We start from the raw sequence: 272,262 nt of genomic DNA, 5'->3' as shown, positions 1-272,262 counted from the left end.
TAAAGTTGCCCGGCTTTCTCCTCCTGCAGGGCTGCCACTGGACAAGGTATATCATAGAATCAGAGAATGGTTTGAGTTGGAAGGAACCATGAAGATCATCTAGCCCACCCTCTCCTGCAGTGAGCAAGGACATCAACTACGTCAGGTTCTTCAGACTCCCGTCCAACGTGACCTTGATTGTTTCCAGGGATCTCTGGGCAATCTGTGCCTCTCTGGACAATCTGTGCCAGTGTTTCACTAACCTCAGCATAAAAAAAAAAAAAAAAAACCAAAACCAAAACAACTCTTCCTAATAGCTAGTCTAAACTAATTTCTAGTCTATACTAATAGTCCATATACCCTGCTTCTATCTGCATGTCCTTGCTAAAACACCCTGCGCAATGGTGATGCCGAGATCACAACTCCTCTTGCCATTTTCAGTGCTCTGAGGGTGCTGGAAACCATGCAGCCCAAGCCACCCTTCTGCAAGCACAGCCAGCGCTCTCAGCTCCTTGTTCCTGCTCATCCAAGGCAGACAATGAACCTCCTGTCTTTTTGAAGGTGTTTGGCACAGGCTTTGGATAATGCAGAAGCTGGAGGGGAGGCTGAGGAAGAAGAAGGAGGCCTAAGAACCATGTCATCTGTATCAGGAGTCATACTGCTTAATGACATTGCTACCCTAAGCTGTATATCCATTCACATTTCCAACCCACATGTGCGCACACAGCCAGTGCTCTGTTCTCTTAAAATTTGCCAGAGTCAGGCACAAAGATATGGCTAGAGACACATACTTCTAATATTTCAGTAATGATTCATACGAGTAGAAAGTGTTTCATAACTTTACGAGGGCTTTTCTACATGCCACATGGCACTGGCAAGTGCAATCCCTAGGATACTGTTTCAGGAAGCAGCAGCCGCAAGCCGTTGGTTTTGTTTGCAAGAATATATCACCACCCATGGGTTTGTGTCACTGGCTTCAGGACACCATAGAGAAATATCTGCGAGAGACAATTTTTGTAGTAAAAGTTGGCTTTCAGAACTGTAGGACCGTGCCAATTCAGATATATCAGATTTGGCTTTTCTGTCCATAAATGCTTTCAATTTCTGGAGCAAATTAAAAATATTCTCCTTTTCCAACTGTGACATTGTGGAAAGGAAATTATCTTTATTGCACATGTCCATCATGCTACTTCCCACAATGATTTGTACTTCATAAAAACTGTGAGGGGTTTGAACATAAACAAGCAACGTCATCTTCAAATGCTCTGTTAAGCAAAATGTCATGCTATCACATAGGATATCCATTGGTCTTTTCAACCCATTTCTTGAAAACCTGTTAAATCCTAAGTATATCGTGGACCATATCTGGTTTTTACAGATGGAAATCTGGAAATATCTGACATAAGTGACCTTTAAGTCCAGAGCAAGCAAGCTCTTAAAAAGACCTGCTGTCCATTAACTTGCTGAGGGTCCTTGTCCTCTTTATCGTTAGAGGAATTAAGTCAAATTGAATAAAAGCTGAGCAGAACATGTTCCTGGTAAAAAACAAATGTTTGGGTACTTTAAGGGAAATCCATTATAAAGTACAGCAGTAAGAGGAAACGATGAAGATTACAATGATGATGATTACCAAACTATCACAATCTCTTTCAGACTAGTCAGATTATCTCCAGACTGGACATTCAGTTAGCAGTCTCTGAAAGATGTTGCTTCTGTACAAATTCAATAAATCGTGAAAGATTTTCTCCACTTCAACCAGAAAGAAACTTATTGTCTTGCACGACATTTGGGAAAATTAATTTACTCCAATAGCCACGTACATTCCTACAGACTGTCCCAGTAGTGGGATTGATGATTTCAATGACAAGGTGTCTTTTGCTATGTATGTTTCAGATTGACAAAACCGTAAAAGAAAATACTTTTTAGTGAGTTTGGACACACTTCTTGCGTAGAGGCCCGCCTGTACACGTGTGAAGACTGGAAGCAGCACTTCTGTGCTTTCAGTTTCAAACTCTTCTTCTGCACCTTTGTCCTTGGTCTCCAACATAAGCCCTTGGGGAGGGTTTTCTGGGAACACAGACCTAGAATACAAACAAGCAGAACATAAACCAAGTAGTTCAAATGCATTCAATAAAGGACAGAATGTAGTGTGAAAGTGTAGAAAATGAGTGCCTATACTAAAAATTTGAGATGGAAAGCTAAATCCTGTGTCTCCTAGTACGTGCTCTAACTTTTCTTTGGGTGCATTTGTGTAGATTAATACCTGACAAATTTTTCTGGCATAGTTTTGCAAGTAGTTCAGGTAAGAATTTCATCTGCAGGAGATCCTTTGCAACCTCACTTTAAAGAGAAGATTCTTTGTAAGCTGTCTGATAGGTTCCATAGGAGAAAAAGCAGCCCTTGCTCCCAAGAGATGTGCTTTCTCAAACAGGGAGTGTCTGAATATAATGCTAAGTATGACATGAGAAAACACAGATTACATGAGCAAGAACCTAATAGTTTAGCAAAATAACAACATATTCTTGGATCTGGTTTCCTAAAAGTTAAAAACAGGGATGAAACTTTGCAAATGTTCAGAAAATTGGCCTATCGGATAGAAAAAAGAAAGGAAGAAGTCCTCCTGTTCCCTCCCTCATAACGTTATGTGGATTTTGCTTAATGTATAGCTAGATCTGAAAAGAATTTATTGGCCTTCTACGTGATTTTTCTGTCCTTTTGTTAAACATTTATGCCGAACAAGATTTTTTTAATTAGCAGATAAACCAAGTTGTGATACTTGATGCGAAAGCAGATTTGCTCACTGGACTGCCTCGAAGTACTGCTGCAGTTCTCTAATGCATGAGGTGAGCGTGGCTTTGGCAGACTGCACAACTAGTAAAAAGCTACATTAGAGCCTTTTCCAAGTCCATGACACGTTAAGTGCAATTTTTTATATCTTTTGGTCTCTCTTGAAATGTTCTAGCTACATCCATCTTACTAGTGAGCGCTCATGACTTGATAGGATTGTGAATAAAAAGCTTAAAAATGTCTATATAGTTGATACAAGATTTAGTTTTGGTAATTGACACCCTTTTATTGCAAAGAAGTACTAAGACAAAAGAAGAGGGAAGGTGAATGTTTGGTACTTCCAGTTGCCAGTCTGTAGAAATCATACCAGTCCCTCCAGTATTGATTTTTGTGTGTTTACTCAATGAGTGTCTTACAGGCTAGGTCAGCCCTGAAAGCAAGACACAACCTCTTTGCTATTCAGTTCCAAAGAACAAGCCCAAGTCAAGAGGAACACTCTGGGGCATGCAGCTAAAGGTATAGTAACCTTGGCCATATAATGCCTGATTCTTTGTGAAGAAGCATGTGGTCCTTTGGGTCAGTACCCATTGATTTTTTAGTCAAATATCTGGCGAAAAATAAAATATCTACTCTCGTCATCATGGTTTTTCATTTGCTGACATCGGTGCTATTATTTGCTGCTCTTGCCATTGAAATTGGGGAAAACAGTTCTGCACAAAGCCCCTGCCACAGCATGTTGAGCTGCCTCTCATGGAAACCACTTCTTGGTAAACTGTTTTTCTAAACAGACTTTCAAACCATTGGTTAGATTAGATTGGTATCTGAACTTGCTAGTTTCCTCTGCAAGAATTTTCTGTGATCTTATCTCTTTTAATAAGGCAGGGCTTTTTGTCGGATCTGTTTCCAGCAAGATTTTTGTATTTTTTGGTAGTGTTTCTGCCTCAGATTTACTTGAACCTTTGCTCTAGCCTGACCATACTCTCATCAAGTCCTCAAGTTTTAAAAAGACCCTTATGTTCAAAAGTTACAGGAAGTCAGACCTTCAGCAGTATAAACTGAGGGGACTCTGGTATTATATTGGTTTATTCCAGCTGAGGATCAGGCAAAAAATGTAACTAAGAATTCAGACAAATGCAGTTCAAGAACATTAAGACTTACTTATTTTTATGTTCAATACTTTGAAAAGATAGTAAATTTAGAACAAATCCCTCGTGATAGTGCAGAAAATATAATGGGGAATACCTTTGCTATGTTTTTTTAAGCACAATTCTAAATTTCCATAACACCAATATAATGGACTATCAAAATTCTCTATAGAAGAGATTTGTAAGAGTCATACCTCTTATAAATCTCTATTTTTTGTCAATAAAAACTTGTTTCAGCCATGTTAATTTTCACCCACTTCATCAGGAGATGTGATACTTCTAGATTCTGAGCACTGCTGTAAAAATTATTCGTAGTTTGGGCATTTTATCGTGCAGTTGTATCCCTGTGTTCTCTAGCCAAGTTCTGTCTTTTCAATTAGTGAACTAATCTTTTGACCAGCAGAGCATAAGACAGAGAAATTAAACAGACTGTGCTATAGCCAGTCACTCAGATAAATTATGTACACAGCAATGTAAGTACTTGGCATCCTGCATGTAGAGAGGTGACTCGTATCAAACTTGCTTATGTCCCATCATCCTTACCCTCAGCTGGAGGTCCCTGGTCCCTTCATTTGAGGATTTCCACTCTCTCCAAGTGAGGATGAAACCAACCTACGAGGTCAGTTTACTGAGTGGGCTAAGCTCCTAGGGAACCATCTCAGACTGCTGGACCCTGACTGTTAGGCTCTGCAATGGCTTCTGTTGTCCTCAGACAAGTTTTGGGAACAGAAAAGAAATAACCTAACCCATATGTCTCTGCTGTTCATAATCTCTTGTGTGAACAAGATGGCAAAAAATCATATTTCTGTGCTAAATACAGAACAGTTTTGTGATTCTTGTGCAGCATTAATGAGGTCTTCCCCCCCTTTAATTAATCTGTTTACTTAGGCTTAGGAGGATAACTAGAATTTGGCCCAGTTTCTTAGATTGCGGTTTTTTCTATATTTGTTAGTGAACGTATGCAAAATTTCCATTTACAAGAATAGGAGCCAATTATATTCTGTAGAAAAAATATAGCAAACCCTAGACAATCTATTGTTTTTCCCACCCATAGTAGTGTTGTTCTCACACTCGTGTGATATGTATGCTCTCAGACCCACGTGACCTCCCACGTTAGAGTTATGTACAATAGTGTACAAGCAATGTCTGGGGAAAATGGTCATGATGAGATTTCATTTGAAAATTTCATACACTTTTCTAGGTCAAGAGCTTCGTAGCCCATCAAGTGTATGTTCTCCATGGACTCAGACAGCAGTTTTCTTTATCTGCACCAGTATCAATTATAATTAAGGGCTTTGTTTGGAATTAGAATGCCTCCAAACCCAAAGCACCAGAACACAGGCTAACTAGCTCTCTTCAGTTGAGCAGATGGAAAATAGGTAAACAGTTAACTTCCGACTGAGTCATAAAATCAACATATACAGAGGATAAGCAGAGAAAGGAAAGGGAAATGATAAATGAAGAAAACATACAGTCACAATCTGTACATGCTGCCTTAAAGCATTAAAATTTCAGAAGTGAAAAATTCCAAGACTGCAAGGGGAAGGATAAAAAACGTATGATGCACCTGTACAGATGCTGACATAGAGTTGTTTAAGTTCAGCTGTTTGAAGGCTGAAAAGCATTTGCTCTAAAGCAAAGAAAGTATGCCAGTACCTGTACTGGACTATAAAGTTGTCTTTGACGGTAGTTGCAGTCCTTTCATTGATTTCCTTGGCATGTCACCTAATCTCCATGGCTAAAAGCATTAATTCGCTGGGAACAAGTCGAAAAGAGGAAACAAAAGAGCAAATTCATTGAAACACTCAAATGACAATTTGTGGATATTATTTTGTATTACTTATTCAATGCTAACTTCTCTCCGATTCCTAGGTTAATAGCTGAGGCATCAGTATGAAGGTTCACATGAAGGAAGTTAATAACACTTGCGTGATCTGTAGCAGCTAGATATCCTTACACCAGCTTATATTTCATATTTGATATGAAATTTGGTATCATAGGAAGCCTTAGCAAAAGGGCCATGGAATGAAAAAAAATATTTGAGGTAACTGCTCCCTAGAAGGATGAATGGATACTGTTATAAATATGTTGGGTAAACTATTTCTGTTATTAGACAAACTTTTCCTTTCCAGGTCCAGTTTGGTAAATTCTCTGTTCTATTTTTAAGAGGTTTATGGGACACATAAATATTTGGTACAGTTTCCATGAGAAGTCTGCAGGATTTGTTTCTGAAGTATTTTTTACTGTTTCTCTTATTATCATTGTTAGTCTCTAAGAGTAACTCAAAGTACATTCTTTATAGACTATTTTAGCAAAATAGGTCTGTAGTTTTGTAAATATTATAGAAACAAGAAACAGCCCATGTAGCTGGTTATGCTACAGTTTAGTGAGGGAAAGATTAATGTAAATGATAGACCAGATGGAAAATATTTTGTTTTATAGGCTGCTTTATCAAAGTTATTGCTGATTTTTTACATACATTTTCTTGAACATGAAAAAGCTAAATTAACGAACAGTGCATCATAATAATAATAATAATAATAATAATTTACAGGACATTTATGATGTCTGTCTTTTTGGGGGAAGAAGAGAAGTAGATTAATTATGATCTTATACTGTAAAAAGCTAAGCTTTAGCAAAATTATTTTAAGATCTTAGTATTTCACAAATTTCACAAGTACAGTCACAGTGTAAATTTCGAGACTTCTCAGTCTAGTAAAAATAGCAACTATAGGTAATGCAAGATACAATATATTTTAGAAAACTAATAATATGCTGGAAAGAACCCACCATTTCAGCATTAACTAGAAGAGTATTTGCTATGGTCTTCCTATTGTTTTAATGATTTAAACTTGAGCATATCTTAAACGACTGCTCTGATTCTTTTATAATGGTGATCAGAATGGGTTGCTGTGTCCTGCAGAGGTCTGTGTTACACAGCCTGGAGCAGACCTCTGCTGCAACTCTCAGAGCAAGGTAGAAATAGCACTTTTTTATTTCCAAGGGCAGTACTGTTTAATGAATAGGAACTTCTAGCTGTTACACTTTTCTGTGAAGTACTGGAAATGACATGCATGTCTTATGCTAGACACACAAGAGAACTTAGAGACCTCGGACTGCCTACTTATGGAGACAGAGTTAACGATGTGTGTTAGCAGAATTGTGATGTGAATTTGGGGTTTCTTTATGGTACACAACTTTCTTAAAGATACACAGCATATTGTTTGTTTATCTGGCACAAAAAAAATCTCTAGTTAAGAAGCCTGAGGTGTACTCCGTGGAGATAGAGAGCACTGAGCCACTAAAGTTTGGGACTGAATGAGTTGTAAAATTCCAATATGTTACATGAAATCTATACAGACTATATTTTTCAGTGTTTTATATTTCAGCCAAATGCAGAACCTAGTCCTGATCCTTCTATGAGCTTGCTATGTGAACTTGGAAAAAAATGCTCAATTTCCCTTTCCCTTTGAGGTACCAGTGCTGAGTACAGGGGAAGGATGACTTCCCTGCTCCTGCTGGCCACGCTGTTTCTGATACAGTCCAGGATGACATTAGCCTTCTTAGCTTAATTTTCTCTAATTTTCCAATATTCCATTTTCAAATTAAATTAGGTTTAAAAAGAAATCAACAAAATCAGGTAAAATTCCTTAAAGCATTACACATAAGTACTTCCCAAACCTGAAATCAGTCTCATAAAAGAAGATGCAAGTGTACTTCTCCAGAAAGATATTATAGCATGAATTAACCTGATCCAATTCTATTAGTTGATCCTAGGAGTTGTCATCATTTGGTAAGACTTTCTGATTTCAGTGTCTTAAGTATCAGATCTCCCTGAAGTTGTGTTATTGAAATCTTTGCCCTTAAAGTACTAGCAAGAATAACATTTTGGCTTGAAACGAAGAGCATCTTTTTCTTTCATAAATGGATGAAGTCAGGGAATTGAACACCACCTCAGTAACAAGGCAGTAAGGCACATTGTTTGTGTACCTTTATATTTTCACACTGACACATTGATGGATGCGTACTGGAGTTTTTATGAATTAAAATTCTTTGCACGCAGAAGTGAAGGCTGGAAATAAAATATCAGTTCACTTAACTAATTTAAAAACCCATCTTGGATCTGTTGCTGTTCCTCTTTTGAAGAGTAGCTGTCTAAAAATATGTTGAAAGACAGTTGGAATAACAATAATATATTGCACTCAAATTAATATTCACCTCATAATGTTCTAGCATTTTGCAAACAAAAGTTAGCTAATTACATAAACAATAATCCATTTGAGACAAGCAGCCTGTTTTATCTGTGGTTGTTCAAGTGTTTCACATGAGATGGGCAGTGCTATTCTCATTTAGAGAAGGAACTCCAAGTGCCTGCAAAAGAGCCAAAGGGCATTAAAAACTCCAAGCAAGAAGCAATTGAGGATTCCCTTTAGGTAGAAGAATACTCCCCCGTGGTATAGCATGCTGATTTAGGAATGCTTAATACTTTCAGGCAGAGGATGGGCATGCCTAGGCACTCCAGGGTGTATCACCCGTGTTGCACAGGTACAAGCTGATGACACAAGCTGTGCTCAGTAGATACACATGCTTAGAAAGTAAGAAAGACTATTCACTGCAGCTCAGTGTGCAATTAGGCAGTGATTTTGCTGAGGGAGGGAAAGCAGTGAATGTGGAAGACTTGGTAAGAACAAAGACAGAGGCTGAGGAGGAATTTCTTCACTATGAGAGTGGTGAGGCACTGGAACAGGTTGCCCAGGGAAGCTGTGGCTGCCCCATCCCTGGAGGTGTTCAAGGCCAGGTTGGATGGGGCCTTGGGCAGCCTGATCTAGTGGGAGGTGTCCCTGCCCACAGCAGAGAGGTTGGAACTGGTTGATCTTTAAGGTCCCTTCCAACCCAAACTCTTCTATGATTCTATGATTCTATGATGTTATCGCATTCATTATGCATGCTCTGTACCATGAGTTTGCTTATGCATAGCGCACCCTGAAAAGGTTTGAGTTCACTGTGTCCATGTAGAGGGTTGACAGAGCAAACGTATATGAAGTCTACAGTAAATCACAGTGGGTACACTTGGGATTTGCAGGTGTTTTGTGACCCATCTGTAGGTGCTGCAGAACAGCTGTAAGTCCTGGGCAAATATTAAGGTAAGAGAGCATCCACAGGACAAGGGGAAGGAGCAGGGACACAAGGCTTTAGCTACTTTTCAGGCGGGAGGGGGAGGACAACATAGCTACACTAGCTAGCTTATTCTAAGGTATTTTTTCTGCACCAAAGACCGCATTGTAGTGTAGAGATAGCTCAGCTGCTTATGGGAGCAGTAGCAATCTACTTTGGACAACACAGACTGTATACATTTGCAAGCAGTGAAGACTAATGGGAGTGGATCTGTAGAGCAAACAGCGGGTGCTGGGGACAGAAGTCCACACTGTACCCATTCCATGTTGGTTTTGTTTGTGGGGTGGTTTTTGTTGTTGTTTGTTTGTTTAAATTCAGATTAGTTGTCATTAAATCCCGCAACATGAATATCTATTTGTAGCTGCAGCCCACTAAGCCTGCTCCCGGAGACTTCAAGTTTTGTTCAAAAAATTGATCTAGTTTTCATACCGTAAGATCCCTCCACAACAAGAAAACCAGCACAGTAAAGGGACATAATCAGAAGATTCACTTCAGAAGTGTACTCCTCATCCGGACTAAAATGCTACTGTAGACATTCCCAGAGAGATCAGCAGGAACTGATTTAGCTTGTCAAGCAGTTGGACCTGGTCTACACAGACCTCTATGCTGGCACAGCAGAGCTGCTTGTGGCATCCAAGCTGGCCAGCTCAGTTCACTTTACAGTGCATTGTAGTCGTTAGCAAAGACAGAGACTGATTTTAGCAAATCAGTGAAAGGCCAGGGAAAGAAGGAAGTTTTAGAGCTGCTTTCTTAACATGTCTTGTTTCTTGCAAAAGTAGCCTTTGTCCCAGGGGTCTGCGTTTTGAGTTAAAAGGCAAGAAAATGTGAAGATGCCAAAGTGAAAGGCCATTTTTTAAGATCTTGGCACAAAAGGCTTGCCCAAGGCGACCACATAGGAGGTCACAAGCAGAATCAGACAACAGTCCTCTAAAAGGCAATGACCCAGGATTTTTAAATTATGCAGAAAGGACTAGAGTACTAAAGAGGATTTATACCTTTAGTACAATAGAAATACAGTTTGCTCTTCACAGTAGCTGAGGACATTACTATTGTTGTCTGGGTAAATTTAAGCTTCAAAATCTGTAACTGAGCCCGCTGGTGACTGCTCTACTTTTCATTTTAAATTACCTTTTCTATATATCTAAATATTTTTGGATAAAGTAATTTATTTCTGGGAAAGCATACAAATCTATTTACTTTTTTTTAATATTTAAATAACTAAATGTTTGTGGAAGCGTGTCCCATAAAAGAAGACAATGCAAATACAGCTGAAATCAACAACATTATAGTAAGATTTCCACCTTCTGTAAAACTTGAGAAAAAAACAAGTTAGAATCAGAGAATCTTTATGCAGCTGATACTGGAAGAAAATGCAACACTATGGGCATACAGCCATAAGGGAAATCAGAAAAGTTAGCGGAGAAACATGTTTGTCAATGTAGTATCTCCTGTGTTACAGAAGTGTAGAGTGTGATACACCCCAGAGTAAAGAGCTCTGAAGTCTGGAAGATGGCAGTCACGTTTAGCAGTAGGTTCTTGAGATGGGGGCAGAATCCCATGTCAGAGCTCACTGAAGCTACACAACATATATTGAGGACCGTACTCTGCTGAAATATGTTTATCCATACATAGCATACATATCCATACATAGCAAGCAAACGTATATTGCTCTTCACTAACATTTCTAAATGCATATTTGCTTGTTGATTGCTGGGTTTTTTAAAGCAAATAGAAATTACATAAAAACCTGCAGATGTTTGGATCAAGATCTCCAAATGAATGTTTTGGCTAACTCAGAATTTGTGCCAGTTCTTTTAATTCTCCAAGTATAGCTGTGCCTGAACTGTTCTGTCTTAGGTGAGCTTTGCCTGTGACTTACACAGAATGATTGAGTCACCTTTTAGAGGCAATAGTTTCATCTGTGCCAGCAATTCATTTTAGATATCCTTCAGATATGTACAAAGCAACATGACTAAGGGTACTTGAAACAGTCACTGTGATGAAATATTAGCTGGCAGGAATGCAGCCTGCTGCCTTGCAGTTGATTGCTGCCAAAGAGGTAACAAATCCCAACCAGTTCAAATATCTCAAAATCTTAACTATCCTGCCAAGAATCAAGAACAGGGAAGATGTGGGTAGTGTAACCAACATAGCCCTAAAATACAGTATTTCCACTGCTGGTAACAGGCACTGAGTTTTCAAGACCTCAGGACTGAGGCTTGTCAGGCTTGTTCTATTCATACTTTTCATAATCTCCCCTCAACTTTGTTTTGCAAAGTTTAACAGTAGTTTTTCTAGTTGACCAAGTGCCTACAAGTAATTTGGTTTACTTTTGCTTACCTTTGTATAGTACCACTATAGCTTTAAAACTCTAACATAACAATGCAGTATAGAGAAATGCAGATCTGGTGTGAGAAGTGGTGACATGGTATGCAGGGCACCTGAGAGTGGGTATGCGATGACAGGAGGTGGGGCAGAAGTGTGGCACTGGTGACCCCACAGCTATAAACAAGTCACCAGTAGTCAAATACAGAAACACAGACAAGGAACTGGATGAAACTGGATTTGGGGGTAACAAAATCATAGAATCATAGAATCATCAGGTTGGAAAAGACCCATTGGATCATCGAGTCCAACCATTCCTATCAAACACTAAACCATGCCCCTCAGCACCTCATCCACCCATGCCTTAAACACCTCCAGGGAAGGTGTCTCAACCACCTCCCTGGGCAGCCTGTTCCAGTGACCAATGACCCTTTCTGTGAAAATTCTTTCCTAATGTTCAGCCTACACCTCCCCTGGCAGAGCTTGAGGCCATTCCCTCTCATTGTGTCCCCTGTACTTGGGAGAAGAGGCCAGCACCCTCCTCTCCACAACTTCCTTTCAGGTAGTTATAGAGAGCAATGAGGTCTCCCCTCAGCCTCCTCTTCTCCTGGCTAAACAACCCCAGCTCTCTCAGCCGCTCCTCATAAGGCCTGTTCTCCAGCCCCCTCACCAGCTTCGTTGCTCTTCTCTGGACTCACTCCAGAGCCTCAACATCCTTCTTGTGGTGAGGGGCCCAGAACTGAACACAGGATTCGAGGAGCGGTCTCACCAGTGCCGAGTACAGAGGGAGAAGAACCTCCCTGGACCTGCTGGTCACGCCGTTTCTGATACAAGCCAAGATGCCATTGGCCTTCTTGGCCACCTGGGCACACTGCTGGCTCATGTTCAGTCGCTGTCAACCAACACCCCCAGGTCCCTCTCCTCCAGGCAGCTCTCCAGCCAGACTTCTCCTAGTCTGTAGCACTGCACAGGGTTGTTGTGCCCCAAGTGCAGGACCCAGCATTTGGCCTTGTTAAACCTCATGCCATTGGACTCTGTCCAGCGGTCCAGCCTGTTCAGATCCCTTTGCAGAGCCTCCCGACCCTCCAGCAGATCCACACTTCCACCCAGCTTAGTGTCATCCGCAAACTTGCTAAGGGTGCGCTCGATGCCTTCATCCAGGTCATTGATAAAGACATTGAACAGGGCTGGACCCAGCACTAAATGAACTAAAAAATAGTATCTAATAAATATAAAAGCCACCGTGTGTGGTAAGCTCAGTTGTAATGTGGTGCTGCAGACCACTGAAGAAAGACTAAGATGTGAAGCCTGTTAGCAAACCTGTAATGCAACCCTATGCAGATCCTAGAAGGAGGAAGAAGAAAGCATCAATGTGGACATTATATTCCCTGCAGCCACCAACTCTGGATGCTGACAGGTCACCATAATATCCCAAACTATCACCACTAGAATGAAACCACCAACTTTAGGACCCAGTAGAGCAGGAGAAAGGTGAGGGCAACATCAGGAAAAACAGTAAAAACTGGGAAGTGTGTATAAGTTTTAACCATGGCATTATTGATATTTAATTTTTTTCTGCATAGAATTATTTTTTCCTTTTTCTGCAATATTTATATCTGCTGTAGTAATAATTCTTGGATTAGACTGCTATGATTCAGTTATACTAATTATAAATTCTTGTCTCTCTCTATATGTGTACATATATATATATAAGATGTGTTTTCTATTTGCCCTTAAACAAGATTTAAAGTGTAACAATAGACCAAGATATACACCAAAAAATAGTTTCTAAATTCTTTCTAGGATAAAATTCCAAATGGTCATCAAAAACCGCATACCTCATATATGTGTTTCTGTATTCAACAGTTCTAACAAATTATTGCACCTGAATATGAAATCAGCACAATCACAGGAGACCATGTGCAATTGAAAATAGGTGCAGTTTCAGATTTTTTGTGCAAATTAAGAAAGGCACATCAAAAATTTTCCCTCGATGTGTAAAATAAACACAGACACCAAAAAATCTTACTGTGTAACTCTCCTTTTTTGTTGCTCATCCAGAGCATTCTTTGGTATTAATTTGTCAGAAAATTTAACATTTTGCCTCATGAATGTGAAAAGATTGGCACGTTATTCACCACAGATTGAATAAATACAGGGATTTTCCAGGGGTGAGGCATGGAATGTGTAGAGATCAGTAATAGTTTCCTCTGTCAAATGGACAAGCATCACTGTGCAACTGATTTGGGGCTAGTATGACTGTTAACCATGCAATCTACTGAGTTCATTCAGTATTTCTAAGTTTAAGAAAAGATCAGAACAGTCATCTATGTTTGTATGATCTTCTCAGTAATTAAGGTGAGGTTCACACCAGGCTGTACATTCAGAGATGAGCTTATGCTACTAGTGGCTTTCATCTTTTTACTGTACATGCAGATGAATATTGCCGCAGGAAAAAAATCTGCAGAAAATCCTCCACTTGCAGATTTGTAGAATAAACTATTTGGATCTTAGTGCATTTTCTTTCAATGCACACACATAATTTTTTCCTGAATGGGATTTATATGTGCACATCAAAAGAAGAGAATCCCTAAGGGTTCAGTTTAAACCAACAATAGTAAAGAAATTCAGGAATCCCCACCAGAGCATGCCCTGTTTTGCCTACTTTATATCATGCAGACTTTGAATGAAATCTGCAACAGCCAGGCAAAACAGGACATGCTTTGGCTTTATGGTTGTTCATTTTTAAATGCTTAAAATTAAGCCCTTAAGAATTTACTGTCTTCCTAATGAGAGCACATCACCCACAGGAGATAGTGTTGGTGACAGCTGGATACGTGCAAGGTGTGGGAATGCTCAAGCTCACATGTTTGTGCAGCTGCAGGATGGGTATATCCATGATGACACCTTTTGGCAATTTTTTCCTAGATCTAAAGGGAAAAGGCTGTGAAACGCAAAAGAGGTGCCATGGAGGCAGCATTAGCTCTGTGAGGAGACTTAGGCTGGGGTGGGGGTACCTGAGTTTCAGACCATTTCAGAGGTGTTTCTGAGCGGCGGTGAGCTGATCTGTAGGTCTGAACCAGTGGCTGAGCAGTGTGAGTCCTCACTGTGAGCTCTTGCTGTTCAGGATGCTGCTGCTGGAGTGGGAAGGTCAAGGTGGCTGCTGGGAAGCCTCGCCCACTGATTAATAATAATAAGGAAGGATATGGAACTGTTGGAACGGGTCCAGAGAGGGGCTATGAAGATGATCAGAGGAGACAGGCGGAGAGAGTTGGGATTGTTCAGCCTGGAGAAGTGAAAGCTCCGGGGAGACCTTATAGCGACCTTCCAGCACCCGAAGGGGCTACAGGAAAGCTGGGGAGGGACTTTTTACAAGGGCCTGGAGTGATGGGATGAGGGGGAATGGCTTTAAATTGGAGAGGGGAAGATTTCGATTAGACATTAGGAAGAAATCCTTCACGATGAGCGCGGTGAGGCACTGGAACAGGTTGCCCAGGGAAGATGCTCCATCCCTGGAGGTGTCCAAGGGCAGGTTGGGTGGGGCTTTGAGCAGCCTGGTCTGGTGGGACCAGACACAACAGCAACAACCGCGACAATAACAACCACCACAGTAACAACAACATCCCTAACGCCTCCCCCTCCCCGCAACATCCTTCCCAAGGGACTCGGAGCCGCAGAGGCCGGCGGGGCAGGCGCCGCCCCGGGGCAGGCGGAGCGCTGCGATGTGCAGGATGTCCTTCAAGGTGAGCCGCGACCGGGGGGTGGATGCTCCTTTGGCTTTGTGCTTACCCTGCCGGCAACCCGTGAAATGATCATATTCCTGGATTTACGTGGGTTTGGTTTTGTTTTGGTTTGGTTTTTTTTAGCGAAAACAATGGTACGGAATTAAACAGAAGCGTCCTTCCAGGGCTGTGGGATGCAGCGGGGATGCTGCGGGCACAGCTGATGATGGGCTGGGTGCTTCCCGCAGCTGACATCCCCGGAACGATGCATGGTTCGCTTGCATAAACCGGGAGCCTCCGTGAAGCTTCATGCGGGTTTTAGGGTGGCCGGGCTCAGGGCTGTGGGGTTTGGTGCAGTCGAGAGCCTCCTCTTCACTTTTCCGACCGTCTCTGCTAGTATTGGTTGTGTAATAGTTAGGAAGCAGCTTTTATCCGGGCTCGTCTTCAGGCTGTGGTGGACACTGAAGCCAGGCTGGTTTGTTCCCTTTTCTCTCTGTGATTCCTGACACTTTTTTTTGTGCTTCTGCCATCCAAAACCATGCCAGAGCAGTCATTTTCAAAAGCTTGCCTAAAATAAGTTTTTTTAATCTCAGTACAGGGTTGATTGATAGTATCAAATAGCAAAGATGGAAGCAACCAGCAATTTACTGATGCTAATGGATAATATTAATGCTAGATATACATCTCCTCCTCTGTTATGCACTTTCTGGATGCCGCGCTTGCCCTTCTCTTATTGATCACCAGCTCTGTGCCAGTCCTTTGCAGTGTTGCTTGTGTTGCATTGCTTTATTTAATGGATTATTCCTTGTATTCACCTCTCGCTCCTGTCAACGTCTCTCCCCACTCCAGGAGTGCTGATGCAGCTGTGACACCATCTGAGTTCGATGGTGGTTCAGCAGGTGGTTTCCACCTGCAGTTAAAGCCCTGGTGTGGCAGGGAGCAGGGTACCTTTGCTCCCTTTGCTCACAGTGCAGCTCAGCCTTACACAAATGTCTGTGGTCACGCCGTTTTTGGTCTTTTATTGGCCTCATGCCTTTTTTTTTTTTTCTTAGCCTTACTCTCTTCTATCCCTCCATTCTCTCTCCATCAGTTTTTCCCACCTTCATTTCATTAGCCTGGAGAACCTTTCATTTTTCCACCTTCATTTCATTAGCCTGGAGAAGAGGAGGCTGAGGGGTGACCTCATTGCTCTCTACAACTACCTGAAAGGAGGTTGTAGAGAGGAGGCTGCTGGCCTCTTCTCCCAAGTGACAGGGGACAGGACAAGAGGGAATGGCCTCAAGCTCCGCCAGGGGAGGTTTAGGCTAGACGTTAGGAAAAAATTCTTTACAGAAAGGGTCATTGGGCACTGGAACAGGCTGCCCAGGGAGGTGGTTGAGTCACCTTCCCTGGAGGTGTTTAAGGCACGGGTGGACGAGGTGCTGAGGGATATGGTTTAGTGTTTGGTAGGAACGGTTGGACTCGATGATCCGGTGGGTCTCTTCCAACCTGGTTATTCTGTGATTCTGTGATTTCTCACAAACATCAGATGGATGGATGTTCTGGGTAATGCCAGCCCCTTCTTTTTGCTTTCTTCTCATTTTTTTTGCCTCCTTGTTTTTTCAGTTGTACTTAAGGTTTTCTTTTCTGTTCTGTCACTATCAACTCTTTTTCTGTGGCCTATTTCTCACTTTTTATTCCCTCAAGTACCACTATTGGAGGCAGCTCATTGCCTGGCCCCTCTCTCTGAGGATTGCAGCCCCTACTTCCCTCTGCTTTATCTCTCTTTCCTGTGTCTTTTTGCCTGGCATTTTCTGTTTTTCTCAGAAGACTGTTTACTTATCTTGGACTCCCACTGTCTCTGCTTACCTCTATCTATTCATGTTTTCCATCTTATTATCCTGCTTGCCCATGAGGTAGCATTTATCTTTCTCACTGTCTATACACATGAATATCCTCGCTTCTACTGGCTTTTGCCTGTCTAAACTTATATTTATATCTTGAATGACCTTTATCAGGATGCTTCATGTTGGATGTATTGCTATCTAATAGTCTTCTCTCCTTCCTCCTAAGTCCCACTAACTTTTTCCATTGTGTCGTGTTTGATCCTGACTTCCAGTTATTCAATTCCTCCTTTCCATTAGGACTAGTATAGAAGCTGAGAAAGAAAAGGGAATTCCTTGTATTACGGCAGTACAAGGAACTGACTGCTGGAGTAGTGTTGTCTTTCTCTTCTCTTGTCTTCCTCTCTGCCTGTTGCCTCTTTTCTTCACTCTTTCTTCTCAACTGTTACCCCATTATGACCTGCCTCTTCTCTCCAGACAGTGACCAAAGGGTAGGGCAGGGAGTGGTAGCTGCTGATCACTGCATTGAAATGATACTTATTCCCTCAGTATTCCTAAGATGACATGTACAGTTACATTATTGCATTTTATTTTTTCTATATTCCTGCATAGGAAAAGCCTTGTCAGATTTATAAGGTATGTTTTCTTCTAGGACATTTTTTAATACATCTTTTTGCTTGATGTCAATACAACACGAATATAATGCCAGCTTTTCCTCTTTCAGCTCTTGTAAAAGCATATAAATAATTGAAATTAATAACACAACCAGAATTTGAAATAATGCTTTAGAGGTCTCGATGAAGTGGAGGAAATAGTGTGCTGAAAGTTGCTGATGCTGGAGCAAATGACGTAACACAACATGTCATCTTCACCGAATCTGTTAGCTAATCACTTTTTCAAGTGTTTATTACATTCTGTTCCCAGAGTGTCAATATGTTTACTCTAAGGAATTTTTATGGCCAGACTAACTTTGTACTAAGAATTACATGAAAATTGCATCCAGTCAATCTCTTGGAATTTAGTATTACCTCTTCCTGAGAAGTAGCTGATGACACAGGGTTGAATTCATAACTGAACAATAGCAGTCAAGGCTTATGTCACATCCTGCAGTTTAAAACCCATTTATTGCTCAAAAATTATTCAATTAGTCATGTCATTAATCCCAAAGTAGTCTTACATTTTGCTTGCTAGTCATGTCAATATTGCTGATATCACCTGAAAAAGAAGAGCACAAAGGTTTGAAGGCAGAAGCAAAATTGCCAGGTGGTACTCCTTGAAGCTGCCTTTGTAAAGTGCCTAGATGGTTTGAATGATTTTGCACATACCATCCATCTTAGAAGGTAAAATAGCTCAGATTTCTGTTTGCCTTTTCTTATCTAATTACTGCATCATTGAAAGTCTGAGTGTGGTATATACTCTATTTTTATACAAGGAATCCCCAGTAATGTGGGGCCACGAGGAAAGTACCAGTACTGATAGCAGTCATCCCTAATTGGGTCAGAAGCACCACTGGGAAATACCTCAATTCAGGTCCTTGATGCGCTGAAGAATTTTTCCTTACCTTGGATCTTATCCAAAGTATGAGGACAACTTTGCTGGAGAACTACTCTAAGAATTACCAGGGAAAAAAGAGGTGTCTCAAAAGGGGAAAGACTTTGGACTTTTACTTCCAACCTAGGGTAACACTGGCAACTTCATTATCCTCTCTGCTTATGTAAACTGATGAAAGCAGGCGAAGAGTTTCTGAATATTGATTCTGGTTCCTGCTTCCCTGATCAATAATGGTATTGTTGTGTGGTAGACATAAAAAAATGCAATCACATTGCCACTGTGCCTTCATAGTGAAAACCGAGCTGGATTAAATAAATCCTTCCCTGTGTGGCTATATTGCCATGCCCCAAAGCTTTCTAAAACTTGAAAGGCTAGAGTAAGACAATAAAAGGTAAGGAATTTGATTTCACATTCTGTAAGATCTACGTGTTGCAATTGCTTTCCACTGAATATTCTAACATTAAAAACAATAAGACTATATTCTTAACTATTAGCTGTATAAATAAATAGCTGCCTATCAGAGCAAAAAGGTCAACACAGACCACTGTGTGTTTAGACCAATTGTTTGCTTTGACATAAAATGTTGGTAGTTGTAGGGACAAGGACAGAATAAAAGTACTGTACTGTCAGCAAGGCAGGTATAAACCACTAGGTCTACTTTAATCAGCATTATCTACAGATTCACAAGGGAAAAATTATTATCTATAAAAGGAAGATCATAATTTAGCCTATGTCTTATAATTTACTCAGTGGTCAAAACTTCTCTCATCTCAAACAGCTGCCAGTTTTTCAAGCTATGACTATTAAAAGTCCAATCCATGGGAAGTATTCAGTGTGACGAATCTGAGATAGCTTCCTACAGGACTGGTCTTGTGTCTGCTGTCTTTTGCAAGGTTTATTACCTACACATCAGCAAAGGGAGCAATTTAAACTTTGCTCTATGTGTCCACTTTAAGTATAAAATAAGCATAAAAGCATTCAGCCCTGATGCTCTACCACATTACGCATGTGCGTTGACATTTAAACATGGAGAAGTGTGCATTACATTTTCTGAAGCAGAGTTATTGACTTTATATCTGCTCTGCACCCTCTTTTGAGTTATCCTAAAGGCAGGATTCACTGGAAAGCAAGGCCTCTGGGTATTTTTAACACTCATCTGGTCTAATATGACTATCAGTTAAATGATGCTTTACTGAAATGTTGGTGGGTTTGGGCCTTATTAAAAAATTAGCAGCATGAGTGTGCTCTAGAATACATACCATTGCTATCAGAGCATTGCCTCCTCCCTGCACTTCACCCATCACAGTGCTTATCTGTCAGGGCAGCATTTTGGCAGCTGCCTGCATGGATCAGATAAAGAGGTCAGGAGCGAAGTCCCTTTCTTGTTCTGTTGTCTTCCTCCTGCGCTGGGCAGTGATAATTTGTTCCTACAAGGGAGAAGTCACATCGTGGCATTGTTTCCAGGACTAAGAAAGCCTCAGAAGAGTATTAATACCAATTTGTTTAACAGCGGCCTGTTATCTAGATTACAGAGCTTCCTAATTTTGCCTTAATATGTTGCCTTCTGTACCTAGTAAATGAGTCTGTAAATCTTACAAGGAGTGGTTAAAAGGACTGCGGTTGTTTAGCCTGGAGAAGAGGAGGCTGAGGGGAGACCTCATTGCTCTCTACAACTACCTGAAAGGAAATTGTGGAGAGGAGGGAGCTGGCCTCTTCTCCCAAGTGACAGGGGACAGGACAAGGGGGAATGGCCTCAAGATTTGCCAGGAGAGGTTCAGGCTTGACATCAGGAAAAAATATTTCACAGAAAGGATCATTGAGCACTGGAACAGGCTGCCCGGGGAGGTGGTTGAGTCACCTTCCCTGGAGGTGTTTAAAAGACGGGTGGATGAGGTGCTAAGGGGCATGGTTTAGTGTTTGATAGGAATGGTTGGACTCGATGATCCTGTGGGTCCTCTCCAACCTAGTGATTCTATGATTCTAAGTCTACAGACAGTGAGATTTTAGCCTTTTTTATCTAACATCACCCAGGAGGTATCTCATGTGCCCATGGTTACAGGATGTTAATTCCAGGGAGGAGGCATGGGAGATGTAATATTTGTCCTGTACTGAGACCTAATGTGCAGAAAAGGAGATGGTAGAGAGCTGACCTGAAATCCTGGAGGAACTCCTGCAGCATCTCCTGCAGCAGGATGATTCAGCCTCTCTTGCTGTGCCCAGTCCCACCACAGATGCAGACAGTACACGTACCAGTTAGCACATTGTTTTCTGTGATGTTTCCCTGTGGATCTGAACTAGCATCATTGTCTCTCATTACAGAGCAAGCTAAGAGGCATAGGCTGCCATGGACACAGGGAAGGCCTGAAACAACATGAGGCAGCATAGGAAGGCTGAAGCCTCTAATTGCACAAAGAAATTAAATTAGCTTCCCTTCCGTGCTCTGCTTTTGAAAGGACAGCACGCTAAGCCAAAACTTTCCTGCCCTGAATACAGAATTTGCATGTCTGTGTTTGTCCAAGGCATCTTACGAAGAGTTTTATTTCTGCTTATTTATTTTGGACTTTTTTTTTTACCAGAAAGAAACACCACTCGCCAATGCTGCGTTCTGGGCTGCAAGAAAAGGAAACCTGGCTCTCCTCCAGCTGCTGCTGAACAGTGGGCGAGTAGATGTGGACTGCAAAGACAGTGTATGCACGCAATGCACCTACACCCACGGCATTAATTTTACATCACTTTCCATAGCACACTGTGCCAAGGGTGTGGCAGGGATCTAACGTGAGACATTTGAAAGTCTTGTGGCACTTTGTGATGATTTAAATCCTTCTCTCATCAGGAAGGCACTTTGAAACTCAGGATAAAATAGTGTGATGATTTACATCAGTGGCAAGGGGTCAGGAATTTGCCAGCCCTCAAAAATGTGTCTTACACAGTTATTTGAGGGGCTGACATTAAAAACACAGATCCTAGTACCTCAGGCTTCTCTTTGCAAGGAAATGTCATTGAATAATAGTAATAGATCACAGTGAAGAGTCAACTCAACCAAGCCCAAGCAGTAATGGTTCTGTCAGCTTGCAGAGCTTCTCATAATTATTAAAAAAAACCCCAAAACCAAAAAAACTGGACCATAGTTTCCACTTAGACAATGTAAAAGTTTTCATTTGATGTGCAGCCGTTCCCACCCAATGTGGCATGTGATTGGTGTCCTATACCCAATGCTGGCCCCCTAAATTCTTCCTCCCTCAGTGCCAACCCAGTATCTCCTGGACTTGGCACCAGCAGGAAGGCATATTACAGTTTCCTAGCAAAAGGGAGCTCAGGCACATGACAGAAAGATTTCACGGGGATTTTCTTACTGTAACTGGCATGGGTTGAAACTACTTTTGAGATTAGAAACAGGTTGAAAATACAGATAGTGAATATATCTTGCTATTCTGCTGCCAACATATGGTGAAATACTTGATTGTACTTAACTATGGCAAAGAGCAGGGGAAAACCAATGCTGAGAAATTCCCAGGTTTCTTTGATGCTGAGATTGATTACTGAGAGTCATGCCAGTGTTGTACAGGATTAGTACCACTTCCAGCCCAAAACATGAACCAGCTGAGGCTTCTCTCGCTTTGAATACCTTCAAAGTGCATGAGATTTTCTAAGACCATTGACGTTAACCTATCTTTTAATTTTCATTCCATTTTTGCCCTATGGGCAAGTATTTGCCCTGCAGTATTTCTGGTGCTGATGCTGAGCGTCATTCTGACAGCGAGGGAAGGATGTTCAGATGAGGGCATGAAGTAAGCAGGACAGAGATCAGTGTGAAGAAATAATGTCCACTGCTGCTCATCTCTCCTCAAAATAAGGTTAACCTTGATCAAGAATTTTTACAATGCATTGTAAAATATCCTGACCTAGCAGTTATATCAGGCATGAACATTTTCCAGACTAAAATATTTTGGTACAATTAAGGCTTCATGCTTCTTTTTTGTAATGTCACACATTCCTTCTTTAGACTGAACTCGTGTGTGTGAATGTTTTAGATGGATGAATTTGATCCTTGTGCATCTGGTTTCCGTATATTGTCCATACACCACATAAATATAACCTAAATCTTATTTGGTTTACTGGAGTAGTGACCTTATTGGGGTACTGAGGAAACCTGAACACATGATTTAAGGTATGGAAAGTTATCTCATATAATATCAAGAGTCACAGAGTGATTTTGGTCTCATTGTTAGGACAGAGAGTTAGTATTAAATCACCATGACCTTACTCCTGCCTATGACTCACAATTAAATGACTCAGCTAAGTCACTCAGCTGCTGTGTCTAAGGTCATTATACTGGAAATGATGCAAAGATCTTTGAGAGTCTCTTTTAAAATGCAGAGTATAAATAAAAAATATCGTTATTTTTGTTGCACTTATTTGGGGACAATAAAGATAACTCATTGCACACGTATCTGTTGAAAGATCAGACCATAGCACTGCAGGCAAGTCTGTCATGTTTTTGCTTTAACACCTGCTGATTATTCATTTCCATAGTATTCTTGATAGCAAATTTGAAATTATAGCAGGTTTCTCAATGATCATAAGCTTCCTTCAGCTTCTCAGAAGATGCGCTGTCTCTTCCAGACAGCCCCTTTCGAAGCAGGAGGTGTCTGTTGAAGGTACTGACTTGTTTTTCCTTACTCCCAGCTTGGCACAACAGCTCTGATGGTAGCATCTTACTATGGCCACATAGATTGCGTACGGGAATTGGTGTTGCAAGGAGCAGATATCAATCTGCAGAGAGAGGTAGGAGAAGTTCTGCATTCAAACAGGGATTGATTAAGTGATTGTAATGAAGAGTGTTGTCTGTTGCTTTTTGCCAACTGCTTGTCACTTGCTGTGCAGTGCATACATGAACAGGGTCTGTTCTTCTGAGGACAGCAAGGAATCAGATGTCTGGAGTTTATAATAGAAAATTAGATGTCAGGGGTACATGTATAAATAATCCATCGAATATTTCCAGCACATCTGGTTGCTGAGGGTCATTTACATCTGAGATGTAATTTAGGATTATACTGTTTATACATCTGCAATTTTACTTATTGGCATAGTAATTTACAGCTTTCTGGATGGGATAAATGGCAAGGAGAAGTCCTTTAGCTTTTGATTTGTGGACTCTGATCATTACAATGGAGTAGATGCCATTGCTAGCCTGGGGATTATTTTGATTCTATGCTTTGGAGTTTCTGCCTCTTAGTCTGAGCCAACTCATCTCTAACAGTCGCACAGCTTAATTACCTATGTCTCTGGTTTGGATTCAAGGCATCTCTCACACCACAATAATTTTGCTTGTGGAAGGGATGTCAGCACTGACTTTGCTCTAGAATTGCTCTAGGACAACGGTTATATGGGTCCTAAGAGAAGAGCAGTTTAAGGAGGGCATGCAGTAACATGGGATGGCAGCAGGCAGAGTACGACAGCAGTATGCTCATCATTTTAACAATACAAGCCAGTGTTTCTCACTTTCCTTGGTTACCTGGAACTGGATCACTAATCTCGTGCTGACATCTGCATGTTACTGAGTCAGTGAATGCCATGTTCAATGATACAAATTTCTTTGCACTTACTGGCCTAAACTTGCTCTAACTGTGATTGTCAGTGTCTTTCAATAGGGTCCTTTTCCAACAAAACATGTATTTAAACATGCCCCTTCCCTTAGGTAAATGTTCTTTGAAAAGGAGCAACAAAACGAAAAGCTGAGAACAGTTTTAAGGGGCTAGTCTTGAGTATCACTCAGGACATACTGATTCAGCCAGCCAACAAAAAAAGAAACACTGAAATCCTCCAAAATCACTCTATTGCAGAGAGGAAGCAAATAAGATGAAGTTTAAGCTTTGAAGACCAGCAGTACTGTTCTGTAACTAAATCCACATACTTAAACAAGTGCACTTGTACGCTGAAGTTTTTGTGAAGCTTCGGGAAGTGGCAGCCCCATAAATGTGTCTGGAAGAGGGGGTTCTGAAATGGTCTCAAGGGGCCATGTGGTATTGTAAAGGCTTTGGGCACCGGGGTGAATTTCATGTGTAGCTCCCCATTCCTGCACCTTCTACAGGGGATGAGAGAGCCTAAAGTCAGGAAAGCCTTGACTTTTCCTTCCTTCCTTCCTTCCTTCCTTCCTTCCTTCCTTCCTTCCTTCCTTCCTGCCTTCCTGCCTTCCTGCCTTCCTTCCTCTGTGTGTGTGTGTCTCTCTCCCTCCCTTCCCTTCCTTTTTCCTTCTGTCCAGCCATTAAAATCTCACATATCCATTTTTGGGGTCCTGATTTACTCACATACTAAGGACAGTATTTTACATGACTAGGATAAAATATGGGGTTTCAGTTCTTCCGTGAGGTTAAGGAAAAGCAAGAGTTGCAGGGCTGGTTGTGCTTGAAGGCTGCTTGGCTGGATGGGAAGCTACTGCTGCAAGAGACAAGGATGACTTATGCAGTCACATTTTGTCATTAGTTAAGCAAAGTAGAGCTCTGCTGTAGTAAATAACTGGTCTTTCCACACCGTGATCCAAACCCATCCCGTGTTCCTATTTGTCTCAAGTTGTAGCAGCAGGTGGAATGGACTTTAGTTTGAAATTGGCTGTTCCTCTGTTGTGAGAGACTTCATTTCTCACTCTGGGCTTGCTTTCCCTATCTGGTGACTGAGTGAGTGAACCCTAAGAGGTCTGTATTAGAAACTCTGTGCAGAAGCCCGTTTTGTGAAACTTTGATTTTACTCAAATGTACAATGCAGAACAGAAATTTCAATGCAATGGGAAGAAAACTGGCCTAAGATACCTAGTGTCCTCTGAGTCCTCAAAATCATCAGATCTTTTCAGCTAATATTCAACTGAAAGTGCACAATGCTTTTTAATTTGAAATGTATGTATTTCAGTCAAATATGCTATGTGTTTAGGATTTTTTTAATCTATTTTTTTCCTTACAGTCAGGTGCAACTTCTCTGTTCTTTGCTGCACAGCAAGGCCACAATGATATAGTGAAGTTCCTCTTTGAATTTGGAGCCTCCACTGAATTTAAGAATAAAGTAAGGTGATGGGTCTATTTTTACATGCTACTACGTTCTGACAATAAAGACTGGTTTTTATCTATTCACATAAAATATGACTTTGCAACAGGAAGATTATTAACAGATTTCCTCACTTGAACATTTTCTGAGTAATATGAGTAGTGTAACATACTGTGAAAATATTGACTTGTGACTGGCTTTTACTACCCACACTTAATGGCATAAGTTGATCAAAGATCAGTCCCTTGGTAGTGATACCAGTCTTTCCTCTTAAGGCATCCTCCAAAAATGTAGGATTCTTTTTGTACATGTTGGGTAGGATCCTATTTCTTCTTCAAGGTTTAACAAGGCCAAATGCCAGGTCCTGCACTTGGGGCACAACAACCCTATGCAGTGCTACAGACTAGGAGAAGTCTGGCTAGAAAGCTGCCTGGAGGAGAGGGACCTGGGGGTGTTGGTTGACAGCGACTGAACATGAGCCAGCAGTGTGCCCAGGTGGCCAAGAAGGCCAAAGGCATCTTGGCTTGTATCAGAAACGGCGTGACCAGCAGGTCCAGGGAGGTTATTCTTCCTCTGTGCTCAGCACTGGTGAGACCACTCCTCGAATCCTGTGTTCAGTTCTGGGCCCCTCACCACAAGAAGGATGTTGAGGCTCTGGAACGAGTCTAGAGAAGAGCAACAAAGCTGGTGAAGGGGCTGGAGAACAAGACTTATGAGGAGCGGCTGAGAGAGCTGGGGTTGTTTAGCCTGGAGAAGAGGAGGCTGAGGGGAGACCTCATTGCTCTCTACAACTACCTGAAAGGAGGTTGTAGAGAGGAGGCTGCTGGCCTCTTCTCCCAAGGGACAGGGGACAGGACAAGAGGGAATGGCCTCAAGCTCTGCCAGGGGAGGTTCAGGCTGGACATTAGGAAAAAATTCTTCACAGAAAGGGTCATTGGTCACTGGAACAGGCTACCCAGGGAGGTGGTTGAGTCGCCTTCCCTGGAGGTGTTTAAGGCACGGATGGACAAGGTGCTAAGGAGCATGGTTTAGTGTTTGATAGGAATGGTTGGACTCGATGATCCGGTGGGTCTCTTCCAACCTGGTTATTCTATGATTCTATGATTCTATATGTACTTCACTTGCACACACTGAAACTTTATCAACTTTGGGATACTCTATATACCACCATAGGATACTTAAAATGGCTTCAGTCCTCTCTAGATTCCCATTTGCTCATCTATGACAAGAAGATGAAATGCATCTCAGAGCTTCTATTGCTTTGTTCAGACAGGTCCTCTGAGACATAAGCATGGGGCGTTATTAAAAGGTTTTGCATGGTGGCGTGTCTTCTGAGCAGTACTGCAGGTCAAACGGTATGTCAGAGGCTATTTTTCAGCAGATAGTGATTGCAGAAAATCAGCTCCCTTCCCTTGTCTTATATTTCAGAGATGATAAAACACCATATGATTCTAAGCCACTTTCAGGTGACGATGACAGAGGTAAAGGAAGAGGTGGACAAATAGACTGGGAAGTATATACCAGGTAGCATGATCTTATCAGGTGCTGCTGTTCTGTGTGCTTACATGAGAGATGACCAGCTACTGTATGTGCTGCTACCAGGGAGGACAGACTGGCGGGGGATAAGAAAAATGGTTTTAGAGAAAGAATTGCAGAGGTAGCTGAGAGAACTGATTCCTATCTGAGTTGGAAGGGTTTGCACTGAAGGTTTAACAGAAGCTATGTCATGTCAGGAAAACAGGATACGAGCAAGAAATAAACCCAAGACAAAATGCCTTCTCTCATCTGCACCACGAGCCTCCTGCTCACTGTGGTTCTCGAAGCGCCTCTGTGGTTGCTCATGTGTCCCTGCTCTCACTTGCTGCCCTGCTCAGAGTTTCCAGGAAGGCTGCCAGCACCAAAGGTGCTGCTTCAGCTTTTTACTTGACTCAGCTGAAGCCAAAAAGGAAAGGAGGAATCACATGGCTGAAAGTGACTTTAAAACTCTGTCATTTACTTCCTCTTTTTCCTCTGTGAGGCATCTGCCTTCCCAATGACCTATAAAACCTTGGGGTCTCCAGCTAGGGGATGCTGGAGGAAAGGCTCATGTGCTGACAAAAAGGGAAGAAAGTATAAGAAAAAGCAAGATGAAAGCTCAATAGGGGTGGGACGGGTCTAAGTTTTTCTCCTCCTAAGAAACCATGGACCTTCACACTATTTGACAATTCCTCAATTTAGCCGAGTCCTGTCTTACCTATCTTTTTATCTGAACATTCAAATGAATCCCTGTCTCTTCTTTTGAATGTATTCAACTTTATAAGAGGCACAGCAGAGCAGGTCTCAGATAACAGTTGTAGTCCTGATCAGGGTCCAAATCTTTGAGTCAAGGAGTTGTAACCCACTTCTTTCTGGCCCAGTGAATATTTGATTCAGAGTGGGCAGCTGGAACTGGGGACCACCAACTATGGGGTATTTTTCTAATCCCTAGACTCTGATCAGGGCAATCAAAGAAACTTGGTCACTCTAGTCTGAAAGATTTAAAACATACATTTTGGAAATGTGTTATCCACTTAAAAAAATGTATCTGTCTACAACTGTTCCTTGGATTCAGCCAAACAGCTGGTCAAGATCCCCATTTTGAGACACTTAGACAAACCCTGCAGGAGTGTCTGCCTTCTTAAATCTCAAGCTGTAACATCTCCCAAGGTGCAATCACACAGTTGTCCACCTAATGCTGAGTGTCAGCTCCACTGTGTGGTTAGCTTTGCAGGCCTGCCTTTTATTTGGGACCTGTCATTTGGTTCCCTCCAGAAATTTTATTAATAACCAGACAATTTTATTAAGATAATAGGGGCCTGTTAGGAATACAAGAATTTCAGAAAACAAAACCCAGACTATAAAGCAGTAAACAAACTATTCCCATATCCAGCTAACTGAGTGTGTCTATTAACCCACCATACAGGGAACCTCAATATTTTTAAGCTTCCTAAAACTTGTCCTTCCCTACCCCTCCACAGAGGATGTCCCATCTGGATAGCACAGTTTCTTTCTTATTTCACTAAGAGTCTTTAAAAACGTCTCTCTTTTTTGTTTGTAGCCCTTTTGTTCTGGTAGCTCACTGCTCAAGCAAAATGTCTTTCAGCTGCTTGGAGAAAGGAAATAGTTTTCACGAAGCTATTAGTTTTGCCATTGTCTTTTAGGTGTGTATAAGGTGTTTTTTAATCCAGGAACCATTGTGGTTGCTTTTATGTTTCGTTCCGGCAGTTCCTATTAATTTAGGGTAGTTTAGTTTGACAGGGAAGTCTAATGACTCATTGTAGCTATAGAATAACTTAATTCCACTGATGTGATTACATGACGTATTTACTCAAATAATCGAGAATTACCATGTAATTCTTAGATTGTCACATAACAGCTTCATGTCTGTGATTTTTCTGACACTCAAATCTTGTTTGCTTTTTGGTGTCATAGGAAGGAAGGGTGAATATAAGGTTTTGAGAGTAGCTACAGACAGTCCCTTGGGGTTAGTTCAGTCATGTCAGAGCTTGAGTTTTCATGAGATTATTATAGGCATGAAATAGCAACACAGATTAATAAATTTGATTGGCACTTCCCGTTATAAAAGATTCATTTGGCCATTCAAGCTGTAACTTCTCTTGTAGATATCTGTCTGTGTGGAAAATTTCAGACAAAACTTTAGAGCTGTTTCAGAGGACAAGGCTGAGGGAAAACAATCCTTGCTCACATTAATAACAGCTCTAGAAACCATTTGTCTGAAATACTTAAAATAGTTTTTATCTTGTGGAAGAGGGGCTTTAGCTGGGAGAAAGCAGGGAAGGAGAGAGATGATCTCTGGTGTGGGTGACTTGGGGTGTGCACCATCCTTCAATGATGGCTGAGTGCCATCCCAGGCAGAAGATAAGAACTTCCTTTCTGTATCAGTGTCAGAAATAAGGGTAATTTTGGTTGGGCACAGTACATTTAGCAAGATGTCAAGACCCATATTTGTTATCTTGGTTGTTTCAGCTGGCTTGGAGTCAATTGCCAGTGTTCCCCCTCTCGGATGGCTCCCAAGGGAGCTTCTCAACAAACGGGATTTGATCCATGTGCATAAGTCTCCTTTTTGTGGTGATCTGCAGTAACTGTAACCACCTTGTATTGCACCTACCCCCAGGGACCACTTCTTCAGCAAAAGGAATGGGGCGTTCACCAATGGTCATGGGTTTGGTCTGATGCACACTTCCACAGCTAGCTAGCATGTTTGAAAATGCATCCTTCAGGCCAGCAATCATCAGATGAGAGGTAGGACACAACAGGACGTGAGGTTCTGGCCAAAGAATGATTAGTAGGCGTTGGAGCAGGGGAAAGATGTGCTGTCCTTCACCTGGTGGAAGAGCTTGGCAGGGGTGGATGATTTGGCAGTAAAGGGAAAAGAGATGGGGGAGCTTGGAGTTGTGAAGGGAATGAAGATTCTAGTGGGAAGACAGAAGACGAGGAACAAAGGCAGAGTTTTCTTAGTTCCTGTCTCTCACTAAAAATCCTCAGGAGAAAAATGTTTATAGTGACAGAGCCAGGTTTAAAGGTTTATGAAGCAAGACTTGGCACTAAAATTATGAAAGATTCAGTAGCTGGTCAGTACAGAACCGCTGTGAGCCAAATTCTGAAGACATTATTATTTGCTTTGTTTTTATGGCCATGTTCAGTCCAGCACATGCCCCTTCATCTGACCGTACCCATTTTTTTGCTTTTCCACAGGATGGAGGTACTGCTCTTCTAGCTGCTTCTCAGTATGGGCATGCAAAAGTAGTGGATACTCTGCTGAAGCATGGTGCCAACGTTCATGATCAACTTTACGTGAGTTATTTGACACAGATAATATTGACAAAACTGGTGGTGGAACAAATGTGCTGTTGGTTGGACAACAGCGAATACTCTGACTCCAGCACAGAGAAGCGTTTGCCAAATGTTGTGGTTTTATAGTACTCTACTCTTCTAGGATGTGAATTTTGTTAACTGTCTGCTTTTTGTGATCCTGGGAGAAACACAAAATCAGACAAGATGATTTGGCTGCTTTTTGTTTCACTATCTGTATGGGATATGTACCAAATTTTGATCAGATACGTGCTATCCGTTACCCTTGAAGAAATGAACGTGTCATGTTCTACCATGATTTGCATTGCAGACAGATGAGTGAACAGTTGTAAAGCCACTGACACACTAGAGAATCAGTTTATCAATTTTCTGCCGGGAAGAATAGTAAAGCTGTGTTGTCTTTAATTTTTTTTCATTAAATATCAGTCAAAATTATGTAATTTGGTATTTGTGCATCTCTACTTTGTCAGTGCTTTGGGCAAAGAATGGTTAAAATGGCTGAACTGACATTGTTTAGTTGACTTGTCAAAAGGCTGGATCGAGCCAGTGAAGCGCTGGATTTAATTTACTCCAACAGAGACACAAATAAGTTGAGCTTTCCAGCATTCAACAGTAATGAGTGGCAGATATTCCCTCCACTTCCCATCACTCTTTCCTACCCCTGGGCACTCAAGGCTAACACAAAGGAAGATGTTCGCCAGGGATGCTTTTCAGACATTTCTATGGGGTTTGGATCTGCAGGATGCTGTCACGCTCAGCTCCCATGAATGCGTGTGGGAGCCGAGGGCTGGTGATTGTAGAACCACCCTCATGCTAGGGGCTGTACTCTGGTCGCACAGAGCATCCTCACCTTTCTGCTGCCCTCACCCTGCATTTATAAAGAAGGATGTCCCACCCTTGCTGCTGTGTGAATAGCAATTGCCTTTCTAATCTGAGGGCAGTGATTCATATCTCTGCATGGTAATCCCAGGGGTTACTACTCTGTTTAAAAATAGCCATGCTGCCACACCTGAAAACACTTACTAGAAGTGAAGGAAAATAACTTCCTTCTTGTTTCTCCTGGAAATGAGCAATATTTGCTATTGGGTTTAGAGGTGTGTTTTTATTGCTCACAGCCATTTGGCAAAACCAGTCAGAAATGGCTGCTTAATAAAATAAGACCAAAATCTCTTGAAACCAAGCGTTAGCCTGGCTCGTTTTGTTGGACATTGCCAAGCTGCATTTGCAAAATGGTATCTAGCTGGCAGTTCCACTGGTAGATGGCCAGATTAGAGGGATTTCAAGCATACATTTGGGTAGTCATCCCAAAAACATCAAGATAAATGTTTTAATCTTAAATTGACTCATGTGAGGGGAAGAGGAGAAGATGGGATAATACCCTAACTAAACATCATTTTTTCCAGAAATATGTTAGAGTCTCAAAGTGGCTTTCTCATTACAGCATCAATTCGAATCAAGTACAAAAAACTATTAATTTTAAAATAGTTTTAAATAATTTTAAAATGGTTGGAGGATAAGAAATTCAATTCCATCTTGATTGATGGTGCAATACAGAGCTATTTTAATATTAGACAACCTTATTTACTTTCTAAATGGATGTATTCTCACTGTATCTGTCTCTGGAGGAAATCTGCAAAGGACCTGATACCATCACCCTATTTCATATACTCGCATAGCAACCAGAGAAAACAGTCCCTCAGAGGGCCTGGGGATGTGCATTCATAGTGCCAGCAGACACTTCTGTTGTTTACCAGGACATTTGTCTTGAAATCAAGGTCAAACATTTTAAATTCGGTCCCTGGGGCACTATATTCAGTTCATGCTTCATTAAGTCTGTGCTGGGTTTTGCAGGAAGAGCAGCAGCTAAGCAATATCTCTTGGCAGACAACAGCATTTGGTCCCAACATAGGGATATACCAACAAGGTGAACAACAGGCTTCTGCTGAAATACCCTGTATTTTGTGATAAGGATATGCATGAGTTGGCATGAGATGTGTACTTGCACGTCTGAGATGCAGTGGAGGAGTTCATTCTTGTTTCTAAACTAAAAGAGTATAACTTCCCAGGAAAATTTGCCTTAGCATGCTCTGCGCTGAGTGCTGTGGATAGAGGATGGGTAAACACCTGTCCCACCCTCAGTGCAGACTTCCACTTCTAGCTGGTTGGATTGATTATAATGCTGTTTGAAAATTTTTCATCAAAAAACTTAATGGAATATGACTTTTTTTTTCCCTAAGAAAGAAGTCAAATTCTGAGAACATATGCATATGGAAGACATACTGAGGAAAAATAAAATCCTGTATTTGTTCACTATTTGTTCTTTCACAAGCTTTTTGCAGGAAAATGCTGGTTTCTGATAGGTCAATGAGATACTCTGTCTTGCATGTGCTACTTTTACATTATTATATGGGTGAAGCCTCCTCTACCAGATGTGCCAAAGCAGTGGCTTCGTAGTTGCTAGTGTGGCACATTAGTATGGCACAGTACTTCCTCCTTCAGCCTCAAGGGCACACTTCAGTGGCAGAGTCTTCAGTCTTGCAAAGTACCTGGAAATGTTTTCACCCTTTGCCTATGCAGGAGAAAACTTCTGCATGAACATATAAAAGCTAAATGAACCTATACTGCTATACAGGAATGAATATCTAGTTACGAAGGTTGGTGCTTCAATGAACTAAGCTCCTAGTATTCTAGACCCAAGATTTAATGCTTGGTTTGATATATGATGGGAGCCAGTACTTATGCACGTTAAATTAAAATGTTACCATAGTTCGTTATGAACTAGACTTTAGCTTTTAGTAATTATTTCCTGAGCATGGCTGTGTCTCTGCTGTTGGTGTTGTGCTTTAAGAATGAGATCTTGATTCAGTTTGGTTTGGTTTTGTGTACAGAAATAGCATTGTTTCAGCACACTATAAGCTGGATGTATTTGTTCTTAGGATGGAGCTTCTGCAATTTTCCTTGCGGCACAAGGAGGCTATCTAGATGTCATTCGACTGCTGCTTTCTTCAGGAGCAAAGGTTAACCAGCCACGGCAGGTAAGCACAACACTTCAGGGCAGAGCTGGGCTCTAAATATTTATAGTGATGAAGAAATAGCACTGGAGTTTTCCCTGGGCATAAGGTTCTCATGGAGGTGTTTCACCGGAAGGTAGATTGTGGCTGTGCCTGCATTTGTGTTTTAGTTCAAATTGGTAACGTGGTTCGGAGTGAGTACCCCAGTCATTTCTGCTGGCATTAAAACTAAATTGTTTCTGGAAGGAGTGAAACTAGAAGTTCTGTTCTAGGTCTGTACCGGTTGTGATTGGACACTAAAGCAGATAAAACCGTTGACTGATCGTTTGAACCACGTGCACATTTGGGCCTGGGACCACCCAACTAAGCTAAAGCAAATCCCTCCAGCTATATACAGTGTTGATGTAAGGGACTTGCATAATCTCTTGCAACTACTGATAGGTTGTACCAAGTTGCTTCTGAAGGTCTACACAGCCTCCTACATCCATACGTTCTTTTTGAAATCCTTGGAATAGCTTTGTAAACCTGGTTACTCTAATGGTAGACACTATTAAATTCCATATATTGAAATCACTAAGACTTTGGTACTGTGGCTTCAGTGGAAGCTGATCTTTGACAAAAGCTTTTACTGTTACTTTTATTTTATTTTTTATTTTACTTTGTGTCATCCCTGTGCACTTTAAAACTCAAGCTTGAGTGGTATCTTCATCTCTAGAAGTTCTTGATATGTGTGGAAAGCTTTGCTGACCCCATTTCCAGCTAGTTGCTCTAGTGGGCCTGATCCTGCAAACACATACGACCAGTCGCAACCATAAGCATGAAATTGTCTCCTCTGTAGGCGGTAGGGCTGCTGTTTGATCATTAAATTGTATGCACGAGCTAGATTTGCAGCTGGTTCAGAGGTCCCTGCTAGGGGGGCTAAGTGCTAGATCCACCTTGCATCAGTGTATGATGGTGTTAGGTAAGGGTGGAAGAGACTTCCTAGGTGTTAAACTAACTATGGGATATGTAAGCATACATGGTTTACAAAGACATACATAAAAGCTGTCTTGGTTTCCACAAAAAAGGGTTCCTTAAATGTTAGGCTGTTCCTTGACTCTAAAATCAGTGCTTAAATGGCATGTTTAGATGCTGCATTGAGTAGCAAGATGTGGGAGTTGCACAGCTTAGATTTACTCCCGGCACCTAGAAATGTCTGGTTAGACAGGGCTTCCTAGGAGTCTTTGCGTGCTAAGAGAGAGACTCCCCTGTGGTAGCTGTCCTGGGTCTTCAACTGCACATTTTAAATCGATGAGACAAGGTCCTCTCCTTGCATTTAGTCATGTATGTCTGCCAGGTGGCTGTGATTACTGACTGCAGCAAGTTAAAGATCATCAAGTGAGAGCAGATGAATGTGAAAATTGTAATAACAGTGGACAACGTGGCATGTGACAAGGTTTGCCAGGTATTTTCAGTTTTTCCTTTCATCAACATCAAAAAGAGCCTGACAAATCATAGCCTGGCAGCTGAGATTGATCTATATGGCTTCTGCTGTTTCTGTAGATCTGCAGAGCCTTCCTACTACTCCTGCAGTGTAAGGAAACTGGATTAGCATTTTATGTGCCCCAACTAAAGTAATTCTCCTGCTGCCTCTTCCCCCACCTCTCCAGTACCTGAGCTGTGCTGGCAGCTACTCCCTGGACTGATACTTTAGTTGCTCTTGGGCTGCCAAAGAGCAGTCTCCACTGCCTCCCAAGATCAAGATCTAAGAAATGTTGTTAAAGTCTTTAATTAATGCAGTCTAAAAGGTCACTGTAGAAGGACAGGCAAAGGCATTAATGCCTTTAGTGTGACAAAATAAAGTTTGAGAGCCTTAGATTTAGCTCCACCATGTTGCCATAAAAACTGAATTCTGCTAACCATAATTATAATGCCCCAGCTAATTCTTTCTGACAATATATTTTTAATTCTCTAATCCAATTTCTACAACACAATATTTCATGAGGCATTTTTAAATCTCAGTGGAAGCAAAGATTTCACTGTATGAATGCCCCTCCTGGCTCTTTTTCATCTCCAGCAGGACGGGCTTACTTTGCTTCAGCGTACCTCCGATCCCGGTTAAGATTATGCCTGGATGAGTCCATGGCATTTGTGTTTGGGCCCACTGTAATCTGAAACATTTCCTTAACACATGGAGCATTTTTACTGTTTAATTAGTAAAGTAATGCTTGGATGGACTTCAGTCTCTTTCTTACTAACAAACAAATTTGTACTTTGTTCAAAGGTGGCGTGCTGGTCATGAGGAATGTGGCTTTAAATGGGGCAGTGATGTGTACTGTCAGTTACAAACTGCATTGCTGCTACTGCAATAGGAAACTTTTCTAAGCAACATAACATTAAACAGAGGGCTGCAGAGTGCCAGGTGTGAGTTCATGCTTCTCTTTCCTCCTGGTGTCCAGGCTTTCCTCTCTACCCTGAGAATTTAGGGGCTTAATTCATGTACCTGAGCATGTGCATCTGCCTGCTCCTGTTGCTGCAGTGGGTACCAGTTCCCTTTCGTTCTTGTGTCCCATCTCCCAGTCCCATAGAAGTGCTGCTGACACTGTAAAGCATCTGAGATGGTGCTAGCTGTTGCGTGCAGGCCCTTCAGCTCAGCTCTCACAGGACCAAAAACTTGCTTCCTGGCAAGTTTCTTCCCCGGCAATGTGATTTCTCTCGGATTTTAGCCACCTTCTGTTCTTTCTGACATTGTGAAGCTGGGCAGGGATTTTATTGTCATCTTTTTGTCTAGACAGAGCTGGGGCAGAGCCTGAAGCCTGATATGGGAGATATTTCTTTGCATCTCCAGCTCAAAAACAAAGCAGGATTATTTGCCAATGAATTTTACACTGTTTTGGCAGCCAATGGCCCAGCAGGCTTTAGTCTGACTGCATAAGCAGATGCAAAATACTCTGAAAATTAATGGTTTTTCTTAACACGTATGTGTAAGACAGCAAATCTATATAGAGTGTAGGCTTCAGACAAGCAAGTAATTTATTATTAGCAGGAATTCAGCTGGCATAGTGGAGTAAGTGGACTGATGGGCAGAACAGTTGAGGAGATGATGCTGAGTAGCTTCAGAGTAGGGGTTCTCTGACTGTGGAAGTCCCTGCTGAGAAGTCAAGGGATATTTCACCTCCCACCCTAATCTGGCCCTTTCTAAAGCTCTAAGCCACAAGCAAACATCGAGACTCAAAGCTGCAAAGAGAAGTCATTAGTTAATGCATAAGAGAAAGAGCATCAGAAATTTTGTTCAGGGTATATTTGGAACTTCTGGCTGCTGGATATGAAATGTAGTCCATATATACTAGTTTGTTACCAAAGTGGAAATAAGCACAGCTTAAAAATATATGGGATATTTAACATTGTAGTGATCTGCAGTCTGCAGTGTGGGCAGAGGGACAAGAAAGGAAAGTAGTTTTTGAACAGCATCTCTTCCTGTTCTCACTTTCTTCCTGACTCACCTCCAAGTCCCAATATCTGTTTACAGTGGTATTCCCCTGTCGCCTCTTAGTACAGTCTCTTTTGCAGCATACACCAATGTGAAAATGGTCAGAAGTCTCATCTACTCCAAAAAAACATTATATACATTTGCATAAACCTGCATGTTAGCTGTTTGCTTAAGAGAGAAGCTGACAATAGTCAATGAGAGCCCACCAACAACTTCATCATTCTTCTCTTTAGGCTAACTCCTCCAAGATAATCAGTTTCTCACAATGTAATTTTGCTCCTAGCCTATAACCAACATACTCGAGATGATGTCTAACAGCAATACTATTAAGGACAGCTAATGATAACAGTGATGTTGCCCAACACTTCTACTTCCTTCTGTTCCTTTTCATTTATACCTGAAAACAAGAGTTGTCCTTACAGACTTTACTGTGAGTAAAAGAAAGCTGCTGTGTTCCCAATGTTTTAATTCTTGTGTAAATGTAAGGGTGGATTTGCACAGCAGTGGTTCTTCATGCAGATTAAATTGTGGAGGCTGCTCTCAGATATTTTCCAAGTTTTATAGTCTTTTTCAATAATCCTATTGCTATTTTCTAGAGCCCTCTGGTGGGGGGAGATTAGAAAAGATATGAAGTGCCAGGTTAGTGTTAGGGAAAGCACTACAAATTGGAAAGGAACAGTTTATGCCACCATGCTAACATCGCATACACTGTATAGAAGAGAGCCTGTGTTAATTTTTAATCACAAAGCACACTCATTGTATTAACGGGATATTTACTAGAATGAGGTCAGTCACTAATTTCAATGAATCAGTTTACAGAGAAATTATACGAGTGGGCAAATATCCTGTTCCTCACCATCTGAGAAGTCTGAAGATCTCGGGATGTGCATTTGCTCTTTCTCAGAATCTGAAAATGGGAAGCCCAGAATATTATAACTAAGGCAGAAATAACTTTTCTGTTTCTTCCAAAGGATTAAGTCACTAGCCCATAGAAAGCCGAGAATTGTTTCAACATTGGTTTTTTTGATAACATGAGCAAGTCATATGAATCTTCAGTTGGCACTGAGGAGAGAAAATGCTTCTCTGATCAAGGAGGAAACATCTTATTTAAAGTAAATAGGTGTTTTCTTCTGAAACTTCTCATTAAGGCTCTTTTGGAAACCCCAGTATATTTTGTCTTTTCCTGCCAAGTCTTCAGGGGAGCTGAGGGTGGCGAGGGAACCTGGCAAGCACAGAAGACAGAGGCAGTCACCCTGCTATGTGAGGCCTCGCTTTTATGTTAAAAATCCATCCAGGCAGAGCGTTTTGTTCAAGGCCCACGAGAATCAGTTTGGCACCGCATAACTGCTGGAATCCTAATGTAGTCTGGAGAGTCAGGCCATTTAGAAGCAAAAGGAGGAAGTGACACAAAACTGAATTCTGATTGCAGTGAGAAATAGTTCTTGTGCTTCAACTCACCTTTATCTTTGGGATGGAAATCCATCAAAAAGTTTAGCTTGTTCTGAGTGTGCATTTTATTTTCTAAGATTTTCTGCTCAAATAATGATTGCGGAGGACAATTGTTCCAAGACGGATTGTTTTCTGCTGAATTCCTTGATAACTGCCTTGTTTTCTAGTGGAGTTCTTGAAGATAAAATTTGTTTAATACTCACCATTACTATAATGCAGGATATTTTTACCAGATTCTCTGAAGGTGGGTAATGTAACTTAGTATTAAAAGTTGGTGATTATTTGCGTTGCTCCTTAGCTTCCACAAACAACTTCCACTCCGTATGTACAGAGACCCAGCTGCAGAATCTGCCTGCGCATGCTGAGATTTACCTCTATCTTCTGTCACATCTAGCCACCTAGAGTTCAAAGTACACAGGATACCTTTGGTCTTTACATGTCAGACTTCTCCAAGTATTTTAGGTGCTGCTGGCAAGTGATAAAAGGCTTTAACTGTTCACACAGCAATGCATATTTCAGGCCAACTATGCAAGAGAAAGCAGCTCTACTCCACAGCTGGGCTGATTCTGACTTGATACACTGAGTTCCCATGTGCTTTTGGAAGCAACTCTGCATATGTCTATCTGTGATGCAGGATGTAATTGAGGAATTGAAGTACGTCCATTCCAGTAGGTAGACTTGGGCAATAAAATACCAGAAAGCACAGGATCTCAAAGTGAAGCTGTTAGCAGCCTTGGTTTGTTTGCAGGATGGGACCGCTCCCTTGTGGATAGCTTCACAGATGGGTCACAGTGAAGTGGTGCGAGTAATGCTGCTTCGGGGAGCTGAGCGAGATGCTGCGCGGGACGTGAGTAGCACTTCTTCTTGCGCTCTATCTGCAGCTTAATGTCTTCTAGTTCTTTTTGAGGCTGCAGGCCTGCCTGAATAGTGACCTGGTATCCCCAGAGTCTGTCCTGGCAGCCAGGTGGTAAAGTCCCACCATGGGCTCCTTGTTTCCTCTTGTGCTTGGGACAGCTTCCCAGACGTACCTTATGGAATAAGGGAATGGAAATGTCCATATAATTGAGAGAGAAAAGTGATACGGATTTGACTGGTTCATTTTACCCTGAAGTTTTCACCTGCCAGAGGAACAATCCTTCAGGTGCCCTAAAACCAGCAGCATGTGCTGTGAAGGTGCCTCCTCAGAAACAATGAGGTGTGGGGAAGAGCTGGCGTTTCCCTTCAGCTGAGGGGAATGCGGGTAAAGTATTGGAAACAACTGAAATTACCTTCCTCTCTCTTTTGAAGGATGGAACAACTGCTTTACTGAAGGCTGCTATTAAAGGCTACAACAATGTGATAGAAGAGTTGCTGAAATTCTCTCCCACGCTTGGCCTGCTGAAGGTTAGTAAACACACAGATTTTTAGGCAGCAACTCAAGAAGGCAAAGGGTCTGATTAAAGACCTGACATTTGTGACTACGCCAGTGGAAGACGTTAAGGAGCTGGAGCCCAAAAAAAAGACAAGAGAAAAAAGTAATTATTTTATTTAGCCTTTAATGCCACACACAAACAAATCTTTTCAAATGAAACTGTGAATTTGATTTTTGGAATGGGGAAGCACATTGTGTCATAGAAGGAATTCTCCTGCTTTTCATCATCTGATTTTATTTCTACAGTAAATGGATTGCTCTCACCGGTGCCATTTTTAGCATTACACACTGTTCTCTGTTGCATTTAGTCGGCAAAATTGTATCCCAAGAGATCTGTTGTAAACAGATTCTCTACTTTATTTTGTTTCCCTCTGAATTAAAAAGGTGACTTGAAATATAACAGATATTTGGAAGCTGCATTTTAATAGCTGACTTATCATGTACTTTGTTAGCTTCTGCTCTTGCAACTAATTTGCAGCTTTGATGTACTTGAAAATCCAGGTGGCATTAACTTAGTTGTTAATTACAAGTATGAAATAGCTTCCGTACTTATTTGAACTGTCAGTTTGCGGCCATAAACAAAAGGCCAGCCAGAAAAAAAAAATCACCATTCAGCTGTCTGACATGGAGATCATTAATCATCAGAGAAAGAAGATAAAATGCACAGATGGTTTCCATTACTGTTTGTGCTTCTATTTCACTTACTAATGGCTGATTTTGCCAAGCAGAAGCAAGTGCTGTGTTCATTTCACATCTATTGACAAAGGTAATTTTTAAGAGGAGATACTGCTGTGCTAAAATGAACTTGACTCTATTCTATATAAAAGCATTTAAAATTACCTCCTCCATAGCCTACTGGCCTGTCAGCTCCCTGTCTAAATCAGACCCTACACCTTTGATGACCTCATCTCTTCTGTGTTACTTCTTTCTTGTTGGTAGGCTTGTTCTTTGCAAACATTTGTGTTTCACTGCCTCTTGATTGGTTCCCATGCACAGTACAAACATCTCCACTCGTATTTTCTAGAATGGGACGTCTGCTCTCCATGCGGCTGTCCTGAGTGGCAATGTGAAGACAGTGGCATTGCTCCTTGAAGCGGGAGCAGACCCGTGCCTAAGGAACAAGGTACATCCTGGTGTGCCATCCCAGGTGGAGCCATGTGTGTGACAGAGGTGGTGGCATCCCACATTCCTGTGTTGGTCCATGGTTGCCTCTTGATCCTCTCCTGAGGCACCACCGTTTGGTCCATTTGTTTCTGTGTGCAAGCATCTATAAAGGTGGTAGGCGGTGCTGCTGGTGATGCTGGTACTTGTGAAGTTACATCAATCTGAGAATAACCAAACCATGCACTCACTGACTTGAGGAGCACAGATTAAATAGTTAACTATAACAAGTCATGGGCTAGCAAGGTTGCGTTTTAGGGAAACAGTAATCTGTTACTGGTTTTAGAAGTCGTAAGTTATATTCATATCTCTATGCAGATGTGTGAGGAGGATATTTCTGCCGCAAGAGAAATGTGTATCTGGGTGCCTTTGATAAGAAAACTTGGTTAGAATTCAGCATATTGGTAATATGAAAAAAAAATCCCAAATTACATACCTCTTTCCCATATCTTACTGTGAATCTGTTAATTCATTGAAACATTTTCATATTCTTTTTGTAACATCAACTTTTCTGCAGAAAATTTGTCTTGGTTTTGCTCTGTAATGTGTTTTAACACTACTTTTTTGGTGATTTCCATGAAAATGTCTTCCTCTGAGTTGTGTTTATGAATTATTTGCTGCTAGTGTTTGATATCAAGCTGGGTTTGTTAAGCTGTGAATGGGTGGTCTGGTATTTACTTCTGGTTTATGACTGGGTGAGCGAAAGTTTGTAATACAAGTAATCCAGCACATACCTTCTAAATGTTTCAGACGTTTAACATAAAATCTGTGCCTGCTATTTCCGAGTTATTCCACTTGATGGCAGCAGTTATCGCCTCTCATGCAGCAGTCGGTATGAAAAGGCATTTTGTTTTGATACAAACAATGAGCAAGATTTTTCTGCTGTTGGTGGTGATTTGCAGCAGGAGGGTGTGCAGTACAAGAAAGTCTGTGACTCTAACCTCTCTTTTAAAATAATAGGCAATTTGGCACAACAGAGTACATTTGCAGGATAGAATTACTGATTTTCAGAAGCAGCTTCATTATAAATTCTTTATGCTATCAACGTTGTATGTATAAAATACAGAAGACCGAACACTGATGTTCTACTACCAGTCCTGAAAAAATAGCACTGACTATTTTATAGCAATTAAAGTCTTTCCTAAAGACCAGCTCATATACCCCCAAGAATCAGAAGGTATGCTCTCTATTACTTCTGTGGCAGAAGCACAGGGAACACAAGGGGTACCATTTAGCCTGGACAGTCGGCACTAAATAAGCTGACCACTTCAAATCCCATGCTGGGATTATTTTGAAGACTTAAGTGAGACTTGCACACTGAAAGGTGATTTCTTAAGGTATCTCCAAAGGTGGTGGAGACAACACTGGAATAAACGTATAATTATAATGGTCAGCACCATCTCCTTTAAAGCTTAATGTTTTTTAACTGCGGTTTGGAAATATTCATTTTTGCTAACCTGAAGGGTTTTTGTTCCAGGCAAATGAACTACCAGAAGAACTAACAAAAAATGAACGCATCCTCCGACTCCTCCGCATGAAGGAAAAGCAAAGGAAAAGCTAATGCAGTCCAGTAGTGGATGCATTTTGACAGAAATGTGCCCTGACTGCAACAGCATGACAGTAAATCTAGGTTGCTCAAGAAGGGCTTTTTGGAACAGTTTACAGAACTGATTAGCCTCTCTAGTACACGCTCCCTGAAAGCATGACGCCCTTGCCACAGCGTCACCACGGGCTAGAGCCTCCACCTGGCATCGCCGAATGCAGAAGGACTGGAATGAGAGTAGGGTCTGACCTGGGAGATGCGTTTGCACTGCAGCCCTGCCTGTACTCCAGGATCCCACTGGTCCCAGCACTGACATTTGATCCTGCACGCCCAAGTGCTCCTGCCGTTTCAGACTTAAATCCATATACTGGCATGGCCACACACCTGTAACAGGTGCCTTGGGACGCACGTGTGGGTTTGGAGCACCCAGTCCTTGTGCCAAGAGGATGCCCAGATTTCACAAATGTTTGGGCACAGTTGGTCTTGGAGCAGCCTCACCATTCTGCTGCCTCCACTGGCGGAGCTAGTGCTGACCATTCCTCTCTACCTCTAAGTGTCCCATGGGGCTACCTGCACCATCACAACAGGAGAAGTCCTCCTGCCAGGCCAGAGCTTTGGTAACATTTTGGCTACTATATGAAGCTCCATAAAAATTATCCAAAGCATTACAAACTAAGCCAAAAGCTACCAATCAAACAATAAGCAGGGGGGTGTCCTTCTCAGTTAGAGCATCTTGATCTGTTAATCTGTTCAGCAACAGAAACACAGTGGAGCATTTGGTAGCATTTTGCAATGTGTACACAGTGCTATAGGGATCTGTCCCCAGCTCTACAGACTACGTACACGCTTTTTTGTAGGCAGGGGAGGACGTGTTTCTGAGCCAACCAGCCAAGGTGTATTATTCACTAACGCAAGTACATCAGAAATTTAGCTGTTGGGCGCAACAGCATAGACACTACAAGTGGTGTATGTATGTCCTGCACACGCATGTATGTGGTGCTATGGTTTAGTACCCACAGCTACTATGCAATGCACTTGTTCCCCAGGTCTTGAATGGGAGTTAAGGGAGAAGTGCACCATGTACAGGTGTCTCAGCAGCTGGTAAGAGGGTTACACGTAGCCCACACTTGAACAGACCCACTAATTAACATAGCCATGGAAAATCAACTCTCAGCAGCAATTTTGGCCTTTGTTGTGGTTGAGACACTTAGACACATACTAGTGCCTGGGTGGGGAAGGCAATGAAAATTGTAGATGGTTTGTGAAGAGCTATGATTTAACCTTAATGCTGTAAGACAACCCATGATAACCCAGTCATTTTTGTAGCATAAACAGTATATACTGCTAGCCACAAACGTTTTTGAGATTATTTTACAGTGAGTTGAGGTATGAAGTTACTTCAGTCCATAAATCCAGGCACTACACCTGCCTTCAAACCTTGGCAAATTGCTGAAAAGATGCTTTAAAAGTTGAAGACGGAGAAGATTGTAGGGAAACAAAGTATTTCCTACTTAAACAATGTCTGCCTAGGATTCAGCTGAACTGTTGCACTTTTCCTTCAGTGAGCTAAGAAAAAAACAACTTTTAGTGAGCTAGCACAGATGAATGTAGTTTACTTAGTGCAAATTAGCCATATATATTACCAAATCATAAAATTATTATTTTTGTAAGTTAGGTAAGAAGTCAGGGTTCTGGTGAAGAGAACAGAAATAAGGTACTACCTTTGCTTGCAAATTGATATTCAGTTTCTATTCAGCATTAGAAATGAAAGCTTTAAGTTTTCCAACAATATAAGACACCAGAAGAATCTATTTGTTTAGGTAATTCATGCTGCTGTATTTTTAAATTTTAAATAATGTTGTGCCTAGCAGAAACTTGCAGATAAACTGGTGCAGAACCAAAGAATTATGCAAGATGCTTAGAGGATGATTGTATCCAGGGTTAAGTTCTGCAAAAGACTGAAAAATACTGAATACATGCAGAAATCTCAAGAGCCTTATTGGGAACTGCACAACATTATACGGAACTGGACTCTAACTTGTTTAACAAGCAACGCTGGAGAGAATAGGTTTATTTGGAGCCCTCGGTGGATTGAAGGTGAACATCTTGTTTTGGAGAACACTAGAGGGACTCTAGGAAGCCTAGCCTCGATATTTCTCCCTAAAGTTTTTTCAGATCTACAGCTGGGAACAACCACACTCTTTAAGATGAAAAGCCCTTTCACAGTTGTAAAGGAGTAGAATAATCATTAGAAGATTTTCAGTAGCCATACTAGGTGAGCAAGAAATACTTTTAATATCAGACAGGCTGTAGTCTTCCTAAAAATTGTGAAAGTATCCACTGTCAGTGATGGTCTCTTATTTTTTCCTGATGGCAGAGCATGGGAGAGAGGACAGGGTGAGTAGGTGACAGGTGAAGTAGGCAAGCTGAGACAGTAACATGCAGATGTCCAGTATCTGCAGGTGGCCTCTCCTTTCTTCCAGACACATTTTCTTGTGAGCGTGGACTCGCAATGAGGACACCTACTCAGCACAGAGCTTCTTCTTGACCTATGCCTGTCCATGGGGAAATGTATGTTTGTTCCCCACCATTTAGAACAGGATTTTCCAAGTCTTGTGTCCAGCTGCCTCCGTGATGGGCCACTGCAGCCGAGGCTATCATGCAACAGGTGAAGATCACCTGGAATACCACATCCCTTAGAGCATCCGCTGACCTTCCTCTTAGAGGATGCAGTTACCACATCCTCTTTTTTTTGGTCAGTGCTGGGCTACAACTGGCTTTAGTTATTTCTAAACAAAATTTGAAATGTAAGGCTCATGCGGGTTGAAGGGAGAACCTTGTAGCCCCCTCCTTGCTCTCATTTAGTGCTGGCTGATACAGCACACAGGCTCTGTGGAGCTCTGTGGTAAAGAACTAGCAGCAAAGCCTTTGTGTCCCATTCAGGCTGAAGTTGAATCTACCTTCAGCAAAGACACTATTCAGCCGACACGGGTTTTATAGGCATGGAAATCTTCCCGTTCAGAGCATCTGTTTCATCTCAGAGCCTTTGGAGAGAGTGCTGTGTTTAGTTTTGTGTTCCCTCTAACCAAACGGTGCTTATTCTGCCTGTAGATGGGCTTGAAAGTTGCAATACTGTTTCTCACCATGCAATTAACCTTTTCACAAAGCAACCTTAATAATTCTTAGTTATTTATGTAGCTGCTGTTTTATCTTTTAAGTGCTCAGTAAATACTGCTGTGGTTTGTTTGTTGTTCTGAAACGGAAACCTGTTTTCCCTTTGTGGCTGAAGTGATTCACTAATATTGACAGTAGTCCTTTGCATAGTTGTCATGCCTTGTGTGCACAATTTTCAAAGTGCTCTGTGGACACTATTACCTTTGCAAGTTCCAAAATGCATTGCTGGGGGAGGCAGGAAAATAGATTATTTCATTCACACACCAGTGAAATACAGCAGCTGTTCATCAGTTTGTGTCAATAAGACACAAAAAGAGTAAATTTAGACTAGAAATTAAGGGGCACAAAATCTGCTTCTTAGATGGCAAGATGAAGGTAGATATCATATAACAATGTGAAATAGAACTGGGACAGGATAACAGGCCAATTTGGGTTTGAGGGTGGGTTTTAGTGTTGCTTTTCCCACAGAATTGCCATATATATGTATATCTCCATCTTACACCTCAAAAAAAATCAGCCTCACTAGCACAGTGCCTTTAGGCTTGTCTCTCTGCACATTTGGATCCAGGGACCTAGTCTACTGTCCTCTGCACCTGAGATTTATGCAGGTGCTATAGCCTAATGACTTCCCATCAGCTGCAAGTGAGTATAAAGGATGTGCAACCAAGAGCAGGCTACACAAATGAGTCAAAGAAAAGTATAAGACATCTTTCTTTTACTTTACTAATATCGAGCCGTTGTTGGATGGGGATGAGCACAAGGAAAAGCCCACTGGGTGTAGAGAAATGTGGCATGCTAGTAATGTGGTAGCGGTGTAGCCTCAGAGATCCTAAATGCAAGGAGCTCTTCATTTATGTTGATCAGTGCAGTATGCAGGGACATGTATTTAGTAATGATATAAAAGGTAATGTACCTCCTGACTTGCACGTGCTGTTCTTCCCTTGGAGCGAAACCATTTCACTATTGATCCACCCACCTTTGTTTAGTTTAGAAGAGCTAGGAGGATTAGAGCACCAGATCAAACAGCTGCAGGTCATATTTAATGCACTTTAACAACAATGATTATTTGTCTCAGAGTCAGAGCCTAATTGCAAGAATAACTCATGCTTCTTTGTTCAGCCAGTTACGGTGAATATCGGGAAATCTGTAAGCAAACCAAATCTTGTGTTATCTCAGAAATTTCAGAACTGTTGTTCGGAAAATGGGGTAGCACAAACCCCAGCCCATTTGTACTTCACTTAATATGAACATTGAACAGACGTAAAATACTGCCTTTGTCTGGAACGCTTGAGTCAGCAGTGTTAAAATGTTAACGTTTGTTATGTGTCCAACCAAAGATTATACACAAGGCGCTTTTTCCTAGCAATGGAATATTGTTCTGCACACACGGGACTAAATGGAGTTGTGCCTTCTCACAACAGCTCTGAAACTGGGTCTTTGGGAAGCCATGAAAGGTTCATACTTTTCTGAATTCCACAATCTGTTTTGACCTGCCCCTTTGTGCATATGATAAAACCTATGTAAATTTATGTAACTCCCTGTGATACTAATATTCTGCAACAGGAATGTTACTTTGCTAAAAACATTTTTCCATACCATCATTTCAATAAAATTAATATACTACTCAGATTATCTTGCCTGTGTACTTCAATATTCCCTTCCCTTCTTCTGTATTCTACTCTTTCTCTTTGTAGAATACCAGACTTAATTTCCTATTTCTGTAAAGACCACTTGGTTTATCCCGCTTGATTGATTAAACTTTTATTATTTTCCAGGTCTTTACAGACAAGATGCCATTCACAAATTAAATTAAGCCAATGCCTTGGCTTGAGAAACAGGAGAACTTAATTTAGCATGACATAACAAGGTTTGTTTCAAAGATCCAGACATCACTGAGAGACTCCCTTTGACATTAACATCCATTAGGTCAGCTCTGAAGGGAAGATTATAAATACCTACATAGGAACTGAAGGAACAACAGTCCACTTTTATTCAGTTAGTCAAACGTGTCTTGGTGATTTTATTATTATTCCTAAATATGAAACTAGCTCTTAATCTGATCTGACCTACTTCTGTTAAAAGGATGTCTATACTCTGTTAACATGCTTATAATATTATGCAGTGGATCATGTGCATTATAAAATGGGAGAAGAGTCTACACTGAAAAACACATTGTGTTTGACATCACAGGCTTTTTGCCTTATTCCTACAAATTTCTGTTATGATGAGCTGCATTTTGTATAATCATCAAAGCTTTCTACAGCTCAGTATAGCATCTCTGTCTATTCAGAAAATATTAAGAGAAAGCGCTGTGACTTGCTCATGGCCTAATTCACTACAAAGGATGACTTCTGCTAGTGGAAATCTTAATTTTTCGCATGAAAGCATAACAAAGGTGTCAAGAGGCTGAAGGTAGACAAATTTAAACTTCACATGGATTTTCAAGAGTGAGGAGAATTGAAACAATTTGCTGAGGTGATTCCTTCATCATTTGAGTTTAAAAAATAAAATAAAATTACTTTTCAGTCTGAAAGATGCATTTCACCTGAAACATGCTGTGTTTGATGGAGGAATTACTGCATGAAATTATCTGATACGCAGGAACTAACCTGATCATAATAGTCACCTTGGTCTTAAAATAGATTAATCAATACATTTTTTGCTTTACCTCCTCAGTGATCTCAAGAGGTGCTAACTCTCATGAGATCGCTAACAAGACCATATGCCTAGCAACTGCGACTGCAGCTGCACAGCAAAATGAAAACTGAGACACATACCTGAGTTGTCTCTAAATAATCCATTTTGCTCTCACAATGTTGACAAGGCATTTTAACTGGACTAATGCTTTATCGTCATGCTTTTAATGTTGAGTCAGTTAATTCAGAGCTGGCACAAGGGCTGCATAGTGCTGCACCTGGCCAGGGAGCAAGGACCAGCAGAGCAATCTGGGATGTGCAGGTGGGGAGCACAGCTCAGTCAGGAAGGAACAAGGGACACAACTTTTTGCTATGGCAAAAGTTTCACTGGCTTAGATACACAGATGGAGCATGGCACTAACTTACAAAACAGACCTGAAACAGATTGCAATTTTAGATGTAATGCACAGATGTGGTTTTGTGTGGTATATATGTATACATGTATGCATACATACTTCATTTCCAGCATATGGGTGAACCTGGCTTCTATACTCTCCTTGGAAAAGTGATACCAGAACCCCAGAACCTCATTGTCTGTTTGTCCAGACTATGTTACATGAAATATTCCAGTTTCTGAAGATTCTAAGGACAGCCTGTGCAGGTCCTCCCTTGACTGTGCTACTGCATTGGACTCCACTCACTGGGACAAACTTACGGAACTGACAAAACGTCTTCCAATCCAGCCATAGGCCGGTTGTTCTGCAGGTGAATTATGGCTCATAAACCTGAATCCTGTTCCTCCTGCCAAGTCAGATTTTGGTAGGGACTCCCCTGTGACAATTCTGCCTATATTCTCCATTTTGACAGCAAATCCTGAGTTACCAAGTGGCAGCATGGGGCTTACAGGGGCTCAGTAAACCAACATTAATGCAAGCCAGGAGCCATACACAGCTATTAACAGGCCAGGCCTTGAATTTGTTAGCATATCAGTGCCTAACACAAAGTATCTGGCATGAAGACACACTGCACCTCTTTGCTTACAGTAACTAGTGCAGGGTGTCTCCAGACTGCTGCAATAATAAGCTGCATTTCTACCCTGTTTTCCTTCAGCAGCTCACTGGTTCACACCTGGTTTTGGAGCTCTTGGGCTCAAGTTGCCATGAGATTGGCACCACTTTACAGAAGAAATTGCACTGGAGAGGTTTCGACCTGACCAGATCATCCAGCAAGTTTGTAGCAAAACTGGAACAAACTTTGAGTGGTTTGAATTCAAGTCCCAAGCTTTTGCCACTAAGCAATAACTTCACTTAATTGTAATAAAAATGAACGAGTTTCAATTACTTCAGTGATAAATGTAGAAAGGATGTGATCTTAAAGAGTGACTATAGGGCTGTGTAAGGTTAGAAAGGGACACAGTGGCACAGGTTGGTAAAGCAGCCATCAAAATACAGTAGGGCAGATACAAAGATGAAAAGGTGAAGAAGACTTGATTCAGCATTGCCTGACATACTATGTGTATACTTCAATATGGGCAGCATCAGACAGATTGCCCCATCAGCCTGATTTGATTCCACATAGGAATTCTGAAGCCAAGAGCATCTGATCGAAGTAATAGGCACATTGAGGTGAGTACAATTAAAAGGCAGGCAGGCCTCCACAGGTGAGGAAGGCTGACAAATGAGAGGTGATGAAAAGTATACAATTTGCTTACAACACCAGATAGGAAGCACCAGCTTTGTTTAGTACAAGTCTTATTCTGGTTTAGCTGGAAAAACAGTCTTGGAAGAAGCTACAGTGTTTTGGACTGGCTCTACAAAAAAAAATGGAGGTGTGAGAAACTGGATGAAACTTCTCACCTACTTGTCACAGCTTGTCTTCACACAGATTGCAAGACATCCAAGGAGAATATCCTGCTTTCCTATGTATTTGCGCAGGGTGTTGCTTAAGATAGCTCCTACTTTTTGTAGATGCCTCTGGGCATTATCACAATTGAAATAATAAAGGCTTGTAATAAATTACAGAGAATAAACAGCGATGGACTTTTTAATTGATTTTGCTGCAAAATGATGATGTACTGCGTTGCGAGTATGCACAAGTAATTCTTCAGACAGATTGCCATCTAGAAATTGCAAGATCATTACCACTAGGCACATGAGTTTCGAGTGGAAGCAGCAACACAAGTTTCATTTCTACATTCAGCAAAGCGAGGGAAACAGAGTGAGGCTTACAGCTCTGACAGCAACACTTAGGGCTTTCTGCCAAAGACATAGAACAGAAAAAAGAAGGCAGCTATTTTACACAAGCTACCTGGCAGGCACCTTTGCACCATTCAGGGCTTTCAGTGAGGGAAAGAACTTACTTGATGCTAACGGAAAATTAAAGGACTTGTTTGGTCTCATGGAGGCACCATGTGACACCTTACACTGTGAATTAATACTGGCTTCTTCTTCCAGGGAGCAGAATTTAATTTTGTATATGCTGCTGAGAACCATAATAAATACTCCCCATTGGCCTTCCAAGCGGACAGTGCCCAACCAGCTATGCATAATCCTAGGTTCAAAGGGGAACTTTATAAGACATAATTTGATAAATGTCCTTCAACAAAAGCAGCTGGGATGGAGATGATCTCTTTTGGGCCATGTGTCCACAGGAAAGGCAATAAGCTGTGGGCAGTATTGGTCTGGGTTAACTATTCAGGACTACTTTTTCCCTACCGGTAAGGAAAAAATTACTTTAAAATTACACAGCCAACGGTGCCAACTTTATCCTTGATTACCATTCATGCAACTACACTTAAATGCCCAGCGGTTTCTAGAGATAGCTCTGCATCCTCACCCCCTGAATATTGCACACAGCCATGATAAAGACCAAAGGCTGCAGTGAGACTGAAGGAACAGACATGCTCCAGTATGCTGGCTCACAGTGTACAGAGGTGACCTTAAAACAGACACACGTTTGAGTTTCCGAATCTGCTGTTATGCAAAATTTCAGAAGTCTCTACGACTGAAGATCAGCTTAGCCTGAGTAGCATTGGTTAATTAGTCTTCACACCTACATCACTTCACTTTAGTTTGTAGCTATGCGAGGTATGCCTAATGCATCCTCTGCTTATGTGGAATGCCTAGAAAATGTGGCAACTCAGGCTCCTGCTTTTAGGATCATACTGTATAGTGCTGACTACATTATTTTACTACTTTACTATTTTACTACTTTAAAATTAAAATACAATAGAACTTTAGCTACTCTAGCTTTGCTTAACCTTTGCCAAATGCCAAGTCCTGCACCTGGGGTGGAATAATCCCATGGAAAAGCATGAGCTTGGCAGCCACTAAATGGAATGAAGTTCGGCAGAAAAGAACTAGGTGGTTGGGTTGAGCAAGATGCTGAACGTGAGTCAGCAGACTGTATCAGCAAGTGGGTAGCCAGCAGGTTAAAGGCTGGGGTTACTCCTCTCCCTCTGGGACTTGGAAGCCCGCATCTGGAGTCCTGTGTCCAGGGTTGGGCTCCCCAGAACTAAAAAAAAAAAAAAGCACACTGTCATACTGGAGTAACTCCTGTTTACAGCCACCATGATGTCTGGGGCTTCTGGAGCACAAGTTGTGTTCACTCAGCCTTAAGCAGAAAGCTGGCTCTGGGGACATTTTACTGCTCTCCACAGCTATCAATGGGAGGATGTAGAGAACAGGAAGCCATGCTCTTCTCAGGTAGACACAACGGCAGTGCAAGTGACAACAGACTCAAGCTTGAACATGCGAAAATCTTTTTCAATACCGGATAACACCCTATTTTTCTGTAAGTGTAGTCAAAGAGTAGAACAGTTTGTCCAAAGAGGCTGTGAAATCTCCATCTCTGAAGCTATCCAAAACATAACCAGGCAATAACTTATGCCCCCAATCTAATTGGATTCTGCTTTCAGCAGAAAGTTGGACAACATGACCCTCCAGGGCTCCCTAGCTAATGTGCTAGCCCACGAAGCTGTGATAGCAAGACTAGTCTGTGTCTTTGTCAGCAGATGGCAATAGCAGCTAAACTACATATTTTAATCCTGCAGTGCAATGTGCACAACCTGACTAAGAAGGCAATAAAGTCACAGGGAAATCACAGAGAGGCCTTTATGAGAATGTGTCACACCCCGCTTTTAGTGTGTCTCTTCCCAGCCAGATCCCAAACTGATCTCAAACAAACAAACACTCCCGAAACTGCTGATTGCAACATTGGTCAGGCCACCCGATGTCAGCCAGTCAGGAGCAGCAAACAGCTCTGCCAATCAAACTCACCAGGAGCAGAAGCCCCTGGAAAGCCTTTATCCACTAGGCAGCCCGATCTGCCTTGCTCGGGAGATGTACTTATTGCAGCCACATGGCTATAGCACATGGACAGCATTGTGAGATTAATGCTTGGAAATCACGAATTAGTAACTTTGAAGCAAATGTAAGATGATTTTTTCAGGGGTTTTAAAGTGACTTTGATATTTATAAACTACACAATTAACTCTTAGAATCGTAGAATCATTGAGGTTCTTCATTGTCTTTCTTGTACTGAGGGGCTCATAACCGAACACTGTATTTGAGGTGCAGCCTCACCAGTGCCAAGCACAGGGGCATGATCACTTACCTACTTCTGCTGGCCACACCATTTCCGATACAGTCAGATTTCAGATACTTCTCTGAAGTAACAAGTGATAGGTTGAGAACAAGTGGCCTCAAGTTGCACCAGGGGAGGTTTAGAGTGGATATTAGGAAAAATTTCTTTATTGAAAAAGTGGTGAAGCGCTAGAACAGGCTGCCTTAGGAAGTGGTGGAGTTTCCACCCCGGAGGTGTTAAAAAAGTGTGTAGACGTAGCATTCCAGGACATGATTTAGCAGGGGTGTTGGTGTTGTGTTGCTGGTTGTACTTGATGATCTTAGAGGTCTCTTCCAACCCTAATGACTCTATGATTCCATGATGATATTGGCCTTCATGGCCACCTGGGCACAGAGCTGACTTATGTTCAGCTGGCTGTGAGCAAGCACTCCCAGCTCTGCTGTCCAGCTGCCAACGCAGCCTAGGCGGGTTTTTCAATCGCAGAGAGGTACAGCTCTGCTCTGACATTAGGAAAAATTTCTTTGCCCAAAGAGTTATTGGACACCAGCAGAGGCTGCATAAGGAGGTGGTTGAGTCACCATCCCTGGAGATGTTTAAAAGATGGGTAGATAGAAGGATAGAATAGTTTGGGTTGGAAGGGACCTTAAAGATCATCTAGTTCCAACCCCCTTGCCATGGGCAGGGATATGTCCTACTAGGTCAGGCTGCCCAAGGCCCCATCCAACCTGGCCTTGGACACCTCCAGGGATGGGGCAGCCACAGCTTCTCTGGGCAGCCTGTGCCAGTGCCTCACCACCCTCATGGTGAAGAAATTCTTCCTTGTGCCTAGTCTGAATCTGCCCCTCTCCAGTTTATAACCATTGCCCCTCATCCTATCACTCTGTGCCTTTGTAAACAGTCCCTCTCCAGCTTTCCTGTAGCCCCTTCAGGTACTGGAAGGTCGCTATAAGGCCTCCTTGGAGCCTTCTCTTCTCCAGGCTGAACAAGCCCAACTCTCTCAGCCTGTCCTCGTAAGGGAGGTGCTCCAGCCCTCTGATCATGCTTGTAGCCCTCCTCTGGACCCATCCCAACGGTTCCATGTCCTTCTTACGCTGAGGATTCCAGCACTGGACCTGTACTCCAGGTGGGGTCTCACAGGAGAGGCACAGAGGGGCACACCCCCTCCCTCCCCTGCTGGCCGCGCTTCTGCCGATGCAGCCGGGGCTGCTGTCGGCCTTTGGGCGGACGCTGCGGGCTCACGCCGAGCTCCTCAGGGACCAGCGCCCCAGGCCCTTCTCCGCAGGGCAGCTCTCGGTCACATCATCGCCATCCCGCACCCACACCCCAGCGCCCGGCCCCGCTGACCCTCCCCGTCTCCTCACACGGAGCGCTGAGGGCGGCCACTCAGCAGCGACCGCTCAGTGCTACCTTCCACCCCCTCACAGCTCCCTCCCCGCCGCAGCCCTCGGGCACCGCCCCGGAGGCGGGGCTGGGCGGTGGCAGCGGGCCCTGCGCCGGCGCGGCGGGGCTGCCCCCTCCTCCTCCCGCTCCTCCTCCTCCTCCTTCACCGCCGCCCGGTGCCTCTGACTGCGCCGCCATGGGGAGCCCGCCCGGCTGGGGCGGCCTCGGGCTGCTCGTCCTCCTCCTCCACCTCGGGCCGGTGAGTCCCGTCCTGAGGGCTCGGGGGCCGCTGTCCCGCCTGGAGGCTCCGCGGGGTCGGGGGGAGCGGCCGGTCCCGCCTGCACCCGGGGGTCTCGCTGGCGGGGGGAGGGGGCGGCTGGTCCCGCTTGAATCATAGAATAGTTTGGGTTGGAAGGGACCTTAAAGATCACCCGGTTCCAGCCCCGCTGCCGTGGGCAGGGACACCTCCCGCCAGACCAGGGTGCCGAGAGCCCCATCCAGCCTGGCCTTGGACACCTCCAGGATTGGGGCACCTTCCCTGGGCAGCCTGTGCCAGCCCCTCACCGCTCTCACGGTGAAGAAATTCTTCCTTGTGTCTAGCCTAAACCCCGGGGGCTGGCCCCTCCCGCAGCCCGGGTTCTCCCCGGTGGGGAGGTGGGTGCTGTTGTCCCCCCTGCAGCCCGGGGTGTCCCCGTCCTCGCTCCCTCCCCTGTCCCGGCTCGGCCCCGGGCAGGACACCGCGGGGACGAAGTGGCGGTGCCGGCACTGGCGGAGCTCAGCTTCTGCCCGGTCCTGGTCCCCTGCGCTCGCAAGCGGCAGCAGCAGCCGCCCGGGATGTCGCGTTCCTGTGGTGTGACCGGGTTATGCAATGCCCGGTGCATGTGAGTAGCCGTCCAGTCACATGGCCGTGCAGAGGCTTGCAGATGTCCCCGGTGTCTGGGTCAGTTTGCTTGGAGCACGTCTTATGCCAAGCGGCAGTGTGCCGGGAGTGATAGACCGTGTGTGGTAAGAGCTGGTGTTTATTGATGTGCCAATATTAAGACTATGTGTTTCCTTAACATAAAGGACTAGAATAAGTTTGACTTTTTGATGCTTTAGGAAAAAATACTGTAAAATACTTCGCTCTTCTGAGTCACGTCTTATTTATGGTGTATTCCAAGATAAGAGTGAGATACTCCACATCCCTCTGGAGAAACAAGGTGTATCTTGTAAAGCTTTTCAGTTTGTTTGTTTTTTTTCTGCTCTGACCAGCTTGGTAACATACCTTCTAGGTCAAATGTTATGCTTAACCCTTGAACTGACAAGTTTGTCAGCCTGTTTGTGTGCTATGGTTCTGTTCTCATATACACTTCAAACATTCTTCAAAGAGCCTGGACCCTAGAGGTATTAAACTGTGTACATGCGGCATTTCTGGACATGTTTTAGTAGATATGCTAGTGTTGGGAGTATGGTTGGACTTGATCTTAGAGGTCTTTTCCAACCTTAATGGTTCTATGATTCTATTAGTACTGGAGAAGCTGATTGTTTAGTAGTGATTCATGATCTCCAAGTAGGTAGATAAGCGGCATAGTACCTTACCTACACTCCTTCATGTTTTTTTTTTGAGGGAGATAGCATCTTACAGCAATGAGTTGCGTCCTGGGCTCATAAGGAAACAGCAAGATGCTCTCCTTTAGGTGATAGCAGGATACTGATCTAGAGGAGCTTGAAACAAGTTCACCTAAGACGTAGGGGATCCATGTAGAGGTTGTAGCTTTGTGGTCTGTAAGAAATAAACATTGCAGAATGGCTTTAACTGTGCAGGTTTTAGCTTTGTAATGTAGCAAGACAAAATTATTTTTTGCCACTAACCCTTATGTACTGCCAAACACTCCACAAAACGGTCCTTGGTATCTTTGAAAAAGAAGCTGGTTCTTCAGTTACACTCAGCCTAAATGGTGTTACATGCTTGCAAAAGAGAAGCATTGGGAAGGCAAACTTGTTCATCAGGTATACTGCTAGTGTAATATTTGCATGCTTTCACTTGTGGTGTGTATAAACCAAAGTGCTGTGTATCATGTTTCTTCTTCTCCTCAAAGAAGTCGGTGGACTAGAGTGGCATTTCAGTTTGCAATCCTTCCATTCCATACACTTTCACAATTAACTTGAAATTTTCAGGCTCTATAGGATGCGTCTTTCGCTTTGAACAGTGTGTGGTACAAAACTTGTGCAAGCTAGCCTGTTACTAGTTGATAGCTAACTACCTGTTAATTTTATCGTTAATACTATCTAAGAACTTATATTAAAAGTCTTGGCTTCTTTAGTCCTGTTTCTAAACATGGGCTTGCAGAAAGGTGAAGTCTTGAAACAGTTCTTGTTCTCTTAAGAACATCCCATGCACTGGATGGCATCTTGTTTGCTTAATGACAGCTGTTTCAGTTGATCCTTTTATAATTATACTAAAACACAGGTTGTCAAATTAATTACAAAGCAAAGTTGCAGCCAGGTTTCCTATCAGCAGGTGGGATCCCAAGCTGTAGGATATATTTGAGTTTCTGAAGTCCTGTGGGAAGATGTTTATAGCAGGTACTGCTCTGTCTCAGACTTGCTTAGTGGCCCCCAGTGTGGTGTCACCTGACCTTGTGCACGAAGTTCTGAAATGCCTGTGTGGAACAACTTGCTTGGCAGGGGTGGCAGAGCAGCCTCAGGAGATGATGGTAACCACTTAAGTTACTTCCTGGAAAATCAGGAGTGACTTGTTCCTAGTCTTTTAGATGGAAAGTGAGGAGGCCTTCTTAGAAGGAGAGAGGTGACTGAAGGGAATGACTGGTAGAACTGAATAGTGCTTTGCTGAGCACTAGACTAAACAACCTAAGCATTGTGCTGTATTATTACTGTTCTCCTGCAGGGCATCAGAGGTGTTTTGGTGCAAGTGGCCTTAGTTGCAGACAGTGGCCAGTTTTAGGGGTCCTTTGCTTTCTGATCGCGCATACAGTAAGTGTGCATTTTCCCAATAAATCGTTGTTGGCTGACACCAGCTTGCTGCTGCAGATACCAAACTACTACCATTATTTCAACTTGCTCTTCCTACTCAAACTTGACTTTCCTGTGATATGTGAAGTGTGCTTGGATAACTCCAGAACTGCGGCTTTCTCTGCCTTACCAGGAGTAGCTAATACTTTTTATCTGAAAGGGAACAGTCCCTTACCTATGAGCAAAGGAACAAGAGGAGCCTGGCAGGCAAAACTTCTCTTTCAGTAATTCATTCAGAGGCAGCCAATTTAGAGACAGTGCACAAATTAAACCTGTAAGTCTCCTTTAGTTCATGGACCTTCCCCTGTCATAGGGAGGGCTGTGAGGTAACCTGCAGCTTCTGGGAAGATCTGCAAACTTGAGCTGGCCACATTTTTGCATAGACCAGTCTTGCCATTTCTTAAGGGTAATGCGGTATTGTGTTTCCCTAGAGCTTGATTTCTCAATCTGTAGGGCAGTATTGGCTACCTAGTGTAATGTGGACTAGATGTTGGTGGGATGGGTTGAGAGGAAGAGAGGAGTATGCTGTTTTCTGGAATCTTTCTTCTTGCCCTGCAAGATCCCAGATGTACCATCCCAGATGAAGGAAGGGGAAACAGCTGTATCTGATGCTGTTGCCTTTTCCATACATTAGTAACCTTAATTTGAAGAGCCAAATAATGTTTGCTTGTCATCTGGTATTTGCAAGACTACAAATAGTTGCTGTGTCTGTGTATATCATCATCATTGTTCTTTGCACAGCAGCTAAATATTCATTGTTAACGATGGCTAATGTTGCTGGAAGCATCGAAGATTATTGATTTGCTTCTACGTGCAGCTGAAGAAACTTGGACTGAAGTGAATGTGTTTGTCATCTGTTGGAATGCTAGTTTTATTGCAAACAAATGATGATGCCTGGGAACCAGGAGGCTGTTACAGAACCTTTGTAGAATGTTAATAGTCATGAAATGCCCATACTTGCTCATGTGAAAGTTCTTTATTAGGGCTCTGGGAGCTCTGACCTGAGGTTAAATTTCTTTTCGAACAGAATGCTTAGCAGAAGTAGGAATACACTTATTGAAACTCTGGGGATGTACTGAAGATGGTCACTAAGCTATGCTGGGGGCAGGAGGGAACAGCCTTGATTTAAGGTTATGTTGCTATTGCTTTGTAAAGTATTTAGGAAAGTCCTATTTTAAAATATAGAGCACTTTTGTTTTAAACACATTACAAATGCCCCCCAAACCAAGAACAACAACAACAGGAAACCAAAGCCACACCATAAGAACCCCAACCCTGTGTTAGTCTTGGGGAGTATCTTGCCTTGTTTAGAAGGCAGTTAGATTCAACACAGAATTTCTCTGTTAATTCTGGGGATACAAGAGCTTTCACTCATTTAAGATGATTATTCACCTGAATCTTAAGTGACTTGAAAGTCTGATTTTACAAGCTGTAGCTCTGTTGACTGTGGCTTATTTACAACCATGCTTACTTACCTCTATCGCTTCCTACCAGCGTAGGAATGTTCTTCTGAAAGAATAGAAAGAGCAAAGTACTTGCCTTATTCTGTAATTTAATCTAGGTCTTACTAGGGCATTTTGGGGGGAAGAACTCCCAGCTGTATCATCTTATCAGTAGTAACAGAGCAGTCACTTAGTTACTTTTAGTATCCCTGAATAGAGTCTGAGCCCTAGCAGACCCGCCCTCTCCCATACTTTGTGGGTGACTCAGTAATGAGCATATTATTGACCTATTAAGATGAGAGCTATGTTGGTGACTTTAGGCTGTTCTCTTTGAATGATTTGGTGTTTTTTAGGCTTATTGACTTGGTTCCACTACTGTAAATCAAGGATCATCAAAGCTTGCTGGTTCAGGGAACAAATTCAGACTTTTATTGACGAGGTCCTACTAGGTCATAAATATCTAATCTTGGATTGTCTCTGAAACTGAATTCTTGGTGTTAATACTGAAATAGAGTAGTCAAACTTGCACTTCTAGGTCTAAGTGCTCTTATAACTAGTTAAAAGGAACTGATCTGTTTAACTTTTCAAAACAGGTTGAACGTTTGAGTGATAAAGATGTTGGTCCTTCCATTGTAGCTTTTAATGATGTAGAACCTCAGTAATATTGTTCTAAATGCTTTATACAAATTAAAAGTATAAACTTGCACTAGGCTGAAACATCTCATCTTGCCTTATTTTCTTGTATTTAGCCACATACTTTTGGTGCATGACCAAATGTCACATGCAAGCAAGTTGTTTTCTGTTCTGTCTGAAGATGAAGTAAAAAGGCCTTGTAGATAAATTTGTAAACATAATACAGCTTGGGGGGTTTTATACCTATGTAGTTATAATGAAGAAAATACTACCTTGAAGTAAACATATCATTCTTAAAATAATAGAACTGTCAGTCAGCCTAATGTAGCTGAAATTTAATTGAAGTTTTTCTATGTAAGAAGTGCCCTGATAAGTGTGGTTGGTTTTTTGTTTTTTTTTTAACTGGTATATGGCATTACCAGTTTTACCATGCTTTCCACTCTGGAAGAACCACCTTTCTGAAAGGAACAAGTTGATCATTTTATGGGTTTTAAAAATGAAGTATTAGATAATGAGACTGACTGAAGCATAGAAAGTGTTTTTTTCAGAAAGAGTTTGTGAAGTATGATCACAAACCGTTCTAGACTAAACATGGGAGCCAGCCTGATATTGAAGAAATACCAGATTCTGTTCTCACAGGCAGTAGTAAGCAGCTCAAAATTCTCGGCCCTTTTGCAAGGGTTAGGGTAAGAAGCAGCAGTATATCTATGCTGCTTCTTGAAGAGATGATTGACTAGGTTCTGATGCTGGTGTACACAAACACCTAAGCTGACTTCTTTCCCTATGAATAGATTGTTTGCTGGTTTATACAGGTGTGGGGAGGCAGAAGTGAAGATAATGGCTTCTAAACTTACATCTAGACTTCTTAGACAAGTTTGTGGCATAAACAAATTTACAATGTAGTTTCTGTACATAGCCTCCAAGTTACACGTATTTGGTTTTTTGGCTTATATTGGTGTTAAACATTCAGGATTTACAAATGCAGTCTTAATGAGTGCTTTCCAAATCATATGTAGAGAATAGGGTGATGCTTAGCATCTAGTTACAGGTTTAGCTAGCAGACGTGCTAGGGTAAGCAAATGAAATGGTGATCTGGATGAGAGGTAAAGTGAGTGACTTTGAACAGGGCTGTGTTGCCTAGGTTAAGTTAAAGGGAAAACAGTTCTAATGAAGTCAGGTGAATTGATGATGGTGGTTGGTGGTTGTCCCTGATGTAAAAAAAACAATTACTGACATACTTTTTGAGGAACTGTCAGTATTGTTCAGCAAAAAAATGGGTGTTGTGAAGGCATTGTAATTCTGGATGACTCTAGGGTATTATGAATACAGCCTTTCAGGGGCCTCTCTGGTCAGTAAATAATATTATTCATGGTCAAGCACAAAGCACAGCAGTCCGTCCTTGCAGAGTATGCATATGGTGTTTCTACAAATGCTAGGTCAAGGTTGCTCAAGTGAGAAAAATAGGTCAGTTATCTCTCAGACTTTACTGTGTAAACTTCTGATCAGAGCTGGCAAAAGTGTAGGAAATGTTTGTGCAATCTGCTTTCTGCTTGCTGCCCAGGTGCACGGGAAAACCATGGGGCTGAGGTAAAGCTTCTGGTGCAAATAACTTGTTATTGCATTAAATATTTTCATTTTCAGAATAAATATTTTGGTTTAGCATTTGAGATGTCTCTGTGTCAATGCTGCTCAAGAAAAACAGAAGGCTTGCAAGGAGCCATTGTCCTTTTTCAATTTCCCTTATTTTATGCATATAATTAAGAAATTGGTTCTTTATTTTTCTGTAGTCTTTTAGATTGGAGCATTTTTAAAATGAGACATAATTTTTTTTTCTTTTTACTTGCACTGTGAGCCCATTTAAGTGTTGCATGCTTAGGCCTGAAAGTGGTGACTGAGAGCAGCCTTTGAGATTGATGATTCATGGCATTCTATGGAGCATGCAGAGCTGTGAAATTCTGTTTTAGAATCCTCTTCATGCTACCGCTTCTCCCAAATCTGTCACTGTAAGTGAATACGTTTGTGAGGAGGGCTAAAAGGGAGCAGGAGGAACTGAAACATTGCATATAAGCAATATGCCTCTCCCCATGTGCTTAACTCTAGACACTGCGTGTCCTATTCCTAGGCTGGGCAAGGAAGGGTGAGGAGCTGAGCTGGACATCAGTGTTGATGTGCACTGTGTCAAAAACGCATACTTTGTTAATAGGTGTTTTATGTAGTACATGCTGATGCTTAAATTAGCAGGAAATTGTCTAATCTGGATTGTAAATGCCTTTTGGAGAGGTAGCACACAAACTCTGTAAGAGCTCATGAACTTGGCTGCTATTCCTTGCAGTTAATCACTCATCTCATGTTGATTAGGTACTTCCACAGTCGTGTATCTGGTATGGGGAGTGTGGAGTTGCATCTGGAGATAAGAGATACAACTGTGCTTATGATGGACCACCAATTGCATTACCAGAGGACGGCTATGACTTAATGCAGGTGAGCTTCTCTTGTAGGTCTGTTGTTTAAAAGTAGTTCTTCTACACTTTAGAGTTCTCTATAGTGTTCTGTTGGATCTGCTTTATGGCTTTAGCTTTTTTATCTTGACTCAATAAGAAAGTCAACAGATTATCTTTGATTCCTCAGGTAAAGCTTGTAGCCCCACCTGTGTGAAGGTGATATATCTTGGTTTCTTTTCAGATAAGTCTCCAAAACACGTAATCTACAGGCTTTCATGAACATAACTGTAAAAATAGGATTGCTGCACTTCCTTGCATGTTTTCTTCACTGCTTGGAGCACTTCTCAGTCAAACTGTTTTCTTGGGACTCTTAAACTGCGGTACGTTCTGCAGTGATGCCCGTCTGATCTCTAAAGGACAAGACCAAACTATGTTTTCCATCAGATGGTTGTTCCTGATCTCTTCCTTAAACAGGAAGGCAGTAACTGGCACCCATTCAAATGGAGTGAACTTGAACAAAGTTCAGTCTCCTTAGCTGTGCCTAGTGTGAGAACATATTTCCTTATCTGGTTTTTAGATGTCAAAGAAGTGACCAAAACCAAAGTCAAAATAGAGTTTGTATTTCATGCACGATATAGGATGATATTGCCAGACTTGCCTTCTGGCAGACGATAGTTCAAAGCTTCAAAGTGTGAAATAGCTATGGAGTTAAATAATGGTTTGGCTGTTGGCAGGAGTGCCTTAAACATGTGTATGAGCTAGCTACTGTTTTGTACTGTTTCTGACGACCCAATGCAGTTCTTTGTATGTTGTTACCAGTTGTACTTGTATTAAATGCGTTTGTCTCTTCTATGAAACGGGCATGAAATAATTCTTCCAGGTAATCAATGATTTTGTGGTTAGTGGCATTTTGATACTATCTGGAAGATATACTAGAGGATAAGCTGCAGGAATACTTTCAACTTGGATGAACATGTATTGTGCTCTTACTAACAGACCATGAAATACCATTATTCTATATATGGACCCTGGTGACTAAAGATCATCTGAAGGAGCTTTTAGAAGGAAGTGGTGCCTTGAATAAGAAAAATTATTCTTCTCCTTATTTTGTAAAGAATCTCATTGGTTGGGCTGATTTTTTTTTTTCTATGCATCTCCCAGAGCAACAGCTACTGTTTTCTGAAATATGCTGAAGCAGAACTCATGACTATAATGAGTTCTGAAGTCTTAAACATACATTTCCTTCCCCTCTGATCTCAATACTGTTTTTATTTAAGGAACTCTGTCCAGGTTTATTCTTTGGCAATGTCAGCGCTTGCTGTGATGTTCACCAGCTTCAGACTTTGAAAAACAACTTGCAGCTGCCTCTGCAGTTTCTCTCCAGGTATGATGATGAATGGCAAAGCAACCAGAGCTTTGTAACATAAAAAAGCACATTAAAGTGTCTTCTGTTCAAGTAAACTATAGACAAAGTGGTGATTTCATTTAAAGGCTTATTGAAGCACATTCTTGGAGAGACTTTATCAGGAAGCCTTAGAAGTGTGAAATAACTACTTGCAGTCTGCTTTGACTTGTTTGGTAGGATAAATATTACTTTATTTTGTCTCAAGCTATTGTATTTGTAATGAAGCCTTCAGAAGAGGGTGACATAAAGTACTGTTCAGTCTTCTTGTTCCAAAAGAAGTTGTCCTGCTAGCAGCAGTTAAGTTTTTCTCTAAATTCTAGTCAAATTCTACATGTATCTGCTATATGAGGTAGGCAATTTTGCTAGTGAATGGTGTTGAGCTACTGATGAGTATTAAGCAATTTTAAGCACCAACAAATGTTGCATTGCTAATTAAACATTTGCAGAGCTTAAATATTTAGTTCTATCACTCTGAGCAGAATGTTTCTGCTTGCTGTGTAGGTCAAATCAGATGTGTCTTGCATCTTTACCTCTTAATCTGATTACTGTTCATTGACTTTCCTACCCAGATGTCCATCATGTTTTTACAACTTGGTAAATCTCTTCTGTGAACTGACTTGCAGTCCAAAACAGTCTGAATTTTTAAATGTTACAAGCACCATACCTTATTATGATCCAATTTTAAAAGAGAACAAAAGTAGCATTACAGAGTTGCAGTACTTTATTGGAGAACGATTTGCAAATGGTGAGTAAACAGTGTGTTAATTTACTCAGGTTTTTGTCAAAGTAGCAAGACCTATGCTTTCCCAGGAGGAACTGGGACGGGGGCGGGGGGAACATCTTTGACTGTCTTTTGAAGTTTGAGGCATTAAATAGGTACCAGTAGGTCCCTTTGAAGCTACTGGAACTTCTGCCTAGGTGGGAGATGTTATACTGACAGTGTTAATAACAACGGTTTTGAAGACTCAGCTAAGACTGGGCGTCTGTACAAGTGGTTAATAGCTGCTAACCTTGACGACTTTAAATTGAGAAAAACAATGTTGTTGCCAGATACTGAATGTCTAAAGCCTACCTGGTATTGAAACTGTCTAGTAAGTATGATAGCGAGGTTTGTACATGGTACACTACAATGGTTCTTCACGAGGCACTTATTCCTCTTGAAATGGACTGATCTAGTCCTTTGTCAAATTCAAAGCTTGTTTTTTCTAAGAACAAACAAATTTAGACTATTTTGGTTATAGAGCAAGCTTGAAGTACTAATTCTGTCTTCGTACACTTTGTGCAATAACCTTTAATCAAGTAATGAGACACTTAAGTAATTTGTGGCCTACAGGTCAAAGGTACCTTAAATATTCATCATAACTTTCCCTGAAAGGAACTTTAAGTACTGTTCCCTCCCAAACAACACTGAAACCTACCTTACTCAAACAGTAAGGTAAGTTCCAGTGTAATGCAGATTCAAATGGCCTACTTGGAGTAGTTTCTAACAAAGCATGCAACCTTGAATATCGTAAATCAAACTGAAAACATTTATTTCACTATCTTAAGATGAAAGCTATAAGCATGTTAGTTGAACTTGGGTCTTTAATTATTAGAAATACTTGGAATACTCACTCAGATAATGTTAGTTTAATGACTCTTCGGTCTTCATGCACTCTTCCTAGCAATGTATAATGCCTGCAAAGACGTGGAGGCTCCATCAAGTAACGTTAAAGCACTGGGGCTCCTGTGTGGGAAGGATGCCAAGGACTGCAATGCAACCAACTGGATTGAGTACATGTTTAGTAAAGATAATGGACAAACTCCTTTCAGCATTATTCCTATCTTTTCAGGTAAGAAACTGGATAGTCCTTGCCTTGCAAAGCTTCTGTCAAAGGCTATGTGCTGTAGCTGGTATACGGATTTGTTAAAAGGCTGCTCAGCAATGAGTCAGAGGCTTTCAAAGCAATGTAAGATAATCAGTATCACTTTTGATATTTGTTAGGAAGTCACACTTGATGCTTGTTTTGTATGCAGCTTTTTGCTGTATGGACCTCAAACTCATTAAGGAATGGACTGAGCTTAGGCAGCTGGGTAGCTGGTATTCCTTGAGAAACTAGAGCAGTATCCTGATCCTTTAAGATCTGTTCGTAAGGTAATTATTACACATTTGACAATCTGAACAGATAAGGGTGATGATGACAAGTCCTCACTGGGGTGATAGAAGTATGAGCTTATTAGTTTTACAGACTGGAGTGTTCTAAAACATGACTAGTCATTTAGTTAGTAGAGAATGGTAAATAGTCGGTGTCTGCTGTGAAAAAGGCAGTGGCTGCTTTGGCTGTAAGACCGAGAAAAGCTACTATTTATAGATGCTAGATGCTTTCATAGAAAGGGTTAATTTATTTAACTGGGAAGCTTGTGTTGTGAAGGTCTGAATTTTTACTTGGCTGTAAACTGGTTCTGCAACTTGTGATTTGTCATAGATGTTCCTGTCCATGGAATGGATCCTATGAACAATGCTACGAAAGGCTGTAATGAGTCCATGGATGATTCAACAGGACCATGCAGCTGTCAGGACTGTTCAGTCGTTTGTGGTCCAAAACCTCAACCCCCTCCATTGCCCGCACCTTGGCTTTTGTTTGGTTTGGATGCTCTATATGTCATCATGTGGATCTCCTACATGGGATTTCTACTCATATTTTTTGCACTGGTTTTTGGAATCTGGTGTTACAGGTAAAACATTCAAAATACTCAGCTCTGAAAGTCACTTGCCTTCAAAACTTCATTTGCCCAGGACAGAATTCTCATGTCTTTACTTCTTCACCCAGCCAAAGGTCATGTTCTGTGGTAGATGCTTATGTGTAGAAGGACTGTTCTGATACCTAAAAACCATGTGGCAGGAAGTGAGTGCAGAAGTCAGTTTTTAACTGTAGCTGCAAGATGCAAACTGAAAACTGTCATAACCAGGAACTTGAAAAGTGTGAGGAAATGCATGTATCCACTTAATCTGATTATTCTTTACCACAAGTTTTAATATCAAAGTCTCAGTTCAGCTGTATCTGTTCTTAGATGGTATGTGTTACGATACCAGAACACTGCTTTTCAGGAACAGTGAACTGCCTTCATACTCAGATGTCAAGCTTCTCTGGAAGCTGTGGGGTTCTGAAATGCTTAAGACCAGATCAGTGCATTAAAATTAGTATCTTGGAGAACCCATATGACCAAAAACGCAGTCCTGTTCTCTTCCTCAAATCACTTGTTCCTTAAGTTGTAATTGGAGTGAGCTGGAAAATTGTGAATGAGGGGCCTGTTTACCACATGCAGTGTCTCATGAAAGCCTCCATTACTTCTGGCTGCTACACATGCAAGCGTGAAATCATATTTTGTCAGGACATGTGGCTGATGGGAGAAGAATCATTGTAAGTTTGACTTGGTTGGATTGTAGGAATTTGATTCAGGATCAGTGGGAGAGTTCAAGATCACATGTGGTCATAACTTAGTTTTCCTGCAGACCAATACTCAACAAAACAATTACCACCCTATTGCAAATTAAGTCGTGAAGACTTTTCCATAGTTTCCTGTGCTGAAGAAAAAACCAAACAAGTGAAAGCTGAGCCTTCAGTGATCATAGCATTTTGTAAAGTAAGGGTCAATACACAAGCTTCTCTGTGCTTTCTGATACTTGCTGGTAAAGCACATAAGTAGTTGTAGGTGTAAATGCTTTGATGTGGGTGCGCTAGCACTGAAGACCTACTAATATTTCTTTTTCACCAGGTTCCACTATCTGATAACCTTAAGTATAGTTGTACTTTTCAGTGCAACTTTAAATATTTAGTTATGACCAGGAATCTGAAATTCTTATGTAATAAGAATTAAATCTGTGTGGAAAAGGGTAGTGGATACAGCAAGCTTACACCTTATGCTTATTTATGCTTAGCCTTATGTTACTAGGCAACATGCATGATAGACTACAGGAAATAACAAGGGTATTGGAGATGTCTAGTTCATAGCCCAAAACACCCTTCCGTAATTGGAGGTCTGATTAGATTAGCATGAGGAGGCTATTGAACTTATCTCCTGCTCTGGGTATCGGGAATGAATAAAGCAATAAAAGTGTATCATAATTGTTCTGTGCTTTAGCTTGCCTGTCTTCAGGACAGGAAGAAAGTACCTTACTTATTCCTCGCTTCCCCATTTCTTCAGGCTAAGTAGGTATAACTTAAGCAGTTTGACTAATGAAGTCAAATACTTCTTAGGTAGAAATATCTTGCAAATGTTATTACTTTTACAATTGTTGTTATGTTAAGTTGTGATCAATTTAAAGAGATTCTGTGCTGTTAATGATACTGGTAGTCTAAATAGGCATAAAGACTGTGCTTGATCCAAGCTGGAAAGCTTAAGGCAGCCAACATGGCTTTAAGCTGTTCCAAAGGATTATGAAGCTGGCGATCGCTGTTCTTGAGTGAGTGGGTGTAGGGAGAACACGGTCCCTATAGATTTTGGAGGATTCAAATATCAAAGTCATTACTAGCATTGTGCTCTATCCTTACTGTCCAAACCCCGAAAGATACCTTTTGTGGGGAGCAGGGTAACATAGCTTTTTGTCTTGCAGGAGGCGGCACTTTGTCTCAGAATACACACCAATCGACAGCAATGCAACTTTTCCTGTGAATTCCCATCATGACAATGGTATGTCTTGGATAAGAGTAATAGATTCATTAGAATCTGTCAATGGGCTCTGGAATTTTAGCTTTCTTAAGCCGTATAATCCATTCTCAGAGGGCTCTATTTCAGCCTCTGAAATGGCCAGTTATGGCCAGTAACTCTTTTTGAGTAGGACTTAATCCTGTTTTGCTGGATTGAAAGCTCTGGTTGGAATTGTTTGGTCTAGCTACACTAATGGGAAATTCTGGAATGCTTTGTAACTTGGGGGTGAATGGGGCAGCATCATGGTAAAATTAATTTGATCATGTTCTGACCCATCAATGTATTCATTCAAAACACACCATGAAAGAGCTGTAGTTTAATTTACGTAGCAACTGAGTTGGCTCATTCTAATGCTTATGTATCTTCTAGTTGTTTTCTGCCTTTATTTGCTGTACCTACTGCTGTCAAAGTCAAGTTTGCATTAGAAGGGGCAGTGTTAGGCACAAGGTGGTTTCTGCCCCCTTGACCTCAGTCAAAGATTGGTTCCTGGATCTGACTGTCAGTGTTAGCTGTAGCTTCCGGTGCTTACTATAAACAGAGCTAGAATAAAATTTCATCTTCACTAGCAGACTTAAAGAAAATGCTGCTTAACTGACTTCTCAAGCATTTACTTCTATGTCTTGTTCTTACAGGGAAAATTACCTGTGGTGAAAGGCTTGGTGCAAGATTTGAGGATGGTCTAAAGATGACATTCACATCGTGGGGGGCTTTCTGTGTCAGAAATCCACGTCCTGTTATCCTCTTCTCTGTGGTCTTCATTGCAATGTGCTGCTCAGGCTTCGTGTATGTTAAAGCAACTACAAACCCTGTAGAGCTCTGGTCAGCCCCAAGCAGCCAAGCTCGCAAGGAGAAGGAGTACTTTGATGCACACTTTGGGCCTTTCTTTCGTACTGAACAACTTATAATTCAAGCACCAAACAGCCATCCAGACATCTATTCACCTTACCCATCTGGAGCAGATGTACCTTTTGGGCCTCCACTTACCAAAGAGATTCTCCATCAGGTAATTGGGAATTCAAGATCAAAGATGTAAACGTACTTAACGGGTATAATCATGTGGAGTTAGCTTTCATCTGTAATGCCATGTCTATCAAAACAATCTCTAGATAGTCATATTAAAAATCCTAGTCTTTATCTTAAAGTTTTTATGCTGAAAACCTTGTTTTCTGACCTCTTCAGTTATGTGTAGACTTGCAAGCTATGTCCCAGTAAGCATTTTTAGTGTGAACACAGAAATAATTAGATTTAGTTGTGTGCTTCTGTTGTTGTGTGCCACTGCCTGTGGGAATTTACAGGAACATAGTGTGCACTTGAGTCTTGTCTTGCAAGGGAAATGCTTTATTGTGCTCTTAAACTATAGTTTGCTTTGTTTTTCTTCAAGGTGCTGGATTTGCAAGATGCTATTGTCAATATAACTGCTTCTTTTGAGAATGAGACTGTAATGCTGAAAGACATTTGCCTGGCTCCTCTTGCTCCCTACAACAACAACTGCACTATACTGAGCGTACTCAACTACTTTCAGAACAGTCATTCTGTTCTAGATCACACTGTTGGGGATGAGTTCTTTGTCTATGCTGACTACCACACTCACTTCTTGTACTGTGTTCGGTAAGCAGTACGATTATATGTTTTTTCCAAAATATAGGTATTTGTGCTGGCAAACAAAACTAGCTAGTTCACGGCTCCCTTGAAGTTTTTCTTACCTATTTTAAAGCTTGCAGTGCCATGTGGAACTATAGATTACTATAGGTTGCTTGTGTTTGTGTCTTAGTACTTCATCAGGAATTACATTTTAATCAGGTTTCCAGTTAAGCTTGGTTTGGTGCAGATCTGGTTCTTGTTTACCTTAGATGTGCTTCAGACACTTCTGAGAAGTAGAGCTCTGTAAGAGAAGACAGTTTCGAAGCTTCCGTTTAGTTTATAGTGCAGTTGTCTTAGAAGCTATAGGGAAGATACTTTAAAATGTATTTAAATTCAAAGCAAATATAGCAGAAGGGCAAAATATCACTAGCAATCCTACCTGATTTCTCTCTTCGTAATCCATTATAGCATGAGAGCTTTTTACTTTTGTCCTGCTATGCCTCAGTTGTCAACCAGAAGCTAACAGTTATTGCTGATGGTCTCTTTAGGGCTCCAGCATCACTGAATGACACGAGCATGCTTCATGATCCCTGCTTAGGAACATTTGGTGGACCTGTATTTCCATGGCTGGTGTTGGGAGGATATGATGGTAGGTGGCAAAACAGTATTACTTTTTGAAGTCTAGAGAGTACATACTTGTGTGCTGTCTTTAGCACTAAAGGTGCTTTCTCATTTAACACAGATGTTTAAATACACTCTAGAGAAACTGAAGTTTGTTACACTTTAAGGATTTTAGAAATAACTTTATTTTTAAAATGACTTTTCACTAGATCAGTGCTTAGATTGAGGGCACACTTTTCTGGAAGTGCAAAATGCAAGCATGTTGCATGTCACATTGACAAGTACGCAAATGTTCAGTCTGCTTTGGGTCTGCTAGAGGATCTCTAGTTTCTGGAGACTAGATAAAGTCAATTTGAGATACTTTGTGTCATCTGGGATGGGCACATGTCTTGCTTTTGAGTTAGGATAAAGTTTTGTCACTGATCTGACAAAGCAGTTAAGAATAAATTAAGGTGTTCATAAAGGATATAATTCTATAATTATTCTGAAGCTAGAGTTCAGGCAATTTATCCCATTAAACATAACTTGATAGTACATTTGTGTTTGATATATCTAAACTAGCCTTTGAAGGCAAGCACTTGTAGATTGAACTAGGGGGTTTGTACTTGCTTTAGGTAAAATCTGACTATGCAAGAGGTGCATGGTGTTTAGGAAACCGCATCCTATTTCTCATTAGATGGGAAGTCATAACCAGTGGTTATATAGTTGCCCCTCGTCTAACCATGCAACAATTTAATGTTGGGTGCAGTGAACATGGTAAATAACGAATACTTACTTTTGAAGACAATCTGGAGTGCTTATCAGTTTCTGTTGTTATTTCAGTAGTGTGTTTGAGAACTCAGTGTTGTTAAGCAGATTGCATTTAATAGAATTATAGGGATGGGATTGCTTTGGACAGTACTCATTTTAAGCTTAATTGTACAAGCCTGTACTGGAATGTAAGCTTCATAGTGTGCCTCACTTTTTTTTTTTCTTACTCTATAGATGATAATTATAATAATGCTACAGCTCTTGTCATTACTTTTCCTGTCAACAACTACTACAATGACTCGAGAAAGCTAATGAAAGCCTTGGCATGGGAAAAAGAGTAAGTAGGTTTCCTATATTCTGAAATGCATATATTACTTAGAGCAGCTTTAAATGTATATGAAAAACGCTTGTAAGGTACTGACAGTTTCTCAAGTATAACTACAGGGATGTTTTGAGAGGCACCAAAACCAGTTAGGGGCGGACTGTACTGGTCATAAGACTTCCGTTTTATCTGGTATAGTTCACTTGCTTTGAGGGCATAGGTTCTAGTCATTGTAGTAACCATCTAGTCCAGTAGTACTTGTTGATAAGTAACTTTAGAGAGGATTTGATAGATTTTATTTTGGCTAGAATAACACAGGTAAACTCTTGAATCCACTGGATCATTAACCACCAGTGGAAAGGTCCAGCATTATCCTGTAATTCTTAAATGTTAGTTTTTAGCCTCCTCTTCCAGATGAGGCTTTAAATCTTTCATCCCCGTCACCGTTTTGAAGAGCTGATGTTGGCTTACGCAGGCCAACTGCTCTGGCCAACAGTTCAGATAAAAAATACCGCTATAGAAACTGAGACTAAGTACAACTAACGTCTACATGTGTCACAAGCACCTGTCCAGTCAGGGGAACTGGAATAAGGGCTAATAAATGGTTCAAGTACTGTAAGCAAACTGCAGTATCTTTTTATGTGTGTACTTCTAAGTCTAGCCTTGAGGAAAACTGCATTTACACTTTGAAGTAGCTTAGACTTAAGCAAGATATCTGGTTGTCCTCATATTTCAGCATAGTGCATTTCTAGTGCTTGGAGTAGAGTTTTAGGAATGTGTAGCCAGTACACCTCTTCTGAAAATGAGGAAGGTTCCTCAAAGTACTACCTGGCCACAGTGCGGTCTTTGTACCACATGAATGATTGAAATTTGCATTCAACAGACTTCCAAGTATATCTAATATGAAATGTCTTATCCTTTAAAGTGTGACTGACACTCTCTTTTTTTTCCTTTTAGGTTTATTAACTTTTTGAAGAACTACAGTAATCCAAACTTAACTATATCATTTTCTGCTGAACGGAGTATTGAAGATGAAATCAATCGTGAAAGTCAGGGGGATGTTGGCACTGTGTTGATAAGCTATATTGTAATGTTTGTGTACATCTCCATAGCTTTGGGACATATCCAGAGCTGTAGAAGACTGCTGGTATGTGTATATTTCTCTTTGCTATAAACACTGAAGCTATAGCTTGCTGAGTAGTTCTTAGCTTTGAGTGGATTAAATATTTTTGCAGAATGCTCACTTTCAATCTTGTCTTAAAGCACTGGGGAGCTGCTAGGGGAAGCATTGTCCTTCCTGTAATACCTGACAATTCATGTGTTTTATAGCCTCAACTAAGTCTATTTTGACTTGAAACATGCAGTTAACTTAAGCTTTAATGCGTAAACTTCAAGGGTTGTTTTAAATATCTGGATCTTCGAAAGAACCAGAGAAGTAAACTTTATTAACTGAACTAAGAATATTACTTTTATCTTTGGTATAATCTGTCCTGTGAGATGATGCTGGTTTGGTTGACAGTCATTACAACTTTTCTAGGTGGATTCAAAGATCTCCCTGGGCATTGCAGGCATCCTGATTGTACTGAGCTCAGTGGCTTGTTCTGTAGGCGTTTTCAGCTACTTCGGAATCCCACTGACACTGATTGTGATAGAAGTAATTCCATTCTTGGTGCTGGCTATTGGAGTGGACAACATTTTCATTCTAGTCCAGACACTTCAGGTATGTATTCTTTCATACAGACTCATGCCTGTTATCTTTGAAGGCTATAACTTGGAGTAGAAGGTCTTCTGCATTCCAATTCTCAGCCCAGTCTGAGCAGCTCTGGACTCTCACAGGACTATCTGATGGTCTTGAAAAGAGCTGATATTTTAGAATCATAGAATCGTAGAATAGTTTGGGTTGGAAGGAACCTTAAAGATTATCTAGTTCCAGGGATGGGGCATCCACAACTTCCCTGGGCAACCTGTGCCAGTTCCTCACCACCCTCGTGGTGAAAAAATTCTTCCTTATGTCTTGTATGTACATTCCACACCGATACCCTCTGCCTCCAAAAAAGTATTAAACATTTGCTTTTTCTTACTGCTGGTAGATACCAAGTTCATTTAAAATAGTAACTGGTCCACATACTAATGATTTACAAACAAATAGTATCTTTTACATCCTTTTCTGGTAGTTGTAGAGCTTGACTACTGTTTTGGTCACTTGTCATTTTAAGTATATTGTGAGCAGTAATCATGGATTACCAGGGACTTCTGACAATAAGTCTTAGTGGGTAATTGGCTTTCTAATTTGACAGACTTGATAACACACTGAGACAGGCACTGCCTCCAGCAAGTGTGTGGTTTTGGCTGAAGTACTGAATTTACTTCAAACTTAACTTAAAATACAATTTTAAGGCAACAGGGGGTGTTCATGCTGCTTTTGTATTTAAAAAAAAACCCAGACATTCTGTATCTAACTGTTAATGCAGTGAAAACAATTAAAAGGTAGTTTTGGATGTATTGAAAGTGTGGGTTTTTTGAGCCAGATGAAAGCACTTCCAGTTGCGTGACTCCTGATTATAATAAATTATTGCTTTAAAACAGAGAGATGAGCGCCTTCAAGGTGAAACTCTGGATAAACAGATTGGCAGAGTCTTGGGAGATGTGGCACCCAGTATGTTTCTCTCATCTTTTTCGGAGACTGTGGCATTCTTTCTTGGTAAGACATCTATAATATTTGAAGCTAAGGGCCTTATCAAAACTGCGTGTGGCAAGAATAAGTAGAAAACTAAAATATGAAAACAAAACAAGAATTTGTAGGGGAGGTTTATCTTAGTTGTTCATTGCTATAATCAAGTTTAATTTTACTTCTGCTTAGGATAAGCATTGCAGTACTTGAACTGGCACCTTTAAAAAAAAAAAAAAGATGCAATTCTGAATCTGTCAAGCTCTTCTGCTTGAAAGGCTGGAACTTTTTACTGATTTGTAGTGACTGACAAGTCTAGATTTGACCTGAGTGGTATATCAAGTTTCGGGTTGTACTAGCTCTTACATCTTACTACTGCTTGGAAAAATGCCCCTGTGGTAGATGTTTGAGGTTCACTCTTACAGTATGTTAAAGGCATAGATCAGTATGTTAAAGGCATAGATTACATTGTTACCCTTCAGGTATTAAGTGTTGGCCTTTCATAATGAGCTTGTTTACTTGGAGTGTAATTTGCCATTGGTTTAACTTGCGTTGAGTGGTTTAAGATTGAAACAGGATCTTGCTTGACAGTACCCCTTGAACTATACTCTGTTATGCAGCCTGCACAAAGCTAGTAACTTCAGAGCCGAGAAACTTCTTAAAACTTCGCACCACTGTGATGCTGTTAAACAGGTCCAAGACAACAGTTGTAGTCTGGCTCATATCAGCTGTTTTCTTTACTCAGGAGAGAAATGCATTTTGTTCTGCTAAGTCTTAGATTAGGTATCTCTTTAGAAAATGTTCATACGTTTCTAAGAAAAGGGAGCTTGCTTGTTTAACAAACTGGGTCACTTCCTTCAGGGACACTGTCTACGATGCCAGCGGTTCGCACATTCTCTCTTTTTGCTGGAATGGCTGTGCTCATAGACTTTATTCTTCAAGTCACTTGCTTTGTAAGTCTCCTAGGCTTGGATATTAAGCGTCAAGAGGTGAGTATAAATGCATCTGTAACTGCAGTGTAATACAGATGGCATTTTCAGCAGAACTGTACTAAACTTCTTGCATTTAATCAATTTTCAGAGGAATAGACTGGATATTCTGTGTTGCATCAAAAGTAGTGAAGAAATGAGTGGAATCCAACGTTCTGAGAGCATCTTATTTTTGTTCTTCAAAAATCTGTTTTCTCCATATCTTCTGAAGGACTGGATGAGACCAATAGTAGTATGTATACATGGTTTTCACAGTAAGCAGTCATCTAAACTTGAGTAAAAACGTAGTGAGCCTGAAAGTCTCGTACTGAAGAATAATCTTCAGCATAATGAAATAAAGCTTCTAGTATTTTTTGCTTTTGGCATTAGTAGTGGAATAAACTTTTGTAACAGCAAGAGTATTTCTAGTAAGTAAGACACATAGCCTTGGGTTGTCCAAAGCGCAGATTTAAGAGTTGCATTACTGATAGTCAAATCACTTTTTTGCATATGCCAAAAATCGGCACTTGTTGGCTTCTACACTGCATTAATCTAGAGTGGTGTTGCTGAACCTGTGATTCAGTTTAAGGTTACTGTGGTTATTTGCAGCAGGTGTTCAGCATATCTTTTACTGCTGCCTTCCAAGTATAAATTTTCCCTTACAACTCCAAAGCAAACTCTGAGTAGCTAGGTTTTACTGCCAGTGTTGTACTAAGCCTGGATAGTAAATCTAAACTAGAGGTTCTTTGCATGGTTCCTATTAACTTGGTGAATTACTTCCAGTACTTGTTATTTCTGTACAGTTCTCGCTTCCATGAATTTTTTTTTTTTGCAGATAGCAGTGTTTGTGGGTGTTCTGTCATTCAGCACAGCAGTTATGCACAATGTAGAGATTGGACTGGATCAGACTCTCTCAGTGCCAGATGTAAGTCTTAAGCTTGTGTTGTTCTTCAGCAATTTGTGGCTGAATTGAAACCTTGCTATCTCGTTGTGCTATCTCAACATTATGTAATAGTAACTCAAAACTTTCCATGTAAGGATTCCTACGTAATGGATTACTTCAGCCAGCTCAGCAAGTACCTGCATGCAGGTCCTCCTGTCTACTTTGTCCTGGAGGAAGGGCACAACTACACCTCTTTGGAAGGGCAGAACATGGTGTGTGGTGGAACGGGATGTAATAATGATTCACTTGTTCAGCAAGTCTTCGATGCTGCAGAAATTGGTAGCTAGTAAGTCTTTGATTTTCTCTGTGTAGTCACATGGAAGAGACGTAGCTGACCAGTGCATCCTTTCAATTTGAGCTCAGCTGTTGATTTTACAACTGACACTCCATCATACTTGATTTATACTGTGGTTTCAGGAGGGGATGGAAGGGAAGAAACTGTGGCGATCTCCTAAAACAAGGATAAAAACTGACCGTGGGATATATTGATGTATATATTGATATATATATCCGATGGGATATATATTTGGAAGAGGGGCTTGATCCTTTGAGGAATCTGGGAATGGTAGGAAGAAAAACTCAGGAAAACCTCTCAGTATGGTTAAGCTCTCCTGGAAAACAACTTGCATGCTCAGCTTCTAAACTTATTGGATAAACCAGCCTAGCAAGATTAAACAGGAATTGTATCTGGGATTCAGTAGCTAACAACTGAAGAAAGCCTTTTCCTGATTCCTTCCACTCTAGTTCAAGTCATTTTACTTCCGCCATACGGAAGGAGGAGCCTTGCTTGAAAACTGAGGCAGCAATATCTGGATGAGGATGGGGCATAGAGTGAACGGGGAATGGAAAGCTGAGCTTGGCAGTGGAACTGGAATGCAGGGAAGTTCCTGCTCTTTTCTCACTGCAGTATTACGAGTAAGGCTGGCTCTTGGATAGGGTACTGGAGCAGGGACTAGGTAGGTTGGGCCAGAGTGAGTTGACATGGTGTAAGTAGACACTGGAGAGATTAAGGGCTGTGTTCTGGAATGAAGCATAAAATTACTGATGATGGATATGTTACGTTATTTTATTAGCACGAGGATAGGCTATGCCCCATCATCCTGGATTGATGACTACTTTGACTGGGTGAAGCCACAGTCATCCTGTTGCAGAGTCTACAATACCACCGGACAGTTTTGCAATGCATCAGGTATTAGCATCTTGTTGCTAAGGGATTGGCTTGGTTTATAAGTTTCACAGCCAAAACATTGTATCATGGTATAAGGCACCTCTTGAGTTGCCCTTTAATTTGTTTGAACTGCTGTTTGAGTGAACTTAAATATTCTGCTGGAATGTTGCAGGTTGAAGACAACCTACATAGACAGCCAATGTAATTATTATTCAAAAAATAACTTGTTATAAAAGCTTTTATGCTTCTGCTGCTTTCTTTAAGGCACACAAACTTGGTGCTCTGTTTTTGTTCAGATCCTTCAGTTTGATATAATTCTCATCAGGTCTCATGTAGATAGTGCACAACTGAGTTCTCTGGTAGCCCTTGCCTTAGTAGTAATAAAAAGGCTACAGATTTTATGGAGATGGCTGATAGTTATTTCATCACTGAAAATGCTTTTTATGGAATTGTATCCTGTAGTAATTCAAGTCAGAAGTTACTAGTGCTATGACAAAGAATATTCAATTCTGTAGCTGACCTTCCTGTATTTCTTCAGTCACTGATCCATCTTGCACTCGTTGTCGGCCGCTGACTCAAGAAGGCAAGCAGAGACCACAGGGCAAAGATTTCATGACATTTTTGCCGATGTTCCTATCAGACAACCCTAATCCTAAATGTGGCAAAGGGTAAGAGCTGTGTTCTATGTATCTTGCTTAGCCCATTATGTCAAATAAACTTGCTCTGAAGTGTGACTTTGCACGGTTCGGTATCTAATGTCCTAAAAGTCATACAGACATTGACTTCTCACCTGCTTTATAGTATTTTCTGAAAAAGAAAACCTAGAAAAACAAATGCATCAACTAAACAGAACAGCAGCTTTCCTCTGTACGAAGAAAAACAACTTCCGTAGTCTCTGTTCTATGATATCCTGTGAAATCTTGACATATATTGTGTTCTGAAGCTTTTATTCATTTTGGAAACTGTTAGAAACAAGATTCTAAGTTATAGAAGCTTATAAATTTGAATGGTACTCACTGACATTGGCATCTAAAATGTTACTATGTTTATGTAGAGGACATGCTGCCTATAACTCCGCTGTCAACTTTATAAACAACAAAACTGATATTGGAGCTACTTATTTTATGACTTACCACACTGTACTGAAAACGTCGTCTGATTTCATTGATGCTATGAAGAAAGCTCGGATTATAGCAGATAATATTACTGAAACCATGGGCATCAAAGAGAAGAACTACCGGGTGTTTCCTTACAGGTATGCTTAAATCTTCCTTGCCTTAGTGACAAATGCTCAACTTGAGGAACTGTGAGAAGGTACTGTTTAATAACCTCTTGGAGACTTGAGTCTCAGATTTTGTCTAACGGGAAGCAATATAAAAACTCTGGGATGTCTAGTAAAACCATGAAAATGCAACTTGCATCCACAGCACTAACTTCTCTTTGCTGTGGTTGATAACTAAAATCGAGAAACCTGTCTGTCCTGCACTACATAGGTAGCTCTGGCTTTGGCTTGGGCATGTTCTAGCTTTCATAGTAGAGCTTCATATTTCTTACTTAAGCAGGTATGTTGGCCTGGGTTGTTGCAAGCTGTAATGTGACTGTATTGACTTCAAATTAAAGTTATTTAAACCTAAAGCAAAGCCAGCAGTGATGTCAAGCTTGTCTAATGCTTGCATGGTTAGTGTACTAAAGACTCTTCTATAGAGGAGTACCACAATGAAATAGGGTTGGAATTAGCATTTCAGCTGTACGGATACTAATTGCTTTGCTTCCAAAAACCCTATCCATCCTGGTGCTCTCGCTGCATAAAGAAACCAGTTCAGACCCTCTGCAGTTCCCTCTAAGGTATAGCCACTTATATTGAAGTATAGGAATTACCCTGACTTTCAGATAAAACCTTCACTTGAAGTTAGTCCAGTGTTCTGTAGGAGTCATTCCACTGATGATAGGACTCCTATAAGGAAGGAACTACTTAGGTTAGCTTCTGTGCCAAGGATAAATATTAGCATATAACAAGGAAGGTGGCTAACTACAACTTCTCTTCTTTCCACAGTGTGTTTTATGTCTTCTATGAACAATACTTGACAATTGTGCACGATGCTGTCTTTAACCTCTGCATCTCCTTGGGATCAATATTTTTGGTGACAACTGTGCTGCTTGGTTTTGAAGTATGGGCTGCTGTTGTAGTTTCAGTAACTATTGCTATGATCATCATCAACATGTTTGGAGTGATGTGGCTCTGGGGCATCAGCTTGAATGCAGTTTCATTAGTAAATCTTGTCATGGTAAGTTAACAAGAAATCCCCCTGCTTCTGTTTCAAAGTCTTGAGCAATTCTGTCTCATATTCACGATACTGAGCAGTATCTTCTACTAAACTCTGACAGGCATTTGAACAGTAGTGGAACTACCTGAATACATCTACGTGGTGTGTTAACAGGTTTATTCTGACAGCTAGTCCCAGTACTGATAACAGCAATTGAACTGTAAGCTCTGCTGCAGCTGGTGGTGCTCTCTTCTGTTCTGCAGCAGTGGTTGTATTGCTGCTCTATAGGCTAGGTGCTGCTGCACATCAGCGGAGGCCGTTCGTGCTAATGTAAGGATCCGTACGTTGGTGTGAAGGCTTCTGCTGTACTTATACTCTACAGTAGATGCGTGATGTGCTAGCACCAGTATTCTCCCTGTGTTGATGGATGAAACCACCTGGGCAGAGAGCGCCTTGCTGAAATGCTCCAGCACTTAGTTACTAAGGGGTGAGTGCTGGAGCTCTGGCTTACCTTAGATCTGCAATGAATCTCTAGAGTGTGAGAAAGTTATGAGAGTAAACCACTTCACCACGTTACAAACTAGGCCTATGCTCATGCAAGTCTATCTGCTAGACAAGTCTAAGATTTGCCAGCTGTTAGTCAGTATTGTAAATTACTATTAAAACATCTTGGGTTTAGGATTAAACCAAAATGTTAAACTCTGCTGATTTCTTACAGTATCAAATCGGTGTGTATACTCAGTGCTCCTCTAAAGCTATGGTTTTGCAGCTAATATCTGTAAATTTACTTTACCATTTGGAGTTCACACATTGTATTGAAGCCAGCTTTCTTCAACATCAAGAAACTTTTGTCCTCCAAAATAGTGGCATTCTGCTTCCTGATTAATCTGATTAATTGTCCAGTACTAAACAACTGGTGGTAAAATGCCATACAGTACCTGTAATGGCCTCTGTTAACCAAGTAATGCTGAGCTTGTAACTTCCAATAAAATTTTAACCCCGCGAACTGAACTCAGCTGCTAAAACATCTAAGCCTGGCTACAGCTATGAGTAGAGACCTTACCATCAAAGTGTCCATCTAACTGATTTTTTTCCATGTATTTTTCTTTTCACTCTCTAGAGCTGCGGTATTGCTGTGGAATTTTGTAGTCACGTGACGAGAGCATTCACTGTTAGTACTAAGGGCAGTAGAGTAGAGCGTGCCGAAGAAGCTTTGTCTCACATGGGCAGTTCAGTAAGTACCTACTGGATGTGGGGAGAAAAGAAGTAGCTAAGATCCAGCTTTACAGACTATGCCAATATCCTCAAGTCATAAGGATGGCCTTGCCTTTTCTTTTCGGAATACTGGATTAAAACTCTGAGATCAGCCTAGGCTTCTACTAGGAATAAGGGTGATACAGACTTAAAATCGTCTGGTGTTACTACTACCTATTAGTAGAGAACAGAGCTAAGAGATTAACCTTGAATTGTCTCATTCAAACTTTAAAGTGCTTCCCTCTCTTCCAAATACTCAAAGGTGACTAAGAAAAGTGTTCTGACTATGGGATACAATTGAAGATGTGGGAATGCAAACAGGGGTCAGTATTTAGGCGGTACTGGTATGTCCCTTAGTCAAAATAAGCAACCTGGACGAGGTTGGAATACTGTTCTGGTGATACATGTACTGGATCCTGGTAAGGATCCACACTGGAATACGAGTTACTTCAAGAATGGTTTTCCTCTGTATCTACCTGAAGTAAAAACTAAACTAAAATGAGGTGGCTGTACAAGATTAGGGTGGATTTTTCATTGTACTGAGCCTGGCCTGTGGTGTCAGGTTCTAGTGAGACTAAACTTCTTCTGAGTAGGTCTTGCATTTGGTTCTGAGGACTAACAAGTAAGGAGGGGAGGGTACACAGCACACAGGAGCCTCAAATTATGGAAGAATTTTAGCAAATGTTAAATACTCAGATAGGGCTTTATGTAATCCATTTATCACTTAAACCCACTTTTTATTGACAGGTTTTCAGTGGTATCACACTAACCAAATTTGGAGGAATTGTAGTACTGGCATTTTCCAAATCTCAGATCTTCAAGGTGTTTTACTTCAGGATGTATCTAGCTATGGTTCTTCTGGGAGCAACACACGGACTAATATTTCTTCCAGTTCTGCTCAGTTACATAGGTAAGATGTGACCTGTCTGCTCTGCAACACACTTCAGACAAAAATAGCTGGCTACCTGGAGGCACTTTCTCACCATAAAATGGACATGTCTCCAAACCTGGGGCCGGGGTGGTGGGTGGAAGCAATGGACCTGCTGTGGGGATGCTGTTCTCCCACGTTTTCAGAAGTGATATTCCTTTACAGTAAGGATGGTCCCAATGCTGTCCCCTTCAATGTGGAAATCCATGCGTGTAGTGTAGTTTTGCCAGGGGAGGGTCAGAATTAGACATTAGGAAAAACTTCCTCACCGAAAGGTTTATCAGGCACTGGCAGAGGCTGCCAAGGGAGGTGGTGGAGTCCCCATCCCGGGAGGTATTTAAAAGACAGGTAGACGAAGTGTTTAGGGGGTATGATTTAGTAGTGGACAGGTACGGTTGGACTCTATGATCTCAGAGGTCTTTTCCAACCTAGCAATTCTATGATTCCAGTTCTTAAGCAGGTTAAAACCTGCTTTTACTTAAGGGGGTTAAGGCTGATGGGGATTCACCTATTGCCCTTGCTGCTGCTGACAGCTATTAACAGCTGTGAGCAGAAGCTTGTTTCTAGAGGGTCATCAATGTTAAGCTGGACCTAGACATCTGGGATCATGTGTGCTTCTTGATGACTGACTGATCAGCTGTAATGCTGAAACTGGAATAACTGTTTTCTCTCTCAGGCCCATCAGTGAATAAAGCTAAAACTCAAGCTGCACAAGAGAGGACCAGAGGTACAGAACGGGAGAGACTCCTCTACTTCTAGTTTTTAACAGTGTTCAGTGGACTCAATGAACTGTGGCTTAGGCCCAACTCTTAAGAACTGAGGCGCAGCGATGTTCTATGACTATCACACTGTAACCACCACTGACTTGATGACTCCCATACAGACACAAGTAGAAGATAGCAGCTGCAGCTTTGGATGTAGCTTTAAACTCAGGAGCCGTTACTGCGTGTGGCTTGTGTAACAGTATTACTAAGACTAAATGTGTTAACAAGATTACAAAAACACTTCTGTTTTCAAGAGGTCTCATCTTTTTCTTCTAGAAACCTAAACCAGCTGCACTGCAAATTGAATAGCTTTTCTGTCAATGAAAGTGAGGTGATATGTACGAGAATGGGCTGCTAAACCACTGACACTAATTTTAAATGCAGGTCAATGCAATTTTTGTGTCTATTTTTAGGGGGAAGCCATCACAAGTTGTAATATTTTTAGTACTATTTGCCAAAATGTCTTGTATATACTTTATTATAAAATAGCAATTTTGTAGTTCAAAAATCTACTTAAATGCAATAAATTAAGTTTATACATTTCAGTGGAAGAGTCTTTCAGAATGTTGTGGGCTTCATGAGAGCTTGTTCTCCAAAAACTTGTTTGAAGAAGGTGACATGTTCTTCACAGTGCTCACCTAAGGAGGAGCAAAATAAAAGTGAACATTTATCTTTAAAACTCAAACCGAGAAGCAAGATCATGTAGTTCGATTTACCTGTTTATAAGGACTAATTCTTATCTTTAATGCCTTTGAGTCAGGAAATTTAACAACTTTAAATCAGTAGGATATTAAGGCATCTCCAGTCCTGTGACAATTATTCATGTGGTGCAGGAGATTTTTGACCTAGTTCCTGTATCAAACCAGCAGGTTCATATGCATTATGGTTTTTACTGCTAAGATATAAGATGTTGTAATGGGATTCTGTGCCTACAGCTGATGTGGGAATTATGAGCATGTGTCTGGTTCAAACAGTCTAGCCTGGTTTTTAAAGAGGAACTGTTGTATACAACAGGCCTTAAAGTTTGTAACCTGTGCAAGCAGACAACTGAACTCAAAGGTTTCTTGACCCAGTTTCTGGCTTCAGGAGAAAGCACTAATTGGAGATTAATGCCTCTGCTAAACTAAGCAGTGAAAGCAACTGCAAGTTAAACAGGTTAGGTTTATCTATCTGCAAGTTCCTCTTTTGGCTCAGTCTCTTTGCTCCTGGGTGCAGCACACAAAGGGGGTAAGAGAAGTTACCTTTAAGCATAGTTCTGAAGTTAAGTCTAAAATACAGGCTGAAGTGCACCAGGAGTTTTAGCTTTATAATACAGAGTAAACTGATTGGAAGCGAAAGAAGTCTTAGTTCTGTTTGCGTAACTGAGTATCTTGGTCTGACTGCTCATTGCTTACCTGGTGTGAAACTTGGGTTTCCTCGTAACCGCTGATTTCTTTGTTCAAAAAATCGGAATATAGTATAGAAAAGCATGTCATCTTCTGCTTGTTTTGCTGCATCAAGGAATTTGCGGGCTGAAATGCTGTCGTGTCCTCCAATACCCCTGATGAATCTCAAGGCAGCCAAAACTTGGTGTTTGGACAACAGAACTTCCACTATTTCATCGTTTGCTGTGGAAAGTCTCTGTGAAGTCAATCACAGTTGTAAGACTATGCTGCTAACAAATGGCTTAGATGCTAGCTTGTCACTTCAAGCTTGGTCAGGTAAGCTGTTTGACAAGTCTAACCCACATGTCACATGGAGTTACTATAGTCTGAAATGCTTACTTTTAACATGTCCAGAGAGAGCTGATGGGCAGGAGGGTAAATGCTTTCCAGGGATAGCAGCAGACAAGCCTAGGGCAAAAGTAGAAATAACCTTAAAATTCAGGAGACTTGCCACCTCCCTCAGTAGTTTATTGAAGCAACTTGTCTTACATACCAAAGGTTTGGAGTCACTGAGCACATGGTACTGCAGAAACTGATGGAGCATGTAGAACAAGTTGTGCTGAACAAGTGTTTTGATGACCAGCTCGTACAAGTAGTGCTGCGAATGCAGAAAGATGACCATCAAAGGTATGTCTCAATGCCAGTTTTTACAATCTAGAAGGTAGTATTGTACAGGACTTAAGAACATAACATGATCAAGACTGGTCTGAACTCCATGCAGCTTCATGGAGTGAGGTGCTATACTTGGCATCTAAGTACTTTACCTGAACTGCAATCTGGAATTGGTTAAGAGAGCGAATGTATTCCATCAAGACCGCTATAGTGAACTTATGAGGTGCTTCCTGGACAAGAGAAAAAAAATGTTAGGTGGAACTTGCATAGCTTTCCCTGGTAATGACAACTCCATAAAAATCAGCATCAAAAATAACCTAACCCCAACAATAAAGCCTTCTGCAGGCTATTTCACTCAAGTTTGCTGCTGTGAGACTGCTGCCAAACTAGCATTTGAACTTACCTTCTTCTCTGTAAATACAGATAAAACGTGCGTGTACATGTCAGACTGGTCAATAACTGCTTGAGTGCGGACTGGACGTTTCAAGAGTGGATTACTTCTACTCAGGCCTGCTTCTACTACCTACAAGGAGAAAGCTTTTTTGAAAGAGAACTAGTGTTGCAGTACAGTTTTAGTCAGTTAAAGAGCAAATTCACATCTGTGGTCGTATTAGACTGGATGCTTTCTGTTCATTGTGGGCTTCAGTACAATATTTAAAACTGCTTTTAAAATGAAGCTACTACTATCTGCCTCAAAGCCAGATGAATCAAACTTAGTATGCTGACACAGGCACTTGGCTTCAGGAAGCTTTTTGGTACATGGCTGTACTATGTCTGTTAGTGCTTGAACTTAGTATTTTAACCAAAGTAATTCTGAGATGCATCTGGTCTACATATGTTGTGCAGTGGTACAGTGTGCCGTCAGATCAGTGGTTTGGAAACTATTTTCATAGTTATGAGTTCCAAGTTGCTTTTTGTGCTTCTACCCTCTTCCTGCTTTCAAGCACCAAAGTATGTTACTTGTCATGCTGGAGATGAGTTATGCAGCATCTGCCACAAGAGTCCTATGTGGGTGTCTTAGTGCACCTTGTGCAGTACTGGGAGCCTGGGGCAGCCCTACATTTCTTAAGCAGGAAGAAGCAGGTATTCTGCCTTCACCACGATGCAATCTGAAATGCAAATAGCATCATCCTGGCTTTGTAAGGTGCTGTAGCCAACATTGTTTACCATAGTGTAGCTTTGCTCAGCTTCCAAGTATTTCTTATATTCATGATTCAGTTTGTCAAAAACAGTTGCAATCACAGACAATGATCCCCTTTCTGGTTCACTGAGCACTGAAAAGATAAAAAGAAAACAGAACTATTAAGAAATAATCAGGGGCTTAATGTTGCCTTTTTCAAAAGGTCATCTCTATTCTAAAATTGATTCTAAGCTTTAAAGAAACACTTTCAGTCATGTCAGATGTATTTTAACTAAAGGAGGGGGGCAGCTGAATTCTTCCATGTGATTAAGTCATTTCTTCTTGAATGATAACAGAGTAGCCTAGGCAAGTGACCTTTTACAGGACCAAGCTAGCTTCAGAGCTGATCTCAAATCCAGGAACAGTCCAGCTAACTTGTGTGAGCATTTCTGAATAAGCACTATTGTACGTTCAAGGCGCATACAAAGCATGTGAACTTACTTTGTGAGCATACAGACAGGATAACCATTTTGCATTCTTTTCTTTGAAGAAGGAAATCCATTAGTTTTCCTTTATCTGGCAAGAGGTTTACTACAGGCTCAAGTTTCACTTGAAGACTCCAGAGGTAACCTTGATTTGGAGAAGTAGAACAAATGTGTGTAGTATAGCCTAGACATCCATCTTTTCCACATGAACTGAGGACACATCTCAATTATGATTTATTTGCCTTTCTCAGTCTGTTTTAGAGCAGCATTTCTTCTAAAAGGTTGTAGTAAAGATGTGTTCATCCACATTTATCACTGTGAAGAGCACTCATCTTACTCTGCTTAATCCATTAGCTGCTTTATGCACTGAAGATCCCAGTTAACCACCTTTTGAGTTTAGTAGTCAAACACCTCATGACTTACCTTCACTCGCACTGATGATAATATCAGGTTGAAAAACAATCCAAGAAGAAGAATCTAAATGTTAAAGTTTTTAACATCCATATTAACATTGTTTCTAAAATGTTCCTACTAAATTCACATTACTGTATGGAAGCAGATCTCATTAACATACTTTCATTTACTCGTCACTGTTTCTTGTAAGGCCTTGAACTATATTCTTGGAATTATATTTTCAATTTCATGGTGTACCTATTGAGTAATTTGCATCTCAAATGACCAAGAAGTGTGGTATTGTGTTATAACAAATTTCCATATTTACAACTTCATAAAAGCATTACTCTTATGAAGCATACTATTTTGTCTTGAAGGAAATATGCATAATCAGCTAAAGCAGGACTTAATAAGTAAAGGTAACAACTGTGTCTTTCTTCCATCCTCGGTACATAGAATGAGGCTTCAGTAAGGCTTGCACACTTGTAAAGTACTTAAAGGATACAGAGTTTACATGGAACAGGAGACTGACTTGTCACAGAGGCTGGACCTGCAGAAAAATTAACATCAGCTAAAGAATAGTAGTGCTCTGGCTCTCCTATGCTAACAAAATACAAACTGCAATCTTACACTGAAAGGCATGTATGGATAGTAGCGTATCTAGCAGTCATAGCCGTTTGTGTAGCCAGATTGTCTACAAAGAAAATCTTGACACTGAAGGCAAAAAAACCCCACGATTGTTTTGGTTTTTAGCCAAGTGAAATCATGCATGCAGAGGTGTTCCATCTCCAGTACTATAATTCTAAATACAGACTGCATCTACCATATGTATATGCAATTACTTTAGTTTCCTAAAAAGCAAGACTCATTTTTACTTTCTGATGTCTCACAGATTTATCAGTCATACTGGCTGTTAGTGCCTTCAAAATTCAGATGTTAAACATCTAAGATGCAATCATTCCTATGGAAGCATCTTCCTCTTCCATAAAGAAAACTACACTGCTTTGCTATACACTAGTGGAACTATGCTTAGACTATTTCTAGCTTGACGGTAATTATCTGCTACACTTCTAGGACAGGAGAACAAAAAGATAATCCAAGAAGAAAATCTAAGTGTTGAAGTTCTAACATTAATCTTATCATTGCTTCTAATCCGGTTCTAAGCTTGTATTGTTTTTCAGCCTTGTTATGTGACTGAAGAAGTTAAATACTCGTGACTTGGCCAGAAAAGCATGAAGCATTTTTGACTACATACACAAGCATTTGTTGCTGTGGCCAAAAAAACCCTCCAACTTAAATGTGAAAGCAATGTACTATGGGAAGTGTGCACCTTAAACAGCAGCTCTGGTTTGGAACACGTTTATGGTCATTTCCATGTTGCCTTTTTTCCTCCCTCACCCTCTCTTACATATGTCTAACAAATGCTTGCAACCAGCATCCTAAAAACTGAACCACTCTTGTATGCCAGCTGTTACTTTCAGATAATCTTGATAACAGAGTTAGGATATTTATGATATAGTTGTTCTACCTGCTACAGGTATTTGATAGGGTTGGATTGATCGAGGTGGAAGTACAAATTGATGGATGGTAGTAGACCCATCAAATTCTCCTTTTAGCTTGATGTCAAATATAACTGAAGTCTGCAACGGAGAAGAGGAAATCAGTATTCACAAATATGAATTACCACGCACTTACAGGTGTTCAGGCTGCTTTTTTGTATTTCCATCTTGTGCTCTCCCTTAGAATCAGAGAATGGTTTGGGTTGGAAGGGAGGTACTGTAGGCAGGGACATTTTTCATGAGATCAGGCTCCTCAAAGCCCTGTCCAACCTGACCTTGTGTACTTCCAGTGATGGGGCATCCACAACTTCCCTGGGCAGCCTGTTCAGAGTCTTGCCACCCTCACTGCAAAACATTTCTTTCTCATCTCTAATCTAAATCTACCTTCTGTTTAAAACAATACTCCCTTGAATTGTCACTACAGCCCCTGGTAAAAATTCTCTCTCAGCCTGTCTTTTGTACAGCCCCTTATAAGAGATTCACATCAAATTAATTGCTTAGTTAGGGACATAAGAAACTGAGGGAAATTCTGCCTCTTCCTACGATATTCCTCATACATCTACCATTCAGTCTTGTTCAGCTCAGGTTACTAATGCTTCCATGCAGTATGGGCTGCATTCTTAGCCTTGCACAGTAGACTTGTACTCTTCATGCTAATGAAACACGACTTCAGTTACTGGCATATGCCCTATTCAGTCTGATTTCTGTGTTTCCATAGCCACTTTTATGGCTTGACCAAAATGCTGGAGAGAAAGGCTCCAAGTTAAATGTTAATTACATAAAATTAACATGCATTAAAACTGAAGCATGAACAAATCATCCTAATAAGATAACGTGTCCCAATTCTTGAAGCAGCCCAAGAGAAGATCATACAAGAAGCCAAAGCCTTTCCACAATTTAAAAGCAAAGTACCACTTCAGCTTTACTATGAAGCCTTGCTACTGAGACAGCAGACAAGCAAGTTTTACCTATGCTACCATATGCATAAGATCACTGTGTTCACAAAAGTCTTTGCAGAGCAGACCTTCAAACTGAAGGAGCATAAGTTTGTGTCATAGAAACGCATCATTCAAATGGGCGGGATATGAGAAGTTCCCAGGATTCATAACTTAGTATCTAATTTAACTCTACCTCTTCGTTTAATGCCTTAAAAGCCTATGCACTGCAGCAGCAGAGTATCATAGGAAACTAACAAGGAAAAAAGTGAATAAGAAACAGCATTAGCAACAGCTCCGATTAAATGTTAGCCCAACAAAGCAAAAGGAAAACTCTGAATCTCTTATACCCTCATGGTTTTGTTCCTGCAAATATTCTGGCTTTTGGAAAAGCTGAGTACAAGCAAAAACATTTTCTAGAGCTAATAGGCATCATGATTAAAATTTGCCCATAACTTTAAAAGTTAAGGCAAAGCATAATATAAATAAATCACACCTCAGTATCCTGATGATGTACTACCACTAAGTTATCCACAACATTCAGTGCAAACTTTCCAGTTCTGTTCAGCTTTAAAATATGTGTCTTCTTACAGGAGCCCTCTCTATGGAAATAGAGATGAGAAGAACTGGTCAGTACGCCTGTTTAAACTAGAAAATCAGATGTCTCTTACACATGTGCGAATTGCCAGTGATGTTCTTCATTCTGCTCTTACCTTGGTAGGTGATAGAGGACTACTTCTGCTCCTGTACTATTGGAAGTCCTTGAGTGGTGCCTCAAAAAGAGAACATAAAGCTGCCCGTATCTAACAGGACAACAAGATTATAGCATTAGTTTCAAATAACAGCTCTGCTGGTCGGTTAAAGGCATACATTTTATCCTAAAAGAACAGACATGAGACTACTTAAGTCAATTAATTAAAGACTAAAACAGCATTTGATAAATCACAATGCACAGTTTATACTCATGCAAGTTAAGCATCTAAGAACAATTCTACCACTACTTTGGTTCAAAAATAAAGCATTCTCAAAATTTCGGTACTAAGAACAATTTCAAGACTTCTCAGTCAGCTTTGCCTCCCCCACCTTGCCCCAAGCTGTTCAGCTGTTTGTTCAGTGCAGTAGCTGAGGCACTGTTAATGTTCCTGTCTCTTCTCAGCATCCCGAAACTGTCATACTTTCCCAAGAAAGACTTGATTAGTTAGATACGTACATTGTAGCCATAGCAATATCTCTTTCAGAAAGGCTGAGTTTGGAGGACTTGGGTGCTGCAGGTAACTCGATTTCAAATTTGGATAGTTTTGACATTGTTCCACTCTATTAAAACAGAAAAAAAAACCACAAAGAAGTCCAGTGTTAAGCCTTGAAACAGAAAGGTCCCAAATAACCTGTAATCAAACGCTGCATCAAGAGCACCCCCAAGAGGTGAAGAACGGTGACAGCCAAAAAGAAACAGGATCTGACACAGCTTTTCCCTACTATGATCCTAAACACATACTTCTGATACAGCAGATAATATTAGCAGCTAATTGTAGCAGCTTTATCATCTTGATTTTATAACATCAGCATCAGCTAGAAAAACGTTTCTATTTTAATTAAGTCAAGACAAATTTGTATGCAGATAACATTTATGATTGGCCTGGAGATCTCAAGCAGCAATTCTCTTAACTTCCTTTTTCTCTTCCAGCAAAATGTATGTTCCAACTCTATGAAGGGGAAAACATCACTATCTCCTACCAGTCACAGGTGCCTTTTGTTCCAACTAAGTCTAGAATCTGGCCTATACTCAGAGCATATTCCTGCTCTTTCCTCTCTCCATCCTCTTCCTCTTTCCCTACAGAATTTATATTTAAGCAGGTTTTCAGAGTTTCCAAAGCCTCTACTGAAATTTATTTCCCATTCTCATTAACTCATTCTTGAGTGTGAACGCTACAGAAATAGATCCTTTGCCACAGCTCTATTTTCAAAGATTATTTCAATACAGTACCTTTCTCGGAAAATCTTTAAAAGAACCCCTTCTGAACACAAAATCAGAATTATTTCGCTTCAAGCTACAACTTGACACAAAATGTTAAACGGGGAGGGGACAGGAGGCACAACCTAAGTCCTTAAAAAGAGCTGTGAGGCCAGTAAGTTCCACCTAGGAGAATGTTATTTCAGGAGCCAGTACAGACCCTACACAAGATTAAACCAGGAAACCTATTTGGATAAGCTTCTTTTTAATCTCTTCCCTTAGACTGACTACTAGAGAAATCTTCCTAATCCCTTGAGAGAAGCAAGATGAACTCTGTAGTTCTTTTTGTCATTTTTAAAATCATATCACATTGACTAAAAACAGATTGTAGTTTTTACTGCACACATTTTCCAAGCCAAAAAGAAAAATATTTTCCCAGTAACCTTAAGTGTTGTCCACATGGAAGAATGCTTAAGAAATACATACTGCAAACAAAGCCCTCTTGTGCTTGGGGCAATCATTGTTTATTAAGCACTAACTTTCTTCTCTCTTTTTTGAATTCATCTACTCACATCTGGAAAGCTGTAGTTACAATCAAAAGTGAAAGGCCCTATTTTTGCTTTATTACTGCACTACAAAGTGCAAATGCCCATAGTAAAAGTAAACAATATGTACTTATTTAAGCGAAGAAAAGATTTCCTGAAAGATACTTTAGTTGTCAAATACTAATTTTGATTTTCCTTTCTCAAGGACAACTGTCCAACAGCAGCGGGACCTCTTTACAAAGAGGACATAAGAAAGAATGAATTACTTAATTTTAAGCCATTGCCTAGGAACTGCCTTATAGGTTTTTGCTTTGTCCTTTGCTTATCGTCAGATAAAGATGTGAACATATGCACCTCTTGGAAGAAATCCAGGAAAAGCAATAGAATATTTGAGTGAAAAAGCAGCCTAAAAACCCCAGAAGCATGCAAAATTAAACGTTCAGAACATATCCCCTTACCTTGAAATAGAACGGCTGTAGGACGTTGCCAAGGACAGTGGTTGACAGAAGAATAACAGAGCTCTCCGGACAATACATGTACCAATTGACATTAATACTCTGATTCTTCAGAAGTTTTAAACTTCGTTTCTCTGGTAATACCTGGAAACACAGGATATCGCCATTTTATTACCATCAGCATTCCAAAAGCATAAATGGTACTACACATTAGCTAGAAATGTTAAATGAGGAACAGTTAAGTGTAAGGGCATTTACAGCAGGAGAACTAAAAATCAGAAACCTGGCAATTACAGCTTAGGCCCCAATTTACTGTAGCAAGGGAAATGTGCATCAAATCCTCCTCAAATTCTAATGAGCTGAAAGGTGCTGTCTCTTTTCCCTCATCTAGATCTGGCTATAAGTTCTGTCTGTAATGGAGAAAACACCTCATTTGACACAACTAATGAAGTTCTATTAAAAAGTTATTACAGTATCTTTGCTGCCTTCACTCCCCAGCTTCCTTATTTGTTTATGTTAAGAACTAAGACAGTATATAAATAGATTCTTTTCATTTTAAGGGCTTATAGAACTTCTCCTCTTCTACTTGATTTGGTCCTTTTACCTGCAGGTTTGACATTCATAATCCATTAGGTGCCAAATATATTTTTCTCCCTCTACCAGCAGGAAAGAATGCTGCTTTTTCAGTTACTTACTTTACTACTAGCTATTAGTAATAGTAATTCTGTGAAACACTGTGCCTTAGCACCAGGACTGGAACTATTGGCAAGTGCACAACTTTGGAGGAAGTTTATGATATCCCTTCAGGAATGCCAGAAAGGGCTACTTATTCATTAGTTTTCTCCAAAACCATATGCTAAGCCAATCGCACATAACACAGACAGTAAGATCAACACAGGAGGAAGCTGTCAATTTGCAGGAGGATATCACACAGTCAGTTATTTGTTCTTTGCTGCATTTTACGCATGCACACATCCTCCACAATGCTGATTTGTTTTGCATGAAGTGGTAGTTCTCATTAGATTTAGATACTGATTTCCAAACAAGCCAAGAGCATCTATTAATCTAGAGTGCTGAAAGTTTAATTCAGCACTCCTTTATACAAGTGCTTTTGTCAGCTGTGCCAAATAACCTGTTTGTTAGTGCTACGTTCCCCCTGCCCCAAAAAGCATTCCTCTCAAAAATAATCATAATCTGCAAACGAAACAGCAGAATTTCTTTTTTTAGTAGTGTCCCCTCAATCAGAAAGCTAGAAGAAAGGAATTAAGATACTAACACAGATTTATACTGTCAAATCTCTAAATACATCTGCCCTACTGGAGTTATTTGTATTACCTGATAGAATTCAATTCCTTGATCTGTGATGAAGACTATTTCTGTAGAACTTGTCCAGCAGAATCCTAGAATATTGGCATTCTTCGTCTTTTAACAAACAAGCAGACAAACACTCTTTTACTTAGAAAAATTAACTGTTCAGATAAGCTAATACTAGTAAATGAAGAGACCAAAGGCAATTTACTTATCCAATCACTGGAGTTAATACTTTTGGCAAACGAGGCATCCAGATTGCATCAGCTACTTTTGTAAAGACTTTCAAAACTATGTGTGAACACAACCACTGTAGGACTTGAACTTTTGTCTGGATCTAAGATTTACAAGTTTATTATACAGTCAAATTTTCTTTTCACCTTAAGTACAACCAAATCCTTCTTGTTCAAGCTATACTGCCAGTTTAACCCATTCCTGACAGGAAAAGCAGGATCCTTTTATGTACAAAAATAAAGAACTAAGTGGAAATATCTGCCATGACTCCATTCAGAACACTACCATAAATGCTTTGCTAGAATGGTTCACTCAAACACATAATCCTAAATAATGAAGCAGAAAGTGCTTCTGCTTTAAAGTCTGCAGGAATAAAGAGATTGGCGCAAAACAGATGTTTAAAAACTTACTTTAGTGTTCTACAACCTCAAAATGTAATTCATCTTAGTTAAAAGTTGGAAAATACCAAATGATGATAATTGTCCTTGTTTCTGGTAAAATATTCATCAAAAAATCATAAGGGTTGTTTAAAAATACCAAACACAGTATGCAAACTAGTAATAGCTTCCTATTGCTGATCAGTGAAATTAGGGTAAAACATCCACATTAACATATCAGGAATTAGTGTAATTAACCATCCACGGTTTCTACATCATGAGCCCTTTGTCTCTTCTCTTTCCCAAACCTTGACGTTTGTTGCCTCCGCAGAATTTCTAGTCCTTTCTAGGAAATAATTTAAGTGACTGGAACAGGAAGTTTTTCATGTTACCATTGACACCTGTTCATTTATTTCGATTCGGAGAAACAGTAGTGTCTACATAGCTCATTAATTCATGTTAGTATTTTGCAAGGTATCTCAATTACTTTTTTTGCAAAATAGAGGCCACCAGCGTAACTAATATTAGAATCTCACCAAAGCATATAATCTTTGGACATCTACTTAACTTACCTTACATTCCTGTGTATATTCTAGCTGAGGGCTATCAGGAATAAAATTCAAAAAATCCTGCAAAAAACACCCATGAAATCTGTTAGCAATACAAAATATATCCATAGATACCACAGAACAGTTACTAGTTTATCAAGTTATTTTGGATAAAATGTACAGAAAAAAAAAAACTTGACTTCATCCCTGCCTGGGATTTTTTTGTAGGAGTCTGGTCCCCCCAACACTTTTACTTAAAGGGTGATACTAGCAAGACAACAACGCCGCCCGTTTAGCCTCTTGGGTTGACAGAAGGACACTATAGCTGTTGTTAGCCAACAGACTTTTGTCTCAGAGGTTTCTACTCTGATACTAAAAATAGGTTTCCAGCTCCAATTCCCTATCTGCAGGGTACAGGTTTCTTACCACACTCTTCAAAGTTCTCTGCACAGCCAGTATCTTGTTCCCCAAGGAAAACTTGATGCACTTCACTTCTCCTTTGTCTTCCATCCTATAGAGAAGGAAAAAGAAGTTATGGAAATATAATCTAAAATAGTTTCTTACAGAACTCTGCAATACACCCTCAAAAAGACAATGAGAGAAGGGAAAAAGTGTGATGCAAATGCTTTTGAATGCAACTTATGAGTGTTACTGGACAAGAACAGGATTTAAAATTCAGACTGGAAGATAACAGCAGTTCAGTCTCCAGAAGTCCTGGACACATCCATTACAGAAATACAGTGAAGATTGCAAAAATTAGCACCTGAAGTTACCACATATGCTCAACTTCATCTGCCTGTGATGTGGAACTGGAAGACTGTGGAACTATTCAAACCTGCATTCTCAGTTCTGTCCCAGTGAGTCTGGAGTTCTGTGACACTCACTAACATCCTGCCATCAGCTCCTTTACTTCCAGAACTACTGCTAAGTGACCCAAGCCTACTCACTTCCACCCATTACGACACACACATTCTCTAGAAGAATTTCTGATGTTAAAGGGAGGGTGAGGCTGTTCACATAAATTGAAAAAAATAAATGTATTCTTACCAAAGAAGCACCAGTACAATTGACATGAATAAGGTAGTTCTACTTCCAGCATGCATTATTAAGTCCAGATAAAGAAAGAGCTAGATAATCAAGGAGGAAAACTGTGGAACCTCACGAAGTTCACCGAGTATTTTCAGCTCTCACAGGATTTGTGACAAGGGTAGACAAATTAAAAAGTCAAATAAAAATAGCCACTATCAGGACAGGCCCTATGTAATACCTGACAGACCACAGTAAACACACCTCAACTACAAATTGTTTCATCTGTATAGGGATTGAAGGAACCTTCAAGCAAAAGAATACTTCTTTACATACGGACAGCAGAGTACAAACAGCCATTGCTCTTAACAGAGGCATATATAGAAATTTTCTAAAGACAAAGTAGTTTAATTGAAAGTACTGTTGTCAGCTTTTGGAAAAGAAACATTTCAACAAAAAACAGAAGATAGAAAAGAAGCCAATTTAGATTAAACAAGAAACAGAATGCAAGAAACCTACATGTCGAAAACACTGCACTTGAATCACAGGCACGAAATCCAGAAATTACAGTTCTCTAAACTTTTAAGTTTACTTCATTTTGTTTAACTTGCTAAACTGCATCCTCGGATAAGCCACTGCTGCTGTAGGGATCACAAGTTTGAATCTCTAGACTCTCTCACATATATAGCGTGTTTTCATTAACACATAGCTGTTTAAAAGAAAAAAAACAAACCACAGTCTACTAACTTTTTTTTGCCCCCATGAGGACAAAGTGTACCGTCCTAATTGCAAGATTACATCTAAGAACAAAATCAAAAGATGATCACAACTACTTGTAAGTTTTATGCCTGAATTTGTAGATCAGGACTAAGTACCACGCAGTTTTAAGACTGCAGAATTCTATCCCAAGACAACAAAGATGAAGGTGCCTTACCTGAAGGAAATGGGATTTCTATCCTCCAAACCTTTAACAACAACTCCTGTAGCTCCACCAGATCGAACAGCAAAAACCTATTAGAAAGTTTTAAACATATTTGAGCTTATTCAAAATCATAACTTTAGTGTGCTTTCTTTTCTGTAAAATATATCTTTAATTTTTTTACTAGACACAGCTTTTGTTCTTACACAGATCACCCTGAGATTCAGTAAATAATGAATTCCTTTCTCTGCAGCTCCAAGTTTGCTTGGAGTTGACAGGTTTTCACCGGCATGGTAACAGTCTTCTAGGCATACTCTGAACTACTAGGCAAAGTGAAATGGTAAAAGCCTATATAAGCTTTTCTTTTTTTTTATTTCTTTTTCTTCCTAAGTCAGGTACTTATGAAAGTACGTTAGACATCAGGGCATTGTTGAAAACAAAAAGGAGATCAGCTTGGGGATTGGGAAGAGTTGCAACTCAACAACCTAGAACTTTGATCTTGTCAGAACACATTATTAGAGAGGAACAGTTTAATAGTAATCTGCAGTTTTGCATGTACCCAAGCAGTTTCAGATGACCTACACTGACAACTTAAAGAATTCCTTTAGCACAACTGCACATATACGAATTTGAAACCTGCTAGAGCTATATTGCTTGTTGAGCTGGAATAAAATTACATTAACAGAAAAAAAAAAGTCACGCTGTTACAAATTTTAACTAGTTTAGAAAAATAAAGGCAGGCAGGCGCCTTATTTGTAATTGTTGTTTTAGCCATGCTAATGCTGCAGTATGCTCATGCAGAAATACAAGTGTCAAGACTATAAATTGCATGCAAGTCCACAGCCCTACTGGAATGATAAATACTTAGTTTAACTACTTTTAACACTGATATAGATAGAAAAGGCAAGACTCTAAATCTTCACGAGATGAGAAGACAGTAAGGACAGATCTCTCGCAAGGCCATACATATGGGCAACTGTCATTGAAATGCTGGCTACAAATTATTTTGAGAAACATCAGAAATTAAACAATTTTAGAGTATCAAGAAAACAGGGAGAATTAAATTTACAGTTGAAAATAAATTTGTTTCAAGCGTGCTCTTAAAAAAAGTTTCTGTGTAATTATACCACATGCACGCTGTGACACTGTGTCTCCTGACAAGCTCGTTTAAGTAATCTTATTTTAGCTCGCCCTCATAATGTAAGTAAAGGATTATGATTTGTAAAGAGAAACGACACCAATAATTCTAAACAGAGTGCAATAGCAAAAAACACATCCCAGAAATATTCCACACCCCCCCCAGATACAGCACTAATCATGTCCACATCACACATGGCAACCCCTGCCATTCATATGGGTAAGAAAGCTTGTGTGTTTCCATTCAGTGAAAGCTGAGGTCAGAGAACAGTGACAGGAATTAGACAGCAGAATGTACCCACATCTATAAACCCCATGTCAGACCATGGGCCTTTTAGCTATACTGAGTTGAATTATCAGGAGCCCACAGAGATACTAAGGGGAAACATACTAAACTAAAGCCAAGAAATGAAAAGCAAAGCGTCCACTCAGGTCAGAGCCTCAAGTAAGGCTACATATATTAATTTTTATGGATGTACTGAACTCTAGGAATTAAAAATAAAAACACAAGCATAAGTTAAGCTAACAGTGAGGTGGCAAAGTTTTCCAATAGGACATTTGGCATAGAAACTCCAGAAAGACATCAGAGCAGTGAGAGTCAAGGTAGGTGAAATTTAACCCAATAAATCCACGTTGAGGCATTTAAGAAAAAAAGAAATCTGTTTCTAGTAAGATGACAGGTTCAGAGCCAGCCACCCAGCAGCAAGAACGCAGGGGCAGGGGGGAGAAGAAGGGAGGCAGGGAGTAGGGGAGGCAGACAGGGAGGGAGGGAAGCAGAGAGAAGGAGAGAGATAGAGGGAGGAAGAGTGGGAAGCAGAAGGGGAGGCAGGCAGAGGGGGAGGCCCCGCCGCGCCCACCTGCTTGTTGGCCTCGTCGAAGAAGACGCAGTTGACGGGGTTGGCCTTCTCGAAGTGCACGGGCCGCGCGCACAGCGCCAGGTAGCGGCCGTCCTGCCCGGCCCCTCCTCCCGCTGTCGGCGCCTCTTCCTGCTGCCCCGGCGGCGGCGGCGGCTCGCGGCTCATGGCGGCGGCGGCGCGCGACCCCCGCCCGGCCGCTTCCTGTTTACGCTCCCCTCGCGCGTCACGCGCCGCCGGCCCCGCCCGGAATCGCGCCGCGGCCGCGCGCGCTGCCGGACCAACCGCCGCCGCCGCCGCCGCCGCGGGGCCAAGCGAGAGGAGCGGCGGCGCCGGGCTGCGAGGGGAGGGGCGACGAGAGGATGCCCCGCCCCTCCCCGGGGAGGGGGCGTGGCCTAGGCATACCACGCACCTTCTCGATGGGGACTCCGGTGTCCCTCCCACAGAGAGGCGTGGCCTGTTGATGCCCCGCCCCTTTTCAAGTGAGGGGACCGGCAATGCCCCGCCCCTTCTCGGCGTGGGATGCTCCGCCCGCCCCACGGGGGAGGGGGCGTGGCCTGGATATGCCCAGCCTACTCAATCAAAGGCGGGGTGGTGCCGGGATGTCCCGTCTCTACCCAGCAGCACGGGGGGCGTGGCCTGAGGATGCCCCGCCCCTTCTGGCTGGGAGGGTCCGGGGGGCCAAGCGTGGGGAGCGGCGGCGCGGGGCTGGGAGGGGAGGGGCAACGAGAGGATGCCCCGCCCCTTCTCGACAGAGAAGGGCGTGGCCTATGTATACCCCGCCCCTTCTCGTCTGGGGCTCGGGATGCCCCGCCCACCTCGACAGATGGGGCGTGGCCTAGGGATACCGCGCCCCTCCTTGGCGAGCGGACTACTGATGCGCCGCCCATGGGGGCGTGGCCTGTGGGTGCCCCGCCCCGTCTCGAACGAGGAGCCTCGGTAGGCCCCGCCCCTTCTCGACGTGGGGCTCGGGATGCTCCGCCTGCCCCACGGGGGGGCGTGGCCTGGTGATGCCCCGCCCCTTCTGGCGGGGGGTCGAGGTGTCCTGGCCCAGCAGGCGGGGGCGTGGCCTGGGGAAAATGGAAAGGGAAAGGCAGGCGGCAGCGGGCACACAGGAGATATTTCTCGTTTGGCGCAACCTTCTACCGTGCTTTCTCAAACAAAAACACAAGCCCGACACCAAACGGCCCTCCCTTCCCCCCTAAAATAAAAAAAGAACCATAACATGCCCTGAGTTGGAAGGGACGCACAAGGAGCATCGAGTCCGTCTGCTGTCCGCGCACAGGACAGCCCCAACATTCACCCTCTGTGTCTGAGGGTGTTGTCCAAACGCATCTTGGATATTGTCAGGCTTGGCGCCATTACTGCTGCCCTGAGGAGCAGTCCCAGTGCTGTGCCACCCTCTGGGTGAAGAACTTTTTCCTAATGTTCAACTTAAACCCAGGCACATCTTCCTGCCGTGTCCACAGGTTCTGTCATCAGTTGCCAGAGAGAAGATACCAGCGCCTGCTCCTCCTCCTCCTCTTGTAAGGAAGCTCTAGACTATAATGAGGCATCCCCTTAACTCGTCTCTTCTCCAGGCTGAACGGATCAAGTGACTTCAGCCACTCTTCACGCAGATTCCCCTCTAAGCCCTTCACCAACTCACGGCCCTCCTCTGGACCACAGGTCCTCAAGGAACCACTGATCCACAGCTCTGCCTTAGTCTCCCCTACGGCTAAAAGGCAGTCATTGGTGGTACTGCTTTTGTGCATGAAGTTTTTAGTGCCTAGAAAAGGAAATTAAACTCATACTAGGAAAATTGGCCGTATGCCAGGAATGATGTTGATAAAGCATTATCAAAGTTAAGGTCTGGGGTGCTTCTCAGCATTTATGCTTATTTACAGCTTCTTCACGGGGAGGGGAGGAGGAGCAAGCGTCGATTTCTTTCTGGCAACCAATGATAGGACCTGAAAGAACGGCATGAAGATGTGCCAGGGGAGATTTAGGCCGGATGTTAGGAGAAGGTTGTTCATCCAGAGGGTGGTGGAGGGCTGGAACAGGCTCTCCAGGGCACCAACCCTGCCAATATTCAAGAAGCATTTGGACAACACCCTCAGACACATGGAATGAACGTTGGGGCTGTCCTATGCAGGGACATATTTGCTTATTGACCATCAGGTTCAGAAAGCAATATAAAGGAAATAAACAGAGGACAGACAAAAAAAAAAGGCAGATCATACCAAATCAAATGTTTTAGATTCAACCAGAGTGCTACAACTTTGTACAGAAGTAATAAAAACGTAATTACCAGATACCAACACAGTATCACACAAACAACTGCTTGCTGACTTGTGTGTGACTCAGCTAGTCCAACTGCGATGGTTTCACATCACACTAGAGAAACTGAAGTCACAGAGAGGAATTACAAGAAGCTACTTGTTCTGCAGAACCCTCCCATGTGATCAAACAATTCCGTGCCAGCTAGAGAGAGCAAGTGTTTCGAGAGCAATTAGAATACCTTAGAGATCATAATTTTTTATAAAATAAAAAGTTCATTGTATGTTAACCAAAAATTTAATTAATCCAAGGTCAAAATGTAAGAAATTCTACTGATGTTCTGTCTTAACTACAGGACAGCAAGGACTTTCTCTAATTGCAATAGGAATACTAAGATAGTAGAAAATTGAGGTACAAGGCAAGGGAGAGGGGAGAAATCAGCAGACAAGTAAATAAACACACTACTTGAAACTACTGTGACAGTTTTAGAATTGGCCATTAGAATAAACATGTCAGAAAAGTTATCAGCTTAATCAACATTAAAATAAAAATCTAGTCTAAGACATTCTCTTTGCTTAATAATAAACCTAGAACCTTTTATTTCATATAAGTCAAAGAAAATGCTTACTTTAGCAAATTTTTCCTTTTTTTCAACTACTTGCTGAAGTGCCAAGATGTCTCAAAAACCTCAAAGCAAATTCCTAAGCCAATTTTACTGCTAGAATAGAAAAGATGTTTAGGCAATGTAAACAGGCCCAGTAGATTTAAATCACAGGCTTGGACCATTCCTTCATTTATTCGGGGGGAGGGAAGGTGTTTGGTCTTTTTTTCCAGTCTGTGCTAGACAATTTAGAAAGAAATTAAAAATTACAGTAACAACTAAGGCTTCCATTCAAGCAAAACCATGCAAACAAGCTCTTGTTTCAAATGACATCTCAAAAACCACCCTCTTGTCACTTCCCCTTATTTTTGTTCTTTCTTCCTCTCACTTGATGTAAATATCTTCAACAGTCAAAATCATTCCTAGACGAGCACATTGTAAAGCATTAGCAACTGCTTTGAGATCATTTTCTCTCTAAGAAATGTTAAGTATTGAAATCTGTAATAAGCCTAGCATAGGGCTATGCTGTTCTTTTTAAAAGCCTTCTCCTCTGAATGCTTTGAAGAAGATTGGTTTATATTTGACAACAGCAACTTTCAGTCTTCCTGAAGCGGTTAGGTAGCTGTAGCACCAGCCTCCTAGCACCTAATCTGTGACCCCGTCCCCCCCATATCGTTGTTTAACTCTTTCACTGAGCAACTAGAAACAGACTTAAGTCTCCAAAAGATGTTAAGTTCCTTTATTTCAAAAGTAAGGGGTAAATGCAAGACAATTGTCTAATTTAGAAAAGAGAAGAGGATCCAAATACTGGGATGAAACTGGCAAAAATATCAAGGTTGTTTATTGTTTATGCAGTAAAACCAAAATAGTAATTTTTCTATTGCTATAATGAATTACCCTAACACTGTTTTAATGCAGCATTGAATATCAATGAAGGCCTGTACAATGCAAAGAACCACACAAAAATGCCACCACAAGATCTTAAGTTTTTACTTCACCACCAGTTTTCCAGCAACAAAAAAAAAAGTCACTTTCACAGCACACTGTGAGGACGTCCCATGTTCCCATGTAGCAACACTGTATTCGGCTTGATAAAAAGCAGCACCAGAAACACCAATCAGTTAAAAAAAAAAAAAAGCTGATCAGAACCATCCCACTACATCAGTTCATTTTTATATGTGCTGTTTTGGAGAGAAACATAGTTAGATTTCTAGAATCTGGTAAAATAAAAAGACTGACGTTAAGAATAAAAGTGTAAGAAACCAAATTTGAGTATTGTTTTTGCATTTGTCAACAAAAGCCTTTGTTTAAAAATACCGATGATAAATAATTAGTTTTCATAGTCTATGATTAGCTTTGGGTTGAATGCAAACGTTTGATGCTCTAGCTAGAATTTCAGTTTAGAGACAGGATTATTATAGAGAAATTGGTTTTGCTTCCACCTAGTTCTTGGAACCATTTATATATTAAGGATGAAGCTAACTGAACTTACTCCTTGTTATGCAACTTGAACGCAGCCCTTGGAATCTCCTGGAACCTCACCAAAGAAGTTATCTGCTGGTTGGATTCAAATCTGTTTCTCATATAATACCCAACTGTATTTACAAAGATAGTTAAGGCCATATTCCCTGTACTCAAATCCAAGTGTCCAGACTTTTGCATACATAAAGACATTGGTTTGTTAAATGATCATTTTCAAATGATTGCAGCGCATGGTTTGACATATCATTTTGCCTTTGGTGGAGAAGGATGAAAGTTTCATTGATATTGTGTCTATACACACAATTTCAAATGATTTTTTAAGCAGCAATAGGAAAAAAAGAGGGACTCTCCTAGTGTACTTTCCCAGTAAATACTTTAGATTATCTAGATTACTTTCAATTTTTTTTTTAATTAAAACATATAAACTCCAAATCATGCAAAATATGACCACCTCAGCTAACGTAACTGGGCAATTGGTGAAGTTTTCAGACCATCCAAAGAGGTAGTGACAGTCCATTCTCACAGTGCCAACCTGATGTGTGGGCTAAGTTAAAAAAACCAAACAACTGAGGCATCACCGTATGCTTATTGTGTTTTCCATTCTGGTATTCACAGTCAACCACTCTCTCTTGACATTGGCAGTTGACATTTACCACTGCACCAATGTGGTTAGAAGCAGTAAATTTGTGTCTCGTTTTGTTAGCAGCTATACAGTCAGTACTATTCATCATATATAGGTGGGTCTCCGTCGCTTGAAAACATAGACAGTTTCTTTCCATGATTCTGCACATGATCTTCATTCATCTTCTCTAAAGCTTCAATCTAGAGAGTCAAAAACAAACCCAGGCTGAAACCACTACTGCACCAGAACATTACTAAACAGGGTTCAAAGGAAGCTTCAGGTGACTGATCAGGTATACACAACATTGCTAGTTCAACCACACAGTCAACCATACACATATGGAGCAACACACTTTGGAAGTACAGCTTTAAACATCTGTTCTCAACAAGCAGTAAAAGGAATAGTGCTCCTGTATAGTCCTGTACTATGTAACTGAAATGCATAAGGTGCAGGGAGGACTGGATGATTCTTAATACTTCAGCTGTATTCCCTGAAATACTGAAGTGTCCCTTTCTCAAACTCTGAACACCTCTACCGTGACTCTGTCAACTGATCAGCAGTGGAGAAATTCCAAGTAATACTGACATTACGAATCCACTGCAACCATTTTCAACGGTGAAAGTTGAAGATAATTTTAGTTCAGTGTTTTGCGCGATCAGACTAACAGCATACAGCAGCTTATTTTGATCTTCAGACTGTTATGTTTGGATTACTTCCTCTGGTACTCCAGGGGAGATAATTTTAGTTACTCACAGCTGAAGTCAAAGTCTGAAGTTTAAGGATGGGCTGCTCATATTCACCTCTTACATAAACAGCAATTGAAGTCTCTCCCACAAAAGATGACATAAAACAACGATAAAACCCAACCCCCACACCAATGCTCAAAACACGGCCAGTGAGGGAATTGGTTTTTGCTTGATTAACTGATACATAAGGATCTTGTAACAGTGACATCGTGCTCCTTTTTACCTCTTCCTCAATTTGAGGATGTAACCCAGGAGTTAACTGCTTTCAAGCTCTGACCCACTACATGTTGGACTAGCATAAACCTACACTGTCATTAGGAATTGAGTATAGTAGAATGGCCATGTAGCCCCTACTTTAATTAGTAAATATGGAATGTTTTAACAACTTATTTTATAAGTTTCTGGTATCAGGATGCATGTCTTGCAGAATTACAGCTAAAATTAAATCATTAAAAGCCAAAGGTGACCAAAGATTCCTAGGCCATATTTACATTTACATGATTTTAGGCTTGAAAATTGAAAATGCTAGCCTAAACTTTAAATTCAGCCAAGTTAAAACCTAAACCATGGAAAATAAGCAGTAGAACAATTATTTGGTTTAACCCAGCTTCCGTTTCTCTGCACGCCTTTAACATATGTAAGTAAAGACAACAAAACTAGCTTTTAAACTAAAACAGAACACTAAATTTCCCTTAACACTGAAAGAAGCAATTACATGCAACATGAAACTTTTTATACTTGGGAACAGGAGTATCAGGAAAGGGGGTGGAGAGGTCTGTCAGTCTGAGTTCCTGAGAACATTTGTACTAGGCTGAAGCAACCGAGTTGAGAAAAAGAGATGCAGAACAATTGCTGAAATTGTACTAACGCACACTAATCATACACACTAAATGGGTAAAGTTAAGGTATTACAATAGGTACTATAGCTAACCAAATTAAAATGCTAGATAGAAAAAACCTGTACCTCTTCTTGGAAGTCTACTTCATTGTCAGCTGTAATATTTAAACCTGAGACAGCATTGAAGAGTTCGCGCTCATTAAGTGCTTCTGCCACACCTCCTTTCTGGAAGAACTGGACAACATAAAGAGCACACACTAAGTACTTTAATACCCAAACCAAGATATTCCTTTTCCTTCCCCAAGTTACAATTAGACTATTAAGTGAAAATGACATTCTTGCTTTTGTTGACCTATAGATAAAAATAAACTGAAAGAAGTTTTAAGTTCCAGTGGTACTGTTTTATTCTTCCACACTTTTTGTCCTGTCAAAGAAGAACACCACCAGTATGAACAACATGCAAGCACAGCACAATCTTACACATAGGTGGTGAGGATCACTGATTACAGAGCTGTATTAACTGACTTCTAGTTAGCTCTGAATTGATTTGACGCTGTTTTATCTTGGGAAGCATTCAGCATAATAGAGGATTGTCAGATGACGAGGTCCTACCTGTGAAACATTCCTGCAGTCTCTGAACAAAAACTCAAGTCCATGAGGATGAGTTGGCTCCACAGACTGACTGACATCAATAAGCCAGACCTGTAGTCACAGAGAGCATGCAATTCACTTTGTATTGACATTTCACATTAGATGAAACCCTCCCTTCCCACATGAAGAATATGCTCACCTTCCCATCATGCCAAAGCATGTTATATTCACTCAGATCTGCATGGACCAGGTTGCACTCCTTATACAACTGTTGCATCATCTGCAAGGATCCAAATTAATGAATGAATATACTCCAAATAAATATCCTTTGCATTACTACAGCAGAATAAAGCCCTTCCCATTCACCCACCCAATTTACATATTTTTTCTCCTGAGTCTTCAATAAAGTTTCATACAGGGAATCACAATCAGTCTGGTAAACTCATATCAGCTCTGCCAACCAGTCCAAGTGCATGAGACAGATAAACACATTCTCCAAATATGCCTGTCATTCCTTCCTGTGTGATAGGTGTAAGCAGTCTCACAGTTTTAGATAACGAATCCTAACTAGTATGTATATTCACTTTAAAACACAGTTGTGTTCCTCTACTGGTCTCAGGATCTGAGGCACAGACCCTTTATATTATCTAGCTGCTGGGTTGGTTGTTTGGGGTTTTTTAAAGTCTATAGGGAGCTAAAAACGAGTGGACAGTTAGCAGGTACATATTTAAACCAATTTCAGCAGATAACAGGAAAGCAAAATATTCACCATGCAATATTCCAACTAATTCTCCGATTTCTAGATTTCATAAAAAGGGGGGTGGGGAGGCAGTTATCCACTGGACAGTGCTTACACATTGTAGATTAAGTATTCAGTAAGCTCAAAAAGACTTCAGAGAACTCGCAAAACCACATATTGCTTCTAGAAAAGGAGGACTACCTGCTCGTAATTTCTCTGCTGCTAAATATATTTGTCCAGCATATGTTCTTCTCAGATTAAGACTCAATTTCTTATTTATTTTAAGTCACACATTAAACAACAGCAAAATCAGCCTTCGGACTCTATATCCTGAAAGTGATGCAAGAATCCAAAAAAGTAAATAAGTGCTGATTTGTCCTTTAAATTACTCCCCTAAAAGAAAACACAACCCAGAATTGGAGGAGAAATCAGCATTGCCTTACATTAAGAACCTGATAGTAGGCCTTTTTCATATCTTCACTACTAAGTGTTACATCCTTTAGTTTAGGAGCTGGAACTTGATCCTGGCCAATGAAAGACATAACCAAGATGTGTTTCTTAAGGATAACCACTTCAGGACAAGGAATTCCTGCATTTTGCATTCTGTGAATCAGAGAATAGATACCCATTAAGCAAAATAAAACACTTGCCCCAAAACCCTACAGTTCTAGTTCCTGCTTGCTCATCTTCAAAGTCAGAGACCCCTGTGCAAGAAACCTGATCCAGAGTCAAAAAGTCTTTGAAGCTAAATATAATAATATATATTATATATATTATCATGCATAATATGTTAATATACAAAATACATAAATATAAAAAGATCTATGTTTCACAGAGGAAAAACAAGAAAAACGAGATCTTGAAATCGTAATGCTCACTGAAAAATAATCACGTTTTACAGCTAGATCCTGTTAATTTCATTGGCTTGTAAATTCTGCTGCTGAATCACTGAAGATGATGACAATTCATTAAACTGTAAGAAACCACGGGCTTGTTCAATCAGGTTGTGTATTGCTTAACCTAAAAATCAAATTTCAACTTCTACTCAGGCATAATGTAACTGCCCTAAACAGAGAATAAGAAAACAACAGGCATTTAGGAACTACAGTGGTTTTCTTTTTAATTTACCTTGTTAAGTTATGCATTTCTTTCTCAGCCCACATACGAATAATCTTTCGTGGATTCAATTTACTGAAGCGGTCTTTAAATCTGTAGTCATCCTTAATGTATTTGTCACGGTTCTTGAATTCATTAAGAGTTGTTTTAAAGACTTTGATGGCACATTCTGGAGGTATAACTTTATCTTCAGTTGTGCTTCTCACGGAAAAAGTCAAACGCGTAACAAAGTTAACTATTCACATCTTTACAAACAAATGCATAGGTTTACTTTTTATTTTTTTTAAACATTGCAAGAGATAACAATTTTTAATATAAAAGAGAAGAAGATCTGACTTTTTATCGAATTTGGAAGCCCATCCAAGTTAAGTTTTTAAAAGTTGTATGATTGAGCTTATATACAAATGTTTGGGTGTTGGCATTTTGATTTCATGTTGGTTACCAAATAGGTTCCATCTCCTAGTTTGTTAATATTTTACTTAAATGTCATAGCTAATAACAGCCCTGCTAAACGATGTATTTACTTCAAGAAAATGCAAGTGAAAAAAGTCTTACATTAGTACAATAATGGTATCATGACAACTTTTCCTTAAGCATCACGGAGATATTTCCCATTGAAAAATGCTAAGCAAAAGAACACTCCCGGATTCCATTAAAGCAAAGTTCCATTAAAACAAACAAAAAAAAAAGGCATTTTCTCCCCACCCCTCTCTCTCAAGGTCTCTAAATTGGTTACTTGTATTTGGGGTTGGCTAGTTCTTTCTTGGCTCACTTTTAAACTAGTGGTGTTTCAATGCATTACCATCCCTGCCAATGTGCTACAATCCTTCCAGCATGTCAGTATTTAAAACTAGACTTTTGCATGACTTGAAAACTGAACAGCATCCCAATGTTACTCTTAAGGTAAATGAATAGCACCTCCACTGAACTGCACAGATGGATCTAATACAGCAGTCTTCAGGTAGTCCAACATCATGACAGCTCTGTAGTCTTGGTCAGGTCAGTGGAAAGAGTTCCTCAAAACTTTTTTTGGTTGTGTTTTTTTTTTTTTATAAAAGGAGTACATATTTTTCCACAGAAATTTATAGAGGATTTGTCCCCATTCATTAAATGACCTCCAAGGAATAAGGTGCTTTTGGTTTTTTTTTTTTACTTTATGGTGGGTATCATCCATTTTTCAGATTTTATTATTATCTGCATGTACATGAATACGAAGTTTAGGTCTTTGGAAAGAAAAAAAAAAGTGCAGATTGTTTAAATATTTTGTGGTTTCTACTTTTTAAACCATCTCTGGTATTTAAAGCTTCTGTCAGTAACAAACAATACACTTACTTTCCTCCATATGCATGAAAAACAACAGACTCTTTTCCTGTACTGATGCAGCCTGTGATGGTCTCCAGCGTCCCAGCATTGACCATCTTGTACAGAAGTAAACGTGTTTTAGGGTCCACTGCTTTCTCCTACAGGTCAGAAATGAATACTCAGTTCATTAAAACAATTATTTGTTTTACAGTAAGTTCAGATGTTTCATATATCTCAAGCGTTCAACTAGGTGGAACGAATACGTTAGGAGCATTCTCTCAATAGATAGAGAGGAAAAGCAAAACTAAACCAAACAAACAAATGAAGCAAAGCTAAACTATTTCAGCACTGTCCTCTTTGGTCCTTAAGACTTAATAGTCCAAGGAACCTTATCAGCTGTGCAGCATATACAGTATTTCACCAATCACACAAAGTACAGACTGTGGCTAGAGATAGTGTTTTCAAGAAGTCTTTACAAATCATGACTCAAAATATCTCAAACATTATATTATTTTCCTTTTATATTAGTAACAATAAAATAAAGCAAAACACCTGAACTTCAAGAAGTCCTCCACAGGAATTATCGGAGGCCCTGCTCAAAACTCACCCATAATGCATAACAGCTAACTTCCCAAATGATTAAGTCCAAGTTTACTTGGTCACCTCATCTTCCCAAAACTTGCCATGAAGACAGATATTTGGAGTCATATGATTCAGCTGCAGAGGATTAGTCCTCTGGAGGGTTTCTAAAATCATTTCTAGGCAGTTTATTCAGTCCAGCTCATGAAGAGGTAAGTTTAGAAAGACAAAGAGAAAAAAATGCAAGCTGCTTGCTCTTACTTTCACATGGCTCTCACAATAATGCAGCTGAAATAAAGACAGCCTTTTTCTAGTAGAGGTTGCTGCTATCATCTCCTTCAACAATGTTAACATAATATTGCTTTACAGTTTTACTAAAAAACTAATGTTTCAAGGAATTACCAAAACAGTGTTCACCTATTACACAGGATAAAAAGTCTAAAGAAAGACTTTGTTAAAAACATACAGCAGTGGAGTGCTCCTTCTTTTCGTGAAGCCTTGCACTTCGACGTTCCTCAGAGTACGCGTGCTGCTTTAAGGCATTGAAGACTTGATTTGACAGCTTTAAATCCATTCCAATTCCATCTCCAACTTGGAATTCAGGTGCAAACTACAAATAGAAATAAAGCACATTTAAACATTGTTACTAGCAGACACCAAAAGTTGCCACTAGCAGAAATTTCTCATTCAGATTTGCAAAAACATAGGGTAAATAAGGGTACAGGTTAAACCCACTTTGTGTAATGTTGTCACTATCTTAAAGAACATACTGCTTTAAACTAGGAAGTTGAAGGTCTGCACAAATTGATTTGAGATTACCTAACACTCTGTAAAAACAGCACTTGGAGCATTTCCTAATTTGCAGAAGTTGTACCAGTTACATTAAAGAAAAGGGCAAGTATGTATTATGGATAAACAGACTGAAAAGCTGTAAATCAGACAAAATGACTGAAAATAAGTTCACTGGCTTATCAGCCAAAATTAATTAAAAAAAAATATTGGTTACCCAATAGCTATGCTTTTCAAAAATAGCCTTAGTGTTTTATTTACCCAAGTATCCAACTCTTTGATGGTTTTGTTTTGCCCAAACAGTCCCGTGTAAATTCTTAAATCATGGTCACAGACTGTTACTGAACAAAAAAACCTGCACAACTCATACTGCTAATTTGAATAATTAATCCAGAAACTGCATCACCTTCATCTGTGCAAAAAAAAAGATATCAGCACTGTGTACAGTAGCACAGATGGACAAGCATTAGTTCTTTGGTTGAATTACAGCATTCCAGTGTTACACACAAACTTAAGTTTTCACTTACATTTTCCATGCGAGCAGTGTTCTTTCTTCCACATACCACTTCATCATGTTTAGTAGTAATGTCTTTTCCTTTTCCTACAAAGCCTCTTCTTGGTGTAGTAGTAGGTTTATCTGCAAGCAGTGAGAAAAAAAAAAAAATCTAACTTGATATCTAAACAATTATAACTGATGCTCATAAAGGTTCCACAACACCCACAGAAGTTAGATAATTTTATTTACTAAATAGAATAAAATACATCAATTGTATGATCTTAAAGCAGTCTTCTACTATTCCAGCCACGACAGTTCCTTTTGCTATGTCATGACTTACTTCTCTGGTGTGTCAGACATACTTTTGGCATATTAAAGACAGGAATATTCAGTACCATAGGCAGATGTCACTAGATGAATCCAGATGACAGATACGCATGTCCCACAATATTTTCCATGTACAATAGTAGTTTTACCAAACCCAGCCATTGAAATCAAGATACTGAGAGAAGTTAACTGCTCAGCTTCCTGCATAGCACCTCCCAATCAGGTGAGCTGATTTACAACTGGTATATCTCCTTATGTTCAAAACCCACCTAGTTTAACTATGCCATATTCTTAGGCGTATTAACCAAAGAAATTGTATGTTTAAAACTACCCCATACCTGCTCTGTAAGGATCATGACGGGTATCTTGCCAATCAACCTCATCCTCTGAGCTGTCACTGTCATAGGGATGTACCTTCCGATAATTTTCAAACGATATGGAGACTTGAGAAACAAAACAAATAAACATGTCTTTGATTATCAGGGATTTGCTACTTCCTTGCAGCTCTGTAACTTAAGCAGGGTGCCAAGAATATTTCCAAAGTAGAAATATTTATTCCAATGAGGGTACCTTTGCTATCTCCATTGATCTTCTTCTCTTCACGACGAAGTTGTGCATCATATTCCCTGTCAAATTCCATCTGCAGCATCTGAGCTAGCATTAGGTCACTAGAAGTGTCAATATTTTCTCCTGTAATAAATGGTCCTTCAGCAACACTATGCAAAATGAAAATAGAAATTTAAAAAACTAAACACACTAATCTAAACAGAAACATCACTTTATATCACTTCATCACTCTACACAAAAGACCTCACGCAGAGCTGCATAGAAACTCATGGATCTCAACTGTCCACACCCCCAGCTCCAAGCCAATGTTAAATATTAATCGAGCATGACTTCATTTATCTTTGCCACTCCTTTACAATGTAAGTAGTACTTAAAACTTTTACTTGTTTACTATTCTGTAAGAAACGCTAGGCTCTATTTTTAAGATGCCCTTCATGAAAGGGAAAGAAGCCATACAGGTATATGGGTATATATTTTAATAAATAAATAGATAAACAAACCCCCAATTTTAAAATAAAACAAAACAAAATAAAAAAAAACTAACACAAAAAAAACCCCAAAACCCCCAGAAAAGAGTGTCATTTTGCTCTGCTTGACAGAAAATAATGCAGATGAAATTTGTATGAGTTTAGAACAACTAAGCTCTTGGCCTATGTTTAGAGCTTCCAAGTATTAGGAAGATACAGGTGATACATCTGATAGTTCTTGAAATAACATTGTACACTGTTAGCAAGAGTCTCTGAAAGGGAAGAAAAAACTCCTTTCTGACAATATTACTCAAAATATAGCTTACAGACTGGCTTAAAGCACCCAAAACAGCACACAAAAAAAACCACCAAGAAAGAAAGAAAGAAAGGTGACAGAGACTATAAGGAATAGTTTTAACTGTGGAAGCCATCTTCACCAGAAAAAAAGATCTGAAGAAGAGTGGAGTTATGAGATAACAGGCAGAGCATTTACTATATCACTACGCACTAAGCATGTTGTAAGAAAATGCACAAGAGACAAAACCTAGCTTAACAATTATGGAGATCACTAATCCAGGATTTAAACTTACGCAACCACTTCAGGAAAAGCAGCATTTTCCTCTTCCAGCTGCAGCTCTTTTGCCAGCTGCTCACTCATGACATCAGCAAGGGAACATGATATTGATGTCGTATTAGGGGCTCCCCATGGACACTGTAAATAAACGTTTTATTCAAGTCAGCAAGACATGCAGTGGCAACACAATAATCAGGATAATTGGCTGTCACTGGCTCTAAAATAAGCTCATGTAATCTTATAAGAGCTTGCTACTGACAGAATTATGATGAACTAAATTAGAGAAAACACCTCAAGGAGTAGATTCAGAAACTGAATAGGGAGAACTGTGACTGAAAGGTTGTTGATAGTCACTTGCCAAGAGTCAGTCTGTCAGTGTCGATACTCTCTGACAAGAGCAAAGGCTTCCCAAAAGCCTGCTTACAAGTGTACACACAGTCTATGTAAAACTTCTTTTGGAATAATACAACATGGATGGCTTAAGCACAGCTTTCTCAGTCATTTCTAGAGGCCTGAAAGGACAGTCATCACAAACACCCCTTCAAATGCAGAGAGACATGCACACAGCCTTGCTTGGGAAGGTGAGGGTTAAGGAATGACGAATTCAACCAAGTTGTGACTCACTGCCTCAATAACCAAACACACTGAGATCCACTTCCCTGCTCACTAGTAGAGAACTGACTCATTTACCAGGGTCTAACAGCAGCTCCCTCCACCAAGGTGGTCACTGCTAGCAGCAGCAAACCATGCCATACCCCAGCCCAAGTAAGCTTTTGACCTGTGTTTAGCGCTTCCAAGTGTTAAAGGATACAGGTGATACACCTGAGAGCTCTTGAAGTAACATTGTATACTGCTAACAAGAGTCTAAGCCAGAAGAAAAGAAACACTTCTGATAATATTTCTCAAAAGGTAAGAAAGCGAGCTTGCTGCTCACTACTCACTCAGGCAGCACCGCCAAGTGCTCCACTTGCCAAACCACCCTGACCCTTGCACCGTTGACACCACCTCACAGCATTGTCTTGATTCCTGTGCTTGGAAGGAGGCGGGTGGAAGGAAGGAGGAAGGGATTTACCTTCATGTCTGCCTGTCTGCTGTGAGCGAGGGTGCCCAAACATGCCATTCATATAATCATAGAATCACAAAATCACTAGGTTGGAAAAGACCTTAGAGATCATCAACTCCAACTGTACTTGTCCAGTACTAAATTATATCCCTAAGCACTTCACCTACTTGTCTCTTAAACATCTCCAGGACCGGTGATTCCACCACCTCCCTGGGCAGCCCCTTACAGTGCCTGATAACCCTTTCAGTGAAGAAGTTTTTTCTAGTGTCCAGTCTGAACCTTCCCTGACAAAACTTGAGGCCATTGTCACACTCTGCCTCCCAGGGGCCAGGTGAGCACTAGCTGCACTTCTGTGGCTCAGGAGGGTCAAGGTGGCCCCGGAAGCAACGCCGGGGGAGACTGGAAATCATAGCTTCATAGAATAATTTGGGTTGGAAGGGACCTTAAAGATCATTTGGTTCCAACCCCCCTGCCATGGGCAGAGACACATCCCACTAGATCAAGTTGTTCAAGGCCCCATCCAACCTGGCTTTGAACGCCTCCAGGGATGGGGCAGCCACAGCTTCCCTGGGCAACCGGTGCCAGTGCTTCACCACTCTCATGGTGAAGAAATTCTTCATTGTGCCTAGTCTAAATCTGCCCCTCTCCAGTTTATAACCATTGCCCCTCATCCTATCACTCTGTGCCTTTGTAAACAGTCCCTCTCCAGCTTTCCTGTAGCCCCTTCAGGTACTGGAAGGTCGTTATAAGGTCTCCTCGGAGCCTTCTCTTCTCCAGGCTGAACAACCCCAACTCTCTCAGCCTGTCCTCGTATGGAAGGTGCTCCAGCCCTCTGATCATCCTTGTAGCCCTCCTCTGGACCCGTTCCAACAGTTCCATATCCTCCTTATGTTGAGGATTCCAGAACCGGACACAGTACTCCAGGTGGGGTCTCACAGGAGAGGCACAGAGGGGCAGAATTCCCTCCCTCGCCTGCTCGCCGCGCTTCTGTCGATGCAGCCGAGAACACGGTCGGCCTTTGGGCCAAGGGGAACGAAACAACGCCGGACATACTGAGAAGGGAAAGGAACCCGCGCCGGGAGCCGCCCCGGGCCCGGCCCCAGCGCTCACCTTGCCCCGCCAGGCGCTGCCCGGGCCGGGATCGGGGGCGGCGGCGACTCCCACCGGGTCCATGGCGGCTCGGGGGCGGCGGTGCTGGCAGCGAGAAACCTTCCGGGTCCTCTCGGCTTCCCCGAGCCCGTCAGCGCCTGCCGGGCTCCCATTGGCCGCGGGCGGAGCCTTTCCGGGGCGTCACCGGGACAGAGCGGGCGGTGCTGGGCGGGGACGGTTGCTGCAGTGTAAGGAAACGCGACGAGGGCGAGAGCCGGGGAGTGGGTGCGGGATGGCGATGATGTGACCGGGAGCTGCCCTGCGGAGAAGGGCCTGGGGCGCTGGTCCCTGAGGAGCTCGGCGCGAGCCCGCAGCGTCCGCCCAAAGGCCGACAGCAGCCCGGGCTGCATCGGCAGAAGCGCGGCCAGCAGGGGAGGGAGGGGGTGTGCCCCTCTGTGCCTCTCCTGTGAGACCCCACCTGGAGTACAGGTCCAGTGCTGGAATCCTCAGCGTAAGAAGGACATGGAACTGTTGGGACGGGTCCAGAGGAGGGCTACAAGGATGATCAGAGGGCTGGAGCACCTCCCATACGAGGACAGGCTGAGAGAGTTGGGCTTGTTCAGCCTGGAGAAGAGAAGGCTCCGAGGAGACCTTATAGTCACCTTCCAGTACCTGAAAGGTCCCTCCAAGAAAGCTGGGGAGGGACTGTTCACAAAGACTTGTAGCAATAGGATGAGGGGGAACAGCTTTAAATTGAAAGGGTGAGATTTAGATTAGACATTAGGAAGAATTTCTTCACCATGGGAGTGGTGAGGCCCTGGCACAGGTTGTCCAGGGAAGCTGTGGATGCCCCGTCCCTGGAGGTGTTCAAAGCCAGGTGGGATGGGGCCTTGAACAACTTGATCTAGTGGGATGTGTCTCTTCCCATGGCAGGAGGTTCAAGCTGGATGATCTTTAAGGTCCCTTCCAACCCAAATCATTTTATACTTTTGGGAAGTAACCAATGGAAGGGAGTGGGAGGGACACACCCCATAAGTAAACAAATTAATTTGATCCTAATCCCATCACTCACTGTGAATCATACAATGGTTTGTGTTGGAAGGGGCCATGAAGGTCATCTAGTCTACCCCTCGCTGCAGTAAGCAGGAACATCTTCAACTGCACCAGGTTGCTCAGAGCCCCCTCCAACCTGACCTTGAATGTTTCCAGGGATGGGGCATCTACCATCTCTCTGGGCAACCTGTACCAGTATTTCACCACCCTCAGTGTGAAAAATTTCTTCCTAATATCTAGTCTAAACCTTTTGCCTTTTAGTTTAAAACCATTACACCTTGTCCTATCACTTCAGGCCCGACTAAAAAGTTTTTGCCATCTTTCTTATAAACCCACTTTAAGTGGTGAGAGGCTGCAATATGGTCCCCCCAAAGCCTTCTCTTCTCCAGGCTGAACAACAATAATCCTCAGCCTGTCTTCATAGGAGAGGTGCTCCAGCCCTCTGATCATCTTTGTGGCCCTCTGGACTTCTCCAACAGGTCCGTGTCTTTACTGTACTGAGGGCTCCAGAGCTGGATGCAGCATTCCAGATGTGGTCTCACCAGAGCAGAATAAAGGGGCAGAATCACCTCCCTTGACCTGCTGGTCACACTTCTTTTGACTACAAAGCGAAATAGTTTGTATGTGATCTGAATCACAGAATCACTAGGTTGGAAAAGACCCACAGGATCATTGAGTCCAACCATTCTTATCAACCACTAAACCATGGCGCTCAGTATGTCATCCACCTATCTTTTAAATACCTTTAGGGATGGTGACTCAGCCACCTCCCTGGGCAGCCTGTTCCAGTGCCCAATGACCCTTTCTGTGAAAATTTTTATTTTCCAGGCAGCTTTCTAGCCAGACTTCTAGTCTGTAGCACTGCAAGGGTTGTTGTGCCCCAAGTGCAGGACCCAGCACCTAAAGTGCAAGACCTCTTACACCTAAATTTAAACATTTATAATGTTTATCTGGAAAAATAGCATTGTGATTAGAATGCCCTGTTTCCAGGATAGGGGCAACTGGATGGGCTTTTGCTAAAACACAGTCTGACATCTGCTCAAGCATGTTCCCCAACAGGAAGAAAATGATGTCTAGAAACCTCCCCACCCTTGGCTCACCACCCACCAGCTGTCAGGTATCTGCAAACATCCACAAACATGCTGCTATCGCAGCCCCTGTTGGTATCTGGAAAACCAGCCTAGCAGAGCTGGCTGGCTCCAAGACCAGGAGGGGTTGCACAGCCCCAAACACCCTGGCTTGTAAGTTCCGTGTTAAACATCTAGCAAAGCCCATGGTGCCAGGGCAGGCACAGCAAAAGCCACTCTCAGCAACTCAGGCATGCAAAAATCAGGTTGGTCGGCCAAAGTTCACCCAATTTGTCCTTAACAACCAGCAATGACGTTAAGACATTATAGTCTCTTATGACAATATATTCCAGTGTTCATTACTGCAGAAAGTCTCCACTTAAAGGGCAGATGGTTTGGAAAAGAGTAGAGACGCAGGTTGTAATGCCTGCCTCTGCTATGCACCACCTGCAGACACAATACAGGCGTTAGTATGGCCGAGCTTGGTACCCCAAGGAAATCATTACTCTAGCACAGCTGTACAACCACTGATTAAGAAACCTGGGTTTGGTCATTTTTGATTCAAAAAGACATTAACAATGACTTAATATTCTTAGTCTTCATAAATAAATTTTACATGAATCTCTTCAATATTACCTGATTAGGCCTTGACCCCATGACCTCTTATATGAATGGATCAAGCTTTGAACTTAGTTATAATAAGAAGACACATTCTATAAAACGACATGTAAACAAAATCACTTGCCACACATTCCCAGCTCCTAATAAAAATAGTTAAAAATCTAGACAGAGCAGAAACTTCCATTCATATTACTCAAAGTAATTTCAGCAGTATATAGAGATTACTTAATATGTAATTCAAGTTAGTAATGATAAACAACATAAGCATAAATTTCAATCTTCATTCTTAATCCCTTACTGCAAGTGATTTACAAGAATTCACATCTGCTTCTGCCTTTTGCTGTAGAGGATATATCACCTTCACTCAAGTACCTCACTTTTAATAAATACTTAAAGAAACACAGAAAGATCTCACTGTAATACTTTGCATGAAAATGATACTCCACTAAAAAAAAGAAGTCAGAAGTATTCTTATCGCATACTTACATTAGTCTTTGTAAATACCTGTAAACTTATATTATTTTTTTTAAAAGCTTTACAGGCTGAATTTTTGCCACAATGCAAAGTATTCCTTTGTTTGCAAAACATGTATTTGACATGCTTATAGAGACATATGCTCTGCAAAGTAGAAATGCTCTATCAACCACCCTGCCACCTCTACTGCATTCGTTACAGCGGCACATCAGTGATCTTGGCAGGCCTGGATGGACCAAACCTTTCAGCTATAAGGTCTCCTCTAAGCCTTCTGTTCTCCAAGCTGAACAACCCCAACTCTGTCAGCCCATCCTTGTATGAGAGGTGGTCCAGCCCTCTGATCATCCTTGTAGCTCTCTGGACCTGCTCCAACAGCTCCATATCGTTCCTATATTGAGGATTCCAGAACTGATGAATCACTGAATCACAGAATTACAGAATGGTTTGTGTTGGAGGGGACCTTTAAAGGTCAACTAGTCCAGCCTCCCTGCAGTAAGCAGGGACATCTTCAACTAGATCAGGTTGCTCAAAGCCCCATCCAACCTGGCCTTGGATTACTCCAGGGAAGTGGCATCCACAACTTGCCTGGCCAATTATTCCTTGTCCTGTCACAACAAGCCCAGTTAAAAAGTTTGTCCCATCTTTCTTATGGGCCCCCTTCAGGTACTGGAAGGTTGGTAAAAGGTCTCCTCAGAGCCTCTCTTCTCCAGGCTGAACAGCCCCAATCCTCCTGGTCTTTCCTTATAGCAGAGGTGCTAAAGCCCCCTTATCACGTTTGTGTCCCTCCTCTCGACCCAATCCAACAGCTCCATGTGCTGAAGTTTCAAAAGAAGCGTGGCCAGCAGGTTGGGGGAGGTGAATCTGCCCCTCTATTCCTCTCTTGTGAGACCTCATCTGGGGTATTGTGTCCAGTTCTGGAATCCTCGGCATAAGAAGGATATGGAATTGCTGGAATGGGTCCAGAGGAGGTCTACAAAGATGATCAGAGGGCTGGAGCACCTTCTACAAGAGAACAGGTTGGGAGAATTGGGGCTGTTCAGCCTGGAGAAGGCTCTGAGGAGATCTTATAGCAGCCCCAAAGAAACCTACAAGAAGGTTGGGGAGGGACTGCATACAAAGTCTGGTAATGATAGGACTGGGGCCAATGGGTATGAACTGGAGACGGGCAGATTTAGAGTAGATATAAGGAGGAATTTCTTCACGGTGAGGGTGGTGAGGCCCTGGCACAGGCTGCCCGGGGAAGCTGTGGCTGCCCCATCCCTGGAGGTGTTCAAGGCCAGGCTGGATGGGGCCCTGGGCAGCCTGGTCTGGTGGGAGGTGTCCCTGCCCATGGCAGGGGGGATGGAACTCGATGATCTTTTTTTTGAGGTCCCTTCCAATCCAAACCCTTCCACCCCGGCCTCGGCCCCGCTCCCCGCGGCTCTGTCCCTTTAAGGAGGCGGCGCCCACGTGGCGGGCGCGTCGCTCCGTGTCGCAGCCGCGGCCGCTGCCCGCTCGCCGCCGACACATGTATTTGAAGCGGCCGGCGGGCGGCCTCGCCTTCTGCCTCTTCTACCTGGCGTCCTGCTTCACCAACAAGGTGAGGGCGGGCGCGGAGCCGCGCCGCTCGCGGCGGAGGGAAAGGCGGCGGTGCCGGGCGGTGCATCCACAGGGGGGTCTGCGCGGGGGAGGGCAGGGATGCAGGAGGAGGAGGGATGTTGCCCTGCCTTCCCCTCTCCCCTGCCCTCCCCTCTCCCCTGCCCTCCCCTCTCCCCTGCCCTCCCCTCTCCCCTGCCCTCCCCTCTCCCCTGCCCTCCCCTCTCCCCTGCCTTCCCCTCTCCCCTGCCTTCCCCTCTCCCCTGCCTTCCCCTCTCCCCTGCCTTCCCCTCTCCCCTGCCTTCCCCTCTCCCCTGCCTTCCCCTCTCCCCTGCCTTCCCTTCTCCCCTGCCTTCCCTTCTCCCCCAAGGAAATCTGGAGCGGGAGATCCGCCCCACGAATGAACAAAACCGTGGCATTTCAGCCGAAAGTCTTGCCCATCCCCGTGTGCACCCGTGATTGAAGAGATAACTGTCTTCTCCCGCGTGTCTTGTTTTTCTCAGTGTGCCATGTCTTTACTTTTCCCTGACATCCATCTTTCAATAACGGCTTGTATAGGGGACTGCAAGGGTGACACTGTATTATTCAAATGAATGGAATGTGAGTTACAGAGCCAGAAATCAAGCTACTTTGAAAGCATCAGTTATGCTGAATATATTTTATTTAGAAACCACTAAATATACAGTCATTACAAAAAGATCTGTTAACTGGAACAATAATACCAACTATCAAAGGGAAAAATCTGAAATACTCAAAGCCTTGTAGTAGCAGTGAAACTAATATTAACTTCCATGGGCCCTTTGACAGTTCAGTTAACCTGAAAATTAAGGACGCGAAGTCTCTTTTCCTCTGTGCAACTTAATTGCCTGTTGGCATCGCTGAAACGTTAAAGCAGAAGTAGGCTGCATTGTAAATAGAATTGTGTAATTTAAATGGAGTTTGTTCACTCTGTAAGGAAGAGATAGAGGCTTACTGTCATATTTATCAGAGGGTGTGCATGTGTTTCTGGTGCAGGAAAGGTGTTTTTGAAGCAACCAGGGTATGGTTTTCCAGAGAGAGAACTAGAGAAAAGCAGCTTTTGGATACTGGGAAAAATTTATTTACTGAAAGAGTGGTGAAGCATTGGAATGAGCTACCAAGGGAAGTGGTGAAGTCACCATCCCTGGAGGTGTTCATAAAAATGTGTAGATGTGGTGCTTCAGAACATACATGGTCTAGTAGGCAAGCTGGTATTGTGTTGACGGTTGGACGTGATGATCTTAGAGGTCTTTCCCAACCTTAACAATTCTATGATTCTGTGATTTCAGATGTGAAAATCAAATTCTTCTCAACATCAGCCACTGCTTTCTATTCCAAGGTACGCTTGCCTTTAAGGATGCCCAGAAGCAGACTGAAGTCCAGACATGAAGCAAAGTTCGTAGAGAGAGATAATTCATTTGATTTGACAGAGTGCTAGGAGCAGTGATTAGTTAAACAGAAAGGGACCAGAAGAGCTGCCAGATTGCATCATGCATTGGAAAAGGTATTTGGCTTAACTATACTTGATAGGACCTCCATTTTCAAACGTGAATGTAGGTTTTAGTGTAATAAAGCTAAAAATAACCAGAATATAGACTTTTCAGTTGTTGCAGGTAGTATGTAAACGGAAGTGAGGTATGGACCTGTGCAGATCTACCATCCTGGCTTAAAACCCATGTGGCAGTTTAAACAAGCATGTGTGTAGCATGATACTTTGTGAATCAACATGTCTTCACTCTGTATATTGATGCCAGCTTCCTAGCAACATCCCACATACCTAAAAACTGGACCTTGCACAGTTTCCTCTCTGTTGAAAGCTTTCATCTTCTCCTTTTGCTACTGACATCTTCTGCTGGCTCCAGGAAGGAATTGGCAGGCCCCTTTCCTTTCTTCTGAGGAAGCTTCAGTCATTCTTTTTCTTTGCAAGAATAGTATTTATGCACTTCATTATGGGAAGTTGTTAGAACCTGATATACACATCAAAAAGCGTATGTATGTCTGCCTCGTATTTGCATATACACATATGCAGTGCAAAAAGACACTAGCATCCATATACACAAACCCTGACAAAGCATACGAAAGCAATGAAACAGACTTTGCTTTTTATCCCCAATGTATCCCATCTCCAAACGGCTTTGTGGTCTGTTTAGTATATTACACAAAATGGTATATGAACGAAGTGTTAGGTCTGTAAGATTGATTAATCATCAGGAGACAATTATGTTAAGATTATTGGTCATGATTCTGCCAAAGTTTGCCTCTGTGGTATGATATGACTAATTGACAAGTGCTCATGTCTTTTTGTTCCTGTTAATCTTTTTCTCATTTAATGTGATGCATGGAGTGTGCTCAGAAGATGAAAGAGCAGCTCAGAAGGCAGTAGCCTTCTTTCACTTGCTCAGTGTGTTCACTCTATAACTCATGTACTTTAGTGTCTTCTCCATTCCAGTGACTGGGCAGAATCCAGAAGGTTTGGCATGAGAAATGACTGACTTTTTTTTTTTTTTTCCCTTTTCTTTGTATTGGTTGGAACATCTTGTGTTTTGTTGCTCTCATAGTTGTTTAATGTCATAAGCTGTAGGTGTTTGGTGTCCATTAATTTGGTATTTGTTTTCCAGTATGTCCTGTCTGTCCTGAAATTTACCTACCCTACCCTTTTTCAAGGGTAAGTACGATTTTAAGAATACAGTTACTTGAAAAATTACTTTAATCAGTAAATGTTGTGCTGTTCAGTTCTGAAACTAACTTTATTAGCTCTTGTCACTGCTGGCTTTGGCTGTCTAGAGAATGTACTTCAAGCCTTAATAAAGCATTCATTAATGTGTCGTGGTTAATTTTTAAACATCACAGTGGTGATGTAATTAAGATATATAGACTGTCATTTCTCGTTTTTCTGAAAGTCTTATGTTTCAGCATAGAAGAGTAGCAGTTACAGCACAGTGTCTTCTTTGTAAGTGTCACTTATGGATCATGTGTAGTTGTGATGTATTCTTTCACTATGCTAGTGAAAACCAACTTTAAACCCATCTTTTAAGCATATAGAAGTAGCATGTTGCTTATTTTTGTGCTTAGCCTTTGTCATAACTCTGCATCACAAGGTGCTATCATATATTAACTATTGTAATGAGAAATCTAATGTTTTGTCAAATATCCATATATACACCATCAGTGCTGTCAATTTGTGAGGCATTTAGTGAAAATCTGGCCTCTTAGAGTCAAGGCTTCCCCTATTTGTTCTTTTGAGATAATGGTTAAGTCTGCAGATGCTAGATATCTTTGATTCCTTTGTTGCAGCTTAGCATGGCTTATATTTTTGCCCAATTTGCACACCCAGGGCTGTGATCAGCTCTGGGAGTCGCCTTGGTAGTCTTCATTTTCTTTGGGTGTACTCAGTGCTATTAAATATGCAATTAATGTTTTCTTCAGTTGTCACACTCACACACACAAACTGTCTCTTGGACAAGATTTTTGTCATAGGAGGAAAGGTTTTTGAGTAATGTATGTAAAATACAAGTGTGGTAAATCTACAACAGTATAAAAGCATATTTCAAGGGCAAGCAACTGCCTTATGGTATCTGTCTTACGACAGTCATTTCATTCTTACATTATTTGGAAATGCATCTCAGCATCTTGTTTTTACATAAATTCTGGCTTTTAAAGGTGACCTTTCCTTGAAAAATAAGTGGCTCAGATACTCTTCCGTTTAGAGCTATGACAGATGAGCAAGGGAGGAAAAGAGTACTAGTATCAGTTCATATTGTTATTGTTTGTTGTCATTAGTTTTGTTCCTTAAATAATCTAAGACTATATTGCCTATACTAAGCATCTGGAACTATTTCTAATTTAAACTTCTGTCTTTAAAACCTCAGACAAGAGGAAATTTTTCACAATAAAGTTGATGAGAATTCATCACTGGCTTGGAACAGAGCACAGTCAAACCTGTGGCGAACACCAGGGATAACTGGCTTTTAAGCTCTCCTGTGCTCCTTGTTTAAAAAAAGGTGAAGTGAGCTGTGGTAGTAGCACTAAATGTTCACCATTACCATGTGGTCAGTGAGCTCGCTCTTCTCTGATACTGTCCCACTGTCTGTAATATTGCATAGAGTAAATGTTTATTTATGTATGTGTGAGAGAGTTTAAATAATTGCCTAAATGCATTGCAGCAAATAGGAATAATAAATAAAATCACCTCTATACCTGTTAGAGATGTTAGCGTGATTTAGTACTCTAGTACTGTATCTCTAGCTGAGCTGTGCTAGATGTTCCAAGGATTTTCATCCAAGAAGCATGAAACAAGCATGAAACACCTCTCTGAAAACCACTAGCTTAAGGAAGAAGAAAGCTAATAGCTCATTTTAATGCTTTAAAAAAAACCCAGACCAGCTGTGCATTGCTGCTAATTTTAAATTCTCTGCAAGCATTTTTAAGGCCTTACCTACTGTCTTGATAATGGATGAAGGAATACCTTTATAGTAGGGTAAGTCATTAGATAGTTAAGTCAGTGCAGAATGTGTATAACTGTTATATACCTTTTCAATGAAAAAAACCACAATATTTTGGTTTTTTATGCAATGTTATCTGAAGATGTTTTCTCTACAGGATCTGAATCAGTGGCTTGCTTAGCACAACGATGCTATTGTTCATGACATTTCACTTGGTGCTTGCTACACAAGATGCAGGGAGGGAAAAACAACCCAGTCTGAGTTCAAGGGAGTTTGTAGCCTAAGCCCAGTGTGATTAACTGTGGGAAGTCATAGAGCTAATGTTTGAAACTACTAGGACTACACATGTCATCCCTTGGGGACTATTAGTTCAGCTGAAGCAAGTCCTTGAATCCTGAAATCACATTTAGTTGTTCTAACAGTAACAGTTTATTTATGAAAAGATATTAATCTTTTGTCACAAACCTTGCCTCACTTGTGTCTTCAGAATATCATGGCTGTAACATAACTATTATTGTTGTAAACCTTGTGTGGGAAGAGGTGATAAAATGGGGATTCAGTGACATGACTGATGAAATTGTGCTAGGCGGTAATTTACAAAACATTTGAAACAGGATGTGGAAGCACCAGAGTATTAGAAAATTTGGAGGAAATGAAGGCCCACAAAAATGAAAGACTAAAAGAGGAATAATGGCATCCTTGGAAACCCAGAGAAACGGAGATAACTAGAGTCATGGGTGTGCTGTGAGAAAGTCTTTGGATTCTAAAATCATGTTCCATGTGGTTAAGAAGGATGAGCAATTCAGAGGTGCTGGTTTATTTCTATTTCAGGTGGCAGACATTAGTGGGTGGACTCCTGCTTCACATCTCCTGGAAGCTGGGCTGGGTGGAGATAAACTTGTGTTCAAGGTACTGTGGGGTTTTCAGTATCTGTTAAATATTAATTTTCTGTAGCTGAGTTATGATGTAGTTAAGTTGTTTGTGGAATTTACTAACTCGCTAAAATATAAGTTGGAGTGTGTGTATGTGTTCTGCTTCTCAGGTGCAGGAGAGATCTTGTGTTGTGGTCTAATGAATGTTCAATGACACACACATAAACTGATTACTATAGGAAGTGGATTCAATTTAACTTTGGCAAGACAATCAAAAAAGCATAGTCGTTAGTGAAAACTATAAGGATAACATATCCAACCATATGTCCACATCTACTCGATGGATTATTTTACAGTATTATTAGAGAAACCTTGGTAATAATAGGAGCATTTACACATGCTTCCCCAAAACCTCAGCGTGGTGAAGTCCACAGATGTGGTTTGCCTTTTTCTCTAAGAAGTGTGTCGCATAAAAGGGACTCGTTTGCCCTTGCTAAGCTCTAGCAAAGGAAACAGCCATCAGTAACACCCTTTTCAGTTCAACTTTTCATTAATGCATGATTAATCTAGCTTTAAATCATGAAATTAAAGAAGTTGAATCCTTTTTTCCAACTTGGAAAATATATTTTCATTGTTTTCAAAACAAGATATTAAAAAAATACTGGACAAGAACCATTTTCTGCTGTTGAAGATGTTTTTATTAAAAGAAAAGCTTTGATGAAAAATTAGTTCATGTTTTGACAAGGGAGACTTCAGGCCACCAGGTGTCAGCACACTAAAGGAAAAGCGATTAAAATACGGCTTGAGAAACCTCTTCTTCAGCTAACACAGAATGCCTGTTCCAGAATAGACTGAATGAAATGACCAGAATTATTTGACATGTTTTGACTATAATTCAGCCAACAACTTAAGCATGATTTTTAATTTGTCTTTCTTCAGAAGGATTAGACACATCCTTTAATGCTTTGCTGAACTGGACTTGTAGCATGTATCTGCTATATTAAAAACCAACCCAAACATCCTCCTCAAAACCAACCAACCAACCCAAAACCTCCACGACAAACAAAAATAATATCTCAAAGCTTGTCTCCCACTTTGTCTCAAGCTCCTGCTCTCTCCAAACATGATTTTTCTTAGTACTGCTACTGGGATAAGGGCATTCCACCTCCTCCCCTTTACAGAATATTGGTCTCTGAGTCTATCTGGGTCTGGTTTTTTGGGTTTTTTTTTTCAGTGTATGTTTGGGATACTTAAGAATACCACATTCAGTCTTGTTATGCTTCAAAAAATAAACTGCTACCCATTTGTTTATTTCCACAAAGTATCTGTTTCTGTTATGTGGACTGATCTCATGTTCTTTCTGAGCCAGTTCAGGTTATCCCAAAGAGCATCAGCAGAATTATTTTGTTATGTTGATCATCACACTTTGTGTAAAGTCAGGAATACTAGCTTCACTATAAAGCCCAAATAAAGACATTTTACTTAAAGCAATTTCTCTTGGGCTTTGTGGCTATCCTGCTTTTCATTTGCTTCCCCCCAGTACTTCCAGCTATGAGGGACTCTCCCTGTCACCGTTGCTTCTAAGGGGTGAATGGTGACTGTCTGCAAAACTTGTATCCAAAGCAAAGGCGCTGTAGAATGCAAAGGAACATGTGTAGCAGCTGCATAATGCTTCCTGCACTGCAGCCTGCTGCCCAGCTTCTACCTATCCCTTGTATGCATTAGTCCTGTGTGTTCTGGGTAGTGTTTCTTGTAATTTTTCCCACAGCTAGGCAGCTCAGAGCCTTGGTTAAACCAAAGCTCAAAAATGTGGTTTAGAGGAACCTACTTGTTGGCTTTAGTGGGCTTTGGATCTAGCCCTACAACCATAAACTCATCAGTTCTTTTGTCACTGAGCCTTCCTGTTTTGCATGTGTGTCACTGTATTGCCAGTGTGAGAAGCTACTAATTGGTTTATACACAAGACAGATTGTTGGTGCTGACACATTGCATCAAACATCCATGCATTCTTTTTCAGTCCTGAAATTCCCACTTGGCAGCATAAAATTCGACCCTCACATTATGGAAAAAAGCATCCAAAGTCATTTTCCTTTACACTTCACAGTATTGCATTCCAGATGAAGATATATTCATGATATATCATGAGAGTGATATTTTTATGTTCAAAATGAAAAACCAGTTTTCATCATGTGTTACTTCCATCTTCCCAGCCCTCCTTTCTTTTCTTCCCTCCCTCTTTCTTCCTTTTGTTGCAGTTCCAATAGGGTAGGGGTATTTTTGTTGATGTCTGGTGTGAAGACACTGGTAGTGAGATATGACGGTTTTAGATCCTGGTGAAATTCCAGTTGAAGTCAATAACCTCAAAAGAAACACTGTTTTTATAAAAAATAGCAATGACTACCCCCCAAAAAGGAAGAAATATTTATGCCAGTGAAAGAATCTATAAATTACTCTTGTTTTCATTATCCTAGGCTTTTTATCAAGTATCTTAGAAAATTATATATATGTGTGTGTGTATATATATATATGTAAAAAAGACTAAACATGCTGTTTAGTTCTTTTTTCCTTGTCTGTGTTTATATGTATCTTTGGATATGTTTTATCTTTATTTAGACTACTCTGATTTCATCATTTAGTGGTCTATTTCTCTTGTGTTACATGAAGTGTGTAGTGGTAGCTATAATTATGCTTTATTCCTTTCTAGTTGGAAGTGTAATCCAAATTAAGAAACTACAAACAGTTTGGTTTCATTTTGGGAACACAGCATTATTCACTAAGATTCTCTTGGCCTTAGTTCAAAGCTTGGGAAGAGTGAAGGTGGCTAGCAGTGTCTTCAGTCCAGGGAAGACTTTGGATCAGTCCTTTAGAACACTGCTGCTCCTTTCCTCCTTTGTTCAATATCTTACATTATTCTCTCCTATATTTACCATCTACTTGTTCCATTTTTCCCCTTAAATACCAAGATCAAATAAGGAAAATTGCAAATTCTGAAGCCCCTTCTCAGGACTGAAACCTGACCCTTCTGCAATAACCATGGCTGAAAAATGATCAGATCAGTCAGTGATTACTTCATTCCTCTGTTAGTTGTCAAACTGCCCCTAGGAGGTTGGCTTAGTTATGGGAGTATCATTAGGAAATCTCAAGAGACAAGCTCCCACAGAGACAATCTGATCTTTAGTAGGAAGAATCTCTCTAAATCTGGCTGAGAAATGAATGTGTGGGTGGGCAGGTGTATTTGTTCGTAGCGAAAATGTGCACTCTTTGTGCAAGTACACCATTTTATGCCTTCATTTGTCAGTTTTTCTTCCTTTTACAGGAAGAACATAAAGAAAATTAGTTGAAGTTTTAATTCCTTCAAACTGATAGGAGTAATTACCGTGAAACAAACAATTTTGGGGGGAGTGGGGCCAAGGAAAGAGTAAAAGAAAGAAATTATATCTGCAGGTCATTCCTATCTTGAATTAGATTAAGTGATTAATTTCTGTCTCAGACCTCTTTACTGTATCGGAGGAATACTGAACAATCAGACAATGAATTTAATATGTGCATTCTTGAAATATGTATGTATTATTATATTCCTTGCAAGCAACTGTTGCTGGCTATATGTAAACAGAATGCAGTGAAGTAATGGGATTTTAATTATTTTCACAGGTCTGAAATCCTGTCATGGCTTCCTGCTTCAGTACTGTTTGTTGGCATTATTTATGCTGGCTCTAGGGCACTGTCTAGATTGGTAAGAAACACCAAATAGAAGTCAATTCTTTATTATCTCTACTTTATGAGCAAAGAATATTCCCTTCATACAAGCTGTTTAATGCTGTTTCCTGGGTTGTGGGGAAGGAAGGGAAGAGGGGTTTAAATAATACATAAACCATTAATGGTGCTAGAACAGCGGTCCAATCTTATGAAGTGTAGAGCAGTATCAAAAAGCATCTCTGTGACAGTCCAAAGCACTCGGTGTCTCTCCAGGGTACTTAGTATTTTGCAGAACAGATCCTCAGTGGTATAAATTGTGCAAGTAAGGAAGAAGTTGAAGAAGTTACTACCAGAAACTTTGCAAAAGGAGAATGGGGCTGTGGGATATGTAGGAAATCCTTCCAGGGAAAGGATGAAGAACATTTCAGTGAGAGGCTTTTGATGCTTTACAGGATTTGAAAAAAAAAAGTAAATCGAAAGTTGGAAAGAATTTCTGGGAAGGGTTAGCTTAGTCAGTTTTTATGATCTGCTTGAAACAAAATAACCTACCAAATGTTTAATGAAAGCATATTTGATATCCTCTAAAGCTGAATGCTTTTTACTTAAATTATATAATCTTAAAAAAAACCCAGTGACATGAGTTTTTAAAAAACAGCAATGCTTCACTGCTGTTATGCAGTCTGCAAGGCCAGATTCTGCACTAGTTCCCTTCTGCACTCTGTCAGTGCATCTTAGTCCAACTCCAGAGCCAGCTCACTTCTGCCAGCTCCTAAACTCCAAGAAGGATCAAAAAGGAATTTTTGACAAGCTTCTGCTTATAGTGATCCCTTGAATATCCCAGTGGAGAGGTAGGGCAGAAAAGGACAGGAGGTCTCTGTCCCCACAAACCAGGCTGGGGGCCACACCATGAACCCAAGTGATCTTTGGAAAGCACAGGCATGTGATCAGAATCCCAGTGCCTCCATTAGCTCTGCTTCAGAGTGATTGCTTTTATTTCCTCTTGGTTCCTTGTCAAAGCAAGTTCTGTTGGGCTACCCTGATGTAAACTAAACAAAGACCCCTAAGGAGAGCCCTGCCTGGAAACAGCAATAAAGCCTTGGCAGTAGCATCTTTTCTGTTTTCCCACCTGGAAGGTAGAGGAGGTATGAATCACATTTTCTTGGCTATTTCTTCTTACTTCCTAGTCATCCCTTAAGTTACCTTGTTTCCCTCCTGCCCTTGCTCTAATCATGCAAGAGTGAGATGCACTGAAGTGGTGGAGGAGCTGTGAGTGGTTTTGATTTGTGTCCCAAACCTTTCTTAAGGTTACAAATAGGTTTTTTTTGTTTGTGAATGGGAATTTAGAGACATAATTCTGTCACCATTTTAGGAGGAAAGACAAAAGAACAAATAGTCTAAATTCAATCCTACATAGAAACTTTACTTACAATAACTTTACAAACAACAATTTTATGACACAATGAGAAGGCAAATGAACTCTGCCAAACATGTACCTGAATTGGCTCACTTCAGCAGCATATTTATATTAAGTGAGTTTATTCCTAAAGCAGAAATTATGTGTGTTTTTGTGATCAAATCCAAGGAGATGCACTTTCAAACACTCCTCTATGTTGGCAGGGCTACAGTCATAATCTCTGTGCCTCTCCCTTGAGGTGCTGGCAGTCTCCCCTGCCTAGGAGTTTAAGGCTGGAGCTGGAGGAGAGCTGGTTGGCCCTGGACTGCAATGCATTAACAAAAGTATGCAGAGCTGCAAGGGGAGGCTTGTACAGAGTCTGTTCACCCTGTCTGCCCAACCAGTAAACCTTTCTTTTCATAAGCATTAAGTCCACTCACAACTTTAAGAAATACTCAGATCAAAGACAATAGACATATGGAGAAGTTTAACTTGGCTAGGCAAACTGGAGCCATTGTTGGATCCAAAACACACTCTAAAGAGCCAAAAGCAGGGAGGAGGAAAGAAAAACCCAACAAATTGGCTTCACGTAAGGAAGAATGTAAATTCTGCTGTCGACTTTCCTTATGTATGCTTATTTCTTGTATGTCCTATTATTGTGTCAGTCTCAGACTGCTTATGTTAGGTGTTTCTGGTTTTGTGCTTCCAGTTGTCCAGCAACAAGGTTGAGAATTGGCTTTCAAAACCTGTGAAGCTGGGGCTGAAATGGTTGTGTTTGTGTGATTTTCATTCCTTGCTAATTTAGAGGTGTTAAAAGTTATGTTAATGTAACTGCTGTGTCTATGGGTCCACCCAAGCTATCATTATGACTTAAAATGTTTAATTAGGGATGCTTATCCAGCTTTATGGGAATGAAAACAAAAATCCAGAAAACACAGATTTCTGAATACAAAGTCATGTTTAAGAGATGCTTCCTGCTTGTATCACCTGATACTTAAGACATGGACATCACGGAGAAATGAACTCGTTCTCCACTTGTGTGCTTCAAATAATATACAGAGGTGGGGAATTAACCACTTCCTAGATTTGCCTTAGTCTTTAGTTTATCTTAATCAGAGCAGAGCATCACTTCTATTTCAGTTGTCTTAAAGACCATAGATCTACTTTGGAGGAAGTATTGTGAACCACTAATTCTGATTGTTTTTGCCTGGGGCAATGGGTATGTGATTCATTATTGTTGTCATTGGGGTTTGCTTAATGATTTCATGTTGGGATGGTGTCCAGATACCTCAGCGGGTATAATTTCAGCATCTGTATGAACTGCTGCATTTCTGCCCTAATTTCTGGTAGCTTTTCCTAGCAGTAACTGAAAGTAGTCACCTAAAATTATCTTGCCCGTAATTTTGTTGCTAGGAGTCACACTGCGTTTTTAGTACTAGTAGAATGAGATGGAAAAACTAATAAGAACTGTTTACTGTGGAGACTGCAGATATTTGAACAGAGAGGCAAAACTAGAGGCAGAAGCACTGAGCAAATCTCACCCGGGTAGCTGTGTACAAACAAACCAACTGAGCATTTGAAAGTGGGAGAAGCAGCAAGAAGGGTCTGCATTTAAAGAGGCCTGTGCCACATAATAGTGATTGGAATGGGTGTAAGTCCTGTTTAGGAAATGTGGCATGAGTTTACAGTTTAAAAAACAAAACAACCCCCCTAACTACAAACACACAGGACAGCTGTCCCTAAGAGGAGTGCAATTCCCTATAGTGTGACTGTTCTGGATTGATTTGGGTGTTTTTGTTCTTTCCCATGGCAGCCAATCCCAGTGTTCCTCACCGTGCACAATGCAGCAGAAGTTATAACCTGTGGTTTCCAGAAGTTTGTGCAGAAAGAGGTAATGGATCTATTGATACATTCAAGGTACCTCCTGTGATATAAGAAGACACCTAATTTCTTTTAATACAGGCACTAGTGCTGTGTGCTTTTCTAGATTCACTGTGCTAACTAGTCATTAATGAGACCCAGAGAGAGCTTTGCTGTTGACAAATACCTACATTGATGTTTTCTTTTTCCCTTTAGTTGATGAAACACTGCAAATGCATGTGGACAGTTTGGTCTGCATTTTTAAGACTGATTTGGTCCTGCTTGTTTTTTCTTTTTGAAAATTAATATTCTGTCTCTCATGTCCCATGTAAGAATCTCATTGTCTGAGCTGAGAGGAGGGCTGAGACCTTAGACCTAACCTGTATAATGCATTTATTGGTTATAGATAGATCACTCCTCCACATGAAGTGCAGCAAAAATAGTGCATTTCTGGATGTTTTGAATGCTGGAGGATCTTTCCCAAGACCTGTTAAAGTCAAGAGAGTAAAATTCCTGCACCCTTTAGTAAAAGCTGGGTTTATTTCTCACAAGCTGCATTGCAGATCCTTCTTTTCAGGCTATAAAATGCTTTTCTAAATGACCGGAGGACTGCTCTGTGAGGTAGCACTGGAAAATGATTCATCATAAAATTTCTGCAGTGGCCCTGGCTTGCTGTGGAAGTGATTGTCCATTCATTACTTCTGTTGTGTCTATAGAAGATGGATAAATGGCCCATGTTGCTACTTCTAACAAACTGAAGAGGTCACTAAGATTATACCTAAAGGACATACTAGTGTGTACCATAGCATGTCCCCGTGGCATTGTCCTCTGATTAGAGTCTCAGTCAAAGTGTTTAATATTTTCCTTCTAGCTCATGTCTGTCTCTTCTCTCGGAAAACAAAAGCACGCAAGGATAATGCAAACACAAGCCTTGATGGGAAACTTCTGGAGAATAATTTTGGACCAAAGGATTGGGAAATTCATAAGTTTAGACCACGACCGATTTGGCTGAGATAGTACCTAATTAATTAAGAATATTCAATATTTGAATACATACAATGCGTAGTTTTGGTATAGCTGAAGTTAAGTTTGAGGACCAGGTATAAAGTTCATGTCTGTTTTTAAATTTACCTGCTGCTAAGTAATCTGAAAATACAAATTAAGTTGAATTAAGCTAATCTGTAGTCCTGGTTCTTTTTTTCAAATTAGATGTGCTAAGCAGTGCTCAAACATAATGGGCTGTTGTATGTTGCTTGCTGGATTTTTAACGTTTGGTGCAGTAAGATCAGCTGTGATTACTTTGCTGGTTTTGGAAGGAGAAAGTACTATTTCACAGTTTTTAGTTTTAAATTTTAACTTTTTCAATCATTCTTTCTTACAGCAGACCTCTCATCTGAAAGTCTGCAGGTAAGCTTTTAAAACTGCTCAGATTCAGATTCAGACTTGTTTTGGCTCCAGCTTCTGTATTTGCTTCAGATAATGGCATGCCAAAACAATAAAGAATGTAAGGCACATTCCTGTGTGTGGTGAGCCTAAATTGCAACATAGGAGTAATTAAATATTTTTAAAATGTATTCTCTCTTTTTTTTTTTTAACAAATGCTTAAATAGATAGATTTTTTTTTTTCTCCTTGTAAAAATAAGAAAACATCCAGAAGACCAGTCTTCCTGAATAACGAAAGAATGCTTGTAAGTACTTTTTTTGGAAAGGAGATAGAAATGAGATTTGAAATTCCAGTAGGTAGTCTTAAACAGTAAGAGAAAGATAATGTGATAGAAAATAGCTAAAAATGCCTTTCTTAAGAAAGAAAGTATGAGTGATATCCAATTCTTCTGGAATCATTCATATTAAGCTACACAACATACCAACACTTGTTGGCCCTCGTTGTTTAGGCTTCAAAAAGGAGATTGAAGGAGACAAACAGGAGTTGGCCAGTAGTTTCAGTCTTCCCCCCATCCCCTTGAAGAACACGTATTTGCTGTCCTTCACGTTGTGTAATCTTTTAGCTGTACTTAACAATGGATAATGTTGGCTTATTATTTAGTGTACTTAGAGGCGCCATCTTCATAATTTCTTCCTGTTGTTTCCACTGTCTGACTTACTGTGACCTTGTTTTCACCACTGGATTATTGCCACAGGTACCAGGTTTATCATCCTAATTCTGTCTTTTCCTATGCCCCTTGAGAGCTGGAAAATAAACTGCAAAAGCAAATGTTTGTTATTAATAGTGAGAGTCCGCAGAAATTCCATATTGTATTCAGTGTAGCCTGCAGAAATACTGACTCAGCCACCGGTTAAGAATTTATTTAGTCCAAGGCAGTGGATGAGGGACTTCCGCAGTACTTAAGCCATTTCTAGTGTAATACCGCTCACTCCCACTTTGCTCTGTCTTCTGGAGTTGCACTGTAACTTCTAATGGATTTGACTCTGCTGGAATTGTTGTAATAGGCAGTTAACCTCAATGAAAGAACTTTTTGGAATCTATGCACAGCCAAAAATTGGTTCATTTTGGTTTTCTGAAGCAGCCTCGAGAAGCCAGATGGCAAGTGAAGAATAATATTCCCTACCAAAAAACTTGTTTTCATCATTGCTGAGGTGTTTTGTGCTGCTTGTCCTCTCACAGGACTTTGCAGTGTACGAGTTATGAAGTATTCATGATATAAAACTTAATTTTTGCGGCAGAAATTACTTTTAAAATATGGAATAAACATCAAACAAATGAGATGTCAAAATAAAACTGAGTAGAATTTCCTATACTTGCCTGCAAGTACAAATCCAGGTTACGAGTCTTTGGTCTTGTTTGGTTTTTTTTCCTCTTCTCTACAGTGTGCTGTTCCTCCTGGTAGCAGCAGTGTGCCTTCCTTTATGTGACACTCAGGTGAGCTCTGCTTTGTAAAGCAGCTCTAGTTAGTCTTGATGTTTGACATCCTGCTAGCATTTGAGGGATGCAGCTTTTACATGTAAGCTACGATGGAGTTCCTGTGGAGGAGCGGTAAACATTGCCTGTTGCTGTGCTGTAGTCTTGCTGGTTTTAATGTTTGCATCATGGTAAAACCTTTGAGTGGTGCTGACATACGGCTCTTCATGAAGGTGGTGGCTGGGGAAACCAGGTGTAACTTCTTTCTTAGAGGGCTTAGAGTAAATCATTTAGGTTTAAATTAATTGCACAGAGTTCCGGGAGGTTCCTAAATTAACTTGATAATCACTCTACATTCTTTCTGTAGCTACTGGAGAAAGAAAGGAAGTACCTCCAGAGAATGCTCAGTCCAGCAAAGATCTAATCTTTGGAGATGCTTTTCTCTTTAGGAGCTCTTTTGGAAGGCTGCTTCCTTGTTTTAGGTACTTTAGTTATTAGCTGAAGTTAGATGGGATGAATCTGGGAGCTTGTCTGGACTCATCGGATAAAATGTAGCCATGAGAAGTATTGCACCTGCACTAGCTCCCTTCATAGTCCAAAGTGCAGAATAGGAACTTCTGGCATATAAATCCTCTCCCATGAAAGCAGACATCTAAAAGATGCCAGGTGAATTCCTCTCAAAAATGTTATTTTTTCCCATTGATTGTGAAGAGACCCTACCTTACTTAAAGGCAGACATCTGTTTAAAGAACTCTTTCGGATACTCTGTGGTTAGTTGGAGCCCTAGTTGAGGACAGAATTGCTGAATTGCAGCAGGGGCTGAGAGGGAAAGAGACAAGACACAACCTTAGTAATGTTCTTCTGATCCTTTTTCCCCTCCCTGACTGCCAGTGCAAGACTAAACAGACTGGGAACCACGTGCTCAGATCGTTTAAAATGGTGTATGTATATGAAAGAGATAGAGCTTTTCTTGCCAAGACTAGCTGAGAGCCTGGGTGACTGACATGTGCAAAGTCTCTAAGTAGGACAGGAAAAACTTTAGTCTTCCTAGTCTTCTTTAGTTGTCTTCTCTGTCATTGTCACCTAGCTCCTACTCACTGTATTTACTTCGCAAAGCTAACTGCATGGAAATACCAATATGTGTGTTTGTATGAATATGCTTTTATTTATGTAGATGTTCTTTCTTGCAGTTTGATCCAAATGGTTATATATGGGCTCTAATTCACTTGATCTGTGTTGGTAAGTCATTTTCTTTTGGAAGAAGTATTGGGAAGGGGAAATGTGTTGGAGAAATGGGCTTTAGTATCAAATTACTGGTATTGGAGGTTCTTGATGTAAGAAATACTTAGAATGAAAAAGTTCATTAAATATAAGAAAGTGCATTCCTTTTATAGCTTTCACATTGGAAAGAACAACAGAATAAACTAGATAGTGCAGTCAGTTACCAGTAGATGAGAAAATGCACATACAATTTTAATCGGTACTAAGCTTTTCTTGAGAGATTTTGATGGTTGCCTACTAAGACACATTTCTTTCTGAGGGGAAAAGAAACTTGAAAAAAAACCCCATGCAATAACTTGTAGTTGAAGCTGTATTGCACACATTGATTTTATTTAAAAATTGACAAAAATATTCTAAAATATTATGGAATATGCTTCTCCCAGAGGAGGGATGTTGAAATGCTGGGGTTTTTTATGCAATCATATGCGTTTTTTAAAAATTGTAACACTGAATTGCATAACCTGTCAGGTTTTCTTTTGTTTTCTTCAGACTAAACATTGGTTTGGATAAATCCTAATTCTCCCCTGAAAAACTAGAGACAATCAGACACAAAATCTGGAAAAAACAGGAATAGTAATTTTTGACTAGCAGATTTGTGTCTTTTGGAGCATTAGGCTGGGCAGTAAGGGACTTCTATTGGGTTCTTAGCTGTCCTATTGACGGAAGAAAATATGGGACAACACGCAGTGATCAATATGATCCAAGTGAAGCCATTTAATCGAAGTTCACAACACATTTTATACCTTACTTGCTGAAGCAAGCCATTGTTTTACAAGCTGATTTGACAATTCCCCATTAGCAACAAGTAATCATTGGTTACAATACATTATTATGTTTTCCCATGAGAAACAGCTATGTGAGCATTTCAGTCTACAAATTGATAGACTACAAAGTAACAACTCAAGGACTACCGAGGAAAGCTTCCCGTGAGAAATGAGAGGAGCATAAGGTAGAACAACTCTCTATTGTTGCAAAGAGAAACCTTGAAGACAGCGTGTCATTTACAGCAGCTGCTTCTTCTGCAAAGTTAGCTTTAATTCCGGTGCAGTTAGCTTTAATTCCGGTGCAAAAGCTGTGAGGCCTTATGCTAAGGTGCCTTTATTTCATTTAGCATAAGCTGCTCAGTGCTTGGGGTGCTCATCAAATGTCCTCTGGTTCGTAACCATCCATCATCCTATAGACTTAGTGAGTGACTCGTTCATACGTTAAGTCTTGTCTGCAAATTAGGGATCATTCCTTCTTTATTTTTTCTGTTACTACTGTGAAATTTTCAAGGCAGAGGTAATGTGTTTGTATGTATTTGTGTCTACTGAGATCTAGAGAACCCATTCTGAAATGCTGTTAACATACAAATAAGAAATAGTATAATTTTTTTTTTGCTTTAGGAAATGTTATGTGGTAAACATTTCCTCGTTTAGATAAAACAAAAAGTTAAGGGTTTTTCACTCCAAATGCTTGCTGTAAGGAGTGATGTTGCTTTCTCAAGGCAAAGAGGTCTCATTTGTGAAGCAGTGCTAGGCCACAGCGGTGGAAAACTGCTTAGAGAGTCTTTAGAGGGCTTCTTCTATGTGTTTGAAACATGTAGGAATTGCCAGTGTAATGTTTATGTTGAAAATCTAGTTTCTTTCTATTTCCGCTGGTTTTGAGAGAAAGTTGTTGATATGACTGTTGGGTATTTTTTGTCTAATTAGATTTCCTATCAAATGACACAGAATAAAGATGCTACAAACAAGGCCAAACACTAACTTGTTGCAGAGTTAATCAAGACAGGATTAGAGAAAGGACATGTGTTCCTTCTGCTTGTCTAATGGAGGTAGTTTCGAGGACATCTATTACATAGTGTTCTACTGGATTTGTTCTGGTTTTCTTTGTGAATAAAACAAACAAACAACAACAAAAAAACAAACCCAGAAACCCAAAGCCTTAAAGAAAAGGTCTGAAAAAATAGAGCCTGAAGCTGTATTGTTTCTTCCTTGAGTGCTTGAACGTTTTCCCAGAGTAAAAACAGGAGCTGACTGAGAGGTGGGTAGGTCAAGAATGTAAATGCTTGGAGGCCCTAGGGCCGAGAGAACTGTAAACAGGAAAGACTGGTCATAGACAACGGTTGTAGGGGTCTACATAGATCAAGATGTTATAAAAGTTATCCAAAAAACCCAGGGTGGGCTGAAGAACTCATTCTGCGACACTTTACTGTATGTGTTTACGCACGCATGTATACACATGTGTTCCTTTGTCGTTGCCCTGAGCTAGGGGTTGTCCCTTCTTCAGAAGGAATAGCAGAAACACATAGCACGACAGTACCTTGAAAACCATTAATTTGAAGTGATAGGTTCATTTTACTCATGGTTTAGGCATCCTTTGTACCATGCTACTACACTGTAATTCAGAGGAGTTCCACATCTGCCAGTACCGTGGCCTAACAAGCCGTTGTTTGTCAGAATGATTGCATGTTATGGCAATTACACATGTCATTTCAATTACAGGGGCTTACAAAGTATTTCACAAGTTATGGAAACCTAGCTCTTTAAGGTAATGTGTTTTCATATTCTTTTAAAAAGAAAGAGATTGCTGTTGAAGAGGGTTAGAGACACATGTGTAGCAGTCAGGTAAACTGTAAGGATCTCTGTGTTACCAGTGTAAGCTGTGCCGCTTGGTTAATCATTAATGATGTCTCTTGTAAGAGGAGCCTTATTTGCTGTTGATAACAACAGCGTGTGACTGTTTATAGTCACTGCAAACTTGGACACTGCAACTGTTTTAAACAGTGTGTTATCAAAGGATGATGACCAAGTCCTGGAAAAAACACAACCCTAAATATTATCACAGGCATTAAGAGGAAATATTAGTTTGTGTTAGTCTAGAAAGCTGGATGATTTGAATCTGTCAGTACCTCCCTTTGTGACACGGTCTCAAAAGTGTTTAGTAGCTGATGACATGCCGCAGGACTGGAATGGCCAAGTACCTTAACCTTGAAACCTTGCACGAATCCCATGTTGCGTGTTAGAACTTCAGCCAGGCAATAGTTGTTCTGAAAGTGGGTGGCATTACATGTTCACAGTTTCTATGATCTGTAGTTGTCTGTATGGAAGGAGACGGATATGTTGCCACTGCATATTATGTATAAGGATGTAATACACATGTGTCTGGAATATAGATGAGCTCATTAATTTCAAAACCATTTTCTGTCTCTCTTTAAAGGATCTAAATTTTAGTTAGTCTGACTTTATCTTCACTTTAAATAAGACTCCTGCTGACAAAGGAAGAACAGAAATAATGTGCAAATGTGTAAATTAATATGTTGAATAATATATTGATAATAATATATTGATAATATTGTATTATTAATAGATCATGGTTATAATGTATATAATTATAACGTTAGTATTAATTATAATATTGTGTCATATGTTATATAATATAAACATTATGTAATATTACAGTGCTATCATACTACTTAATATACTGATCTTTTATACCAAATGACCTGCATTACCAAAAGAAAACCTTATTTTTTTTCTTTTCCTCCTCTCTCAGTGATCTGGACCAACAGTACATCAACTATGTATTCAGGTAAAATGAATAAACCTTTGATACACCATAGCTGGATTTATATGCTTTATGTTTTCATTTTCAACTCTGGATTGTTTAAGAAACTCGTAACTACCACTACTTAAATGTATTTGTTTAGCAGGACATTGACTGAAAGAACGGTGCTAAGCTGGATGGCTTAGCGGATGAATTTTTTTGGCTCTGGTTATAGGTGGACATGCCAGTATACACCTGGGGAGGTAACGAGGTGTTTATTATGATTTTTTTTAATCACCATGTGCACAAGTGATGTATCATTTCCAGAAATAATAATTACAGAGTAACTCTCTGGCAATACCTCACTTCATAAAATAAGACTTGTACAAAATTGCCAGAAGGGGAGACAGTAATTACAAAAGCACGATGTGCAAAGAACATGAGCAGACACTGATTGTTCAGAGTGTCATTACTGGGATTAAGTAATTCAGACTTTCAGTTGTTTTTCTGATTTGGAGATATAAAAGTGGCTTGTTATTGTAGTTAGTGAAAGAGCTCTAGTCACTTACCAGACTCCCTAGCGATTTTTTTTATTAAAAAAATCAGTCCTTTCTTCGAAGATCCATATAAGCCAGAACATTCAGTGTACAAAGCTTCCACTTAATTTTTTGTGAGGCTTTATTTGAAGTAAGGTACATAGATACTTTACTAGATTCTCCTTTATCCATAATCACATCTGGTGCATGTTGACCTTTTTTCTTGGAACGGTAGCTGAAGTTGTATGGGAGCACTATGGAGTACAGATAATAAGTTCTAAGAAAGGGTGTTTAAAAGGAATGAAAGAGAGAGTGGGAGTTGGAAATAAGCGTAACAAAAATGAAGTTGTGCTTGTCCATTTGATGAGATAGATGTGTACTCTTGTCTGAGCACATTAAAGATCCTTGATAGGAACACAGCAGGGACACCAGTGTAGGACAGTTAGTACACTGCAATTCCCGTTTATCTTTTAAGCATCAACAACATCATAACACTGTGTATTTATTTCTGTAATTGTTCAATCAAATCTCTTATTTATATAATTTATTTAAATAAGTAATGCAGGCCTTTGATTTTGCATTTGTATGACTCTAGTGTCTATTCAGCAGGGTCTTATGCATTGACAGTATCTGAATATCAGTTTGCTTGAAGTAGGCCCTTGTTTAAGTCAGTTGTTTTCCATCTGCTATGAAGTGCAAAGCATATCAACTTTGCTCAAAGCAGGTAATTGTGTGAATTGCAAGTGTTTTGAAGAATTAATTACGTAACTTGCAAATACGCTGCAATGTGCAGAAATAACCCACGAAGTCCTGAATGAGCTGTAGCTATTTGTCTGCATTGAAGAAGAATCATGAAACAAGCAGTAAAATCAATGGATTTTTCATTTGCCACCTGCCTAACTATGGTTCTCTGTTGCCATTTTAGTTGAAAACTGCATTAGGACCTGAGCCTTTGGATTCAGGTTTTGACAGAAGGTCTTAATTTTGCAGCTTTGATTAAAAAATCAGGGCTGGTTTCCTGCTGTGTTAGTTGGTGATACCCTTTGAAGTCTGTGAAGTTGTGTCCAGCAGAGAGCAGGAGTTCCACATTACATGGAAACTATGATTATTGATTTGGAGGCTTTTGAAAGGGAGAAACTTCTTGCTAAGGAACTCTGAGGTGCAGTGGTATGCATTTCAATACTGTTCTTTCTAAAAACAAACAAACAACAGTAGAATTGTGCAAATTGGAAGATGGCTCTTTTCAGCATCAGCTTAAAAGCAAAAATGTGTTATCAAAGCTTGCAAACCCCCATTAAGGGGTTTAAAGGTCAGTGTAGCTTCCAAGATGATAGTGCAAAGCAATTGCTAGAAAATAAGTGGCTTAGAGGAGGTAGAAGATCCTTATTTGTTTTGCTTGGGTCTCTGGATATATGTCTATGTATCTATATACATATATTTCTGCGTGTTACAGAAGCTCGCGGTACATAGCATTTTGACCTCATCTTGTCTAGGGAAAGCAAACAGTACCATGGGCAGTGGGATAACTGACAACTGATTTCTTCTAGAGTTTTGTTGTGTTATAATAGTGGGTGATTTTTGAAAGGGTGTGGAGTTTGGTAGAAGCTCTCTCTCGTTGTTTGTGACCTTGCCACTGCCACAAAGGTCCTCCAGTGTTTAATGGGGATAAAATCTTCCTGCTGCTGAAGGCACTGGCAGGGTTTGTCTCTTGGTGAGACCTTTGTGCATGTAGTTACCTTGGAGATAACTGCTGCTTCCCAAATTTGGATGAAGGTGGTTAACGTGTTTGGGAGCGATGTAGAACTATGTGTGTCTATGTACACACAGCTTTATTGCACTATTTCTGTAGAAAACAGTCAAAAGTGTTTATGACACAGACTGAATAGAGGGCATTTTACTCTGAATGCTCTCTGAACGAGCACTAACTCCTCACAGGTAGTCCTGGGTCAGAATGACTGTAAATGTGTGCTTATCTCTGTCAGAGGGTACCCAAAACTAAGTTTTGTGATTTAGCAGGTGTTAAGGCATATGCTGCTTTCTCTGCTCAGGGCTTCTCAAGGCCTGTTTTGGTCATGACGGGATCCCAGTTCCACTTGCAGAACAGCATAGTCTAATGTGTACTGGTGATCTTGTCTATGGCTCTGTGATTTATGAAGGAACTTGCCAGTGTGGTATCTGTGCAACTTTCTCCTCATAGAGCTAGTATCAATAGGCCTTTATAGCTCCTGGTTTCGAACATGGATCAGATAGTTGACATGTGGTTGTGCAGGGAAGAAAAAGCAGCTGCATGGGCACAGCCAGATAGTGTTTAGAATCATTTAAGTTGGAAAAGACCTTTAAGGTCACTGAGTCCAGCAGTAAGCGTAACACTGCTTATCCACCACAGAACTCTGTCCCTAAGCACCACATCTACACGTCTTATAAATACCTCCAGGGATGGTGACTCAACCACTTTCCTGGGCAGCCTGTTCCAGCCCTTGCTAACCCTTTTGGTAAATAATTCTTTCCTAATATATAGGAAAATACATGTTTGTTACAATAGATGCCTTTCTGTTTGATATGAAAGCAAGTTGTACTCTGAGTCTAGAGGCTGCCTGGATTGAGTGCATGAAAGTTCTGGCCTAAGATATTGGATGTTAGAATGTACCAATCTGTTATAATTTAAATATATATATATTTAATCTAAGGAAAAATTAACTGTATTGGCTTTGCATTTCCAGGGATGCAACTGAAGCTTGCAAAGTTTCCTAGCATATGTTGTCCCTACATGCCATGCACTGTTTCTTATTTTAAAATCTGGAACAATTTGGAAGGGGAGAGCATCTTAAGCAAATGTACATGAATGGGAACTTTCCAGAATCAAACATATCTAAAGAAATTTGCTGATGTTGAATCTGTGATGTTATTCTCACTTCATCACTTACAGCATAATTATCCTTTAAAAAAGGAGCCAGACTAGGACCAAGTGTAGGAGGGAAAGCAGAGCCATGCTATGCAGAGAAAGGAGGGGTGATGTTGCTTCTCAGTGTTCAACCCCATCCTGTTCATCCATCTCCCTTAAGTTTAAATCTGTGGGACGAGGAAGGGAAGGAATGTACTTCCAGGAACTGCCCTCTAATCCTCCAGTTTTGTTCCCATCGTCTTTTTTTTTTACTGCAGTATTGTGTTTCCTTGCATTCTGATTTCTGCGTTAGTGTTCCACTTCCTAGTGGTTTTTCCAGTAATCTTGTGTTTTCTTTTATTCCTTTCAAGGTCCTCACTTTTTGTTGAGGAAGGAGCCAGCTTTTTTCCCCACCTAGGTAGCTGGCAAGAGGTAATGCTTGGTAGTAATGTTTACCAGGCATGTTGAGGGGTACATAATGTGTCTTAGAAATGGGTTGCAGCTTGTCTTGGGCTTTCTGCTATGCTGAGGCAGAGAGAGATATGTTACTTCTTGTGGAGAACCTGGAAGAAAGTTCCATTGCATCCCAATACCTGTTGCTGTCTGATATTTGTTCACAAGGCATGCCAGATAGCCTAACAGTCAGTAGGAGAAAACAAAGACTTAGAGTGGGAGAGTTTGAAGAGGGGAATAAATGGCACTGACAAAGGTGTGAAGTAAAGGCTGTGCTTTATGCAGCTAATCTACATATGGCTTCTGGAAGAGCTGCTAATCTGTCACTTTTGTGAATTAAAAAGCTACAGTAGATTTTCTGGAACTTTCGGAAAGGGCAGCTTTGCAGGCATAAATTGCTGTTCTTGTTGGCAAAACCCGTTTTTAGACAGAAAGAAAACCATGAGTGACCCAGCCCTTGATACTGAGTGCAGGGGGAAAAGAGAGGAGCTGGGAAATCTGGCACAGGGAGTTTGGTTTTGCTGCAACCTGATGTCTGGGCTGTCATGCTGGAAACCTCTGAATCTCTAATCTGGTTTAACAAAATTATGGCGTCTTTTCTACTGATTGTCTGTTTAGAGAAGAGTTACAGTACAGCTTTAATGCCATCTAACCCATTTGCCTTAACCTGCCCTGCACTTCACAAAGAAGGTTTTATTTTCCTTCTATGTTTTCTTTGGATTGAGGCCTGGGATGTCTGGTTTGGTTATCAATTCCTCTTGGTTGCAGAAGGAAGTTTCTTTCTGAGCGTTTCCCAATCTCACTGTTTTTTTGTTTAAAAATTAATAACGCAAAAAGCAAAAGTGGAGAAACATGGCTTAGTCATAGTTCTCATCACTGTTGATTCAGTTTCACTTGCCCTGCCAGTCTCCTGTTTTCTGTTATTCAGTCAAAAGCAATAGACCTTTGCTTCCGTTTCTCTCTACCAGGAAACGGAGGGAATTGAGCCTGTTTATTGTGAATTCCTCTTGGCATCCCATGCGGGGAGTGCATGGATGTCTTGGGAGGGAGGGGGACAGGGGAGAGTTGGCTACTCTAAGTGGTCTACTGTACCTTGTTTGTCTTTGTGAGAACCATGTCTTTTAAAAACATGTATAAATATTGACAATGTGGACATACTGTACCAGCCTTTCAAAGACATTGTCTAAAGCATTGGACCTAAAATACCTGCCTGCCTATCACTCATTAGCCATTTCCTCCTTCAGCCCATTGTCTTCCATGACTGACTTCAGTGACAAGCTTTCCTCCTGCTCCCACTTCCTTGGCCATGGGATTTCCATGGTCTTTGCAGTTCCTTTGCTTCTGGCATCTCTGCAAGCGACACAGATTCACCAAATCATGCTGAGGGCTGGCCACCAAGTGCAGTAGTGTGGTCATGTAGGAAACTGGGACCAGCCAAGAGTGAGCAGGTTTGGAAATTGTCCCTGTGTTCACACTGGAAAAGGGAGCTGGCCTGGTATAAGCACCACACTGATGGTGGTGGTACTGGAGGGAGCTCCTTTACAGCGACTTCAGTTTTCTAGCCAAAACCTTGTGTAGGGAACCATTTCCAGCTTTCTCTGTCTTACATTTTCATTGTGCAGGCTTTCATTCCTCCACTGGCTGGGTTGGCGTGTCACTGCCATTACTGGGCCTAGCAAACTGTAAGAATCATTGGAAATGAGCCAGCTGAAATTGCTTAGCTTTACTATTCATAACATTAATGAATGTCTTTTTACCTTTATAAGTGCAATGCTTGCTGCTTCTCAAGAAGCAACCACTCTAGATGCTCTTTTCTCCTTCTCCCGCTTGTCCTCTGTGTTTGTCACAGGCATATGTTGTTGGTAACTGGAGGAAGCTGTAGCTCTGCTTTGGAGACATGCATGCTTCTCCCATCATACAATGCCCCAGAATATGTTTCTGCAGCATTTTAACCTTGGAAACAATGTGGAATTAAAAAAAAAAAAAAAATTGAAAAAATCCCCAGACATGTACTGGAAGAACCAATAGTACTGAAAAAGGCTCGATATTACCTATACCACAAACTCAGGGGATGAAGTCTTTGTAGGACCTCAGAAATCTTAAGTGATGCTCCAGGTAAAGAATTGGTCACAGCAAATTTCCTTGTTCACTTATATCTTTCTGAAAAGTGTGTGTCATTTGGGCTGGTACTTGGTTTTATTTTCATGCAGATGGTTTAAACTTGTTTAATTGCAGCTTTGCCTAACTGACATTTTTGGCAGGAATATGCAGTGCATGCACAGTTGCATGCATAAGACTCTATCTTTAACTCTTCAATGCAATATATACACGTTCCTGTAAAGCAGACTTTAGCATGTGCACAGCTGAAATTAATCCTTGGACAGAGGCACACAAGTCTAGACACAAGTAGAGTTCTCTGTAGATTCTGCCTCAGTGGTGTCACCAGCTGAATAGTAGGACTGTTGAAAAGGACTGTTGAAAAGGACTTGGGGATAACATTGAATGCTGAGATCCATAGGAGGCAATAATGCACACTCATGGCAAATTAAGACAAACTGTGTGTTAGGGTACATTACAAGGAGTGTGGCTGTCAGATTGAGAGAAGTTATGAGCATTGCTGAGGCTGCAGCTGGAATGTTCTATTCATTTTTGGGCCTTCCAGTTCAAGAAAGATACTGAGAAACTGAAGATCTAGCAGACGGCTACTGATGTTGTTGAGATGTAGAGCGCACGGCCTGAGGAGAGTTTGAATGAGCTGGTCTTGTTGAGCCTGGCAAAGTGGATGTCAAGGTACAAGCTAACAACTGGCTACACCTTCTTGAAAGGGAGTTTCTAAGATCACAGAGCCACAATCTTCTAAGGAGTGGCAGATGGTCAAACATGGAAGAACAACCATAAATTACAGCTTTGGTCATTTCAAGATGGGAGATCAGTGAAAACATCTTCAGTAGGAGGGTAGGGTGGCCCTGGCACAAGTTAGTCAGAGAAGTGTGGGAGATTTTTGAGACCTGGCTTTTTGAGACAGAACCACAGAGGATGTGATCAAATATTGATGGTAGTCCTGCTTCAAAGGTTGTATTAGATGACCCCAGAGGTTCCTTCTCAACCAACGTTTTTTTTTTTTTTTTGATTTATTGATACTTACACCTCAGTTATTCTACTTAACTGGAGTAAGTTTCATCATGAAAAAACAAACACAGAGGGGTCACTTCATAATATTCAGGACGTCATAAATTCTGTAGTATAAAATTAATCTTTTTTTTAATTTTATTTAGTGTGGTGCTGCTGGCCTCTGCATCCCATCCAGCAGGTAAAGTGGATTTCTTATGATCCTTTCTCAGGTTTCCATATTGCCTTTCCTTTCCATGCATGTTTTTAGAGGTCAAACCCTGTAGGATTTTAGCCCTGGAATTCAATGGGAGTATGACCAATAACATGATATCCTGTAGGAAGAGAAGAGGAGAGTATATAACACTGTGTAATTTGCATGATGTTTACTAATACCTTTCTTAGCTGCCCTTTGCAAAGGAACAGCATGGGACAGACAACACAGGTCGGAATTTGAGGTGGTGCATGGTAAAGAACAAAGAATCCTCTAGGTGAATATGTCCTCTTCAGAGCAATGTACTGGCAGTCCATGTAGAACTGAATTTCCTTCACTGCATTGCCCTCAGTGCTGTGCAGAGATTTCATTTTTTTTTTGCTTTCATAAGATGTATCCTATTGCTTGAGCCCATGGCAGGATTTGAAGTAGCAAAGGATCAGATGCTAAAAATGGAGAAGCTGAATATTTGATGGTGGCTAATATTCCTATCATACTGGTATTTTAATAGTTAGAACAATAAAGGTGATAATTAGTTGCTTTCACTAGACATTTGCTTAGTCAGAAAAACAAAGGAAGAAGAATTTAAATAAACATATATTCTCCCTTTTGTGTGGTGCATATTGTGTATATAGCATTCCCTCCATCAGGATAGACAGACACGTTAAGCAAAATAGTTCTGCATTTCAAAAAGAGAAAGGTGAAGCTACCTCTGAGTCTGCATAGCCTGAAGGCCAGAGATCTCCTGGGAATTGTGGCTACCAAGAACAACCAGAGCCCAAGTTCCTGGAAATGCAAGTACTTGAGAGCTCTGCTTGGATATAGGAGAACTTTTTTAAACCTCCCAACTTGCTCTGTGTGACAGAGTTCAAATGTCAGAGGGGGAAGCAGCCAACATATGTCTGTGTTTCCTGTTGCTTCAGTAGGAACTATCACCAGCTCTGTAATAAAAGAAGTGGGTGTGATGCATGTCTATTCACTGGCAACTGTTTCTTAGGCAGGATCTTCTGTACACCAGTGAAGAATACTCTTAGGTATCCCTTTCCCCCTTTTCAGCCGAAGGCAGGAACTGGCTAGAAACAAGGTCAGAGAGAAATCATTAAACACACTAGAAATGTGGAAAGCATCATAAGTGAAAAGTCAGCCAGCTGTAAAGGCTCAAAGGAATGTTAAACTAGTAATGTTCATGTAATTGCTGTTCCCCTGCTTGTAATAGCGGGTAATTTTTTTCCCCCTGTGTTCCACTGAGTATATTGCTTTGTCCCTCAGGTGATCTCTTCAGTGCCTTGGACTTTCCATTCCTGTACTTCTACAGATTCCATAGCAGCTGCTGTGCCAGGTAACCCCTCTATAATAGGACGCATGAATGTTTTCAAAATAAGAGGTCCCTTTGACTTCCAACCTTAACTCTCATTTAAAAACTTTGGAGTATACAAAACCTTAGTTATACTAGTTTCTGCTGGCTTAAATCAGTAAAACGCGTATCTATGTGTATCTGTGGATATGCATTTGAAAGTCTGAGATTCAAATGTGCTGTAAGTATATGTGTTTGAGTTATTGCGTTCTGATCAGGAGAGTTCCCAGTCACCAGTAAAATAATTTTTACCTAATGTAGCAAAGCTTTATAAATAGCATCTCTCAAATGCTTATCAAGTTGGATTAGCCCTTGTAAAACTTGCTGTTTGCAGTGATTACAAAGCATTAGTCTTCAGCAGTATGTGGCTGTACGTGGATTTATTTGCCTGTACATCTTGTTATTTGGCAAAACGCTTTTTTTGGGTAAAAGGGAAAAGCTTTAACAAGCATTCCTTTATTTTGGGTAGCAAAAGTTCACTGCTCAGTAATGTAATTCTCACAGGACTGTGTAAGTATTTTTTCTATAAGTTTTATTTATCTCAAAAATAAAGTATCCCTGTTTTTCCCTTCCAGTCTTTTGCCAAATGGAAGTATATTCTTTTTAGAGAGGAAAAAATATTTTCATGCTAACTGATGGCAAAAATATTTCCTGATTGTTAGGAATTTTCTTAATTGTATCCAGATTTTCCATTAAAAGGGGATATTAAAAATTATTGTTAAATTATTTCCCTATATGCATAGGGTTTTGGTACAAAAGTGTTTTTTTTCAAGGGTAGACTATCCACACTACAATTTACTTGCAATTAGGTTTTAATGAATAAGTTGTTCCACAGTAGGTGGATGAAATCTATTTCTTCTTGAAGGCAAGGTCTAACTTCAAGCACTAGTAGATATTTGTCTAGCTCAGATATTCTTCTCTTTGACTTCCTTAGGATTTTACCACTGTTGAAGGCTACAACTTCTGTTTCCATTGTTCCAGCTTCAGTACATGGACAATAGATAGCAGTGTACACTACAGCAAGTGGAAAGGAACAGTAATGGAGAGAAACAAGTATCTCAGTTGCTGTCCTACATCTTGTAATCTAGTGTCTCTGTAGACATAAAGGATTTGGAGGAAAACCTATACAATGTAAAATAAAGTTAACTGATGGAGTTAACTTTAACTGCTACCTGTGCAGAGTGTCTGAAGCATTAGTAGTAAGATGAAAAGTGCTCTATTTAATTAATGAAATAAATCAGTGTTAATTGCGACATCAATATTTCAGGTATTACAATTAGCTGTTTCACTTTTTATCTCTGAATTATACTAAACAGCTCCAAATCACTCTGACTAAAAGCCCTTCTCAGCAGGGCTGAAGATGTGGAACAAACTTAAGCCACTGCTTAAGCTGCTGGACTTTCAAATATTTGGGCAATGCTGCTTCACTGAACTTTGATTTCTCCAAGTGGAATGCTCTACTGTTCAGCACTTCCTCCTCTGCAGTAGGGAGCTGAGTTTGGGGCTGTCCTTTATCATCAGAACAGATGCTCCTTGTCTCCAGGCGCAATGGATAGTCCTTTGGGATCTCTTGTTATGGCTCAGTGTGAGAAACCCTAGTGCTTCCTACTCCAGGGCCGCTATCTTAACCTTCTGTTTGGTCTCTCAAAACCACCTCTACTAACTTGTGGCTGAGATGCAACTTTGTCACATGTGCTGAGCAGAAAACAGTACTTGGCTGAGGTGCTGGAGCCCAGTGTGGAAGATCTTACCTGGAGAGCCACCATCTTCCACCCTTCCTGCTATTGCAGAGGGGGCACCAACTGCATTACATGAGTATCCAGAACAGCGTACCTTCTTCAAATACTAAGGCGCTTTTTCACTCACCGCTTGTGCGCTCTGTTGCTCCTATCTCCTTTCCCATGCAGTGTCCCCCAGTACTTTGTAATCTCATACCTCTCAACCAGCCACACAGTGATTTATGCCTAATGTATTTTAAAGTCCTTTTCTATTCCTGGCTTGCTGGTTTATACTGTTTCACTGGTTCACAACTGGTGCATTTTAAGTACGTCACTAGAGAAACAAAATTCGGAGCCAGAGCTTATAACCTCTGTGAGGTCCAGTGAGGCACGGAATAGAGTTGCCTTAAAAGTAGTCTTGGCTACAGGAGCAATGGGGACTACTGTCCTACATGACATGAGAATCGAAATTCACTGAATCGTCAGTAGAAAGCTTTGGAGTATTCTGTTCCCAGCACTACTAAGTCATCTGTCTATGTTATACGGTAGAGATCTGTTTGACTTACTAATTGGAATTTAGGTTTCATGAAGTTTAAACAGCTTGAAGGCTTCAGCCAGGAACTTTCCAGTGGTTATTTTTTTTAAGTTCAAGCCTCTGTGGAGGCTGGAGGGAGTTAGTTGCCAAACATGTGTGGCTTCTGTTGAAATTAGCATTGCCTTTATTCAGAGCTGTTTCAGTGCCTGAAGTTAACATTTCACCTTATGCTTCCAATAATCTCTACTTTTCTGATTATGCAAGTGCATTAGAGACCAGCCATAAGAGCGTCAGACTTACTTTACTCAGACTGTAGTCACTGAACCAAACCCAGGATGTACTAGAAGTAATGTAAGCTCTTTGCTCACCAGCTTGCTTTCTCCAAATGGGATTAACACTGCTTGAAGGGTAACTGTTCTGCATTAGGAAAACGAAAATGCCTGTAAGAGGTTGCTTAGTTGAAATTAAGAGACTTTATTAACAAGTTTTCCCCATCCCTTGCAGTGGACTTCTGGGATTCTTTCTGATGTTGCACACAGTGAAGCTAAAAAGCAGCACAACCTCAGGGCAATATGCGGCGTGGAGTTTCCTTGCAAAGGTAAGAGAAAGACTATCACAGGAACACAGTGGATCTGTGCTTCTCCCAGGAAGAATTCCTGTACCTCTCTGGTTTCCCTTGCTGTTCCACTATTGACACTCCTAGAGCCTGTCTGTGCAACATACATACAGAGTTGAGTCGAAAAATATCGGATGTATAATAAGCCAGGATGGTTAGCTGAGGTGAAATGCTGTATATAGACTGACTTTAATGGAGCTGAGCTGATTATTGCAGCTAAGGGTTTGGCCTACTGAATTCCAGCAATACAAATCTACACTTTCCAAAGGTGTTTTGGAGAATACTCATTCTGAGAGTGTGTAGACCAGCCATTGTTTCCAATGTGTCTTCACAGAGCCAAGAGTTAAAAGTAGTTCCCTGAAGTTCAGTACCAGAGTTCCCAATGGTATTGTTGCAGAGGAGATCAGTGGATGTCATGTGTCTTGACATTAACAAGGCTTTTGACTGTATCCGCCACAATATTCTATAGCCAAATTAGAATGTTAGAGTCTGGATGGGCAAACAAAGATTGGTAAAAAAATGGTTGGTTGATAAGGCTCAGAAGGCAGATGTTAATGATTCCTACTCTTAACTGGAGGCTTGTGACAACTGAAGAAGCACAGAGGTCTGATCTGGGACCCAGCTGGCTTAACATCTTTATTGAAGAATTAGAGGTTATACAGTGCACTTAGTTTTGCAAAGGACACCAGACTGGGAGGACCAGTCAATAATGCTGAACGACAGGGTTGCCTTCCAGAGGGACCTGGACAGGCTGAAGGAATGGGTCCATAAGAGTCTTACAAAATTCAGCAAGGAAAGATGTGAAGCCCTGCACATGGGGAGCAAGAGCCCCTGGCAATAATACAGGCTGGGAACTGGATGACTGGTAAGCAGCTCTGCAGAAAAGGACTTGGGGATTTTGGTAGAGAGCAAGCTGAACATGAGCCAGTAGTGTGCCCTGGCAGCTAAGAAAGCCAAAAGTATCTTGGGTTGTACTAACAGTAGCACAAGCAGTAGATTCACAGAAGCAATCATGCCCCTCTACTCAGCACTTGTTAGACTGCATCTGGAATAGGGTTACTTGTTTTAGGCTCCTCAGTACAAGGAAGGCATTGATAAACTAGAAGGAATTTGGCAGAGGGCTACCAGGAAAGTCAGGGGGCTGGAGCACTTGTGTTGTGAGGAGCAGCTGCTGGACGAGGCATGTTCAGCCTGGAAGACAGACAGCTTTGGGAACACCTAGCAAACAGCAGCTGCCTAGTAGCCATGGAGAAATTATCAAGATGGATGCAGGCTCTCACAGTGGTGCATGGTGGAGGAAGTGTGTGAAAGATAATAAGTGTAATTGAAACAACAGAGGTTTGGATTATGTAAAACCATCCTGAGGGCAAGTCAGGCAGGGCACAGGTTGGCCAGGGAGGCTGTGCAGTCTCAGTCTTTGAGGGTTTTCAAGATTCAACAGTAGAAAGTCCTGAGCAAGCCGGTCTGATCTTTCGAGTTCCATTCCTGCTGGGATCATCCTGTGGTCTGTGGATCTAAGGTCTGGCTGTACTTAAGTTATGAACAGCTCATTTGCTAAATTATCAGTGGTAAATGCAGTCAGAAGACCTTGTCAGATTCCTTTTCCCTGATTAGACTTCCCTTAGTTTCATCACTTTCAGCTAGGTCACCAGAAAACTGTAACCTTTCTGTATGGTTTGTGTTTACAGCTTTCCTACTACAATGAATGAAGCTGTTACTTTACTGAAAAAAAAAAAAGTAGGTTTGCATAATACGCTTGTTTAGTAACGGTAGTCAAACGAGTCTTTGTTTTTTCTGGGGATAACAAGAAGGGAGTGACATGGCTCATTTTGTGCCTTGCAAGCTGTTCCACACCGTACAAGTCCATGGAGTTTCTCACCAGTTTGAATTTCTTCCAAACATTCTGACTGTGCAGATTGTAGTACCTTTAGCTTTCTTCTTGCCTCTTGGTAGCAACTGGACTGATCTATAGATTGCTCTTGAAACTTCTCTTTTTTGTCTTTGTGAATATTCTGGGTTGGAGATGGGAGTGGTCAGCTCTGCTAATAGGTATTACGAATAAGGAGAGATGTTTCTACATGTAGTGTTTATGACATATCTGAAAAAAAATGCAGGCAAAGAGGTGTTGTGAAATATATTTTAAGCAGATTTGGTTCCTTCCCCACTGAAATGGATCAGAGCCACAAAGTCTGGACTGGATCAAAGATTTCCCAGAGTTCAAGAGTTTCTAGATTTGTGGGGGTTTGGCCAACTCTAGACATAAATTAGACAAATTTGTTCTAGCCACTGTTGTCAATGAAATTACGTGCCTTTATAGCAACTAAAGATTTTCCCTGTGCCACTATGATAATTTAATCTGTTCTTCAGCCTTTAAGGTCTGTGTTTGTTAATGTGCACGGTTTAGTTATCTTGCTTAGGAAGGTTTTTGTAACAGAGCAAATCGGTCCTTTTCCTGTTTTAGCTTCTAAATCAATGTTCAAGTTATATGTCTTATCTTGAGTTCAAAGAGGGGAATAAGTAATGAGGACATGAGATGTGTCTGTAGCACTAATAATTTTATTAAAACTAGCAGACTCCCTAATGTCTTTCACTAGTGTTTTAAAGCTTGCTGTAAGAATGATTTTAGAGCTCAGTCATACCCGTCTGAAGCAGTGTGAGAAGCATAGAGGAACTGCTGCTCCAAGTGCTAAAGTGAAGCTGATTTGGAAGTAGAAGGCAGTGAATGCTTGAAAAATTTGGAAACACTACGCATCAGTTTTGGAACAGGAATCAAAAGAGACAGACACAGATAGGCAGAAAGCAAGCGCTGAACTGGAGCTTGCTTACAAGGGTAGGAGCTGATCAACCAAATTTTCATAAGGTATCTTGTAACTATAAGGACCTTTAATTTATATATGGGGTCCTATCTATCTGATCGCTAATGCTGCTTCCTGCAGGTGTTTGGAAGTGTTAAGAATACTTCCATACCTATCCTAACATTGCCTGGGTATGAAGGCTGTCTCAATCACATCTTCAGTCATCACAGGTGCAGAAAACCAGTATGTAAGTAGTACTGTAAAAATCTGTTTAAATCCAAGTGTGTGACTCCCTATTTAAAAAAAAAAAAAAGTTAATGTGGATAAAGAATAAAAGGTAGTAACTATTTGAATCTGGACTTGCAGAATGAGATCCAGTGGGGGAAAAAAAAACCAACAAAAAACTCTGTTCACAACAGCGGCTTTGCATTCCCACATGAGCATTTTTCTTGGGTTGAGTAGTGCCCTAGATCATCCTCTTAATCTCTCAGACTGACTGGAGTTTTCACCAGCAGTTGGAAAGGAGCAGCATTTGAGGCCAGAATATGTTTATCTTGCAAATGTGCCAAGAAAGGAGAATGCTGTAGTCCTCAGACAGCAGCACAAGCTGCTGGGGAGGTGCAGAGAATCAGAAAATCTGTTTTCCATTTGGATGCTTTGTACCTATGTGACTGATGAGCTGAGGCTGAGACTGTTGCCACCACTTCATTTCTTGTTAAGTGCTGTTAGACCAATAAGCTAACCATGCGATCTGATCAGGCCTGCATTGCAGATTCAAGGACGCATTCTTTGTGAAGCCCACATATTTGGCCTACTTGCCCTCTAATTTTTCTTTCACTTAAAAACTCAAGCTGGGTCATAACTTGTTTTTATGATACTTACTTTGGCTGCGGCAACTTAATCATTGTATGAGGTTTTTAAATACTTCCCTGTAATGATTTCTGACAGCTTTTGTGTCAAGGCATTGCTTTGTGCAGAGACAGACGAAGCACGTTTCATGTGTGATATTTATAGTGATAAATGCTCTCTGCACTTTTGCTGTGAAAGCAAATAGCACGTGTGCTAGTCGTATCTGTATAGATCCATGAGAAGTGCCAAAAAAATCACTGAAGTCATCTGTAAAACAACAAAAAAAATGCTTTTAAGAAGCCCAAGAAATATGGAATACTTTGCCATAACCTTGCACAGATTTAATCCCCAGAAGAGCAAACTGGACTGAGATTCCTTGCTTTAATTTGCAAGCTATGCTAGTATCATGGGACATTTACTGGAAAGAAAAATTTGAGATGCTCATTTATACAGGCAGAAGCATCTGGTGAGAATGCTAATGAGCCAAAACACTGCTGTCAGTGAGTTTGTTTAGGTTAAGACTGCCAATCTATATCTGGTGATGAAACCTGTTAGTGCCTCTAAAAATTAAGCAGGAGAAATAGTTTAAATCATTAATAGAAGGGGAAAATGATTATTTCAGAACACTTCTTCAGCAAGATACTGGTTACTTATTCATAGTAATGAATTCTTATTCATACTTCTATATCATATTTAGTGTTATCCCGATAAACCTGTATTAGGGAATTCAGCTTGTTTCTATGTGGAACATATTGAGATAGCTTGTTATAAAGAGGAAGAATAAATTGGAATGTCAATGCAAAGTGGATTTTGGATTCTTTCTTTCTTCCTTCCTCCTCTGAAGAAAAGAAGTTGAGTAACTGAAATCAAGTCGCATTGAGTTTTACGCTGTTTTTCTTATGCATTGTTTGGAAGAAAATTTAGATTAATCTGATCTGGAGTATGCAACTCTTCTATACATAACAGTGCGTGGGATGGCTATAATCTGTAGTGCATCTGGGTGGTGTTGGAGACTCCCCAAGGTATAAAAGCATCCCTTGGTGCTGCTTTGGTTCCTAGTTTGTTAACTTCAGAAGTGTTTGTTCCAGGTCACACCATGTTTAATGCTAGACGTTGTAAAAGTACTTTTGCAGGAGCATCTGAAAGAGTATTTTATCTGTGGTTCCTTGGTACCTTACTGTAGGCCACTGTACCCAGCAGTTTTAATCCCCCCCCTCAATGTATAACAGCTATTCAGAATGTCTCCTGTAGTCTTTGATTTTATATCTTTGTCTCTGTATCTACTTCTTTAGTCCCCACAGTGTCTTGAAGAGAATGGATAGACAAAATCCATCTTAATGTCAGTACAAAAAGATGGACAATATCCCTCTTGAAAACTGGAAAAGTACTGATGTTTTTTATTAAAGCAGAAAATTTCTTTTTCTTACTTCTCATGAAATGGGGAGGCCACAACTGCCTTCTGTCTTGTGGGGCTCATAGCCTGGTTATGCTCACTGCACCGCTCTTCCCAGACAGCAGTTCATATGAGAATTTTATCTGCTTGAAATCCAGGGGCAAACCAACCAAGAGAAATAAAATGGATTAATTTTTTTTTCCACATTTTTGCAGTCTTAAAGCCTCTGCTAAAGCATGCACTCCTATTTTTGTATCTCTTAATTGATCTTTCGCTGCTGCCTACCGTGCAAGTGCTATAAAATATTCTATTCCAGAATGTCAATTCCTAACTTCTGTAGAGGGCTATTTACTTGCAGAAATAAGTGCCACTCTAAGAGAGTCCTGCCATTGGTAGCTTCTGAAGCAAATGGCGCTCTATTAATCTCTGCCCTAATGTGAGAGGATTCTGGATAAAAAAAATCTTAAAAAAATTATATTATAACCAGAACAAGAATGTGTTTGGTTATCTGGCACTTGCCCACTTGATTATGTTGTAGACTGAAGTGATGTCTTCTTTTCATACTGCTGTGCTCAGGCAAAAATGACAGTGAGATTCTTGGCTGAAAATTACATTGCTTTCTTGGCTTGGACCTCATAAAGCTTTATGCAAAAATGTCATAAACTCCCACTGGAGTTCCATAAGCACAGCGTGTTTTCATTTGTCAAAGATCCTGTGCTGTATGCAAAGTTTATCTTGAGAGCTCTGCTTGCCCCACCTGGAAAAACTGCAGCTGCAAGCCTGGGAAGGAGGGAGAATTATGTACCAGACCTGAATGGACTCTGCTGGTAGGTGCTTTCCATGTGCTTTGAAGCACATCTCCAACCTGAGAGAAGGAGTTTCTGTGATCCTAAAGCTTTCAAGTATACCAAGAAGGGATTCATAGAAGTATAAGTGAGCTTCATCCATCTGCACTCCTTATGTACTCTTGGGCATGTGGATATGCACACATGTATGCATAAAGATAATTAAGAAATGGTAAAAATCCTTACTGATTCGTGGTTTGTCCTCGCTGTATGAAATATGCACATTTATTCTTGATGCATATATTTGATTTCTGTGAGTCACTGTGAAGACTATGCAAATACCTTGGAAGAGAAAATGTGTATCTCAGCTGAGCTTGACAAGCAGATAAGGCAATCAGTTAGCTCTTTACTGTATATTAAAGGCTTATAAAAAAGACCAGTTGCTGAAACCTTAAAAGTAGAGGGTTTTAAGTAGTTTCCATGGAGACAGCTTGATAGTTAGGTTGTAGCATCCAACACTGATTACGCGATATAATTGCTGGGAAGACATCAGTCTCCATAACAACTCCTTTGTGTGCTACATGACCACTAAGCGAAGTGGCACCGGCTCCCTGAGGCACTGATGCAATTGAAGGGAACTGTCTTGTGGGAATAGCTGAGACCTGTTGGAGATTTTGAATCTCCGGGTAATGGAAAGCTTTAGTAGGTATATTAAGAGGTGTTGTATAGGTCTGCAGTTGTGTACCCTTTAAGAATGGCAGGTTCACAGCTTTTGGATGTGATACAGATACACAAGTAAGTACATATGGTTATATGCTGCTGCTTTTGGGTAGTATTGCGGCACAATTTTCATCTGTCCTCAATATAACCAAATTCTGGTCTCAGGAGACTTAATTGATAGATTGAGCCCCAAAAGATGCTTCTAGTTTACTTCCTTTTCTCCATCCTGATAGCCATTTGAAGTGCATTGTGTATGTTTGGCATTGTCATTCTGTTGAACTCCTAAGTGCGGAACCACTAGCTTGGATGATGTCTTTAGAAGGTTATTTTTCACCCCTACACTTGGAAAACCTGTCTATATATATATATAGATATAGATATATATACATGACAGTAGGAAATGACAATTTAAAAGTAGATTTTGTCAAATCCAACAGAATTTGGAATTGCACCGTGTGCAGGTTCATTGATTCCTCTGCATAATAGATTCCAAGTCTCCCATATTTCTATTTGGTCTCCTGGAGTTACTTCCATATGGAGAGCTTAGGCTGGGAGACAAATCATAAGTGTGACAAAGAGAAGATAAAGGTATGAGGACTGTTTTGGAAATTTTTTCTATTGCTTAATGTGCTGATGTTAATGCCAAAATTATATGGGAGAACCATGCACTGTGTAACATACTAATGTAGAAGCTTTCAAAGCTAGCTAAGGCTAGGCTTCCAAAAATGAGCAGAAATAGCCACATTCTTCTCCCTTGCTTGTTCCTCATTCTTTTCAGGATCTGGACTGCTGGCTGCCTTTTGGATTCTTAAAAATCTTCATGGGTGAAATGTCTCCAGAATGCCTCATGAATCTTGAGCCTTATCATTGACCTCTTTGATAGGCACTCCGGTGTCTCACTCCAGATTGATTTCTTCAGAAACTTCTCATGCTAGTGAGCTAGCTATCTTCCTCTTCCTTTCTCTTCCCAACTCAGAACCAATCTTTGCAAAATCTCAAGTGAGTTCATTTCTCAATCCCACTCCATACACCTGTTGAAGGATTGGATTTTGACTTTCAACAAAAGTCAGCAAATAGCCATAGGGCTCTGGGGAAGACAAACTGTAATGGCTTATGCCCATCTCTGGAACATGTGGTGATCAGAGGCTTCAGACAATCTCAGAAGGTGACTGCGAGCAGTGTTTGTCCTGTCTACAGCAGGCATAGAGAGGAAGAAGGCAGAGCCCAGCTTCCTCTCCATGTATGTTGCTATGGATAGTTGTTGTAGGGGAGCAGAAGGGAATGGGTCTTCTTACCGAGTCTTCCCTATCCTTTCTGAGGGTCACTTTTGTCAATGTGTTCTCATGCATGTGACATGCAGGGACCACTGAGGCCAACAGGACTAAGTGTGGAACCTTGTGACATTGCTCATAAAAGACAGTGCTCAAAATGGATTAGGTGTGTTAATGTTTTAAAAAACATTTGTTCAAGTATCATGTTTTTTCAGGTTTCTGATGGAATATTTTGACCTTTTGTAACAGCGAATGGTTAGAAAACCATGGAAAGACTTTTGTTTCTGAATGGAAAAACAAAACCTTAAAGAAAACTGATTCTTTCTTGTAGTCCTTAGCATAATAATAATAACAATAATAGCATGCCAATTTCTTTCCATTACATCATTACTAAAACAGCATAAACACACCAGAGAATGGCAAAGCAGAGACTGTGTCTCTGTTATTGTTGAGTTGTATGGAAAGGGGTCAGCAGGATGATTTAGTTATCTGGTCTGAGAATTGTTTGTTTATGAATTAGGTTTTCCCAAAGGAGTGGTGAGATGGGAAATACAATAGGAAATGGACTTTATACATGCACAGAAATACCAAGACTTTAAGTGTCATGCGGGAGAGAGGTTGATGGAAACTTGCTATTTTTGCTAACGTATTTTTAAAAAATACTTGATTGCAGATCCTGCAGTTTCCTATGCTATTTTTGATACTGGTGATATCCTCCACAGAGTTTTGAGTGAGTCGTGACAGAAAAATGTTTTACATCTGATAATATTGACAAGGAATGTTAGCACTTTGTGTTTCTATAGATTTTAACAATGGAAAAATATATTATATTGCTTTTCACTAAAACATTCTGCTTAAGCTAGGCATCCTTATTGGTTATGACAATATCCTTGAATCCTTTCAGCAACATTTGTGTTTTCCATGTATAAGTAAAGCAGCATGTGTAGGAGCTGTTCTCTTGTAGCAGTGATGCTGGGGGCAAGAAGAGGTTTGTGCGCTGAAAAAGCACACAGGTCTTGAACTGACAACGGCATCAATCTGCAGTGTTCAGCCTGAGAGCTTTGGGCAATCTAGCATGGAAAGAGCAGTCACTGACAATGTGTGCAGCATCCTACCAGCAACCCCCTCTACATAATGGTACTTCAGATATGATCAGTTGTGGTGCAATGGGCCAGTCCCCATCTGGGTCCCCAGCTGGGTGAGTGTTTACCTCCTTGATGTGGAAAATAAGTTTGCTGTTGGCTTCCCAGGCTTCTCAGGAGCTATTTTCTAATGTCAGTCTTCTGGTCTGCTTTGTGAAGGAATTATCTGGTTTAGGGCCACACCTAAGCACGCGGCTTTGGACTGAGTGTCCAACTGTGTTTTGAAAAGACATTCAGTGCTTTTGATGCATGGAAGCGCATTGATGTAGCCTGTAATTTACTTGCCTTTGGCCCCAAGTTTTTGCCTTAGTTGCCTCGCTGTTGAAGTTCTCTTTCAGAAGTCATGACCCCTTGAACTATGTTCTCTTGCACTTTGAGAGAAAACAAACTGACAGAGGTTGAAAGTATCAGCCTGTTTAATTTGGACTTTGGTAAGAATTATGAAATGGTGCACATAAGGTAGCTAAATGCTGAAGAATTGCCATAGCCACTAAGCGATCTATTCTTAAAAATATTGTCTTCCACCGTAGTGCCAGTATATTTTGCCTCCAGGAAACTCAAGTCAATTTTCCTTTTCCTCATGGACTGCAACTGCCACTGCCAGGAACTTTGCAGTCTACCTGCTGGAACCATCCCTTTTTTTTTTTTTTTTTTTTTTTTCCTCTCTCCAAGATGCCAGCTAAGCTACCAATGAGCCACTGCTGTGGGAGTTCATAGTCCACCTGTGAGGAATTTGGAATTGCCTTCTCTCATGCCTTTAGTCAGAGGGCCTGATACTGCAAGGCAGTTACAGCAACAGTTCCTGCCTGATCTGGCTGCTGGCCCACCCGCTGTCATCTAGCGCTTGGGATGAAGATAGACATAGGCAGATACTGAGCTTGATCCTTCCCAAGCATCCAACTACTTTTGAGCCTGTTAGACGCAGCAAACTGTGAGTTTGCCTGTTAAACTTGCTGCTGAAGTGTGACTATGGAAAGCAGGGTCATCTTACCATGGCTATCAGACTTATCTGTCTCTTTATGGTAATATCTATTTCATGATCTCATAAGGGTTAGATGAGGTGAAGAATAACTTGGAATACCAAAAGGCTGGCTCTTGGTGAGCCTAACATAAGATGAATTGTACTTTGTTGCAGAATTTTACAGTGGCAGTATCTGGATGCTCCCCAAAACTGAAAAGCAGTACTTTTCAAATCAGATAGAAAATGTAGTTCTTTAACACACTGTACCACATTACTGACCAGTAAAATTCAAGGTATCAAGCAGTACGTAATAAATTCTGAGACAACTGACTGGGTAGAAGTAGAGAGAGGTATATATTTTTACAGGTTCAGATCTGCTCAAAAGACTTCAGTGACTGGCTCGCTAGTAACTACGGCAGAAGCAGACATTATATGGAAATGATTGATAAACTGAATGCCACGGAATGTAAATTGTGTATCAACTAAAGTCAAAATGCAAATCTGTCCTTTTCTCTAATGTGCACATTGGCTGCAGAGTTGCTGCATTAGAGGAGGATCCTCATTTCTCCTGAATTCTCTGCCATCAACCCATATTTCATTAAACAAACCCTTGGTCCACTTCGTTTGGTGTCCATGATCCTAATCAGTAGAACACTTAACTGTTGTTGTTGCTATTGCAATGCTTACTCCATTACATAAATATTTAATAATTTATAAAATAAGAACAAGATGATGAATCACGTAGCCCTGTCAGTTCTGAGCTCAGAGGTTGCAAGGGGAAAGACTAAATGGCAGAAGCAGTTTAGGTCTTCGTGGTAATGGGGCAGCATATAACAGAAGAGACTTTTTGTCAGGCTGAATGACAGAGGAAAAGTACAGTTAAGCATTATAAAGCATGACGCATTTACAGGAAATGAGTAGCATTGGGTCTTCAGTTTGGTGTAACCTGGAAATACAGCTTTTCATCAAATATATATGCATCAACAATCTTGTAACAGTAAGAATGGACAAAACATTTCTTGGGAGAGTCACAGAAAGGCAAAGCTATTTGGCCTAAAGAAGCCTTGTGGTGTCCCTTGTTAAATGTCACTTCTTGTCCTTGTCTGACAAAACTTCATCTGCATGATTTGTTCCTCTCAGTTGCAGAACTGACCCAAACAGATGCTATTAGTCTGGTGCATGTACGCACACCTGTTTGAATGATGATTGATAGCGTTGCCTTATCAGCAAAGCGTGCTTTGAGGAGAACGTACATGAATTGTGCAGGGCTTCCCCTTTGTGTCCTTCATACAGAACCGGAACACTGAGAGTAATAACAGTATCTGGATTATGTTTTCAGTGGTCACATTTAAGAGAACTATTTAAATATGAACAGAGGCATTGTTAAAATTGAGTTCTGCACGATAACCATTCTGTGCTTTATAGGCTGAAGATTAATGGCACTTCACCAGCTATCTCATTAGTCAGTGGAAGGGGAGATTGATGTTTTAGCCACTTTCTCTTTATTATGACAGGAAGTCTGATGTTTATGTTTGGGTGAAGGTAGGACAGAGTGGCTACTTGATGTTCAAAAAGAACTAGCTACCATTATTTTCAAGCCAATTGAGTGTTTTACAAGGGGCAATGAGTTTTGGTTTTCTTTAAAAGTCTCAGGTTATCTTTCACTTTTTGTAGGAAAGCAAAATGAATTATGATGTGCTTGTAATAGTTCGGTCCTATCTCATCAGCATATATGGCATTTCCGTGCTATATATGGTGTGTGTTTTTATATGAATGCATATATAGATATGTTTATTCATTGATAGGTATAGGTCTTTTTGAAAAGAAAAGTCTTGTAAATATGACCATGATACCGTGTCACAGGAGGAGAAATTTCTTACACAAATTCTATTAATGGCACTCAGTAACCCACATATCTTTCTTTACTTTCTGTACTTGACTGTTATAAGTTGTCTCTGCAACATAAATAATTGCTGTATCTTTCTCTTTGGTGGCTTTTTAAAGGTTTAATAGAAAGAAAGAGGCAGTGCAGAGCCAAGAAAATTAAGGTGTTGCCAAGAATCAGACTGTCCATTAGCTATACATTATATCTTTTCTGGATGAGAGCTGTAAGACAGGTTCCACATACCTTAAAGAGGCAAAGGCAGAGTGTTCTCTAGAACTGATTCAGAGGCAAGAGACAGATGGGCTTTTTTGAGCTCTTTCTGCATTATATAATGGAACTGGACATACAGCTTCAGTATCCCCGAATGGCTCATTTTCTCCTGCAGCCAAACTGCTACTGAGATGCACACAGTGCAAGAACAATAGCTTGGCCACCTTTGTCTCACGAGGAATAAAAGAACAATGAGGTTAAACAACACTTCAGCAGTTCTTTTAGCATTCACGTGATGCTTGGCATTAAAAAATCATTACTGTAGCATATTAATCTGAAAGAATTAAGCAATAATCCTTGCCAATTTATTAATCTGGTAAAACAGGATGGTGGATGACTTTAAGGAAGCTGACACTACCACATCTTGCAGGATCAGTGTCTTGGTAGTATTGGTAATTGCATCCTGGAAACAAAAAGAACGTGCAAGTACCAGCACTGTGAAAAATCCTTATAAATGTGTTAGAAAGTAAATGATGGATGCCTTATTCTCTCAATACTGGAACTACATATGAGTGTCTAGGCATAGTAATGCAGAATCTGCCCTCCAAATGCATACTAGGCATAATTAAGAAATCTGCTTTCTAATAGCAATTGAAAAGCTGATATGTACAAATGCTCCCCTGCAATACAGAGATTATTGTTTTGGGTACTGTTAAGATTAAAAAAAAAAGGCCTTAAAAATGTCTGATTCTTTTGCTAGAGGGGAGCATTTATACTGCTTCTGTTCTGAAAATATTTTAGAGGGCACATTGCCGATTCTCTTGGCATTTGATCTACCCTCCCCCTCTTTTTTTGTTGTGTTTTGTTTTAAATGCAACATGTAACTGATTTTATGCTGGGTCAGAAGTTAATTGCTATGAAAATCAGATAAATTAATTTACCCTAGAACTAAGTTTTATGATTATCATTAGGCATTTGACTGCCAGTGCATGTTTAAGCACTGGCTGGTTTGAATAACAATACACAGAACTTATTGTGCTCTTAAAGAACTCCTGAAATTTACCATTATTGTTTCAACAATGCTCAAAAAAATAAATGTAAGTAAAATATACCTCCTTTGTGAAAAATGTGCTTTAGGGAAGCTGCAGATCTGTGCAGCCATTTAGGCAAATGCGAAATAAAGGGTCTCAAAGAAATTTATGGAAACTGGTGAAACTTCTGTGTGGCTGGATTGAGTGTGTGCGGATCATGAAGTTAATGACTCTGTCAGCGTTACCATGGTGCCACTGTTGCCATGGTGTCAGCATCACCAGGCTATTCTTTAAGTAACAACCTGTGTGTCAGAGAGGTTTAAAGGTGTTTCTTCCTTCAGGAGAGCTGAGCAGAGTCTGCCTATGAGCAGTATGCACCTAAGTGTGCTGTAAGGCGCAAACTCATTGCACTGTGTACTGATTTCATTGACTGACAATCTTCAGTTAAGTCTGTCAGGGAAGGAAAGCCCTTAGGGCGTGTTTGCACTGTGGTCAGACTGTGGAGTAATGCAGTAGACATGCTCAAGTTAGTTTTAAACTAATGAGCAGAACTGAGAGCAAAACCTGATTTGCTTCTCCCCTTACTCCAATGTATTTCTCTTTTTGATTGCTTCTTTCCCTTGTTTGAGCTGCTCAGCTTTGCAGGCAGGATCATGGCATTGCCGTTTCCTTTGGGAATAGCTGTTATTTAGGTGATTCAAGACTAAATCTTCATTACTTTTCCTTGGAAAACGCTGTATCTCTGTTTAAAATCCATCCCTGTGGGTGGATTCCTTAGCGCTGCTCCTTCAGGGGGCTGTGTTACCACCTGACACTGTTGGGTTAGCAGCATGCGTTGTCTTGCGTTTTGATTGGTAACAACAGATGCTCAGAACAAAGTTAAACTCTCAGAGGTCCTATAAATGTGTTGTTTAATCAATATCTAGGGGAAAGAGGCTTTACAGGAGAGGTGGTTGGAGGAATTTTGCCCTCTTTTGCTGTATCTCTTTTAATGCAAGACAGGCTTTGGCACTTTAAAGAAATTTTACGAGGAGCCTCAAGCTTCTAGAAATGATTCATATTGCACAGAAAGCCTTCACATTGCAATAGGCAGTATGTTTGAAAGCTTCCAAGGAAGTTTTTATTTCCATGATATATCATCCCCAATGCTGACCTGAAATTAAACAGTTAATGCTTGTTTGATTTTGGCCTGGTTCTGCACGCTGTATTAATTCAGGTACTGTGCAGGACTGGGAATATCTTCTGTGCACAGTGTCTGCAGCTGTTAATGGTGCTTTATTTTGACAGAAGACCACAGGAGGAAAATCATATATTCACTTATTTTGTGTGGTTTATTTGTATTTGATTTTTTTCTCCTGCCCTATTCACAAGCAGTTGTACTCAACCTTAGTTCTAATTCTTTTTTTGCGAGGAAGGATCTATACCATATTTGTCAGCAGCAGCAGGGATGACACTGCCTTTTTATGGCAGGTTTCCAGTGCCTCTACCACAACCGATGAGCTTACTGGTGGTCATTGGTGCCTCTCATTGTTCATTGCTGACTTTTTGCAGTTTGTGACAGCTCAGTCAGCACCTGTGCTATGAAGATCTCATCTCAAGTATGGGTTATTTCAAGAAGACTTGTCAGTACATGCTGGACTGCTTTAATCAGGATTTAGACAGGGGAGATTCAGGTCCCTTGGTGTTCTTCTGTGTATTTGGCTGTCCCAGTGTTCATCTGTTTCTGTAGCTGCTGGACCTCTCTGAATCAAAATATTCTTGCTAAGGTGCAGAGAAGTTACCCATCAGGCAATGTTTGGTTGCCTTAACTTTGGATTTAAAAAAGCAGAAGAGAGCTAGATAGAAACGGCTTGTATTCCACCTGAGATGAAAAATGTATGTAAACAAGGAGGTGGTAGTAGCTTAGAAGATGCATGTGAATTAATCAATACAGAAGATGGCATTTAAAGATCAACTGTTCCTTATTTTCCTGTTCTGAAGACTTTTGTTTCATTTTTGTTAGATCTCTGTACCTGATGTAACATTTTGTGTGCACATATGTACATAGACATGTATACAGGAGAGATGTAACTGTGAAATCTGGGAAGTTATTTTGGTGGTCCACCCTCAAGAAACAAAAGTACATGTGTTGCTATTGATGTTTGCCTGCAGTAATTTTTGCCTTTTTGGTAGTACTGTATTATCATGATGTAACTCTTTTCAGTGGCACTAGCAGTGATCCATTTCCCTGGCGAATCTTTGGTGATTATCTTAGCAGCTGGTTAAAACATGCAGAAGAGGGACAAAACAAATATTATGTCTATAAAAAGCTTGACATTGCTTTAATTCTAGCAGAAGAATGAAAATAAAGGTTGCATACATCAGAAGCGTTTTCCTGATGTTTTGAGAGGATGACCTGATGATAAATAGAATGATTTATTTTGAACAGTGAGTGAACTTGATGAGCCGTTTCAAAACACTGTCTTTGGAAAAAATACATGTTATTGTAAGGATGGAGGTTTTTGGCAGTTTGGGGAGGTGAGGTTACAAGAATTGGCTCTGTGTACACAAACTAAGGAAAACTTTTGTAAAGTATTCTGTGTTCACTTACAGCAAGAATTATGACGTTTAACTTTCTAGCAGTTATCGGTGATCACTCTGAATCAGTGATTCAGAGGAAATATACTTTTTATATGGTATATACAAATATAGTTGTAATATTAAAATGTCATAGTCATGTCTAACTAAATCCCCTGTATCTTCCCATTCCAGATAGGATAATTAAATCAGAATCTAACTTTTGAAAATGTCCTCATTCATGTTTTCTTGTATATAAACAGCATGTTCCTGAACACCTCAGAAGTGCTAGATATTCAAAATCAACAGCCAGCTTTTGCAGCTTGAAAATCTTTCTCTGAAGTCATAAAGTGAAGGATGAAAGGGGTGAACGATACCTTGGTCAAGAATGTCGCTTTTGTCTAGCCAGCGCTGGCAGGTTTGAACTGATTGAGAATTGACAGCGTAGAGGCTATAGGAAAACCCCATCTGGCTGGCAGAGAACGCAAGGCAGCAAAGAATGCAGCATACATTTCTGTATCTCCTGAGATCCAAGTTTCTGCTTTCTCTACAGGAGTCCTTAGGATGCCATTGCCATCTCCTGCCTTCAAGACACATGAGAATTACCAGACTTTTCTGATGTTATATGGTCAAGGAATAGATCTAGTAGGGAAGCTGGTACAGTAATGATCTTGCCTTATTAAGGTCCTTCAGCAAAGAATTCTTCTAACAGTATTTCTTATTTTGTTATTTATAAAACTAAATTAATTTCTATTTCTAAATTAACTTATAATTTTTATCTAATTTTTTAACAGCAACTTTTATGAAATGAATTTTGCTTTCTCTTCTGAGTGTTTTTTCTTGTCTGACCACAATGTTTTTAGGAGAAAGGAGGGGATCATTCACATCATGATTTGTGTAGTTGTCTGTCTATCAGAGAACCCTGGGATCTCTTTAAAGGTAGTGCTACTAAAGCAAATTTACAAATGTAGATGCATGAGAGCACATTCTTTCCTGTGCCTCCTTTTTGCCTGTGCAAAGGTGATTTTATGTGCTGGGTTGTCCCTACTGTGCAACACATTCTTCTGCACATTAGGATATTTCTGCTTTGAGTCTTAGTCCTGTTACCCAGCATTTTAGTGATACCATTGTGCTTCTTGCTGCCAGTAAGGGGCAAATTCTGGACTTGTGGAACTAACTTCCTTCTCCTTGGATCCTGAAATGGGGCACTGTATTGTCCTTCAGAGAAGCTTGTTAAATGTAAATAACAATATAAGCAGCGTGCATGTTCTTTCGTGGTATCTGGGCCTATATTTGTTCCCCAGAATAATGATAATGCCTGAAGTTTTCACCCTTTCTTGTGGGGACCTGAATCTAAGAATCTCTTCTGACCCAGAGGAAGTTTGAAACTTCTGTCAGTCTCACTTCTTGTTGGTTAATACTCTGGAGTATTAAACACATCCCTCTGTTTTGCCAGGCTGTGGTGTCCAAAATTCAGCCTTTCAGACAGGCATTTCACCACTGAGGAGAGAGACTTTTTTCCTCCTAAATGATTCCTCATGATCCTTCTTTAAATCTTCATCACACTTCATGCATCACCAAAACTTCTGATGAGTTATCTTTGATGGCCATGGTTTCTGTGATGCACTAACCCTAGAGCTTTCACATGTCCGTGATCATTGGGTACAATGAGTTCAGCTTCATCTGGTTTTGTTTAGGTGTTTACAGTGACCAGGTCTTTCCAATCACTGAACCTCCTCAAAATATGTTGCTTCCATTCAGAAACAGGAGCAGAAGTCTAACAAGCTTTGTTTTGTCTTTAGGGAGTAGGTTGTAAGGTGACAAATGAGTCTGTATTTCTCTGCTGTGCCACCCATCCTAGGTGGGTCCAACCCCATTTCTGGTATACACTAGAAGAACTACTGTTTTAAGAACCTTCTCTGTGGCACAATCCAGCCACAGGCCTGGGTTGCCCCTCTGCTTCCTCTTCTGCTTCTTGTTCAATCCTTGTACTAAAGTAACTACATAAAGAAGTCCTTTCTGTTCTGTTTTGTTTTCTTAACTGTTCAGGCCCAGTCTTTGCTCCAGCAGTCCTGCGGCATTCTCCCTGTGCTTGAGGCGATGCTGCTCTAATCTTCCATTTTCTCCTTTGTCATGAGATCTGCCATCCTAGTTGAAAGGTTTCATCTATGATAAGTTGGGCTGGGCTAATGAATTTCTGCAAGTTGTATCCACTACCTATGATGGAAATCAGCCCACTCTCCCCTTATTACACAGACCTTGTTCCAGGTCAATGTCCATCACAAGGATGTGCATATCATCTTCAGTGCTGATACACTTTGTAAAGAGCTAGAATTGTTTCAGATTGGGATAACAAACACACTCTGAAGTGCCAAGATTTTTGTTTATGTATAAAATAACTTGTAAATTATCCCGTGAATTGAACTATAGAAATAGTTGAGATCAAGGCAAGTAGGTGTTAATAAAGTGTTCCTTTGAATGGGTCCTGTTTCTGTGGTGCAATGGAGCGACACATTACATTTAGAGTGATTTATTTTAAGAAACAGGTTTTTTTCCCTTTCTTTTTATTGTGGAAGGAAGAATTTAAAATTATTTCTGAGCTACAGTTCCAGCTGACATGGAAATGTTTTGTTAAATGATGCTATACTTGGGGTTTTTTTCCTAATCACTGAAAACTGTGTCAGAATTTCACCGAGCTGGCCAGCCTGCTGCTAAAGATTCCCTTGCCTCTTCTAGAGAGGTGGATGAATTTTGTAGAAATATTCATGGTATTATTTTTTAGTTTTAAGTAGCTTTTGCAGTACTGCCTGGTCACGGTTCCTTTAAGCAAGTAAGCACAGTCCATGGAGTTATTCCTGTTTCTAAAATTGTTGGGGTTCAACTATCCAATCTATATCATTTGGTAGAATTAGTGACTGTATGTCCCAATCTTGGGTACCTTTGTTAAAAATACGCTGGTTATCGCTAATTAAAATTTTCCTTCCCACATCCTAGTTTTAAAGATCTAGCACCAAAATATATTTGGAAATCATTAGCTTTAGTTTGTCCTTTTACTTGCTTTATTTTGTCTTGCAAGCTCATTCCTTTTCCTAAGGCATCTGAATGCCTAGGATGACAACTGTGACCTTTAAATTGAAGAAAGAGAGATTACTGCACTTAGCTTGTTGTGGTGTGGGTTTTTTTAAAGGATGTTTACAACATCAATGTTGGTGGTTTTTTTAAAAACTAAATGTGCACTTAAAACACTTTGGAAAACACTGAATTGTACTTGAAGGAAAATTGCCTTCTAAACTATGTCCCTAGACTTTAGATCCTTCCCCTGGAACACAAATCGTATGGTTAGCTTCCTTGAAAACTTGTTTTTCATTTTTAAATGTGTTCCTCATTGAGATAAACAATCAAAGGTGGACATAGCTAGCCCGGCTAGCCCGACTGGACAGTCACAAGTCTATGGGGCCGGACGGGATTCACCCTAGGGTACTGAAGGAGCTGGCGGATGTGCTGGCCAAACCCCTTTCCATCATCTTCCAACAGTCCTGGAAGACTGGGGAAGTCCCACTGGACTGGAGGCTGGCTGATGTTGTGCCCATCTACAAAAAGGGCCGCAGGGAGGACCCAGGAAACTACAGGCCTGTCAGTCTGACCTCAGTGCCAGGGAAAGTCATGGAACAGGTGATCTTGAGTGCTATCATGAAGCACATGCAAGAGAACCGGGTGATCAGGCCCAGTCAACATGGGTTCACAAAAGGCAGGTCTTGCCAGACTAACCTGATCGCCTTCTATGACAAAGTGACCCGGCTACTGGATGAGGGAAAGGCTGTGGATGTGGTCTTCCTGGACTTCAGCAAAGCCTTTGACACAGTTTCCCACAGCGTTCTGCTTGAGAAACTGTCAGCCTCTGGGCTGGACAGGCGCACACTCTCCTGGGTGGAAAACTGGTTGGATGGCCGGGCCCAGAGAGTGGTGGTAAATGGTGTGAAATCCAGCTGGAGGCCAGTGACAAGTGGGGTTCCCCAGGGCTCAGTGCTGGGTCCAGCCCTGTTCAATGTCTTCATCAATGACCTGGATGAAGGCATCGAATGCACCCTTAGCAAGTTTGCGGACGACACTAAGCTGGGTGGAAGTGTCGATCTGCTGGAGGGTCGGGAGGCTCTGCAAAGGGATCTGAACAGGCTGGACCGCTGGGCAGAGTCCAATGGCATGAGGTTTAACAAGGCCAAATGCCGGGTCCTTCACTTGGGGCACAACAACCCTGTGCAGTGCTACAGACTGGGAGAAGTCTGTCTAGAAAGCTGCCTGGAGGAGAGGGACCTGGGGGTGTTGGTTGACAGCCGACTGAATATGAGCCAGCAGTGTGCCCAGGTGGCCAAGAAGGCCAATGGCATCTTGGCTTGTATCAGAAACGGCGTGACCAGCAGGTCCAGGGAGGTTATCCTCCCTCTGTACTCGGCACTGGTGAGACCGCTCCTCGAATACTGTGTTCAGTTCTGGGCCCCTCACCACAAGAAGGATGTTGAGGCTCTGGAGAGAGTACAGAGAAGAGCAACAAAGCTGGTGAAGGGGCTGGAGAACAGGCCTTATGAGGAGCGGCTGAGAGAGCTGGGGTTGTTTAGCCTGGAGAAGAGGAGGCTGAGGGGAGACCTCATTGCTCTCTACAGCTACCTGAAAGGACGTTGTAGAGAGGAGGGTGCTGGCCTCTTCTCCCAAGTGACAGGGGACAGGACAAGAGGGAATGGCCTCAAGCTCCGACAGGGGAGGTTTAGGCTAGACGTTAGGAAAAAATTCTTTACAGAAAGGGTCATTGGGCACTGGAACAGGCTGCCCAGGGAGGTGGTTGAGTCACCTTCCCTGGAGGTGTTTAAGGCACGGGTGGACGAGGTGCTGAGGGATATGGTTTAGTGTTTGGTAGGAACGGTTGGACTCGGTGATCCGGTGGGTCTCTTCCAACCTGGTTATTCTGTGATTCTGTGATTCTGTGATTTTAGCAATATGTTTTCCTTTTTGTTTTGATTTTTTTCTCACACATGCTTACTTCGTGTGCTCTCACAACCCACATTTTTTTTGGTTTTGGCACTGAAATGCTCTTACATAATTTTTCAAAAATACAACAGTGTTCTGCTGTAATAGTCTAGAAGGCTACAGCCTGCATTTTTTGTGGAGGTTTGGGATGATTGCAGTAAAATAGTGTATTGTTTTTGATAAGGCCTGGTTTTGGAGGGTTCTTAAATGCCTGTTTCTCTGCATTTGGCCTCTTCTCAAGTTTCTAATAAACAGGACTCTGTAAGGGAGTGGGTGACACAACTTTAACTTGTGTCACTTTTTGAGTACAGCACTTTGGTTTCCTTCAAGAGAACAGCTTGAAGAAAATAATGCTCTATAGATACCACAGCTGCCATCTTTCATTAGTTCCTGTTAACGTGCTCAGTAATGTATATTGTATCTTTTTATGTAATAAATTAGTATTAGACTAAGATAAGCTCAGTGCAGTTAGTTCTACAGTTGTTCACACTGATGTAAATAAATGAGAAATAGTTCCTTGTAGGTCAGTGTAGCTACTGCAAGGTGTTCAAGGGGAGAATCCAGACTGCTAGAACAAGATGTGGATGTATTTTAGAGTGCTGCATTTGAACTGACAAATATCCAGCCTGGAGCTGTGTTTAGATACAGTGCATGAAAGGCTGAGCTTCTGAATGGGTTAGACTTCCAATGTTTGGAGTAGGTGCCAGTTCCCTCTGGCTGCAAATGACTATGTGACAGACCATGGCGTGACCTGAGTGTGGACAATTGCAATGTCATCTTCTTGAGTTCTGAAGAGTAACTCTCAATTTGTGACTTGTCCTTCTTCTCTGTCAGTCCCTTTTGAATGCGTGTACTTAGTTGTATGTTTGCTTGTATGTATGCAAGCCTGTAGGGGTAGCACTGAATACCCATCTTTGATTTTCCCCTGGAACGGGAACTCATTTTTCTGTTAGCTTCATGTTTACAGCATTGCCCCTGTTGTTGTACACTGCTGTGATAGGCAGTGCATAAATACTTAAGTCAGATGAATGAATAGTTTGTACCAAGAGGTATGTCTGCGATCGTATTGATGCCAGCGATTTGTCTTTGTATGGTCATGCTACCAGCTTTAGATTATTGTCCTCGCTCTGCATCTCTAGCTAACTCTTAGACTAGGGCTGGAGATGTGACGTAAACCCATCTCTTCTTCATCCATTGCTGCTCCTGATCCTGCAGTGATTACGCTCCAGCCAGACTCAGACTCTGCCTTTTAAAATGCAGCTGTAACAAATGTAGTGGGTATTGACTAACCAACTGTCAGTCTGAGGTCTGGTGCTCAGAGCCTTCTCTAAAATGGCATTTGCTTCCCTTCTGCACATGTATTATAATAGTGTTTTAAAAAGTAATGGATTACAGAGTGAAGTTTCTGCTGTCTCTCCTGGAAGTCAACTAGACAAACAACGATTAGGAAATCTTGGCTGATAATTGTTTAAATGTTTTGTTTATTAATTTCATCTTTTTCCTTGGGCAATTTTCTATTATCCTAAATAGTTCCTTTCATTCCTCAGTGCTTGTGTTTCCCAAGTATTTGTAAATCACTACTGAGTCTTCCTTTCCCACAGGCATTGCTTGTCCTAACTGCTGACTGAAAATCAATCCCTCCATCTAATGACTCTGTCACTGTTCTCTGAACTCTCTTCATTATACATTATCCATCTGGCAACAAAATGTCCAAAACTGAGTGCAGACTGCAGATGTGGTAGCTCCATAGCTGTTGAGGCAGGGATCTGCTGCAAACCATTTTATGTCTGAAAATAGCTGTTTCTGGGATCAGAACTGTGAAAATACAGTCATTTGCCTCTCTGCCTAGGACACCTGGATGTAATGACAGATTTTTGATATAAACCTACTGAAGTTGCATTGTTTTTCCTTATCCCGTGCCCTATTCCTTTCTCTGGCTTTTCTATACCCCTAAACACATTTCAAGCTCTCATTCTTCTCAGACATATAAGGCTTTTTAAGCCCAGATTCTGACTGATCTCCCCAGTCTGATGTCGGCAAATAAAAGGTATCAGATTTCCTGGCTAGGCTAGCTGGGAAGTGTGATAAGGGACCCTCCGCTCTGCTTCCCTGCCCTGCCTCTACTGTGTCCTGGGTTCTGTGGCAGTCAAAACTGAACTGTAGTGCATGACCATCAAACTGTTTTCTCCATTGATTTCCCAGCTTAATGAGCAGCATGTTTTGCATGTGCAGCAATACCCTGCAGTCAGGTTCCTCCCCAAGCTGGCTTCACAGTTCTTGTGTCCCTGTCTGTTGGGTCTTTTTCTGCTGTTTCTTGCCTGCCTCCCACTGTCCAGAGGGGAAAGGAGGTGCCTGTATGTAGTCTTTGTACTTGCACAGGGGAGGGAGGTTGTGCTGGAGTGGAAGCTCCGTATTTAGTGATGTTTTACTGTTTAACATAAACTCATTGGGTTTCTCCTGTCCATGAACAGTCTATTTTAGGTACTGCTTCTAATGGTTAAGAAAACAAAGGGAAGAAAGGAAAAGGGAAAAGAATGTGATTACACATGCAGAAATTTAATTTCAGCAAAAGTATTTCAGTTTTCATTTGTGATATCACAAGCTCGCAAACTGAGTTTGTTTTTCCTTTCAACAGGTTATTACTGCTAGCTTATCACCGTTCTTCTTTGTCATGACTGCCAATGTACTAACTATCTCTTGGTAAGTACCTACATGAGCTTTTTTTTTAACAGTAAAAATGAATTTCACCACAGTCCTTCATCTGGAAATATTTTAAAAATGTCAGGTTCTATTAGTGCCAGAAATATTTTGCATGCAAGGAGAACCAGGTGTGCAATGATGGATACAGTACAGTAGTAGAAATAGAAGAGTTTCTTCTGCGTCTGTCTGGGAACTTGGACATTAAGCCTCACCACAATTCACTCAGCATGTTTTACAGCTAGACAAATGGATGCAATAGGCAAATAGATGACCCATTCAAAGTAACGCTATAAATTAGTGGTGGAATAGGAAATAAAGCACAGGAGCCATGGTTTGGTGACAGCATCTTTTTAACCAATAGAGTATGTTCAAATGTCCGTAACACAGTGTGTACTGTGAATGAATAAAAGCAAAATAGTAGAAAAAGTAATGATAATAAACTTCTTCCAAAGCTCTATCTGGATTTTGGCTGTATCTGGCCACACATTATGAATCATCGAACTTCAGTTTTTTAGGTAGTAATATAAAGGGTTGGAGTGCAAACTCCTTTGGTTAAAGACGATGTTTTTGGTCTGTGTAAAGCACCCAGTGAAAAGAAATCTCAGCCCGTGGCTGATACTCCTGAATGCTTCTGCAAATAACAACTAAATACAGGGTTAGACATGAATATCTGAGGACAGATTTTTTTATTGGAAATAAAAGTCTGCTTGCTTTTGAAAAGATTTATGCTTCCATTTTCCCCCTTACAGTTTGCCATCCTAAAAGTTCAGCACTACACTGAATAGAATTGGCATATTCTTTTTCCAGGTGTAATAAAAAAAAACTACAGGAAGGAGAATCTCAGTTTAAACTACCCCCCTATACTTATGTGTGAATATGCATCTCCATATGTATGTTAGGCATATGTAACTTCAAATACTAAAATAAACCATGTATTTATTTTAGCTCTAGGAATACACTTAGATGACCTATGTGTGCAAGAGGCTGAATCAGTCAATATCAATCAATATCAATCAATATCAATCAATGTAGGTGCAATCAATGCACCTACATCACTCCTAGTCTAGGCCATTAACTTGCTGCTCTTCACCACTTTTTACATATGTTTGTGCAGGTCTATCATGTGCGTGCTAGAGGTAGGCTTTTACAATATGTATGTACTCACTGACATGTATACTAAAAATTGTTTGTACCTTTGTTAATGTGAGCACATGGATCTGTGTAGTTGCACACATGCTACATGCTATATATGCACTGAAAGTAATATAAATCGTGAACACATTTGTATCTAAAAGAAACTTCACTTTTGTCCTTGGGCCACTGTTACACTTTGATTGTCATAATTCAAAAAGATACATTTATTTTCTTTATTTATTTGTTTGAGTTCTGTTATTGCTTGTGCAGCAGCAGTGCCTTGGCTTATCAGCGAAGCTCTGGAAATAGTTGTTAGATGATAGCAGCTGCAAACCATTCATGAGATCATTAATCACTGAGTATTTTAGTGTTGTCATGGGCAATATCGTATGTTAATTTCTGAGTGATGGGCAAATGCAGTTAGCTGTCACCCCACAATAAACAGAAGCTGGAGGATTTGCCAGATGGTAAATTGAAGGTAAATCAACGGTTGGCATTTAGCCATGTTTTTTGCTCTGCTTCATCTCGAAGTTATAATGACTGTTTCTATTGGCCTTGCAATTTGGAGAGTACAGATTGCATGGGCATGTGGATTCCAGAGACTTCAAATCCTTCAGAATGGAATTCTTCTTCTCTGATGTAGGACATAAGATATTAAAAAACAGTTTAGATACAGGCCCCCTTTTTACACAACAGGGCTGTACAGTTTACTAATTTTTGTACAGAATTGCCAGTATAATTTTCAGAATGCTACAGCAGAGGTGTGTTCCTTTTTAAAGTCTCCATTAAAAATGTTGTAGAAAACAATGCATTTGTAGAAATAAAAAGAAAAAAATGAAGTAATTTCTAAGACTTTGTCAGGTTTAGTTCTTCTTATATTTGATGGTAGTGGGGGGTTCCTCAGGATAAACAAGAATATTGTATCCAACCCTAGCTTCTGAAGAAATTCGTGCAGATGGTATGTTTGTAACTGGAGCTGAAATCCAGGCAAGACGTGGGGGTTAACCCTCTCCAGAGAAAAGTGCTTAGAGGTTGTTAGTGATTATGGGCAAACAGACCCATGTGTTTTAGATCTTTTTGAAAAGCTTGCAGCCCTTTGGTCCTTGTTTGTAATTCTGTCTTTGCAGTGAACTGTCTACAGACTGTCTGTAGCACCGACTTTCCAGGGCTGTTTACTGTTTAGTTGTACAATATCGCAGTGTTGTTATACAATGTTTGTTTCTCTCCGGAACAAAGACAATTATGTGATTTTTTAAAACAGCACACCAAAGCTAAGATTTAAGTGACTGTAATGCTATTAAAGACCAGAGAGCCTTCAGCTTTACATGCCTTTTTTTTTCTGAAGGAAAAAAAAAAAAGCCCTCTTACAAATGAACTTAACAGAAGTTTGTTTTGTTTATAAAGTTCCTTAAGGAGCTTTTCTGTTTCATAAGCTAACTAAGCTGTGAGGCTAAGATGAAAGGTCAGTACTCCTAGCTTTGCACTGTTATAAAAGGGGAGATGAGTTGATATCCTACCATATTCCTGTCAGCTGTGAAAGATAGCAGAGGATATTTGAGGATTATTAACTATTGCATGGATTGAGTGGGTGATAGTTTATTTCAGTGATTGTGTTTTGTTTGTAAAACCATTTAGCCTGATTTGGAGCCCTGCTTCTAACCCTGGTCTTGGAGAGAAATGTTAGTGCCACCACTGCACTGTGAGTAGCACTAGAAGAAATTGCTTAGTCATACATGCTGTTTTGGCTGGGGTAGGTTCTTATACCAAGTTTCTCACAAAGAGAAGCAAACACAGGAATTTCCAAAGAGTTTGCTACACCAGTGGGATCTCCCCAGAACAAAATTCTTTTTCCTGATTTCCTCAGTCCCCAAAACGTAGGCTTTACAACTCTTCCTCACTTTGTCAAGTGGCAGGATTTCAGGGCAGAACAGAAATTGCAAGGGGGGGATCATTAACCTAATGAGGTTCAAACTCTTCTGCCTTCCTTTCCTGTTCTTGCTAGTGTATGGGTATACAGCTACTCTTGTGCAGCCTTCTCTATTGAGATTTCTCTCTGTGTATTTTCACATGAATACCACCAGCCCTAAAATAAAGGAAGGGTAGTTTCTGATGAGATCAGTTAAATAAGACATTTCTGGTTTCAGCCTTTCTTACCAAGACAAATGAAAAAAATCACCTGGGTTACTGTCTTTAGGTTGAAATGTGTTTAGAGAAAAGAATACCTTTCTCTTAATGTTGTGCTGTTTGGCATTGTATCAAGTAGAGGGACTTGCCTGATGTAAATTTGTGGTATACTTTGTTTACAGCCTTGTGATCAGTGGAGTTGGAGAAGCTTTGCTTGTTTACACTGAAAGGACAGGAACGTAAAGAGGAACCAGATTTCGCCAGCTGGAAAAGAGCTGACTTGCAGCCTAGAGACACTATCGTGAATAAAATGCGGCAGCAGGAATGAAGAAGTGCAACCAAACACAAGGAAAGAGACCTATTATTTTTTTATTAAGAAAGAAAAACTACGCTATTAATAGTGCTGTTAAGAGAGCAACGTAGTTGGCAGGATGGTTAGGAGCTTTTGCCTCAAAGCACAAAGCAAACTATTTCTGATTGATGTGCTAAAGGAAAAACTGCACTGTCTCATGCTGATGGCTCTGTGTGAGAACGTTTCAGTAGCAGCTTCTTGCACAGGGAACCGAACTCAGGAAAAGCTGCATTCCCTACTGGATGCCCCCATTTTTTTAAATTTTTTTTTTTGTTGGAAGCTGACATCAGGTTGTACCAAACAATGTCAGAGCCTGGATCCTGCCATGAATTCAGGATCAGGAAGGATGTATTTTGTCTTCAGCTCCTGTGTAAGCAGCAAGCTGCTGGACACAAGTCTCTAGTCACGTCGTCTGAAATGGCCTGGTGACTGAGGCCATGGGACTTCTGGAGATAATACCCTTCTGGAACTGCAGAGGTTTGACAGCTTTGCAGAATGAGGAAATCAGTAATAAATCTCAGTATCTGTAGTGATTGCTCTTTGTGTGGTTTTTTTTTCCTCTCCCATTCTCTGAGATTTCTCTTGAACTCTACAAATTTTTGTCTGCTGGATGGGGTGGAGGGACACGTACTGTTCCCAGCAGTGGTTTGTCTCTTAAATTATTGCAAGAGGCAACAAAGATTGTGACCCTTGAATGAATGTCATAAAGAGTATAAGGCAATTCATCATAAGAGTTCTTAAAATAATTTCATTTCTGGTTGCTTAATGGCTGCTAGAAATTAGTCTTGATATATTAGTGACTGGGTAAGAAATCTGCGAAAATAATACTGAAAATGAGTTGATAATATTGTGGAGAAGGTCTACATGCTAAAAGGAGCTTGATAACAAATCTTTAGTGAGGAGAGGAACTTGTCTTATGTAACACTAGATATCTAAAGTGTAGTCCCTTACTCTGACAAAGTTTCCCTCATAGTCAATGGAAGGAGAGGAATGTCCTCACAGAGATGATTCTTCTTGAATAGGTTGCAGTGTTAATACCACTGAAAGACCCTCTGGAAGTGCTCATCTTGCTGTAGATGGAAACTAGGTAACTAGTCTAGACAAGACAGGTGACTTTTAGAAGGCTACAGTTACCTGAGGCATATCTGTTTCAGTCTAACAAATTCCACCTGCTGGGTTTTATAGTATAGCTACATTTTAAGTTCAAATATTACACCATCCTTGGAGAAAGAAGATAAATTTTAGGAAGGATTGCAGTCAATTTCTGTACCTGGGGAGTTTTGTGTAAAGATTAGTTGGTTTTCACAATAAAAAAGCTGTAGTTTAAAAAAGAGAATTCAGAGTACTGTACTGTACCTGAACTTATCCCAAATAATTGCAAGGGGTCTGTTTAAACTGACGTGTTGTCCATGTATGTTGGGTCATGCTCTGACTTGAGTCTGGAGTGAGCCATTTTTTTGCCAGGTAACAAATACTCAGGTTGGGGAAGAAAGGGGAAGAGAAGGGCAAACATGAAAGAAACATGTGCATGAACTTGAGCACCAGTCCTGAAACCAGCATGAGCCATGTGGCACGGGGAGTTGAGCCCATATTCGTGTCTAGTGAGGCAAGACACAGCCACCCATGGGCCATCATGGCCTTCCAGTCTGAAAATTCAGACAGTACTGGGAGTAATGGCTGCAAAATGCTGGCTTTCCCCAGACAACTCACTCTGCCAGCCAGTTGTGGCAATGTGGTCGGATCCATGCTGTGCTACCGTTCTCCTGTTTTTGAAGTGACTCATGACCCTAGGAGACCTCATGGAAGAGTCTCTGTGTGACAGGTGAAGTTTTGCAATCGTAGCTGGAACCTTTGCCATGCACAAAGCTCATTGTGTACCTCTCTTCTTGCCTAACTTTAAAAGGTAGGCTGCAGTCTGGACTCTTCTTTTCTCACCTGTGCTCATAGCAATGTACCAAAACCCAGAACACCTGTTTGCTCTCTTGCTAGTGGCCTCAGCAGAAAGCCGGTGGCCAAATCATCAGCCAGAGTTGCTGTAGCATTTTAATTGCAGAGGGTGTGATTGGGGGGGCTGCAGGAAGATGGTTTGGCTGCAACAGGCATTATCTTGGCTGACCTTGGGGAGAATTCAGTGTCTGCAGGTGCTCAATTGGTCTCCCTGCATAGTAAGTCCACTACCTTTGTATTTAACTTCATGCAATGAATCACAGAATCACTAGGTTGGAAAAGACCTTTGAGATCGTCAAGTCCAACTGTACCTGTCCACTACTAAATCATATCCCTAAGCACTTCATCTACCTGTCTTTTAAACACCTCCAGGTATGGTGACTCGACCACCTCCCTGGGCAGCCTGTTCCAGTTCTTGATAACCCTTTCTGTGAAGAAATTTTTCCTAATGTCCAATCTGAACCTCCCGCGGCACAACTTGAGACCATTCCCTCTTGTCCTGTCACCTGGGAGAAGAGACCAACATCCATGTCTCTACAACCTCCTTTCAGGCAGTTGTAGACAGTGATAAGGTCTTTCCCTCTCCTTTTCTTCAGGCTAAATAGCCCCAGCTCTCTCAGCCGCTCCTCGTAAGGCTTTTTCTCCAGCCGCTTCACCAGCTTTGTTGCTCTTCTCTGGACATGCTCCAGGACCTCAATGTCTTTCTTATAGTGAGAGGCCCAAATCTGAACACAGTATTTGAGGTGCAGCCTCACCAGTGCTGAGTACAGGGGTAGAATCACTTCCCTGCTCCTGCTGGCCACCCATTTCTGATACAAGCCAAGATGCCATTGGCCTTCTTGGCCACCTGGGCACACTGCTGGCTCATGTTCAGTTGCTGTCAACCAACACCCCCAGGTCCTTCTCTGCCAGGCAGCTTTCCAGCCATCAGCTTTCTCCCCTAAGCCTGTAGCTCTGCATGGGCTTGTTGTGTCCCAAGTGCAGGACTCCGTGCTTGGCCTTGATAAACCTCATCCCGTTGACCTCAACCCATTGATCCAGCCTGTGCAGATCCCTTTGTAAAGCCTCCCTACCCTCAGGCAGATCGACACTTCCTCCCAGTTTAACAACACTCAGTTGTTTGCTTCTGCTTCCATTTTTGTGCATTAACACAATGTGCTTGCATTTTTAAGAGTACTTGATGTAAGTAAAAGACTGCAGGTTTGAATTGATTGCCACATAAACAAATCAAGGAAGCAGAGTTAACAGTGAAGTTGAGCTCCTCTGTCAAACATGACTGGGATGAAAAAGTGCCCTCTGAACTGACCTGACCTGCCTCAGGTGAGGAATCATCCAGTTCTAACCCCCCTGCCGACACCTCTCACCAGATCAGGCTGCCCAAGGCCCCAGCCCACCTGGCCTTGAACACCTCCAGGGATGAGGCAGCCACACCTTCCTTGGGCAACCTGTGCCAGTGCCTCATCACTCTCATAGTGAAGAAATTCTTCCTTAAGTCTAGTCTAAATCTGCCCCTCTCCAGTTTATACGCTTTGCCCCTCATCCTATCATTACAAGCCTTTGTAAACAGTCCCTCCCCAGCTTTCCTGTAGCCCCTTCAGGTGCTGGAAGGTCTGATCTATAAGGTCTCCTCCAAGCCTTCTCTTCTCCAGCCTGAACAACTCCAACTCTCTCAGCCTGTCCTCATATGGGAGGTGCTCCAGCCCTCTGATCATCCTTGTAGCCCTCCTCTGGACCCGTTCCAACAGTCCCATGTCCTTCTTATGTTGAGGATTCCAGCACTGGACACAATACTCCAGGTGGGGTCTCACAGGAGAGGCACAGAGGGGCACACCCCCTCCCTCCCCTGCTGGCCGCGCTTCTGCCGATGCGGCCCAGGACACAGTTGGCCTTCTGGGCTGCAAGCACATATTGCCGGCTCATGTTGAGCTTCTCATCGACCAGCACCCCCAAGTCCTTCCCTGCAGGGCAGCTGTCAATCACATCATTTCCCATCACGTACTGAAATCGGGGATTGCCCTGACCCAGGCGTAGGACCTTGCACTTGGCCTTGTTGAACCTCATGAAGTTCACATAGACCCACTTCTCCTGCCTGACTAGGTCCCTCTGGATGACGTCCTGTCCTTCCAGTGTGGCAACTGCGCCATTCAGCTTGGTGTCATCTGCAAACTAGCTGAGGATTTTATCCCTTTTCTTCACATATTTGGAGTTATCTCAAGGTGCTAAAAGCATGATTTGGCTTCCTTCTGCCTCAGGCTGTGGCAGAGGTGACAGAAGGGCTGGGGTCTGCTGTGACAGCTGCCCATGTGGGAGTCCCTGTGAGCAAAAGGCTACTCAAGCCTTGCCAGCAACAAGCAGACAGAGGGTTAGCTTTGCTGTAGAGTTTGTGGAGAGAGCGGGAAACCTCAGAAGTTCAATCTTGAGATGTTTGGCTTTTGTGAACAGCTATAGAATCATTGAATCATAGAATGGTTTGAGTTGGAAGGGACCTTTACATGCCATCTAGTTCAACCCTCCTGTAGTGAGCAGGGACATCTTTCACTAGATCAGGTTGCTCAGAGGCCGATCCAGCCTGACCTTGAATGTTTCCAGGGATGGAACATCTACCACCTCTCTGAGCAACCTGTTCCAATGTTCCATAATTTAGAGAACAAACATGCAAAAGGTGGATTATTGATATATAATTGGCCTTTTTTTTCCAGTCAGTCAAAAATATAAAGTGACAAACACACAGCTCTGAGGAAGGAGGAGTTCTTTACCTTGCAAAGATGCAATTACAATAATGAATGCTTGAATGCAAAGCAATGGATCTGTGGCTCAGATGACCGAAGAACTGGTTTTCATAGAATAACCAGGTTAGAAGAGACCCACCGGCTCATCGAGTCCAACCGGTGGATGGGTATACATCATTGAAGGAACTTTTCTGAAGGGTCCTCAGTTCTTGGACCATCAGCTCGTGGGTCTAGAGAGATAAATCAGAGTGTGGTGGTCTTTCTGGGGGGCAGCAGGTCCCTGGAGGCTGGTTTCACACCTACTGGTTTTGCTCAAACCACTCTAACAGACGTGCTTTTGAATCATGTAACGCATTTTTGATCTTACCTTGCTTACACTTTAATTTTCCAAATGTCTTTTTTCTCTCACTAAAGTCATAGGTTTGAGGCTTGTATTATCTCCTGCAGAGGTGTGACTTGTGCCTGTGGCTGGTCTTTATGCTAAAGAGCCTCTGCTTAAAGCCAACTGCCATGGAAAGAAGACTGAAATTGTGAAGCTGATTGATTGATGTTGACTACAAATGGTTTACTAAGCTACAGGCAGCAGAAATGCTGTTTCAAAACCATCTTCTGGATCTGGTGGCTGTGACAGCTTCCAGCAGAAAATATTATTAAATGAATTAAATGAATCTGATGCTTTCCACTGAAGCAATTCTCTTGTTGCTTATTGCTGAGTGGCTGTTGTGCTTCATGTTAGAAGAGAATCTGTGCCAATTTTCCTGTACCAGCTTAATACTGAAGCTGAAAATCTGCAGAGCAAGTGATCTTAGCAAAATGCAATAAGAAAAGCTTTTTTAACTGTTTTTTTTTTAAGGAAAGCAATGGACCTATTGAAATGCTAGGTAAAAGTCAGAGTTCTGATTTACTATTGTTCTTTTTAGTGCCTATGTCTGAGTTGGTGGATGAATGCATATGTATTTATGTTCTTATTTCCCATCCTCAAACAAGATCTGAAGAATTCAAGAAATGTGATGTCAACATGTTTTGAAAAGGATAGAAAAATTAGTTGCTGGGAGCTATACTGAGTGCTGAGGAAAGGTTTCCTCCAGCTCTGTTTCACCTCTAAGCTAAAGGAGATGGTTGATTGAAGAAAATACCATAGCAAATTTGTCTTGCCCAAAGCAGAAGCTGAATGAACAGCTTTCAAACAAATCATCTGCTGCTGCGAACCAGGCAAGAGGCTCAGTGTGAAACTTTAATCCTGTTCCAGAGGACAGACACAGGGGCAGGTTCATTTTGTTTGAAAAGAAGGCGTGGGTGAGGGGAAGGAGATTGAGGGCAGGACTGAAAAAAAATTGAGGCCAAAATAATTTTTTTACCAGGAGATAAAATGGGAAGAGATTTGCTTCTGAAAAACATGTTGCTTATTCATAGGTTGGTTGCATTTATTTTTTTTAATTAGGGCATATTGCAAATGAATGTCTGTTTACAACCAAAAAGGAATTAAAGGAGCCCATGAAGACTGTGTAACAGTTTCCATATTGTCTTGCTTGAGAAGCTTAACATTTTTTAAAATATGCTTTGAAAGTGACATTGTGTAAGTTCTGAATTCTGCTAGAAAACTGACTGCTTTTTGGAGAAATGTTAGTGAAAAAGTTGTGCTATCTCTTCTTGATCACTGAGTTGGGGACTGTACCTCTTCCTTACTATCTGGGATGGGAAGCAATCAGACAATGCTCTTCTACATTTAAATAAATGTCTTGGCTTCCAGAATACATGAGAGTAGCCACACGGCATGTTAAGTTCTTGATTTGATGGTATACAATAATCGCTCTGAAAACCACACTGAGAGCAAACTTACTGTACTTTATCTCATGCTCTGTCATTAAGATTTTAAAACATATAGCTCAGAACTTGTCCAATTGCCAGCTAGTGCTTGCTCAAAGAAGGGAGGCACGTGGTTTTCTGAATTGTATGAAGGATGCAATCCTCTCAAACCACTCCTGCCTGGAAATGCATTAAATCCCTTGGCTCCATTTGCAGGCATGACTGTAGGAGTTGCTGTTAATGTCAGGAGCTGAGTGCTTGAGCTTTTCTTCCTGCTGTTTGCTGTCAGCAGTCTTGTACCTTTCATGACTACCCACAAACATCATTTTGAAAGAAGGGCAAACTTGCATTTTTACAGATGAGGCTGGTGAAGGGGTGGTTGCTCTGCCCTGGGCTTACATTTGTTCATGTACTTAAGGGTCAGTGCACCTTAGGAAGCAGATGTAAGGCTTGTTTTCCTATAGGAGTCTCACCTGTGTTTACACTTAAACTTCTGATTCCTGTACCCCTTGCTGATAAGGAAAGTTGGTGTACTAACAGGTTTATTTATGCTGGAGCTGCAGGCATCTAGTGCCTTGCAATACTGCATTGTGTTAACGCCTGCCTGAGGCAAGCTGGCTGAATAAAACAAGCCTCCAGCACAATCTCAACTGGTAAGGAGAAGACATTGATGTTGTTTGGAGGAAATGGATATTCAGATTGAGAAACTGGTAGTTTGGATTTGTGCTCAATAAGTCATTAGGCAATGAAGATGGGAAGGAAAAGGTGGAGAGCTGGGAATGCCATTTGCCATGCCTAAGCGCAGAAGGAGTAGGGTAATGCCAGACAGATGAACAAGAATTTAACGTTTCCTCTAAAAGGACCATGGTTCACTGTGAAGTTGTTAAGCAGAACTGTTTCAGAGATACGTGAATGTTCACTGGAAGAACTACACTGCTGTAATTAGCAGTCACATAATAAAAGCAGAAACCATTTGTTGACTGGGGTAGGAAACACTGCAAGGCAAATATTTCTCAAATCATCCTTTGAAAGCAGTGAAGACTGAGCCAATCTGGCTAATCATTCCTTCTAGACCTGGCCACAGATGAGAAGCAGAAGGGATTTTTGCTGTTTCTCTGTCATGCACCTTCTGGGACACTGATGCATGAGCTTTGGCCTCAAGCATGACATGGAGAACTTCTCTCAAGGAGACACCTCTCTTTTTTGATGGCTAGAAATCAGCCTGCTCTTTGCCTTCTCAGGGGCAGAGGCCCTGCGCCTCTGTTCCAGTTACCTCCACAAGTTCACAAATGAAGTCCATTCAAGTTAGGGCAGTCAGAAGAAATTTTAAAAGACTCTCCGTGCCCCTAAGTCTGCAGCCCTGCAGGCAGTCCAGTGCTGACAAAAAGATTGCTTAGCATGTTGCGAGGGGTGGTCAGCGTCATCAGGCCTCACAGTGAGTTTCTTCATTTAAGCTGAATGGCAGATGTGCCAGCCCCATTTTGGTGTCATTGGAGATCAAGCTAGGGTTGTATGTGACTGGGGGCGTTGCCCTGGATCTTGCTTGTCAGCAGCTGAATGACTCAGTCTACTTGTGTAGCAAACTTCAACAGTGAGTGGAGAGCACCTCGGTAGCTGTTCTGTAGGAGGCACAGTAGATTCTAGCAAGCAAAAGAAAACAGCATCCAAGTTCTTGTCACCATCCTGCTTCTGGCTGTCCCTCTGCCAAAGATGGAGATCATAGAATCATATGAATGGTTTGGGTTGGAAGGAGCCTTTACAGGTCATCTAGTCCAACCACCTTCCTGGAGAAGCAGGGACATCTTTAACTACATCACTTTGCTCAGAGCCGCATCCAACCTGACCTTGAACATTTCCAGCAATGGGGCCTCCACTACCTCCCTGGGCAACCTGTTCTGATATTTCACCACCCTCATTGTAAAAACTTACATCAGTATATCCAGTCTGATCTGGATATAAGATCTGCAAATCACGCCACCAATGGCTGCTCATAAAACAGAGCTGAACTTTCTTTCAAACATTATGGTCCTTCAGGGCAAAGTTAATTGTTTTCTCTCCTTTAATACCATCAGTTACATTCAAAGAATTAGGTTGTAGGATAGACACAGAAGCTAGAAATTTCAGCAAGGCAGCTTTTATTTCTTTATTATACTTGTCTGTTCATACTGTCTTTGGCATGGGTGCTCCTTGGGCCTATTATTGATGATGAATAAGAACAGACTGTGCGGAGATTAACACAGATGGTTGTAGCCTCAAGACTTGATGAGCTGTAACCAAATAAAATAAATCCCTACTTTCAAGGAGAGCCTTACACAACCGAATTGCATGTGGCTCAGCTGTATTCAAAGTGGAATATTAAAAATTGCTGAGCAAAGAATTGAATGGCTCTTGTTGTGAATAGCTGTGTTGTATGGGTAAATTGCTTACCACAGCCTCCCAGATGGAAAATACTCAACTATACTGTTTTCTTTTGGGTTAAACCAAACAAACAAACCCATAAAACAAACCCTCTATGATTCAGAAATCTTTTAAGAAAAGCAGTGTAGTTCACCAGAGCAAAGGCAGCGCCACTGAAAATTTTGACAGAGGAACCTTAACCTCCTGCTACAGAAACTGGTGTAAGAGCTGGAAAATAACTTCTGCTTTCCTTTCATAATCTCACTTGTGTTTTTTACTCTTCCTGTTTCTGAAAATGTGACACAAGGGCACCATTCTGGTTCAAATGCCTCTTTGAAACCATGGAAAGTCAGTTTTAAAGGAGTAAATGCAGTGGAAAACAGCTGAGATGATTGTATAACCTCTTGCTGCCAGCATCCAGGGCTTCAGCAGCTTGTGGGAAAATGGGAAGAGTTTTCTAGACTAGAGGAATCTTGGGTCTATTACCACGTTCTGCACTGTGAGTTAGTAAAGATCTTCTTTTCAACTGATGCAAATTAAATCTGCTTATCAATCAGTCATGATGCTCTATTCACTTCTTATGGGCTTCAGGCTAGATACAGCTCCTTTAAACAGATGGTTGTCCTGATGTGCTGTGGGTTATGGCTTCAGTTCAGAGAAGGAAAATAGGGGAATATTGTATTTCACCAGCTCCCAATCCACACAATTGTTTCATCCAAAGGTAAAGATTGGGAGGATTTTACAAGTGTTTTTGGGTTTTAGGGGAAGGAGGGAAGGGCAAATACCCTTAAAGAACTGATGTCTTCTCAGCTGGTCTCACTGAAAGGCTTTACGAACTCACTTCATGACATGTTCTTTCGTGGGTGAGAGATTCAGCTGTCCTGCCTTAATAGGAAGGTACAAAGTACTCTGAAATATTTTTGACCACTCCAAAAATATATTCCTGCTATAGAATTCTATCATCATTTTCCATGTGGTGTCTTATAAACAAACAATAAAGCAAGCCTATGGCATGATATTTCAGCTGGAGCATTCTTTAAGATTTTTGAGTTTTAGGGACTTCTGGTGTGTGTATGTAAAATGCATTAAGTTTCCACGTCACCATACTGGTTCCATCTCCTCCTATATTCTATACTAGTCTTATAGAAATAACCATAGTGACAGTTACACTAAAAATAAATGTTTCTTTTACTTATTTTAAATAATAAATATGTGTTTCTTTATAACAATAATAAATGTTCCTTTAACTTGCTACGCTGTTAGATGCAAAAAAAATTATCATATGAAGTCAGTGTTGTTAATAAATCAATTAGTAGGTTTAGAAGCAGCAATTTTGCTTGGGTTTACAGCTTTTTATTTGTTTATTTTTAGCCTTAAGAATTGCATTTCTAGGATCTAAGCTCAGTTGTGTTTTGAAAAGTCTGTTCACTGATTTACTGGCTTCTGCTTTGTGGACAGCAGCAACCCAGGTGCAGATGGGTTTCCACATTTCTTGATGGGCTGCTCCAAGGTCTGATCAGGTCTTCAGTAAAGGCTACTGCCATGCTTTCTTCCCTCTACTCAATGGCTTGTTTTAACTACAGAATGATGTCCTTGAGATTCTTATCACTTTCTCAAACCTAGTGATGAGTACAGAAGCGAGCAGGGGAGGCCAGAGTGTCTTCAGATATGTCTCAGATCTTTAAATTAAGGAAAAGATTGCTTGGATAGTTAGCAAATTTAACATCACAGTGAGAGATGTCCTACCATATACATTCAAAAGATCAGGTTTGCGAAGTGTCTGAACTTCCTGCTGGTGAGGAATATTTCAATTTCTCATCCCTGTGGCCTTGCAGACTGTCATGCTACCCTCCTTTATCTTTCTAACTAAGCATCTGCTTTGGGTCATAGACTGCCATTTCTTTAATATTTGTAATAATTGTGCTGCCACCATCCATTAAATTCACCAGATATTTTTCTTCCTGACCTCCTGCAGCTTTAGTCTGAAACTTTCCATTTTCCTGTCCATGGACACCATCAAAGCCACAGCAGGCTTTTAAAATAAATCAGATGAAGGGTGGAGTCTGTAGCTCCAGATGCACCATGTGAGAGAGTCAGCCAGACCCAACTCCCAGCCCTGTACCACCTTCTTTCTGCTTATCTTTGCATTTGTTGAAATAATAAAAGGTGAACCAGAAGGGGGGAGGGAAAAAAAAAAAAGACACCTAAACAGCAGCAGTCAAGAAAAAGCACCTAACAAGGCATAGAAGAGGAAACAGGATCTCATAGTTCTTAATCCATCAACATGATCCATAATTTAAACTGTCATATCTGAAATGTTCCTTAGAGACTACATCTGAATGCAATGCCTCGGATGCTCCACTAACTAGTAGGGGTCTAACTCAGCATGATATGTCCCAGGTTAGAAGAAATGAAAGATTGGGTACTGCACAAAAAAACCCCCAAAAAGTCTTTTTTTCTTCTGTGTAGGTTGTTTTAATTCAACTCCAGTCTGTACAGGTCACTCAAGAAGGCAGATGACAGCTTGCAGAGTCTTGGATTCTGAAAATATTAATGAACCTCTTGGGCTATCATGAGGGGAGCACTTTGAAATTCTGCAGTTGGTTTTGTGTGCTTTGTAATCTCTGCCCATGGATATATTCCAGATGCTGATTGGTGTCCAGTCTCCGCTGCTCACTGAAGGACATTTCAAGACAGCTGGGAGGATGTCACTCCAGAAGAAGGCATTAAATATTCAGCTTTCAAAAGCAAAGATGTGCATGTAAATGCCCTGGGATTGCTTATCAGCTCATTGGTCTAGTTTTGGCTAGAAAATATGCTCACAATTAGAAGAATATGAAATTGGAACAACCTACTGAATTTTGGAATGCGTTGGACTTTGTCCATCTGAAATGTCTAAATCGTGCTTAGATGTTTCATTTAAATGCTTGTGTTCTGTAGGGAGCTACAGTGCAGCTAGCTTGTGGGTTGCATCAGGAAAAATATTTCATGGAAAGGGTCATTGGGCACTGGCAGAGACTGCCCAGGGAGGTGGTTGAGTCACCTTCCCTGCAGGTGTTTAAAAGACGGGTGGATGAGGTGCTGAGGGACATGGTTCTGTGACTGATGGGAATGGTTGGACTCGATGATCTAGTGGCTCCTTTCCAACCTAGTGATTCTATTATTCTATGATAGGAGGTCAGATTACATGCCTAGCCCACTTTTGGCCTTGAAGGCAGGTTGCTAATTGCATATCAAACATGCTGTTAAGCGCTCTTTTACCCCTATCACAGCTGGTAGGAGAAATAAGGTTCTTTTCTTAAGAAGAGATGAAGATGATGGTGACAATGATGATGAGCTGTTCTTCAGGCGGGCACGTCTTTAACATGCCTCAGTTCTCCCTTTTCCTCTAGGGATATGCATATGGATAATTGTGTTGATGGCCTCTTGCTTTCCTTCTTGCTGGTGCTGTGGGTTTCCTTTTAAAGGGAAGGTGAAGGGGTGGTGGGTAGGCAATGTGCATTGGTGGAAATAGCCCTCTGTGTGCTCCTGCCCTGCACTGGAGGCAAAGCTAAGAAGTTCCCCAGTTAAGAAGAACTGCACGTGGAAGTTTAATTGACAGGAGTTGATGGCCTTGAAGACTGACAGATGTGGGATGATGTGAGGAAGGTGTTAGGGGGTTCAGGCCTCTGGTTAGTGGGGCTCACACACATCTGGTACTGCAGGGATATCTAGCCACTGGCAAGTGGGGAGGGACTGGGGAATCAGCATGGTCTAGACTATTAATCCAACTTGGATGGCAACAACTCAGTCATTTTTTTCTCTGGGTAGGATGAGAGCAGTTTAGAAATCAAAGCTTTTTATCCATCTTTTTAAAACTTTACAGCTACTATGTTTCTGCATTAGATTTTTATCTTTTTTTAATGACAAAAAGATGAAAAATCAGGCTTCCTTGGCTGCCAGCAGAAGAGACCCCTGGAAACCACAGACTCCTGTTGTTTTCTGCATATTTATAATGTTGTGAACCCTTCCTCCCTCCTTCATGCAGCATGTCTTCTTCTGAATCTGTTCCTGGTGCGTTATCCTCCCTCACCACCCAGAGTGGCTGTTTAGACAAGGCCATAGTGAGGAATGAAGGGGTGGCAGAGGCTGTTGCTGCTTTGCCAGCCAGGAACTGCTGTGTGTGCTTCTTGCAAGGGGGGAGCAGACCAGCACATAACGTCTCTTGTGCTTAGTTTGGCAAGTTTGCTCCTTTTTTAAAGCATTCTATTAATACATTGACATTTGCCATCTGACCTAGTTTTTATTTTATTATTTTAATTTGTATGTATGTGATGATGGGCTAAGTGTGAGAGAAAGAGATAAGAGCTGAGACTCATGCAGTCTCAGGGTTCCCTAATACACAAACAAATTGGCAGAAATTTAGAGACTAGAGCGGACACTGTTTTGTCTTCCAGCATGAGAGATTAAAACCCGATGCTGCACCCGCCTTTCTTGTGCTGCAACACGATGTCTTTGTCTGGCGTATAAACCCAGCACAGTGCAGCCATGTGGGCAACGTAAAGAACTGGGGTGGCAACAGAGGAGAAACAGGTGGCTCCAGGCAGTTGTGATGTCTCCAAACCTTTCCTTGCTGTAAGGCCACAGCCTCTACAGGTGCTGGAGCAGAAGCTCTCTCTAAAAACTAAAAGAAAATCCCAATATTCCCTCTCCTAAATCAATGAAGAGGATCCAGGTAAACCAGTCTCTGTAAAAACAGGAGATTTAATACTGGTCTGTAATTAAACCCTTCTGCCTCTTCATCCTCTTGCTTTGCCAGTCAATGCAAAGTGAAAACCTTCCAGCTGTTGGTAGAGGGAAGCAATGGGAAAGAGTGAAAATTGCCTTTTGGGTCAGTGTGTGCTTGGAAGAAAAGAGAAGTATATAATGGATGATGTTGAATTGAAAATGAGGGATATTTAGGGCTTGTCAGTGGTCTTGAACACCTGGCTTGCACAGCTTCTTCCTCAGTGAACGTACCAAATGATGTAGCCGATACAACACTTCAGTGTGCTTTGGAGTTCTTGGAAGATGATTATTTCCCTTGCCTCCCCGTTCTCCTTTCAATATCTTGTCTAACTAAATGCCAGAACTTTGTTCAGAACGGCAGCTGCTGAAAACCTGCCCCCCCAATCCAACCCATCCCACTGTTCACATAGCAAAGATTTCAGTATCACCTTAGATGAAATATTGGCACGAGTTCCAAAAGTTAGAAATTTTACTACAAACTGGAAGCCTTCTTTTAGTTTCAGGAATTACATCCTGGAGCACCTGTCTAAACAGCAGAGCAGAGGCAACAGCCCTAGCTGGTTGGAGATGCTCAGCAGCTTTATGTGAATAACAGGCGAGAATAATACATAAAAAGGGCAAATTAATTTATGATAGTAGCCAATATTTAGCTCTCGCTAAAGGAAGTGTTTGTCAAGTCAGCAGCAACTTCTTAGTCCCCCTTGCCTTGCTTTGAAGGCCATTTTCCAGGATCATGGTTCCTGCTTTTTTTCCCAGCACTTTTTTCCTACACTAAAAGCATCATTTCTCTTCTCACTGTCGGTCCAGGTATTTGCTGTTAGAGACTAAGCAAGTTCTTTTGTTCTGGTTTTATTTTTGTTTTTTTTTTTAAATAGTGACTGAAAAGGTCTTCTCCAAGCTCATCCAGATCAGCAGCTCCAGGCTGAGGCAGGTAGTCCCCTAGCTATACGGGCTCGCAGTGAAGTCGGTGTGAAGAAACAAGGTTTAGGGTTTCAGAAAGGCCATTTTGCTTGTATGCAACTTTCTTTGACGGAATGCACCTGAATTTTGTATTTGGTCTTCTTCCTCCCACCCTTCACTACAAAGTTTACAATGGAATATGAGCAAATTAAATTCAAATCTGTGTCCCATGCTCATTTCCTCCCTTCACAAACGTGGGACTTCAGACAAAATTCAGTCTCAGCCAGTGATGCTGGCATCGTTGCTGTGACTGCTCAGTCTCTCACCTTGCTAAACTAATTTTACCTCTTTTTTAAATTTTTTTTTTAAACAAATTAATGTGGGGCCTTGTGCCAAAATCCTTTAGCAATGTGGGAAGGTGTTACTGTCTCCTAACAAACTACTCCTCACTGCTTCCAGGAAGAGTTACGCTGTGGGCTCTGTATTTTAGGAGCCAGAGCAATTGGCTTAAAGTTTATCATTTGAAGAGATTACAGACTTTCATGGATAAATCACTGCCTGCTAGTGAGTAGCTTTGGTAAATTATTTGTAAAGCATTTATCTGTATATTTGTATGTTCTGCAGTCTGTGTAAATCCAGCTAATTTTTATTGCCACAAATACGATTTACACCTGAGGGTCTCTAGAAAATCAAGACAGAGATGGGTGGAGGTAGGGAGCCAAACCTTACGCATAACTTTATTGATGTGGAATGAAAATACACAACGAAAGGGTGTTGTTTGGTGAGACCACCTAGCTAGGTGTTTGATTTAGGGGGTGTCACAGGTGGAAGAAGATGGCTTGAACGAGAGGAGGGTGCTGGCCTTTTCTCCCAAGTGACGGGGGACAGGACAAGAGGGAATGGCCTCAAGCTCCGCCAGGGGAGGTTCAGGCTGGATATTAGGAAAAAATTCTTCACAGAAAGGGTCATTGGGCACTGGAACAGGCTGCCCAGGGAGGTGGTTGATTCACCTTCCCTGGAGGTGTTTAAGGCACGGGTGGACGAGGTGCTAAGGGGCATGGTTTAGTGTTTGATAGGAATGGTTGGACTCAATGATCCGGTGGGTCTCTTCCAACCTGGTTATTCTATGATTCTACAAATTACAACCGGTACAGAGGCCAGTTCTAAGTTTTACTGCCACCTGGACTAAAACAAAATGGCATAGCTCAAATCCTCCAGGTAGCAAGTGGTTGTGAGACATAAGCAAAGCCGAGGAACTTGGTTTTGCCTCATCCTTCTGCACATCAGTGGTTTGGACTGGGAGAACCAGGGCCTGGCAGCTCCAGAGGGAGGAGCTGGTGCCAAAAAGAAGGGCTTAAAAAATACAGCAAACCCAAACAAGTGTCTGGGAATAAGAAGATTAAGATCTTGGCTGGAAGTGAGGGCTCTGCAGGGAGACAAGTGCCAGGAGATGGTGAGGACCCTCTGGCAATCCCACCACTGGTTTATTAATAAGTACCTCTGTGTTCCAGAGGAAGACAAAACCAAAATCATTTGACACATACAGATGAGAGAAAGGAATTTTCAATTTTTTCAAATTTTTTTAAACTTTTATTTATTTTTTTAGAAAAGGAATAAACTCTGCATGGTAGAGTGTATGGTATAGAATTTCAAAACAGAACAAGTGATATGGAATGGATTATTTTCCCAAACTATTTAAAGTTGAACCTAAAATCATTTGTAAATCAACAATCATTACCATGTAAGATAAAGGAAAACAATCAACATTTTTGTTGTTTGGTACAGATTTCCTCTACCACTTCAGCCTGAATTTCCCCAGGGTTGGGGAGAAAAGGGGGTAAATCCTGCCCATTGTCCTAACCATAATTGTACTGACCAAGCTTTGTGCTCTGAGATCTAGCATCATATGGCTTTAAATACGTTCTAAGTGAACAGTGCAACATCATCACCATCTTAAGTGTTTATTCCACATTCAAACTGTAACTGAGTATCACTCTAAAACCCTTTCCCGCCCCCAAAACAAGAAAGAGAACAACAACAAAAAGCAGAAAGTCTCCAGCAATCAGATTTCATCCCAGAAATCTGTGTAAACTGTAGGTCAGGGTTGGGTAGCAGCACAGAAGACAGAAGATGTGACAGCGTGATTCAATAGCATCTCTAAAGACTACTGTAAGACTGTCATTCTTTAGTCTGCAGCTTGCAATCACAATTTGCTTTTTCCCTGCAATACTATAAAGCAACATAAAAACCCATATCAGACTCAAAAGCAAAAGGCAGAAGTCTTTATGGAAAGGTAAAGCTTCTGCTTAGCCTTGAGTGGTCACTATTAGAAACCGATCTCTACGATCAGAAGCAAATCTTGAACGTATATACATTATTTCGGTGGGAAGGGTTTCAGCCAAGGATGGAAGCCCTCCTACCAGACATGCAGACCGTTTGGGCTTGTAGGTAAACACTACACAGCCTTTTTGGGTTGAATAAGCTGGCAGAGCAGCCGTGGGCCTTAGGCCCACTCCAGGCTCTGGACTCCTGTTCCTTGGCTGTGTAGGGGCTAGGAGGAGGAGGAGGGAACAGGAGCGCCAGTGAGGGCCCCTCTCCCCTCACCCTGCAGCCGGCTGAGTGATGCATGGGTTGCAGTGGTGTGGGGCGTTGCACCAGGGAGGTAAGCTCACACTTCTCTTTACTCCCTCCTCCCCAATCCTGTTGGAATGTATCTAATCAGTAATTAGATAAGCATTAATAATAATTGTAAGCTACTGTAGTTACACCCCCCCATAAAATGGAGGGAGAGCAACAGCATCAAATTCCCACTTGTCCTGACATGTGTAACCTTTCTAGATCCTACAGAGCAATCATACGCAGGCATTTTTCATACTAGAATTTAAAGTAGTCAAAGCTGGTAAAGAAACTGGATGTTTCCTGGCCTAACTGAAGGGAATAATAAAACTGATTAGGTTAAAAGTGAAAGAAAGTAAGCATTAGTGTGTTTACATCCTCTGCTATGTCCCACTTCTCTATGTTCTGCTCACAAGTCCTTTCCATACTCTGAGCAAGCACTCCCAAACTTAGAGAGATAAGGCTGCAGCTAAAATCTCATATTTGAGATTTTTTTTTTTTTTTTTATAAATAACATAACTGTAAGTATTTGACTTAACTGGATTGCCTGGGGCATGTCAAGGGCACGGCTTGTTAAGTGAACCAGCACAGAAGAAGATTGGACAGGGGTGTAATCTCACAGGATAACAACTTAACGATGTCTGTAAGCATGGTGCCAGCTTAGTGTGTATGGAGCATCAGGGAGCTTGGATGAAACTCTCCAGTTTTCTGGGCATCCAGTCAGAACCAGGGAAGCTGCAAGAAATTTTACAGTAAAACTCCAGTACTGAAATGTCTAAAGGAACTGGACCTTTAACTTCAGTGGGCACTGATTTTAGGTTTTGCACAGTCAATTCTAGTTAAAAACTAAGAATTTTGATGATTGATGGCTGATGCCCCTGCTGTTGGAGCCTTAAGACACCTGTTATACTGCTGAGCCCTACTCTTGTTTTGCTTTTTTTTTTTTTTAATAAAACACTGTTTTAAGATACAGCACAATAAATGTGCTTATTATGCACTCTAACATAGAGCACAGAAATACAACACTACAGAGTGCAAGTCTAACCATCTCCACAGTGGGAAAAGTGCGAAGGTTAAAAATATGCATGTGGCTTAACACAAGATATTTTTAAAAAACATGACATGGAAATCTCATACTAATGCTTTCGTCTTTATCACAAACATGACTGAAAACTCAAGGTCAGTTGCTGATCCTTCTCTTGTAGTAGTAGTGTAATCCTTTCAAAGGTACAATGTTGGAAAGATCAGAGAATACAAAAACCCTAGTGTCCAAAAATGATCCCATTTACCACTTTTCCAGTAGTTATGTTTTTCAAGACGTAAACATGTAAGGTCACCTTGATCTTCGCCATTGGTAACTGATACACTCGGAAACAGCTAAGCCAACCACCTGGACTGAGATCAGCTTGGTGTCGCACACGCACGCACACACAGATACACACACAAACACCCCACAGGAAAAAGTGCACTTTCAATTGCTGATACAAAAATAGATTGGCACATTCTTTTTGACACAGTGAAGATATCCTCTTTAAAAGCTTTTTTCACGTTAAGAAGTCCTCTTGGAAGTTGCAGCAGGTCTGTAGAAAAAGCACTATGAGAATGCACTCATGTGGGCTTCCAGGGTTTGTGTGATGGAGAGAGGGGTGGTCAAGGTGGCTGCCCTTCAAATTTTTGTCTACTTTTATAGCCGTAGTCCCTACAGGTCGGGTCACCACCCAGTTTCAACACATTAACCATTTACCAACAGCTCAGTCTTCACCTGCTTTGAGAAAGTAATGATACATAAATTTGGCAAAGCTGAGAGTGTTACATCAACGCAGTGTTTCATATACGTTGCCAGAAAAAACTGTTTTGGGGAAAGAGAAAGAGTGAAGTGTTAAAAGTCTGATTTTGCATTTCCAGTAGTAACTGCAGCTCAAGAGAGCCAAGCGGGAAGTCAGGAGCCCCTGCCCCGCAGGGCAGCCAGTGCTAGGAGTTTTGCACCAAGCGTCTGTAGTGTGGCATCACTTCATGCTCGGGAAGGTGGAGAGCAAACTCCAAGGCCACCAGCACTGGGAACTCAAAGGCAATCAGCTCTCGCCTGTTCAGCCGGAACTTCTCTTCCAGTTTCTGCAATGACAGTCATGGGGGGAGGGGAAAAAAAAAATAGTCTTTGTGAATGGGGATTTGCCTTTCCAGTGCTTTCTTGCTTTCTTACAGATGACATTCAATGACATGCATGCTGCTGCCATTAAACCTCTGCCCTGTTGGACTTGTGTGGCTCTAAGTTTAAAATTGAGAGAAGAATGAACTGAATGTACTGATTCCTTACTGTGAAGGCAAAGCTGCAAAGCTCAGCCAGCTATGCCATTTCTAGCATGTTTGTCACTTCCCTTATTCCATCTCCAGCACATACGTCTTCTAACAATAATAGTGATTACCGCTGTAGGAAGAGGAAACTCCTGGCCTCGTGTAAACATCTAAATCACTTGTGCAATGGAAGACGTGTCTCATAACTGCCCACAAACTTCCTGCACTGTTTGAAACCACTAATTTTCCTTCAGCATTAGACTGTGTTACAACAATCCACTGGGGAAATTATTTCTGCTACTATTAGGTACATCTGATCTTAATACCTCAGAGGCAGAAGGTGTCATCTGTAACAACCATACGAACAGTGAGTAATAAAAGCTACTATCCTCAAGGGGAATGAGATGGGTTTCATAGTTGCCTTTCTGCTTTATCATACTAAATATCCCATCTGCTCTGCTGTTTTTACTGGATTTGGATGCTACAAGTAGGCAGCCAGCTATTCAGGGGTATTTCCCCCATCCCATCTTTTTCTTCTTATCTCCCTGGCTTGCTACTTCTCTCCCATTGGGTCCACTGAAAAGCTCAACGTGTCCTAAGGATGGACCATTCCAGGACAGCAAGAGAAGGTAGATCTTCCAACTCCTAGTGGGTTGATTTTTTTTTTTCTGGTTACTTGGAGGGCTTTCTAACAAACTGACTGTCAAACCAGCTCTGTGACTGTGGCAGAAAGGCATGAGTCCACTCGTGCCCCACAACCAAGCTCCTGTGTCTCTTGAACTGAGTTGGCTGCAGCCAAATATGCAGCTACCTACCTAGCTTTCTGTAGTGTTAAATCAGAGGGATCTCGGTGCTTGCAAACGGATTATGGAATAACACTCCCCTCTGTTACGGAGTGAGTGGAAGACTAGACACCTTATTCTACAACAACCCAGTTTGGCTAAAGTGTTCCAATGGGAACAGGTTTCCTTGCCCAAAATCTTAACTCGATGAAAGAAATACAAACTTGGCAGTCCCTTTGAAATTAGTATCTGCATTTACCTCTCAAGGGGAAGTCCTTATTGACACTCTTGAAAAAGGAATTAAAACCAGAATTAATTTCCCGAGGGTTAACTTTTGACTTGCAATGACAGAATGATGGTCAGATACCTCTCAGACCTCACAGTATCTGACATCAGGGAAAAGAAAACCGTTTTCAGCTGGCTGTACAGCTAGAATTCTAGGAGACTGTGACCACTGACAAGCAGGCTTACACAGATCATGCGCTGACCATTCATGCAGAAGGAACACTGCAAACCTATGAATACGTACATCTATAAGATGCTTGACTTCATGTTTTCTGAGGTCACTGCCAATTTTGGCTGCTAAAAGAACACAGGCTCCAGCACAAAGCTTTCTATTCTGCTTGTTCAGCTTCCCCTTGAGAGCGAGCTTCTCAAAGTAGACAAAGGCCATGGCCACTGTGGGCTCTTCAAAACCACATTCTTCTTGAGCAAGCTTGCGCATTTCTCTCTTCAAGCTGAGTAAAGAGATCAGAAAAGTATGCTGTGAACTGCATTTTAAAGTATTTCTCATTTCACCCTAGAGTCATCCTTTCAGAGACGTGTGCTTAGTCAAATGGAGGGGAAAAGGAAAACATAATTTACTGGGCAGATATCTTTATGCTCTGTTTTGGGGACACATTTCACAACACGTTTTGACCTCACACTTCCCCTTCACTGCCCCCAACAGATAGTTGTTTCAAACTATAAAAGCAACTGAAAAGCTTTGATGTTTTTAGTAACAATATATCATCAGAGGACTTAAGCTGCATACCATTTATTTAGTAACAACAGCTTGATTTCTTCTGCTCTATACGCAGCTTTGCCGCTGGTTATGGTTGGTCAAATCCACACTGACAGTCTTTACATGTACCACAGAGCAAAACGACTCAGGATCCTTACGGCCACTTCAGTCAAATGAAATTATTATTGCTCCAGTGAAGCAATATGTCTAGCCTGCTACACTGGAAATGGTGATGAAATGCTACAACTTTGCTGTGAAGCTGACTGCTTGTTTTGCTTCTGGCCATGCTCTCTGGACAAGGTCCATTTCTCTTTCCTCAGTCTCTTTTTAAGCTAAGTGCCATGAGCTCCCGGACTTTTTTTTGTTATTTTTCTTGATATTTTAGTATAGTGTGTGCCCAGCTTGCATCCTCAATCCATTAGGTGCCGTGTTTGACACCTGACCAGTGCATGTTTGTACATTCCCCTATCTTGTTTACTCAGCCCATTAATCAAAGCAATCACCTGACTTACTCGGCACCTCTGCTGGTCACTGCTCCTGGAAGATCAATCAGTGCTGTACTTCCTCTCATGTACAACAGCAGTTGCACTGAAATGTGAGTCAGCTGCATCACGTTGCACGCCTACCATGCTTTGCAACATACCTTCTTATTTTACTGAGGGTTAACTTGATGTGAGGAAACTTCTCCTTAAATGTCTCATTCATGTCCTTCTTGAGATCTGATGGCTTCACGTAGTCTATGACTGTAGTCTGCAACACATGGGCAAGAGAATAACTCTCTTAGTGTGTAAGAAACAAGATCACTCAGTAACCAAACGCAAGGATAAGTGACAGTCAGTCCCAATGCTTGCAGTATAGGGGAAAACAAAGGCAATAATTTGTTTGTCACAGCTCCATCACAACAAGTGACCTGAAATCCAAAATGACTGTTCAGCATAAGCCCTGAACAAGTACCTTACCAGGATCCTCCAACCACCATAGAATCATAGAACAGTTTGGGTTGGAAAGGACTTTAAATATCCTCCAGTTCCAACCCCCTGCCATAGGCAGGGACACCTCCCAATAAATCAAGTTGTTCAAGGCCCCATCCAACACCTCCAGGGATGGGGCAGCCACATCTTCCCTGGGCAACCTGTGCCAGTGCTTCACCACTCTCATAGTGAAGAAATTCTTCCTTATGTCTAGTCTAAATCTGCTCCTCTCTAGTTTATACCCACTGCTCCTCATCCTATCACTACAAGCAAAACTCTCTCAGCTTGTCCTCGTATGGCAGGTGCTCCAGCCCTCTGATCATCTTTGTAGCCCTCCTTTGGATCCATTCCAACAGTTCCATATCCTTATTATGTTGAGGATTCCAGAACTGGACACAATACTCCAGATGGGATCTCACAAGAGAGGAATAGAGGGGCAGAATCACCACCAAGTGAGGTGACTTTAAGCTAAATGTGGGCAGATAAAACCTAGCTGAGAAGTCTTGTTAAATCAAAATAAATCACCACAATAACTGATTCGATGAATGGATTTTGAGTGTGTATCTCCATGAGGTTCTCAGACATACTGTCAGTTTCTCTCAAATTGATTCAATTCAGTCCAATTATGGAAAACTGCCAGTTATAAGAAATCATCAAATAGGAGAAAGCCACATCAACCCTTTTCAGTCAATCCTGCTGCCTGCATATGGATGAGTTTGAGCACAGGTTCGGGCAGACACTGCAGTGTCACTGAGGTTAAAAATTCATACGCTATCAACGTGCTGCTATGCCTGAAAAGAGGAAGAGAGGAGAAGGCAGGGAGGAGAAACCTTGCTCTACTCAGGGTCAGAGGGAAAGGCTTCAATTAAATGTGTCGGTCTGTCTGGTTTTAATCTTGCTGAGGTCGAAGGACATATGCACACACCCATGTGGCTGTGGCTTTTCATCACAGACAGCTTCTCAACAACTTTATCTCACCTGGCAGGGCTCAGCCCTCCTAAGCAGAAGAACGAAAATCTCACCAAATAGTCCTCTCCTTTCTTTCCCTGAGACATTGCTGCCTGCCTATCTGACTCCTTGCGTTTGTTGCTAGAGGATCATCAGCAATTTGGGTGCTTCTGACACTCAGATATACTGGGAGTTTTATGAGTTATTAAGAGGGTTCCTTTTACTACTACTATGAGATGAATATAGAAACAAGCCACATAACATAATTCAGATCAACACCATCTGCTACTCAAAGTACAGAACTATCGGTCTGTGCTGCTCTTACAGAGTCAAGAGGCACTGAGCACATAAAGCTTACCAGCAATTAATCCAAAGATGTAATACCAGCATTTTCTGGTTGTCTTGGGCAATCCTAGAAAAAGTGAGCTCTGTGTTACTGTGCAAAGCTACAGGACATCCTATTTCATGCTTCGCTGCAAACTTAACTGCGCATTGTTTGCTCTCTACTACCATGGAGCGAGCTCCTTAGTTTCATCTTAATTATCTCTCTCAAAGTGATCAGGATTTTATCTGGAAGACTTGCCTTTGTCTCTCTCCTGGCAATCCTTTTGCCTTGCACAGAGGAGGATGCAATCATGCACAAACCTTACACACATGACAGAAAACACTTTGCAGAAGAGCGGGCACAGCAGTGCAGGGAGGGCTCGACCACCCTCCAGACTCAGCTGAAATTATGCCAGTCAGCAAATTTCAGTTGCTTTCACCCCTAACAAGTAGGTGCCAGCGTGATCCCAGCTCTGGGACTGACTGTGCACAGAAGGAGTGAGCCCTGGGCTCCATCATGCAGCAGCAGCCCCCTGGGATGCACCTTTCCTTTTCCGGCAGCCACTCTACAGTCATCATCTGTTTTACCTGAGACTCCTCCAGCCCATGGGAGATTTGCCAGAGTCCGGCTGAATTATCTTTAGAAGGATAAAAGCTCTTTTTAAAATTTTTATTTAAAACACAGCACTCAGAGGCTTGAGAATAAGCAGACGGCTTAAAACTGAAAATGGTACAGAAGTACAGCTATTTTTAAACAGAAAGATCTGTCAATTTTTTCCTGTTGATAAGGATCTCCTCCCCAACTCTGAGTACTGCTGCTTCCTGCAAGACAACAGTCTCTACGATATAAATCACAAAAATGAAATCCAGATGAAAGCTGGTGTGTGCTGGTTTCAATTCATGTAACAGGATAAACAACAGCATATTTGAGCATGCTGGCTCTAAGTCAGCTGTCTCATCCTGTCAGTGCCATACTGGATCCACAGCTCAGATAACTGCCCTTATTCTCAAGAAAAGGCATTGTGCAACTTTTCTTTTCTCCCTTGATTTTTTTTTCATAGCTGCTGCAAAAACCCAACTTTGCCATCCCAGCACTGGGATGCTGTTTGCCCAGCTGGTGCTTACAGAAATGTGTGCATGTCCACCAGAGGCAGGTGGCAAAACAAAAAAAAAAAAATCTGTTGACAGGTAATTTAAAAGCAATGCTGAACTGGTGTCTGTTGAGTGACTCAGTCAGTTACTCTTTCTAACTGTTTCTGACCAGGCACCTGAGCACCCTTCTTGCTGTCATGCCAAGGTTGGAGCACAGCACCCCTGAGGCTACATAGAAATCCTGGTCCCTGACCTGGCTGCTGCCCAGGGGCACCTCCTCCACCCCATGAACGGCTTGGCACCTGCCCATAAGGGAGAGAGTGGAGGAAATCTCAGCCTGGTGACCCATAAGGACCAGATGGAATCTGACGTGGGAGGGCTTTGACCTAATGTCACCCTTCACTACCTGTTCTCTGCTTTACCTGATCTCCAAGATCATCAAATCCAACCATCAGCCCATCACCACCACGCCTACTAAACCATGTCACAAAGTGCCACAACTTCATGTCTTTTGAACACCTCCAGAAAAGACTCCACCACTTTCCCGGGCAGCTTGTTCCAATGCTTCACCACTCTTACAGTACAGAATGTTCTTCTAATATCCAATCTAAAACTCCCCTGTTGCAACTTGAGGCCATTTTCTCTCATCATATCACTTGTCAACTGGGAGAAGAGACCAGCATCGGCCTCACGACAACCTCCTTTCAAGTAGTTGTAGAGAGTGATAAGGTCTCCCCTCAGCCTCCTCTTTTTCCAGGCTAAACAAACCCAGTTCCCTCAGCCACACCTCACAAGACTTGTTCTCCTTTCACCAGCCTCACTGCCCGACTCTGGACACACTCCAGCAGCTCAATATCTTTCCTGTAGTGAGAGGTCCAAAACTGAACATAGTATTGGAGGTACAGTCTCACCAGTGCTGAGTACAGGGGCACAATCACTTCCCTGCTCCTGCTGGCCACCCCATTTCTGATACAAGCCAGGACACTGTTGGCCATCTTGGCTACCTGGGCCTTCTTGGTCACCTTTGCTGCCTGCTCTCCGCTCATTGTTTATGCTTCTCTGTTTGAGGCCATTTCATTACACTTGAGCTGCCTGTGAGTCCCAGATGAAGCTGCCATGTTGAGAAGAAGACACGGCTGTAAACAGTGTGGATTTTTGTTCCTATGAACAATTCTGGTATTGCCTTTGTAGGAGCACTGCTCAAAAATGATGTGCCAAATTTTCTCAAGGGTTTGCAAATATTTCCCCAAAAGGAGCACATTTTTCTAGCCAAATACGCTTTCTTATACATAATGTTATTCCCTACCAGACAGGCACTCTGCACGCTCAGAGACGTTAAGACACACGAGTAGGGCACTGGGAACTACCAAACTGTCTCTCTTATACTCTAATCTTGAATAATTGTAACTTCTGTCATCCGGAAACATCTGTCTTATTTCTCACAGCTTATTTGCACAAAACACATTTCACTTCAGTATTCAGCAATACTCCTCCTGAGCTCTGTTCACATTCTCTGTATACAGATCTGGATATGTGTATTTTAGTTTGGTGATGGAAATTGCACATGACAAATGAAAGCCTTGATAGCTGACAGATGCCTGGACAACATGATGAATGCTTCGGCCAAAGTCTGTACTCCGCACACTTTTTGCATGGCTGGCAGTTTTAAACTTGGAGGTTAGCTTGTGCGTTATTCACAAGCATTTTCAAGCAGCTGCTTTCTCGTAGGAAAGCTGTATATATAGTTTCATAAATATGGGAGGAGGGAGGATGCCTGAAATGGTTGGAACGACTGGCAAGATGAAATATTGTTGAAAATAAATCCTACTTTGGCATACTACCAGTAAAAGATGATCTAGCCTTGGGTGCCCCTATCTCCCGCTTAAGAAGGATAAAATCAGAATTAAATAGGTGAGCAACATGAAAGGTACAACAGGCTCTCTTCAAGCCATCGTTACTGTGTGCCCTCTAATAAATCTACTTCATGAAGAGCAGACAGAAGACTGTTACCTTTAACAGACTTTTGGTAGGTCAATGCTAAGTTCTCATCCACATAACAAATGAAAAGAAGCCAATGACTCTGCACTGCCTGTCTACCTTAATGCACACCATAGGTGACCAGCTATGCAGCTATAAACTGCAGAAACCCCTGCCACAGAAGAGGCTTAAAACAGTGACAGAAAATGTGAGAGATTCCTTCTTTATAATAACAACACCCCCCCAAAAAAAGGAAAAGACTGAGAGATGTTTCCTTTGTTACAACGTTATTAACTTTCAAGGATTTTACACTGAAAGATTCAGAATTTCCCAAAGCAAATAAGCTCAAAACTGCCTCTTTGAATTAAAGTACATGGAAGGATGCCAATTTATTTTATAGGGTTAATATACTGAAATAACTCTCCATCAATAGTGTGTCATTGTTACAAAATATGTGTTTATTGGAGTCTCAGCCAAATATAGCATCAAATGCATATAGCACAGGATTAAATATGACTATATATCATCATTGTTATCCTCTGCTCCCTGAGGTTTTTTGGGTACAAGGTCAGCAACTGATAAAAAAGCAATCTGGAGATGCTTAATTTACAACTACGGAAGCAGCTCGAAGAATGGGGTGACGGCACTGAAGGACACTGGCTGTAGCAGAGGAGTCCTGACCTTGATGCTCCTTGTGAAAGACAGAACAGGGTAGTGAGAGACCAAATGCACTATATGATCGTGCAGGGCTTTTGTTAGACTAAACGGCCAGGGCAGCAAGCAGTTCTAATTTTAAGATCACATTGGAGGACTAATATTTAATAAAGCAGCCGGCTGTGCTTGACACCAGTCCTGGCAAATGCAGGCTGACAGTCAGCCTGCTGAAAGAGCACTGCAGACTTTTGTGACAGGCTTTTTTGTTAGTGGTGCAGAGGTGACTATTTTGGTATAATTAAGTCAAGGAACTGAAATTGTATTTAAGTATCCAAGCCAACTTCCAAGTGTATCCCTTGGGCACGGATAGATGGGTATTGCAGAGGTGTTACAACAGAAGGGTCACTCGAAAGTCAAGATGCTACTGATATGGGCTTTTCTTCTTTTGCTGCAGGTTTTGGCAGTACACAGCAGCCAGCTGAAGACACTCCTGTGTTTCTGTGTTACTGACAAAAGCAGGACTGCAGGGGTCAGCTGCAGGGTGAGTTTTCTCCTTCTGCACGGACAGAGTTTGTTTCTGCTGGTAAGAATGCAGGGAGGCAATGATGAATTTGGATGCACTCTGGTCAATGCGAGACTCAAGGACAGAAAATTACTACTCTGTCTGGTAGATAAAACTCCTAGTCCAGAGAGATTTAAAAATCTGCAAGAATTCCTGTTTTAGCAGTATCAGCCAGGAAGACATCTGTTAACTGTGACATGAAGTTTCCCTCCTCCTCCCTTGCCCCTCAGCATGAAATTCTTTTACCTCTTACTGTTTATACTGCGCCAGAGATTGTAGACTCTCGTACAAATCCAACACAAAGCAAAATGATTTCTCTGGAGTAGACCAGAATTCAAATACGGCTAGCAGAATTAATAGAAGGTACAGAGTTTGTGTAGGGGAAATACTGAAGTTGCTTTTTCAGAATCAACCTCTGACAGGCTTCTTGCAACAGGAAAGCATATACCCTTTCAAGCTAGGAACTTCACTGTAAAAAAAGACCAAACCGCAAGCACTTCTCCTTCCCCACAGCTATCTTTATGGAGGAAGCTCGGCTACTCCTTGAAAACAGCTGAGGACTTGCAGTTAAAACTCCTCAGCAAGTCAGGACTAATCCAGCCCAGTAAAGCTGCCTATAAAGTCAATGTCAGCAATGATAAACTGAGGCTCCACAACAACGGAGGGAACAGCATGTTGCATAGGTTCAAGTGCTAACTGCACATATATCAGAGTAAAATCCAAGCAGGACCACACATTTTGCCTGTCTGGTGCCTCAAGATAAAGCCCGCAGTGTTTACTGATGCAGCATTCTCATGGATGGACCTCAATGGGGTTTTACCAGTTGAGAAATCACGGCCTGCAAAGCATCAGCCTGGTTCCCAGGAGTAACATCAGTGCATACAGCCCTATTCCACAGTCCACTCTGCTGCCCAGTATCCAGCCCTGCTTATCCACACTGCCATGTGTTCACATTCCTCTCGCACAACTTCCCCCAATTAATTGATCTGACATCCATAAGCTGGGGCGGGGGGGAAGGGAATATCTCCAAGCTTGCAGCTGCTAAGCATTAATGCTAAACACTGGCCAAATATCGAAACTTTAATTACAAGCTGCAGCTCTCTGTACAAAACAAATGCTCTGACATCAGAGCTGCTCTCAGCTGCTCCTGCACTCACGAGAGGCAGCAATTACAGCTCTATTACAGTTTAGGCTGAGAGCTTGTTTCGATCTGCGTATGGCATCTCTACAGCTCTGCGGTCGTTTGGCAGAGGTCTGTCGCTACTGCGATGGCTGGTGCACGGTCAGGAGAAAATCACAGGTTTCTCGCTGGTCTCAGACAGCAATTTGCTTTAATTGCAGCGTATGCCGATTTTTATATTTGGAGAAGAAAATGATTTGAAATTACAGCCAATTATGCTCCTCTTCACACCGATGTGAACTGCAGGGAGGTGGAACGCCAGCTGACTCAGGAAAGTCTAATATGGATGTGAACAAAGTCTTCCCTATAGCCAATACAGCTCTACATTCACCAGCTTGATGCACGAGCCCTCCTTACCTGCAGTCTGAGTTGCAAAATCCTATTTAAAACTACAAGCTCCTGGGATGCTCCAGCACTACCTTTCCTCCCTTCTCTCAGCTGAAAGAAGTACCAGCCGCTTGTGAAATCTCTCAGCCGAGCACTGAAGAATGACCACCCAACCCTTGGTTTCTTGCAAAGCTGTACAGCTCCTGCATGGCATCACAGCTATGCTGCTTTGAGCAAGGGAAGGCAAAATCCATGGATGAGAGAGCTCTTGGCACATGTCTCTGATTTCCAACAACAAAAGAGACATAGCACTTAATGTCCTTCAGCCCTTTCTTAGATTAGTGCCTGCCTTCAGAGAGGAAGATGCAGATGATACAGACTCTCAGGCAGTGCTGAAGAAGTGACAGCTGGAAGGCAAATTCAAGCCAATAAAACCCCGAATGTGAAATAAGGCATTTTTCCAGACACAGCAGTAATTAACCCCTAGAGAAAATTAAAAAGTAGGGAAGACCCCTGTCAAGGCAGATATATTCTAGACAAGCAATGACATTGATTTCAACAATTGCCCTTGAAGTCCATTTTTCACCTTTAACACATCTAATTATCCCTGTGTCACAGTGGAAATCCCCAGTCAGCTCCTTATTGCAATAAAAGTACCTCAAAATGCTGTGGTTAACCAGCATATGGAAAAGGATATTGAACACCCGCTCCTAGGCAGGGACCTCCCCTGACCTATTTTGGCTTGCCCAACCACATCCATCTCAACGCCACGTTGAAAAGGGATTAAAGACCTCAGGTGACCTCAGAGGACTCAGGTTGCCTGGCACACATTCGCAGTGCGAGGAAGGTTGGACACACAACCATGACCGCTAGAAGCACATTCTTTGGATGACAATTAACAACATCTTTCTGTTTGAGGGAAGACAGTTCCCTGTCCGTGACAATAACCATATCAAAACCTAACAAGTACTTTCCTGCCCAGATTTAGCTGCCATAAAAGGCTGACACTTTATGGGTTGGCAGCCAAAATGTAACTTGCCAACTCCAGAAGTAAAACTGGCTGAAAGTAAGCAGAGGACATACTGGACTTCCCACTCGAAAATTTATCATAAACACAGTCTCAGAGCTCGGTTAAGCCTTTCTCTGCAACAGGCAGAACACTCCTGCCAGTGGGGAGATAAAATTCAATCTACATGGAACATGTAAAATCCATTTATTTTAAAGAAGGAGCAACCAAGAGCCCTATTATCAAATAAAGACCAGGGTAGGGGACAGAAAAGAACCTACAAAGACCATATCTTTCCATACATTAGTAGTTTCTTAAATCATATCTCTGTTGCAAGTTAAGTGAGGACATGGACGACACTTTAGACCCCAATGTTTCAAATCCTGCCCTATCTGTATACAGATAAGAATATTAGATTACAACTTTTAGGAAAAAAAAAACCAGTTTTTCCCAGCTGCCTACTACTACTTCAGATGTATAATACAGACAGATGCGTGTTCACATGCCTATGATGCTGCTTCACCTTGCAACAGTCCTACCAGAATAGCACATCTGCCTACAGACTTGGTGGAACTAAGGAAATGCTACAGAAGTCTCTCACCACAGAAAACACTGAGAGCACAGATCAAGGAACAGCTATGCATCTGCATTGTTAGGGGTTTGCATATAGTGAAAAATACACAGGCTCTGCTCATAATTGCTGCAATTAAAGGAAGGACTATCCCATGGTGAAATAAATACCTGGGAAACAAAGGCTCTATTAGACACTAAAGCATTGTTCTGAGAAGTGAATGATAAGCATCAAAACACAATGCAGCTTCATGACTTCAGAAAAATCCTAATGGGCATCCTCCTATTTTGTAATAGATGCCAATTAGAATTATAAATTTTCCTCTGAATGCAAGAGAATGAATGCATTGTTCGAACAAGTCTTTCATCTAAAGCATTTATGAAATACAGTGGTAATAAAAGCGTTTACTTTTGTAATACTTCCATGAGTTTGTTTTTACATGTCTGCCATTTAGAAGTAACTACCATTTAGAACAAAGCACTCCAAACAGCTGTTATTAGTAGATTAATAGCAATAATAATAATAACCTTAAAATACAGCCAAAAGTAACCTCAACCTTCACAATATTATAAAATTTTATCTGTACTACACTCAATTTTGCATATCACTTACCATATACGAAGGAAATATTAAAACACGCTTATGTTTGCCGCATGGCCACTGGGGATCATCTAGAAGATTTGGGTCATACTCAACAAAGTCTCCCAGGTCACTACCTATAAAACAATGGTAAATACAATTATCTTTGTGCAACACTTTTGAAAGAGTCAGAAGATTTCTCCAAATCTTGCAAAATGTTTATTTCAATACTAATACAATCTGAAAAGATACAGAGGACCTACAGCTTATGAATTACCTGGTAAATGTGAATTTTGGGCATAGAGAACTGCAAAATTATATGAAGCTCCACAATGACTTCTATTCCTAGCAATAAGTTTTCATCTGTTTACACAGATGTTTTGATCTGTTTCATGTAACATGCCAAAATATGTTAAGCGTACAGTGCTTTGGCCTATGTTTTGTGCCCAGTTTTGTAAACACAGCCCTTTCCAGCCTAATAAAGGTCACAAGGATTATTTGCACCTTCAGCTTAGAACTACTGTGTTGCCACTGTAAATTTTCCACAGCAAAGGAAGGCAATGATGAGCTTAATGCAGGAGGAACAAACAATGCCACTGACAGGAGGAGGCATGCTGAGTGCCATCAGGGGCTGGTGATATACCGGCAGCCTTGTTTACTCAACTTTCCACCACGTGTAAGACAGCTTTGCTAAACAAACAGGGAATGAACTGTTTCACCCACAATACGAGACTGTATTTTGCTGAATTTAAGCAAAAAAGAGGGCTAAACAGACAGACATCCATCCTTCACGACACCTGCCTATCATCAGGGCTCCTAAGGATATTAAAAAAAGCTTCTTCAGAAGTTACCTGCATCAATGCTCCCCTGGGTGCTATTAGCTCTTGCCAAAGAAAGGCTACGATGGCTTGCATTGCGAAACTGGGAGAAGGATGAGGTGGAGTCTATTGTGTTCCTCCGAGTTCCCAGAGCATTGGTGGGAAACAGGAACTGGGTATAAGAAACCGTCTGAAAAGAAAGTCAGAATGGACAGACAGTTACTATCAGCCCAGCTTGGCCACAGAGTGATGCCTTTGGTGTATCTCAACTGGAAGCATGGGAAGCCAAATTAATGGAGGATTTTCTGGATTTAATAGTTAGGCACAGATGGATAAACAGCAGTCACCTACATTTGCTTCAGCGCATTCAGTTTATCCATGCAAAAAAAACCAAACGCTTTTGCAAAGGCATTTATTCTTCAACAAAACGAAACCACACACAGAGAAAAACTCTAATATGCTGGATTTACAAAATCCCACTGAGGGGTCAGATTTAAAAATGTCAATTTGGTCACTTTTTTTTCCCAGTAGGCCTTATCTGCAGCAGCTTTCAGCTGCTTTTTTACTGAGACAGCATCATCTATTAGGGTCCCCCAGCACAGAGCAGCCAGAAGCAAATTACTTGAATGTTCCTAAACTTAAGCATTTTCTCCGGTATTTTTCTCCTTTAGGATTCTATCTGGCAAAGTCTTATTGATGTTGTAAGCAGAGCTACCAGTTTACAGCAAGAGCTGTGGGAGAACATTTACTACCTCCCAACATGGACTAAGTGTGAATGAATAACTTGTGACAAAATTATTTTTAGAGGCTACCAATCTTCTGCTTGCACCCTTGGCCAGGAATAGATTACGCCTTGCACCTCATAGGTTTCTTTTCCAAAAATAACATTACATTGAAGAAAACAAACGAGTCTCAGACTCTAGATTGGTTTATGATGAGGTCAGAATAGGTATCAAATAAATCATGTGAGCTTTCATTCATTTATAAGCAGACAGATTATGCTTAGGAATTTATAGCCTGTGGTCTGGCCTGACACCTGGTTAGATGAGCACACCATGTGTAGCAGCATTGACCTAGGGCCTTTAAATCCGCAAAGGAGAGCAGACTGGGTAAACTGAACTGTAAAAAGCACATCAGGCTTTCAGAAAAAAAATGTTTAATTTATGATTGAAATTGTCTCTCTTCTATGTATTTGTTTGAAACAGATCACTTTCTCTAAACATTCATAATTGCTTATTCTTATCAAGTGAATGCTCTCGGATTTTCAAACACTTATCATATTTGTACAACTGCCTTCCAGCTCTTTGGAAAAGTATCCTGTTAAGCAAAATTTATTTTATTAAATAAAATTGAGAGCAAACACAATTACAACTTGCAGCTCTTGCCAAAATATGTTCAAGCCCCTGACGATATATTCTGCAGTGATTCCTCCTGTTGGAGCCACGGGAAAGCTGTGTGATCCAGTAATGTTTTGCAGACCCAGATGTTGCCACAGGCAAACTTCTTAAAGGAAAGAGAGTTGTTTGAATTGACAGCTTGGCCAGTCCTCCTGAGTTACAGTTTGCACATGTTGTGCTTTAATTATTGTGTTACACTGTATGTTATAATTTATTTTTATATCTGTGCCTGTTATTAGTTATACAAGTTTTTCCCTTATTACATAAAATTTAACAGAGTAGGAACTGAAGCATCCCCACCTTCCCGTCCGCTCCAAGCTCTACACCTTCAAGACCAATTATGTCTTTGAGACACACTCCAGTAGAATGGCACTGGCGTCCACCATCCAGCTTCATATCCCTGGGGAACAGAAATCAGAGCAGCTCTTAATACACATCCTTCGTATACCTTCCACCACCCAATGCTGAAATAAGGTATAGCAGCATTAATCCAAACATGCCAATGCAAAACACAAACCACACAAATTTTCCTTTAGGCAGCATCTGTATGGTCTAAAATACAACAGAGCAATTAGTTACAGAAAATTCCACTGTGTTCCAGGTTGCACCTCATATCCCACCTCTTGTGCAAAGCAAAGGTACATCATTAAGTACTTCTGCCAGAACTCCACACTGGACACTGGGAGGGACTTGGGAGTTCTATAAACTTGAGGAGAGATCCAACAATCTAGCTTGAAGACCTGACAGCCATGAACAGAGGTAACTGTCCATGAAAGCCTCCAGGAGGGATTCTTGCTCCTTTGAGTGCAGAAGTGTGTCCAAAGCCCAGTGAGTCTCCTTTTGGAAGCTGGCAGGAAAAACTCAGCTCTCTATCACCTTGGGATGGAATCTTGGGGATCTACTTGAGGAGGACTGACCTGTTTGGCATCCTACACTCGAAGGCAAATGAGGTACCTGAGACAAGCAGGCATAACCCATGCTTTAGCCTCATGATCAAAACAACAGTGAAGGTAAAAAAAAAAAGTGAGCAAATTTATACTCTGCAAATGATGACTGTATGCAATTCCAGAATATTTATCTTGCAATATTTCCTGTCTGATTTCCCATAATGTCCAAGTATGTGCTTAAAAATCTGTTTGGAAGAGATGCTGACGCTGGGGCAGGGAGAAGCCCTGCAGGCTACTCACCCACTTGCAGAGCTAGGCTATCTTCTACTGTGTCTCTGCACACCCTGTCTCCTCATCTTCGCTTTCCAACCTATCACTCATTTTATTTCTCTGAAACACGGCAATCAGCAAGTCCGCAGTAAATCATATAACTTACTGCTGGAAAAATCCAACATGACTATCTGCTGGAAAACATAGTTTTGTGACAAAGGAAAAGACTGTATCGAGTTTCTAATCCCAACAAAGCCCTCCTAGTTTCTTGACTGAGGTTCATTTAGCACAGTGTCAAATTATCATTCTTGTTCCCTGATATCATGTTACTGAGAGGCTGGACAAATAATTATGTAAAAATAACCCTCTATCAGAGGCAATGGACTGCAGAACATGCTTAAAGGAACTATTTCCCATGCAGATAAATGCCAAATAGTAACCATTTCAGCAAGTTTTATCCAAGTAACAAACAAAAAAACTTGAGGAAGCCCCTAAACCCCCAAATAAAAACAAAAATCTGAATTAACTGAAACAGTATCAGGACAGTTTAGTTTCCTTCCACTCAAATTCTTACAGACACAGAGTAAGAAATAATGCCATTATGACTTTGAAAAAAAAGTCATGGAGAAATTTCTCCATGCAATTAATATCCAAGAATAGATAACTCTGTAGTTCATCAAACAAAAATCTGGCACCCTTACAGAGTCAGCACAGCAGCTTTTAAAAAAAAGAGCAGCTCTAGGGACTGAAAAAAAAAAAAATCAGTGCTTTGGAAGCAGGAATTGGGGTCAGCTGGCAAGTGTAAGCACAAATGGGAATGATTCCTGGATGTTAGGTGAAGACTGATGGACACTAATGCCTCCTTGTTCCCCACCTTTCTGATGTTTCTAAAGAAGATTCTGCCTTCAGGACCCTGTGAACAACACTGCAGTTGCTATACTTCATTCTGAGTAACAAAGGGCTGCTTAGAGTCTTCTGCTCCTTTATGTATGCTTTATATTTCTAGGTAGTATAGAATTGCTTGTGTTGTAAAACAGTCATAAAATGTTACTGTTTGAAGAGAAACCTGTCCATAAAACAGAGAATTAAACTCTGCCTCTTGAGGAAAATAAGTACTAAACAATCTGCAGCTTCATATTAGCGTATAAAGGGAAAGGGTCATTGTAGCTTGTGCACATCCTCCTCTCACTGGAAAAAGATCTTGTTGAATGCTTAACATGAAACTCCTAGGTGATTTTACTTTATATCCTTTTTGTGTCCCATATTACTACAACCAAAGGCAAGCTGGCTTAATTTTTTTCCCCTCCCCACCCTCCCTTTCTCCCTTCCTTCCTCCCTCTCTCCTTCTACACACTATTAAGTTCACAAATGCCTCAGCAAGCCTAGAGGCTGCCACCCTGCTGCTGGGGGAGCCCCAGCACAGCAGCTTCCTCCCCAAACCCCACAAATCCCAAAAGTAATTAGGAAAGACATGGGGGGCACCTCTGCTTTGCCCTCTACAAAGAGGAGAGTTGTGCCTGGGGAACAGTCAGGACAGTTGTCTAGGTACAGCCACTGCACCAGTGCTGCCAACCACGGCCACCAAGTTCTTCAGGACACGTGCCTCTCCCTGCATGGCAGCATGGCCAACAAGCCTCGTGGGGCAGGAGCATATGGAACACAGGCACTTCATGTAAAAAAAAAAATCAAGCTTTCACTGTGTTTAAGTTATTTAGATTACCAATGGTACTGAGGAACTGCACAAACCAATATCCAGTAGTGCTTACAAAATGCAGAGTACGAAAGATGGTCCTTGCCAAAGAGGCTTTTAAGTGAAGAAAACTTCCTTCTTCCTTTTCTGTATTTTTTATTTTCCTCTGTTCTATTTTCCAGAAGTGCTTTTAACAAAGTTTACAAGAGATTGGCACAGACACCAAAAAAAGCAAAAATAAATCACGGGAACTTAATTTTAGTACCTTCACTTTATCTGAGCAGGGAAAGCTTGAAGAAACGTGAAGATCAGCAATGACATTTCCTTATGAGGCAAAAACCCCCTAGATTCCAGTTTCTGACAGAGGAGTTACGCTGATTTACATCAATGTCAAGCTCTAAATAATGTATTTGTGCATACCATTACCAGAAAGCTGTGCAGTGTTATAAACTACACTGAAAACTAAGCATATCATTTTAGTTATCCAGGACTGCAGAATAAAACAGAAGTTTCTCCATCTAATAAGAGTTCACAGATTTTCTTCAACAGCCTTAGGTGACTTGGGATCCCAAATTTGTTGTGGCATGGTGGAAAGTTTCAGTAAGCAGGCAGATAAGAATCGGAACAGAAAATCTCATCATGCTTTTCACTAGTCAGGCCAGGATTAACAGAATATAAATTGGATGCTATTACCTTTGGAAGTGTAACACTTGAATCAAACGCTATGCTTTGATGTAATCTTACAAAGCCCCGTGCAAGACTCCTAACAGGCACTTGCTCTTTAAACGACAGCAACAGTTGAACATTTTAACCTGTGAATAATTCAGGAGCCATTAAATATTAAATAGATCTCTAGATACACGAAAGCCTTCTGGTTCTTGCAGGAAGAATCTGATAATCGTTATTTAAAGATGTATGCCCTTTGTGTCTATGCGTTATGCTTAGTGATGCCTGACTTTTTTGATTTATTCTAAAAGCAAAGGCAGTTCATGAGACATCAAGGAAAGACACTGTTCTTATACATCACTATAAAAAACTTCTAGTTATTATCTCTGTTTACAGGGACAAAGACAATGACAGCTTTGGAAAAGATGTGCTCATCTCCCACTGCCTGAGACCGCCTGCTTTAATTGATCGAGAGCTTTCAGATCCTAATTGCCATTAGTGTTACCAGAACAACTCCAGTGGCAATTTACGGGGAGAGGAGATGGAGAAACTCCTGGAAAGATGGCTCTAATGGGCAAGTATCCTTTTTCTCTCTCTCCAAACATAATGAGGTGTCAGCACATCAGCTCTTGTCCCAGTGGTTTCCCCAACACAGAGTAGAAGTCCAAAATTTAAACCTACTAGTTTTTTGGGATTCATTGCTTAATTTCAATCTAAGGGAACAGGGCAACTCACAAAAATGGTGGCTCTATAAAATTGATGCATGAGATGATTAGTTTTGAGATATCCTGTTGTGGCAGAAAAAAACCTCAGATTTGTGTGTCTTTCTCTGAAACTAATATGCACTTGGTTTTGGGTTTTTTTGTTCAGTTTGGAAGAAGCAAGGTAAATGGGCAATTGTAAAGAAAAGCAGGGATATTTCACTTTCCCTATTATCAGCTAAAACCAGAGTTTTTCTCCCCAAGCCTAAGGAACAGTAAACACTTGGGAAAGGCGCTCAAGATTGATGACTTAATCAGAAGCACCTCACATAGGCTGAGGTACTTAATGCCTTCTTTGCCTCAGTCTTTAATTGTAAAGAAAGTTGTTTCGTCTGTGTACAAACCCAGGAGCTAGAGGAGCAAAATGAGGCTCCCATGATCCAAGAGGAGGTGGTCAGAGCCTTGCTAGCCCGACTAGACACCTACAAGTCTATGGGGCCAGATAGGATTCATCCAAGGGTATTGAAGTAGCTGGCAGATGTGCTGGCCAAACCCCTTTCCATCATCTTCCAACAGTCCTGGAAGACTGGGGAAGTCCCACTGGACTGGAGGCTGGCTGATGTTGTGCCCATCTACAAGAAGGGTCGCAGGGAGGACCCAGGGAACAACAGGCCTGTCAGTCTGACCTCAGTGCCAGGGAAAGTCATGGAGCAGGTGATCTTGAGTGCTATCATGAAGCACATGCAAGAGAACCAGGTGATCAGGCCCAGTCAACACAGGTTCACAAAAGGCAGGTCTTGCCAAACTAACCTGATCGCCTTCTATGACAAAGTGACTTGGCTGCTGGATGAGGGAAAGGCTGTGGATGTGGTCTTCCTGGACTTCAGTAAAGCCTTTGACACAGTTTCTCACAGCATTCTGCTTGAGAAACTGTCAGCCTCTGGCCTGGACAGGCGCACACTCTCCTGGGTGGAAAACTGGTTGGATGGCCGGGCCCAGAGAGTGGTGGGAAATGGTGTGAAATCCAGCTGGAGGCCAGTGACAAGTGGGGTTCCCCAGGGCTCAGTGCTGGGTCCAGCCCTGTTCAATGTCTTCATCAATGACCTGGATGAAGGCATTGAGTGCACCCTTAGCAAGTTTGCAGACGACACTAAGCTGGGTGGAAGTGTCGATCTGCTGGAAGGTCGGGAGGCTCTGCAAAGGGATCTGAACAGGCTGGACCACTGGGCTGAGTCCAACGGCATGAGGTTTAACAAGGCCAAATGCCGGGTCCTGCACTTGGCGCACAACAACCCTGTGCAGTGCTACAGACTAGGAGAAGTCTGTCTAGAAAGCTGCCTGGAGGAGAGGGACCTGGGGTTGTTGGTTGACAACCGACTGAATATGAGCCAGCAGTGTGCCCAGGTGGCCAAGAAGGCCAATGGCATCTTGGCTTGTATCAGAAACGGCGTGACCAGCAGGTCCAGGGAGGTTATTCTCCCTCTGTACTCGGCACTGGTGAGACCGCTCCTTGAATCCTGTGTTCAGTTCTGGGCCCCTCACCACAAGAAGGATGTTGAGGCTCTGGAGCGAGTCCAGAGAAGAGCAACAAAGCTGGTGAGGGGGCTGGAGAACAGGTCTTATGAGGAGCAGCTGAGAGAGCTGGGGTTGTTTAGCCTGGAGAAGAGGAGGCTGAGGGGAGACCTCATTGCTCTCTACAACTACCTGAAAGGAGGTTGTAGAGAGGAGGGAGCTGGCCTTTTCTCCCAAGTGACGGGGGACAGGACAAGAGGGAATGGCCTCAAGCTCCGCCAGGGGAGGTTTAGGCTGGACATTAGGAAAAAATTCTTCACAGAAAGGGTCATTGGGCACTGGCAGAGGCTGCCCAGGGAGGTGGTTGATTCACCTTCCCTGGAGGTGTTTAAGGCACGGGTGGACGAGGTGCTAAGGGGCATGGTTTAGTGTTTGATAGGAATGGTTGGACTCGATGATCCGGTGGGTCTCTTCCAACCTGGTTACTCTATGACTATGACTCTATGACATACAGAAATCTATTGGGGAAGAATAGTGAGAAACCGGGTAACAAATCTGAAGGACATAACAGAGTAACCCAGCTGTGCATAGTTATTGCCACTATCATTATGGCAATTCAGATGCTCTCATTTCTTCCGTAAATATTCTCTTTTTCCACATGCTCTGCAATGCTTGTTACCTGACCTGCCAAATAACTGACCGCAGGGGTGCAGTGTGCAAGAAAACCTCATCTAAATGCTTTCTTTTGCCTCATTTTGCATCCAACTTTCTTACACAGTTTAAATGAACAAAAATCTCAGAGTTTTGATAACTATGGCCATTGGGAATCCCTGGCCTATGGACTCATTGATCATTGTGGCTATATGTGGCTACATGCTATTTGGGGTGACGGTACTGAAAACCTCTTGCTCACAGCATCACTGAACTCATGTTTTGTCCTGCACTTAATTAAATTCAGCAGTGATTTATCTTGAAAAAAATGGATGAAGCTTCTTTGCAGCATTTTTAAGAAGGACAGAAATTATTTCTATCTAACAATTTGCTGTTTTACTTCAGAAGAATGGTCAGTTTCCTGCAGTTCATTCCCTTTGATTGCGCATATTTTATTATTTTCCTAACTGGAGGCAAGCTCAGTCAGATAAATAACTACATCCTTGTCAAGACAGTAATATTCAGCAGCTTTGCCTATTGCAGGTAAGTTTCTAACCATTTAATGAATTCACTGTCATAGAATAAAACATGAGGTGAATTGGCCAGTTTTATAAGGGCACACACTGCCTGATGCTCTGGATTTTCTGCTCATCACCTCCAGCCCCAATGGCAGTTGGTCACTGCGAGCGCAGTAGCTGAGACATGTAAGACCAGCATGTTGCACCAGTTTGCCTCCTCCACCGGGTCCTCTAGGTTCATCTATTGGGCGGGACTTCAAAGGAACTTATAAGCTCTTAAAAGGTTCTTGCCACATCACAAAATAAAATATCATTAGAATAGGTATGATTTCAATCTGTGAATGGTTTTTGCCATTAAAAAAAAAAGGCCTTAAAAAGTCCCTTTCCAAAAACATGTTTTTAAATTATGAACCATAATGATGTGTCTCAGAAAAAAAAACCCACAACACAACAAAAGTATAAACCAAACTACCTGCACTGCTTTTGTTTTCCTGGGGGGAAAGACAATACAGTACCTTCTTCCTCCTTTCTAACACCTCTAACAGTGACAGACATACATTGCCATTATCTTTTTTGAAAATGCTTAAACACCTTAAAATACTAACAAGAACTGGATTGCTCTCAGTTGGCTGCAAGCATATGCAGACCCCTTCTGCTGGCCACCATATCCTGTGGGACACGGAGTGACTCCAACAACATCCATGAGGACTGCCAGTTGCCCTTGGAAACTAAAGGAGAAGCTGTGCCCAGAGAAGTTCCAAGAGCAGGCAAGCAATGCTCCTGTCTGGAGGCAGAGCTGAACCTTTTCCATGCCAGCTGGGGTCACATGAAAGCTCCGCAGAGCATCCTTGCACTGACTGTGCTGCGGGGCGGAAGAAACCTGCAGGCACATTCCCTGTGCTGGCTGCAAGCGAGAGGGTGGCCATAACAATGCCTCTTTGGGGACATGTGCGGTGACCCCAGCACCTGGAGTATAACCTGCCTAATGGCTAAAAGGCTAATATCTGCAGTGTCTGATTCCTATCTCAAAGGGCTAAAATCCAATTCACCTCAAACCACCTGGAGTCCATCTCCCAATGAGTAATTCCTCCAAGTCTTGTTTAATCCAACTGCAAGTGGCTCCACCCTTTGGTCTGCGATGAAACAAATCCCCTCTGAGGGCCTAGAGCAGGTCTGTATGTGTGTGCGTGAGTGTGCACGTGACATGAGCTGAGTGTATGTGTTGGGGCAGCTCTTTGCTGGTGACCTGAGGCATCTCCCCCTGTCCTGGAAGAGGAGCAGCAACAAGGCTCAACACCACTTGCTGTGAGCTTCCACCGTGACAATCTTTGACAGAGGAGGTGTGTAACGCAGCAGCTCAGGGGCCGCACGAGGTGCACCTTTGTTAACTGTCACTACCTCCCATTTTCTGCTCCTCTGCAGAACTAGACGGGGATTAATTCTCATCTCCTGCAAGGAAGGTATAAAGTGGATGCTGAGCCAGAAATCCAGCTTCAATACCCTTCATAAAGTAGCTCTTCCATCTTTTGGAGTATTACATTTAAATATGAAAGAGGATCTTGAAGAAAAGTATTCACATAACATTACAGATGATGCTTCAGCTTTTTAAGTATTATTAAAGAATACGTGTCAATGTGATCTATAGTATAAAATCAGTGAACGGTGAGAAAGGAGAGGAGGAACAATTTTTATAAAGTACAAGTATCTCTCCACAACGGTAATAAAGGTTGAATAGTCAGTTCTGCATCTCCTCATGCATGTGTTTTGTTTGTAAATGTTACCACAAAAATCTCTGTGTGGTAACAGCATGCATGTTTCGCAGGTGAGCAACACTTTGTTCAGCTGAAAAATCCAAGTCATGAATACCCTGTAGCCACGAGGATTTCCAATATATCGGAAAAAAGAATAGCAACTGCACAGCTGATCCTGCAGTACATTAGCCTTTGAATTGCCTTGCCTCTAACCTGTGCATCACACAATGACTTTGTATTTCATAAAAACACAACCAAAGCCAAACATTCAGGCAACATTATCAGTTCTGCTGGATTCTGTATGCACTACCTGCTTCAGTGGACCAGCCTGTAATGACAATGAGAATTTGTGTGTGTGTTAACAGCAGAGGAAATAACACTGATATAGGGCTCGCAGCACAGGTCAGCTGTCTCATCACTGCCCTTAGCCACCACTAAACCCTGCGCAGGGTCTGATGAATTTGGTCTTAACACTGCAGGATGCTGGGGGCCAAAGAAAGCCAGTAGGCAAGATGCTTATCACCTCTTTCAGCTCCTGACTTGCAGTATAGCCTTCCTTACATTGCTTTCACCTGGCTTTGTCTGCTCTCACAGCTGCTCTACGGGTCTAGATGGGGGAAGAAAAGCAAGCTCTGCTCCTGCCCATTACTGTACACTTGGCCACAGAAACAGGTGAAGTTGTGCCTGTCTTCATGCTACAAGCAAAGACATGAGCAATCTTAATGTAGCCAAACCCACAGAGGAGAATTTATGGCTCAGATCCACAAAAGTATCTGCATCTCAGAGACTCCAGTGGGAGATAACACATCACAAAACCTTTGTCAATTTAGTTTACATTCTCCTCTCTTCCCTTGCACAAACCCACTATAAACAACAGCATTAGGTCTCTATCAGATACAAATAAAAATTTTCAGGATAGAAAATTCTAGTGATGACTTTTTTGCTTGGCTTTTTTCTCCCCATCACATCATTCTTTGTACTATTTGTACTATTAGCTACTCTTCAGCATAACTCTACAACTACCTGAAAGGAGGTTGTGGAGAGGAGGTTGGTGGCCTCTTCTCCCAAGTGACAGGGGACAGGACACAGAGGAATGGCCTCAAGCTCTGCTAGGGGAGGTTCAGGCTTGACATCAGGAAAAAATTTTTCACAGAAAGGGTCACTGGGCACTGGAACAGGCTACCCAAGGTGGTAGTTGAGTCGTCATCCCTGGGGGTGTTTAAAAGATGGGTGGATGAGGTGCTGAGGGGCATGGTTTAATGGTTGATAGGAATGGTCGGACTCAATGATCTGGTGGGTCCTTTCCAACCTGGTGATTCTATGATAACAGAGAAAACTGAAGAAAGTAATTCTCCCTGCACACTGTGTCCTATCTTTTCAGCCCCAGCAAGTACCAACGGATCAGCATTCTGAAACTGCAGGCAGCGAAACCTACCATTCACCACTGGCAGCCTCTGTGCTGCTCTGGAGTATGTTTTCCCTTCAAAAGCCTGCTCCCAGTTGCATTCCGGTGAGGTGGCAGCTGCCTAACTGCCACAGAGAGCTACTTGGGAAAGATACTCCAGAGGACAGCTCAAATTTCATCTCCTCATGTACTTACACAGCTCTCCTCCTCACATTCCCTCAGACCTCCATTTGCGTTTGTATTTGTATAATCACTTAAAAACACACTGAGGGCTTGGGAAGGGTTCTTGCTATTGTAGCTTGACCTCAGTATGGAAGGTGGGCAAACAAGGGCCACAGTGCACCGCTTGCACCTCATTGGTAAGGGTGTGATGCTGCCTCATCCACTCTGGCCAAGTATGCAGAGTTTAGCTGTGTCTGAAGGAACTGCCTTTCAGATAGGTTTTAAAAATGGACCTGCTAGTGCAATTCAGCTGCCAGCACTGATACAGTACAGCTCTTCTGTGCTGCCTACAATATAACGGGGCTGGCAGCCTCCCTAAAGCACAGCTGTGCCTGGAGATTTCCTCGTTGGCTGCAGTGCCTGTGAGTCAGAAGAGAGGTAGAGAAGGAGAAGCAGCTCTGTCATGGGCTCCTCTCACATGGAGCATCCCCTTTCCGTGCATGCCTATCCCATTCTCCTGCTCCTATCAGGCCTTAGTCCAGCCTGCGTTACTTACAGACGTGCCCGAGGATCCCTGAAACAATTTGTTTCTTTTCCTAAACTATTCAGTAATGTTTGCAGAGCAAAAATTAGTTAGGACGTCTTGCCCAGGGATAGATATTTGCGATCCAGAGATTCAGAGAAAGCAAAGCTGCAGTATGCTATCACTACAACACTTCAAAAGTGTACCAGTGTCTCTCCCCCTCCTACCACACATCCAAAATGTGTAGAGAAGCAAGCAAAAACTGCACAGCCTGAACAGAGTGGCTACAGTTTATGCTATACTGCCTCATCTGTTCTTTGCACCAGCTGTTCCTGGAAGGAGGTGCCATTGAATTGTTTCTCTCTTCCTCTTATGCTTTGGAAGAAAGACAGCAAGCATTTCTTTAAATTTTGGCTTTTTAGCAAAGGGAACAGGGCTGGATTGTTTTGTACTGGCACCAGCTACCTTCTCATCCCATGCCCTTCTTGCTGAGCAAGTATGGTACAAGACATTACATGCTGAAATAATGTTTAGGTTTGCAGCTGGGCTCGTTACTACTGTAATTTAGAAGGTACAACCAGTCATCAGCATTTCAAAATCTATTCGATTTTCAATAAAGAGGCAATTGCCACAGTGCAATGACAATAAATGGATGACAGTGTACCCAAGAAGAACGACCAAAGCTGCCAGTCTGTCAAGAATTTGCCTGATGTCTCATCCCAGTTTAACTAAGAGAAAAAAATTACTATGAAAGACAGGAGACCAAATCCACTTCCTTACAAAGCTGCCTCCTTTCTTTTGTGCATTAGAAATAATCTCCCTTCATTTTGAATTACCAATGCACAAGCAGCTTGTGGTAAATCATTCTCCAGAATTATATAAATGGCTGAAAAATATGAACCAAATTAATCTTTTATGCACTGGATAAATTTGACTCTAGCTGATTTGTGGGTCTTTAAAACCCACCTAAGGGTATCAACTAAGTATTTCCTCCAGATCTTGTGCCATGAAGGTGCTGAGCTGACCTCAAGTACTGGCAACTCTCAGCTCTCCAGAGAGCAGCTGTGGTGGCCGTGCTCTACTCCTCCAGCCCAGGGGCACGGAGCTGCTGCCAAAAAGCACGGCCCTTCCCAGCCTTGCACTGCACCTCTGAAGGCACACAGCAAGCTGTCCAACAATGGACAGCATACCAATGTCTCCTAGCCAAATCCAGTTTCTTCCACTTCTCCAGTTTTAGTGGAAGAGTAAAAAGCTTTCTCAGTCTTTGGAGGACTGCTTCAATGCGCATAAATTTTCTACAAGAGGTCTGGTGTTGCAATATGTGGAGGGATGCAAGGCAGCTCCATGGACCTTGCTTACACCAGCTAAGATCCTGTATGGTATTGTGGCCAAAACAATCTGTTTTCACTGACTGAATGACTCGACCAACAGATAAATGTACAGTTAAAAGGCATTATGTTTAAATCAAATTATTTCCCTACAGTTCTGGAAATCTAGATACAGTAGCACTGTGTTTGGGTGGGAGAATGAGAAAGCTAAGACTGCTTATAAAATAAAAGTTGTGCTACCTAGAGGACTCGTTTCGTCAAAGATGAATGAAGTCAGAAGAAAAAATAAGAACAGTGCATTTTTCAAGAACATTGATTTCAGGGGGGTAGTTTTCTCCAGTTTAATAATCCAAGATACCACAACACACATAAATAAAGTGGGGACTGAGAGCTGAAGTTTTAACCTGGTAATGTTCCACAAGGTGAATATTTCTAAGTGCATTTCTCTCTTCTCAGAGCAGATATGCAAAAGCATTAGCCTCCATCATGCTGTTGTCCGTTATCAGGTCTACATGCAGGCCCAGAAATACTATGTAGTACATGTATAAATATACATACCCGACTTGGGTACAGTCTCGGTATGGCAGCACTGAAAATATGCTACAGAAGGATCTTCTGCTGCTGATAAGGACTATTCTAAAATATAAAAGAAAATAAAAGAAATCAAAGACTAAAATTTAAAAATGCCACCACAATAAGCAAAGAAACAGATGTTAGCATTGAAGAATTTGTAATCATACACCTTCCATAACAGATGACTTCTCCCTTCTCTTTTTTATCTCATAGGTAGGGCATCGTGCTACTGAGTCTTTATGAAAGTGCTGAAGCCTCTGCCATACACTTACACAGCGAACGAGTAGTGGAGTGCCATCCCTCTGTGGGCTTTCTAGGAGAACTGTATTGAACACATTCTACTTGGAATCCAGGATAGATGTTATTTTCTAAGTCCTAGGGGAAGAGAGTCCACCCAGAGAGACAAGAAGCCGTTCTGACAACTGACCACTATGCCTGAAACCAAACAGACAAATCCAGCAGCAACCCAGATGATAAATACCAAAACCCACCCACGATGCACACCACAACTCTGTGGCTGACTTGGGAGTCTGCAATTATAGGACAAAAATTTCTAGCTGCTGGTCATGACCTTGCTCTGCTAAACCAAAGGACTCCCTTGATTTTCATCTTCTTGTTCCTTAAATAGCCTGATTCATGGATGAATTCAAAGTCTGCTATTATCATTAGCTTCCAAATCCTCTCACTGTTTTTGATGTTCCTCCTTCAGTCTTCTCCAGTTTTTCCCCACTGCTCTTCTTGGTCTCTAGGCAGTATCACTGGCCTCAGCAGTTGCACAGGTGGCAGATACAAACATCACATCTTTCAGTTCTACCTTCAAGACAGGTCTAGCCCTGACAGCCTGCCAACCTCTGCGCTCAGTAATCACATCAGCCCTCTTGGTTATGATGCTGACAACTCAGTCATGACTGATCCCACAGCTCCTCACCCTTCTCCTCCAGCACCATGTCTATCTCAGTCACTAACTGTCAGGGCTGAATCCCTCCTCCTGTCAGCATGGCTCGCCTTCATTCCTTACAGGCAGGCAGCTCAAGATTTGGCTGCATGAAAGCATACATTATCTGCTGCACAGAGCTTATCTCAGAATCCAGGCCACTCTTACAGCAAATACTTTGTATTTTTAACCAGTCTCCAAATCTCTGCAGCATCTGTAAAGTCACTCTGTGCCATTAAATTAAATACTTTAAAGCAACCTATCTGTTTTACAGCCATATTGTTGCCTTTAGCCATCAAGCTCCCACATGTCATTAAGCAACATCAAAATCGCCTTGCAGTCAATACCCACTTTCCATAAAACTGCGTGGAATGCCAATAGCTATATAATTATAGTTTTGGGAGATGCAAACTGGCCACAACCCAAGAGAAGTTTGATCAACAGGTAAGATATAAAATGTCAATAAATAAATGATTGTTTATAAATATACTCTTTTTCCTTATTACCTCCAGGACAACAACAATTGGACAATGTACACTGAAAAGGTCCTTTCTTCCTTCTGAACATGGCTAACAGGCTGCATCCCCTCAAATTCCTCTAAGACACAGCGATGGTGAATTGTGCCATCTTACAATCTGATTAGTGTTTGAACTTACTGATATTTTACTTGTCTAAAAATCTCTGCTTGTGGACCAAATGCTAGGACCTACTGCTAGGTTGGTTGTCAGGGCTCCTGCACTTCCTTGTTCTTCTCTTCAACACTGATATTTCTGATATTGTGTGCTACAGATCTATATGCGAGGATTTCACTTGAATTTTTCATTCTTTGTCCTATGCTGTCAAAGCTGGACAACAAAGCTAGCAAGCTATTTTGTTCTTTACTGTCCAAACCCCACCACTTACACCTATAAATCTCATACCAGTTATGCTATTATTAAAACACTGTTTCCTTAAGGGAATAGCTTAGTCATTGTTCTTGGAAAAGGTTTAGATCCCCAAGAGAGCTGCTACATGCAGTGCTTGGAAAAATGCAGAATGAACAATTTTCCTTTTCCTGGATCATTATGTTATAGCAATACTATTTTATTTCTTAAAAGCATGTTTAAAAGCAAAGTGGCATTTACCTTTTAATAAAGGTTTCCAGTAATAAACATGCATACAGCATTAGGAAGTTCTCCTGCAGTAAATAAAGCATGATTTCATTGTTTGTCTCAATGCTACAACACACCTTACCTATGGTAAATATCTCAGATCCTGTAAGATGGTCTCATGGTGCAGCACTAAGTTATAAAGCAGAGGGGAATAATTTTTCACGTTTGAGAAAGGCAATCTGCAAGCAAAAAAGAACCTGGCATATGATTAATTTTGTGCTTGCCACAGCTTATTGCTGAATGGTTGCTACACACAACAGCTTGCCTGTTCACTGGAAGCCTTGTTTGCTGATGTATGAAACTTGGCACAGATTTCAAGGCTGACATCAGAAAGCATCTTTGAATTTGGAAAACCACTGTACCCACTAAGCATATTCTCCCCACTCCCTCTGGCTTCTTCTGGAAATACAACTTTTCCATAAACACCCTACACCTCCCTTAAAAAAAAAAAAAAAACAACTCTTAAAGAAAAACAAACTGGTGCTTCCAGACCCACAAGCAGAGACAACAGCGGGAAGTTACCACAGAAAATTTGTTCTGTGTGTATTGGAAGGTACCAGATGACAATGGAAATAAAAAGAACCAGCCTAGCCTCCAGTTTTTTTCCAATTTTTTTTTCCTTGGGACCCAAGTACTGACTGTCTTTTCATAAACTGGGGGACTCTCTTTACATAAAGATCTCCCAGGCAGAGCAGGAGAGGAACTCATGGCCTCCACTGCCAGGATGCCACAAAATCTCATCTGCAGAGCTGCTAGAGGGGACCTCTGCAGAACAGCCTTAGGAACTGGACTGGAAGAGAAGCAGGGAAGGCAGTGGTCAGAAGCTCAGCACAGAGGAATACAAAGACATTTTACTTAAAGATCGGATGATATGCATGGAAAATAAAAATATTCTGAGGGATGGCAAAGTGGAGAAGCAGGTGTGATGGAAGCTGGCTTCTGTTCAAGAAAATTGAATTATTGTTTCTGGGAAATAAAACATTTTCCTGGATTTCAGCTCTTCAAAGAGCACCTACAATCCTCTGCAGCTCTGTATATTTCATCAGAAGCAGCTTGAGTCAGTTTACATGCCCTGATCGCTAACCTAGACGTGTTTAAAATTATAGTTAATGAAAAGGTTTTCACTCTCTTAATTCTCACATTTCACCAAGAAGTTGTACTAATTACTATGGTTCAGAGCAACCATTACTTTGCAAGAATGCTCTGACAATGTGCAGCTGTCTGAGACTGTAAAAGCTAATCTTCCAGTTTCTTTAATAAGGTGCATGCCATGAAACCACAAAAACTTGTTGAACACAAGGCTCTCAACAGAAGCAGTAATTCACTTGACCTGAAGAAGAATAATGTCTGTTTGCTTTAGCATCTTTCTAGGTTTGTGTTGCATGAAAAGGCTGTGATCAGGCAATGCAATATACGTCATACGTACCACATACATGCAGAATATAGTAGCCTCTTCTCTCATACCTGATTGATGATATTTGACTACCACGACTTTGCTGCCCTGCACACAAAGGTGAATACACAAACCACAGATGTTCTCTGGGTGGTAGCCTCCCAAGCTCAAACTGTGGACATTGGAAGGTGGCTGAGAATAACAACGAACACTGAGGACACTGCAAATAGTCAGCCTCATACATAGTGCACGTATGTGTGTTTCCACAATTAAAAGGGCAGCAAGCCAGACCTTTCATTCCCTTTGGATGCCGTTCAGCCCTGGCATGGCACTGTATGTATAGTAACAAAAAACCCCTGAGAAAGTGATAAGAAGAGGGTGGGAAAGGGGCATTGTTTTACTGCTCTTGTATCTCCTATATGGGATGACTCTAGAAATGTTCTTGTTTTATTCTCACCATGAACTGTTTGTTCAGCCAGCTCAGGTTGCTGTTTCTGTGGCCTGTTTCTGCGGCCTGTTTCTGCTAGATAGGAAATCTTCTACTTAACAGCTTATACCACCAATAAGCCTGCTGACTAAAGTGGGTAAAACCACACTCTAGTGGCTACCTGCACTAATTTGTATGTTAGGGTTAACTTGTCTTTGTCTTTTAATAGGAAAATTTATTATATGTTATTTTACAAGACTGCTTTGATAATACAGTCTAGGAAACCTAACTTTCCAACTCCTTTAATAAGCCACATCCTACAAATCCAAAGAAACCGGTTTTACCAGTGCACAGAACCATCAACAGGAAGCTTTATAAGGACTTGCTGATAAGCTGTGGTCTGTTGTACAGGTGGTTCTTCTCTGGGCTGGAATAGCTGAACTCTTATTTTAACCACAGCCAGTCCTGCCTTGTTGCTGGATTGCTGAAGGCTGGACCTAGAGCATCATTGCCCAGCATGTGTCATTCCCAGGGAACAGCTCTCAGAGCTGCAGGACTTCACAGGTTGTGAATCACAAATAAGGGCAGTTAGGAGAGAAACAAGCCTCAAGCTATCACTCATGCTGCTGTTTTCTTTGCTGTGACACTCACAGTGAAACAATTACTGAAACACAAGCTATTTTAAAGCCCAGCTATCAAATTCACCATATATATATATATATATATATATATTCTGCGCAGATGTTCTCATAGCTGGGTACCTCAAAATAAATGAAACGCTGCCATGCTGTGAGGGTCAGGGTTTTCAGAGAGAGCTCAGAGAGACTGACTTCAGCCTGGCTCAGTGCTTGCTTCCTGCATGACCATACATGAGCCACCTGGAATGAGGTCCTGGGCATGGGAAGGAGTCCCAGAAAGGTTTTCTATCCGCTGTAATAGCTGTGCTCCTCTGTGTCACAGGGAAAGAGGGAGGATACCTTCTTTACATGTCTTAAGGTTCTCAGAAATTCTGTTATTTCAGGGTGAACACATGAAGCAGATCCACCTGACTTTCCTGAAGTCCTTTTAATCCTGAATGCCTATTAACTGTGACTAGTGACTGCAACAGCATCCACAACCCACGAAAAAACAGGGTATGTGCTCAGATTACTTAGGGCTACACCTAACTGGCTTTAGGGGTGACACAAAGTGTTGACTTTACACTTTATTTTTAGCTAATACGGCTGTGGCTCTTTGCCTATAGGATGAAAAGCATTTCCAAAACTGCGTATCTTATTCTATCTGTATGCTAGATAAGGAGATCTTTATTATGATTATGGAAATATTCTGGAAAACTGTGTCTGCTGATAAAGATAAGAAGCCAGCTGAATAACAGAAGCTTATTCATATCTTCTCAGCAAGAAATATATTCAGTTATATTATCAGACATAATGACTGATCTATGTATTAAGACAAAATGCTGCACATATCTTAAAAATACTTTTGTTTTTTTCAATAGATGGACAAATGAGTTCACAAATTAAGTATTTATTCATTTTTTGTCAGGCAGTACTTCTATGAAGTTTATGCATGCATTTTACACATATATATTGCAGAAATTACTTGTTCTGCATGGAATTTGCATATGTTATGAATAAGTATTTTTTGCTGTAAGAAATTCCCAGAGTACACACCTATTTATGCAAAAACCAGACTAAAATTAGAGGGCTGCTTTTCAGGTTTTGATTCTGAATGTATTTGTTGTAAAGACAATAATCAGCTGCTAGTCAGACAATAGTCAAGTCACCAGTTCTGCATGTGTCTGCTACAAAAGCCATTTCTAAAAAGCTGTCGTCTCTCAGAGCCCCCTTCTGTAGTATCTATGTTGATTACTACTTTTCACTGCATTTAATTGTACGTGTGAGGACAATTGCAAGGAAGATTTTGCTCGAGATTTCAATTCATAAAACCTGCAGTTCAATGTAATGTCAGAATTTCTATTGACATGGTTCCGTGTTTGATGGAGACCACAGGCTACGTGCACAAATCGTTCCGCAGGAACATACAGGGATTCTCACCCATGGCAGCTACATGAGAACAGGTACGTGCAAGGGTCAGCTCTCAGTGGGATGGTTTAGTCCACATGCAACCTGTTCAGGCAGCCTTTTTCAAACCTATTCAGGTTTGGAAGGACAAGAATAAAATCATGAAGCACATGGGGAAACCGTCTTGGGGAAAAAACAGAGAGGGCAGGTGTCTTCTTTATAAGCAGGGAGGAGCTAGTGTCTCTTCCTAGTTGGATGATACTACAATAAAGGATGTATTTTGCTGATGGGAACATCACGACAGGCACCATGCAGTAAAAAAAGTCCCAGGTGACTGCTGCTGTACAGGTGCCACTGGTGCCTAGGGCTGCAATGTGGGCAGAGCACATCCCAGCTCGGGGTGTGCTGCAGCCACAGCTGCTCCCCTCACACATTCCCTGGGAGCCTCTCTGCCTCTGTCTGCTCTGAAGACGAGGATCTCACTCCTGGCCTTACCACAACCGTTTCCAGACGTGTGTTTATCCACCAGCACATTGTATGCACTAATACACGCTGAAATGTCATTCAGCTATTGCTAAACTCGTTCCAGGCAGGTTCAGTTATGCACCCCTCTCACACTTGGCACCTGGCACTACCCTCAAAGAAATGCAACCAGATTATGTCTAGTTTACTCCAACAGCACTATGGATTTTCCGTTTAAGCAGGTGATTTGTATCAAGGAGACAGAGGTCTTAAAAATCTATGGGCTAGCACTTCCATTGACTTGTACTCACTTGAGGAAGGAGTGTGCAACGCAGCCTGCGCCTTCACAGCCTATTTTGTGGTAAGTGGCAATGGCACGCTGTGCTCTTGCATAGGGATGCTGACCCAGCCCTTCCCCTTGTGCCTTTGCAGAAGCAGCCCTTGGATGCACAGTACCTGCCATTTCTGGTATCGTGTTGCCGCATGTTCTTGATAAAATGAACCTTCTTAAAGTTCTTTGGTCTGGGTGATCCTGAGAGTGTCCGACATCTGAAAAATAAATCAGTGTGGGGAGAAAGAAAAAAATAAAAATACTCAGTTCCCTGCTGTATGGCCAAAAGTCTACACAAAGGCAGGAAGGAAAGACGAGACAAATGATTCAAGTCACCCTGTGTTAGGAATCAGCAACAACAATAAAGACAATAAGTCTGGAAATGTGACAGCTCAAATAATAATAAAAAAATTTAAAATAAGTAAAGGCACCACCACCCCTCCCTTCACGCAAAAAAACACATCATAAAAAAAATCTCAGCAAAATAAATGTTCCTGTAATCTGCTACGACAGCTTAGCCCAAGCTTTCAGAAGGAAAAAAAAAACTAAACCAAAACTTGGTATATACGCGATTTTCCCCCTCACACCAACACCAATGCTTTTGTATCCTACTCAGCTATTGATAAAGGAGCTACTGAGGAAAGTTCTTTCTTGTTTTAATTTTAGAAATATTTAAAATCTCTTCTTTGTATGGATAATTCCTATTAATTCTAAATGTTACTTTTCACTTTCCTGATAGCATACAAACCAACACAAAATAAAATAAATTACCTTAGGGAGGAAAATAAACCCTCTTTCTTCAAAACATTAATCCTTAAATCTATTTTACATCTGAACGCACTTTTAAAATTGCAGTTAGAGAAAGAAATTGCCAGAGGGTGGAAAGATGAGACAAACAGCAATATTCCCCTGCCTTCCAGCCTTGCTCTTTTTAATCAGCTGAAACCACAATGCATGTGAAAGCTTTCTCTGTTTCATCTTAGTGTTGTTTTGTTGCAAGGCTTGGCATGGCGCTCAGGCATTGGAGATAACTCCTGCGCTCACTGCGTGGCCAGGGATGTTGGACCCCAGCTGCTGCATCCTCCACAGGAGCTACCAGACAAGCATTCTCTGTCGGCATATGGGACCAGCACAGTCTCTCTGTGTTGAGCCCCTCTAACATGTATTTTCCATCCTCTCCTGCATGTAGGCAGGGTTCAGCAGCTTCCCAAGCCCAAGAGGTCCTTTCGTTGCACTGAAATCATAGACCACTGGTCCCAAGCCACCAGGGACTGCCAGACCCCACTGCTGTACCCACACGCCACCGTGCATGTTCACAAGCTGGAGGGGTGGACTCCATCATTATGCCATTCTGCCTTCCTCCTATTAGTAAAGTCCTTGAGATTCCTTCCCCATCTGGTTGCAATTAGCCTTGTTAGCTTCTTCATGTGAAAATACCACCAAGAGAGAGGTTCTACCAGCAATTCTACAAATTAGCAAGTAAAATTACTGCCTCGTAAACCATACTTTGTTTTTACCTTTTGTCAATTATACATGTTTGAATCATTTATGAGTATGCTTCATAACATGCTGGTAAGCATTCAACAGTAAGCTTGGCAAAAATAATCAAGCCTTGGTAATTAGGCCAGTTGGTACAGCCTCTGCTATTAAGTCTTTGCTTTGAGGTGGGGAGAGAAGCCAATCTGCATGTGGATAAACAAGGCTATGTGCTAAACATCAATATAAACCAGTTGAATTACAGGTCCCAAGATAAAGTGACATTCAAAATTAAGCTGCTGCCTTGCTGAACAGCTGACCTGGATGCATACCATGCACCAGTCAGATTACTGATCAACCCATTTCTGAACTATTAAGCAGTTGCTCCATTTTCCATCTCCCCAGAGGACTGCCTAGTGCCTAATTACTGCATCCCCCAGAGAAGCTATGGCCTCCTGGACGCAGAAATAAAACTGCACTGAAGCTGCTGATATAACAAGAATGGAGCAGATTTATTAGTGAGGCAGCAGTCACAAACCTTTCAGCCAACAGAGACAGTAAAGTTGGTTACCAAAATAAGGTTGTGTGTGCTGAGATAAATGATAAAAAGCCATAAAAATTATGAATACTAAAAATACTAGCCTTCAAAAGCTTACTTTATTAAACCAGCTGTACTTACTTTTTAAAGGTACTATGTTAGAGGCTAGTCATTACTGTTAGTGACAACTAAACTTCCCTGCTAATCAAATCTGACTTATTTCCTGACATTTTATTTAAATACTGACTTTTTATTAATAATCAAAGCCAGGGAACATGTAATTCATGTCACCTACCACCTTGTAGGGTGCATGAGGTTTCAGTATTTTTACCCACTATGAAGAATGCCTTAACGTGAATACCCAGCTACTTTCCAACACACACAGGGACAGCAAGTATGTCCATACAAGTGCCCTATAGACAAAGAACTAGAGAGAAAGTAAATCAAATAACCTCCTCAGTGGGGCATTTTCCTCGATGTCCTCCAGAGTTTCCAAAGAAGAACGCTGAGAGATCAGGCGACGCCTGCAGAGAAAACAGAACACAAAAGATCACCATGGGTTACAGGAAATAAGAAGCTCCTCAGAGTTATTATTCAGTAAAGCTCACAAACTGCTGTTCATTAGCCAAGCTGTACCTTTGGTTATTAATATTCTGTTCTGCTTTTTTTATGAAATCAATTTGATCCCAGCCAGAAGCAAACCTACTCCACACAAGGTTCTATAGCAAAACAGAAGCTATAACTTCCCAACAGCTGAGCCTCCTCAGTTTGTGCTTTCAGGTTTTCCTTCCCTTCAAGGGTATAACACTCACCGAACACCACTCACCCATTTGCTGTGGCATAGCTTGTGAAGCTACAAGTACAGTTCTCTGATAAAATAACGCAGATGTAGATCTACAGAGAGTGTCTGTCGTTCACACTGCCACAAGGTACGCTTCTCTTTGCCCCTTTTTGCATTACTAAGAAACAAGGGGCATTTATTTATTAAGAATAACAAATAAATGCCCCTTGTTTCTTAGCAATGTCCACCCCATCACTCCTGTAAGACGCGACTGGAGAGAAGAAAGATGACAGAGCTGGCAGCACCGGGCACAAACCAGGAGTTTAAAAAGGAGCTCTGACCATCCCTCTGAGCAGCAAAGATGAGTTTTAAACCAGTTTTCTACAGCTGAGTCAGATGCCTCCTCCACCTTCACTGAAATGAGGTAAGAAAATCTTAGCATTTCAAGTTTTCTGGCTGTTACAGCCAGCAGGGAAGAAACCCTAGTACAGGTTTGGTTTTAGCAGCTATTGCTGCTGTACAACCTCCAAACAACTCAACAGCAGCACAAAATGAGGAGCTGCACCCAACCCTCCAGAAAACACCGTAAATACAAAAAAAAATGTATAAGATACAGCCCATGCACAGGCACATCGTGAAAAATTAAGCTGGCAATCAGCAGAACGACCCTGTTGGTGTTAAGCAGCTGTGACAGCCTGCAGATCGAAGGCACTGTGCTGCAGCACCCAGCTAGCCCATGGAGCATCAGCACCCATCACTCCTAGGGATCACTGCTGAGCTGTACAGTACCTCATAGTGAATCTACGAATATGAACTTAAATGATCAAAAGTCCTCATAGACCACCACTATTTTTACCCAATTACCTTCATGTCCTTCCCACCAAGATGCCTTATTCCCCTGATCTGCAAGTAAAGATTTTCCACAACCCCAATGTGTTATGAGCACTCCGGTGCTTGGAAGGGTGCTCATTAATTTATTCCGGGACCGTATTTTCACAACAAATGGTTTTCTCTGATGCCAGTGTGTAAGCAGTTTCTAATCCTTCTTGCAATTTGCTAGCCCCTCCAGTTGTGCTGCTACAACTGTTCTTGTAGCCGTGCTGCAAATCTGATTACTGAAATAGTTTTCAGTTGAAATTAATTCTGAGGTTCAGTGATTCAGTTTACTACCAGTTCAAACACCAGATTTCTATCACTAACACCCAGACAACACATTTCAGGACAGTATGAATGTCTATGTGGCTTTCTGTGTACTTAGAAAAGCATTAAAAAAACCTCAAACAATTTATAGAGCAACTAAGTTGGAAGTGTAATCCTCTTAGGAAAATATGCAAACCTAAATCCCCTCAGGCTTTGTCTAAACTAGAATTTTAGAAGATCCGGTGCAAGATAGGATATACCTTCAAAATCCCAAGAAAAAATAAAGTCTGCATTTCAAAGTGTGCTGAACCTGCTGGCATAAACAAGGAAGAAGTGATCAAACAACTGTTTCCTGCACCTATGGGTGCTTCCTCAGCTTCATCCACAGAGCAGAGATGCTCTTACAGGGAGAAATTCAGATCAGGAGGAGGTCCCCCTCCATTTTCAGTTACCTTGGTCCATAAACAAAAGCTGGAAGTTACAACTAGCAGCACCACTGATGTGCCAGATGATAGCTGTTGCTTTTTAATATCTCTTTATATGTTATTAGCTTAATAACACACTTAAATGATGGCACCCTCCCATCCTGTGCTGTTACAACACCAAAAGCATATTTTGCATGTTGTTAGTCAAAGAAAGATAAACAACAGCACCACCTTGTCTAAATGTATCAAACTAGTCCCACAGTAATTCCCCCAGGGGCCTGTTAGATGCCGTAAGGTGCTTGTACACTACCAGATACATATTCCAGCAACCCTCCCCGATGTGTCTCCTTGCCCTAAGTTATGCACCATCCTCAACTTCATCGCCAATGGCTTGGCAGAGGTGGGCTTGAAGATCCTATGCTTGCATCTGTTAGTAAGGTAGGTGCATTGGTTGGCAGTAATACTCAGAACTGCATTTCATCATCTCCAGGGCAGCTTTAAATCATGGTCATCCAGTTGCCTGCTGGTTGTTCAGATTCCTCTGGCATCCTTTGCTTGGTCGTAATTTCTTAAACCCAGCCCCAGGGATGCCGCTTCTTGGTCTTTCCTTGCTAACCATGAATGCACACAGGCTGGCTGGGTATCACTGACACCTCTCTTCACACTAAAGAGCTCACATTGATTTTCACTGCTAGTGATTTGCAGTATTTTGGGAACTTAATGTGGCAAGCAAGCCTGCACAGGGAAGGGGGGAGAACTCTTTGCTCACTCAGGCTTGGAAGAGGAGCAGTGATATCTGATCTCCCTCTCAACTAGTGTGAATATAAGCACGACTCTGGATAAATTGATCCAGGAAGGAAGGAAGGAAGGAAGGAAGGAAACAGATGCACCCCCTAAATCACTAGCAATGAAGAAGCACAGTTCACACAGAAGCCTGCAGTGACATAAATGGAGGCTGCCACAGCCCAATCCCTCACCCTGTGCTAGCATGAGCAGTAGTGAGTGTGAGGACGTCCACTACAGCATCCAACTCAGCAGAAAATTGCTGAAGCTCTCTGTGCAATCACAGGACCACTGGTGATATGGATTTGCAGCAACTCTGCTGAAATCAGTTCATACTGCCTGAGAATTGCACCCTTTTTTCACTGAAGCAGCTCAGCTGCAAGGAAGTATGTGCAATTATTCCACTTTATCTTAAATCTTTATTTCGAGGTCTAATTAAGGTGACCTAAATACCAATATTTTATAAGCTTTCCACAGCTGGATATTATACCAGAAATGCCAAGTAATGAACCTGCCTGCTGTGAACAAAGTCACATCCTGTGCCACACACACACGGGAAAAAAAAATTTGGAAGACCAAAGCTTTGGAAAAGGTGCTCCAGGGAATACAAGCAAAACCAGTTTTCCATTGTCTTTATTAAAAATTAATAGCCTCAACTGGTGTTTAATATTTAAATTAATTTATCATCTTTCTTCAGGCAAGCAGTCAGGGCTTGTCTATACAACTTTGAAAAGAGTTATTTTTCAAAACTTGATTAACATTCTATAGCAGCTGGTATACATACACGTTTGCACTGAAATAACCCACACTGTTTTATAGCACACATCACCATCGTTCTGTGATGGATGGTTACGAACCAGAGGACATTTACTGAGCACCCCAAGCACTGAGCAGCTTATGCTAAACGAAATAAAGGCACCTTAGCATAAGCCCTCACAGTTTTTGCACCAGAATTAAAGCTAACTTTGCAGAAGAAGCAGCTGCTGTAACTAACACACTGTCTTCAAGGTTTTTCTTTACAACAATAGAGAGTTGTTCTACCTTATACTCCTCTCATTTCTCACGGGAAGCTTTCCTCCGTAGTCCTTGACTTGTTACTTTGTAGTCTATCAATTTGTAGACTGAAATGCTCACATAGCTGTTTCTCATGAGAAAATATAATAATGTATTGTAACCAATGATTACTTGTTGCTAATGGAGAATTGTCAAATCAGCTTGCAAAACAATGGCTTGCTTCAGCAAGTAAGGTATAAAATGTGTTGTGAACTTCGATTAAATGGCTTCACTTGGATCATATTGATCACTGCGTGTTGTCCCATATTTTCTTCTGTCAATTCTGATGTAAAGCTACACGGATACTAATTTTATAACTTAAAAATGTCCCATTTTAATAATAATTAGGGGAAAATCCTTCCATTGTTAAGGAAGAGTATTTACATGCAGATCAAAACAAAATAGCACTACATGACTCATACAGGATTCATAATTTTGGATAGGTCTTTAGGCAGATGCATTTTCAAAATGAAATGCTTTAAAACTTGTAAAGAATAATGTCAGCCAGCTAACACACTAAAATAAAACTATCCTTAATAACAAAACTAAAAATTGAAGACATTGCCATAAAAATGTTAATTTCTCCTTGTTCATGAAAAGTCTAAAAAACATTGCTCCAGGTCTAACTACCACATCCTAGGTACACCAAGCTCATGTCTCTTTCCCTGCACACAGAAGAAAACATTTGAGCTTTGGAAAGATGGTGACTTCCTTGTTCTAATGATCAGCCCCTGCAGGACATTCTTGGTCGCTGTCTCATGCAACTCATGGGTGGGTTTTTTTTGTTTTAAAACCATAAAATAACACTTTCCCTTAAACCCCTACTGCAAATATTTTTTCTTGTTTCCTAACTCTTCCCTGTGCAATTTTTACACGAGCACAGAAATAACACCCTACAATCAAACTCCAATCCCAGTCCAAGGAAAAAGACTAAAGAGATATTTAATGCCTTGGTATTTTAAATGGCTGTTTTCTAAGATATTCATGACCTTGTTTGCATAACGGATTTATCTTTGACCAGCTGTCTCTGTGGAAGCTTCTTAAAACCTAAAATTTTGTCACCATTTCTCCTCTCTAAAGTCAGGTAACGTGGTTCAGCTGTAAAAAGGAAATACAATACAAGGAGAAATAAAACAAAGCAGGTCGGTAACCAAAAGAGAAAATATCCAAAGTGACTAGACTGCAAAATGATTCACTGTAATCAACCCAACAATCAGTGGAAAATTATCTCCACTGTCAATTGCTGCAAAATACTCAGCTCAATTATGTTAAATACACAAAACCTTAAGCCCCATAGACAAGAGGTGATAAAAAAAAAAATAGAGCTGCAATCAGAACACTGGATAAATTAATCCAGGAAAGAAGGAAGGAAGCTGATGATAATCCAAGAGATAAGAAAAAATAAATCCATGTGTAATGACTTTCTAACACAACTATGAAAGTAGGAAGAAGCTGCATTTTAAACATGTCTGATTTTTTGTGGAAGTTGTGGGTAGATCACCCTGATTCTGTAAAGATTAGAAACCTACAACAGCTGAAGCTAGTAGCGTGGGTGCTGCTTGCTCCCAGAACCAAAGCATCCCTCAGGGCAAGCCTCCACTTTGTCTGGGATAACTGAATGATGGGACACACAAGTGCTAACCATTTCAACATCTGTTGACTGTGTTAACACTGATGGGAAAACCTGGAAGAGCAAAGATGTTTCAGCAGCTGAAGACCATTGGCCCACTGGGTCACCTTCTCCCTTCAGGTGGCCAGGTAAAATGAACGTGCATGAGCTAGAGGTTAAAATGGCAGGGCTATGACCCTCCGGTGACAACCACATTTCTAATATTGGGAACATCAGAAAAGCACAAGACCGCTCGGGACTTGGAAAATACTGAATTCCTTATTTTCACTGTGCTTTCATCAGAAAAGATGTATCCTGTCCTATCCTAGATATGAACACAAAGAGAGTGGAAAGAAAGTCATTATAAAACTTGAAGTGATGGGGAATGAAATCAGGATACCTGTCTAGATACCTCAGAGCCTACCTGTAAATGTAAGCGGTGGGTCTCCCCCTGCCATCTGGCCACCCTTCTGAATCGGAAGACATGACTATCCATGGCCAGCTCTCCAAGCGACAACTCTATGGGAGCCATATTAGAGTTAAGCTCATGGTTGGGCTTAAGGTTAGGGTCAGGCTTAGAGGTATCCCACACAGAGTTGTCCCCGTATAGAGTTGTTTCTGCAGAGAGTTGTCCTAGACCCTTTTGAAAGGTGCCAGCTCTGGACTTCATAAGGAACTTCATAAAAGCCAACCTACTGATGCCTAAAAGCCAACCTAGTCCTTTGCAAACGCACTCTGGGGAGTTACCAAAACATGCTCTGGATGTGCAGCTCCCATGAGTCAAACCAGGCAGAGCATCATCTTGACCCTACAGGAACAGCACACCCTAGTTCTGTTTTGCAACTGTACTTCACATTGTTCCCTCCAGCACCAAACCGGCTTGAACAGTAAAAGGGAAACAAGGAGATTATTCAACAAGATCTAAGATCAGTCTTCTGGATGATAGAATGGAAACAAAGATTTAACATAAACATATATATCACAAAAATATAATATATATTATTATATTAATTAGTACTTGTAATAGATAATGTAATATACGCTATTAATTATTACTCCTAATAGGTAATATATAAATTTTATATTTATATTTTCTCTCCAATTCCCTGTAAGCTGGCCAGCTGAACACCTCTACCCAAACTCTCAGGCCTAAGCTGCCATCAATTAATACAGTCTTCTGAATTATTGCACAAGACATCAGCTGTGCATGAATCTCCATTCACTTCCTGACCCCTGACTCCATGACCCAGCATGATCCCAGATGAAAGACCTGCTAATGAGTCACCTCTCACCCTGCCTCTGAAGTTTTTACTGGGATTCCTATGTCCCAGCTCATTTCGTTCCTATCTTTTGCCAATATCACAGGAAGACAAACACAGGAAAAACAAACCCTAAGACTATTAAAAATTATTAAGGGAAACAGAGTTTTCAGCAGCTACCCAAATTGACATAAAGCAGTATTTAATCGTGTGATATCATAATTATGCAGCAGAGCCATTCTCTGCAAAGAACATCAAACTCCATTTGGGACTTCCAAGCTGCGCAGCATATTGGATGCCCACAATGGGAGTTAAAAGCATCTGGTGCACGCTGCAAATGGGTTATTTTGCTAATTCAGCAACCCACCCAAACACACAGAGAATATACCAAGAGACCTCCATTCAGCTGTCAGGCTGTGTGCAGCCAGGATGCAAACATGCACAGTCTTCTGCAGTGGGCTGACAAGGAAAGCACAGAAATCCTGGGGTAGTGGGAACCCCAACAACCTCTTGGGATACATATTGCAAGGAGAGAGGCCTTCATACCTCAGGCTAGCGAGAATTAGGAGAATGAAACCATGCCAAATGTCTCCTTGGTCTCCAAACCTTCAGAGGTAAGCAGGAAGATGGGGAGAAAACAAGGGCAAGAGGAGGAAGCTACAGCATTAACATGCCTCCGTGCCAGATTCCACCCAAACCAAATGTCCACCCTGCTCTGAGTACCCTACCTACACTGCCATCCAAGTCCTTCTCCAAGTCTCATCTTTCCTCAGTACCCAAGGCAGAAGCATTGAAATACACAGCACTCAAACTGCTGCCTGCTGACCTGACTGCACCTAACATCTCAGTGTAAAAAATATCTACACTGCCATCCCACTGGTAGGATTTTTTTTCTGTACAAATAATATTCATGTTAAATACAGATTTTAAAAGAAAGAAGTAAGAAAGAATGAAGGAAATCAGCATGACAACACTGAAGTATTCTGCTGAACTTTCACGGCCTGGCAATGCGACATAATGCTCTGTTCACAAATTATTACGTAGCTTTACACACGTGCTCATTTAAATGGCCCACAAGACTCTAGCACAGCTCTGCCATTCCTGTGTCCAAAGGGATCATCTGGCTTTGCCTACACGGAATGTAAAATCAGGACTACCAGCACCGTGAAGAGATAGGGCACTTACACTAGAACTGCTGAGAAGCAAGCTGTTCACTGTCAAAGCATTTACAAATGGGTGTATGTGGTTATGCATGCATGCATGAAAACAGAAGGTATAGTAGAACTTTTTTTTTGATATTTTTTAGCACCTTGCACAATTCATCTTGATATATTAATTACTAGTCTTACTAGAAGACAGGATTCCAGGAGGAAATACTTTAAAAATTTGGTATTGATATGAAACCTCTAGCGAAGAAAAAAAACAGGGCTGATCCTAGAGAGAATGGAATAGCAATCACCACATGTTGTTCATTCTCAGGGTTCTTTAATTTTCACCTTCCCCAGCTGGATTCCCAATTCACTGTAGATGCTTGTTTCAAACCTACCATCTTCCCTCTGCAGGCAGTCGCCTCTACATCCAATCCTCCTACTGTTGGCTGTACCCAAGACATAATGAGGAGCTACAGCTGCAATTCAGTGAGATTCTTTTAAAGACAGTAGAGCTCTCACAGATCCTAAAGCGCCTAAAATGTACATCCTCTATTATTTGTAACCGTTGATTTACAGATTCGCTGTCTTCACTTTACTGACTCTGCAGCAATGTGACAGCTTTCAGAAAGCTTGTATGCAGTGATTTACTTTGAATATGCCCAAACATTGCCAAAGCTATATTTTTTGGAACAGCCATTACCTCATAATCTAACGTATTATCAGGGTAAGACATCAATGGGCACCAGCTTAATTAAAGACACTCAAAAGCAGCAAAGGGAAAGCAAGATTACTCATCTGTACTAATGAAAACACAGCTGCTTGACAAAGCAGATACAATAGCTGTGTAAAGAACATACAAATTCTCCATCTTTATGTCCTTTTTCTACAGCGAAACCCCCACCATAATAACCTTTGTCTGACCAACATTAATCTAACAGATGCTTCACGTGCCACTTCTGCTTAACAAACTCTATGCATTGTAAAAAGATGAATATTTAGGTCTGCCCACAAGCAACATTGCTCCTTAGAAGTCACATCCTAAAAACACCTATTCCCAAGAAATGAAAGATCAACACTTAAACTGAGGACACTACTTGAATAAGCCACACTGCAAGAACAGTTTTTAAAGTATCAAATCTTATAATGTTGTATTTCAGAGCAACCAAAGTTCTTGAATTAACTAAGAAACTCACTTGCGAGTCAAGGCTATACGCAGTAGACACCATAACACATGGAAACGTATGTGCATGACCAAGCCATTTGAAAAAAAAGACTAATTCTAGCCTGCATATATAACTATGCAATTAAAACTGCTACCTTTTCCTGTTTGTTTTCCTTTATTTCATTTACGGTATTTCTTAGGTTACCTGCAGCTCAACCCCGTATGCCTGTCTTACGTCCAGATGCACATGTGCTACCTGGGAAAACATATTTTGCAATCACACATCTTGGCATTAGACTCAGAAGATATCTGAACAGGCATTTAATAAATCTCATTGCTAAAAAAACGTATTGTAGATACTGTGAATTGCCTCGATAAAGTTCTTTTGATGCAAAAAAAAAAGGAAGTCCTGTGAGCACAACATAAAGACCAAACCAAAGAAGGGAAAGCTAGCATGAGGCATTTCTTGCATGAGGTATAAACGCTGGTATAGTTGGTGGCAATCAGAGTGTTTACTAGTGCATACTTGGGATCTAGTTCTCAGCACCCTTGCTAAGAATTCCCTTGGGATTGGGTGCTTTTCCCATCATCCTATTACATACTCAGGAGTCGGTGCCCTCTTCTCCCTGGCCATGCATTGCTAAAGCCCAAGCCAATTCACATGGTGAAGAGAAGTAAAATATTGGGTAGCTTAGATATCCAATACTTTTGGGTATCTGTGATATCTCTGACAATGTAAGATGCCATAATTTTAAATATTATTACACCCACAGGAATTAATGCCTTCTTGTTTGCTATCCACACACAGTCAGTTTTAATGCCAAAGATATCTGAGTACATAAAAGTATATTTACTTAAAACATTGCATTTGCTTATGCTTTACTTAAGAACATATTTGCAATAATGGAGACATTTCAAAAACAGTACAAAAAGACCCATTATTAGGGTAAAGGAAGATCCTTGCTGTCCAGTAGAGCTGCTTCAATATGCCTACAAGCTTGTGAGCCTGAGGCTTGCAAAAGAGAGCTTGGTACCCCCTGCTTTTCTTGCCAGGTACATACCTGGAGCAAGCAGCGTAACTGCTCTGGGAAAAGCAAACCACCTCCTCTCCCTCCATCCCTGCCACTGTGACCGGGCACAGGGTTGATAGGTGGTAGGGGAGGATTAGATCATTCTCTTCTCTCTCTCTGTTGAGGTCCCTTGCTCAGCATGGCATACCGTAATTGGCACATTCCCAGCGTGAGGTTGCTCTCTCCTGGCACAGATCTCTATTAAAAATGTAAATGTTTTCAGAAACCAGTTTACTCCATTCAGAACATTCAGTCCATATGATCTGTGAAAGACCAGCTACAAACTGAACACAATGGCATAGTTTTTCACAGGTACACGTACAAAGACTAATCATGGTTTAGAGGGTGACAATTTAAAAGATCAGATCTCTGCAAGGAACTGTCACTTCTTCCTACTTGCAGTAAGCGAGTATTATGGGGATCTTCATAACACTGGTAACATTTGGTTGTGTAGCTGTATCATTTGCTCACTGTTAAGGTATAGTGGTACAGTAGCACTCAATATTTAGAGAACGTTGCCAAGAAGCCTCCCTGCCTGTTTTCACAACAGACAGTACCCAGCAGCACCATAATTAACTTTTCATCGACTTGGCAAATGCAGTCTGCATCTGCAGGCTGAGGAACAGCCTTTCCCAGGATCAATACTTCCCCAAGAGCACACAGCACAGTCAGCAAAGGCTGGAGGCTCAGAAAGCATCTCCCCTACTCTCTACTGCAAATAGCCTTTTCCAAGGGCACCATCCTCACCTGTTCACTCAGAGAACGCTTGCTACTCTGCCACCCAATAAAGAGTTGGCTGTGAAACCTTGAGAGGTCCCAAATTTAGGCCACTTATATTCTTATTTTGCCCATGTACTCTCAATGTGCTAAACAGTCAGATGTACAGAAATAATGCTTATTCTGGCAATCTGAGCAGTCTCCTAAACTTAGCAAATTACTTAATTATAAGAGGACTGACTTTTTCTAGGTGCCTACTAGTTGACTGGCCAGCAAATACCCAGTATCGAGATGTCAGCTTTTGGTCAGTTTGGGGGAAAAAAAAAACCTCCAATAAATTTGAATGATGCCTTTAATAACTTTAACTTTTGGTCAGCCCTGAAGTGGTCAGGCAGTTGGACCAGATAATCTTTACAGGTCTCTTCCAATTGAAATATTTTATTCTTTTCTATTCTAACACCAGATTAATCAAGTAAAGAAAGCTGCCAGACCACTCTGCTAGACTGGATCTACTGATACTTTTTATTATCAGAGCAATAAAATGAATCTCGCAGCAACAAATCTGGCCAAGAAAGTGCAATTTTAGAGGTCAGCTTTAAGACCAGCATTATTAGAAGGCAGGACAAAACCCAAATTTCATGTTTAAATACTTGGTGAGCACTCCTGCCTTGGTTCACCCATGTCAGTGCTGTGCTCACTATCTCCATGCACAGTCACGCCAGAAGAACCAGCAGCAGCAGCTCAGGCAGATGCAAGAGCATGCAGCTGTTTTAAAGCACACCGATCACTGTACCAAGTAACCCCCAGTGATGATTCCAGACATGTTCAGCCTCTCCCCAGCACACTCAAAAGATGCGGTATTCATATCAAGCAATGAAGAAGGGAAGAGGTTGGCTGTCCTACCCCTAATGTCACTGTGACCCACTTCAAACGCCTCTTGAGCACTTGACCTGACCTAATCTACGGTGCATATGAGAAAACAAATAGATAAGGCATCCATTAATAATAGAGTTGCAACCCGTCTTCTCACAGAGATGATTGAGAATGGGTTGACACCCTTACCTTGCAGGAAGTCTGGAGGATCTGAGTTACTCAGGTCTTTCCATCACAAAAAAACTGTTAACACCAACATTAAGCTGCGTACGGTGAGTTTATATACCCTGTACGTTACTTCATATGGGGCCCACGCACATTGGAGGTGTGGGCAAAAAGTCTAAAAATGACAGTAAAGTCCCAGGAGGGGCAGTTTGTTAGCAGCTCTCCCTCCCCTGCTTCCGTGGCTCAGCAGAGGCAGAGATGGCTTTCACAATCCCACATTTGATGATTGACCTCTCCCTTGTCAAAGGGATTGCCGTAAGTTAGCATTAGAAGGGTCTAAGACACCATTCAGCCCTCCCCAATCTTCCCAGCAGCCAAAGCTGGCTGCCTGAGGTACCCATCTCCAAATGTCTTGGAAGTATAGGAGTAAATCCCAGCACCAGACCTGAAAAAACACCTGGCACAGGAATCTGAGCTGATGCAGTGGTCAGTCCTGTCAAAGCTAAGGTGCCTTACCCTGATTTAGTCTGAATGATTTCCAAGGTCTGAAAGGAAGGAACAGTGTTGTGGGTACGACTGCAGGAATGCTAAGTACAACCTTAGGCAGAGTAATAGACCTTTGAATGGCAAAAGCCGTGACTATTGAATCAAAAAAGTATTTAGCTCTTCTTCAGCTGGGAAACACTTTTATTGGTATTTTTTCTTGTTGGTGTTTAACTAATTTATACACATGCACTTTTTAGACAGTTTTAGGAAGAAAAAACACTAAGCCAGTGAAGAAATGGATATATCTGATATTCAAGGTTTTGTCTATCCGCCTGGAACAAATCAATGACATTACCATTTCCCTAGGGTGAGCAGGCATGAGGATAAAACCTATGAGGATGTAAGCTAGCAATGATTTTCTGTTTTTCTGGTCTCCTTCTCCCTTTCTCTTCACAAAATCACTGCACTTCCAATGGCAACCTTTAGAGACAAGGGGCCCAAGACTTTTCAGAGTCATGCTCCTGCCTAGTCCTCCATCAAGTAGAGGACTTGTCTTGATAACATAAAATAAGGCACTTTGTCATCTGACTCAATGGCAATTTTAAAGCTCTGCAATGAATTGCAATGAACTTGCAGCTCGTTAGCAATGAATTAAGTTGATGAAGGGTTACAAGGAACCAAGGACAATTTTTACGGAGCATCTCCAAGCAGTTTTTCCGCCTGTTTCCCCAGAAAAAAACCCTCAAAGTACTGCCTAATGAAACACACAGAGTCCTTCTTATGCTAAGGGAACACATTTCAGGATTCTGCTCACATGTTTTCCTCGAGGATGCTTTGATGTAATAGCATGGGAGAGAAATTTTGAAGGATTTACAGATTAATGAGCCAGAGCAAGGATGTGGGTTAGGACTGCTAGAAGCGAGCTCCTCCGGGATACTATCTGCAGCTCAACTTACCGCAGATGAAATGAAACACGCTTTGGGAATGCAAATGAATTAGGATGTCACAAAAAGTAATTTAGCTTGGACCAGCTGGGTTTTAAATGTGGTTGGTTACCTACAAGATCTTTATTTAACAGTAAACCTGGCACAATACCTAGTATGATAATCGACTTGGACTTCACTTTACTGGTATTTTAAAAACTAGGCTTGGTAACTCATTCTAACAGGTTTTCAGGTCACGTCTATATTATATAAATGTGTATCTCTATGCACTTGCACACTTATGCATGCTCTGTAACAGATGTGCAGAACGGTGGGATCTTCCATACACACAAAAACAAGGGTAAGATGTTCATTCATATCGCCAGTGTGGAAGAGATAAGTGGAACAAGACAGCTAATTAGTCACTCGCCATTTCAATCCTCAATAACCACAAAGAGAGCTTGTTTTTTTACTTCAGGCATTGTCTTACATCAAACAATTTATAGATAAGAAAAATAAGTTCTCTTCCTTAAGGCACACAAGCAAGTATTTTTATGTAAGAGATTAAATTAGAATTCAAGCATTAGAAATTAACAGCAATGCTTCTTCCCTTCCCTAGCCACTAGAGTATGTCCATTAGGATGCATTGCTAATAACTATATTATCCAGAGTGACAAATTTGCACAGTCTGCTGTTTAGGTACTACAGAACGCAAGCCATTAATAGCTGACTGCCTCATTCAAATGAAATAAGACAATTATCAGCTGTAACTTACACGATTAATACTACTGCTGCCAGCATTTTCAGCAGAAATTTCATTCTTTTATAGCTCATTTGAAGTCTTTAGGGGATGTGTTATTAGTACATCTGATCCGCTGTAAACATAATTATCATGCAAAATTCCATTTATCATGCTGATCAGGATGCACTTTCTATCAGATTTTCAGACTGGCAACACTGATAAACAGGCAAGGGAATCTGACTGTCTTGGCTAGCTAGGACCATACTCATGGCCTAGAGCACCTCTGTTGCTTTCCAGCCAAGCCCACGGCAATTTTCCCAATAGGCATGAGACTTGTGCTAACCTTGGAGCTTGGGGTACATCATATTTGAGCTTGGGGAACACCATATTTGAGAATGCTTGTTTATCTCATTATTTGTTTTTGTGTTCTCCCCTACTTCTCTGTTCCTCGTTCCCCTCCAAGACTGAGTAAAACACCTTGTAGGTACCCAGGCTAACAAAGTTGCTGCAGACGGAGCAGGCAGCAACCGGTTTCACCATGATACTGACCTTTATCGGTATCATAAATCATGTTGATGCCATTGGCAACAGGCAAACACCTACTTCAACGCAGCATCACTTTCAACACAAAAATGAGCTTGGGTCAGGTGTAAACCGATACCAGTTAAGCAGATGCCAATCCAGACTATACTGAATTTTGTCTGAGATGGGTATGAAGTTTTAAAAAGTAAACACTGTTAAGACTTATCAAACTCTGGTACTTTACATGCAGAATAGCCCAGACCTGGGGGCTTGATGTGCAGAGAAACCGTCCTCTTGGACAACTTAACCATTGGAGATATATAGAACATTGCAACAACAAAATAAGACTACATGAAGTAAAGGTCATTGCCCGTGTAGACTTCCTGCAAACATCGGCTTCATAATTGGTTTAACCCAGCCTCATTTTGGCTAATAAGTTTATGCTGTGACCAAAAGGCACCATGGTACTCCAGCCATCTACTCAACCCTTGCATCATGCCAGCAGAAGGTCTCCTACAGCCAGCCAAGTAAAGGAATCGGCTTTTACTGGGTTTTGTGTGAGAGGAAAAAGCCTGCTGTCCTCAGTGTGATCAGCCCAAAACAATCCTCAAATCACAGCAACAGACTTGCTGTTCCTTCATCCCTGGAGGCTGCTCCTATAGCTCTCATCTGTCCCCAAGCCTTGGGGACAGCTACAGGTCTCACCTTCAAGTCAGCCAGTTAGCAGGCATCTAAAACAGTCACAGGGAACAGGTTTAAGCTGGACTCCTTCAAGCTCAACAGATACAGACACCAAATAAGCGTGTGGCCAGTACTGATCAGATTCAGTCTCTAGGTACCCAACAGCACAACTCCAGCACAACTGACACTTTTCTGTTTGATGAAAACAAACGAAAGCAACACAACAGCAGCAAAATGAGAAACTAATATTTTTTCTTTATCAGTTCAAACATTCCATTTTTTTCTGGTGTTTAAAAACTGCCTGGCAGGATATAAGGCACTCATAGGATGCCCGAGGTTGATGGAATCATGATGCTGGAGCAAAGAGTGGAGGAGGAGGAGACTGATTCCTGATCATATCAGAAAGCAAATGTTATTTCAAAGAGAAATTATTTTACTGATGATGTGTGATAAAGCGTATGAAATATTTTTTAAATGTGGAAGAAATTCATAAATCTAAACCAAGACAACTGCTGCTGTAGGCTGACATTGGTATATGCAGAACTGCACATCCACAGAAACTAAAAAAATTCACTGTGTTAATACATTGACCAATTATGGATTGTATTTTAGGCAACTTATTCCCAGATCATTCCGATGTTTCATTTAATTTTGTTACGACAGGGTGGCTGTGAGAAACGAGCTCGCACAGCAATTCAATCAATTACTCTCTTTAAATTCAAGAATATGCATATCCAGACTGCTTGATTTCTCCCATACATCCACATTTGCACATCCTTCTTCTCTGAAGAGCTTTCAAAAGCTCAAGTTTTAATCAGAGGGCTATTTTTGATCCTAATTTTCCAGGCTGCAGTAAAGCTGCTTCGTGACCTAATCTGACAGCAAGTGTACCATCATTATACAGTGGTTTAAAGCCTGTTGTACAGTAAATAGTCATAATGTTTCTTATTTTTTTAATCACTGACACACCAGGTGCCTTGTGTCCAATTAGATCTATCAGTCTGCAGCCACTGCTTTAACTGAGGTCAGCAAATGACTTGTTGAAGCGAGAGCTGCTTGGCGTGAATAAAATACACTGGAGGAGCATCTGAACATCAACCCCCAGGCAACACTCCAGTGCACCAACGCTTCAATCAAAGGCAGACCTGCATTTCCTTACACCAAGCTTAGACTTTCACTAGCAAAAATAAGTAGACCAAAGGGACAGACTGAGGTTCGTAACAGCAAAGATAACTGACAACACAGCTCTAAGGGCAAAATCTTCTGGCTGAAAATGCCAAGCAGCTCCAGCAATAAGGAACATGCACTACAACACCAGGAGGCAGAGGCACTGGTAGCCGTTGGGTACAGGGGTTTGACTCAATTACAAAAAGAAAGCCAAACACAAACTTCTGTTTTCACTTTAGTTACTACTCCCAGCAAAATCAAAACACCTCAGAGAGCATTTTGATTTACCTGAAGCCAATCTTTCACTTTCAAATTATTTCTTTTCTTATTTTATATACACACATGCATGTTCATCTGCATAGAGGATATAGAAGACTCATACTCAGGAAAAAAAAAAAAACAACCAACCAACCGTTTCCTACTGTTTGAACATGTCACCTTGCTGAAGAATTCTGCTTCCTGAAAAAAAGCTCACAGACTTTCCTCTGGTTTGGATTAACAGCATTAAAGGTTGTGTTTCCAGGCAGACAGAAAATCTGTCTCAGCCACAGCTTCCCCCCTCTTCTCCACATTTAAGAGTTCACTGTTGTGACCACAAGAAAGATAACAACTGCCACTAGAACTTCAATCCTCCTCCCCGCCCCAAGTCGTAATCTTTATATAGGAAATATAATGAGCTTTCTCAGTGACATACTGCAACAATGTTTAACAGGATTGCATAAAGCAAAGTTATATTTAAATCCACTGAAAATGCAACTCCATTCTCTGAGAGCATGCTCTGGCTATAATTAATGACATATTTTATTGATATTCACTTATCCAATTTTTTTTTGCTTGTAGGCTTATGCCCCACTAATATAAGGATAGCAGAGAAGAAATACCTTCTATTAAGGAAGATCTGCTAGGCATTACAGACAATATATGAAGCATGGACGTGCTGTTCTCTATTCTCTATTATCCCTCAATTTTATTCTCTAGAAGGTCTTTCAGCAGCTACTTCCAGGCTGTAACCACAGGACGAGCAGGAGTTATTCTGCCACTTCTGTCAGGCAAGGCAGCAAAAGGCAGAAAAGGGAAAAAAAAAAATGTATTTCGAAGTATTTTGCAACATTCTCCAAACACTTAAGAGGTGGTGAGGTGCCCAGATTTCTCTCCTCCCACCCATCTGGCCAGTGTGATGCTCTGCCAGGGTATCAGTGAAGCAACATATTTAGCCTCTATTACCATGTATCTTCTGAGCTGTCCTACCACTCTGATGAGGTATCACTTTGAATTTAGTTCTTCAGGTTATTTGCTGCAAGAATATGAAAAATGAGTAAGGAAACCAACTTTATGGTCATTTGAACAACCTGTCAATTTTCATTTCCAGACAAACAATGTGCGTGTTGCTCCACACTCCCAAAAAACTCAAGCTTTCATGCCAAAGGGTGGCAATTCTTTGAACAACTCAGAGCACGGACTCTGAAACAGGGAATGCCAAATTATCTATCCTATTCTTATATGAGAACAGTCAGGAGACAGCTTTTTACATCAATGAAATAGCAGTTCCCTGAGGCAATTTGAAAAGCTGACACCCCAGAAGACTCCTTCAGGGCAGGTGTCAAAACAATGACATGAGGTCCTATCACCCAACCAGCCTCCTGTACACATTTCACTACAAACTGAGTCTTGACACCAAATCCCTGCAGCATTTTGAGATCCTCCTAGCAATGGGGAAGGGACGAGGAAGTGAAGAAGAAAGCGGGAGGAAGGAAACGTATGCTTTCCCTTCGCAACCTTTTATTTCTTCTGAAACCTTTACTCTCTCTCCCTTCCACACAGAGAGTAAAACCAGGAGCTACTTTCTTTTCCTCTTTCCTGGAAAAGAAAAAATGACAAAAAAGCCCTGCTGTCCTTTACTCTCCCAGCTATCCCACTGTCCCTGCCAGGTTTGCTGGGGTGCTGGAGCAGCACCTGTAGTCTCCTGAGCAGAGACAACCTTCACTCTGATTGTTTCTTATTTTTCATTCCCATTTGAAGCCCAATGAACTACTCTTCAGCATAATTAAATGTTAAGCTTTTCACAGAATCAAATCTTTGATTTTTAAAAATATTTATCTTGATCTCTGAAATATGCTCATTCTAGCCTCTAACTGCACAGGGAAATGATTTGACAGACCACATATACGCTAAAAGAAATCACAAACTGAAAGGAAACTCGGTAATAACAGCCTCCCAAGCTACTGCAGCCACTAAACCCATCCAGTTCCGCAGGGAGTGGGAAGCTGGCCATGGCATTGTCGCTTCACAGACTACAACTGGAGAGAATAAAAATAAGAGTCACAAATACAAGGGGCAGCTCTGTGTCCCACCCTAACATTGTGTGCTGCGACAATTTCACAGTGCCACTTCTTGTTTTTCAAGGAACTGTTACTACTGCCACTAATTCAGTTATTGTAAAAAATCATTAAGTCGTCCAGACCCAGCTATTTTAGACACTTCATGGTTGTCTTCATCCTCCACAGACAGGATTACGGGCAGCAGCCAGCCCCGCAGCCACTGCAACCTAAGTAAGTGGCTGCTGTTGAAACAAGTTTCAGCAAGAGCCGGTGATGAGCTACTCATGGGCACTGCCCCGTGACCATAAAACACCATTACAAAACACCCATTTGTGCAAAATGGGCAATTTTGAAAAAGCTGCAAGCTGGACTTGAACATCTTCGTTCAGAAGGAGATGACAGCCTGTCTGGTGACAGGTTAACAACCTGTCAGAGACTTAGCATGCCCGAGAGCAGCTGGCTGGTTTTGCTGAGACAGGCAATGGTGCCACCGGGTGTCATCCTCAGGCGAAAATCATTTTTGAAACCAAAGGCAATTGCCTTGCAGAAAAAACATATAAAAGAATAAATTCAGCAGTCCCTCCTGACTGTTTTCAGTATTACAAATTACTGGACAAAGTGGGTCCCCACATCCATACCCCTCCCACAAATACAGGTGGAGGTATGAAGATGTGAAAATGAAGTTAAACGGTCAGAAGGATGCATGGATCATTCTCCTTGCACTTCTCTACACCTCCTCCAGTAAACCAGCAACTGCATCGCTGGTCATCAGGGTGTATTGGCTTGTTTTCCTGTTTCACATCTCCCTTACCCTGGCTCACATTACAGGTGTCAGCACAGAGGCAATTCACCACGGTCCTGCTCCCGTGGGTGCCGAGGCACCCACTCTGCCCCAGCCCAGCTCCACTGTACCTACATCTGCCTCAGAAGCTGCATCTTCCCATGACCAGCAGTCCCACAGCAGACGCTAAATACAACATCATGATGGGGACAGTTATTAGCACTTCTATGGTGGTATTTGGCATTTTTTTCAGAGAGCCTTATCTCCATGGAAAAATATATGCAAGGACATGTACATACAGTGCTTCCAGTACTCATTGCTGATTCTCTGAAAGCAGAAGATACGAGAGACCTGTGACTCTGTATTACCTGTTGAAACAACAAACACAAAGCTAAAACTATATTAAAAATTTATGAATTTCTGTGAATCCTTTAAGAATCTGCCTTCTGGTATGTAGGTCTTCTTTTTTTTGATCTCAAAAGTTATGAACTTCGTTCAAAAAGACAGAATACAAGAAGTGTAGGCACAGCATCTCCACCTCATTTCAATAGTCCAAGGACTTCAGAAAGCCCCTACCATACATTGCAAGACTCTGAAGCTGGTGATAGTGGAATAACTTCCTCTGCTACACAGATAGAGAGGAGACATAGGATGCCTTATCAGATCCTGTGATTTAGAAATGTTGCTAGTGGTTCCAACCATCATGAAGAAAACATACTCAAATTTAAAAACAGTTACTAAAAATCTTACAACTGCTAAGATGTGGCTCACGATCTGTTGTTTGCTCCTTCGTTTCCCCAGGACAGGAGTGCAATGCACATGCATATACTACCTTTCAAACATGATTACTCAGTTCTGCTGGAGGCACTTGCATACTTACGAAGAAAAGAAAAAAAAGTTTTGAGTCCCTGAAAACAGATGCAATTAATCTGGCTCTCCTACTCCATTCAATCTAAAAAGCTATGTATTTCTGAAAGCTGAAAAACTTAAATGTGGGATCATAAGAGAGCAGAATCAGACCCGTGCATTAGCTTAAATTAGCAGCTAATTGATTTTAAGGTGATACTTCAGGTTGTGAAATAAAACGTTGGACTTGTGAGCACATTTGCTTTGGCCAGCCCCTGCCTTGGGGCAAGTAATCCCTTTAATTGCCCCAAATAGCCTAAAGGCACCTCCAAGCAGAGAAGTCTTTGCTCTATAAGCAACATCAGATAAACAACAAAAAACTTAAAACAGAAAGGCAGCTCATCACACCTCCTTTAACGACTAAGCATCTAAAGGGAATATAAAGTGTAAAATGCCTTGGAAAAAAATCATAGTGCCCTCTATTCTCCTAGGTTGCTGTACGTTATACTCAGCTTTTAATATTAGAAGAACAAAATACATGTATACATTTACAGAAGCGTCTGAAAGGTTACCACTGAAAGCCCATTCTCTCCAAGATTTTAAAATATACCAGACCAGCGGCTGGAAAAAAGTCATTAATACCAATAATTTGATCCGATGCTACAAAACCTAATACACTTCAGTATCTAAACGAAGGTGCTAATTGCATGACTAAGGATGCACTCCTGCGGAAACCTCAGCCGATGGGGCTCACATTCAAATGAAGCTGCTCATTTTGACTGTGTTAGTCAACGACTTTGTAAGCCCAAAGCAGCAAGTTACCTAGGAGAGTAAAGCTGATTCTATGTGCAAGTGTCTGCAGGATCAGGCTCTATTTTTATATAGCTATTTTTCAGTGACAAAAGCTATGTTTTTAAAGGAAGTAATTAAGAAGTATTTAGATGGTGTAGACATTAACTGTAGACATAACAACTCCGATACAGATTTTAAATTATTTTCATGTGAAACAGCTAAACTTATAATATCACACATCTGAGATCATCTGACTTGTGTGTCTGTCTGCATATTCAGCATCACAGCCCTAAGCTGAATAAACACAGACAGAGAAGAAAGAGATTTTTGTTTCCTGGTAAAGCTTCTTGCATTAAAGAACTGAAAGCAGGGCAAAAGGCCCATTCAAAAATATGTCACAAAACACTTAACCGCAGACCTTGGAGCTTGCTTGTGAGAGAGGAAAGGAAAAAAAAAAAGGATTTTGAGCAACAATACTGCCTAATGGGATTATGCATGCACAACAGTTTCCCATTTACAGTATCCTACCTGAGAAGTGAATGCAAGCTCAAGTTCTACCTGCACAGTACCCATTACATTAGTTTTTGACAGATATTAAGCAAACAGAGGACAGACCACAAAGCTGCTACCAAAGATAATTCATCTTCCAAGGAGGACGTCAGACAGGCAATTAAAGAAACAATTCCTCCCCAAAACAATATATTTGATTATTTGTAAATGTGCATTTCTTTCTTTTGGCTTTAAGTAGGAACTCAGGAAGCATATGCTTTTCTAGTATATTTTTGGTTACCTAAAGCTTTCAAATTATATATAAAGTAGTATCTGGGCAAGTAATACACAGAAAGCAGTATCCTGATGGCAATACTATGCGGACAAACTGTTTAGCATCCTTTTGACCCTGCCTGCATACGAAAATTTATCTGTATCTATATTAGCCAGAAAAAAAGGTACAGAGCAAGAGGTCCTAAGACTATTTTCCTTACCCAGTTCCTTCTGATGTTTTTATTACCTGAACTAATTTTGCACCAAGCCACAACAAGCGTACCATGACTTGAAGGTTTTTAAGGGAAAAAAAAGATAATTGAAGACTACATTTGGGAACAGAACTGCTGTGGTTCTAGACAGGAAAAAAAAAATGTGGTTTAGCAACTGGAAAAACTTATCCTTGCACCTCATAAAGAATAAATAAAGCTATCAATATATAGCATCCTTGCTTGTACCAATAAGGACAAATATGATGTGGTCATACAGCCACTGCTGGAAGTAAAGCACATTGAAAGCCTCCACCGCGACAGCTCCAGACACTCCGCCAGCTCCAACAAGTACTACACAGCGTCTGAGAGCGCAAGGACAATGTCAGCTAAAAAAAGGGATGGTCAGGTAATCCGTGTGGCTGTGGTGAAGCTTCCAGCATAAGAAGGTGTAAGGAGGCGGTGGTGGTGGGGAGGGGTTTGCAGCCAATGCGCTGGTTCTCCCATGGGCGCTGTCATGGGGCAGTCAGTGGCACTGCCTGTAGTGGTAATTGGAATATTCGATCCCAACAGTGGGAAACCATCTGTACAACCTCAACAAGTAAAACTGGGGATGCAAGTGCTAACAAAGCAGCAGTCACCTGTGACAGAGCAACAAGGAGAACTGGAAAGATTCCTCTCCAGGGCAAGATCTGCCAGCCACTATTTGGAAAACAGATTTATGTGTCTTTATCTTTTCTTTAGAAGCAGCAGCACCTTACAAAGAATCCATCCAGCAAAGAAACCAAAAGCACTTCTGCCACCTTCTCTCAGCCTGCCCAGGCACCCACAGCATTTTTCCTCTTCCCCACAACTCTCTGCAGAGGAAGAAGTTTGAAATAAGTGCTGTTATATGGGCGCGATGGCCCCCACAGCAGCAGAAAAAAAACCCTAATTATAGAAAATTTGTATTGTTTTGCTCCTGTCATCCTTTGCCTCCTCATACCTGAACAATAATAAGCTTGTCTAATGTGGAGGAGAGAGTGGAATGGCTTTGTGCTTGGATGGATCAGAGCAGATAGATGCATACTGGTGACCACCAAACACTGACTGCATCTTGCAAGGAAAGGGAAGAAGCACAAACGTACATGTGAGGAGCTGCGGCCGGCAGGGCTTGAGGAGAAGCACGACTTTCGACCTCTGTGCAAAACCTCAGGTGGAAACCAACACAAACACTCGTTTAGTAGCCATTTACACAAGAGTCACAGGCAAAATTTTGCCTTATTGCATCCACTGCAAGTGAAATTAGCTACACTTTGTATAAAAACAGTGGGTTTTTTAACTAAACAAATGAACCCTCCTCCCCAGACGAACAGAAACCACTACTTCCTCAGCTGCTGCACATTCATGACTAAAACCAGCACAGGGCAAGGGTAAATCTGTACTGGCTATGACATTAGACCACCGTGCTGATCAAGTTCACAAACTGCCAAAACCACGTGATACAGAATTTTGAAATGTTGGTTTTCCTGTTTCACTTTTTCCAATAAACAGATGGGAAAGATGTCCGTTAACATGAATAATCATAATGAAAAAAATAATCAATTTTCACAGAATCTACCACATTATGAAATGAAGATTTAGAAAATCCACAGCTGACCAGTAGAAAAAAGAGATACCAAGTGCTCTGATTCAACAGGAATTTTTAAAACCCACAGTGGAAAGAGGGAAGTCAGTAATTTCCAATGGAAATGACTAGGGGAAAGGCATCTGAATTCATAGGGTCAAACTAAAAGTGTATTAACCCAAATGGAAGGAAGGGTGTGAGAAATTTAAATTAGCTTGATATGAATCCCTTTGTCCCACCACAGTTAACTGAGATTCTACAGGGATATCTCCACCATGTCTGACTTTGGCTCAGAAGCATCCTTTTGAAGCAGATATCACAACCGTGCCCGCTTATGATGTGCTCCTCTTCACAGCGTGGAGCAGCCCCGGAGCATGAAGGCTTCCCCTCTGACAGTGGGAAGCCAGGTGACACACTGCAGGAACACAGTGCACATCCTCCAAATGGCACTGGAACAGGCCGCCCAGGGAGGTGGTTGAGTCAGCTTCCCTGGAGGTGTTTAAGGCACGGGTGGACAAGGTGCTAAGGGGCATGGTTTAGTGTTTGATAGGAATGGTTGGGCTCGATGATCCGGTGGGTCTCTTCCAACCTGGTTATTCTGTGATTCTATGATTGCTGGGTGTCCAGTCCATAGGTTCAGGTTAGAGCTGGTCTGAACATCCGTATCGTGGACATCTGGTCTTCGGTACCAAGCTCGTGGCTCCTATAAACTGCTGCTGGGCCATGCTGCTTGTTGTCACAGACAAAGCCCTTCTGGATGGAGAAGGCCCAATTCTCTCACAAAGGCTCCAGGTTTAAATAATTTATAGTGCTGGTGGTTTTGTTTAGCTTTGTTTGCACACACTGGATGTTTAAACAGCTTGTGCAAAACAAGAAAGAATCCAGCCCAGTGGGGCTGACCACCACACCACAACATAGCACAGGCACATCTTCTGAGGAAATGACCAAACCTTTGAGAACTCTTTTTATTCCAATTTTTCTCGTGTTCTGAGCTTGTGGAAACAACACCTTGAAGAGCGATTAAAGAATTGGAGAATCACAATCACATTGCACTAAAAAAGCAAAACCTGCATCTCAATTTTCTGCTTCTTATGGCCCACATCCTTCCATGGGCTAAGATGCAAAGGAAGAGTAGTGCTGTGGCCATCAAAATCACATTTTGAGTTTTACAAAGAGCTTTTTTGTCCATTTCTATTAATGTGTCAGCACTGAGCAAGCTCTCTGACCCACTGATTAAACCAGAGGAGTGTTATCTTTACTAAAAGCAGAACCACAATTACAGTCCACAACAATGCCAACTGCTCCCCAGAAAAATGCCAGGGAGGACAGGGATGCAAACAGGAGCAAGTCTGGACAGTGTGGCAAGCAAAATTTGTGAAAACCCATAGAGGAAAAGTACATGCTGCCTTTTCAAAGTGAAATTTTCAAAAAAGCTCAGAAAGTTGCTCAAAATTCATGGTTCAGAGGCTCCTTCAAAAATCCTAGCCTGCACTGCTCAACTGCTCTGCTCTCTTTAGCTGGAATAACACAAGGCAGACATTTAATTCTGAAAAAACACTGGAGAAGTGAAGACAAGTCTTCATAACCGTTAACTCCACGACTTGGAAAAGAGGATGCAAAGGTTAAGAGCCTCTCAAAAGCTGTGCTTCTTCTAACATATGTAAATGACACCACCTCCACTCCCCCAAAAGACCATGTTGAAATATTCCTGGGAATTGTACAATTCAGAGAACTGCAACAACTGTGAGACAACTGCCAGTTACATGAAAGACCGTGCCACCCTCAAACATTAATATCACATTAATTTATCCAGTAAGATATTTGAGATATGCAACCGCTTGACAGGTCAGAAGTATTACCTCTGCACCTGAAACAGAAAAGACAAGCCTAATCTTGTTCTCATTTGTACCTGCGCAATCCCACAATTAATTCAGAGCCCACTTGTTTTCAGATGCCTCCACCCTTGTGAACACACAGAGGCTCGTACGAGCTTTATCACTCCAGCCCCTGCTTTCCTACCCCAGTCTCCACAAAGGAGTGAATATCAGTTACAATCCACAGCCCCATTCAGTGTCCTACTGCACAAAACAGTTCATGGGCTTGGGGCTTAGCTCCTAAGGGATATGGCAGAGTAATGGCATCTTGTACAGCACGGAGCAAAGCATTGGTACCACATCATTAAAAACAAACAAAAAAAACCCCCAAAAAACTAAAACATCTCTCTGGCTGCAAGGCAACATCCTTCCAGGAGAAGGAAGCTTGCAAACTCACAAACTCTGCGAGAAAATACACATTTCCGTTCACATCATGCACTCAGCCCCAACACAGAGCGTGAGGCTAGCAACAGGAACCACCACCTTGAAAGTACCTATGAAAGAGTACTGAAAAATCTTTCCAATTCATATTTTTTTTCGCTTTTAAACACACTCACTCAAACTCAGCTCCCTGTTACACCCTTGCACTATCTTGGACTTGAATAGCCTTACATCAATAGGAAACTAATGAATAAACAAGAAACCAATACTTACATCTCTTTAAAACAAACAGAAGCACAGAACTCTGGACAATGAAGCCTGCTCTTTAGAACAAATCCGTGCAGACACTTTCTATTTGCACGGCTGCTTGTGAGTTCTGCAGTACCTGGAGTGCCTTCTAAAATAGAAAAGCATTTTATCTTGAGGCAAGTCATACACACAGAGAACCCACAGATTTTACAAATAAATCTCAGAAGTCACTACAGAGTTACTTGACAGTGGCACTTTATGGTCTGTTGTAAATAATTCTGCCTTTTTAAGGCAGAAGCTGCCACTTCTTTTAGTTTAGGTTATGCTAAAAAATGGCATTCTACAAAACAGTAAACCATACCAACTAAAAACTCAAACCCAGCTTTGCTTTAATTAAGAAAACAGCCTCATAAAATGAAGGAGGTTCCTAAGATATATATATAAGGTTGAAGATGGAAGGTTACGTGAACTCCATTTTAGAAGACATAATTACATCTTTGTGTTTTAAAAACCACACTTGCAAGACTATTAATAGCAGATGTCGAGCTTTCCATGCCTTTTTACATAACCTGCTGCAGCACCTGTGCGGCTTACCTATCCAAGCGATTAAATCATACTTTGCACTGCAACATCTGAAAGCTGGTTTTTCTCTCTTCCTACTACCCAAGAAACACCTCTGTTTCACGGTCAGAAACGGTGTCATTCACTTAAGGAAATCCAGAGAACTACAAAGTTTGCTTGTAACTACCAAGGCTGCTAAACTCTGCTCTTGTCCCAGGCATCAAAACAAAGTCCTCATTTTCATGAAGGTCTCTGTCACCTAAGGAGGATTTCACTCCCTGCTGTGCAAGTCCACCGCACCCCACGGACACAAGGGCAATCCTTCTGTCACCTCACATTTGCCTGGGTGTAGCTGATTGCAACCACAACTGAAAAGGGAGAAAATTAATCTCTTTTTCTGTTGCGTTTGCCATATATTAATGCAAGCGCAGAAGCAATGGGAAAATAAAATTCTTGTCTGTAGAGGGGCATGACAGACAAAATAGAAGGCATAAAGCTGAAGCTGGTGAGTAAAAAAATAAAAAAAAGACTAAGACGTTTTCAAGCCATTTCAGACCAGAGCTGACATCTAGCTTCTGCTTTATGTTACACCCTTTAGGCAGGCTGAGCACAGTGGCGTGGGAAGTGCAGGTTCCAAGCACATGCCAGTGAGAACAAGGAGTAACAAGAGCTTCTTGAACTATAGGTATGGACTGTATTTGAGTACACAAAAATGTACGTGTTATGCAAACAGGCCTGAAGGAAGAGTGCCATATGTGACATTCATCTCCTGGTTCCTCTTTATCCATCCCTACATGTGCAGGGGGTATCAGACGATACTAGACATCTATCCCTCCAAGTCACAGAACAGTCCTCTCTGAGTACCAGAGGCATCCTAAGTACCTGGGGTAGTGAGGCTCTGCTCTCCCCACTTTCCAGACCATGCACCCAGAAAAATAAAACTCAGCAGGTCTCCCTCTGAAGTAAGCTGGGGAAGCTGTGCTGCTTGCACCCTTCAAAGGGCACACCACCATGCTGTGGTTATAATCTGCTTCTCTGCCACCAGCCGCAGTCGGGGACAGGCTGTGCCAGTGCTGTGAGTTACCTCTGTGAAAAGCAATCGTAATAACACCCAAATCTTTCATCATGATGAAATTAAAATCCATGCCACAGTGCCAGCATGTATATCTCCTGTCAGACAGAGAGACAGCTCAGCTCAGGGTCTCTCACCTCCTCCTTCTGGTATGTTAACCTCTCTGTGATCCTTGTCACAGTGCTGGGACCTCTCCTTGCACTTCCAGTTGTGGCAGACTCAACAGAAACAACAATCCTGGGAATGCTGGAGCCTCCCACATGTTTCCCCATCCATGTTCTTTGAGGAGAATTGCTAACCCTGTACTTACAGTGGCTCTTTCTCCATTCTGAAATGGGAAAGGAAATAATGCCACATGGAGGGGAAACAACAGAGACCCATCACCAGCCTTTCCAAGCTGCAGAAGGCACACACTCAACTCTGAAGACAGCAACAGTGCCTAGTGGTTGGCATCGCTTGAGGCTGCGCCGGCACTGCATCCCAATATCACTTCTCTGTCTCTTGTGTCTACACAAAAGCTATGTCAGATAGGTCCTGTATGGCTGTAAGCTAGGCTTGTTTTAAAGAGCAGGCTGCAAACCGAGTGGCACTACTGACTTCTTGGCACTCAGCATCTTACCCAAAATCCAGAGAAAGGGAAAAACAAGTTGAAGGGCTTCACCCCTGTTCATTCCATGCGACTCAGTTCCAGCTGCATGATGTGGTATAGAAAGAAGTCAGCATGTCACCCGATAGATTTTCCCTCTTACACAATCAGGGGACTTATTTCTTTGCAGGAAACTATAGCCTTCTCTGAATGCTTTCATCCATAAACTGATGTACCTATGTCTGATTTGCCTTGTAGATTTGAAAATCTAATCATATTTACCTTGGTAATATGATTACATGTAGCAGCACCAGAATGCAACCCCATTGTTGTCTGAAAAGTTATTGTAAGTAGTTATCTAGCTTTCTACTTTTTTACCCAACCAATATTACATAGTAAGATCCCTGGTATTGCAAAGGTTTATTTACTAGCGTGACTTTATACACTAATACACTGGTACTTGATTTAACTCTGCAATTTTAAACATATGTAAATGCATCATTCAGGCTTTGCAGGATCCTATGTCAAAAAGGACGTCCTTTCCTCTGCCATCCAAGACAAGCAGAGGAAAACATTTCAGTTGCGGTGAGTGAATCTTTTTTCCTCAAACCTCAGTCTCACAAAACTGCTAACCTAATCTATAACAACATCAAAGAAGACATCACTGCTTGCAAAAAACCCATGTGCTTGTGCTTTTAAAAGGAAAAGAAAAACACTTCTTGCAGAAAGGGAAAATAGCCTTTGCTTCGCTTTTCATTCACTTCAAAATTTTTTACAGTAGGATACCTTTCTTAGGTGAAAATTCAAATGTAGCTGCTGAGAGCAGCGTTAGTCTGAAATACATAACAAGAACAGAAAATACATGTAGCATTCATGGCAGGAAAGCAGTCGCTACAAATACAACACAGTAGCCCCTGTAAAGGAACCTTGCAATTCCTTAAACCTGTACTCCTCTAAATCTACATAGTGCAGCCTGAAAAGCAAACCCTGAGACTCCTGAAAATTTCTCACTGGCACATGGTGTTTTCTCCAACCACTGGTGAAGTTTTATTCTCCTAACTGATTTGCCAAGCTCTTTAGCCTACCCTTGCTGCAAATAAAACTTCTGCTAAGCTCTTCTTATGAAATCAAATACCATTCCTCGCATATCCCAGCACTGTGATTTGCAAACTGCAGGCCAGCAGATACTCTCCATATGCCAAATCATGTCATTTCCATTTTCTAGGAACAATACTTCTTACGGCAAACTGGCAAGTGTTTTTTTCAGTTGGGTTATGGAAAGAGCCAGCTCTGTGTCTCACTGCACCTGCTGCATTGCTAAACCTAGTATCTGGTGGCAGCCCTACAGCCACCAACAGCAATTCTGGATGTAGAAGACAGACTTTATCAGAAAGGGCCAATTACATCCTCAGAAGTATTACCGTATGTCCAGGGGTGACTTTTGTGGATATTTGCACATAGATTTATGTAGATAACAGCTTGTCCCATTTGTAAATAGAATCTGATTTGCCATCCTTATCACAGGACAAGCTCGTGTCTACAGAAGTCCCATTGAACAGCATTCCCAACACGTAAAACCAAACTTCTGTATGTTTAGGTTCAATTATGAAGATAAGCCTTTATGTTCGCACAGTAGAGAACTTGCCCGAGATATCTATCTACCATCAAACTATGTTTTTGTGATGGTCTGGAGGGCTGGTGACTCACATGGTTGCTACTGATGAACATTTCAAGATGCTCCCAGCAAAGCTGTGCAGAGGAAAGCTGTATAACAGGTTCCTAAGGAAAAGGGCCAGTTGGTCTGCCTGCACAGGGGCTTTGCTGATAAAGTGAAGGGTGAAAAGAAAGATCGAGTAACGGAAATGCAACAATCCCACAAGGAAACCTGCTGAAATATCACACTCCTCCTCTCTCTCAATGGCTGATGAGGTATCACCACATACCAGCTAGACACCTGCCCAGTATAACCACGGAACTTCCCAAAGAAGGGCTGGACCTAGAAAGCTTTGAACTGGTGGCTAGCATAGGCAGCCAACACAAATACAACTTTTCACATGTTACCAGCTCGGGTTTTCTCACAAGGGTTAATGAGCACCCGCCCAGGGAAATCCCTCTCAGCCATCTAACTCTAAGGCCACCTCACTCCACAACCTGCCAAGTTCCGAGCCTTCAGCAAAGGCAGCTCCCTCTCAGCATCTGCCCCTCTGTGAAGGTGTCTAATTAATTCCCTAGTAGTCCTGAACGCCACGTTCTGTCCCAGCTCCTCTTTGAATTGACAGGAAAGGGTTTTTTTTTTCCCTTGTCTGATCAATATTACCTTTTTTTTTATCTGATAGAGATGTTTGCAAAGTAGTAATATGCCAGAACAGAATTCTGTGCATTTATTTATTTATTTATTAAACTTTGTGTATTAAGGGAACAAGACTGTTGCACCTATGCTGTCCATCTGCATGTGCACTGTCATACTGCAGTGCCTTCTAAACCCACTGGTTGATTTCCACTATCATCTGGAAGATGACTACATTTCCACAAGTTTCAAGAAAGCAACAGAGGGACGCTCAAACCTGTGCCCTCAACAAGGGAAACATCAGTACGCTCATTCTAAATGTCACAAGTGTGCTCAGTGTCCTTCACAGGACTCTTCAGGGAGCTTGCAAGCCGTGTGCATGGGGATTCTAAGTCCCTTCTTGGGGGGCAACCTACTTACGCAGGCCCTGCAGCATTGAAAATGGGCTGTGAGGGACCTGCCCCAAGAGACGCAGCAGGGTACTGATGCAACCAGTGAAACAGCCCTTACTATCGAGTCTTAATCCTGCTATTGAAGGTCCCCTCTTCACGGTGGCAGGGGAAGGCCATTTAGCCTCCTGAAGCTTAGCTGAAGTCAATAAGCATCCCCTTCTTTAGAGAGAGCAACCATCAGTGCTATACAAGGTCACACACCTATGAAAAGACTTGGTTCAGCCTGTGTGCTTTACATTCACTTCTCAGACCATTAAATTGCTGTTTTCACGCTATTCTTGTATACATCATTCTAAAACTGGGACTGCCTGAAGGGCTTTAGGTTCACTGAATAGCAGAGTCTCCATCACACACAAAAGGTCCGATGCACTTCCAGCAGCTCACCAAGCAACTCCTGATGCTGGGATGACCACACAGGGTGGACGGTGCCCCCAGCTCTTACTTTTCCTGCACTTTCAGGACTCTGCCTGTAATGCACTTGTTTCTGAGAGACTCCTGCCTTGTCTCTGGCGTGTTCAGTTTGGAGGCACCTCCTGTAGCGGGCTGAGCACTGCCTGCTCACCCACGGACACAGAGGACTGGGCTCTGACCTCTCAGCCCTTCACCACAAAAGTAAATTATAGGATTCAGCTCCTCAGCAACATCCTGCAGGCTTCCTCCAGCACTAGCAACTCATTGCACTTTGTGAGCCCTACCAAAGCCAGATAAGTCAACCATTCCAGCATCCCCCTTCACTGCATCTTTCCAGAAGATGAATACTAAGGCCATACACAGCTCTGTATTTTCTAATGGATAGAAACAATCTGAACTTTCCACTGGCTTTACTAATCATAAACCAATTTTAGGTTTACTAAGGAAATGAGATTTGTCTTGTTGGTCAATACATTCTGAAGATAAATCTATCTGCATCATGATAACTTCAACATCCTTTTGAGTAGATCTCCTCCCAGCGATTACTCAGCAGATATTCCTCTCTGCTTCCTTCCCAGCCCCAGCTGCTCCCAGAAGGAATTCTCCTGCCCATCTGTCTTTGAGCCTAACACAACAACACAGACAAATGCAACTGTAAGCAATGTTTAAACTTCAAATCCAATCACTGATTTGCTTCTTTAGCAAAAAAAGCCAAAACCCAACACAAAAAAAGCAGGTGCCTGTTTCTAACCACCTGGGCCACTGGAAACAGAAGTATCTTTCTCAAAGAATGCTATGGCCACAAGAAGTTTAGGCGTACATAAAAACACATACCCGGGACCACCACCTAGCCTCTAGGATCTGAAATTGTTTTAAACCAGTGTTGCGTAAGTCTTATTCCACAGAACTAATTTAGGATGAAGCTATTAAATTAGATATAAATTTGACATGTAGAAAAACCTGGGAGAACTTGCTCCTCGCTTCCAGCAGTCTCATGTCCTCAGCTACCCATTCACCACAAAACTGAAACTCTTTCTACACTAGACAGGAGCCTTCAGCATCAACAAGCTGACTTCTGAACAAGCGGGTTTTTTTCCATTTATACATAATTACATACTAGCCTCCAGAATGCTAGAAACTCCATGGGTTGGGGTTTTTTTCTGTATTGTTTGTTTCTTGTGAATACACACAGAGTTCAAACCCAAACCACATTAATGATAACCTTGTTAAATATAAACTAGTACGCAATTATACAAACTTCTAACACAAACAAAAAAGCCAGGAAACTGATTATATGCTCACAATGGTTTATGAAAACTAAATAAAAACAACAACATAAGGCAGCCTGTTCTGCCTGATACTGTAATAGAAAATGGTTTCACATTACAACATAACTTGCATGTCTCGGCACAGAGGACTAGTCTGTCAAACAGCACATCAAATTCAATTTCAAGCCCGCTGCAAGGAGAGCGGAAGGGTGGGAGGAGAGACAGTAGACGCACACATGAACTACAAAAAAAAAAATCTCTGATTCTCCTCTCTGTTTCTCTGCATCCTTCTGCAGGTGAGCTAATGCTTGTCACACTCCGTCGCGCCAAGAAGGGCAGGCCACGTGCTGGGCATTTGGCTCCTTCCTCTCCATGAAGAGAGCAGCAGAAGGTCTGCTCGAACTCTGCGTCCTCGGGCTCGTGCCAGCCCTGTGCATGCCTGCAATTTGTCTTCTGTGCAGCTAAGACCGAACCCAGCAATCAGAGTCCCTACCACATCTTCTCATTGAGATGATGATGAGCAAACACTCATACAACCTCCAGGGTGGTCTGCAACTGTCCCTTCCCAATGTTTGAAAATATATACCTTTTCCAGAACAGGAAAAAAAAAATCTGTCAAGGGTAGGGGAGAGTCTGCTTGAAGCTGCTCACGTGCAGCGTCACAGCAGTCAGCAAAGCTGGGAGCATAACCTAGAGCTCTCCTGCACCAGCAGTAACCAGGTGCTACAATAAAGAGCCTCGCACTTGCCTCTGGAATAATGCAAGGTCTCTGCCACAGCTGACTCTAGCTCTAAAGAGCATGAGAAAACCAGCACTTTCTTTGCATCTTACACCACAGGAAAATATACAGCAAAAAGGAGGCCTGTTACAGGACTGGAGGAGCACCCTGACAAGGCTTCATTAGGTGATTTCCCTTGCAATGGATTTGGGCTATCCATTCAGCTTGTTTGCACGCTATCAGCACAGCCCAAATTGCACCACATTGGATTTCTAGATTGTAAACAAGAACAGTAATTACCTTTCCTTCTTAAATTCCACACTGTTTCCATGTAACAAAAGGAAACATCTTCTGTGGAAGGAAAAATTCAGAGTGACAAACAGAGGCAAGGGAAAACAATGACAGGTTGAGGGAAGAGGTGATACAGGTGAAATCTGAGCATCCCTCACAAAGTTGAGTGCGGGATCAAAGCGTGCAAGCAAGGAAAACCCAGAAGGATTCTTAGGAATCCAGAATGACATCATGGGAATCCAGAAAGATGTCATGGGAACCCTACACAAGTAATAAACTCACTAAGTGGAAGGCCAAGAAGAATCCAGTCTCTTGAACACTACAAGGGTACTGCCAAGCGCAATATCACCAACAAGTAAGACTCTAAAGAGTCGGAAAGCAATTCCCAAATCGTGGTCTATGAGTCACTCCTAACTCACAAGGTGAGGGGAAGCGGTGTGCGGAACAATGTCACTGACTAAAATGCACAAGCGTGCGTGTGTCACGTTGCTGTGCTGGTGATCCACAGCACAATTAGCGGGTTGTTGGTGCAGGAAATACTTTGAGATATACATAACCAGGAGAAGATGGGTGGTAACACACCAGCAGGCATTTTACCTGGGAAAGTGGAACTCCCTAGCACAGCACCTGAAAAGGGGCTCAAAAAAGCCACTGATACAATCCAGATGGAGGAAGAAAAAAACCCAAAAAAACCACCAAGCAACAGTGAGGCACACAGCTAAGACAACATTGTCTTGGAATTTCTCCAATTTCTCCAAGCTTGTTGGTTTTGAATGGGATTTTTCTACAGCTATCTATGCTCAATTACCCTTACAAACCCTGGCAATAACATGTGACTCGAAGTCTACCTACTTGTCCAAGGGAGAAACAAGAAGAGAGTGTGGCAAATGGGGAATGTGGGAGTGGTGACTGATCTGGGCTTAGAGAAGGCAGTAATTTCCTCCGGCTTATTCCCTGGCTCTCTCCCCCGTCAACCTCTGATATATGAATGGGTTGCAAAAGAAGTAACGGAAGATGATTTTGTACTCGTGAAGCAATTAATCTATATGCATTTGCACATTTTCACATGATTACACCTTCTTAGCCAAAAGTCTCAGGTTTTCCAGCAGATGAGGTTATTCTTTAGGGATGAGCTCATTAAAAGATTAAAAGAGTACCCAGCGGCAAGGAACACACCAGAGGAACCCGAAGTGTTTGTACATAAAGGGCTTATTTAGGGAGGCAGCGAGACGCTGCATACACCGCAATCCATAGGCATCCATGGAAAAGACTTCCTTTCCATTTGCAAGCTACAGATCTGGCTACAGGGCACTTGGCTGAGGGCTGGCTCCCAGCCCGCTGCCTGGAAGATAGGCGGAACAGCGGACTGAACCCGCCACCATGAAAAAGGGGTGACAACTGCTTGGGAGCACTTGATGTGCAGGAAGGTACAGCGGCTGTGCAAGCCTATGCCTGCATTGCTTACCATGAGCGGAACTTTCCACCACTTGCACTCAGATGGGAATGATTCCAGGAGGCTGGGGCACCTTCGACAACCTGTCCCTGCCCGCTCCCACATCCCTGCTGGTGCTATCGCTTCCCCCAGCCGGGCAGCAGCCGAGTAACTGTGTGGGAATGACTCTAGGAGGCTGGGGCACCTTCTTCAACCTGTCCCTGCCCATTCCTACACCCCTGCTGGTGCTATTGCTTCCCCTAGCTGGGCAGCAGCTGGATAGCCGAGCGGGAATGACTCTAGGAGGCTGGGGCACCTTCTCCAACCTGTCCCTGCCTGTTCCTACATCCCTGCTGGTGCCATTGCTTTTCTCAAGCCGGGTGGCAGCCTGGTGCTCAAGTGGGAATGACTTTAGCAAGCTGGGGCACCTTCTCCAACCTGTCCCTGCTTGCCCCCACATCCTCTCCGGTCCACATTTTTCCAGCCGGGTGGCAGCCGAGCACCCAGGCAGGAATAACTCCCACCATCCAGGAGGCTGAGGTACCTTCTCCAACCTGTCCAACTCTCCCCAGAGGAGGTAGGCTCAGGGGCACATTGGGTAATGGGGCTCCCTTGCCACCCTTCCCGAGGGGCAAGCACATCACTAGGGTGGGTGTTAGGAAAAGGCTCCTCTCCCAGAGAGATGGGATCCCCAGGGAACCAGCTGCTGCGCCAAGCCTGACAGCGTCCGAGAAGCGTTTGGCCCGTGCCCTCAAGACGCATGGTGCGGATGCTGTGGCTGTGCGGGTCAGTCCCGCTAGGGTCACCCTGTGATGGATAATCGGGGATGCTGTGGCTGCTTGGGGTCCCCCCACTCGGGTCACCCTGCGATGGGTACCAGGGATGCTGTGGCTGTGCGGGGACAGGAGCTGGTCCCCCGGGTGCCCCTCGCTCAGATCACCCCGCGATGGGTACCGGGGATGCTGTAGCTGCTTGGGGTGCCCCCGTTCGGGTCACCCCGCAATGGGTACCGGGGATGCTGTAACCGTGGCTGCGCGGGGACAGGAGCCGGTCCCCTGGGTCCTCCCCGCTCGGGTCACCCTGTGATGGGTACCGGGGACGCTGTGGCTGTGCGAGGTCTCCCCACTCGGGTCCCCCCGCGATGGGCACCGGGGCTGCCGTAGCCGCGCGGGTCCCCCCCGCCCGCGCGCCGCGCCTTACCGGGAGCGCTGCAGCTCGAAGGCGGCCCCGGGCTGCCCCGGCTCGGCGGGACCCTGCGGGCTGGCGCGGCCGAAGGGCACGGGCAGCACCCCCGCCGTGAACGAGTTGAGCCTCCCGCGGGTCCCCGCCGCCGCGGCGCCCAGGAAGGCGGCGGCCGGCACCTGCACGGCGGCGAAGGCGTCCTCCTCCTCCTCCTCGTCGTCGTCGTCCTCCTCCCGGGCGTCGGGGGGCGCCGCCGGGGGGCTGCGCGGCGGAGGCTGGCGGGGCTTGGCCGCGGGGCCGTCGCCCGGCGGCGGGGGGGGCCGCCCGTCGAGGGAGATGCTGGTGAGGAAGGAGAGCGCTGCCTGCCTGCGGCGGGGGTCTCCGCGCGGCGGGGCCGCCTTCCTCGGGCAGGGCTCGGGCAGCGGGGCGGGGGCGGCGGGGCTGCCCGCGGCGGCCGCCGCCATGGCCGGCCGGGCGCCCCCCGTTCGGCGGCGCTGCCGGGAGCGGAGGGAGCGGCGCCCCCCGCCCGCTTTATCGCCGCGGCCGCGGTCACGTGCGGGAAGCGGGCGGCGAGGAAAACAAAAGCCCGGCCGGCAGCCCGGAGGAGGAGGGAGAAGGGTGGGTCTCGGCGAGCTCCCTCCTTTCAACCTCTCTCTTTTTTTTTTTCTTTTTTTTTTTTTTTCTTCCCCTTTCACCCCCTTCACCCCTCCTCCCCCTCCTTCTTCTCCTCCTCCTCCTCCTCCTGTTTTTCCCTTCCTGGATGCGTGGGGGCGGGGGGAGCCGGGGAAGGTGGAGTCTGCCCGTAGTACATGGCACATGGCTCTCGGAGGCTGGCACCGGCGCCGCCGGCCCCGAGCGATGCGGCTCGGCTGGGCTCGGCTGGGCTCGGCTGGGCTCGGCTGGGCTCGGCTGGGCTCGGCTGGGCTCGGCTGGGCTCGGGCAGGCGGTGGGGGCAGCCCCCTGGGATGCGCTCGGGGGCGGGCGGCGCGTCCCCCGCTGCGGAGCGGAGCAGGGTCTCCCTCAGCTCGTGTGCGTGTGGGGCTGTGGCTGTGTGTGTATGTGTGTCTGTCTGCGTCTGTGTGTGCATTTGAGTGTGTGAGTGTGTCTGTGAGTGTCTCTGTGTGCTTGTGCGTGTGTGTCTGAGTGTGTATGTGTGTGTCTGAGTGTGTATGTCTGTGTGTCTGTGCATGTGTGTCTGTGTATGCGTGTGTCTGTGTGTGTATTTCAGTGTGTGACTGTGTGTGTGCTTGTGCATGTGTGTCTCTCTGTATGGGTGTCTGAGTGTTTGTGAGTCTGTAAGTGCGTGTCTGAGAGTGTCTATCTGTGTGTATATGTCCAAGTGTCTCTGTACGTGTGTGTCTGTCTGTGTGTGTCTGTCTGTGAGTGTGTGTATGTGTCTGTGTGTATTTGAGTGTGTGTGTCAGTGTCTGTGAGCTTGTGTGTGTGTCTATGTGTGTGTGTGTCTGTGTGTGTTTATGTCTGAGTCTGAGTGTCTGTGAGTGTGTCTGTCTATCTGTGTGTACATGTCCAAGTGTCTCTGTGTCTGTACACGTGTCTTATCTCTGTGTGTATATGTTTCTGTGTGTGTCTGTACGTGTGTGTCTTATCTCTGTGTGTATGTCTTTCTGTGTGTGTCGGTACGTGTGTGTCTATCTGTGTGTGTGTCTGTGCATATGTGCCTATCTGTGTGTGTATATGTGTATCTCTGTTTGTGTCTGTGTGCCTGTGCGCCTGTCTGTGTGTATACGTGTCTGTATGTCTCTGCAAGTGTCTGTCTGTGTGTGTGTCTGAGCGTGTGTGTGCGTGTGTCAATCTATGCATATATGTATGTGTGTGTATGTGTGCCTGTGTGTGTGTATGTCTGTGTCTCTGTGCCTGTGCGCCTGTGTGTGTGTTTCTGTGTCTGTGTGTCAGTCTGCGTGTGTGTATGCCTGTGAGTATGTGTATGTGTGTGTGCGTCGATCTGTGTGTGTATGACTTTGAGTGTGTGTGTCTCTGTATTTACATCTCTGTGTCTGTGCCTGTGTGTGTGTATGTTGTGTGTCTGTGCGTCCATGTGAATGGGTGGGTAGGGATGTGTGTAATACCTCACAAGTCCCTTAAACCATTAAAGCACCCTCCTTTCCAGCCCTTCCCTCTGCCCTGCACCAAGTGCAGGTCTTTATTTTTTCACTCCAAGCTCCAGATTTTCTGTATTCTCCATTTTTTTTTCAAAGTGATGGTTGTTATGCAGCTGACTGCAGGTCTGCGTGCTCCTTCCTCCTGCAGCTGCAGCTTGGGATGGCGAGCAGCCAGTCCCACCTCAGCATAAAGCGCCTTCATTTCTTCATTACTTTATTTTGATCAACTCAACCGTGCTACAAGTGTTCTTGTCCTGTGATGATAATTTCATCAACAGCTTATGTAAGGATTGGATAACAGAGACATACAAACAGCAGAACATATGGCTGTTGTGAGATAGCAACGTGCGTCGTCTTCGTGAAGCATTACAATGACTTATATTCTATACCAGTTACAGTTGGTGGGTGATTTATAGCCATCCCAAACTGTCACAAATATTATGGTGCTCCCTGTGTTTTTATCAAAAGTTTGCTAATTTGATTTAAAAAAAAAAAAAGAGAGATAGATTGGTCAGAGAGGGGTACCCGATCCTGTTCTTGGAGGAAGCTATGGACCCAGTTTTGTGTTCCTCTCAGAATTGTCCTTTTGAGTGTTCAGTTACTTTAGAATTGAGCTCTGTGACTTGGATTGATTTCTGAAAGTTTGGCTTTTATTGGCACTGAGTGCGACAAAATGTGAACTTTATGGGGCCAAGTCCTTGGGGTGGGATCCTTACATGGTAAGATTGCTACATCCCAAGCAGGAAGCACTGAGCAAGGGAAGGGGAAATGATGGAGGAAAGGCATGTTTCCCAGATCCCACCTTCATAGAGAGTTAAGTGATATTTTTGAGGTGGACATTCTCATTTCAGACTGCTTTCTTGAGGTTTATGCTGATGGTGCCTTTCCTAGCAGAGGGCACTGGTCTGCTGGTCGATGTGGCATACCAGGGATAGATCAGTTGGGTGGGAAGTGGGTTGGCCTCAGTGCTAGACTCGCCTCCCCAGAGAAGAGCCTAACTGGCATCTCTCCCCTGCTGGGAGCATTTTCTGTACCCCTGTGGTTGCAGAGCGTCCTTCAAACTTCTGT

The 272,262-nt window shown here is 41.7% G+C and overlaps 6 protein-coding genes across 12 annotated transcripts; 3 read left to right on the top strand and 3 right to left on the bottom strand.

Moving 5' to 3' along the window:
* The first annotated feature begins 15,130 nt into the window (after window positions 1–15,130).
* On the top strand, window positions 15,131–47,660 carry ANKRD29 (ankyrin repeat domain 29). 2 transcript variants are annotated; one of them, XM_069853972.1, is made up of 10 exons: window positions 15,131–15,154; window positions 21,084–21,194; window positions 23,194–23,292; window positions 25,462–25,560; window positions 30,277–30,375; window positions 33,330–33,428; window positions 39,071–39,169; window positions 39,610–39,705; window positions 40,758–40,856; window positions 42,372–47,660. In XM_069853972.1, the coding sequence occupies exons 1-10, from the start codon at window positions 15,134–15,136 to the stop codon at window positions 42,453–42,455; spliced, it is 906 nt and encodes a 301-aa protein (XP_069710073.1). In that variant the 5' UTR covers window positions 15,131–15,133; the 3' UTR covers window positions 42,456–47,660. The 2 variants fall into 2 exon arrangements, with proteins under 2 accessions (XP_069710073.1, XP_069710074.1); XM_069853973.1 differs by lacking the exon at window positions 15,131–15,154 and having other exon boundaries at window positions 21,082–21,194; window positions 23,131–23,292.
* Window positions 47,661–54,373: 6,713 nt separating this feature from the next.
* On the top strand, window positions 54,374–82,317 carry NPC1 (NPC intracellular cholesterol transporter 1). The gene is made up of 25 exons (XM_069853956.1): window positions 54,374–54,470; window positions 61,657–61,779; window positions 63,017–63,123; window positions 63,714–63,889; window positions 64,809–64,976; window positions 65,610–65,859; window positions 67,739–67,815; window positions 68,466–68,836; window positions 69,215–69,441; window positions 69,963–70,063; window positions 71,020–71,122; window positions 72,065–72,254; window positions 72,645–72,827; window positions 73,694–73,808; window positions 74,637–74,764; window positions 74,856–74,996; window positions 75,579–75,668; window positions 75,782–75,972; window positions 76,760–76,875; window positions 77,393–77,522; window positions 77,909–78,109; window positions 78,908–79,139; window positions 80,239–80,352; window positions 81,120–81,282; window positions 81,977–82,317. Exons 1-25 carry the CDS (start codon window positions 54,408–54,410, stop codon window positions 82,057–82,059), a joined length of 3,843 nt encoding a protein of 1,280 aa, XP_069710057.1. The 5' UTR covers window positions 54,374–54,407; the 3' UTR covers window positions 82,060–82,317.
* A 207-nt stretch (window positions 82,318–82,524) lies between these two features.
* On the bottom strand, window positions 82,525–98,134 carry RMC1 (regulator of MON1-CCZ1). Its single transcript, XM_069853963.1, has 20 exons — window positions 97,950–98,134; window positions 95,971–96,047; window positions 94,437–94,521; window positions 94,035–94,091; window positions 92,879–92,965; window positions 91,547–91,687; window positions 89,803–89,906; window positions 89,306–89,395; window positions 89,089–89,194; window positions 87,627–87,738; window positions 86,604–86,648; window positions 86,129–86,182; window positions 85,722–85,850; window positions 85,268–85,374; window positions 84,504–84,623; window positions 84,253–84,330; window positions 83,982–84,086; window positions 83,828–83,896; window positions 83,459–83,684; window positions 82,525–82,702 (listed from the first exon to the last, which is right to left on the bottom strand). The coding sequence occupies exons 1-20, from the start codon at window positions 98,112–98,114 to the stop codon at window positions 82,623–82,625; spliced, it is 2,037 nt and encodes a 678-aa protein (XP_069710064.1). The 5' UTR covers window positions 98,115–98,134; the 3' UTR covers window positions 82,525–82,622.
* Window positions 98,135–101,614: 3,480 nt separating this feature from the next.
* RIOK3 (RIO kinase 3) lies at window positions 101,615–114,321 on the bottom strand. Its single transcript, XM_069853952.1, has 13 exons — window positions 114,215–114,321; window positions 112,058–112,179; window positions 111,004–111,149; window positions 110,772–110,876; window positions 110,138–110,247; window positions 109,288–109,431; window positions 108,273–108,400; window positions 106,953–107,138; window positions 106,268–106,427; window positions 105,285–105,365; window positions 105,107–105,196; window positions 104,621–104,728; window positions 101,615–103,110 (listed from the first exon to the last, which is right to left on the bottom strand). Exons 1-13 carry the CDS (start codon window positions 114,275–114,277, stop codon window positions 103,009–103,011), a joined length of 1,545 nt encoding a protein of 514 aa, XP_069710053.1. The 5' UTR covers window positions 114,278–114,321; the 3' UTR covers window positions 101,615–103,008.
* A 4,553-nt stretch (window positions 114,322–118,874) lies between these two features.
* On the top strand, window positions 118,875–182,742 carry TMEM241 (transmembrane protein 241). 6 transcript variants are annotated; one of them, XM_069853967.1, is made up of 16 exons: window positions 118,875–118,987; window positions 121,620–121,666; window positions 124,275–124,352; window positions 127,967–128,048; window positions 131,218–131,295; window positions 132,646–132,671; window positions 134,091–134,142; window positions 135,312–135,360; window positions 137,886–137,931; window positions 138,937–138,972; window positions 146,073–146,107; window positions 147,389–147,458; window positions 150,231–150,324; window positions 173,595–173,659; window positions 174,774–174,795; window positions 177,100–177,798. In XM_069853967.1, the coding sequence occupies exons 1-16, from the start codon at window positions 118,916–118,918 to the stop codon at window positions 177,142–177,144; spliced, it is 897 nt and encodes a 298-aa protein (XP_069710068.1). In that variant the 5' UTR covers window positions 118,875–118,915; the 3' UTR covers window positions 177,145–177,798. The 6 variants fall into 6 exon arrangements, with proteins under 6 accessions (XP_069710068.1, XP_069710069.1, XP_069710072.1 ...); XM_069853968.1 differs by lacking the exons at window positions 174,774–174,795; window positions 177,100–177,798 and adding an exon at window positions 182,360–182,742 and having other exon boundaries at window positions 132,649–132,671; XM_069853971.1 differs by lacking the exons at window positions 174,774–174,795; window positions 177,100–177,798 and adding an exon at window positions 182,393–182,742.
* Window positions 182,743–193,416: 10,674 nt separating this feature from the next.
* On the bottom strand, window positions 193,417–269,549 carry CABLES1 (Cdk5 and Abl enzyme substrate 1). Its single transcript, XM_069853951.1, has 10 exons — window positions 269,093–269,549; window positions 232,740–232,811; window positions 230,399–230,491; window positions 223,537–223,614; window positions 211,215–211,314; window positions 209,551–209,707; window positions 208,733–208,836; window positions 199,152–199,258; window positions 198,035–198,242; window positions 193,417–196,543 (listed from the first exon to the last, which is right to left on the bottom strand). The coding sequence occupies exons 1-10, from the start codon at window positions 269,536–269,538 to the stop codon at window positions 196,403–196,405; spliced, it is 1,506 nt and encodes a 501-aa protein (XP_069710052.1). The 5' UTR covers window positions 269,539–269,549; the 3' UTR covers window positions 193,417–196,402.
* Window positions 269,550–272,262: the final 2,713 nt, after the last annotated feature.

This window comes from Phaenicophaeus curvirostris, chromosome 3, assembly GCF_032191515.1.
Source record: "Phaenicophaeus curvirostris isolate KB17595 chromosome 3, BPBGC_Pcur_1.0, whole genome shotgun sequence".
NCBI classification, from domain to species: Eukaryota; Metazoa; Chordata; class Aves; order Cuculiformes; family Cuculidae; genus Phaenicophaeus; species Phaenicophaeus curvirostris.
The sequence above is the reverse complement of the archived record's forward strand: the minus strand, read 5'-3'. Positions and strand labels throughout refer to the sequence as shown.

Bases quoted from the DNA above. Each gene is read 5' to 3' on its own strand.
- ANKRD29 (XM_069853972.1), top strand. From the start codon at position 15,134: ATGTGCAGGATGTCCTTCAAG. The intron at 33,429-39,070 runs GTAAGCACAACA...GTTTGTTTGCAG, and splicing joins AGGTTAACCAGCCACGGCAG to GATGGGACCGCTCCCTTGTG. The intron at 40,857-42,371 runs GTACATCCTGGT...TTTTTGTTCCAG, and splicing joins ACCCGTGCCTAAGGAACAAG to GCAAATGAACTACCAGAAGA.
- NPC1 (XM_069853956.1), top strand. From the start codon at position 54,408: ATGGGGAGCCCGCCCGGCTGGGGCGGCCTCGGGCTGCTCGTCCTCCTC. The intron at 63,124-63,713 runs GTATGATGATGA...TTTCCTACCCAG, and splicing joins CCTCTGCAGTTTCTCTCCAG to ATGTCCATCATGTTTTTACA. The intron at 69,442-69,962 runs GTAAGCAGTACG...TGGTCTCTTTAG, and splicing joins CACTTCTTGTACTGTGTTCG to GGCTCCAGCATCACTGAATG.
- RIOK3 (XM_069853952.1), bottom strand. From the start codon at position 114,277: ATGGACCCGGTGGGAGTCGCCGCCGCCCCCGATCCCGGCCCGGGCAGC. The intron at 111,150-112,057 runs GTAAGTTTAAAT...CATTTTGCATAG, and splicing joins GCTTTTCCTGAAGTGGTTGC to TGTTGCTGAAGGACCATTTA. The intron at 106,428-106,952 runs GTAAATTAAAAA...TCTGATTCACAG, and splicing joins GAAATGCATAACTTAACAAG to AATGCAAAATGCAGGAATTC.
- RMC1 (XM_069853963.1), bottom strand. From the start codon at position 98,114: ATGAGCCGCGAGCCGCCGCCGCCGCCGGGGCAGCAGGAAGAGGCGCCG. The intron at 89,195-89,305 runs GTAAGAGCAGAA...CTATTTCCATAG, and splicing joins GTCCTCTATCACCTACCAAG to AGAGGGCTCCTGTAAGAAGA. The intron at 85,851-86,128 runs GTAAGTCATGAG...CTCCAAATCAAG, and splicing joins TATCATCAGTGCGAGTGAAG to GTTACCTCTGGAGTCTTCAA.
- CABLES1 (XM_069853951.1), bottom strand. From the start codon at position 269,538: ATGGCGGCGGCCGCCGCGGGCAGCCCCGCCGCCCCCGCCCCGCTGCCC. The intron at 232,812-269,092 runs GTAAGGCGCGGC...TTTTCTCTGCAG, and splicing joins TTCGAGCTGCAGCGCTCCCG to GCGTCGCCTGATCTCTCAGC. The intron at 196,544-198,034 runs GTACGTATTCAT...CTGTCATTGCAG, and splicing joins AAGTCAAGCATCTTATAGAT to AAACTGGAAGAGAAGTTCCG.
- TMEM241 (XM_069853966.1), top strand. From the start codon at position 118,916: ATGTATTTGAAGCGGCCGGCGGGCGGCCTCGCCTTCTGCCTCTTCTAC. The intron at 124,353-127,966 runs GTACTGTGGGGT...TTATTTTCACAG, and splicing joins GAGATAAACTTGTGTTCAAG to GTCTGAAATCCTGTCATGGC. The intron at 146,108-147,388 runs GTAAAGTGGATT...TTTGTCCCTCAG, and splicing joins CTCTGCATCCCATCCAGCAG to GTGATCTCTTCAGTGCCTTG.